Here is a 288358-nt window from a genome sequence, read left to right on the forward strand (position 1 = left end):
CAAGGCCACCCCATTTCACATCAGGTGAGGTATAGGGCAGTGTGAGAAAAAGCCTGTGGTATATAACTTGGCTGTTTAGAGAAGCAGATGCTGTAGCTCTCACTGGGTTTGTTTGTAGTTGGCTTTCACCTAAGTTGTGTCTAGGAATGCTCCATGTTCATTGACTCTGTCTAGTCAACAAGAATAAGTGCCATACTCCTTAGCCAAGCATTTAAGGTTTTACACTCTTAAATGTGCCCACCTTTCCAGTCAGGCCTCCCACTCTTACCCTCTTTGTTAGCCCGACTTACCTATTTACTTTGCCCAAAAACCCACCTTAGATGTTCTTCCCCCTAAGCCTTTGCTCATGCTATACCTGCCTTGCCCTCGCCGACCCCTGTCATCTTTCAAAGGCTGGCTGAAGTTGCTCTTTTTATACCAATACTAGCTACTGTTATTAAGCATCTGCCATGTACCAGGTATTCTCCTAGGTACTTTACATACATAATCTTACTGAATCCCCTCTACTTACCTTTCAAAGTGGGTACCATTGCTCCCATTCTACAGGTGGGAAACTGGAGGCTTGGAGAGGTTAAATTATTTACCCAAATTCCCATAGGGAATAAGTGCCAAAGTTGGGATTCTGAACTCAGGGCCTGCCCGACTTCAGAGTCTATACTTTTTCTGACACCATGCTTAGTCATGAAGACTTTCCTGATGACTTGTACCCATGGTGGCTTGCCCTCTTTTGAAGAGTACCTGATGTCTCTTCTGAATGGCTGATTTGTCATTTAATCAATGATTACTTACAATACAAATTGTCTTTTGGGATATAGACCTTCCTTTGGGATGTAGACCTTCCCTCCCCAACTAAACTCTAGGCTAGTAGTTCTCAATGGGGGTGGTACTGCCCCTAGGAGGCATTGTAGAAATTTATATGTGTAGAGAGATTGGTCATCACATTGACTGGGGAGAACCATTGTCATTTACCCTGCAGGAGTAGTGCACCGCACAGCCCCAGGCAACAAAGAATCATCCCACAACTCATTAGAACTTCGGATGTCCCACTAGATATCCAAGATTAAAAACCTGTTCATAATTATCCAAGGCTCAAACCACATACTATTTTACATATAGGCACTAAATAATTTTTGCATAGCTTAAACTGACCCAGAGAACTTTCCAGGAAAGGAACTAACATTGCTAACAAAAATTTAAAAGACAATTATACTTTGTTTAGTTTGGTCTTTAAAGGGCCAAGAGTTTTTCACTATTTCAGAAAATTATACCCACCAATGGCAACACTGCTTGTGGCATTTGAGTCTCCAACAAAATATAGCTATGTCAGTTTGCTTTTATAGCTATTGCATTTACAATGATTATAGATGAAAATTGCTGACCTCTCATAACTATTTTTCCTCAAGCACTTACATATTGAAATATATTCTGTTTTATTATAAATTATTTTCTTTATGTTTCTCCTTTAAATTACTGATAGGGCATCACATTGCTTTATTGAAATCACATATGTAGGTAGGTTATATCACATATGATAATATATAGAGATAATTTCAATGTAGTAGCAAATTAAATGACACTATTGGAAGGAGAGGGCTGGGAAGCAGGGCTTTTATTCCTGGGAGAGTAAGGACCAAGTCTCACGTTGATTTGACTTCCCAGAACTCCTAGTGTAACTTTCTGCCCTTTGGAAAGAGGTAAGCATTTGTGGTATTTAACCAAGAACAAGAAGGCCACACCAAATAGGCCTGCTGACTGCTAAGGCTATGGGTAAGGAAGGTCCGTTTCTCTGAGTTCATTCTTATTTGAGAACTTGATGGATACGTGCCCAGCCCCTGGTTCCTGAACATGCCCCTTGATCCCACATTTCCCTGCTTTGATGGTTTCCCCACCTGAGAGCTCCCTTCCTCCCCCTGGCCAAGCTCAGCAAGGACAAATCCGCTTTATCCTGTAAGATGCAACTCAAGAGGACCTTCCTGACCTTATCCTCTCTCCTTCTTACACTTCAAAATTGAACTAATCTCTCTTCTTCTGGACCCTCACGGTATTTTATCTGTACCCCTTTTGGGGCATAGTGTATTTAAAAAAAAAAACTTGTATATAGTCCCTTTTTTTGTATATAGTCCAATTATCCCACCTAGACAGTAAGTTCTTTGCCCTGGGGATCTGTTCCTGACCCATTTTTATATCACCACACCTAAACAGGACTGGGCACAGAGTAGATGCTCAATAAATAGTAGCCGAAGAGTAAGTGGTAACTGAAAAGCAGTCCTGCTGTATGAAACTTGGAGGAGAGATTTTTCAGAGGAATGGATTCTTCAGGGTGAGTTAGAATTGGGGCAGGATTTCCTTGGAACAGCCCACTATGTGCCTACCTGGGATATTTTGGAGAGATGAATTGTAAGTATTAAGGAGGAATTAATGTCTCCTTCAAGAAGCCAGTTTAGAAAGATCTGAATGACCAATAGGTAAATGATAACTTCAGAATGTAAGGACTGGCTGTAGGGGGCTCCCAAGAATCTGATAAGTCAGAAGAATAATATAAGAAAAATATAATAATTATATAGTCATGAAATCTACTGGGAACTATGCTAAATATGTTACATACATTATCTATTTTAACCTTCCAAAAAAAGCCTTTGAGATAGGTTATTATTAGCTCTATTATATATGTGTGTGATATGTGTGTGTGTGTATGTGTGTGTGTGTGTGTGTGTATATATATATATATATATATTTTTTTTTTTTTTTTTGAGATGGAGTCTCACTCTGCCGCCCAGGCTGGGGTGCAGTGGCACTATCTCGCCTCACTGCAACCTCCACCTCCCAGGTTCAAGCAATTCTCCTGCCTCGGCCTCCTGAGTAGCTGGGATTACAGGCACCTGCCACCACACCCAGATAATTTTTTGTATTTTTAGTAGAGACAGTGTTTCACCATATTGGTCAGGCTGGTCTCGACTCCTGACTTTGTGATCTGCCTGCCTTGGCCTCTCAAAGTGCTGGGATTGCAGGCAGCTCTATTATATTTTATAGATGAGAAAACTGTGCCTCAGAAAGGCAAGTGAGTGGGGGAGCCAGATTCCAGCTTGGCAGAGCCCTAAAGCCCATGCTTTTCTAGGACGTCCCGATAAGCATGCCCTGGAGTCTTTTTGCCCTATAGGGAGGCCCTTCTGTTTTTAAAACCAAAAGAGACAGACTTGAGCCACAAACAGAGGGTTTTTTTCTTCATAGAAAAAGATGCCTCCTGCAACCAAAATAAATAAACCCATAAGAAGAGCGGAAAGCAGACCAGAGCCCCTGGGAGCTGGCCCTCACCTGCAGAAGAAAGCACAGAGATTCTTCCTGGGGACTGATGGTCCGTTTTTTCTTTCTTGTTTTCGAAAGAGGCTTGGCTGTCAGGCTTTGATTCAGAACAGGAGTGCATTCAGAAGCATCCTCTGGTGAGGCTGGGAAGCTGTTCACATCCCCGGAAAATTCAGTGGGAGAAAAAGTTTATGGAAGCGAGTAGGAGTTTATTCAACAGTGTCTGAGGCCTTTCAGAGCCATGAGTGAGTGTCTATAAAGGGGCAGTCAAGCATAGGCTGGGAATTATCTCTGTTGGGTGCCTACCTGTGACAGGCCCTCAAGAGCTGCTAAGAGGCTCATTCAGTGCCCGAGGGACAATGGCCAGTGGGGACAAACAATTCGGAGGAGTCTATCATTCTGGTGGTGTTATCTTTAGCACTGAATAAAACCGGAGTTCCCCCTTTCTGCCTCCTAGTCAGCACTATTTTTAGGAGCCAGTGGTACTTTTCAACTCTCTTTCACTATTTTTCAACAGGTTCACAAGGGCACGAAGTGCAGTATATAAAAAGAGGATAATGACTTGACTTCAGTGCAGGAAAAGGCCCAATGAACAGAGCAGCCAAGCTTGCCGGGACTAGAATAGATGAAAGTTTGGAGAAGAGTCGAGAAGAAATGGCATTGTCTGCATGGAGAAACTCCCCATTTTACATACAGTACTTCTGAGATGCTAAAGTAGACTTTCTGAAGTTCAAAGTTTAAAGAAGAAAGACTCAACTTTGAACGGTTCTGAGTGAGAAGCTGGAATAATGGTAGGCAGCCTTCTGAACTATTCACAGTTGTCTAGTGTGTGCCTTCACTACATGGACACTGATGCATTAGCTCTCTCTACAGGGCTGGCTTCATGGGAGTGTAATCTGTGCAGTCACACAAGGCCTCATCCCTAAAGAGGTCCTCCTGCACGACGTCTAACACTCTGCATAGCCATCTTGAAATTCTTAATAATTTTTGAACAAGATATCCCACATTCTCAGTTTGCATCGGGCCCAGCAAATTATGCAGCCAGTCCTGGTTTAGAAAGACAAAGAGCTGTCACTTTATACAGTCCCAGACACCAGGTCTTTGCTGTGTCAGAATTGTATGAGGAGTTAAGAATATAATTTACATTGTATAAATCTTCAAACTGCACAGATACATCTGTTTTTGTTTATTTGTTTTGTTTGCATTTTCATTTCATGTCTTGTTACAGGGAGAGAAGGGCCACATTTTTTGTTTTTATTGTTTAATGCATGCTATTTTAAGATTTCTCAAGAAGGCAGCAGTCCCTGTCCAAAACTGTGTCTGTGTTCTGTGGTTAATTCTATTCTCCACATTCTACATGGAATTCCTGATTCAGGATTCCCTTATGTGATTCCACGACCAGAGAGGCTCAGGAGGAAATGAATCCCTTATTGAAGTCAAGGGAGAATTGGATTCATCTTGGGGAGATTTTTTCCTTCATCTGCTGGGTAAGAAGAAAAACAAAAGAAAGGTCAGCTTTCCTGTTTCGCAGAGAACAGAGATCATAATGTCTGCTGTTTCGTAAACCCACTCACAGTCCCCATGTTAGTGACAGCCAGAAGACGACATTCATGAAAGTAGAACAGAAATTCAACTCAGCACTGTGGGGCAGTGTCTCCTCCACAAACTGGGATTGGAAATGTCTCATATTAAACCCAGAGTGGGACCAAGAACACACCATAGATGATGGCTTGCTTTAAATAAAAATTATGTCTTAATGACACTTTACCTCACTGACTTTGGAAAGTAATTCCCTGTCCAAGGATTGAAGAGATACATCAGGCCAAGCTGTATGATACATAAACTTTCCATCCTTTTAAGTTTTTCTAATTCTAAGAAGAAATTATGATTAACAGTAATAATGACCACAAACATAGGAAACATACTGGGATAATAATCACAAATAGAGCTTGAAATCCTGATTCCTGCATTTCTAACTGTGACCACGGGCAATTTCCTAACTTCACTGGTCAGTAGTTCCTTCATCTCAAAAACAATGGAGGTACTAAGGCCCAAGGTTTTTGTGGCACTCAGCGTTGGCTAACGTATGCCTTAGACGGCCAAGCACTCTTCTACGTGAAAGCGGATAACGTTGTTAAAGGCAGCTCTCAGCTTTCCACACTGGTATTTGAACACAGAGCCCTTCCCACTTCTTCCCCCTCCCTCCCATCTTCTCTTCCAGCTTTGGCCTCTCAGTCTTGCTGTGGCTTGGGAGCATATCTGGGGCCCACAGCTGGAATGTCCGGGCTGCTTCCAAGAGCTGGACCCTCAGTCTCAGGCGGGTTCTGGAGGACCCACTCCCAACCCTAACACCCAGTCACCTTCGTGGGGTGATCGTCCCAATGGCCATCACTCCCTCACCACTGGAGTGTTACCTCACAGATGGAGGACCTAGCCTGTGGGAAAGAAGAGACCATGACTTATCGGAACATATGGTTTCTTAATTCAAGTTAAAATGTCTGAACCCTGTTGCATCTGGTGCCATTTTAGTTTGTTAAAAATGCCACACAAGACTGTGACTAAAGGGGAAGAAATGGAGAAAAATACAGTTATTACACACTCAAGAGCTGGGTTTTGCGGCTCATTACCCAGTGGCCTCCGTGACTAATTAGGTTTTGTCACTGTTGCCGGGTCATTATGCCTTAATTTTTTTGCATAGTTATTCAGCCGTCACTTGAGGAAAAATGAAGTAGAGAAATACCCTTCTCTGTCTCCCCTGCTCTGAATCATTCAGGCTAAAAAACTCTCCAGGCAGAGAGTACCCGAAACTGATGAAATGATCATTTTGCCACAATGAGACAAAGAAGTGTTAGTGGATTAAAGAGGTGCTTCTTTATCTGATGGCAAAGACCTCATTGAGCTGCAGAGGGCACAATTCAGTGGGGGAGATCATTAACTTTGAAGTCAGTCATCCAAAGATAATGTTTGTCCCTTTGCTTCCTTTGTTGTCCAACTGGCCTTAGCAACCTCTATTTTCTTACTCATCCTTGAAAAACTGGGGAAAAAATGCATAATAAAACAAGGCCCTTAGGTCTTCTACAGGCCGGAGGCCTAGGTTAATTTTTGCTAGCTGCAAAGGAAATTGAAGACACCATAGTATTAGCACAGTGGGGCTTGTGTTGGGTCCGGGATAGTAAAAGGACCCATGGTGAGAGGGGAGACATTGGTGTCAATCATGGGGTGGGACACCACAATGGCCGGTAATTGGCGTGGGTCCACCTTCTACGTCTGTCCTGCTGAGCCTGCAGCCCCCAGCCCACTCTTGAGCCCCATCGCTAACAAGTAAACAATTTATCAGGGTTAGGTCTCCTGCGGGTTGCCCCATCACACGCTCCATTCAGCCCTAGCACCCCCACAACCCCCGTGCCAGCCCCACCACACACACAAAAATTTACGTACACCGTGCAATTTGGGGCAGACGCACCATGTAACAACAAATTTACAACAGGCCTACCATGAAAATGGCTGTGTCAATATAGCTGCAAACTGGGGTAGCAGAGCAGCTGTGTCGGCCCAGAACTGGTGGGCCCCAGAGGGTGTCAGGAGGAGAGGGTCACAGGCATTGGATCATATCAGAGCTGATTATGACCCCTGCATCTTTGACACAAGAACTCACACAAATGTTCACTAGAATTAATCAATGTCTTATAAGTAGCCTAGCCGTTTTAATGTCATTCTCTGGATTTGTTTATTCTGAACTTTGTTATTGAATGAGTTGTGGCTCTTCAGGAACCAGAATGTTCCTAAATAAGGGGCTTGCTGGAGAGCCTGCTCTGGAGAGTGAAAATCCTGTGATGAGGATTTTGATGGAATTGGCCATTTTATAGAAAATAGGGCACTAGACTCTCGGCTCTGGAAGATCTGTTGGAGACACCAGCTCTGACTCTTTCACAAGCTGCGTGATCTTGCTGAAGTTCCTCAGTTCCTCACTTGATAGACACGTTTTGCAGATCAAATGAACTTGTTGGAATTATATATAAAGAGGAAAGTAACTTATTAAATATCTCTTATGTGCCATGCTTTATTTCATTTAATCCTACAACAACAACAAGGAAGGGAATGTTGTCGTCTATCTTTTATAGATCAGGAAAATAAGGCTTCAAAAAGGAAAAGGAATCGGAGGTACCTGAAATGGAAGTTAGAACCAAGTCTGTCTACTGACTTGTTGGCTCTGTTGTTCCAAAGTTGGTTCTGTTTCCATGCAATTTTGCCAGGAACAAAATACTCTTAGATAATTTTAAATACACAGTCTCATATTCAGATCGATAAGATATAATTCGGTCTTTTGGAAGACATTTTAAAGGGTTGGAATGGGAAGGAAAATTTCTATGAGATGCGCAGAGCTTTATAACTATGAGGCTTTTTTATTAGTTTCTCAGTTTCTAACATTCTGTTATTGCCTTTCACTGTAAGATTTTTATCCAAGACACCCTCCATTATTAGACATGCCTTTTTTTTTATGTGCTACTGATTTCAGAGTGCTATTAATTATAGGATTATCCCTACTTGAGAGGTATTACGATGTAGAAAGTTGTACATTTTAGAATCCAATATATGTACCTGGATCTCAGCATCATAGGGCTGCTGTATTTTTCCATGTTCTTGGAAAAAGCAATGGCTTTGTTTGCTGTTTCTCATCTCTTTCTCAAGTGCCAGGGGTCTGGGCAAATCAATACTTAGCAAGTGGCTGGGACATAGTGGCCACTGAATAAATATTGAAAGACTGGATGAATGAAGTTTCTGATGTCTTTCCTGAAGGAAAGCAGAAGCTTTACTTTATGGCAGAATATTTTCTCTCCTGTCCAGGTCTCTAGGTCATGTTTATACTTGTTTATACATGTTGATACTTTTACCTTGGGGTGAAAGAGGTCTGGCCAGGTGGCCCCCCTTTAGGTGTTACAGTTGAAAGTGTGGCTGATGCTGGTTTCCCGTGCGGATGGGGTCTGTGTGTGGGGTGGCTTGCTGAGCTCAGGGTGCAGGAAGGAAGACTCCCCCGAGCCAGGAGTCTCAGCACCATTGTCCTCCCTTGAAGCTGAGACAAAGGAGCAATTTTATGCTAATCAGTGTACATGAAATAAGCTTTTTAAATTTTTTTCTTTTTACAAATTCTACTTCTTTCACTTGGAGACATGATAAATGAGGGGAGTCTATATAGCCACATTCCTCAGCTGAGGCACACAGCCAGCGGGGCCGACATCAGGAAAGTACGCAGCAGTGGAGAACTGGACAGAGCCTGTCAGACCTGCCCATCTCTTCAACATGAAGCCCTGCACATTTGTGGGCAGTGTTGGAGTGGGCTGTGTTTGAGGACATGAAACTAATGTATTGCAGGGAGAGAAAAACTTTCTCTCTATCCTCCGAAGGTTTGAGAATTGAGTCTGTGAAATAAACTGAAAGTAGACAGATTAACAGGAAAAAAAAATCATTTTAATTACATGCATAACCATGGGAGTCCCACAAAATATGAGACTCAAAGAAGGGTCAGATGATTGAAGTTTCTGTAGCATCCTGAGTTACAGAAAGAAATAGAGGCTTTGAGTTTGTGGGTTCGGGGAATGGCAGACAGCACAAGTTATGGGAAGGGGAGGGGAGGAATTGTACAGTGAATAAAGGTTGTCTTGTCATGCAGCTGAAGTCTCTCTCAGGTAATATATCTCCCAGCAGCCCTTTTCCTGATACAGATACTCCAATAATGTAGATTTCTGTTCTAGATGTAAATTTCCTTTACAGAAGGACAGCTTTTTAGAGCTACTCCTGTGTGTGCAGTTTCTTAGAATGACCAGCTGAAAATATATGAAAAAATTTCTAAATCAAACTACGTTTGGGCTTTAGAAGCCTCTGTAGAAGTCCGTGTAACTAACTGCAACCTAACTTAGCAAATAAACCAACAGAAAACCTAACTTAGGAATTTGCCTTTGTAACAACAACTGAGTCTCAGCCAATTATAGCAGCCAAATTTCAGCCTATGGCAGGTGGCCAACTGTTCAAACTAGATTCAGTTAAGGCAAATGCAGGGATTTAACCAACTGACTGTCTCTATACCTCATTTTTGCTTTCTGTGTGTCATTTCATTTCCTCTGACTATAAATATAACCTGCACATGTGGTGGGATGAAGCATTCTGAACCATTTTTCTATTTGTTTTACAGATGGGGGTCTTGCCATGTTGCCCAGTCTGGAATGCAGTTGCTATTCACAGCCACAATCACAGCGCACTGCACCCTTGAACTCCTGGGCTCAAGTGATCCTCCCACCTCAGTCTCCTGAGTAGCTGGGACTATAGGTCCACACCACCATACCTGGCTTCTGAACCATTTTTGATGTAAAATGTTGCCCAATTCTAGAATTGCAAATAGAAGCCAATTAAGATCTGCAAAACTAGTGTGAAAAGAAAAACTTTAAACAAATTAAATTTAACAGAGTTTAATTGAGCAAAGAATTCTTGAATGAGCAGCCCCCCAAACCAGAATAGGTTCAGAGCAACTCTGGTGTGGCTGTGTGGTTGGAGAAGATTTATGTATGGGAAGAGGAAAGTGACATAAAGAAAACAGAAGTGAGATATAGAAATAGCCAGATTGGTTGCAGCTCAATCTTTGCCTTATTTAAACATGGTTTAAACAGTTGGCTGCAGTTTTGCTGCAGCATGAGTGGCAAGGTTGATCTTTCTCTGAGGTCATTTCCAGAAGACCCAATCTCTGCGTTCTAGGTCCTCAGTTGGTGGATCATGGAAAAGCTTTCTTTACCTTGTGGCAATATACTTTGGCATAATGCATTAAAGCTTGCAGCATTTAGTCGTATGGGAGTTTAGGAGCAGGAGATACATGAGGTTCTATTATTAGGGGCATAAGCCTACCAGTGACTATTTATAGAAGATTAACTTTTAGTTTCCACTGGAAGTAGATCTGATTGTCATCAGTCTGCAATACCTTTGACCAAGGCAATCCAGTCAATTCAATTAGCTTTACCTAATGCCATTGTATCTATAATATCATATTTAACTGTTCTGTAATTCGTCCAGTGAAACAAGTACTTTTATTGTTAGAGATTTTTCCAGGAGTGTCCTATGAGGGAATCACACTTTCTAATAATCTTTTAGCTATTGTTATAGCATCAGCCTTCTTCCATGGGAAAGCTTCTATATTGATATTTAAAAGGATATAAATCCTCTTAAATTGATATTTAAATATCCTCTTAAATATCAATTTTGTTTCTCCAATTCAGGTGCATAACTGTTTATTAAATGGGTTATCACAGGTAATTTAACTTGGATATGGAATTCACTCAAATTGTCTATCTTAACAATTTCAGTACTGGCTGATTTAGCATGAAAATCTGGCAAAGTATTTCCTTGGTATATAACTAATTCTTGTTCTGCTTGGGTTAGCAGTTTTATAAACCAGCCAGTCTCTTTATTAGAGTTCCAGGAATTCTTACCCAGTCCAAACGATATTATCCTAAAGTTATCAAAAACCTCTATTCAGCAGTGCTTCTCAGGGTCCTTTCCATACTTTCCATGAACTTCCTTGAAGACACAACACTCTAGGATTTTACTTGCTTGCAAAGAGCTTCCAGGAAATGCATCAGAATTCAGCAATTAACTGTGGAAAGGACTTAGAATGGTCATGGTTAAAGACACAGTTGACAAGAAAATTTGGTTATTTCTGTGGCCTATAATAATTTAACATAATAACCATAGTTATGATGGGTAACATATAAAGACTTACTAGAATTTTAGGAATCTCATGCAATTTTGAAAGATATATTAATAACATATTCATAAAAATGTAACTTGAAGAAGGTTAACCATCATTTGTTATTTGACAAGGTTTCCCATATAATTTAACATGTCTAATAAGCCTATTTATTATCTCTTTTAGATGCTGCAGGGGCCCTCCATAACATCCCAAAGTTAGTTTGAGGTGAAAAGCCTTAATTCTGATTTTGAAATTTGATTTTTGGAAGCCTGTCAAATATATCAAAAGTTTAAAACACTTAATCAAAACAGAGGCTGGGTGTGATGGCTCATGCCTGTAATCCCAGCACTTTGGGAGGCCGAAGCAGGTGGATCACTTGAGGTCAGGAGTTGGAGACCAGCCTAACCAACATTGTGAAACCTTGTCTCTACTAAAAATACAAAAATTAGCTGGGCATGGTGGTGCACACCTATAGTCCCAGCTACTCAGGAGGCTGAGGCAGGAGAATCACTTGAGCCCAGGATGTGGAGATTGTAGTGAGCTGAGATTGCACCACTGTACTCCAGCCTGGGTGATGGGAGTGAAACCCTGCCCCAAAAAAAAAAAAAAAAAATCACAGGTCACTGTAAAATAAAAGTCATTCACTTAGCCAAACAGATAATCAATTTTTTTTTTAAAAAAAAGCAAAAACCTTTATTCTTTGATAAAGAGGAGACTATTTTCCAAAAAAATCAAAAGACTTAATAAAAACAGTATGAGATAGAATCTGTCTCCCTCTCTGCCGCTTTTTTTGTAGTTTATACAAATTTGAACGAAAGTATTTTACTGTCTCTTCTTAATACTACATAAAGTTTTTTAAAAGTAAAAACCAAATTTTACTTTTGTATTAATGTATTATTAATATTAAGCTAATTTTAATAAATTTATAAATATATCATCCAATCTCAGTCAGCTTTTAACCACATAAGATCTTCATAAACCTTTTATAATTTCTTACAAGATTTTTCTTTTTTAAGCTTTTTATATTTTAGTTTTATTTATATATTTTTTATTTTTGAAATTAAAAATTACCTTTAAATAACTTTTAAACTAGACAAAATTATTTTTTTAACAAACACACATTTTTATTCCTTTACAACTTTCCTCACCAAAAACATATTTTGCTTTTTATATACTTTGTGTACAGAATCTTAAAGTATCTGGTAGTTTGAATTACATATATTAACTACAATTTTAACTCTAGTAACCCAAATTTCTAGTGAAAACCTAGGATTTAAGTTTGAATTGTTTTATATTATTATTTATAGATAAAAACCATATTACATATTTTTAAAAAGATATACTTTCTCAATTTTTTATTAACAGATCTAAATATATTTAGCTTTTGTATACCACATAAAAATAAAATGCCAAAGTATATAAACTTAAACGTATGTTTAATAATTAATGTTTCAGCTGGGCACAGTGGCTCATGCCTGTAATCCCACACTTTGGGAGGCAGAGGCGGGTGGATCATTTGAGGTGAGGAGTTTGAGACCAGCCTGATCAACATGGTGAAACCCCGTCTCTACTAAATACAAAAAAAGTTAGCCAGGCTTGGTGGTGCATGTCTGTAATCTCAGCTACTCTGAAAGCTGAGGCAGGAGAATCACTTGAACCTGGGAGACAAAGGTTGTAGAGAGCCAAGATTGAGCCACTACACTCCAGCTTGGGCAACAGAGTGAAACTCTGTCTCAAAAAGTAATATAATAATAATAATTAATGTTTCAGTATTTTAACTTAGAAATGACTCAAACACTATATTATTTTTACTTAATTTATTAAATTATTAACATGACTGTAAGATTTTAAATTACTAAAGAGTTTTGAAACTGTGACATAGATAAACTCCCTAATGTCTTTCCCAGTTTTCCTGGGTCCCAAGTAACCACATGGCACCCAGAAGAGCTATGAAAGGCAGGACCCTTCTATGTCCCAGATATAGAGCTCAGGACAGAGAACACAGTGGTGAAGAGGATGCTTGGAGGATCCAACCAATCCCAAAATGGCCAGGAGGCAATGTTGGACATGGGAGGATAGGGCCATATGGGGCGTGGCTCTGCCTTGCAGCTGTTGATTCAACTGTTGAGACTATGTCCCTAGGCCTCAGCATGGTCACCTGTCCAGACCTCAAAAATCTAGAGGCTCAAACCTAAGACAGGCTCACAGCAAGATGTGTGCAAGGCTTTAGGAGACTCTAGCAGCCAACTCTTACAGCTTTAGCTCACAGACAAGTCAAACAAGTGTGACAAATATTACAGAAGTATCAGTTTTATGACCTTAAAACATGTAGCTAAGACAGAATAAACCTGTCTGACCAGTAGACTCAGGTAAAAATGTCTCAATTATGTTTAACTGACAATTTTGAAGCCTTTTGTATTTTAGTTTGCTAACAATTTGAAAACTAGCTTCATTTACCAAGGATTATCACATACATATAACATACATAGATGTGTAGATATACAGACACACCAACAATGATTTTTGAATGGATTTTTTAAAGTACAGTGTTGTTCATTTGGAACATTCCACTATAATTTTAAATTAGCTTTAGTAAGATTTTGCCATTTTATAAGCATTTGCTAATTTCAGGGCCTAATACTTATATGTGTATAGGTAGATGTAGCCAAAAGATGGAGTACTCAGTTTTTCAGAAACTAAAAATCCCATTTTCACATTGAATCTTGGCTTTGGCTCTTGGATCCCCTTTTGATCAACTTAGTGATTTTTTTCCCTACCTAAAGCATGCAAGAAAAGGAAACAAAGGGGATAGAACACAAACATGTCTGCAAATTTTTGAAAGCCGAAGTCCACACCTCCTGCAGTACTGACATTTGCTGCCAGTTTCTGTCTATAACCCAGTCAGACATCTAAACCCTCTATCTGGATCTAGACCAGTTAATTATCAGATTCGATCAAATCCTGGACCCAGTTCAGTTTCAGTTGTGACTTCTGAACCAAGTTTGGATAAAAAATTTGCTCAAACAAACTTGGATAGCCCAAAACACAAAGTCATGGAGCTTCAGAATCCAAGACAGCAGTGACACAATGGGCCCGGCATGTACCTCACTTGGCCACTTGATGCTTTTGGGGGTCACTGAAAGTTCTACTTCTAACAGCACTTCTGACACCATCTGTTAAAAAACAAAAAACATAAAACAAAACAAAAAACTTAAATTGAATTTAACAGCTTCATTGAGCAAAGAAGGATTCTTGAATTGGATAGCCTGTTTCCCCGCGACTTTTCCACTGCCATGTGGTTGGAAAGCATCTGTGGACAGAAAAAGGAAAGTGACATACAGAAAACAGAAGTCAGATACAGGCTGGGTGTGGTGGCTCACTCCTGTAATCCCAGCACTTTAGGAGACCAAGGTGGGCAGATCACCTGAGGTCAGGAGTTCAAAACCAGTCTGGCCAACATGGTGAAACACCATCTCTACTAAAAATACAAAAATCAGCCAGGCATGGCGGCTCACGTCTGTAGTCCCAGCTACTCAGGAGGCTGAGGCAGGAGAATTGCTTGAACCTGGGTGGCAGATGTTGCAGTGAGCCGAGATCATGCCACCGCACTCCGGCCTGGGCCCCAGAGTGACACTCCGTCTCCTAAATAAATAAATAATAAAATAGGTGGCTGCTAGGCTCTCCTAAAGCCTTGCACACATCTTACTTACAGAAACAGCCAGATAGGTTACAGCTCGACATCTCCCTTATTTGAACACAGCTTGAACAGTTGGCCACTTGTGACCACCCAAAACTTGGTGATTGGTACAAGTATAGATGACAGTCTGTTTACACATCCAGTTAGGTTATAGTTCACTATATATGGGTAAATCTCTAGGCCAAACTTAAAATATGTAAGGAGGCAGCTTTAGGCTAAACTTAATATAAGGATAGATTTGTTGTAATTTTGTCTTTTAACAGAAGTATATTTTGGGGTGGCATATTCTGGTCTTCTGTAGTCAAATTCTGGGGTGGTGTGTCCTGAACCCAACAATACTCACCTATCTGAGGAGAGGATGGTCCATATGGAGGGTACAGGGAAAACTGACTCCAGAATCAGGGGCAAAGGCGAGTAAAAGAGCCTTCATTAACCAGACCTACCCAATGCAACTATAGATGAATGCTTCCAGGATAAGGCAAAACACACATACTCTGGTGAGCATTTTCAGTCCTTCACAAGGTATCCCCAACCTCCTTAGATTTCCTACAAGCCTCTAGGCTCCTGTGCTCCTGCCAAGGAGGCTATGAGCTCATGAGATTCCATCCCGTTGACTTTGCTATCACTGTGTTTGGCCTTTTCATTCATTAATGTGGTGTTTCCCTTCTTTCAATTCCTACAGCACTATCTTAGAGTTTTTTTTTTTCACTCTGCCTTATGCTGTGGTCATTTTGTGCCACTTCATTTATAGATTTTAGAATTGCCCAATAGTTGCAATAATCCCATGGCCTGCAAAGGACTACATCTGGGAAATGAAACCCCAGCTAGGTGGGATGCTAGGAGGACAGATACAGGTGTAGACACTTAGAAGTACAGTTCACCAGCTGAACACAGAGCAATTTTTATAACTTTCTTAAAATAAGAGCATACTTTGTACATTTTTGTTTTTACAGTTATGTTTATACACTTTTGTATGTAATATTTTTACATTAATGTTTATACATTTTTATATATAGCTCTATTCTTAGTTTTTTGTTCTCCATAGTGGTTGTACTAATTTACACTCCCACCAACAGTGTACAAGGGTTCCCTTTTCTCCTCATCCATACCAGCATTTGTTATTGCCTGTCTTTTGGATAAAAGCCATTTTAACTGGGGTGAGATGATATCTCATTGTAGTTTTGATTTGCATTTCTCTGATAATCAATGATGTTGAGCATCTTTTTGCATTTCTCTGATAATCAGTGATGTTGAGCACCTGTTTGCTATTTGTATGTCTTCTTTTGAGAAATGTCTATTCAGATGTTTTGCCCATTTTTAAATTAGATTATTAGATTTTTTTTCCTATAGAGTTGTTTGAGCTCCTTATATATTCTGGTTATTAATCTCTTGTGAGATGGGCAGTTTGCAGATATTTTCTCCCATTCTGTGGGTCATCTCTTCGCTTTGTTGATTGTTTATTTTGCTGTGCAGAAGCTTTTTAACTTGACGTGATCCCGTTTGTCCATTTTTGCTTTGGATGCCTGTGTTTGTGGATTATTACTCAAGAAATTATTGCCCACTCCAAAGTCCTGGAGAGTTCCCCAAAGTTTTTTTATTAGTAGTTTCATAGTTTGGGGTCTTCGATTTAAGTCTTTAATCTATTTGGATTTGAATTTTGTATATTGTGACAGAAACGGGTCTAGTTATCTATGTGCAACAAGAAAATTCCCATAGTCATAGCAGGAGAGAGGCAAGTGTTAACAGAAAAAATGAACTCCGTAACGTATTTTAAAGAGGTTTATTCTGAGCTAATATGAGTGACCACAGCCCAGGGAAAACACAAATCCAAGAAGCCTTGCTCAACTGGTCCCAAGGTGGTTGGATTACAGTTTGTTTTATACATTTTAGGGAGGCAAGAGTTACAGGCAAAGACAAATCAGTACATGGATGGTATATATTGGTGTGGCCCCAAAAGGCAGGATATCTTGAAGTGAGGGCTTACAGATTAAGGTAGATTTGGACATTCTTTAATTTACAATTAGTTAAAGGAGTAAGTCTCTGTCTAAAACTTGGAGTCAGCAGAAAGGTTGTTTTAAGTAAAGATAAGGATCTTATGTAACAAAATTGATGACCTGCAGGCATCAATTTAACCCTTGCCTCATATGGCCTTAGGTCATGTATACTTCGGTATCTTAGTGCCACAAAGAATCTGTTCTGTCAGTCTTATGATCTCTATTTTAATATTAATGCTGGACAGTTGTGTCTGAACTCCAAAAGGAAGGGGATACAATGAGACGTGTTCAACCTCTCTTCCAGTCATGGCCGGGAATTCACTTTTTATTTTTTTCTTGGGTCCCCTTGGCCAAGAAGGGGTCCATTCAATCAGTAGGGGGCTTAGGATTTTATTTTCAGTTTACATGAGCATCTTTCCCTAGAAGTCATATGTCCCTGGACTTTATCTAGCCTCTCATCTCACCTCTTAGAACTTCAGTTTTCTCATCTAAAACAGGAATAATAATACCAGCCAAAGCTAACACAATGTAAAATTGTTGTGAGGCTCAAGTGAAATGTAAATTGTCATTTTCTCATCATGTCTCTGTCTACTGACCTGTCTCTAGATTCTCAGAATCACAAGTTAATTGATGACTGAAACTCTGTAAGCCCCGAAAATGAGAAAATAGGCTTAATCTCCAATTTAGACTATCTATGATACCTCAATGTGGTGAAAAATGAAATTAAGTGGAATATCTGTTTTGCTTATATGGGACTTGATACAAATATATTTCAAAACATCCTGATGTCCTCTTGATTTTTTTCCCCCCAGATTTCAGCTGAATGCTGAATAGGCCTGGTCTGAGCTTTGGTTTGGAAATTAAGCTCTACTATTTAACATTTGCCTAATCCCCCCTGTGGTTCCAGGGTTGTGTTTTCAAAAAAAGTGAAAAACAGCTAATTATTAGTGCTTTGATATGAGATTCCAGACATCCAGAGTTTTCCCCCTATCTCAGAATCTTTGGTGGTGCAGAGACAAAGCACTTAAGAGATTAATGTTTCAATACCATGTTTCACCCTTTGTTGTGTAAAAGGAAAGGTTTTGATTCTTTTACCAAGGATGGAAACCTCTTTCCTCAAGAAAGGCACTCAGCCAAGACCACCTCTTATTGCATTAATTTGATCCATTTTACTTTGGACAGTCTCCTTTTTGCAATTTTTAAAAGTAGAACAAAGTCCCTTTGAAATCAATATTTCCTTTTTATGCAGTTTGTTACCTGCTCTGTGGATCCATGTCCTTAATCCATCAAAATAGACAAAATGATTCCCCACTCAATTGACTCACGGAATTTGTAATAACAAATTAAGTATTTGAAGTGAGCCAAATTTGGAAAAGGAATTCTGAAATAGTTAAGCCATAAACTATAGTGTGTACGTGAAATTTTCATTCGTGAATTTGTATCTTTATGTATTTGTGAAATTAATTCAACAAACATATATTGAATACCTTCCATCTGACAGGTACTAAGTGAATAAAATATAGTCCTTGCCATTAAGGAGAGTTTTTACATGCTGAATACAGACTGTTCTCTTACTTCCCCCTCTTCTCTTTTTTTTTTTTTTTTTTTAACTGCTTCATTTTTTTCTCTCTGAATCTCATCAATGTCCTCTCAAAAGTGAAACAAACCCACACTGTGTTAGCTGGGCTCAAGATTGAAGTACCAAAGATTAGCTAACCTGCTGATGTGATTACTTACTGTGAGGGAGAAAAAGTAACAAGCATTGGTATTTCCAGATTCATTCATCTATAAGAAAAGTTATTTCCAGGCAATGCAAAGAAGAAAACATTTATAATATCTCAGTGTATCAAATATTAATGGCATAAATTCATACAAATGTTTTTCTGTTTAACTCAACTGATATTTACTGAATGCCTGCTAGCTCTTGAGTGATTGCAATTGCACGGTTTTATTGTTTTCTTCTTTGACGAAGGCAGTGGACATTGAGTGACGAACAGCACATATAATTCATGCCAACATACCAGGATATCCAGCCTATACAACACTAATCATATGTATATTTGGAAGGCATTGTGCATAATTTATTTCATATTAGCAGTATGTCTGGATTATTGATTTGTTTTTTTTCTTTTTTGAATCAGATAAGCAAAACAAAAAGTGAAACAAAACAATAACAAAAATAAACAACAAAAGAAGGTCGATTTTGTGATTCAAAAATTGCAATGTGCCCTGGAAACCATTCTGCCCTAAGAACGCTGCTACAAATGTAACATTGATAATATATTCATTATGTGGCTTCCAATGTTGCTAAAATGCCTGCCTCTGGGTATCTGTTCCCTATGTAATTGATCTTCAAAATCCTTCCGTTGTGAAAATTATATAGTTCTATTTCTGTTCAATCATCAAGTTCAAATGAAGAACTACTTTATTGTGGAATTGCATTTGTAAGGGAAAAATCTTAATTTTGATATTTGATACTATAGAATCTACTGCAGTAATTGGTTAATTTCTTCTCCTGGTGGCAATGGCAGTGTGACCTTCCAGTTAAGGGCCATTCATTCTGGTCCTTACAGCGAATTGATATTGTTATCACAGAATTAAAATGTTGTGTTCTTATGTTTTCTACTACCTCTTCCTGCCTCTCTGCAAATGCCTAGACCGTCTGGATTTCATAAACTTTCTTGAAGCTCTTTCCATGACGAAGAATTGTAGTCCCTATTGCAATTGCATCCAAGGAACATCTGCTCAGAGAAGCCAGTCAATATTGTGGAAAAGTTCAAAGAATGTAGATCATTACTAGTGTCAGCTTTACAAACAGGAGGTAATGGCATTAAAGGGAATGGTCATAATACCCAACAATAGTAACCTCATTAACCAGTGATTTATCATGATGAAAAGACCTGTTTAACCTTTGGTCTCCACAAGCTTTCTCCTTTTAACAAAAAGGTCTATTATTTCGAGTTGTCAGGAGATAATTTGTGAGTTGTTAAAGGACAGATTCAATTACTCTTAAGACAATTATATGGAAACTGCACTCACTGCAAGGTGCCTACACAACAATTTTTGTTTTCCTCAGTCATCTTCCTGGAAACAACAAAAAAATATGAGTTTGGTGACTTTTGTCCCAAAAGCAATTATAATTGTGCCTTCTTATGGCCCTGCTGTCGATGTTTGATTACAAATTGGGCTTTCTTTGAAACTAGCCTAAGGGAGATTTGAGTTAAATGAGTCCATTGGCATTTAAGGCAACGTGTCAAGCTCCTCTGTCAATTCTGTTACCAGTGATGAGGGACTATTGCAGTATCTATTACCTGTGCTGAGGGACTATTGCACTATCAACTGACTCACACACTATGTGGGAATACAGTAACAGCTCAGGCAGTGTTCTGCCTTCCACAAGCTTGTGGACTTCTGTTAGGATGTTCTCTCAGCTTGTACCTTTTAGAGCTCTTTTAAGGGTTTATAAAATGACTACGTTTTTGCAGGTCTCCTGGTTGGGTCTGGCAATGGCTGGGAAACTACTGCTCTCATGCTAAGGAATCTGATCTCAAATAATATCAGAGAGATAGGGGAAAAAATATAAAACAGTTTATATTTTGGGTTGGGCAGATTGCTTGGAATTATTAACTCTCCTGAGTCTCTCTGGTCCAAATTGAGGAAGGATAAAAACTATAACATCTGTGCCACTCCAGATTCTTTACAGCAGAAACTGTCAATTGTGACAAATTGAACCCAATTGTACAGAGGCTTTTGTGAAGTAGACAAATGTCCATCAGGGTCTCAACTGAAGCCACCAAACTCAGTTCGCTTGTGCCTTCTCTGTAATTTATACCCTGGAACCCTGAGGTGAGAGACCCTACTATTTGATCATCTGACCACAGTAAATAAGACCAACTGGAGGACTTTTAACTGAAGGAGTTTAGAAAGAATCCAGCTTTCTGAATGTGATGACAAGCATTGAAGTTGCTTGCTTTCATGGTTTTATTACTGACACAGGGGTATAAGAGATGTTTGAAAAAAGGTCATCCTTTATAAGACTTGTATTCAGGGGTAAACCTGAGCCCCAGATTTTGGTTATAAGTTAAATCTGTTATGCTATCTTTAAGAAAACATGTTGCTTTTATTTATGTTATCCAAATATCAAATATCTTGCATATTGCTTTGAATAGGTGCAAGCTATCCTCCTGCCTCAGCCTCCTGAGTAGCTGGAATTACAGGCATGAGCCACTACACGTGGCCTGAATTTTTATTCTTAAAGACTAATTTCAGATGCTTATTCTAGTACTTTGTTGAGGAACACCATTACCCACTATCTGAGTTTAGTTGCTTGCAACATTTTTTATTTTTGTTTTAAAAAATTATCTTTTCCATTGTTCAATTCCCATCTATGAGTGAGAACATGTGGTGTTTGGTTTTTTGTCCTTGTGATAGTTTGCTGAGAATGATGGCTAAAACTTAAAGTATAATAATAAAAAAAAATTATCGTTTCCAGAAACCCAGTAAGAGTTATTTCTGATTTCATTAGGGGAGAAAGAGTGAATAACATCCAGTTTTAATAAATATTTTTACCTGATTATATCATTACATGGATTTAGTTAAAACAAATAAATTTAGGGTCTTGAAAGACCTCCAGATCTAAGTAATTAAACAAAATAATGGTGAAGGAGGGGAAGGACCTCATAGAAAACCCATTCTTAAACTGCAATTATTAGGTTAATCAGCTTATTTTTGAGTGCTATATACTTTCTTGCTTCCACAGAAGTTCAGAGGCACCTTACATAAAGGTGCAAGACAGATAAAGTGAGACATCAGAGATTAGGAAGGGTTAAGTAATTGTGAACCGGAGAAAAGTGTTTGGCTTAAACCAAAAGGGGATATGTGATAAATCATATATCTCCCATTTTATGTTAAATGTAATTATATGGGTTTATGAGGAAAGTAAGACCTTTTCCTGAACAAAATATTCTAGAAGGATGTTCTTGATAAATGGTTGGGTTTTAAACTATTTGCTCCAGAAATGAAAAGCCTTTAGATCATTATTTCTTAAGGTCCAGGGTTTCACATTTTAGCAAAAGAAAAGCCTGGAAATTAGATCTCTATATAAACCTTGCATTCCAATATTTGAAAGTATCAACAAACTAGAAGAAATTAATGCTATATGTATTATCTTACTTGGAAAAATCTCTAAAGTATTTTTATGTTACATAAATACATTAAATTGTAAGCTAAAAAACTAAGACAATGGAAGAAATGAAGATGTATCAGAATCAAGCTACTTATCTGATTGACTGTGGCTGTTTTGCAGACAGTGGTTTGGTCCTTTAGGAGTGAAGGTCCTACCCTGCTTGGATAACAGTTCCAAGTGGGCAGTGAAAACCTTAACTAGTAGGGGCTGGGCACGGTGGCTCACGCCTATAATCCTAGCACTTTGGGAGGCCAAGGTGGGCGGATCACTTGAGGTCAGGAATTCGAGACCAGCCTGGCCAACATGGTGAAACCCTGTCTGTAGTAAAAAAATACAAAAACTGGTCAGACGTGGTGGCACACGCCTGTAATCCCAGCTACTTGGGAGGTGGAAGCTGCAGTGAGCCGAGATAGCACCACCGCACACTCCAGCCTGGGCAACAAGAGTGAAACTCCATCTCAAAGAAAAAAAAAAAATCCTTAACCAGAAGGAATAAAAATCTTGAGGAATTTGAGATTTGGATATTTGGATAAAATAAATGCTTAGTTTGCTGAAATTTAAGGAAGAAGCTATTAATTTTCATGATTGTAGGTATAAAACCTCTGTAGCATTTCTGGCACTACTTTATTACATAAGAAGGAAAACACAATTGAATGTTTCATGATAGTTATAGATCTTTCTGACCTTGGGACCATCATTTTGGAGAGCAATTCTTATTATAAGATAAGCTATAAATCCTTGTGGGCACAGACCGCCTTGTTCATCTTCCCTATTATAGTGCTAGGCAGGGACCTTATGCAGCCCAGGCACCTGTAACTGTTTGCTAGTTTAGAAGGAAGTGTCCAAAATTGGCAAAAATGGCTAGTGGAAGGAGACTTCTCTGTGAATTGGCCCTGGCAACCACCGTTGAGCACTGTTTCAGTGCTCAAGGAACAAAAGTTAGGATTTTAAAACTGGAAGGAACTTCATCTTGAGGTTTGATATGGCCAATCACAACTTGTTTCCTCCAGTTTCAGAAAAAGTTGAGAATTAGCTGCAGACTGCCAATAGGGCTATATTGGAGAATTTATCTTATATTTTAAACCAATGGAATTTCTAAAATTGTTACCTTATAGACAGGAGATTGGGTCTGAAGAATGGGCAGTCACTCAATCCAATTGCAAGGGAAATAACTAACTCACAAACTCTCTCTCTCTCTCTCTCTCACACACACACACACACATTCACACGAAACTCTAGACTTGTCTCTAGAATAGTGGTTCTAGAGACTTCTAGACACTATCTATATTGAAGGACTAGGTTTTTAAAATTTCCAATCCATAGCACACTATAAATTTTCCAAATGCAATAAGTACGAATTACTAGACAAATGAAGAAAGAAAAGACATGTAAAACACAAATGTTAATGTTTATTATATTTGACACATATAAAATTATATTTCAATTAATATAATAAAGTAAGAGCTGCATGCAGTGGTATGCACCTGTGGTCACAGCGACTCAGACAGCTAAGGTGGGAGGACTGCATGAGCCTAGGAGTTCAAGGCCAGTTGAGCAACATAGACTCCCATCACTAAACAAACAAAAACCAAATCACATAGATAAAAGCAGAGAATTACAAAGCTTTATATACATTTCATTGAAAGTGTGCGTATGGGCAATTAATATGTAGAATTACTATTATACTCACAACTTCTTGCCACTCCTAAATCAGAACAAAAGTTAAAATTATGAGTAAAATAGCAATTCCCCACATTTAATACCTATTGCGTGCTTTGCGTAAACATTATGTATATCAATGTTATTTTTATAAGTCAGGTTTTTGGAAGTATAACTTATGTTTATTATAATTTACGTTATAATTTGCCGGCAAATCCACCCCTTTTAGGTGCACAGTTTGACAAGTACAAATGTGTAAAGTCATGTAACCAATCAAGATATAGGATATTTCAACATCCCAGAAATTTCCATTATGCCCTCTTACAATTAAACCCTTTTCACTACTCTTAGCCTCTGGCAACCAGATCTAATTTCTGATAGTATGATTTTTTTTTCTTTCCCCAAATGACATATAAATGGAACCAAATACGATGAAGCTATTTGTGTCTGGCTTTTTTCATTTAACATAATGCTTTTAAGATTTAGCCATGTTGTTGCATGTATCCATAGTTCATTAGTTTTCATTGCTGAGAAATATGTCATTTGTATGGGATATGATACAATCTGTTTGTTCTCCAGTAGATGGACCTTTGGAGTGTCTATAGTTTCAGGTAATTACAAATACAGCTGCTGTAAATATTCACATATTTTGTGTGGACAGATTTTTTCACAGCTCTTGAGTGAATTCCTAGAGTTACTAAGTCTTATGGTAATAGCATATTTAATTTTATAAGAAACTGCCAAAGTTTTTCAAAGTACCTGTAGCAGTTTGCATTCTCACTAGCAATATGTAAGAGTTCATTGCTCACTGATATACCAATATTCAGTATTGTCGTTTAAAAAATCTTTAGCTGTTTTAATAGGTGTGAAATGGTATATGATTGTGGTTTTAATTTGGATTTCTCTGATATCTAATGAAGTTGAGTATCTTGATATGTATTTGTCTCCAGAATCTCTCTTTTTTTTTTTTTGGAGAAATATTGGTTCAAATTTTTAGCCCATATTTTTTCCAGTTTAAATATTTATTTATCACATACACCAGATATTGTGTTATTCACAGAAGAAGAAGAACTCTAAATAATACTATTTCTACTGGAAAGAGATATTTAATCAAAGAACTAGAATACAGTATGGTAAGAACATAGCCCACACTTGACATACAGACTCACATATGCATGAAGATATTTATCATCACAGTCATTCTGCAATGTTAAGAGTGACACAGATGACATAAACAATATAAAACCAATTAGATCTTTTTAAATTAAATTTTCCACTTTAGAAAGCTTAGAAGAAGCTTTCAGATAGAAGAAAAATCACTATTAACATTTTGGTCTATGTACTTTTACTTTTTTTTTTCCTTATAAGTATTTTTTTGTTTATTTATCAAAATGGGATCATACTATACCAGCCTTTTAACCTGAACGTCTTTCCATGCTATTAAATAGTCTTCTACAACACCATCAGTATGTGATTGTACAATGTAGGAACATTCATAAATTTCTAAAATTAATTTCCTATAGTAAGTCATTTTAGTTGTTTCCAAATTTCCGTAACTATAAACAATCATTTACTGAACATTCAGGAGATGAATTGCTGCACACTTAAGCAATGTTTTCTTTAAGATAAATTCCTGGTAGGGAAATTGCTGTTTCAAAAGAAATAAATATTTTTAAAGCCTTGGTGAGTTTTACCCTACACTGCAGTGTTTCCTGGTAAAGTTATATAAATTTATATCTACCAACAGCATAATAAAGATTAATGTAGGGGCGATATCCTTAAAATAAAAGCAATTTAAATGTAAACATTTCTATCATAAGTTGCATTTGTTTGATTTGTAGTAAAATTGAATATTTTATGTGTATTTTCTGTTTCTATGTATTAATAAATTTTTCATGAATTTTTCATTTATGTTCTTGGCCTATATTTTTACCTATTTATCTCTCAATAATTTGTAAAAACTCTTTTTCTTTTGGTGATATATCACATTACCAATGTGTTTCTCTTATGATTTGCCTCTTTTAATGATGTTTGTACTTTTTTTCTCAACAAAATTTTATGGTTTTTTGCTTTTTTTTGGAGACAGAGTCTTACTCTGTCACCCAGGCTAGAGTGCAATGGCATGATTTCAGCTCACTGCAACCTCCACCTCCTGGGCTCAAGCAATTCTCCTGCCTTAGCCTCTTGAGTAGCTGGGATTACAGGTGCCCACCACCACGCTCAACTGATTTTTGTATTTTTAGTGGAGATGAGGTTTCACCGTGTTGGCCAGGCTGGTCTTGATCTCCTGACCTCAGGTGATCCACCCGCCTCAGTCTCCCACAGTGCTGGGATTACAGGCATGAGCCACTGCGCCCGGCCTTAAGTTTATGTATTTTAATCTGTCAATCTTTTCTTATAGACCTGTGTCAGAAGTCACCCTCATGAAGTTCTTTTCCTCTCTCTGATTATTTACATATTTCCCTATTTACATTTCAATATTTAATGCATTTGGAATTGATTTTGATATATTAAAGGAGTAAAGCTTTAACTTTCCCCCCACATTTTGAGCCAGTTTTCCCAGCTCTATTTGTGGACCTTCTCCTATTTTGAAATATCACCTTTATCATGTATAAATTTATCATACACTTAGGTATGTTTCTGAACTTTGAATTTTGTTCCACAAAATTTCCTCTCTTCTCTGAAAATGAAATTATTTCATTTGAAATGAAAGACAATGCTACAGTCTTTTAATTACTATAGTTTTATAATATGTTCTGATATCTGGTGTAACAAGCACTGTCCCTATCATACCCTTTACAATACTTTCTCTAGATGTTCTTGACTGTTCTCAGACCTTAGTATTCTGGATATTCTTAAAAGCATATTTGAGTTTAAAACAGGAATTGGAATTTTTATTGCAATTTCATTAGATTTATGGAGTATTGCATTTCATTACATTTATAGATTATACATTAATCTGAGAAGAATTTACATCTTTATAACAATCAGCCTTATCATTGAGAGACAAGCTGGGTCTTACCATTTACTCATGTTTTCACTTATGTTCTTCAGTAAAGTTTTTTTGTTTTGTTTTGTTTTTTGAGACAGTCTCACTCTGTCGCCCAGGCTGGAGTGCTGTGGTGCAATCTCTGCTCACTGCAACGTCCGCCTCCCGGTTCAAGCGATTCTCCTGCCTCAGCCTCCCAAGTAGCTGGGATTACAGGCATGGACCACCACGTCCAGCTAATTTTTTGTATTTTTAGTAGAGGTGGGTTTTTACCATGTTGGTCAGGCTGGTTTTAAACTCCTGACCTCAAGTGATCTGCCTGCCTCGGCCTCCCAAAGTGCTAGGATTGCAGGTGTGAGCCACTGCACCCAGCCAAGTTTTATAGCTCTTTAATAGGTTCTGTATGTTTTGGGTTATGCAAAGAATTATGTTGTTGTTCTTATTGTTACTGCTGGCACCTGTTTTTTCATTATATTTTCCAACTGATTACTGTTTTTCCATGGTATTATATTTATAGATTTTTATTTAAAACTAAAAAAGTAAGTATTCTAATTAGTTTCAAAAGTATTTGAGCTTATTTTGAGGGGTTTTCTAAATATATAGTTATATAATCTGTAAATAATTACAACTTTATCTCTACTTTTCTGATTTTTGTATCTCATTTCTTTGATATTTCATTATTTAGAAGGATTTTGGCTGATAATTTTAGGCAATTCCTCATAACATTACATTTTAGTTGCATATTAAGTTACATTATTACTTCTTGTTTATTGAGGCATTTTAAAACCAGGAATAGATGCCAATAGATTACCTTATATTGAACCATTTAAAAAATTCTGAAGGCCAGGTGTGGTGGCTCACGCCTGTAATCCCAGCACTTCGGGAGGCCGAGGCAGGTGGATCACCTGAGGTCGGGAGTTCAAGACCAGCCTGACCAACATGGAGAAACACTCTCTCTACTAAAAATACAAAATTAGCCAGGTGTGGTGGCACATGCCTATAATCCCAGCTACTCGGGAGGCTGAGGCAGGAGAATCACTTGAACCTGGGAGGCGGAGTTTGCAGTGAGCCGAGATCACGCCATTGCACTCCAGCCTGGGCAACAAGAGCGAGACTCCATCTCAAAAAAAAAAAAAAAAAATTCTGAATAAACCCTATTTTGCTATAATACATAATTATTTTAAAATAATTCTCAAACAGGTTTGCTAATATTTCATTTTATATATTTGTATCTATAATTATAATTTTGGATTTTAATTGCTATCATTGTTAAGGTATGTTATCAATTTTGGGCTATTCTCAGCTGAGAAACTGGGAAACTCTTCATCTTTTTCTATTGTCTACAACAGTTTAACTGCAAAAGCATACTTGTTGCTTAAAAGATGGGCTTCACTCATCTATATGTTGGTTTTGTTTCAAGACTTTTACAAACGTATCATCCAAAACATTTTTTTAAATCAGATTTATTGATCCAAGTATTTGGAATGGAAAAAAATCAGGTTTATTGAGTTATGATTTAAATCGAGTAAAATTTACCCTTTTTTCATATATAGTTTAATGAGTTTTGCTACATATATGCAGTCAGGTAGCCACCAACCAATCAAGACACAAAATATTCCAATATTCCCCCAAGAGTTCTTTCAGGGTACCCCTTGGTAACTCTGAGCCTGTTCCTGTAGTTTTACCTTTTTTTAAATCTCATATAAATGGAGCCACACAGTTTGATTCCACAATCTTTTGTATCTGACTTTTTTTACTTAGCACAATGATTTTCAGAATCATACATGTTATTACACATATCAGTAGTTTATTCTCATTATTGAGTGGTATTTCATTGTATGGATGTAGCAAAATTCGTTTATCTATTCACCAGTTAATGGACATTTGGGTTATTTTCAGTCTTGGGCAATTATGAATAAAGTTACTATAAATATTTATGAACAGATTTTGTCTCTACATATATTTTCATTCCTCTTGGATAAATGTCTAGAAGTAGAATTGCTAGTTCATATGGTAAGGGTATTTTTAAGTTTATAAGAAATTGTCAGACTTTTCTAAATAACTAAACTATTGTACATTTTCGCCAACATTATATGAGAGTTCAAATTGCTCTACATCTTCACTAGTATTTGGAGTTGTTTTTCTTTCTTTTTTTCTTTTAACCATTCTAAAAAGTGTGTAGTAATATCTCACTGTAGTTTTAATTTGTATTTCCCTAATGACTAAAAATGTTAGCATGTTTGAAAGTGCTTATTGGCCATCCAAATCTCTTCTTTGATAACGTCTATTTAACTCTTTTGCCCATTAAATTTTTTTACTATTATAGAGTTGTAAGAGTTCTTTATACATCCTGGATGCAAGTCTTTTATCAAATGTTTTATTTGCAAATATTTCCTCCCAGTCTATGGTTTGACTTTTCATTTTCTCAATAATGTCTTTTAAAGAGCAGAAATTTTACATTTTGTTTAAATATACTTTATCAAGGTTTTTCTTTTATGGCTCAAGCTTTTTGCATTTTATCTAAGAAATACTTGCCCAATCCAAGATTACAAAGATTCTCTCTAGTGCTTTATTCTAGGAGCTCTGTAGTTTTAGGCTTCACATTTAGGTCTCTGACTCAATTTGAGTTAATTTTTGTATATGTTGTAAATAAGAGTTGCAATTCCTTTTTTTCTTTCTTTTTTTCTTTTTTTTACATGAATATTCAACTTTTGAAGTACCATTTGCTGAAAAGATTATACTTTATTCATTGAATAACCTTAACATTGTTGTCAAAAATCAATTGAATATATATCTGTGGGTATATTTCTGCACCCTATATTATGTTTCATTGATCAATAGGTCTGTCTTTATTCTAATTCCACATGGTATTTATTAGTGTAGCATTATAGTAAGCCTTGAAGTCAGTTGATGTTGTTCTTTTTCAAAGTTGTTCTGGCTATTTGGGGGCCTTGATTTTCTGTATACATTTTAAAATACAGTATATATTTTGTTTAAAATATTATTTTTAAAAATATACTTATATATTTCTATATTATTTATATATAATCTTTATAAAGTATTATTACAAGTAATAATACTTATTTAAAATAAAGCACATATTTTAAAATAAGCTTGTGATTTCTACAAAATATCCTGCTGGGATTTTGGTTCGAATTGATTGAAATCTATAGATCAATTTGGGCAGAATTGACATCTTCCCAATATTAATCCAATAATATAGTATATCTCTCTATTAAGTATTCTTTAATTTCTCTCTTCAGGGTTTTGTAATTTTCATTAATACAAATCTTGCACAGATTCAGTTAGATTTATTTCTATGTATTTGATGGTTTTGGAAGCTATTGTAAATAGCATTTAAAAACTTTTAAACTTTCTGATTGTTCACTGCTAGTATGTAGAAGTATAATTGATTTTGGTATATTGAGCTTGTATCCTGAAATTATCCTAAACTCACTTATTATTTCTAGTAGCATTTTAAATAGTTTTTTATTTTGTATATAGGTGATTATAAATCTTCAAGTAAAGAGAGATTTATTTTTTCCTTTCCAATTGTATGCCTTTTTTTTCTTGAATTATTGCATTGGCTATAGTCTTTAATACAATGTTAAATAATAGTAGTGAGAGCAAACATCCTTGCCTTCCTCTTGATTTTAAAGGAGAAAAATTCAGTCTTTTACCACAAAGTAAGATACCAGTATAGGTTTTTCATAGATGTCCTTTATAAGGTTAAGGAAGTTCCCTTCTATTCCTAGCTTGCTAAAAATTTTTATCATCAATTGATGCTGGATTTTGTCAAATGCTTTTCTGCATCTATTGAGATGAGCATGGGATTTTTCTTTTTGGTCCTTTGACATGATTATTTATGCTGATTGATGTTCATATGTTGACTCAACTTTGGCTTTGTAGGATAAACTCATGATATGTCATTTATATATTGATGAATTCAACTTAATAAATATTTTGTTAAAGATTTTTATGTTTAGTATTCATGAGAAATATTACACTGTTTTCTTTTCCTATAATGTTTTTCTGTGGTTTTGCTGTCAGGGTAATGCTGACCTCATAAAATGACTTAGGATATATTTCTTTCTCTTCTATTTCCTGGAAGAGTTTATTTAGGATTGGTATAATTTCTTCTTTAAATGTTTGGTAGAATTCACCAGTGAACTCCTCTGGGCCTGAAGTGTTCTTTGTGAGAAAGTTTCTAGTAATGAATTGAATTGCTTTAATAAATAAAGGACAATTCAGATTATATTTCTTCCTGAGTAGTTTTTGTCTTTCAAAAAAATCTGTACATCTACCTAAGATCAAATTCATTGGCATAAAGATATTCACAATATTATTTTATCTTCTAATTTCTGTAATACATATATTAATGTTCTCTTTTTCATTACTGATTTGATAACTTCTGTCTTCCCTCTTTTTTCCTTGATCAGCCTGTCTAGAAGTTTATCAATGTTAATGACCTTTTCAAAGAAACAAATTTTAACTTCAAAATTTTTTCTCTATCATTTTCTATTTTAAATTGTATTTTTAAATTTATTTATTTATTTATTTATTGCTCTTTATTGTTTCCTTCCTTTTGCTTGCCTTCTTGCTTTGGTTTGCATTTGATTTTTATTTCTTTTCTTCTTCTTCTTTTTTAGTTTCTTAAGGTGGAATCTTAGATTATTGATTAAAGGACTTACTTGTTTTCTAATAAGAATATATAATGCTATACATTCTCCTCTAAGCTACATCATGAGTTTTTGATGTGAAAAATAAGCTTGCTTTGTGATTAATTTATCTAGCCTGGGTTGAACTGACATATTTTTAAATGCTTAGTGACAGTGTCTGCATTACTTGTCTTGGATCAGTAATAAACATTTTGGTCAACGGATCAAATGTTTAGTATCTCTGCATTAGAAGATGTGACCAGGGGTCCGGGTGCAGTGGCTCACGCCTATAATCCCAGCACTTTGGGAGGCTGAGCCTGATGGATCACTTGAGGTCAGGAGTTCGATAGCAGCCTGGCCAACATGGTGAAACCGTCTCTACTAGAAATACAAAAATTAGCAGGGCATGGTGGCACATGCCTGTAATCCCAGCTACTCAAGAGGCTGAGCAGGAGAATCGCTTGAACCTGGGAGGTGGAGGTTGCAGTGAGCCAAGATTACACCACCGCACTCCAGCCTGGGCAACAGAGCGAGACTCCATGGGACCAGGGTCTTGATCCAGCTTTGCTCAGCATATGGATGAAGATGTATAGGCTGGAGGGAGAATATTGTATCTGTGACTACTCAGGCAACCAACCAGAAAGAGGAGAGCAGGCCGTTGGAAACTGCAACCTTTAACACCCCACATAGTGTGTTAGAGAGGTGGATCCAAGGGATAGGGCTCTAGTCCTCTCCCACCTTAGAAAGGAGTCAAGGTGAGGAAGAGTTAAATAAAGTGCCTTTTTAATACCAAAAAGAGAGTAGGAATTCCCATTCCATGGACCTGCGTGAACATGAATAAGGGAGAAAAGAAAACAAGTGTTCCATTCTCCTCTTTTTTTTTTTTTTTTTTTGAGACAGGGTCTTGCTGTCTTGCCTAGGCTGGAGTGCCGTGGCATGGTCACAGCTCACTACAGCCTCAATCTCCAAGGCTTAAGCAATCCTCCCACCTCAGCCTCCCAAGCAGCTGGGACTACAATCATGTGCCACCACGCCCGGCTATTTTTTTTTTGTTTTTAGTACAGATGGGGTCTCGCTATGTTGCCCAGGCTGGTCTCAAACTCCTGGTCTCAAATGATCCTCCCTTCTCAGTCTCCCAAAATGTTGGAATTACAGGCATGAGCCACCATGCTTAGCTATTACCATCACCTTTCCCAATTTACACACCTTAGAGATAAAATAATTTACTATAATTTACTAACTAAGGCTTGGAATGCTTAAATGATATGCCTAAACTCAATCATCTGGTTAGTGTTAGAACATAGAAAGTTTCCTGACTCTTCCTCAAATGTACGCTTTCCATAGTGTTAAGGTTAAATCATTTCTCCCTTGCCTTTTAGCTTATAACTAAAGTATAGGGGTGGGTGTGTGTGTGTGTGTGTGTGTGTGTGTGTGTGTGTGTAGAGAGAGAGAGAGAGGTAGATTTTAATTACTTAAAATTTTTGATTAATCGACTTCTGGTTAAGAGATGTTGTCATATCAAAGATTTCTGTTTTAAGAAATAGAAATTTTAATGTAACATATTGTTAATAGTGAGTTATGTCAAAGTCAGTTAACTTTGGAGCCATGTCTGTCTGATTCAAAACTCTGTGCTCTTTTTATTTTGTCTCATGTCTTCTCACATGTGAGTACAAGTCTCAAATCATAAAGGGACTTGCTTTTGCCTCCCAAAGGCATACTTTTCTTGTTTTCCCAATTGCATAACACCTGCCCACAGAGTACTGACCCTAGGACATAAAGCTCTTAACTAACTGCCCTTCATACAAGAGGAATGAAGGCTTTCATGGAGTCGAGGTCTGTTTGAAGCAGAAACTAGTGTTGAAAGAGCAGTTGCTCCTCATACTAAATTGTCCCAAGAGCAAGAAGTGAGCCTGCTCTCTCTCCTTCCAGCCAGCCGCCCATCTCTGTTACACACCCCCTTTACCAAGGCAAAGGGTTGTGTGTCTATCTGCATATTCATTAAAATGCACCAAGTCTCGGAACTGGCTTTCTCTCCCCCCATTCTACTGCCTGACAAAGGATTTGTCACAAAAGACCCTCTTCCCAGTTTGTAAAACAGTTGTGTAAAACTCGGACTGTAAAGTCACAGTTGAATGCTTTAATGTGGAACAGCTGGGAGGGTGTAGACACACTGGCAGGTTGAGACAGGGACTGGGAATGGTCCCCCATTCTGCACAGGGTCGACTTAGTCACACCACCTGCTGCCCCTATTATTTCAAGAGCAAACCAGTCATGACAGCCTCAACAGACGGACACACGGCACCAGACGGTGCAAGGGAAGTTAAGAAAAGACAAATTAAGTGATCAATAAAGATAAGGGACCTGCTCAGCAGTAAATGGTGCTGACAGACCAGACAAAACATGAAGCAAAAGGGCATTTGATAATGTGGGGTGTGCAAAGCTTAGCGTCAACCTTCATAGTATTGACATTTCGGAGACCACTGGGACCTTGGCAGTGGATTTTCCTAGCTGGGCTGACTTGAATTGTAGGTGGTTGCCTTTATCTTTCCATTGAACTCGGAGAAGGGTCCAGGGCCCACCTCAGAAGTGTAGTAAGCCATGTACCTGGAAGAGGTCACCACTGGCATTGCCCCAGGCCAAACTAGGCAGTGCACATGGGTGAAATCTGAGGTCTAAGATCCACAAAGCTACCTGTCTTTTGATGTTATGAGGGGCATTCATTTGCTGAACATTCATTCATTTATTCATTCCATCTAATCTTTAATGAGTATCTATTATGGACATAGGCATAGTGCTAGGCCCTAAGGGAGATGAGGGTATGGTGGTTTTATCAGTGGTGATGGTACAAAAATGAAGTAATTTTTCTGGAAGATATTGCAGACTCATAAAGAGCCCATCCCACCCAACACCTCCCCACCTCAAGACCACTTTAGATACAACGTCTTAAATACCCATAGTGGACGGATATACAACATGCTAGAGAATGACCAAGTCTGCTTTAAGAAGTCAAGAACATTTTTACAGAGGAGGCTAGCAAGGAGAAAGTTCAGCGAAAGACATTTCTGGCAGAAGCAGCAGCATAGAAAAACAGAGATGTGACAAATTTGCTCTTCTTTCCCAGACCTGGATCTCAGGAGTTCTCAAAGCTACAGGCTACCCAAGGGTGAGTTAATTAAACAGTAAAGTTTTATTCATGTAAACAGGATATTAAGAGAGTAAAAATTCAGATTAATTTTTTGAGATAAAAATCTAATACATCCAAGAAATTTGGGGCTTTTGTTTAAGGCTGCTTCAGATTCTGTCCCTAGATACTCCCGGGGTTTGAGCTTTTGCTTCTCTGCCATTGGTAGAAACATTTGAGACTTGTGTATGACATGTCCAGTTTGGTGCACCTGGAAAATAAGGTACATAAAGACAGAGTTGGGATGGGCAGGAGAAAACAGTGGAAAAAAAGGCTGGTCAGAAAGTCTGCAGTCAGGATGGGAAGGGCCCCCAGGCTTCCTACCTAGATAGGGCTTTACAAAGTACAGAGTACTTTTACAGAATCATTTCAATTGACCCTCATTATAATCCTACCAAGGACTTTGAAGTGGGGATAACACAAGCACATCTGTGGAATGTGTTGTTTAATATTTGAATTTAAGAAAGGTTCTTTGACTAGAGCAAGAAGAATGGATTTGATGGGAAGAAGAGAGAAACTAAAATTTCTTTAAAATTTTCTTTAAAAGTGCCTACAATACACCAAACAGTTGAACATTCATTATTTTATTTAAAGTTGGCTCTATGTGACAGAAAACTTAAAATATTAGTTTAAATAAGGTTGATTATTTTTAGTCATTCATAGGAGATGTTAAAAGGTAGTTGTTACAGGGCTGGTATGGGGACCCATACTATCTCAGGGTTTTGGCCTGTTTCCAGCTATTCAATTGTCCCCAGGGACCAAGCTCCAGGCGTCATATCTTTGTCCTGAGAAACAGGAAAGAATTAAAGAAGGGTCATGACAAATTCCCAATTGTATCTCACTGGCCAATACTTAATCATGTGGTCACCACTGGAAAGCTGAGAAATGTAGTCTTCTAACCAAGCAGCAATATGCCCAGATAAAAAGGAAAAGAATGGATACGGGGGTTGACAGTTAGAAATTTTGCCACAGAATTATTATGTAAATAAGGAAGCAGTTCAGAGATAGTAAATAATTTGTCATGAGTCACAAAACTAGAAAACTGTCCTGGGCTTAATTCTAGTCCTTCCTAAATCCAAATTCAATGATACTTCTATTATGATGCTCCACCTGGACATGGCACTGTGGGGCTGTGGGGTGTGGGTGGGTAAGCAATGATAAACTTCAAGCTGAAAAAGTAGGAGTACATTGAGTAACATAATAAAGATCAGAATTAATGAATAAGAATAATAATAAACTACCACTTCTTGGACCTTGACCATATACAAGGTTTTATTCTATATTAGCTCGTTAATTCTCCAAAATTTGGAAGATAGTTATCATGAGTTCTTATTTACAGATTGGGAAACTAAGACTTAGAGGGGTTAAATAATTCGCCCAAGTATGGTTTTCTCTTTGTGCTCTGTTTTTATGCTACTCTCTCTTTCTTTCAATGTACCATTAGAAAATAATGAATTTTACTTACCTACAGTTTTTCTAAAATATTACTGTCATTAATTCCAAGTTGAAAAGAACTTTAGCCCTCACTATTCAATTTCTCTATAACTGTTAGTGGGGACACTAAAGTATAGGCATATTACAACAACAACAATGACAATAGTATGGTAGATTGAGTCCCATAGTGGACACGAGTCTTCAGCCTTGTATCCCAATGCCAAGCCTACCTCCACCCACCTTTTTCCATGATCCCTGTCAAGGGAAGAAGAATTGCTAATCTGAATAATGAGATTCTAAAACACTGAGTGAGTTATGATTACCAAAAGGCAGTATCACTGTGTTAAACAGCCTTTCCATTTCTTCCTACCTCTGTGTGGTTAGCAAACCTAGACAAAGCCTGGCACATCAAAGGGGCCAACCATCTCCTTTTCTTCCTCCTCGTCGTCCACCACTACCTCCTCCTCCTGTCCTTGTCTTTTTTTCTCTCTCTCTCTCTCTCTTCCTCCCTCCAAACCTGGTCAACATGCCCACTTGTCCTTCCTCTTCTCTTTGACCAGTTTCCTTCATGAACCCATCAGAGAGTAGGTAATTCTGAGATTTCTACTTTAAAGAGGAATGTGAAGGCCCTGCTTTGTCCTCAAGTTAAAACTCAGAGTTCCCCCACAGCTTTTCCAGAACTTAGAAAACGGTATACAAGCAGCTGAATGCCAAAATGGAACCTGAATTTCCATTCTGCTCATGTTCCTATGTGTTTAGCTTCCTCAATAGGAAAGGTGATTGCAGGGCAGGATTTGGGAATGCCTGGGTTTTCCTTACTCTGACACTATCAATTCATCTTTCACCAAAAAGAAGGGTTCTCCCTGTGCCAGGCACTATGCTCAGCACTTTATGTGCAGAATCTCACATAGTTCTCATAATAGCCATCTGAGGAAGCTGCTGTTATAATGGATGAGGAAATCGAGATTCACGGGGTGAAGGACTTGCCCAAGGTAACACAACCAATAAGAGGCAGTTCATCAAAACTCAGGTCTGTCTGACTCCAACTCTTGCTTTTTCTGATGGCTGATACTGGGTCCCCTCCACTGTACGAAAGGAGCCCCCATGTGCCAATATCAGCTTGACCGGGAACTGTGACAATCCTAAATTATGTAGATGGTCCCCAGTTTTTCCAAAGCTGTTCTCATAGTGACCATCCTAGTCCTTGACTAACGCTTTGCATCTGTGAGCTGATTACTCATCAAGCCAGCTATCGAATGATTTCCTTTTATGAACTGGACTATACATCTAGTCCTGAGAAGGACATGGTACATTAGTGTTGCTGTATCAGTTTAAGAGGCATACCACATCCAAAATGATTTCAGCAAACAACTGGAAGTGTTATGGCAAGGCATGGAATGCACCAGGGGCAGCCATCATATGCTTTGTTTGGCGGTTCTGGCTTCATCTAATCAATGTCTGGAGATCTTCAGCAATTTCTGGAGATCTTTTCCCTCCTAATGTGTTAAATGCCGATATAAATAAGACAGACATTGGGGCATCATGGAAAAGCCTAGAATGGAGTGCCAGAGACATTGGTCCTAGTGCAGGCTGTTCGTACTAGCTGTGTGACCTCCCAATGCTTCACTTCTCTGCACATCAGTGTCTTCAGCTGCTTCATAGGTATGACAAAAACATGAAGTTCCCATGAGTTAATAATGTATATGAGTGTGTTATAAAATTACCAAACAACTGTTATCATTTGTAATGTTTTCCACACTCTATGAGCTTTTTGAGAAAAGAGACACTATTTATGTGTAACCAGAGAGAATAACATCTATCCTACTGAATCCTTCTAAGAACTTAATAAAAAACACATATGAAGCACCCAGCGTGGTGCCTACATAAATAGGTGATAAAAATCTTTCCCACCTAACTCTTTGGTTTTGGGTCCCCATGTCTTAGCGCATGCTAAACATTAGTAAATATCGAGGTAGACAGTACAACATATGAGTGAATGACGATAATAAGTCACAAACACACAGTTTTCCACTGTGTGCAGACTCTGTGCCAGGCAGCATTCTAAGTGCTTTCTGGAGAGCTCTTCATTTAACCCTTATGACCACCCTCTGACTAAGGTACTATTATTATCCCTGTTTTACAAATAAAGAAACAGACAGAGAAAGGAGTTTGTTAACTTTCCCAAAGCATCACAGCTAAAAACTAGCAAAGCCAAGATTTGAACATACACTATCTGGCTCCAGAGTTAAGTGAATAGAACCCAGATAATGTATTCAGTTGCAAATGGCCAAAAGTTTTTTGTTTTTTTTTTTGTTTTTTTTGCAGCTACTGCTATCAAGAGGCAGAATCTGTTTTCCCACCTGTTGAGCTTGGGCTTATTTTGTGACTTGCTTTGGTCAACAGAATGCAAGGGAAGTGACTGTGAGTTCTGAGCCTAGACCTCAGGGGACTCGCAGCTTCTGCTCTCTTGAAATACTGCCACCATATGAGCAAGTCTTCATTAGCCTCCTTGAGATGACATGAAGAGAGGTCCAGCTGTCTTAGCCATTCATGCTGAGGCCCAGACCTGAGTGGGGCCTTCCTACATCACCCAGCCAAGCCAGTCCAAAACAGCATAACATCCCTGCTCAACCACAGGATTATGAAAAGTAATAGAATAATTGTTGTTCTAAACCACAAAGTTTGGAGTGGTTTGTTATGTAGCAAGAGATCAGATCGGGGGCCAATCTGCTTAGGGACTATTTGTTCATGGACAGGCTGCTTAGCCCTCTGGAGCCTCCATTTCATTATCTATGAATGAGCATATTTATTCCCACTTCCCAGGATGTTGCATGTTACTTGCTATATGGTAAGTAGGTCCTCAAAAAATGTGAAATTCCTTCTTTATGAAGAATATGTTACCTAAAGATAAGCTTGAGAGGAATGCAAAGTGGCTGGAAGATCAGTTCGTAGATTAGGGTTACAAAAATTTAGGAACATGATAGGTCACAAATGCTTGGAACAGGTAAGTAGATCCATTGAATTTTTTACTAAGAAGGGATGTAGAATGCAGGTTACATGGATGGACTTGGGGACCTTTAAAGGTCATTCTGTTCTTAAGATTCCATTCATCTCTGGCTCTAAGAATCACTACGTGAGCCAGGATAAAACTTTCTCCTATTCTCTTTTCCTCACTATCTTTACAACCAGATTTCCTTTCATGCCCACTGGTAATGCCGAGCTGTGGTTGAAATCTTGCAGGCTTTGTTAGTGGGCCTCTTTCTAACCCCAAATTAAGTACAGCAGAGTAGGGGATCTAAAATGTTAGCTGAATTGAACTCTAAGAACAGGGGATTCCATTGCTTTTACTAAAGGTGTTAACAGGAGCAGAAAAAAATCATTACAGTAAAAAAGAAAGAGAGAGATAGAAATAGAAAAGTTTTGTTTTAATGATTGGTGAAACACACATAAATATTCCCATAGGATGGTTATTACATTATTGTTAATGTTTTTATTTGTTTGTTTCTTTTTTTGGCTTGCTTGGTTTTGTTTGTTTTGTTTTTAAACATTTCATCTCAATTGTACTATGGGAAACTTTTTACAATGACCAGTATTGCTGTTTCTCTTTCTATTCCGTATGGGAGTCTCATTAGAATTCTATAATCTTGCTCAGTGATTTCACTAAAAACGCCACCAATGACCCAACTCCGAAACTCAAGAGTTGCATGTGATGGGTGTTTTAATTTGTTTCTTCACTAAAGACATTTAAAAACATAAACCAAATTAAAATGAAATATTTCCGTAAGTGATAAAAATACTTGCACAGTTTCACATCAGAAATTTTTGGAGGGAGAAGGGGAACTGTGGCTTTTAATGAAGCAAATTGAAAACATAAAATAAACCTTCACAGAGCATAAGTGACCTGAAATATTCTATGCTTCCGTAATATCTTTATGGAAGAAAAATAAAATTTCCAAATCCACATTTTCCCTGTATATTCCCTGGCTTCAAGCTCAGGCCACGTTTTTCTTCACTCTTTGCTGGTTCCAGTCCTCATCTCCGGGCTTTGCAAAACCCAGCCCTGCTGATGAATAAACATCGTTGTGTCTGTGGCGCCCCATACACTTTGGAGACAATGTTCAGCTTCAAAGTTTTCAGAATTGCCCAGTCCGGTTTTGTTAACGACATTAGTGGGACCGCATTGTCGGGGTGAGGGGTGAGACAATGGTGCATCTCTTACATCATCAAACACAAGGAGCTCTGTCTCCAGCTGTACAAACAACACAGGAAATGGATTTTTTCTTCGTGTTATTTTTTGTCTATTAAAATTATGCAAACCCAGCAAATACAACAATTGCTTTGTTAAGTCTCCGAAATGTCTAACCATTCATTTCTCAAATAAGGAGGCTGCGGTGCGTTTGATGCTGAGGATTGTTAATCCCAAATGTGGAAAACTAATAAAATAATCAAAAAAGGCCTCAGAAGTGTTTATAAATTTCAATTATCTTTTGCTCTCTATCCCAGGATTGGACTAGACGGGATGAGGTTGCCTTCAAGTAGTACTTGAGTCAGGGCTGCATTTTCTCCTCCCTGGGCCCCTAGTCACCGATGTCTCTTCTTTGAGGCTGAATCGCCTTAGCGGGGCTGGTGTTTGGAGGTGCTCAGGGCCAGAGGAGACAAAGCAGGCCTGCTTCACAAAGGCGAGGGAGCCAAAGAAAGCAAAATTGAATCTCTAGCACCCTGCTCCTGAGTAAACAGACAAAACTAATGGGTCTGCCATTTCTCCTCCCATCCAATTACTGGGCTCCAGTAGAGAGAATATGGCAACATCAGCTCACACAAATTCTAATACTCTTAATCCCTTCCATACATATAAACCTCACATCCACCCACATGACTTCATTACCAAAGCCACCCAGGCAGGCAGTGTGAAGGAATGGGCCCGCCAGCTGCAAAAACCTGCCTTCTTCAAGTTTTAATCAGCTAATGAGGTACATGCAAATGAAAAGCTTATGGGATTATGGCTTGTCGGACAGCAGTGCACCCCTAGTGATGGAGTACTAATACAGGTGTTAGTGAACGGGTTATTAGGCCTGGCCTAATTTAGGCCTATTCATGCTGCGCTTACACTCTTAGCCTGGACATTTGTCCTCACCCTGGGGGCCAGCAGGAGCCATCTTTAGGCCTGTGGTAGGTCTGACATGAACTCCTCGCTAAAAGATACGAAGTTAATAAATCCGGCCATTGGGTGTTTAGGCATACACAGCAACAGGAGAGTGGCCTCACGGTAGGGGCTTGCTTTCTCTTCCCACATGGGGAAGGGCCTGAGAAACTGCTACGGAGCAGTGAGCGGGCATGTATCCAATATTATTCACCACTCACTGCTGCCTCTGCAGCCTCCACCAGGAATGCTATCTGGGAGTTGGCACCTAGCCCCTCATCTTTTCTTTTCTCTTGTGTCCTGAGACAAGTACTTACCTACAGAGGATGACAGCCTATCTGTGGAATGTGCTGCAAAAGAGAAGGTCAGAGAGAGACTGACTGGCTGCAACTGAGCAATTGTTTCTGGAGAGGTCACTCCCAGGCAGGTCGGATCCCCAGCTCCACCAGCCCAAAGCCCAAAACCAGCCTACACGCCTTCTCTGCAATTCTGAAATCCTCAAAGATCAGAAAAACCAAAGAGGTTTTTTTCATAACTCATTTAACAGCAAAACCTGACATGAAGCTACTTATAACCTTTCTATCTCATTAAGTATTTATGTATTTTATTGCACGAATATTATTAATATGTCTGATTTTGAGGTGCTTATAATATAAAGTATATACCATACACTAGATAAAACACACAGGGTTTTATCTAAATTATGATATATACTTGATATTATTCTAAAAATTTTCTTTAAAAATCTGAATCCTGAAACATATCTGGCCCAAGGGTTTCAGGAAAGGAGTTAGAAAACTGAATAATCAGTTAACCCAAAGGTAATCAAGCACCAGAGGAACATTTCACCAAAACACTACATTATTATGTCTACCAAAATAATTTTCTGATGACTAGCATACTGGTAATCAGTACAGGTTAACCATTTCCTAGTCGTCAAGGTACCTTAAAAAGCAAAACACTAATCAGAAGTTAGAAGGTAAGCATAGAACAATTTGAACAACCAGTAACAATAGCTAATATTCGTAAAGTATTTCCTATGTGCCATGTTTTGCAAACACTGAGTTGTTTAGCACACACAAAAACCTCTGGAGCTGGCACTATCATAATTCCCATTTTATAAGTGGAGGAACCAAGACTAAGAGGGCTACTATTCTGAAAGTATTTTGAGGGATATTTAATCCAGACTTAGGTAAGATGCAATAAATTATAGCTACCCCAGAATAGAATTCTTTATTCTAGTAACCAGAACACATTCACTTTTCCCCTCCCCTTCAGATGGCATAGCAGAAGCTAGCCAAGTATTACCAGCAACTTCTGTTTCTGAAGGTTATTTTGTCTCACCATTTCCTCAAACTGGTCAGTCGCCTATTTCTGTTTTCTTTTCTATTATCCTCACCTTCTTGAGAATAGAGCCTTCATCATTTCACCTTTACCATCTTGTGGAGCTTTCTGCTTTCTTCCTTTCTTATTTGTATTATATGTGTGCCTTTCTATAAAATATCTTGAGGTTAGAATTCCAGACTTAATTTATCCTCATAAGCAACTAGTACAAGGCTTGAAATACAGGATGCATTCACAACATATTTCACGAACCTCTGCTATATACCAGATTCTAGGAAGATAGAATGGATGAAGAAACAGTTGATGTAGAAGTAATCGAGACCATCCTGGCCAACATGGTGAAATCCCGTCTCTACTGAAAATACAAAAATTAGCTGGGCGTGGTGGCGTGCGCCTGTAGTCCCAGGTACTTGGGAGGCTGAGGCAGGAGAATCATTTGAACTCGGGAGGTGGAGGTTGCAGTGAGCCAAGACTGTGCCACTGCACTCCAGCCTGGCAACAGAGCAAGACTCTGTATCAAAAAAAAAAAAAAAAGTAAAAGTTTGTTGAACTAATTTACTGTTCTCATTGATAGACATGTGTTAATCTGTTTTATTTTCCCCAAAATCCCTGGAAGGATAAGCTGATGTGATCTCTACTTTGATCATAAGGCCCAAAGAAGAGACATCAATTGCCCGGTGATACAGTTAGCATTAGCAAAATTGAGATTAGAACTCAGGTGATTTCACAACAAAGTATCTATGCTGAAATTTGCTGTCTTACCACTCTGCAAGAAATAGTCTCTTGAGATGTTCTCACACTGGTGGGGAAAACTGACTTGTAAAATAATTATGGCTCAACGTAATCAATGTTAGAATGTCAAATACTGAGAACACAAAGGCGAGACTGACTCTTCCTGGAAAGCCTGGGAAATCCTCCTGGAGGGGGTAGCATCAACAGGTTGAATTATTCATTTTCTCTTGTTTATTTAACAAATATTTATTAAATACCTATATGTGAGAAACACAATGGAAGATGCTAATTCACAAAGAAGTAAAGACATAGATAGTGGTATATTGGTAGATGTTTAACAATAAGCTTTCCAGAAAAAAAAAAAAGACCCTGATTTGTAATGTCTGCTGATTTCCATAGAGTAAACACTTCTACCGTGGCTGATGCCAGACAGCCAATGTGACATCAACAGCCTTGCAAAAATCACTGAAAAGTTAACAGGTTCTTCCTAGCCAGTATGAGCTGACTCTGGCATGCAACTGGACATAGGCCTTGCCTCCATACCACTTACAGTCCAGGGCAGTAGTTCTCAAAGGGTGTCTGTGAGGTTAACACTACTTTCACGTTATACTTTGCCTTTTTTCACTGGGTTCTTTGCCTTTTTTCACTGTGTTGACATTTGCACAGTTGGTGCAAAAGCAATGGCAGGAGACACTGGAGCCTTAGTGTGAATCAAGGCATGGCACTCGTAGCATAATCTTTGTGTTCTTCACCACCACACACTTGCAGGAAAATTAAAAATTCCAGGTTTTCTTAAGAATGCCTTTGATGAAACAGCAAAAAATATTAATTTTATTAAATCTTGATCCTTGAATACATGTCTTTTTAAATATTCTGTGTGATTACTTGGGAAATGCATATAACATACTACTTCAAACGTGATGATCACCTCAAGGTAAAGCACTGTGGGATTGCTCAGGTTCTGAGCTGAAGTAGCACTAGCTGCTTTTTCATGAAACATTTTTATTTCAAAGAGCAAACTATACTTATTCAGACTTGGGTACTGGACAGACATTTTCCTGCAAATGAATGAAGTGGGCCTGATCAATTCAGGGGAAACAGCTGAGAATATTTGTTGCGAACAATAAAATTTGAAATTTCTTTTCTTTTTTTTTTTATTTTTTTGAGATGGAGTCTCACTCTGTTGCCCAGGCTGGAGTGCAATGGCACTATCTCAGCTCACTGCAACCTCCGCCTCCTGGGTTCAAGTGATTCTCCTGCCTCAGCCTCCTGAGTAGCTGGGATTACAGGCACGTGCCACCATGCCCAGCGAATTTTTGTATTTTTAGTAGAGATGGGGTTTCACCATGTTGGTCAGGCTGGTCTTGAACTCCTGACCTCATGATCCGCCCACGTCAGCCTCCCAAAGTGCTGGGATTACAGGTATGAGCCACCGCACCCGGCCTAACATTTGAAATTTCAAAGCAAAAATTAAAATCTTAGAAGTGTATGTATCCTCCATCATGAGTTTGACATCTCCTGATATAATGACTTTTCTCTTTAGATTAGTGGAGATATTAAAGAAAGTGATGTTTTGGTGTTGCATGATGAAATGTGTCAACGTTTGAAAGATCTGCATAACTCAGCGAACCAGTGTTTTCCAATTGACCAGTGCATGGCGGCACAAAATCAGGCACAGGTAAAAGATCCATTCAGAGTGCCAGATAGAGCAACAAATTTTAACATGAGAGAGTATGAAAATTTCATTGAAATGGTTTCAAATTACATATTGTGACCAACCTTTAAGAAATCACCACTTGTCAAGCTAGGGTATAATGGCAAAGAATACAATCCAATTATCTGAAATGGTTATTAAAACACATTTTCTCCCCAACTACATATCTGTGAGGATGATTTTCTTCATATACTTCAGCCAAAACCACATATTCCAACAAACTGAATGCAGAGGTAGCTATGAAAATCCAGCTGTCTTCTACTTAGATACTAAAAGGATTTATGAAAATGTAAAATAATGCCACTCTCCTTACCTAATATGTTTTCTTTTGAAAAATGGTTATTTTTCATAAAAATGTTGTCTTTGTTAATATATAATGCATTTATATTCTTTTTAATGAATTAAATATTTTTTAAACTTCAGTTTTAATTTTTAATACTACAAATATCAAGAGATATAATTCTCACCAGCAGAATCCTCTGGAGTTCTTTATGATTTTAAAGTATACAGGGATTCTGAAACCAAAAAATTGGGAAACTACTGATCTAGTGGGATATTATTCTTTGTCTTGAAGAATGAGTAAGAGTTTGCTTAATGAAGGTGATGTGAAGGGGAAGCCAGGCAGGTTATGTAAGCCAGGAGGGCACGCGCTTTCATTACCATAAGAAGATCAGCTTGGCTGGACCTGTGATTTTGTGGGGCAGCAAGGGAGAAGGGCAAAGGACAGCTTCTGAAGCTCAGGATGCCTTGTCTGCTTTGCCTGCCTAGGAGTTTGTGTTTATTTAGTGGGCAACTGGAAGCCACAGGAAGTCTTTAAGTAGGGTCATGATCTGATCTGATCTGATCTGCAATTTAGAATGATGACTCTGGCTGCTGGGGTCTGGAGCATATGTATCCTGGGACTGTGTTTTGTTTAGCTGGCACTGTGTTTGATAAGTTTAAATTGTTCCAGGTCCCACCACTCCCCATTCATACACTCCCCCTGATTCCCACATTTGTGTTGCCTTCCTAGTCCTTATGAGGGTGCAAACTTGAAAACACTGCAAAAGAAAATGGTGAGGTCCTCACCAGAGTGTACTCTCCTGATTAGGGAAAACTGGGGACTTATCAGCACCTCTGTGAGGTCCTCTTTGGCCTGAGGGCCTTTGAAATGTTGGTGATCTTTGGCACAAACAGAAAGAAAAGAAGTGTGTGTAATGCAAAATCAGGCTTGGAGAATTTTAGACCTTTCTAATTTTTAGATTTCATTTACTTTTAGAGAAAACACACTGCTATATGTTTTGACCTGACTTTCTGCAAACTTTCACTTCTGGAAAATAGCAAATCTACACCCCCATTATCATAAGGGATCGTTATTATCCTTCTGGGGAAAATCATATGATGAGTTAGACTTTAAGAGTTAGACTTTAAAAAGTGTAACTCTTGGCCAGTTGTGGTGGCTCATGCCTGTAATCCAAGCACTTTGGGAGGCCGAGGCGGGCGGATCACTCGAGGTCAGGAATTCGAGACCAGACTGGCCAACATGGCAAAACCCCGTCTCCATTAAAAATACAAAAATTCGCCGGGCACGGTAGCACACACCTGTAATCCCAGCTACTAGAGAGGCTGAGGCAAGAGAATTGCTTGAACCCAGGGGGTGAAGGTTGCAGTGAGCCAAGATCACACCACTGCACTCCAGCCTGGGTGACAGAGTGAGACTCTGTCTCCAAAAAAAAGAAAAAATTCTTTTTAAAAAGTGTAATTCTTATTTACTTCCCAAGGAATATTGCAACTTAATAAGCCTTTTAAAAAAAAGGAAAGAAAAAAAATTACCTTTCCCTCACCCCACCCCCACATAGTTTTTTTTTGTTTGTTTGTGTGTTTAATGATCTATTTCAGGCTTGACCCACAAGCAGCCATGATGATTACATGTTGTCATCATAGCATAGAAATCATTTTATATTCTACCCTTACTTTTTATTAAGGCAAGGAGAAAAATAAACACAACTGGGTTCCTGCTGACTACCAGAGACTGCTAGATGTTGTAACATACCTTGCTTATTAATTTATTCTTATAATTACCGAATAAAGTGGGCATTATACAGAATTTTACAGAGAAGTTCAGTGACATAATAAGATATTAGGCTATTACTAATTGGTTATTGAGGTAATTCAGCTCCCGAAGGACCAAGAAAGGAGTCAAACCAGCTTTCTCTGGCAACAAAACCCCTTCCTATTACCCTTGTATTTTCCCCATGTTGTTTCATCACCTCCGTTGCAATAAACTGTCTGGCTTCATGATACTTTGGTACATTACAAACTTCCTGAAAGCAAGAACTGGGTCCTACTTGTCCCCAGAACCAGTACAGTGTCTGGCAGTCATAGGTATTTAATGAGTGTTTGTTGAATAGACACAGCCCCTCCATCTGTCGTTTTTTCAACCTCCTGAAAAGCTCAGGGCTAAGGAGGGCCTCCTCCTGGCTTTCTTCCTTCCCATCCTTGCTTACTTTACTTGACAAAATTTGATCCAACTTCTACTACATGTTGTGTCCTTGGCTGGGTATAGGGAAACAAAGACAAAAAGCCCCTGCTGCATTTCAGCAGGAGCTCATGGTCTAGCAAGGAGGCAGGCAGGACACCGGGAGGGAAGGGTCTGTTGGAAGCATCTATCTGCAGGGAGAAGCAACTAGAATAGCCCGGGCTGTGAGGTCACCTGGGATGGTTCTCCAGGAGAAAATGGCTTTGTTCCAACTTCTACAGATAGCACCTAAACCCTAGCTAGCCATCTTTTGAGTATATGTGCTTGGTCACAAGAGGCCTAAAATGAGAAGGATTTTACAGAGCTGAAGACTGATGTTTCAGGCTGGGCATGGTGGGTCACACCTGTCATCCCAGCACTTTGGGAAGCCAAGGTGAGCAGATCACTTGAGGCCAGGAGTTTGACACCAGCCCAGACAACATGGCAAAACCCCATCTGTACTAAAAACACAGAAAAATTTAGCTGAGTGTGATGGCACATGCCTGTAATCCCAGCAATTTGGGAAGCTGAGGCAGGCAGATCACTTGAGCCCAGGAGTTTCAGACCAGTCTGGGCAATATAGTGAGACCTCATCTGTACAAAAACATTTAAAAATTAGCAGAGCATGGTGGTGTGCACCTGTGGTCTCAGCTACTCGGGAGGCTGAGATGGGAAGATAGCTTGAACCCAGGAGGTTGAGGTTGCAATGAGTCGAGATCACACCACTGCACCCCTGCCTTGGTGACAAGGCAAGACCATGTCTCAAAAAAAAAGAAACTGGTGTTTCAGGCTTGTCCTTGCTTTTGTGGCATTTTATTTTATCTTATGCCGAAGATATGTATGCAACTCAGATTTTTGTTCTGTATACCATATCATTTAAATCCATTAAGGCATCTTGCTATATTTGCAATTCCTCAGTAAAGTGAATAATTGCTACCCTCTCCCTCCCATATTTACCTTTTATCCCATTCCAAACACCTATTTTTCTAAATTCTGTAGTTTATAGGCTTTAGTCTCATGTACAATGACTTTGCTTTCTAAAATTATCTTGCCTGTCATTGCAGAATGAAGGTAAATCCTTATTTGATTGAATGGCATCAGTTTCCTAGGGATTTGCTAATGTGATCCTTTCTATTCTATCTATGCCAACATCTTCAGAATTTAGACAGATGATATGAGAGTTTTGGCACTAGATAAAATTCACCAGAGGTCTTTACAGAGTGTATTATATAAATATCTGAAGAAATTCTTTTCTCTGTTTTCAAAAATGCCATTTTCCAGGTCTGTGATCTATTTGCTATGGAATTCCATCTTTGGATAACAACGTAGCCAAAAGTCAGTGCTTGAGTACCTTGCAACTTGATGGGAGAAAATTTTTCTGACCTTGGAGTGAATGGGGGCAGGTGTCCAGTTATACTTCTTTCCCCAAACTCTAAAATTGTCTGCCTCTTCTTGCCCTTGCCCCAGCCTAGGCTTTACTGGAGAATTCATTTTCTCTGAAAAATAAAAAATAAAAAAAATAAAAATTATTAGGTTGAAAGTAAGGGCAAAGACTGTAGTTACTTTTGCACCAACCTATCGAAGTATTGAGATGCCAGATTACCAGGCAAACGTATGTACTTCTTGGTGGTTCTGGTTGGTCTTTGGAAGAGTAATTCCAAATGAAAGTTATTGAGCACAGAGTCTTACATATGATATTGGTTCTCAGAACACAAAATAAGTTTCAATCTGTAACTGTCTCCTTGAAATAGAAGGAAAACTTTTTTACTTTTTTGGTTCCCTTGAAGAAGAGAGGACCCAACTAGATTTCTCAAATTCTTCCATACAAAAGTCTTTTTTTGTTCCCTAAATACTTTTGCTGTTGGAAATAAAGAACTCAGCTGACTAAGTCCTTCAGCAAATGTTCTAAATACTTAATTTGGGCCAACATCTTGTCCTGGGATTGGCCTGTTAACCTTTCACCCTTTACCCAGCCTGCCATGGGGAAGTGATCCTCTTTGAATCCTCTCCAGGCAAGGCCCACAACATAGGATGCTTAAGTCTATTTAACCTGGGGATTTGGGGAGGCAGCTTTTCCACACCACATTGTTCATCACTGCCATTTGTTTTCTGTAGTTCCTCTCAGTTAACCGGCCAAGGCTTTGAAAACCATGTGATTTTAATGCCTTGTAGCCCATTCCTCTGTTCCTAGTGGAGAGAAACAAGAGCAGGCTCATGACATTTTACAAGGTGTCATCATGTTTACATATTCATACATATTCCATAAAGAAATAGTATCCCACATATTGTGACATATGTAAATAATAACAGCAGACATCTGTAACATTCTTTAGATAGATGAACTGTGTTACAATTTCCTTAGCTTGTCACAACAAACCCAGGGAGTAGGTGTCAATTATCAACACCCAGTTTAGAGATGAGAAGTCTGAAGTTGAGGAAAGTAAAGGACATTTCAAAAATAGCTCAGTTAGGTAAAACTAGCTTATTGCTTGTTTTCATTTGTTCTTCCATTTGAGTAATAAGCTTTTCAATTTAAATAATTTGACTTTTTACTCAATTCTTTCTTATCAAAAAATGACAACTAACTAAGGCAAGTAAAGACTTATCACAAGTCTACTGTTCTCACAGTATAGGATTGCCACAACACAGAAAATTTTTTTAAGTAAATAAAACAATGGAGCCAAATAGAAAATCTAAAGATCGTGTGCAAGTGAGAACTTAAAATATGAGATATGGCATTATAATTCAATACAAATAGATGGCCCGTTATAGAAATGGTACTGGCTCTCCACCTGGAAGAAAAAGACTTCCTAACTCATATCCTTTGTAAAAGTTACAGATGGATAAAATATTTCAGTGTTTTAAAAATAGAATTAAAAAATTTTAAAAATATTTGTAGAAACATTTTATGTGAGAGACCTTCTTAATCTAAACAGGAAACCTAGAAGCCATGAAGGAATAGAAGTGTTTTTTTTTAATATGGCAAAATATACAATGACAAAATCAAAGTGGTAGCCTAGAAAAAAATATGAAATATATGACAAATGAAAACAATATCTGTACTATACTAGGTGCTCCTACAAATTTTAACAGGCAAACTATAGGACTGGATAAATAACATAAACAAGAAACTCACATAAGAGGAAATCTAAAAGTCCTAAAACACATGAAAAGAGACTTAACCTCAGTAGTGAGGGACATGCCAAATGTAGTAATGATGTGGTACCATCTTATGCCATCAAATTGACCAAAAACAAAAATAGCAATGTCACTGTTAATTGGAGAAGGTGCTAGGATTTATGCATTTTAAAGGCCTAAGTGCACCACATTTAATCATTTGAGCATCTCAGAAGGGAAGAATCATAAAATCATAAAATGTGAGTGTCTGAATGGATTACAAAGTCCTAGTCCATTCATCCAGTTTTTCTAGCTAGAAAAACTGAGACCTGGAGAAGTTTTATGATGTTTTACTCAGGCCACATGGCAAGAAGGCTCAGCTGAGGTCATCACATCCAAAGGATTGTCTTAGCATCTTTTTACAAACTTACTTTTTTGTGCTTTATAAAGGAATTGAGTTCAGGCAGAATTTCCCTTGCTTTGACAGAAAAAAAACACTCTTAATCCCAAACACAACACAAAGACATCTTTCAGAAATGTACTCATGTGTTGAGCATGAATCAATTATTGCAATGAGAAATGCAAATTTCCCTGAAAAAATGTGTCATCTGTTGGACCAATTCATAGATGAATCTTACTGCACAGTGTTCATGAGCTTGTGCAAGTCTTATGCAACCTAGTGAAACAAACAGTAACAGCAACAACAATAAAAAAAACCTACAAATTGTCTGAGGTCTGACAATAAAAAGAAAGGCTATGAACCACAGGCTCTGCCTTTCCACTGATCTGTGTTTGGGGGAATTGTTTTGGGAAGAAGAGGTGGTATTTTGTTTTTAGTATGATGACAATAGCGATCCCTTCCATCCCTTGAAAACGCCTTCGGAGTTTTCAAAACGGAGTCACGTACATTCTCACTTTGATCCTCACAACAGCCCTGTGATGGAGGCTTGCAGTTTTCTAAGCAACTCCACTCATGTTTTTCAACTGATCTTCTCTTTTCTTTCAGGCATATTGCCACTCAAGGAGCTATAAGTCTTAAGTGCAAAGAGTCAGAATAATTCAGAAAGATAAACATAATGGTCAAGTTCTTCTAAAGGAGCTGAGTGTGTGTGTGTGTGTGTGTGTGTGTGTGACAGAATGTATTTGTGTGAAGGATAAAGAAATAACAACTAAATAATGTGAGAGTTGGTTGGTAGAGAATAACAATTCCAATAGTGTATGGGAATAGAATATCTATAGCAACTGGATTTACTACTGTTTTAAATTTTCTGATTATATGCTCCTCTTAATATAAGGCTAAAGACATTGTAGCTTCAATTTTTGAAAATTTTGATGTTTGTTGTATGGTGGTAATTGTTGAATCGTTTTCTCAAAAACCAGTGTCACCAGCTATGTGATAACATTTGAGACAATGTAGCACACAATTTTGAGATTATTTTTTTCCTTTTTCTCTAGCCAGTCTGTCAGCAGGCCTGGATTTGTGACACTTTAGTAAGAATGCTAACAAAATGAGAACTGTGTCAGCTTCTTCAATTTTTTGTCAAAACATCAAAGACTCCATCCTGTGGTCCTCTAGAGAGGACGGACTTTATGTATTGTACTGCTAGGACATGCCTTGTATAATCAACAATGTGTTTACTTAGTAGCCCTCCCTCATTGACTCAATGGAAAAAATACAAACAGGGAATAAAAATAAAGAATTTCTCACTTCAGGTGGTACTGCATCTTGGACTCTGAATTCTTGAGAAATGTATTGGTTATAATCTCAAGTCTCTTTTGAGAGTGAAAACTGACTTAAGTAGATAAACTGCTGGCCTGGAAAGCAATTTGATTGTTTGAAAACATTGATCTTCCTTTTGCTCAAAAGCACTTCCTGGGTTGTATGTATGCCTCTTGTGTGTATTTAATTTAATTGGTAGATGTTATGGGAATTTTGACCTGGCTTTATGCTTTGTTTTCACATGTAAAATAATACAGATAATGAAGACATTATTTAGCTGAAATTACCTAGACCAGTACTGCAATGATAGAAATGTTACTTCCACTGACTGCAACTGAAACCCTAGACAAAATGCATAAAGCAACTCTCAGAGGATTCTGGAAGGTACACTGCATAAAGAACTCTGTACTTGAGGGACAAACCAGAAGTTAATTTCCTGGGTTGCTTTTCCTTCCTATACATCCTGTCTCAGGCTCCAGGGAATCCTGAAACCTAGAATTACATGTGGTTATGGACAGAAAAAGCTTGAGAAATCCCATGCTCTCTAGCCACAGGACCTGCAAGATGCGGGGGAATGTTACAATATGAAGGTCTTTTGACTTTTTCTGGCCCACTCCAGGTGAGAGTCAGCAAGGAAACAGCAAGCCTGTTCTCCCTATCAGTGGCAGCAGCAGCACTGAAAGTAACCAACCCCTTGGCTGGGCGCAGTGTCTCACACCTGTAATCCCAGCACTTTGGGAGGCTGAGGAGGTAGGATCACTTGAGGTCAGGAATTCGAAACCGGCCTGCCCATCATAGCAAGATGTCATCTCCACAAAAAATTAGCTAGGTGCAGGGGTGGATGCCTGTAGTCTTAGCTACTTGGGAAGCTGAGGCAGGAGGATCTCTTCAGCCCAGGAGTTCAAAGCTGCAGTGAGTTTCTTTCCTTCCTTCTTCCTTTTTGCCTCTCTGCCTCTCTTTCGCTCTTTTTGAGGTAGAGTTTTGCTTTTATTGGACAGACTGGAGTGCAATGGTGCAATCTCAGCTCACTGCAACCTCTGCCTCCCAGAGGTGATTCTCCTGCCTCAGCCTCCCAAGTAGCTGGGATAACAGGCATGCGCCACCATGCCCAGCTAATTTTGTATTTTTAGTAGAGACAGAGTTTCACTATGTTGGTCGGGCTGGTTTCAAACTCCTAACCTCAGGTGATCCACTGGCCTCAGCGTCCCAAAGTGCTGGGGTTACAGGCATGAGCCACCATGCCTGCCAGTGAAGTGAATTATGATGGGGCCGCTGCACAAAGCAAGAACTTATGAGAGAGAGAGAGAGAGAGAGAGAGAGAGAAAGATAGAGAAGAGGAGAGGAGAAAGAAAAGAAGGAAAGAAAAAAGATGGAAGGAGTGAGGGGAAAAGGTGACCTCTGTTGGGTAAAGCCCTTGGGATTCTACCCACCCTAGCAATGAAAGGTGTCAACCTAAATAACAGAGAGAGGCTCTCTAAGAGAAAAGATATTTATTTAAGAATAAAACATTGCAATGGGCATATACATGCCATAGTAAACTGCATATTCAGGGAGGTAAAGGAAAACAAATATTTTTATTTGTTTGGTTTTGAGACGGAGTCTCACTTTGTCACCCAGGCTGGAGTGCAGTGGTGCAGTCTCAGCTCACTGCAACCTCTGCCTCCCGAGTTCAAGCAATTCTCCTGCCTCAGCCTTGTGAGTAGCTGGGATTACAGTGAGTAGCTGTATTTTTAGTAGAAATGGGGTTTCACCATGTTGACCAGGCTGGTCTCAAACTCCTCACCTCAGGTGATCCACCCATCTCAGCCTCCCAAAGTGCTGGGATTACAGATGTGAGCCCGTGCCCGGCAGACAAAAGTTTTTTTTTATTTATTTTTTATTTTTTATTATACTTTAAGTTCTGGGATACATGTGCAGAACGTGCAGGTTTGTTACATAGTTATACATGTGCCATGGTGGTTTGCTGCACCCATCAACCCCTCATCTACATTAGGTATTTCTCCTAATGCTATCCCTCCCCTAGCCCCCAACCCCCCAACAGGCCCTGGTGTGTGATGTTCCCCTCCCTGTGTCCATGTGTTCTCATTGTTCAACTCCCACTTATGAGTGAGAACATGCGGTGTTTGGTTTTCTGTTCCTTTGTTAGTTGGCTGAGAATGATGGTTTCCAGCTTCACCCATGTCCCTACAAAGGACATGAACTCATCATTTCTTATGGCAGCATATGTACCATGGTGTATATGTACCACATTTTCTTTATCCAGTCTATCATTGATGGGCATTTGGGTTGGTTCCAAGTCTTTGCTATTGTGAATAGTGCTGCAATAAACATACGTATGCATGTGTCTTTATAGTAGAATGATTTATTTTATTTTATTATTTTATTTTTATTTTTATTTTTTGAGACAGAATCTCTCTTTGTTGCCCAGGCTGGAGTGCAGTGGCACAATCTCGGCTCACTGCAACCTCTGCCTCCCGGGTTCAAGTGATTCTCCTGCCTCTGCCTCCTGAGTAGCTGGGATTACAGGGTTGTGCCACCATGCCCGGCTAATTTTCTGTATTTTTAGTAGAGATGGGGTTTCACTGTGTTGGCCAGGATGGTCTCGATCTCCTGACCTCGTGATCTGCCCACCTTGGCCTCCCAGAGTGCTGGGATTACAGGCTTGAGCCACCTTGCCCTGCCATAGTAGAATGATTTATAATCCTTCGGGTATATACCCAGTAATGGGACTGCTGGGTCTAATGGTATTTCTGGTTCTAGATCCTTGAGGAATTGCCACACTCTCTTCTACAATGGTTGAACTAATTTACACTCCCACCAACAGTGTAAAAGCATTCCTATTTCTCCACATCCTCTCCAGCACCTGTTGTTTCCTGACTTTTTAATGATCACCATTCTAACTGGTGTGAGATGGTATCTCATTGTGGTTTTGATTTGCATTTCTCTAACGACCAGTGATGATGAGCTTTTTTTCATATGTTCTTTGGCCTCATAAATGTCTTCTTTTGAGAAGCAGACAAAGGTTTCTAAAGGAGAAAAAGAAGGAGGATTACATAATTGTTTGGAAATAATTATCCTTGGCTATGAAGATCGGTAACAAGGGTGACTCCAATCCAAGGTTGGACAGGCAGTTGCTGGGCAGATGTCCTTGCAGAAGTATTTTTTTGGTGTAAAGTTACAATGGCCTTTGTGCAAGGTTGTGGTTTTTGTAGTTTTTTTCATTATCAGGCATACAAGTAAAACCCACTCTTCATGGCTTTCTCTGGCTCTGTTCATCAGGGTTTTCTTAATATTATTGACTCCATTTTTATTGTGACAACTTTCACAAGGGGCATGCCTTCCCCAGCATAGGCATGGTGGAGGTGGCCATTACAGCGCTGAGTCCTTGTAAGTCTCCTACATGCTCCAGGTGAGAGCATTAGCAACAGAGGGAAATTGTTGAGGTACCCTTTCTGCTGTGGTCAGTGATTCAAGATGGTTGTATCTTGCCTCAGTTGAGAAGGCTGAATCCTTTATCCCACCCTATACTGCCAATAAAGGAAAAGCATGCAATATAGAACAGAAAATACTTTTAGAATTTGGGCATAATCATGGAACTAGGGAAGCCTGACCCTCCTTATTTTCCCAAACATCTACGCCGTGTACTCCCTATCTGACCCTGTTGTAGGCAGCCATCCACTGGGATGCAGCCTGGAGGCAAGAGAAACATCAGCTGTGTTTTACCTCTCAGGCTATTGTTTTGCTTAGGCTAAGAAGCACTTAATGATCAGAGTGGGAAAAGGTTAGCAAGACAAGACTGTTGCTAAGAGACAGAAACCCCAAGGCTGGAGTCTACATTCAAGAATCATAAACCAAGATTTCTGGCTTTGGACATTAGCCCACCATCCCTGACACCTGACATAATGCTAACAGTCTAGCATCTGACTTGAGGTTTTAAGGGTTGGTATTGCCAGAGAAGCCCCAAGCTTGCAAAATAACATCTTGTAATTGATCACCTTCTTTTGCCATCCCTAGACACCAGAACTCAAACCAACAGAAAGAGAACTGCGAAAGCAGCATAGCCTTCAGAATAAGAATTTCCCCAGAATGTCCCTCCCACAAATGGCCATAAAGGCAAAGGACAAAGAGCTTTCTGTCATTTGCAACCTAAAAGCCTTAACTAATACAAACAGAACTTGGGTTCTCTCTTTTCCTGGCTAGGCTGGTTTCAAGAAGCATTGGGTACATACCCCACCCATATCTGTACAACCTGGAGATCCTCTCCTTGGATTATCCTTCCAAATCTACCCCAGTTCCAAGGGAAGAATTGAAAGCAGAGTAGAAGGGAGGCCTTATTTCCTTTGGACTCAGCTGACACGTTGGTGCTCTAAGCTTGGCCTGGCACCTTTCTCCCACCCTAAGAAATACTCTAGCTTTGATAAACTTAATCACCACTGATGGCATTTTCGTTATTATCTGTTAAAATGAAAATTTGAACTAGATGAGTGTTCGACTTTTTTCCAGATTCCTCTGGGGTATGGAACGTGGGCATCTCTTTAATGGAAGTGCCCCTATTTGAGGAACCAGGACATCTGAACTGGGTTCTCTAATTCCCCGGCATAGGACTCTGCATATAGTAGGTTTCTATTCCATATAGTGACTATTCCATTGATTGGTAATCTGGGTCAGCCAACACAGTTAAACTTTTCTCCGTATAGGTCCATTTTGCCTTACTGTTCTTGCCTTGGGCTGTTGTAGTCTTTTGATGAAGGTCTTAAATTAACAAGCTCATTTTACATCTAGAACTAAGACAACCCTTCCTCTTCTCCCCATTCTAAATGAGAGCAATTTCATCCCTATCACTCTAAGATCCCTTGCCCCTAAAAGCTCAGATACCAATTAGCCTCCAGTGGAGATTAATAAACAATACAATAATGACAGATAAAAAGACTAATTCTTTGGCCAAGAGAATCATTTTAATTAATTTAATCCCGGCTGAAAGATCAGCTGTGCTCAGGCCTGCTCACCAGCAGGGCCCATTTATCCCAGTCTGCTCCTGCCTTGAAAGCCAGAGTGTGCTTGGGAGCTGGCACTTAAGCAACAATGAGAAACAGATTGTACTGTCAGGCTTCATTAAAGGTCATCATTAGTATTCCAATTTGAAGACGGTCGCTCTAGCTCAACCTTTTACCAATTCTTCCCTGGCACATTGTGAAGTTTGGTTCAGCTGTGAAACGTAAAAATTCTCCCTGGGCTTCCCCATGGCAGAGGATGGGTATCATTTGATGCCTGTCGCTCTGCAGCTTAAAGGGTAAATCCCCAGGGAAGTGACGGTCCCGGGATTCTATTTGAAAATCAAGACATGTGCAGCTGCCTGGGATTCAGATATTTGCAAGGAATGGAACTTTCTAGGACTCAGCCATAGCAGTCAGAAATAGGATGGCTTTGTCATCTTCCCCAGAAGCTAATTTCAACTTGCAAAAGAGCTGAAAAGGATTTTTTTTAGTGGAACCCTAGCTAGTGACAAACAGGAATCATCATCAAAGTGGGAAATTGTTCTGGGCCAAAGGCTCAACAGAAGGACCAGCAACTACCCTTGTATCTTTTAAAGCCAGTGACCCTCAGAGCACAATTCCTGCTGGCATTAGGGAGACAGTTTTCAGCCTACTCCGCACAGGATATGAAATTTTAATTTGCTTTATTTACAAACTGTCAATTTTAACTACTTTCCCTCTGCTGATGCAATTTTTGTTTTTGTTTGTGCAAGGAGGTAAATTTTTACACAATTTTAATCCTTTTTTCTAGTAAGTAGAGCAACAGCCTAGTCTTTAGTGTCTGCTTTTGGAATTGGGTCATCTCTGCTGGGTATACTCCACCACCATTCTTTTCTGACTTATTCCTATTGGGTCTTTTTTGTTTGTTATTCTTTCAACTCCCATCATGCTTGTCTCATACTTTATTTGGTGCTAGGTCATGCTGTTTCTTTTAAGAACTGATGTATCTTTTGCACTGGATTCTAATCTCCAAATGAATATGCCCCAAGGATCAATCTCTTTCTTTCTTCTTTTCCTTCCTCCCTTCCTCCTTTTTTCCTTCCCCTCCCTCCCTCCCTTCCTCCCTCCCTTCCTTCCTCCTTTTTTCCTTCCTCTCTCTCTCTCTTCCTTCCTTCCTTCTTCCTCTTCTTCTGTTTCTTCTTCTTTCTCTCCTTCTTCTCTTTCCTTCTTTCTTTTTTCACTTTGTCATTGTCCAGGTTGGTAAGCAATGTCTAGGGAAGATAAAATTAAAATATTCATAGAAAATCAATGAAAAACTTGCATGTTAACCACACAGTACCTTATAAACCCCAAACACCTGATACCCAGAGTGATATGTTACTAATGACAAGGTCTCAGTGGGAGGGCATTTTAACTAAATCAAGAAGAAAACTAATTTTTAATCTAATTGTGTTTCTAAATGAGCCAAATTAAGACTAAATGTACTTTGCTGCAGTTGTTTCTGTTTATTTCCTGAAACTGTATATTTTGAATGGTCTAGTGTCAAGCTAGATAAAAAGATAAAATCTTACCCAACATTCACAGATCCACTGGTGAACTGCACTGTGTTCTTCCAAGCTCTGCCCAGGTCAGTGTTTCCTTATGGCTTTCTTTGACTCCCCGCTACTCCCCAGTTAAAAGCAATGGCAGCCTCATCTGTGTCCTATAGCTCTAAAGATATAAAAAAATTGCTATCTTGGATAATAACAATTTTGACATGTTATTCTACTTGCTTGTGTAGGCGCCAAGGGAAAACTTCCTCATTATCTTCTGAAAGTTCGCTGAAAATCACAGACAAAAGGCAGATTAAAAGGAGAAAAGGCATAGAAATGTATTTGATCATAGTTTTGCGTGATGTGGGAGCCTTCAGAATAAAGACCCAAAGATACAAATGAATGGCCCATTTTTATACTTAAGTTCAATGAAGTGTAGATAGCCCTGTAGAAATATGATAGGCAAAAAGGGTATGATTGAATGCTAATGGACCGAGTAGGCAAACCCAGCAAGGTGAGTCTATCTAGGTTATTCTTGGCCTCTCTGTGCAGCTTTCCTTCCTCCCAGGTATGGGGCAGGACTCTCTGTGGAATGGAAGTCTTATGACCTATGCTCAAGTAAGGTCAGTCAGATGATTTCCTTATGGCCAGTTTTTACACAGAAGAAAAGAGAAAATTAGAGTAATATTTTTAGGTTTTATGGCTGGCTCTGGGGAAAAGGGTTCTGGTTTCTATGAGCTGCCTTAGGGAGCAGGAATTCTAGTTTCTATGGCTGGCCTTGGGGTAGAATGGGAGGCCAGGGCAGGAGAAAGTAAGAGAGAGCTGCTTCTGAGATCTTCATTTTGGGGTGAGTTTTCTGAGCCCCAGCCTTTGCTTATGTGTCTGTGAGTACCCTCCAAGCAAGGATGGTTTTTTGTTGTTATTTCTTTTTTTTTTTTTAATTCATGTATCCCTAGCACATGGCCTGTTACAGGAAGAACATTCAATAAAGATTGACTCCAAGAAATTATAATCAACACATGTCCCTATGCCCTCAGTCTTCTGGGGACTGTAAATTCTAGAGGCCAAACTGTAGGTGTGGCCATACCTGTGCATGGTTCCTTCTGCCTAAACTTCCAGGTCTTTCATGCTTCCTTCCTGTCTCCAAATGCTGTTCCTCAGCTGCTTGTCAATTCTGTGAGCACCTAGCATTTATCTAATAAATGCTTTTTTTTTTTTTTTTTTTTTGAGATGGAGTCTCGCTCTGTTGCCCAGGCTGGAGTGCAATGGCACAATCTTGGCTCACTGCAACCTCTGCCCCATGGGTTCAAGTGATTCTCCTGCCTCAGCCTCCCAAGTAGCTGGGACTATAGGCACCCGCCACCACACCCGGCTAATTTTTTGTAGTTTTAGTAGAGATGGGGTTTCATCGTGTTAGCCAGGATGGTCTCGATCTCCTGACCTTGTGATCTGCCGGCCTCGGCCTCCCAGAGTGCTGGGATTACAGGCGTGAGCCACCACGTCCAGCCCTAATAAATTATTTTTTCCCTAATATAGTCAGAGTCTGTTTTTGTTGCTGTGATAAAAAATCCTAATGGTTCACCTTCCACCTGCCTCTCCCTCTATAGATTCCGCTGAGAAGATAGTGGTGTATATGTCAAGTGTCTGAAGGGAAGCACACAGGAAAAAGGGACTTGAGTTAAACACTATGTTTATAGAGTCTCAGACCTGAATTTCTCTTTGAGTGCCTCTAGTATAAGAATGAAGGGACTTGGGCTTTACCAAGTAGTTAGCTAATGCCCTATAATCATAGGTTTGTGACTGAAAAACCTGGGATAAACGATGTCCTCTCAGCTTCTTCCTCTTTCTGGGCTATCCAGTGATTCCCCATCTTTAATGTGCCTAACGGTCACCTGGAATCGTGTCAAAAGATTCCTGGACACCTGCTCCCCAGCCCCATACTCCAAGATTCTGATTTAAGAGGACATTCTGATAAGGGTGATAAATGCTTTGAATAACACTTGAAGTCAGCCTGAGGATAAAGCCATTATACAGAGAAAAAACAAAAAACAAAAAGGACAAACTAGAGAAATTCACAGAGATACAGAGCTCTCATCACGCTGTGTCTAAAGACCGATCGTCCTATGGATTTCAAAGAGAAGACATTCCTTGTATTATTTAAGCCAAACTTAAAATTGGTTGTCTGTTACTTACAACTGAAAGCTTATAACTGATAGGAAAATGCCTTCATTTTATACATCATATGATTAGATAATCACAGCCAATCTATGAAGACAGTTTTTGTTGCATCCCCATTTTACAGATGGTGACACCAGCTGCAAAAGCAGGATCTTTGCCTGAAACAAACATAATTTATAGACAGATCTGCAGAGGTAGGTCTTGTCATGGTATAGCGACCCTCCATTAAGGAAAATAGGATACCCCTATTCTTACTGGATTTCTGTTCTACTACCTTCTCAAAGCCTTTACGGAAAACTGGGCCCACCCTGATATTCCTTATGTGGCCACCAAGTATAAACAGATTTAGTGTCACAAATGTATAATTTAGTTGTTCTTGAATAGCTTGATGTTTCATTATTTTTTCTCTACTCTACTGTGAGTTCCTCAAAGGTGAACACCACATCTTGATTCCCTCACATTCCTCTAGAAGGTACTCAGTCAATAAGAGCTAATTATTGGCTGTCTGAATTAAAACAAAAGGACAGGCGAACCTGGGGTAGAAGAAACTATGGTTCATTCATATGTATAACTGGGTTCCAGTAGTTTCTGACACTTGGTTTGTGCTCAATACTTTTTTGCCAAATAAATGAATATCACTTGAGCCTTTCTGATACAATGAGACTCCACACCCATGACACTGGAAAATGGGCTTTTTAGTGAAATACTAAAAAACAAACAACAGGATTATGTAGCATCTCATCTTGCCTTCAAAGAATAGGGTTTTGAAACTGGTAGCAATTCAAAGATTTTTGCTGGACACTCTTAACTGCAGGGCTAGTAGCACTAACCATAAAGGTGTATAATCCCAACTTTCACATAACTGAAGATCATCATTGCTGCCTGGTTGTACAGTACAGAGCTAAAACTACAGTATAGTCAATGAAAGTTACAGCATACTCAGACCACAGGTTAGGGCCCATATGTCAAAAGGATTTTTTAAATTAAGGAATCCAACCACTGCTGCAAACAAAAGATTCAGATTTTAAGTTTTGTAATTTGTGCCTGCCATTTTTAATAATATTAATAATTAAACAATCTTATATGCTTCCTAGGTCATAAAAACCCAAAAATCTGCCTTTAATTTGGCTTTTCAACATGATATGGTAGAGCAGAAAGCAATTGCTCTTAGGCTAGAACACCTGATTCAATTTCTGGCTCCAACACTTGCCTGGTATGGCCTTTATGCAGGTCATAAACCTCTGAGATTCCCTTCCTCTTCTGTAAAATGGGAATAACAGTGAAACCCACTCCACAGAGTCATTGTGAATGTACAATTACACAATATATGATGCAAAAGTATTTTATGGCTGGGGGTGGTGGCTCACACCTGTAATCCCAGCACTTTGGGAGGCCAAAGCAGAAGGATCCCTTGAGTCCAGGAGTTCAGGACCAGCCTGGGCAACATAGTGAGACCCCATCTCTACAAAAAAATTTTAAATTACCTGGGCTTTGTGGCATGCATCTGTAGTTTCAGCTACTTGGGGGGCTGAGGTGGGAAGATCGCTTGAGACCAGCAGGTTGAGGCTGCAATGAGCAGTGATACACCACTACACTTAGCCTAGGTAACACAGAGAAATACCCTGCCTCAAAAAGCAAAACAACAACAACAAAACCAAAAAGTGCTTTGTATATTAAATATATCATTTAGGGTGATTTAGGTTGCAAGTAAGAGAAAATCCATTTCAAAGTAGCTTAAATATGCAGAAAATGTGTTGGCTTTCATACTTGATAAGCCATGAGATGGTTTAGGCTTCACCTCTTTTCTCCACACACCTCTCCACCCTGCTCTTCAGTGTGGGTGAACTTATCATTAGGTGGGCTTCAGGCATAGTCTTAAGATAGCTGGCAGCAGAAGACTGGGCTTTCTCCTTCACATCCTGGAAAAGAGGATGCTTTACACATCCTTCAAACACAGGTCTGAGTTTCACTGTGCTTAGACCAATCCTGAATAATCTCAAAGAAGTAAGGATCAACCAGATTGATTGAGAGCAATCAGAGCCCACCCCAGGACCAAAGTATAATGTCTATAACACCCAAAGTGTATGGATGCTAGGCAATGAGTGATGGTTTTCCAAAGGAAAGTTAGAATGAGAAAAAGGAAACAAATGAGGAGTAGGTACAAATCTCCACTCCATTGCATAAATGGTACAGCTTTGTATTCTGATGGATGTTAGTATCACACCTGAGTTTGGATACACACTTTTTACATCTGTGTTTTTAATCTCACTGCAGTTTTGCCTTAAGATATTTAAGTGGTTGAACTTATGACATTTACTTCCTTACTTTTTGTTGCCACTTCTCAAATTACTGAGATTATTCCAATGATGTAAGTCATATTACACATTCTATTTGTAATATATGGAAGAACTTAGAAAACTGCACTATACAAATGGCAGATACTCTCCTTGCTTCTTTGATTTCAATATGGTCTTTCGAGTTGGGGATGCTGACTACCATGTTAGGATCAGATGATTCTCTGTATAGTCAAGTTCCTTGCAAACTAGATTCATTCATAAAGGATATGCCTTATAGTTTCCAAGAAAAACTACTCAGCCCAGCCCTCATTAAACAATGTAGCCTCAGGATTTTCTGAGACAGGTGGTTCACTGTAATTCTTAATAGAATAGCACTAACCATTTTTGCAACAGCTTGATTTATATGACTTCACAGCTCCCAATATGCTTAAAAAGAATCTAAGCGATGGATGGATGTTGAAATTTTGTAGATGTTAGGCCTGGGGATCAGACCCCTGCATAAAGGGTATGTCTAATGTAAACTGAAAACAATCATAACCAAAATCCCTAGCAAAATAAATATTTAAGACCTAAAGTTTTACTTCTTTCTATACTTCCTAAATATCGTGAGACTTAAAAGTCTGCAACTTTACAATTGTTATGTGTTTTTACATATCTTTGTTCATTTGATTCTCACAACTTCCTTTGAGATAGATTAGTGAAGAATTACTAGCTTCACTGTTCCAATAAGGAAACTGAACCCAAGAAAGATTAAGGAGTTGTCAAAGGTCGAATAGGAAGTGTCAAATCCAGGTCTTTTGCTTCCAAGTTCAGTGTTCTTTCTACAACAGCATGGTGTACACATTTGGAAGTTTGTGGAGACTACTATAAAAATATCAGATTCACTTTGGGCTCTGGGAAAGAACTTAAACATCTGTGTTAGTAAACTCTTGAAATCAATTAGTAAGATAAGAATAGAGTCTTCCACCGGGCACGGTGGCTCACACCTGAAATCCCAGCCCTTTGGGAGGCCAAGGTGGGCAGATCACTTGAGGTCAAGAGTTCGAGACCAGCCTGGCAAACATAGTGAAACCCCTGTCTCTACTAAAAATACAAAAATTAGTCAGACGTGGTGGCGCATGCCTGTAGTCCCAGCTATTCGGGAGGCTGAAGCAGGCGAGTCGCCTGAACCTGGGAGGTGGAGGTTACAGAGAGCTGAGATCATGTCACTGCATTCCAGCCTGGGCAACAGAGTGAGACCCTGTCTTAAAAAAAAGACAAAAAAAAAAAAAAAAGAATAGAATCTTCATCTGTGGGGAGTTTTACAAGATCAGAAGAGTCTCCAGCTTAATCTGGGTAGACGCTAGAGGAAGAGCTAAAAAAGACTTGAAGGTCCCTCCAACACTGAAATTCTGGAACTCTGGAATCCATAATTCAAGGGCAGATAATCATTACAAGATCTTTGATTACATTGTCAAAAATGACATACCCATCTTCAAGCATCTGTTTCTGACAATTAGCATGTTTTACCAACAATTAGGTCTGCTTTTGAAACATGACTACAAAAGGACTAATATTCTCTGGCAGTTTATGTTGCCCGGAGAAAGACAGTAATAACAACCAAATGAATTCATGTTGGCCTTGTTGGAAGGGTATGATCTTTTTCTTGTAATTTCAAGGGAAAGAGCCATCCAGTTTTAAATTGAGGGATTTGGTTTGCAGATGAAGTCATTTATGTGGCCACTGACCACAGTTGTCCAATTGATTACCATTTGTCTCTTTGGATTGCAGTAGGTTTGATGTAAATCATTAGTTAGAAAAGTAGAAACTAATCAAGCTTTCCTATAAGGAACACATTTTTGTTCTTTATTTTATAGTCCTTTATATATAGTCCTTGCATGTCAGATATTTGCAGTATGAATTTCACTACAAAAGTACAATACATTTAAGAGAATAATTTTGATATCCATTTTTACAGCACATTAGAAAACAGAATGATGCTTTTGTTATAAGCAGCGCTAATTAAAGCAGATACTTTCAAAGTTACTGTGGAAGAGTGAATCATCATCTCCAATGTAACATGCATTTATAGGGGTGATTTTTTATTGGATCAGCATAATAAAAAAACTGTTGCCAAATTATATTACCTTCAAATAAATGCTTGTGTATTGGACTTTTTTCTTAATAAGCATACACAATTATTTAACATAATAAGCACGTTATTTTAAAATGCAATTAGTATATTTTCATTTTATTTTATTTATTTACATGTAGTTGGATAGGAGGCAGAATGCTATATTTTAATTTAAATGTAAGATTTTTAAAATGTATGTAAATAGACTATTCCAGGTCAATAAAAGAAACTTAAAATATTAGCAGCTAACTTCACTCTCCTCTTTCTGTTTATACACAATTTGAGAATAGACTTAAGTTCTTCTACTTTCAATTCCCTAATGGATTTTTGTTTTAGACTGAATTAGTCCATGCCAATAGTGGTGATCGAAATTTTTCTGAACATGCAGAATACTACTGCTTGTATTAAATGTTACATCTCACACAGTCATCTCCAGTGGAGTCGGGAGCGTCAGTGACTCTCCAGTCCTAGGTGTTCTTTCCTTTAAACTTACCTCAACAGCCAGTATTTATTTTCTGAGTGCTTCATCTGCAGCCTTGCAATTTACTATGATTGACATTATGGCAGGGTGACTGTTGGATCACCAGGTGAATTCTTTTCATCAATTAGAGCTTGGCAGTCTTGTCAATTGGAAAAATAAGGGCTGTTATTATTATGGTTACTGTTGTTATTGGATCAGGTACTGAGATTTGACAAGAAAAATGGGTTTATAAATTCTTGGCTTGCTAGTCTCTACTCATAAATCTTTCTTTAACATCTTAACACATAACAGGACATTTTCATTTGCTATGGCTCCACAGAACACTAATTTCTATATTTGAATGAGTTATACTGATTTCCATAGTCATTAAATGATTTTCAGCAGGAGAATAAATGTGGCAGAACTAAACTAATTACACTTTTCACCCTTGAGGATGAAAATGAACTGTCTGTTATTGTCATCAGATTGTGTATTACCTGTCTTGTTCAGAAATGGTAAGCATTATGAAAATACAGTTTGGTGATAATAGTAATCAATTATCAAATAGTTATCAATTATTAACTATCAAATTAACAATTATCAATAATAGTTATCAATTATGGTACAGCTATTATGTCCCAAGAGCTTACCATAAATTCTCATTTAATCTTCCCAAGAATCATATGTCCCAAGACATCCGCTTTACAAATAAAGAAATTGAGGCTCAGATTGATGAATATTCAGCTATTAAACAGCCAAGCTGGGATTTAAACGTGGTTCTCTCTGCCTTCATAGTTTGTACTGTTGAGTTTAAGAGTAACACAGCATAAAACCAAGATCTGCAATCCAAATACTCTAATAATCCTAAACGATCTATTAAGAATACAACATTTATTTACTCTTGCTTAAAAAAATATAAAAAGTTACTTCTAAACATTATGAAGAATCAAACAGGCAAATCCAGAATCTGGATCTTTCTTGAATGTATAGTGGCATCAGAAAAAGTATGAGGGTAAGGGAAAGGGTGACTGTTGTTCTATCTAGATTAAAAGAGACAAGAAATAGAACAACCAAATACAATTTATGGACCTTGTTTGGTTACGGATTCAAACAAAACTAGAAAACAATATTTTAGAGACAACTGGAATTATTGGATTATGAATTGGATATTTTAAAATAACAAGAAACTTTGTCAAGAGTGAGAATGGCCTATATTTATGTAAAATAGAAAAATCTCCATGCCTTTCAGGAATGCAAACTGAACTAGGTAGGGACAAAATAACATGCTGTCTGGGATCTGCTTTAAAATACTTCCAAAAAAAAGTTGGAGAAAAGAAGAAAGGCAAGATGAAGCACAGGTGGTGAACTCTTGCTGATTATTTTGTCTGGGTGATGGGCGTGAGAATTCAATATACAACTCTTGCTACTTGTGTGTATATTTCAATTTTTCCTAGTAAAAGCACTGAAAAAAACCACTTGCAAGTATTTTGTTGATGGCCTCATAAATAGATGCTATAGTTCTTATCTCAAGGCTTTGAATTTTAATGTAATGTTTAGGTCCAAGTGTTAGCATTTCAAGCAGTCGGTGTTGAAATATTTAGCGTTACACCGCCCTCTTGTGCTTTCCACGGAGTTTACGGCTTGATGCATATCCCCTCACTGCCTTCCTCTCACCCAATCTTTCCTCTTCCACTTCAACAGTTGAGTTTGCCCGCTAGTTTTAAATTTAAATGGAGGTTTTAGAAGGCTCTTAGCCGATAATAGTGTCTTTGTCCACACTGGAATCCTGACTGCTTCCTCCCCTGCACTCAAGATTTTCTCCCCTTCATTGCTCTCTCTTAACAGCAAATTGCATAAAAGTGGTAAAAAGGACCCAAAAGCAGCCCGTTGCCGAGAGTCCAAATGTTTGAAAGGGAAACTCCAACATTTATCAAGCTGAGAAGTTGAGTGTGTTCCGGCAATCTATTTTTTTAATTATTCAATTATGAATTCCCAATTATAAATAATTAATGGATGCTAGTAAGATCTCCTGAGAGGAACATTTGATACATGGCCAAACTGATGAAAGACCCAAATCAAAAATGTCCTTAAAATGACTTAAACAGGTAAAATTTTTTAAAGTCTAAGAAATTCCTTGAGGCAAAAAATAATATCAAAAGATGGGAAAAGACTTCCCCATCAAAGTGAAACCAAATAACCAATTATCGTAAAACCAATAATTGGGAAAATCAAGTTTTCTTTATCAAACTGTTATTTTGACCAATCTGTTTTATGAGCCAACTAATTTCAACCAGATTTCTTTCTTCCAAATCATTTGGCTAAATTGCTTTCAATTTGCATTCAGTCAAATCCTATGCTACCCACACAGTCAATAAATATAAGGGATTTAGGCATCAAAATGAGATTTTTAACCTCTTTTACCCAGAAATGGTATGAATCCAATTTATACTTTCTCTTAAATATCCTGTTTGGTTTTTCAGTCTTCTCATAGCCATATAATTTGCTTCTCACAAAAAGCTGGGAGATAAACGGGTCTGAATTATTATTCCTGTATTATGCCCAAGGAAATGGAGGTACGATGACATAAAAGGCTCTGCCTAAGGCCACAAAGCTAGTAAGTGGCAAAGCTAGGATGAGACCTCAGATCTCTCAGGCTTCTCTGCTGGGGCCAGTTCCACCACAACAGTGCCAAGAATGTAGACCCTGCTTTGCTCTTAGCAAAGGAGCCTAGAACAGGGTTTGGGAACATTCACATTCAGTTTCAAGGCACTAACCAGATGCTCTCAGATCCTGCTGTGGAAGCTGAGAGAAACAAGTGAGTTTTAAGAGTGCAGTTGACATATCTATCTGTTAACATGCGTGCATACCTGCCTGCATGTGTGTATGTGTGACCAAGTGCATTTAGCCTCTACAATATGAAGATATGGAAGATACAAAAAGGATTTCGATCAATATTATCAAGCGTGTAACATTCTCAAGTATTCTCTTGCTCTCCAAGTTGTCCAATATAGTCAAGGAAAGCTGATCCACATTTGTTCATTCACTCATGCAACATATTTAATGCCTTGGTGATTAGGTACTGTTCTAGGTGTTAGGGATGCAACGGTGAACAAAACAATGTTCCTGCTTTCATAGAATGTTCATTCTAGTAAGACAGTTGGCAAGTAATATAGCACAATATGCAACTGAGAGATAAATTTTGGTGGCTTCGACTGTGGTAACCCTGACCAATACCCAGAGAAAGGAGAAATCAATGAAACTTTGAATAGATAGAAATGTGCTACTCTTACCTAGAGCGACAACCAACCAAGGTCATATTTTTTAGAGCATGTATATTACATTAGGGAGTAGTTGTGTCATTTCTGGGAATACTAGTTTTATAAGACAAGCCTGAAACTGGATTCAAATTCTGATTGTTCCGTTTACAAATTGTGTGATCTCAGATGAGTTATTTCATGGTTTTTACAGTTTCCCCAAAATAGTAGTGCCTATCTCATTTCTACTTAATAGAACTATTATGACAGTTAGAAGATAAAACAGATAAGACATGGAAAGCGCTTAGCACAGGGATAGACACAAAGTAAGAAATTAATAAATATAACTGCCACGTCAGGTTGGATTACTTCTGTTGCAAGAGATTGCAATGAGAAAAGAATTTACCGGCCTGCATAATCATAGCAAACAAGGCCTTAGGACCCAATTTCTCTCTCTGTTGGTTGACTGCGCTTTACTTCTGCTCTGCCCTCACTCCTTGATAGATCTTCCCAAGGTGGCATGATGGCTTACATGAGATAATGGAGTTCAGGATGCCTACCCCTAAGACACATTACCCCAAAATATAGGAGCTTGGCATATTGAATATTTTTAAGCTGAAGTAATTTGAGAAACAGTAGGAGGAACTCTCTGACTTTCCCTTGCCCTTCTATCCTGAAGCAGGTTATAGACCTTCAGGTGAGAGGTACCTTACTCTATACCTGGAGGAAAGGAATATCCATATTCCTAAAGATGAAGGGACACCAAAAGAAATATGAATGAACAGGTCTTGCTAAATTTCCCCCAGTTTGTTACTTTTGTCCTATCACATTTTTCCACAACTTTCCTAACTTTCCATGACTTTTCAAACCTAGCATAAAAACACTCAGGTTTGGTCGGGAGCAGTGGCTCACTCCTATAATACAGCACTTTGGGAGGCCGAGGTGGGTGGATCACTTGAGGTCAGGAGTTCAAGACCAGCCCAGTCAACATGGCAAAACCCCATCTCTACTAAAAATACAAAAAAAAAAAATTAGCCGGGCATGGTGGCAGGTGCGTGTAATCCCAGCTACTCCGGGAGGCTGAGGCAGGAGAATCACTTGAACGTGGGAGGCGGAGGTTGCAGTGAGCTGAGACTGCACCACTGCACTCCAGCCTGAGTGACAGAGCGAGACTCCGTCTTAAAATGACAAAGCAAAAAACGCTCAGGTTTAACCACTTCTGATCTTCATTTCCTTGTGAAGACTCCCTTGTCACATAAAATTTACATTAAATAAATTTGTATGCTTTTCTCTTCTTAATCTGCCTTTCGTTACAGAGGCCCCAGCTGAGAACTTAGAAGGATAAAAAGAAAAGATATTTTTCCTCCCCTACAGTTTCTGGTGACCACAAAGGGATGGCTGAACACCTCACTCATTTCAGATCCTGCTAATGGGATCCTGGGAAACTGACAAAAGCCAGAAAAAGGTAAGCATTCTCCCAAAGTCAGCTTTCTCAGATCTCTGTTTGTAGCACCCAGTTAAGAGACAAAGGTAAAAATTTCTCCTTGTCACTTTTTCTTTTCCATATTCATATTTGCAGAAGAAAAACTTGCAAACATTAGTTCTTTGGATTATGATTCTTGCACATTTGGCTAACTTGGTTTTGAGGTACATCTTGTTTACTGATTCTTTCCATGCCAGAGACAGCTACTGCTTTCCTAGTTATCTCATTTTGCATCCCGAGAGCTTGGCTTGGCTTTCTGCCTGCCAGGGAAATGTGCAGACAGTCAACCATCAGGTTGTTGGCCCTGAGAATATGGCCTGATGGAAATGTAGGTTGCATCTCATTCTCCGCTAATGTCTTACTGACTGTTGCCAGCCCCCAGGAAGGGCCATCTAAGTCTGTCTTTCTTGTGGCTATCTTTGGGAGTGGTCTGGATCTTGAAAGGCTGCCTTTTTTGCACTCTCTTTGAAGACGGCTCTTGCGTCCACGGTTAAGCTATAAAAGTCTTATTGGTTGTAAGTCATAAAAGGCTTATTGGCTTTTGTTTTGAGTCACTTGAAATAGATACCTTTAGTTTCAAAAAAATTATTTTAAAAAGAAGTTCAGTATTGCCAGAGATATTTACTGTTTGTCCCAGCTAAAACTTGATAATAAGATATTTGAAAGAATTTTTTTTTAAAGATCTATGGTCAGAAATTGGCTTAATTGGAAGCTGATATTCAGGGCCTAATGGAACCAATTTTGTTTAAGTCTTCTCTGTTTTCTCTATTTAATCCTGCTCCTCCCATGGGAACTTCTCACTTGACTGAAATCCCCTTCTCAAGCCCCTGCTGACTAGATGTCCACCTCCTTCTTGTTGGCACAATTTTGCTGAGGATAATTTGGAACTCCATTGGCTTCTTGGGGAAACTTAAGATCTCCCAAAACTGGCCCCTCTGAGGTTTCTGCCTTCCCTTTGCTTCTGCTCCTCCTTCATCCTTTTGCCACTTTCAATCTTCCATTCAGTTTCCTGAATCCTTTGATATGTCCCCCTTCAAGCTCCTACCTCCTCCATTCTTCTGTCCATCTCTGCCAGACCTTTTTCCACCCCAGCCCCTCAGTCACTTGAACCTTCAGCTCCTCTGCTCTCAAGAGACTCAAGGGCCCCCAAAAGCAAGTATCTGAGGCTGAAAAGGAAAAAGCCTAATTGGAAATAGTCTATTTTATCCACTCAGATGTGCTTTGAAAATATCCAGATGGAGCCCAGTGTGGTGACACATACCTGAAATCCCAGCTACTTGGGAGGCTGAGGTGGAAGGATGGCTTGAGGTCAGGAGTTCAAGACCAGCTTGGGCAACATAGTAGATTCCGTCTCTTGAAACACACACACACTCACACACACGTACATGCACACAGATAACTGCTAGATGTCTCCTACTCACTTGCCTAGAATGTAGTTCACAGCCTGCATAAGATTACATGTCAGGGCAAATGAGAATTTAAACATATTTTTCCACAAATATTGGTTAAAAAAATTCCTGGGGGTGGGGCCAAGAAGGCCAAGTAGAAGCAGTGGCGATCGGAGGTTCCCATTTAAAAGAACCATAATAGCGTGCAAATCCTGCACCAGCAACGGACGTACTCTCATTAGAACTGACTAGGTGGCTAGCATGAACCACAGAGAGGAAGGAAGAGCAGTGTGTTGCAGCAGCTCACCTTAGAGCCACACGGGGCGGGGGAGCACCCATCCCCCAGCCAAGGGAGGTGGTGAGCGAGTGTGCTACCCAGCGGGGAAACCGTGCTTTTTCCACGGAACTGTGCAACCCACGGATCGGAAGATCCCACTCATGAACCCATGCCACCGGGGCCTAGGGTCCCAACCATGGAGCCATGCAGATTCTCAACAGCCAGTAAGCTAAAATCTGCTTAAGCCTGCTGAGTTCCTGCGGGGAGGGGCAACCATCACCACAGCTGCGGCTGCCTACTGTCTAAGCCCTTTGAGCTCCTTGGGGGAGGGGCAGCAGCCAGCACTGGGACTGATAACTGCCTAACACGCTAAGCTCCCTGGGCAGGAGTAGGACGCAAGCCATCTCTATAGCTCCAGGCTGCGCTTCACACCGCCCCCACCCCCCCGCCCGGCCCCCGCTGGAGCCAGGGAGGCAGGATGGCTTGCTCCCAAGAGGTGTGCCCCACAACCCAACACACCAGCTGAGGCAGACTATAGCCAGACCGCCTTTTCAGGCCTGACCCTGACCCATCCCTCCTCACTGGGCGGGGCCTTCCTGCAGGAACTCCAGCAACTCCAGCCAGGATCTCTGGGACAGAACCCTGATCTCCCTAGGCTTAAGCCCCTATGGGGAGGGTTGGCCACAGTCTCTGCAGACCAGCAGACTTAACCTTTCCTTCTGCTAGTTCTGAGGAATCCAGGCAGCCCAGGCAAGTGGGTTTCCCCCCTGGGAAGCACACTCCCTCCACCAAGGGACAAAGTGCTTCATTAAAAGGGTCCTGTTCCCCATGCCACCCAACTGGGTGAGACACTCCAATAAGGGTCGTCAGACACCCTATACAGGAGTGATCCTACTGGCATCAGGTTGGTGCCTCTCGAGGTCAGCGATCCCAGAGGAAGGAGCAGGCACCCATCTTTGCTGTTCTCCAGCCTCACTGAGTGACATCTCCAGGCATGGGAGCGAACCAGATGAATAGGACCTGAAGTGAACCCCTAGCAAACTGCAGCACCCCTACAGAAGAGGGAACTGACCATTGAAAACAAACAAACAGAAAGCAACAACAGCATCAACAACACAAAAAAAAGTCCCCATGAAAACTCCATCCAAGGGTCAGCAGCCTCAAATATCAAAACTAGACAAACTCATGAAGACGAGAAAGAGTCAATGAAAAAACACTGAAAACCCAAAAGGCCAGAGTGCCTCTTCTTCTCCAAATGGTTGCAACACCTCTCCAGCAAGGGTGCAGAACTGGACAGAGGATGAGATGGGTGAATTGATAGAAGTAGGCTTCAGAAGGTGGGTAATAACAAACTTTGCTGAGCTAAAGGAGCATGTTCTAACCCAAAGCAAAGAAGCTAAGAACCTTGATAAAAAGTTAGAGGAGCTTCTAACTAGAATAACCAGTTTAGAGACGAACACAAATGACCTGATGGAGCTGAAAAACACAGCATGAGAACTTCACGAAGCATACACAAGTATCAATAGCCAAATCGACCCAGTGGAAGAAAGGATATCAAAGTTTGAGGAACACCTTGCTGAAATAAGGCATGCAGACAAGATTAGAGAAATGAAAAGGAATGAACAAAGCCTCCGAGAAATATGGGACTATGTAAAAGGGCCGAACCTACAATTGATTGGAGTACCTGAAGGAGACGGGAGAATGCAAACAAGCTGGAAAACACACTACTTCAGGATATTATCCAGGAGAACTTCCCCAATCTAGCAAGACAGGCCAATATTCAAATTCAGGAAATACCGAGAACACCACTCAGATACTCCATAAGAAGATCAACCCCAAGACACATAATCAGCAGATTCTCCAAAATCGAAATGAAGGAAAAAATGTTAAGGGAAGCCAGAGAGAAAGGCCAGGTCACCTACAAAGGGAAGCCCATCAGACTAGCAGCGGATGTCTCAACAGAAACCCTACAAGCCAGAAGAGGGTGGGGGCCAATATTCGACACTCTTAAAGATAAGAATTTTCAACCCAGAATTTCATAGCCAGCCAAACTAAGCTTCATAAGCAAAGGAGAAACAAAATCCTTTCCAGACAAGCAAATGCAGAGGGATTTCATCACCACCAGTCTGCCTTTCAGGAGCTCCTGAAGGAAGCACTAAATATGGAAAGGAAAAACCAGTACCAAGCACTGCAAAACACACCAAAATATAAAGACCAATGACACTATGAAGAAGCTACATCAACTAGTGTGCAAAATAACCAGATAGCATCATGATGACAGGATCAAATTCACACATAACAATACTAACCTTAAATGTAAATGAGCTAAATGACCCAATCAAAAGACACAGACTGGCAAATTTGATAATGAGTCAAGACCCATTGGTGTGCTGTATTCAGAAGACCCATCTCACTTGCAAAGACACACATAGGCTCAAAATAAAGGGAAAGAGGAAAATTTACCAAGCAAATCCTAGTCTCTGGCAAAACAGACTATAAACCAACAAAGATCAAAAAAGACAAAGAAAGGCATTACATAATGGTAAAGGGATCAATTCAACAAGAAGAGCTAACTATCCTAAATATATATCTACCTAATACAGGAGCACCCAGATTCATAAAGCAAGTTCTTAGAGACCTACAAAGAGACTTAGACTCCCACACAATAATAGTGGGAGACTTTAACACCTCACTGTCAATATTAGATCAATGAGACAGAAAATTAACAAGGATATTCAGGACTTTAACTCAGCTCTGAAACTAATGGACCTAATAGACATCAACAGAACTCTCCACCCCAAATCAACAGAATATACATTCTTCTCAGTGCTACTGGCACTTATTCTAAAATTGACCACATAATTGGAAGTAAAACACTCTGCAGCAAAAGCAAAAGAACTGAAACCATAACAGTCTCTCAGACCACAGTGCACTCAAATTAGAATTTAGGATTAAGAAACTCACTCAAAACCACACAGTTGCATGGAAAATGAACAATATGACTCCTGAGTAAATAATGAAATTAAGGCAGAAATCAAGAAGTTCTTTGAAACCAATGAGAACAAAGAGACAACATACCAGAATCTCTGGGACACAGCTAAAGCAGTGTTAAGAGAGAAATTTATAGCTCTAAATGCCCACATCAGAGAGCTAGGAAGATCTCAAATCAACACTTTAACATCATAATTAAAAGAACTGGAGAAACAAGGGCAAACAAATCCAAAACCTGACAGAAGACAGGAAATAACTAAGATCAGAGCAGAACTGAAGAAGATAGAAATGAAAAACCCTCCAAAAAAACAATGAATCCAGGTTTTCATTGGTTTTTTGAAAAAAATAACAAATTGGATAGACTGCTAGCTAGACTAATAAAGAAGAAAAGAGAGAAGAATCAAATAGATACAATAAAAAATTATAAAGGGGATATCACCACTGACCCCACAGAAATAGAGACTACCATCAGAGATTGCTATAAACACCCCTATGCGAATAAACTAGAAAATCTACAAGAAATGGATAACTTCCTGGACACATACACCCTCCCAAGACTGAACCATGATGAAGTCGAATCTCTGAATAGACCAATAACAAGTTCTGAAATTGAGGCAGTAATTGATAGTTTACCAACCAAGAAAAGCCCAGGACCAGAAGGATTCACAGCCTAATTCTACCAGAGGTACAAGGAGGAGCTGGTACCATTCCTTCTGAAACTATTCCAAACAATTGAAAAGGAAGGACTACTCCCCAACTCATTTTATGAAGCCAGCATCATCCTGATACCTAAACCTGGCAGAGACACACACACACAAAAAAAAAAAAAAAAGAAAAGAAAACTTCAGGCCAATATCTCTGATAAACATCGATACAAAAATCCTCAATAAAATACTGACAAACTGAATCCAGCAGCACATCAAAAACCTTATCCACCACTATCAAGTCAGCTTCATCTCTGGGAGGCAAGGCTGATTCAACATACGTAAATCAATAAACATAATCCATCACATGAAACCAGTGACAAAAGCCACATGATTATCTCAATAGATGCAGAAAAGGCCTTTGATAAAATTCAACATCCCTTCATGTTAAAAAGTCTCTATAAACTAGGTACTGATGGAACATATCTCAAAATAATAAGAGCTACTTATGAGAAAACCACAGCCAGTATCATATTGAATGGGCAAAAGCTGGAAGCATTCCCTTTGAAAACCAGTAGAAGACAAGGATGCCTTCCCTCACCACTCCTATTCAACATAGTATTGGAAGTTCTGGCCAGGGCAGTCAGGCAAGAGAAAGAAATAAAGCGTATTCAAATAGGAAGAGAGGAAGTAAAATTGTCTCTCTTTGCAGATGACAGGATTCTATATTTAGAAAACCCCATCATCTCAGCCCCAAAACTCTTAAGCTGATAAGCAACTTCGGCAAAGTCTCAGTCTCAAAATCCATTTGCAAAAATCACAAGCATTCCTATTCACCAACAATAGACAAGCAGAGAACCAAATCATGAATGAACTCCCATTCACAATTGCTACAAAGAAAATAAAATACCTAGGAATACAGCTAACAAGGGATGAGAAGGACCTCTTCAAGGAGAACTACAAACCAGTGCTTAAGGAAATAAGAGAGGACACAAACAAATGGAAAAACATTCCATCCTTATGGAAAGGAAGAATCAATATTGTGAAAATGGCCATACTGCCCAAAGTAATTTATAGATTCAATGCTATTCCCATCAAACCACCATTGACATTCTTCACAGAATTAGAGAAAACTAAAGTTCATATGGAACCAAAGAAGAGCCCATATAGCCAAGACAATCCTAAGCAAAAAGAATGAAGTTGGAGGCATCATGCTACCTGACTTCAAACTATGCTACGAGTCTACAGTAACCAAAACAGCAGGTACTGGTGCCAAAACAGACATATAGACTAATGGAACAGAACAGAGACCTCAGAAACAACACCACACATCTACAACCATCTGATCTTCAACAAACCTGACAAAAACAAGCAACAGGGAAAGGATTTCCTGTTCAATAAATGGTCCTGGGAAAACTGGCTAGCCATATGCAGAAAATTTAAACCGGACCCTTTCTTTACACCTTATACAAAACTTAACTTGCTATGGATTAAATACTCACATGTAAAACACAAAACCATAAAAACCCTAGAAAAAAACCTAGGCAATACCATTCAGCACATAGGCATAGGCAAAGACTTCATGACGAAAATGCCAAAAGCAATTGCAACAAAAGCCAAAATTGACAAATGGGATCTAATTACACTAAAGAGCTTATGCACAGCAAAAGAAACTATCATCAAAGTGAACTGGCAACTTACAGAATGGGAGAAAATTTTTGCAATCTACCTATCTGACAAAGGTCTGATATCCAGAATCTACAAGAAACTTAAACAAATTTACAAGAAACAAACAACCCCATCAAAAAGTGGGTAAAGGATATGAACAGACACTTCTCAAAAGAAAACATTTATGTGGCCAAAAAACATATGAAAAAATGCTCAACATCACTGATCATTAGAGAAATGCAAATCAAAACCACAGTGAGATACCATCTCACACCAGTCAGAATGGCGATTATTAAAAAGTCAAGAAACAATGGATGCTGGTGAGGCTGTGGAGAAATAGGAAAACTTTTACACTGTTGGTGGGATGTAAATTAGTTCAACCATTGTGGAAGACAGTGTGGCGATTCCTCAAGGATCTAGAACTAGAAATACCATTTGACCCAGCAATCCCATTACTGGGTATATACCCAAAGAAATACAAATCATTCTACTGTAAAGACACATCCACATGTATGTTTATTGCAGCACTATTTACAATAGCAAAGGAATGGAACCAACTCAAATGCTCATCAATGATAGACTGGATAAAGAAAAAGTGGTACATATACACCATGGCATATTATGCAGCCTTAAAAAGGAATGAGATCATGTCCTTTGCAGGGACATGGATGAAGCTGGAAGCTATCATCCTCAGCAAACTAACACAAAAACAGAAACAAGCACTGCGTGTTCTCACTCATAAGTAGGAGCTGAACAATGAGAACACATGGACACATGGAGGGGAATGACACACACCAGGGCCTTTTGGGGGGTGGCAGGCAAGGGGAGGGAACCTAGAGGACAGGTCAATAGGTGCAGCAAACCACCATGGCACACGTATACCTATGTAACAAACCTGCACGTTCTGCCCATGTATCCTGGAACTTAAAGTAAAATAAAATAAAATAAATTCCTTTAGCCATCATTGTGTAGGTAACCTTAACTTGTTCCATCTGCCAAAAACATAATTTGCATTACAAAAATAAGACAAAAATGAAAATCAACTCTTTGGTAGATTAGTGAATTTTGTGTTTCTGTGTTTATATCTAACTCATTGCTAAGATTTAGAATGAAAGCGATAAGATCTTTTTGTATCTTTACATATGTTTATATGTATATGTATATGTCTGGCATGTAATGTTATGTACGTGTGATATTTTTCTAGCTCTGAATGGTATTTCCAAAATTAATTTGTAAAAGAGTTCTATTTAATCAACTTTAAAAGATACTCATATAAATTATGTATTCTCTCAGAAATATAGGAACTAACTCAAATGATTTTCAAGTTCATGTGCCCTGGGTAATCTTTGGTAAATAAAAATATTGTTGGTTTAGTTAAAGAAAATAAATATGCCTTTAGAGTTGTCAGCATTAAATATAATGCAGACATATTTTCTACCTAGCTTTACTAGTCAAACAAGCTTTAGTTATCTTTACTGGATTAGTTAAGATTATAAGACTATAAATCCAACCTCAGAACAAAATATACAATAAAAATGAATTGCTTGACATATATCAAGTACAGCAGTAAAATTTTAAAAAGCTATATGTTTAACTTTTTAGGTTCTTTGCTCCTGTGATATTTTTGATATTTGCCTGATTTGTCAGCAAAAACAAAAAATAATTTGAGGTGATGGCTGTGTTTAATATCTCATGAAATTTTCATGAGCAATTCAAGCATAATTACTAAGAACAAGTGAATTAATGTAAGTGGGATAAAAGTTTGTAAATGAACTTTTCAGCAATAATTATGATGTATAAATTATGGTTTTTAATATGTCTACTTAAAAATAGTTTCCACTCTTTTTGGTAATTTGAAACCTTAAAGCTTTAGTAAGTTAAGTTAAATTATGAGTATTCATTGAATATCTAGATCATTTCCCAATAAGATAAAACAATGAAACATTAATTGCTGAATATAAGTTTAAGTTTGTATACTTCTGGCATCTTGTTTTTATGCAGTATAGAGAATCTAAATATATTTGAGTCTGCTAATAAATATGAGAAATTGCACTATGAGGAAACAGCATATACCTATAAGAAATGTGAGATGAGGCTGGCATGGTGGCTCACGCCTGTAATCCCAGCATTTTGGGAGGCTGAGGTGGGAGGATCACTTGAGACAAGGAGTTTGAGACCAGCCTGGTCAACATAGCAAGACCCCATCTCTACAAAATAAAAAGTAAAAAAAATTAGCCAAGTGTGGTGGTGTATTCCGATAGTCCCAGCTATTCAGGAGGCTGAGGTGGAAGGATCGCTTGAGCCTGGAAGGTTGAGGCTGCAGTGAGCAGTGATTGTGTCATTGTACTCCAGGCTGGGCAACAGAGCAAGACCCTGTCTCCAAAAAAAAAAAAGAAAAAAAAAGAAAGAAAGAAAAGAAAAGAAAAAGGGAAAAAGAATGTTAGTGTCATAAATGTATGATGCAACATTAAAATGATGGTTTTTTGGATTATGGGTCTTCTCTTAAAAAGAAATTGTAAAATGGCTTTTCTTTACCTTTTAAGTAACCTGCCTAGCAAACAAAGATTTGTGTCTTATCAAAATAATTTCCTGTGCTTCATGTTGTCTTTTCAGTTCTTGCAGGCCCAGGAACTTCATAATATTGGGGGCACCTTAAGAAAAGAGGAATTTGCCTAAATCTGCAGAGATTGCAGGCAAGGTCTGATGGCAAGTCCCTGGCATGGCTTCCTAGCCTTAAGAGGCTTTTAAAAGTCTACTCTGAGATTTTTTTATGCAAAGTTTTAGCAAAGTGAACTAAAAGAAAGGGACCTATGTGGTCAGTCACTATTCTTGCTGTAGTGTTGTCAACAATCAGACCAATTTTAATGAGACTAGGCTTCTTTTGCAAACAAATTAGTTTTACTTTGATTATTTTTTATAGAAATGGAGGTGATTGTAGAGAGAAAAATTATGTTCCAATGGAAACCTGTAGCACAGCTTTGTGAGTATTCCATTTTAGTCTTGTTCATTGTCTTTAAGGTTTTGTTATCTACCTATAAACTGAGTCCTAAATCTTCTAGTTTCCTCCAATATCTGTCTACAGCTCTTCAAATTAATGTTTCACATTTTGCTCTAGCCTCCTAAAATGGCACCACTGAGAGCTAAAACCTGACTGCTCATATTTTTATTGGGACTGTCTCTAACCTCCTTTTTGGGTCTTTATTTCCTAATGAAGGCTTCCATGTCACATAAAACATCTTAAATACATTCATATGATTTTCTCTTGTTAATCTGTCCTTGGTTATAGGGGCTTCAGCTAAGAACTTAGAAGGATAGAAGGAAAGGTTGGTTTTCCTCTCCTACACAGACAAATACCCTCACAGCTCCAGGTCCAGTAGGGAAGACAGTGCATCTCTTTTCACAGTCACAGCCAAATAGGAATTATGTCACATGAGGTCTGATTGAGTAATGTGCCTAACCCTAAAACAATCACTGTTGTCAGGGAAGGAAATGTTCAGACTGGCTAGAAGTGAATCATAGGCCCAGCCTTAGAGTTGAAAGTAGAATTGCTGCTAGAGTCACCTGCAGGATGGGGAATGGGAAGGGGTGGGTCACAAAGGAAATATGAATCGATGCTGGATAAAAAAGTACAGCTGTCTGCTACAAGTGTTGTCACTAATTTATGTAAAAATAAACACTAATAGATGACACAGCATAAAATTTGCATGGATTTTTAAGAAAAAATATATAATTTCATTAAAATTTATTTTTGCATTCCCCAAGCTCCAAAAATATGTTTGCACTTTTCCCTACTATAAGGAGTGTTTCAATATATTTACTCAATATTTACTGAGCATCCGCCAAGTTCCAGGCACTAATCTAGGTGGCAGGAATATAGTAATGAACCAAACAGATACAACTCCTGTCTTCATGGAGTTTGCTTTCTAGTGGGATGTTCACCTGCACCCACCCAAGCTTCTGCTCACAATCTGAGACAACTGAATAAGGCATTCATTCCTCAGCCCTTCTCCCCAGCTTTCTTTTAAACTCGGGGAAAAATATGTTTCTTAGCTCAGCTCTTCTTATGTCATTGCCAAGAGGGAATTTAGCCTCAAGGAACATTCCATGTCTTTTCCTCCTGGCTGTCTGCCTTACAGTCTCTAGACTCTTCTTCCTCCCTAGAAGGGAGAGGTCTAGGCTGTGTTTTAATTTCCACGCTCTTTGATCTCCAGCTGCCACTTTAAAGTTTGAGGTATGAGGGAGTGCCCTTCCTTTGTGTGAGTACAGCCTGCATAGTCTTTCTGGGTGTCATTCATTTGGTTTGGTGAGAAGGGTGATTGTAAAATCTGAAACTGCTTGACCATCTTTTCTTGAAAGGCTAGGGTTTGTAGTTGGCTGGACTGTCTTGTGTTTTTTGATTGTTTTCTTTTGTTTTGTTTTTTTACCATACCCTAGTATGGAAGAACTGAGCACTGACTTTGTGTGATATTGATAGCTTTATGTACATTACCTCATTTAATTCTCTCAACAGCTTCAAGAGACTGTTGAGGCTCATTATTCCCTTTTACAGGATTGGAAAGGTGAAGAACTTTTCCATCTTACACAGCTAGCAAGTGGCAAACTTTCATTTTCTCATTTATAAGATGAGAGAATTAGATTAGATATTATTTCCTTTCCAGCTCTGTAGTTGTTTGAATTTATTATTGCAGTTGGAATCCTACGAATGGGTAGTACCTGAACAAGAACAAATAGCGGGCCAGGCACAGTAGCTCATACCTGTAATCCCAGCAGTTTGGGAGGGCCAAGGTGGGAGGATTGCTTGAGTCCAGGAGTTCCAGATCAGCCAGGATAACATAGTGAGACCCTGTCTCTATTAAAAAAAAAAAAAAATTAGCTGGGCATGGCGGTGCCACCTATAGTCCCAGCTATGCCAGACGCTAAGGTGGGAGGGTCCCTTGAACCTGGGAAGTTGAGGTTGTAGTGAGCCATGATCAAACCACTACACTCCAGCCTGGGCCATAGAGCAATACCCTCTCTCGAGGAAAAGAAAAAAAGAAAAAAAAAAAGGCCAGGCCACACCTGTAATCCCAGCATTTTGGGAGCCCGAGGCAGGAGGTCACTTGAGGTCAGGAGTTCGAGACCAGCCTGGCCAACATGGTGAAATCCCATCTGTACTAAAAATACAAAAAATTAGCCATGTGTGATGGCACATGCCTGTAATCCCAGCACTTTGGGAGGCCAAGGTGGGAGGATAACCTGAGGTCAGGAGTTTGACACCAGCCTGGCCAACGTGGTGAAACCCCATCTCTACTAAAAATACAAAAATTAGCGAGGTGTGGTGGCTCATGCCTGTAATCCCAGCTAACTCAAGAGGCTGAGGCAGGAGAATCGCTTGAATCTAGGAGGCTGAGGTTGCAGTGAGCTGAGATCGAGCCACTGCACTCCAGCCTGGGCGACAGAGACTGTCTCAAATAATAATAATAATAATAGAGACTGCACTCTTAAATATCACACAATTCCAAGCACTTTACGTGGATTATCTCATTTAATCTTCACACCACCCAATGAGGTTGGTGCTGTTATCATCCCATTTTACAGACGAGGAAAGTAGGGCACAAGGAAGTTAATCGCCAGAAAGTGAAAGAACTGGGAACTGAGCTCAGCTGTCTTACTCCAAAGCCTTTGTGCTTAACTATTACAGATAGTTCCTCTGAAGAGATTAATAGATGAAGAGGTGAAGAGGATAAGGAGAGTTTCAAATAGGGAAAATAAGGTATTATGAAATTTTAACTTCTGATGTTTCGATGAAAATTTGTGAGTGCATTTTATCTTTCTACACATAGGGTTTAACACACGACTGGGCACCCAACCAGTAAATGTTAATTTATTTAATTAATCCATCACTAGCAACTTCTTTCCCTTCTGCATTCTCCAAAACTGCTTACTTATTTTAGCTTTTTCACTTGTGAACTATCCCACCCCTCAACTTAACCAAGTTAATAATGAAATATTAGCCAATAAACTTAACGCTCATAGTCATTCCATTTCTTAAAAAAGCCAAGAGAACTAATAGTAAGCATGCTTATAAATAAAGATAAAAGGGGTTAACTAGAATTAATGGTAAAAAAGGAAAAAATAGATCAAAGGGGATTTTTCCAACACTGAATAGTACCCGGGAAAATAAAACATTTCCACCTTCTCTGGCGCCCTCTTGTGCTTCCTAGCTGCAACTGTCAAGATTGCGATGCTTCCAGGAGTGCAGGACGGTGATACTGGATCTGGATTTATGTTCTGCGTTGTACACACAAACCTTTATAAACTAAACTTGTTTTTCTTCCCTGTATGTTACTCTAATCAGTGCTTATGTCAGGAATTGTAAAATATCCTTTAACCTGGGTTTCCTAGGCTGAAATTGTCCTTATCCATTTGAAGTCCCTTCAGCTCCTGCTCCTGTAGACTCACACAATCTATGAAATGCGTTTTTGGAAGTATGTCTCCCTGTCTGACTGTGTTATTTGATAAGATTGTTCTCAATGCATTCTCTCTCTCTCTCTCTTTCCCTCTCCCTCCCCTCCTCCATCTACCCTCTTCCTCCTTTCTGAGGCCAAGGCTCTGAATTCCTTGAGGAGTTAAAACTGCAGGAAATTCCTTTTGGAAGAATAAAATACAGCCATTCTCCTTCCACTTTTCCTTTATTTAAAGGCAGCCTCCAAGCAGTGCTGCTTGTTCTTCAATGTCTTGCAGAGCTTTTTGTTCATTCCTTAGTAAAACAAGCGTTTTGGTTTTTCAGGTTCACTGTGTGTGCACCACAGGACTGTTACACAAAGCCATGGGAAACTAGCAGAGGCTCAGGAAGTAAATGTCATTAAGAAACAGACCCTACGTTGTATTTGAATCACCCTCCTTCCTTTCTGATGGCTAAATCTTTCTTATGAGGTGAAACTTTTCGTACCAGGATCTTTCTTTTGTTTGGATGCTTTATCTCCCAGGAAGCTCCTCAGACCCCAGCAAGTAGACTTTGGGTGTCCTGTCCCAGTGGCTGGATAAACAGGCTCGGATATTTCAAATTCTTAGTTAGAATTAAACTGGGACTTGTTTTATATTTAAATGAAACTGAATAATTAGTGATAATATTAAAATTAATAATAATTGGCCGGGCATGGTGGCTCATGCCTGTAATCCCAGCACTGTGGGAGACGAGGCGGGTGGATCACCTGAGGTCAGGAGATCAAGACCAGCCTGGCCAACATGGTGAAACTCTGTCTCTACTAAAAATACAAAATGAATCCATAATAATCATAATTCCTGATTTATAACGATGTTCATAAGTTTTTTTTTTTAAAGGAGGAGAGTTGAACCCCAGTTTGCTTCAGGCCACTACATGGTCTTCCTAAGGTGAAGACTATGTTCATTCTCTTTATGGATATTATATCTTAATACCATGTCCTTCCACAGTGAATTTCTCCTTTAACTGGGCAGCAGTATGACTCAAGGAGTTTTTAAAACTGCTGTTCCTAATTCAGTAGGTCTAGGGCAAACTCAGGCATCTTTATTTTTCTAAAGCTTCAAGGGATGTCCATGTGTAGTCAGAATTGCAAATCGCCACCATGTGGCCATGTAGTATACTGTCACAGCACACAACCAGTGCTGTGTGGTATCTGATTTGAACTTTGCTATAAACCTATGCAGTAAGCAGGTTTGCCATTACCCTCAACTTACAGATAAAAAGACTAAAACTAAGAGCTTGACCAAATGTACATAGCTAGTCAGTATACAAACTGGGGCTTATACGTGGGTCGTATGACTCAAAAACTTATGCTCTTTCCATGTTGTTGGAGAGAACAAGATTGATTTTTTAAAAAATAAGGTCTTTCATATGCATTACTTCCTCCTCTTTCCTGCAGTGGCTACATCGGTCCATATTTTCATCATCCCATAGGTTACTTTGGCAAGAGCTGTCACCAGAAGCCCCCTCCTGTCTTTATCTCTTCCCTGAACACTACCTTCGGCTTAATCTTTAACCATTAAGTGCAGAGTTCATCAAGTAACTCTTTTGTTTAAAAATGACCAATATTTGTCCTGTTTACCGACTATATTAGTCCATTCTCACGCTGCTAATAGACATACCTGAGACTGGGTAATTTATGAAGGAAAGAGGTTTAATTGACTCACAGTTCAGCGTGGCTGGGGAGGCCTCAGGAAACTTACAATCATGGTGGAAGGGGAAGCAAACATATCCTTCTTCACACAATGACAGGAAAGAGAAGAATGAGAGCTGAGCAAAGGGGGAAGCCCCTTATAAAACCATGAGATCTTGTGAGAACTTACTATCATGAGAATAGCATGGGAGAAACTGCCCCCATGATTCAATTACTTTCCACTGGGTCCCTCCCACAACATGTGGGGACTATGGGAACTACAATTCAAGATGAGATTTGGGTGGTGACACAGCCAAGCCATATCAACATCTGTAGTGGGTTGAATGGTGGCCCCCCAAAAGACCTGTCCTCATCCTAACCTCTGCACCCTATGAGCATGAACTTATTTGGAAAAAAGTTCTTTGTAGATATAAATAAGTTAAAGATCTTCATATGAGGTCATCCTGGATTATCTGGGCAGGCCCTAAATCCATTGACAATTGTCCTTATAAGAGACAGAAGACACAGACACCAGAAGAGAAGACCACGTGAAGACAGAGGCAGAGATGGGAGTTTTACAGCCACAACCCGAGGAACACCTGGAGCCATCAGAAGCGGGAAGAGGGAAGGGAGCATTCTCCCCTAGAACCTGCAGAGGGAACATGGTCCTGCTGACACTTCAATTTCAGACTTCTGAGAGAGTAAGTTTCTGGTGTTGTAAACCATCCAGTGTGTGGTCATTTGTTACAGCAGCCTTAGGAAACTAATATACCAGCTCATCACCTCTTTTTGACTTTCAGGGACCATGACATCTGTGGCTTCCCTGCCAATCCAGCTCTGGTCTTGCATAAATCCTCTGCCCATCTGGTTGTTCCTTCACTGTCTTCTCCCTGGGACCCTCAGGTCTCCTTGTGTGCCTTCCTGCATGTTCCCTCCTCATCAGAAAGAAGACATGCCCTCTCAACAGAGTCCCCCTTCAGAAGGGAACTGGCTTTTGAGGTGGAGTGATAGTGGGGGAGGAGATGAGATCTCTAGGGACATGGTGGTGTAGTAGGCAGGGTGCTCTTTGCCAGTCAGTTCCTTGACATGTTTTCTAATTTTTTTTACCAGTCTCAACCATTCCTTTTGTTGCCTGCATTAAAGAGTGTGTCTAAGATCCACTACTTGCACAAGTCTTGCTACATTCTTGGGGGTCATCCATAAAGTATGTTTGACTAGTTGACCTCTTACTCTCCTAGGTCTCATGTATAAGGTATGGTGAAATCTACCCCATGAAAACATTTTTCTTGAGCACCTACTAAGTGCCAAACACTGCCCCAAAGCTGGGGCTGTAGCAGTGAGACAGATGTGGTGGCTGACCTCACAGAGCAGAGTCTTTCTGTTTTGATAAATATTGTGCTTATCTAGTTGGACTTCACTGAGGTCACACAGCTACTAAGTGGATGGCCAGGATTCAAATCTACTTCCGTCTGACTGCAAAGTTGCTTTCTACCACATCATGTGTATCAGTTTGGGTCCTGGCAAGAAACAGAGAACATGTTCCAACAGAGTAACTGAGGGAGAATTTAGTGAAAGATTATTTACAAGGAAGCAGGAAGGGTTAAAGAAAACCCAACAAGGAATGGTGCTGTGTCTCAGTGCTAGCAATAGCGGGGAGCCATTTCTACTCCTAAGTCTAAAAGGTTGAGGCAAGGAGGTGGTTACTGGAACCTGAAGAGAGTGCCTGTAGCTGTCAGGGAGGCTATCAGACAGGAGTGAGGCTCTTGGGTCGAGGAATAACAATCTCACAGCAAGAATTCAGGGGAATAAAGCCCCTAACCCCATACTCCTCCTCTGCTTCAATTTCCTACTGGTGACTCTTATCACCAAGGTAGGTGATAGTTCAAGGAGGACAAGGTAGACTGGGTGATGCAGGCCTTAGAGGTCAGCTGTGGAGTCACAAAAAAGGATACAGAGAGTGGAAAGTGGATCTGGAGGGGCAAATGAAAAATGTGCCTGTAATCCCAGTACTTGGGAGGCTGACACAGATAATCACTTGAGCTCAGGAGTTCAAGACCAGCCTGGGCAACATGACAAAACCCTGTTTCTGGAGAAAAAAAAAAAAAAGATGCATGGCTGTAGTCTCAGCCACACGGGAGGCTGTGGGAGCTTGAACCCGGGAGGCAGAGGTTGCAATGAGCTGAGATCATGCCACTACCCTACAGCCTGGGCGACAGAGCAAGATCATATCTCACAAAAGAAAGAAAAAAGAAAAATGCCCAACATACCAGTGTTTCCCAAACTTTACTCCTTCAGATACTATTTTCATGAGTTTACCATATCCTATGTTTACTATACACTCAGCTGTACTTAATATTTTATGAAAACGTCCTCTTTTTTTTAAACTTTGTTAAATGTACTACTGGTAACAGGTACTAATAAATGTATTAATGGTAATTAAGGTAATATTTCACTACCTTGAATAGAAGAAAACCATAAAAAATAAATCTAATAAAATCAAGTTTGCTAAATTTTAAAACCTAAAATTTAACAATAATTATAAATGATAATATATCTTATGACGTCCTTCACAGGCTGGTCCCTACCTGCCTCTCTACCCTCCCCTCCCCTGCCCTGCCCCTGCCCCTGCCCCATGCTTCCATCTCTCCATTTCAAGCATATTGGTTTTTGGCCCTTCAAAACCAGCCATACTTCTACCTACCAGAGTGCTTTTACATAGGTTATTCCTTTGGTATATATCAGTAAGAGGACATACCCGTGAGTGCTAGGGAACCTGAAGAATTTAACAAATACAGTGCTATCAGCTAAAAACAAGAAGAATTATGCTTTCCTGAAAACATTCTAGAATTACACAGGTATTACTCATGATTTTGTCATTGATCTGGATATCCAGGTTCTTGTCCTGGCACCAAAGTTTAATCCCAAGATCTTAGATGATATATTTAATAAACGTGTGACTCAGTTTCTCCATCTATAAAAACAATTAGCTATCAAGAACATGATAGATACACTAAATCAACTACCTAAACTGTTGAATGCAATTCATGGTTGTATTTGTTATGTGAGAGCAGAAAATTACAATACTTTCTTTCAGACCTTTACCAAATCCAACCTCTTATGTGCCCAACCAGATATCTTAGTCATGCTACAGTTATTTAAAGCTCTCATTTGTAAAAAAAAAAAAAAAAAAAAAAATTATCCAGCATTCATATTTACAAATAAATGAGATAAATGGGGAACAAGAATAGCCACTTTAGATGCTATTTAACATCCGTTCTCTTTTCTTTCTATAATAGTGACCTCTACTTTCCTTGGAGACCTTACTTCCTCCCCTACTCCCAGACATGTGGGAAGAGATAGCCCCACCCATCTTCATTCCCAGAGCCACAGTGACGATCAGGAGGTTTAATCAGAACTAAGGAGATACAGCTGGGGACTTCTGCTTACAATTATGCTCTTTCTACTGGACTTGAATCTAGGGGGATGTACTTGATAGCTTCGATCATCCATTCTCCTCATTTATCTACCTTATTGTATGCCCTGAAGAAAACTGGTCTGCACATTATAAGTTCCCTCTAGCTTCTGGTTGAATTTAGACAATGAAGAGTATGAGCAAGAGTACAGCCTTTGGGTCATCTTGCAGGGTCTGAGAGTAAGGCCGACGTGAAGGGAAATAGAGCCATGGCTGGGAGAGGGACTGGGTCCTGGCCCCATTGGCTGACTGGCTGATTCTGGTCATGCCAAGGCTATTATATACACTGATTCTTTAGTTGCATGAGCCAGGACATTTCCTTTTTTTTTTTTTCCCTCAAAACATTTTGAGTTTGGGGCTTCAAACACGTGAAACAGAGTCTTAATGAAGGTATAACTAAAAATATAGCTCTGAAGTGAAGATGCATGGATCCCTGATCCTGAGGACTCTAAATCTGACCTAAATACAGTTCCAGTCTCCCTAAGGCCCCATCCTACAGCAGATCCTGTTTTGAGATTTCTCTGAGATTCTGTCTCTCTTATACATGATTTATAGCCTTATAATATTACAATATTCACCATCTTTACTCACCATGAATCAGTTTGTTCCTTGGAGCAAAGTGAATGTAATGAAACAGTTCCCATCTTACAGATAGGGAAATGGAGGCCAAGATATATGAAGAGACTTCATCAAAGCCAAACCTGAACGTGGCAGGCAGGTCTCTGGCCAAGGATCTGTCCATGCTACCTCCGTTTCTTTATGTCCCCTTTCCCTCCTTCCCTATGCTTTCCCCTTCCCCTTTGCCCTGAATTTTTGTGGTCCGGTTGCTCTAGGAGCCTAGGTCTTGTCACATTATCTCAGCACTTGGATGAGACGGTTCCAGCTGTCAGAGAAGGAAAGGCATGGACTTGTTTTTCTCTGAGTTTCCTTCTATTTCTGTATGCTGATTTGGCCTTCAGCATGTGCCACCCTATGAAAGTTTGGGGGATGTTTTATAATGTTGCTTAACTTTATTTAGCTTCCCAAGTATTTATGACTTGCCTTCAAGATGAGAGTGAATTTAGCTGGTGTCCCTGATTCACCTTGGAAAAATCTATTGTGCCTAGCACAGTATCTGGCTTGCATTAGATAATCAGTAAATATCCATTGACAAGATTGACTAAAAGAATCTTACATTAGGCAAAATGCTGGCTAAGCTGCTGTAACAAAATTACTGTGGCTCCAACATGACAGAAGTTTATTTTTCTCTCACTCCCCAGAGGTGTGCAGGCAGTCCAGGGTGGGCAGGCGGCTCTGTTCTATGAAGTCATCCAAGGACTCCTTGCCCTGCTATCCTCTAGAGAGTGTCTTTCTCCTCATGGTCAGAGCTGGTTTACCAGTACATTCACATTCTGGCCTAAGCAAAGGGGGAAAGGGAAAGTGAAGGGAAAGGGAAAGTGAAAGGAAAGAAGGTAACTTCCTTATAAAGATGTGATTCAAATGTGCACATATTACCTCTGCTTGCTTCTCATTGGCTAAATCACTGTCACGTGCTCGTGCTAGCTTGCAAGTGTGTTGGGGGAAGTCAGGGACCCCGAATGGAGGGACTGCCTGGAGCTCCGGCAGAGGAACACAAATTGTGAAGATTTCATGGACACTTATCGGTTCCCAAATAATACTTTTATAATTTCTTATGCCTGTCTTTACTTTAATCTCTTAATCCTGTTATCTTCGTAAGCTGAGGATATACGTCACCTCAGGACCACTATGATAACTGTATTAACTGTACAAATTGATTGTAAAACGTGTGTTTGAACAATATGAAATCAGTGCACCTTGAAAAAGAACAGAATAACAGCAATTTTTAGGGAACAAGGGAAGACAACCATAAGGTCTGATTGCCTGCAGGGTCATTATATTGTATATACATATATACACATTTTATATATATATATATATACACATTTTATATATATATATACACACACATTTTATATATATACACACACATTATATATAGATACACATTATATATATACACATTATATATATACACATATATATACACACATTATATATATACACATTTTATATATATAAACATTATATATACATATAACATTATATATATATAACATTATATATATATAACATTATATATATATAACATTATATATATATATATATAACATTATATATGTGTGTGTGTGTGTATGTCCAAGAGTAATGAAAACATGTTACTGCAGAAAGACTGGTCCAATAATGTTCACAGGAGCCTTATTCATAATTAGCCAAAAGGTAGAAACAAACCAAATGTCCATCAACAGGAGAATATTTAAACATGTTGTGGGATATTCATACTGGAATACTGGAAGGCTACTCAGCAATAAAAAGGAATGAATTCCTGATACATGAAACAACCAGGGCTGATTTACTCATTTGGCATAGTAGGCACAGTTCTGGGGCCTGTGAAAATAAACTTTTAGGTGGAAGAAAATGTTTTAGGTGAAAGAAATTGTCATATTCATCTTTATAGCAACATAGTCATAAGATAATTTTTGATTATATAGTTTGTCATATTCATCTTTATAGCAACATAGTCATAAGATAATTTTTGATTATATAGTTTGTCATATTCATCTTTATAGCAACATAGTCATAAGACATAATTTTTGATTATATAGTGTGTGTACATAAAATGAAGGGGCTCATGAAGTGCTTAGGGCCCATAGAAATCATAATGCAGGCCTACAAACAAGAATAAATATTAAAATATGTGTTAAGCCAAAAACCTGGGACACGAAAGAATACATGCTGTACTCTTAAATAGAATTCTACGACAGGCAAAACTAATCTATGTTGATAGTGACCAGAAAGTGATAACCTCTGGAGTGGGGAGAGATTGCCAAGAAGGGAATGAAGGCACTTTCAGGGATGGCAGACATGCTCTATATCTTGTTTTTGGTGGTGGTTATTTAGGTGTATATACAATCTCCTAAAATCATGGAACAGAACCTTTAGGATCTGTACATTAACATTTTATTGTATATTAATTATGCCACAATTTTAAACAAAGGGGAAGAATAGACAGGGTACAATGAATAATTTCTGTGACAGATTTGATAAATGAATTACTAGGACAGTGTTTGCTGACAAGGTTTAACATTGCATTCTTGTAGAAAAGCTTTAGGAACTCAAAGGGAAGAGTCCAGGCACTGTGACAGGCCAGTGGGGAATGAACCACACTGCTCTGTATTAATCAAGCTTTTTTATTGCAAACAACAGAATATATCTGGTAAGCTTATACAGCACAGGAATTTATCAGAAGAATAACAGGAAGTACTGTATTCACAACAGTCTCTGAAAACAGGCAGGAATTTAAGACAAGATCAGACCATCAGATGGCTGGTGGATCATATGATGCCATAATCCTATACCCTTGCCCCAACCAACCCACATATAATCTCAGGCCTTCACTGCATCTTTTCATTACTCCTCCAAAACTGAAAACCTATGTGTGAGCCTCTGGTTGGCTGAGCCTCGGCAAAGCCTACATATAATAACTCCCATGGAGATGGAAGAGTCAATGTGTTTCACTGGCTTCTAGATGGGAGGTGGGGCCCCCAAATGACCAATGTTCCCAACAAAACCTGAACAATCTGAAATTATTCAGATTTCTGCTTGTCATTCTAACCTCTGTTCAGGACTTCCAAGATCCAGGACAGGCCCAGTGTAGATACCTGTGTCCCAAACCACTGATCTGGGCTAGGAAGACTGAATCACAGGTGTGGAAACTCACCCGGGTTCAACCATCTAGGTGACGAATTAGGCCAGGACCTGGGCAGGAAGACCATTTATTCTGGGGAGATATGATGAGAGCTTGAATTACATGGGAGAAATATTTGTAAGGTAGATGGGATAACAGGACTTGATAAGTCTGTGGTGTGGAAAGGCTAGAAAAGAAAGGAATCAAAGGAATCCTGATTTGTGACTTGACAGGGTAGAAGGAGGTGTGGGTGTGTGTGTGCGTGTGTGTGTGTGCGTGTGTGTGTGTATGTGTATGTAGGGACAGTGACACTCAAGAGAGGCTAGGAATAGGTTTGTTTTATTCCTGTTTGGGGTGGTTGGGTAGGCAGGGTTAAGTTTTTGACTTGGTGAATTTGAGATGATGGCCAATATACAATTGACATTCCAGCTGGGGGGACCATTGAAGATCAAGTCTGGCAAGTCTACTAGCTGGCGCCTGGGTGAGCTGAGCCCAGCAGGTGAGGGAAAACGCGGGAAGAGGGTCTTGCAGATTCCAGACTTAGGAAGGGTCGCGGCTCCGCGCACGTGCTCTCGGGGTCACCTTCCCCGCGCCTGTGAGGGTGCCGGGAGTTCGTCCCCAGGTCCCGCCCCTGTGGGCGGGGCGAAGCAGCGTCGCCGCGAGGCCACCCGGAAGACCGAGCCGGGTAGGCGCTGTCTCCGTCGCCTCCAACCCCCCGGTCCGACCAGGGAAGGTGGGATGCTCTGATGGCCGGGCCTGCGGCGCTGAGCGCGGCGGCGGCGGCTGCTCTGGCGGCCGCCCTGCTCCTGCTGCGTCGTGAGGACCCTGGGGCTGGCCCCAGGTAACCCCTCCGCGTATGGGACCGAGCTGGGCCAGGTCTCCTGGCCGGGCCGGGGATACCGTGCGGGATGCCCAGTGATGCCAGCAGCTTGTGGCACCTGGGCGCACCCTCCAGCTCGGGCCCCTTCCCATGGGTCTGCTGGCTCAGGTGCGGGAGATGGCCGGGGAGCCGCGCCCCGCACGTGACTCAGCACTTTCCCCAGAGCCGGGACTGCGGAGAATAATAGCCTCCTTCCTAACAGATAAACAGCCCTTGTTCCTCGGGATAAGGACGGGCAGTCCCCTGACACCCTAAGACCGGCACCTGTCGATGTTATTTCCCCCAGCATGGCCGAAACAGAAGCCCTGTCGAAGCTTCGGGAAGACTTCAGGATGCAGAATAAATCCGTCTTTATTTTGGGCGCCAGCGGAGAAACCGGCAGAGTGCTCTTAAAGGAAATCCTGGAGCAGGGCCTGTTTTCCAAAGTCACGCTCATTGGCCGGAGGAAGCTCACCTTCGACGAGGAAGCTTATAAAAATGTGGTGGGTATTTCAGCTGGGACTCAAATGGACCCCCAGGATTCTGCGAGGTGAACATATTTCATGCCTAAAGGCTGAATACTGCCCTGCCAGTGGTGGGGGTAGTGAGAGGCCGTCAAAACTTGGCCAAGATTGGTCTGTGAGAGTCCCTCCCAGAAGTCTGACTCCTGGATTGTAGCCCAGGTGTGCCTCCCTCCGGCTCATTGTGTGGTCTTGGGCAAAGCCCTTCTCTCCATCTGCAACCCTATAAAGCTGGGTCTGGGTTGTAATGGGGGTGGGGGCTGGTGAGACAGAAGAGCACTGTTTTCAGGTTCATACAAGCTGTCTTCTAGAGGCAGCCCTGGTGACCTTGAGAATTTTCTCAGCCACTTTGCTGATTTTGTCAACCTGCGCACTTCACACTAATATTGTCAGGGATTCTGAAACTGCTTTGCAGAGTGAGAAAGGTCTGTGGCAGTGAAAGGTGGGGTTATTCACTTACAAGAATTTGCCCTGCCTGACTTCCCAGGCTTGTGTCTGTAAATCGGATATTCCCTTCACTCTAAGTTAAAGGTTTTTTTTTGTTTTGTTTTGTTTTGTTTTTGAGACGGAGTCTCACTCTGTCCCCCAGGCTGGAGTGCAGTGGCACGATCTCGGCTCAGTGCAACCTCTGCCTTTCAGGTTCAAGCGATTCTTCTGCCTCAGCCTCCCGAGTAACTGGAACTACAGGCGTGCGTCACCACTCCTGGCTAACTTTTGTATTTTTAGTAGAGACAAGGTTTCACCATGTTGGCCAGGCTGGTCTCGAACTCATGACCTCAGATGATGCTCCCGCTTCAGCCTCCCAAAGTGCTGCGATTACAGGCATGAGCCACCACGCCCAGCCTAAGTTACACTTTTATGATTATAGGAATGACATACCAGACTTCTGTCTTGTCATGACCCCCTAAATATCAGAAGCCTGAGTTTCTTGGAGATTCTGTTCTTTATTTAAAGGGAATTATCTGTGAACACAAATTAACATAGTGTGATCTCGAGACACCACAGCTACAGAATTTGGCCCCACAGGTTTCATAGGAAGAACATTTCAAATAACAAGCCATCTTGCAAATAAATGTTCTTGATTCTCGCAGGTCTGTGTTCAGGTCATGGTGTGAATGCCTTTGGTCCATCAGGACTTGTTTATTTAAAACAGACATCTTTCCTCAGGCTGAGGCAGATGTGTTCTCACCGGTTTTATGGGCTGTGTCAGATATTCATGGTAATTAGAAGCTGAAACTGAAGGCTGGGCATGGTGGCTCATGCCTGTAATCCCAGCGCTTTGGGAGTCCGAGGCAGGGGATCTCTTGAGGTCAAGAGTTCCAGACCAGCCTGGCCAACATGGTGAAACCCTGTCTCTACTAAAAATACAGAAATTAGCCGGGTGTGGTGGTGCATGCCTGTAATCTCAGCTACTCAGGAGGCGGACGTGCGAGAATCACTTGAACCCAGGAGATGGAGGTTGCAGTGAGCAGAAATTGTGCCACTGCACTCCAGCCTGGGTGACAGAGCAGGACTCTGTCTCAAAAAAAAAAAAAAAAAAAAAAAAGAAAGAAAAGAAAAGAAACAAATTGAAATCTGTGTTTTGAGTGTCGAGTTTTGGTGGCACATCTGTTTGACTAGGTACTTTGTGAAACCCTATTTTTCTTCTTCTTTTCTTTTCTTTTCTTTTTTTTTTTTTTTGAGATGGAGTCTTGCTCTGTCGCCCAGTCTGGAGTGCAGTGGCGCGATCTCAGCTCACTGCAAGCTCCGCTTCCTGGGTTCACGCCATTCTCCTGCCTCAGCCTCCCAAGTAGCTGCGACTACAGGTGCCCACCACCACACCCGGCTAATTTTTTTTTGCATTTTTAGTAGGGACGGGGTTTCACCATGTTAGCCAGGATGGTCTCGATTTCCTGACCTCGTGATCCGCCCACCTCAGCCTCCCAAAGTGCTGGGATTACAGTGAAACCCTATTTTTCTTTAGTGTCATAGGCAGTGCCAGAAAAATTCTTTTCAGAGTTGATGGTAAGAATGGAAACCAACATTTTATCTGAGTTCTTGGATGATAGGAATTTATCATGCTTTCTTTTTTAAGTTATACAGCAAACTTATAAGGTTAGATGGAGGTTCTTAAACTTCTTTGTGCATGAGAATTAAGGTGGGTGCTTGTTAAAAGTGCAGATTCTGATTCAGAACTATTGGTGTGGGATGTAGGAATATGCCTTTTTATTAAGCACTCCCTGACTAATTATAATGCAAATGGTTCATGGATTGGACTGAAGGAAAGATTATCACCCCCATTTTACAGCTGAAAAAAAAAAAAGCTGTAGTGTATGATGAATAATTTGCCCATAATTACATGCCTAGTGAGTAGCAAGCCCAAGATTTGCAGCTAGGTCTTCTTTAAGATGCCAAATGCCATCTCTTGCCCTCACATCATACCTCAGTGGTCTCCTTCCTGGTAAGCTACACACAGGTCTTTTATTTTTCCAGAGAGAGATTATAATCGAACCTGACTTCAGAAATCTGGATCACCGCTAGTCCAGTTATCTAGACTGTGGACATATGTGTGTGTTCTTGATTTTCAATTGAGGTTCATTGCTTTTTGGTTGGAGAAAAGGAATTTGTAAAATGTGATGTTAAGTGGACAGGCCTATCAGTAATGTTCTGTAACTTAGTCTTTAAATCTAGAGGGGGTTTTTGGTCTGTTGTTTAAATAACATGAAACTACATACAACTGTGTCCTTGCCTAGAATCAAGAAGTGGTGGACTTTGAAAAGTTGGATGACTACGCTTCTGCCTTTCAAGGTCATGATGTTGGATTCTGTTGCCTGGGTACCACCAGAGGGAAAGCTGGGGCGGTAAGGAAGGCATATGCTCTTTTCCCTTTTTGCTGGCCAGTAATATCAAGGATGCTTTTCTTGCTCACTCTTTTTCTTTGTGCCTGTTGCAATGCTTAAATGTGAATAAGCCTTTATTGTTTAAGATTCTATATGCTGCACTAACCTTTGGTATCCTTTTAGTAGTACTGATAAGTTCGTCTTTCAAAGTAATCCTTGAGTTCAGGCCCCAGTGCTGGAGACGTCGTAAATATTTACATGATTTTGCCTATTGTGATTATCGCTATCACTACATCCCCTGACTAAGGGAAACCATGATGTCTGAGTAAAACTAATTGGTTTATGCTGTTAACAATCAGCTGTTTTTCCCTTTAATAAATGTTTGAAATTTGAAATGTTCTGTCTCACTTGAGTGATTTGCTTCAACTTATTTTCATGTCAAGCTTTAAACTTCTGGAATAGAACATCAGAACACAGGCACGATTCAACCAGCCTCCAGCGATGACTCAGCCTTCAGCGATGATTCAACCCCACTAATGATTCAGTCTTTACTGACGCAAAAGTCTTTTAACACACATTTTATTTTCTTTTTAATGGTGTTCTAAATTGAGTCAGCTCCTGTACAGAAGTCATAGTTTACTACATAGTTAGAAATCAGAGTTTACTACCTGGATTCTGGGCAAATGTTAATGCGGGTACATCTTATTTAATTTATACTTTGACTATAGTTTATTCCTCTGGCAGAATTTACATGCTGGAGCTGAAAAAAACCTGCACGTTCTGCATATGTATCCCAGAACTTAAAGTAAAATTTAAAAATATTTAATAATAAATACATAAATAGAAGAAAGTGAAAAAAGTAAATAAATAAATAAAGCCCAGGCACAGTGGTTCATGCCTGTAATCCCAGGAAAAAAAGAAAAAAGAAAAAAATATATATATATGACTATGACTCTGCCATGGGAATTCTCCTTAGGTTTATAAGCCAGACCTCTTCACCTGAATCATTAAGGGAGCATATAGTGAAGAACTATTCATTTATACCAACCGAGTAGTTAGATTCAGATGTATTTCTCTGGGCCTCCTTGTGATGCAAAGAGTAATTCTATGTATGCTTTCAATCAAGATGTATTTCCGTACCTTCTGCAGTTCTGCATATCTATCCTGGAACACAGCTGGGATTGGAGCTCTGTGATGGGAACTATGGATTATAGAGAAGTTTGACTTTCCCAGGAATTGGCACATTATCTCTCCTAGAAAGGGTCATGTTCCTGCTTAACAGTGGGTGCAGTCTTTTCTGTCCCAGGCACAGTCACAAGTGGTGTGCCCTCCAAAAGCATTGAAAAACTTTTGTTCCAGGACACTGCAGGTTTGTCTCAAGTGCCAACCTGGTTTTGGTGGTGAGTCAGCAAAACAAAATGCTGCATTAGGCATAGAAGGGTTGATTTTCATGACATAAGGCAAATCTCATTATAGGGTGTGCCAGGGAAAAGTCTAAACTGCTTTTTGTGTTCAAACTGGGTAATGCAATTTTAATCAGAGGAATTGTGTGTCTTCACTATCCAGAATTTTCTTTTTTAATGGGGTTGGTTCTTCACCTCTCAGGCTATTCAATACCTTTTGTTCTCCTTTAAAATCAGTTTGGAAAGATAAAAGGAATTAACTAGTAAGCAAGAATAGACTAATGAGCCTAGACTATTCACCTAGCTTAGAAATGAATTAGGACTTAAATGATTTAAGAGGTTAGTGGTGGAAAGCAAGCTGACACTTATACCAGAAAAGTGTTTTGTTTGTTTTGGGGGCTTTAAAAAAAAAACTAATTTGGGCTGTGTACAATATAAAGTTGGGAGGTTGATAACTTTAGCCAATGTGAAAGAGGTGACAGTTCATATGTGGCTAAGTAACGATAGTGTGTTAAGTGGGGGTTGTGGATTTCCAAGCTTATCCCAGCTGGTGTTCTGGGTCAGCAGCCCTCTCTGTAGAAAAAAGTTCGTTGGGTGGTTTATCACATGAGTACTACAAAGCTAGTGGCAAAACTAGTACGCTTCACTAGGGATTTTGTAACTGGAACACCTCATATATTGCCTTAGCAGTCTGTGTTTCCAGCAGAGAAACTTCAAGAAATTCAGCGTTTTTGTCTCAGTATTGAGATCCTCTGAGTAGGTGGCTTATTTCCCTGTGATGTTCAGTGTATTAGTTTGCTAGGGCTGCCATGACCCAAGTAGCTTGAACAACAGAAACGTATTGTCTCACAGTTCTGGAGGCTAGAAGTCTGAGATCCAGGTCTCAGCAGGCTGGTCAGTGCTCTGAGGCTGAGCCCTTGAGTTTCAAGGCTCTCTCCTTGTCTTGTAGATGGCAGCCTTCTCTTTGTGTCTCTTTACGTGGTATTTTCCCTGAATACCTGTGCCTATGTCCCCATTTCCCCTTTTTATAAGACCACTAGTCATACTGGATTAGGGACCACCCTATTTAGTATGATCTCAACTAATTACATCTGCAATGAACTTATTTCCAAATAAGGTCATATTCTGAGGTAATGGGGGTTAGGAGTTCAACATACGCATTTTGGGGGGATGTAATCCAACCCACAAAATTCAGTCTACTCAGGTTTCTATTGACACTGGTTCTAGGAAAAGGTCTATTAGCTTTCCTCAGCTGTTTGGAAGACTATTTCCTTTAGCAGTAGCTGGGTAGATGCTAATCTTCCTTTTCATATTCACAGAACATAGTTGTTCAGTCAATGCACTGGCTCCCTGACTTGGCCCTGATCCAGATCTACTGCATCAGAATCTCTGAATTTGGAAGCTTGGAATCTGTATTTTTAGCAGGCTCCTTGGGAGATCCTGATGCAGTCAACCCTGTCCTTCTTGTTGAACCTACTTTCAAGAGGCATTGGGGTGTATTAATTCTCCTCACTTGCTGGTTTTCTGGGTACTGTGGTCCTGGATAACCTTTGCCTTGCTTTAGTGAGTAACTTGTTTGCTAGTGAAGATCGAAATAGCCTTTGAAAACCAGATCTGTATTGTCCTGGAGTGAAGCACAAAAACTTAGAGATGCCAGTGAGAATAGTTCATTTCCCCTTATTTGTATCAAAAGAGGGATTTGATTAGTGAATTCAAGGTGGTTCGATGTGGTTTCACCTTTTCATTTGTTTCCTCACCTGGTAGTAGTAGGCTCCAGAAGTCCAGGTTCTTGTTTTCTGTTGAGTGGATGATGTCATTAATGTGATTAGTGTGGCCACTGTGACATTTATTAGGCATCTCATGGCCCATCTCATTAGAATCTTATGGCTTCTGATTCTAATGATCTGCTCTTCTAATTCAAAGGTTTACAATACAGCCTGCCACCTGTTTTTGTACAGCCTGTGAGCTAAGAATGTCTTTATATATATATATATTTTTTGAGATGGAGTCTCGCTCAGCTGCCCAGGCTAGAGCACAGTGGTGCAATCTCGGCTCACTGCAAGCTCCGCCTCCCGGGTTCACACCATTCTCCTGCCTCAGCCTCCCAAGTAGCTGGGACTACAGGCGCCCACCACCATGCCCAGCTAATTTTTTTGTATTTTTAGTAGAGATGGAGTTTTACCATGTTAGCCAGGATGGTCTCGATCTCCTGACCTCGTGATCTGCCCGTCTTGGCCTCCCAAAGTGCTGGGATTACAGGCGTGAGCCACCGCACCCGGCCTATATTGTTAAATGGTTAAAAAATTCAAAAGAATAATGTCATACCATGTGAAAATATAAAAACTTCAAATTTTAGTCTTTATACATAAAGTGGTATTGGGACACAGCCATGCTCATTACTTTATGTATTATCTGTGGCTGCTTTTGTGCTATTAACATAATGGTAGAGCTATATAGTTGCAACAGAGGCCTGCAAAGCTAAAAATAGTTACTGTCTGATCCTTTACAGGAAAAGTTTGCCCACCCTTGTTCTAATCTCTGTTGTTTTATTTGATGTCTAGGAGGGGGCTTGTGAAGTGGCGAGGTCCTAGCTGGTTCAAGGGACCCAGATCACAGGCCCTGTTTGGTTGCCAAGTAGCTATGGAGCCTGGAGTTTGCTGGTTAGCTTTTGGAGGCCACTGCCTCCTTGTCTGTCAGAAGGAGGTGACCAGTGAACCCACCTTCCTACTGCAAAATTCTTAAACATTTTTCTGTTTTTTTGAGACAGAGTCTCATTCCATTGCCCAGGCTGGAGTGCAGTTGTGTGATTTCAGCTCACTGCAGGAGTGCGATTTCGGTCACTGCAGCCTCCACCTACCCAGCTCAAGTAATCCTCCCACCTCAGCCTCCCAAGTAGCTGGGACCACAGGCATGCGCCACCATGGCTGGCTAATTTTTGTATTTTTTTTTTTGTAGAGACAGGGTTTTGCCATGCTTCCCACCCAGGCTGGTCTTGAACTCCTGGGTTCAAGTGATCTGCTTGCCTCGGCCTCCCAAAGTGCTGGGATTACCATGAGCCATCGCACCCGGCCTGAAAAATTCTTTGACTCTATGAAACACAGAAGAAAGAATATCTAATTGGAAAACTTTTTCAGGAACATATAGATTGACCCAGGAATCCTCAGTATCTGCTTGATTTTATTTATCTATCCAGAACTCCTTCTCTAACCAAGATCTTTCCCCTACCATTGAACATCAAATATGGAGATGCCCTCCAGGACACAAACAAAAGGTGCCTCAGATTATACCATTTGGTGTTTGTCAGCATCTTTGTTTTCTGGTCTAATTTATAGGGTTGGATTGAAAGGGAGTGAAGGAGAAAGAACCTGAAGCAGAAATAGGGCTGAGTGGGACCTTTACAGAATGATAGACCCACCCTTCTTGGAAAAAGATCCCCATGATTTACTTTTTTATAAATTAATTAATTTTTTAGAGACAGGGTCTCACTGTGTTGCCAAGGCTAGACTCAAATTCCTGGGATCAAGCGATCTTCCTGCTTCAGCCTCCTGAGTAGCTGGGACCACAGACCACCGTGCCTGACCCCATGACCTTCTTGAGTCGTTTAGATGTGCTAACTTGTCCTATCAGTCAGCACTGAAATACTATACCTTGCTAGGATGAGTTGTTCTGAAGCCAGAATGTTGTTTTTAGTTTTCAGGCACTGGTAAAGAAGATTAGAAGAAATACTTAGTAGCTTTGGATTTTAGTAAGACTTCAGAGTCGTTGGAGAATTTGTTGCCTTTGATGTTGTGGAGCCTATGAGGATATCTCTACTGAGTGTAGTATACTGTGTTTATTCTTTTTGAGAGGGTGCTGGGAAAGGACTTTATAGTGGGAACTTATTTAATTAATTCCTTTTTCTAGAAGGGACTCAGATTCCTAGCTTAGAGCAGGACACATTGGCTATGGAATCATAAAGACAGAATGACATGTGGACTTAATACTCTCAGAAGAGATGTCTGTCCACATGGTTAGGGAAACTAAGTACAGTTTTTCTGAAAATTGTGTTTCTGAGATATGAAATAGCTTGCTTTAGTTAGTTTTTCTGTTGTCTTTTTAATCGAGCTATTGGAGAACAACAAAGGGCATGAATAAGATTTTCGAGATTGCTCCTTTCATCTGTAAATAGAATCTTCCTCACTCCAGAGAAAATTGGTGTGTGATACCTCCTAGTCAGTCATCAGGACCCATGCTTTGGTTTGATTTTTAAGTCTTTGAAAGCTGTTGACCCTTTTGCTTTTGAGTTTCATTCACCAGCTAAAAGGCCACGCCATCAGGGTGACGGAAGTGAAATTCAAAATTTAGTGGGCTTGGAAAAACGCGTATTTATAATGAGCTTGAAGGCTCAGAGGATTTGTGAAATCGTTTTGGATTAACAGCCATTGATTGCTAATAAAACAATATTTAGCTTTGTCCAGAGAACAGCAATGGAGAAAGGTATGGGCACCTTGTCAACAGGCCCCATTGAGCAGGGATGATGGGCTAAGTGTGGGGGTCTCTGCAGCAGCGTGGGTGCTCGTCCTTCAAGGAGCGGTTGTCAGTTGTTAGCGAGGCGGGTGAAAGGAAGGACGCCAAAGTCTGATGGCTGGGGTGGTATTGATGTGCCTTAGCTGACTAATCAGATTGAAAAAGTCCCATGGTATTTATGTCACTTTAATTTTCATCAAACAATTGGAGACGACAGCACTCTATTAAGGAGAGGTTGATCCAGAACTAAAGCCAAATAAATTAGGGTCTCAGTTTAATCAAATTATCCTTTTACTGGCTCTGGATTAAGTGAGAGAGACAGCGTCGGTCAGGAGACTTGTGATTGGCTGAATCTTTCCCTTATTTTTAAAGAAACGGATGAAAGAAAAAGTATTTTAACAGACGACTATAATAATCCTTCCAATCAATCTTGCTAAAACAACAACAACAACAAAAAAAAAACTGAATTTATTTCACTAGTCAACTGTGTCATTTTGTTGTGAATAACTAACCTGTCATTAAAATCAGAGTTCTGCTGAACTGGCATGAGGGGAAGAAACAGATGTGGAAGAAAAATTTAGTGTTTTAGAATTTTTCTATGTAGTTTTGGGCTGTTTCTCTTGGCACACTTTGAGCACATCTAAAGTCTCCTTTTGGAGAATGGCTCTGAGGGTAATCACTTCTCTCAGGATGTGCTGAGTACTAAAATTGGTTTGCTTTACACTGATTTTAAAAGCAACTGCATGAATTTGAGTCAGTATATAGACAGCTTGGCAAGTCCGTTCAGGATTGAGTGTCAAAGTGTACAACAAAAAGTATACAAAAGGAGATGGTGATGACTCGTGAGTAAAGAGGTAAGTTTATATTACCCATAAACTAAGGTAGAAAAAGTAAGGCAGAAAAATAACACTGTCCTCCAGGTGGTGGATATAGTTAAAAATGTACTTGTGAGTGATGGGAAAGGAGGATGAGGAAGGCTTTTACGGTAATGGTAATGTTCTATTGCTTGATCTTGGAACTGGTGGCAGAGCATGTTCAGTTTATGAAAATTTATTGAGCTCTATACTTATGTTTACTTTTATGATACACTTCCATACAAAGTTAAAAAATCTGCACGGGCGTATTGTTTTAAAATTGAATTCTGTATTAGTTTCCTATTGCTGCTTTAATAAATTCCTCAAATTTAGCAGCTTAAGACAACACAAATTTATCATCTTAGAAGTCTGACACGGGTTTCCCTGAGATAAAATCAAGGTGTTGACAGAGCTGCATTCCTTTCTGGGAGGCTGTAGGACAGAAACCATTTCCATACGTTTTTCAGCTTCTAGAGGCCACCCCCATTCCTTGGCCTGTGGTCCCCTTCCCATCCTTAAGGCCAGCAGTGTGGTAGCTGAGCCCTTCTTAGGTTGCATTACTCCAGCCTGCTCTTCTGCCTGGTTCTTTTACTTTTAAGGGCCCTTGTGATTACATTAGGCCCACATGGATAATTCAAAGTAATCTCTCTGTTTCAAGGCCAGCTGATTAGCACCCTAATTCTAAACACTGAATTTCTAAAACACTGAATTTCCCTTCCACATCTATTTCTTCCCCTCATGCCAGTTCACTAGAACTCTGATTTTAATAATGTGTTTGTTACAACAAAATGACACAGTTGACTAGTGAAATAAATTCAGTTTTTTTGTTGTTGTTGTTTTAGCATGATTCATCTTGCTTCTGCCTAAATACCATCTGTGATGGAATTCCCCCTTGTCATGTAACATGACATATTCACAAAGATTAGGACGTGGGCATCTTTGAGGGACCATTATTCTGCCCACCACAATCACGGATTAGTCATTTTCATTAGCGAGAGAGGATGGGGGATAAAAAAGGAACATGGGTACAGTGAAAAGAGCACTGCTCAGAGTCCAGAATCTGCACTCTGCTCTCGGCTCTCCCACTTCCCAGCTAACAGTTCACCCGCCCACTGGACCTTGGTTCCTGTCTATATCATGAGGGGACTGGATGTGATATTTCCTAAGGTACCTTCTAACATTCTGTGAAAGATACACATCACCCTACCAAATAGAACATTTAGAATCAGTAACTACTGCAGAGCAAATTTTTTAATTAAAAAAAAAATCAGGCCGGGCGCGGTGGCTCACACCTGTAATCCTAGCACTTTGGAAGGCCAAGGTGGGTGGGTCATCTGAGGTCAGGAGTTCAAGACCAGCCTGGCTAACGTGGTGAAACCCTGTCTCTACTAAAATACAAAAATTAGCCAGACATGGTGGCGTGTGTCTATAATCCCAGCTACTTGGGAGGCTGAGGCAGGAGAATCACTTGAACTCAGGAGGCAGAGGTTGTGGTGAGTGGAGACCACGCCACTGCCCTCCAGCCTGGGCAACAGAGCAAGACTGTCTCAATCAATCAATCACTGGGGCAGTAGTCCAGTCTTCAGATTTGGAATTCCTGCTACTCTAAGACCTCATTCTGTAATTGTGACTACCTATAAAGTTCAGCTTCAATAGACTTTAGACTTGTCTTCAGCCGTCTTGGGTTTGAAGATGCCAGAATTTATGGTGGTCTCAAGAGACTGTTACTCCTTGGAATTCCCTTTTCTGGGTAAAGGTGCATGCTTTTCAGTTAGGCCCTGGAAGTGAGTCTATATTCTGTTATTTGTGCCATTCTCTTCCCTCCCCCTTTTATTGCCACTTAATTCTGTTTGTTTCTGACTGGATTTACCTTTTCTCTGCTTTCATTGGAGTTTTGTTCATTCATTTTTGGAGCATCTACCATATGCTGGACATGTGCTGATGCTGAGAGATGAATTAAGAAAAAAGACCCAGCCACCGCCCTCACTGGACTGAATCTAGATTGGGTGTCTCCAAACACTTTTGATTAGAGACCCATTAATAAAAACGTTTGAGGATGCCTTATTTACTAATGTGTGAGGTACATTGTAAAGCATACACAAAAATTGGGAATGTATAAATAGACTTTGTTCTCTTAGTGCCTGGGGAGTGTCCTCACCCATACTCGGAGACCCTACCACATTAGAATTGACACAGAAAACAGGAGTGTAAAGTTGTGAAGTTATTAAGACAAAAAAAAAAAAAAGTCTGGCTTAAAAGTAGTTTCTCAGCCTGATCTTACTGTTCCCTTTGTTCTTTGCAGATTTGTTTGGTGTCTGTGTTTCAATGTCATTGTCCTTGTTTCCTTATTGCAGTCCAGCCTTGCTGCTAAAGCTGGTATGTCTATCCAGAGGACCAGACCTGGAGCCTTTCCCAGGGTCTAAGCCTGACTTTCATGTATTGCCTGGACACATTTTATTTAGATCTCCATCCTTCCAGGCCTCCCAGCCTGCTACCCAAGCCAAGTAGTAATCTTTAAGATGAACTTGCTGCTTTTTGGAAATAACTCATGTCCTTTTCCCCCTTAGGAGGGATTTGTTCGTGTTGACCGAGATTATGTGCTGAAGTCTGCAGAGCTGGCAAAAGCTGGAGGGTGCAAACATTTCAACTTGCTATCCTCTAAAGGAGCTGATAAATCAAGCAAATTTTTATATCTACAAGTTAAGGTTTGTGCAAGTTTCTGTTTTTCATACACTTTGGAGAACCCTAGCTATTTGGCAGTACTAAAGAATATAAAATATTATATAATACAAAAACCATCAAATGCATCATATTATGCATTTGTATGGCTATGGGACTGCAGGAATATATTTAGTAAACAGGAATGATTTGAAAGGTAATTTCCAATGTCTTCCTCTCTATTAATTATCCAGCAACAAATGGAATGAGATATGGCATCTCCAGCCTTGACTGTCAGCATGGCAACTTAGCATTGGAAGAGACTTGGAGGCAGTGATTCTTAAACTTTTCCATCAGTTTCCCTAATGACTGAGCGGAAAGAAGAGCTTTTATTTGTGTAGAGATTTGGAGAAATCTATCCTGAAGCAGTATTCTAGTTACAGACTCAACTTTCTTTTCTTTTTTTTCTTCTTCTTCTTTTTTTTTTTTTTGAGACAGGTTCCCAGGCTGGAGTGCAGTGGCATGATCTTGGCTCGCTGCAGCCTCTGCCCCGCCAAGTAACTGGGACTAGAGGCATGAGCCACCATGCCTGGCTAATTTTTGTATTTTTGGTAGAGATGGGGTTTTGCCATGTTGCCCAGGCTGGTCTCAAACTCCTGAGTTCAAATGATCAGCCCATCTCAGCCTCCCAAAGTGCTGGGATTACAGGTGTGAGCCACTGCGTCTGGCCTCAACTTTCTTAAAAGTCTTACGTTTTATCTTTTAAAAATTTATGCACATTTTGCTATTCTTAGTACTATACATATCCCTGTTTATTTTAATTTAAAAGGTTTCTATTAACTTACCTTTCAGTTAAATTGATGCTGTTGGAAGATAGGCATGGCTTTGTCTTTGTGTGCCTCCCTTTGCACCCCAGGTGCCCACAGTTTAAGCAGCAGAGCCACAGAGGTCATTCAGCCGTAGACTTTTCCTATGTGAAGTCCTTTTACAGAAGTTCATCTCGCTTCTGCTTAAATATCTCCAGCACTACAGAGATTACTATCTCATTAGCCAACTTTTTCTATTTTGGGTCAGATCTACTTGTCCAAAAGTCTTTACCTTGAAGTGAAATTTATTGTTATGTAAATACAAATTGTTATCAGTTCTGCCTTTTAAAATAACAAAAATACGTCCAGTCTTTCTTTTGCATTGTAGTTTTTAAGACATTTGGAGATTATGGCCCCCTTAATTGTATGTTTCCCAGGCATAACACCTTTAAGTCCTTGCACCATTCTTTATGGGTTCCTGCGTCTAGCTCCTTCATGACTGCATCACTTTGCTAAGGGTGAACTTTGCAGTGATATTATACTGGAACTGCACTGGGAGTACTATTCATGCTCCGAACACTATGCTTTTTTAAAAAAATAAGATATAAGATTGTTACTATTTTACCAAACATCCTTATTATGTTGTTGGCTCATGATCAGCCTGTAATAATAAAAATTTCCAGATTTTTTTCACATGGCTTATAGCTGAGCCATATCTCACCTATCCTAAAATAGTATTTTGAACCAGATGAAGATCAGTGAGCCACCAATGAAATTACATGAAGAATGGAAAAGTTTCCACTTAATTGTCAGAGTTTAGAACAATTCTTAAAAGGAAAAAATCTGTTTTTCTTTTTTTTTAGAGTCAAAGTCTTGCTCTGTCACCCAGGTTGAAGTGCAGTGGTGCGGTCACAGCTCACTACAACCTCAGATTCCTGGGCTCAAGCAATCTCCAGCATCAACCTCCTGAGTAGCTGGGACTACAGGCATGAGGGACCAGGCCCAACTTGTTTTTCAAAACACTGACACATGTGGGTTCTGAGAAAGGTTATCAAATAGGATTTTTGCTCTCATTAGCAAGATCAACATTTATACCTTTTAGGAAAGAAAATATACATAAGATATTTCCTCATTGTTAAAGATAAAGGCATTACTACTGACTCACTGGGTTATAATAATGATTTAACCAGATTTTTAAAATAATAGCTAACACTAAATGAGCCAGGCAGTATTCTGAGGGCTTTTATGTGCATTTGTGTGGAAACAGGTACTGTGATATTAAGACCACCAGCTGTTGGCTGGGCACGGTGGCTCACGCCTGTAATTCTAGCACTTTGGGAGGCCGAGGTGGGAAGATCACTTGAGGCTGGGAGTTTGAAACCAGCCTGGGAAACGTGGCAAAACCCTGTCTGTACTAAAAATACAAAAATTAACTGGCACAGTGGTGTATGCCTGTAATCCCAGCTACTCGGGAGGCTGAGGCAGGAGAATTGCATGAACCCAGGAGGCAGAGGCTGCAGTGAGCCGAGATCACATCACTGCACTCCAGCATGGGGACAGAGTGAGACTCTGTCTCAAAAACAAGACAAAACAAAACAAACAACAACAACAAAAAACACCAGCTGTTAAGCGGCAAAGCTAGAGCTTGAACCCAGGCTGATTCCAAGGCCTATGCCACTAGCTCTTAAGTAATGAATAGCCTTTGTCACTAATACATGCAAAAGGGACCCAGCAGAGATTGGACCGTGACAGAGCCTCAGCAAATATTAAGGCCAATACAACGGAAAGACACCTCTGATTTCACTGCAATTGGCCTGCATTACCTGCAGCCTGGGATTATGAATTAGATTAATAAAGGACAGAAATGACAACCAAATGATCCAACCCAGAATGACGCTGAACAATATATAATTGCTTTTACAATTTGGAAAGATTATCTTTCCAAAATAATCCTTCAGCTACTGTGTGTAACATTCCTAGTATTTATTGCTTATTTTCTCAGCCTCCATGTGTGTATGAACTCCCCCGACCCACCCAATTTTAGAAACTCCTTTATTGTTTAGGAACATTTATCCTACTCAATGAAGTTTCAATTGCATTCATTCATGGTGGGCCAGCTCTGGGGGCTTGGATCAATCATGTGCTTTATGGGCATTCTGCTGGTGCTGTGGGGAGACGTGTCAGGATGTGGAGCCCAGAGTACTGGATGGGCCTCATGTCCTCTGTTCTCAGGGTTTATAAGCTTTGGTTTCCTCATCTGTTCAGGGTGAAGGTATACTTTCCAGACATGTGACATTTTATTATTGGGTATCATCCTTGACCTCAAGGAGTTTATAATCTGCTTGTATTGAGGGATCCTCAAAGACACCCCCAAGTTTGGTAATTCACTAGAAGGTTTCATAGGACTCAGCATATAGTCATACTCACAGCTACAACTTATCGCATTGAAAGGATATAGAGCAAAATCAGCAAAGGGAAGAGGTGTGTCGGATGAAGTCTGGAGGAAAGTAGGTACAAGCTTCCAAGAGGCCTCTCCCCATAGAGCTTGCACAGGATGTACTTAATGTCTCCAGCGATGAACGTTTTCTGCCAGAGAAACTCATCTGAGCCTAGGAATGCAGGGTTTTTATGGGAGCCAGTTACATAGGCACATTGGCCTAGCAAAATTGCAGCCCTCCAGAAGAAAGGCAAGTTTTCAGCATAAACCACATTGTTTGTACAGACAGTTTAGGCATAGTACATGACCCTTATCAGATAGGGAATGGTGAGAACACACCGAAAATCCAAGTTTGCAAGCACAAGCCAGGGGCCAAACTTGCAACAGGCCTTTCTAAGGATAGCAGTCTCAGCCTGCTATGGTATCTCTTTTATGCACACTGCTAATAGAGACAAAACAAATCTTTTAAAAAGCTAAGAAATGGGCCGGGCGCGGTGGCTCACGCCTGTAATCCCAGCCCTTTGGGAGGCCAAGGCAGGCGGATCACGAGGTCAGGAGATTGAGACCATCCTGGCTAACACGGTGAAACCCCATCTCTACTAAAAATACAAAAAATTAGCCGGGCGTGATGGCGGGTGCCTGTAGTCCCAGCTGCTCGGGAGGCTGAGGCAGGAGAATGGCATGAACCCAGGAGGCGGAGCTTGCAGTGAACTGAGATTGCGCCACTGCACTCCAGCCTGGGTGACAGAGTGAGACTCCATCTCAAAAAAAAAAAAAAAAAAAAAAGCTAAGAAATGTGTATACACATAAAATATCGTGTATGACTGTTCATAGCAGCATTATTTATAATGGCCAAAGAGTGGGAACAACCTAGATAGCCATCGACTGATGAATAGATGAATAAAATGTGATATATTCATGCAATAGAATATTATTCAGCTATAAAAAGAAATGATACATACTACAACATGGGTGAACCTTGAAAATATTATGCTAAGTGTGAGGAGACAGTCACAAAAGACCACAAATTATATGATTCCATTTATATGAAATGTCCAGAATAGGCAAATCTATAGAGATAGAAGGTAGATTAGTGGTTGACTAGGTCCCCAGAGGGTAGGGTACGAGGAGTGACTGCTAATGATACGGGATTTCTTTTCAGGGTGATGAAATATTTTAAAACTTAGATCGTGATGAAGGTTACAGAGTTCTGTGTATATACTAAAAACCACCTATTAAAAAAAAGAACGGCCAAGCACGGTGGCTCTCGCCTGTAATCCCAGCACTTTGGGAAGCTGAGGCGGGTAGATCACTTGAGGTCAGGAGTTCGAGACCAGCCTGGTCAACATGGTGACAACCCCATCACTACTAAAAATACAAAAATTAGCCAGGCATAATGGCAGATGCCTGTAGTCCCAGCTACTTGGGAGGCTGAGGCAGGAGAATTGCTTGAACCTGGGAGGTGGAAGTTGCAGTGAGCCAAGATCATGCCCTTGCACTCCAGCCTAGGTGACATGGTGAGACTCTATCACACACAAAAAATACATAAATAAATAAATAATTAAAATTAAAAAATTTTTAAAAAGAAAAAGATATTTTAAAATAGCTACTTAAATGTCTGTGATGAGACAGGTTAAGTGCCAACTGAGTGGTACACACAGGCCAAGAAGGAGGCGTGCATGACCGTGTGGTAGTTCACAGGCCTTTGGAAGTGCCTGTGGGCTGAGCTCCTCAGGCATTTTGTTTCCAGAGATGCCTGCCATGAAAATGCATCCTTTATTTAACAAATTAGATTTAAAGCATCATCTAGATGTAATCTGTCTTAAAATTTTGTGAGGTTTAAGAAGTGAGTAATATAGTGGGTCTATGGTCTTCTGACCCACTGGAACTACCTATAAACCAAAAAAACGTTAGTGTCTGCTAGCATGCAACATGAATTCTGGACTAAATAGAGGATATTCTTTTATGATTGTACTAACATATGACTTACCCTCTCTGAATCTGTTTTAATATCAATAAAGTGAGAGGACTGACTATGCAGCCATTCACTCATTTAGTGGATCTTTTAAATGCAAGACTACACATCAGGATTAAATGATCTCTTCCTTAATTTCCCAGACTCCTTGGAACCTAAAATTCTAGATAAGGATATTTTGAGTATTGAGATCTGCAAAAGCATATTATCTCAAAACCACAAATTATTCTCTCTTAAACTTCACACAAGTGAGCTGGTCGCGATTAAATACTGAAAATGTGTTTTTTCTTAATAGGGAGAAGTAGAAGCCAAGGTTGAAGAATTAAAATTTGATCGTTACTCTGTATTTAGGCCTGGGTAAGTATAATATTTATACTGAATGAGAGTATGCCACTGTTGGTTAATCCCTAGATACTAATTTTTCATTTGGAAAGGCTGACAGCTGAAATATCTAAGATATGAAAGACATTGGCTAGAGGTAGATTGCTTCTCTGAAGGACACACCTTTTTGCTTAGAAAGAAAGAGTAGATGGTGGGGCCTGCTTCAGAATAGTCTGGAACTTCCTGGACAGCATTTGCTGCCTTCTTAAATCCTCTTCATGTGCCAAATAAAATCTTACATCTACTGTATTAGTCTGCTTGGGTTGCCATAACAGAATACAACACAGATTGGGTGTCTTAAACAACAGAAATTTTTTTTCACGCAGTCTGGAGATTGGAAGTCCAAGATCAAGGTGCCCTCAGGGTTGGTGTCTGGTGAGGCCTCTTTTCCTGGCTGGCAGACAGACCACCTTCTGGCAGTGTCCTCATATGGCCTTTCTTCTTTGTGTATGCAGAGAGAGAGAGAGACCTCTGATGTCTCTTCTTCTTATGAGGACCCCAGTCCCATCACACTAGTCCTGTTCCATCCTTAAGACCTCATTAAACTTAATTACTTCCCTTAATGCCTTATCTTCAAATATAGGCACCTTGGGGATTAGGGCTTCAACATTAGAATATTGAGGGGACACAGTTTTGTCCGTAATGCCCACTGTGGTCTCAGTGCAATTTACCACCTCTTCCTCTGCTTTTCTTTCTTTCTTTCTTTCTTTTATTTTAGAGTTCTGTTATGTGATAGGCAAGAATCTCGCCCAGGTGAATGGTTGGTTAGAAAGTTCTTTGGCTCCTTACCAGAATCTTGGGCCAGTGGGCATTCTGTGCCTGTGGTGACCGTGGTTAGAGCAATGCTGAACAATGTGGTGAGACCAAGAGACAAGCAGATGGAACTGCTGGAGAACAAGGCCATCCATGACCTGGGGAAAGCGCATGGCTCTCTCAAGCCATGACCACACTGGAGAAATGGTTTTTATTGTCAACCTTAACACCCATCACCAAATCGGTAATTTCAGGGTCTAAAAAAAGTCAGCATGTTTTAACTTTGTTGTTTTACTATCCTCAGGCATCCATTCCAATCAAGAAATGATGGTGCTCTGCATCAGTGGTTCAGAACCTGGTTATACATATAGATCACTCAGGGAGCTTTGGAAAAATAAAGATTTGTCAGCCCTATCTCAAACTTGAATCAAAATTTCTGGGGTGTGGGCACAATAATCTGTAATATTCTTTGTTTATACTTCCCCTGATGCCACTGGTTCTGATGCCACTGGTTAGGGGGCCTGCTTTGAAATGCTTGTCTGCAGAGTCACAGCAGCCATGAAAACCTTATGACCGTGCAAATGAGCTCTGCTCTAAAATTGTTGACATTCATGTCTCTGAGTTACAAAAGTGCTAATTCACTACATGTAATTGTGTAAGTAAACATTGTGCCTTTACTACTTCTTTATGTAATAGAAGTTATATACCTAAGCTTATATAATACATGGGGAGGATTAAATAAAGGAATAAAGATGAATGGACAACTCCTGGGTGCCTCTTAGATTGCTTGAAAATGCCCATGTAGTGTGATATGCAGCATTTCAGCCTATGGGGTGATATAATAGCAGCTAATATTTACCAAATGCTTGCTAAGTACCAGTCTTTACATGTGTTATCTGTGCTTTAACTCTCTTATAAACGATCCTTATAAAGTGATACTATCATGATCTTCATGTCTTAGATGGGGAAATGAGGCTCACTGTGGTTAAGTGCCTTGCTCAAGAGTCCAAATCTGAAGAACTGAAGCAAAGAAATGGCAGAGTCAGGATTCTAACCCAGGTCTGCCTGATCCCATAGATCTCATAGATCGTGTTTTTAAGCACCCTGCAAGAGCACTCTGTTCCCGTATATTTCCAGGTAGTTCCAGTTGATTGTTACTACATGTTGTGGATGAACAAAATCGAAATATTTGGGTTTCTCCTTTGTTCTAGTGATTAATCACTAAACGTTCACATAGCCAGTAAAATTCTATGCCACCAAACTTTAAAGTGCTCATGCTGCTGCACTTTAAAAATTAAGGCAAAGGAAGATGCAGAAGGAAGGGTCAAAGCCAAGAGGAACATACATTGCTAATTTCCATCATGGAACAAAAGATGTTAATGTAACTTGTCTTAACGTCTGCACCAGGGAAGCAAAGTGATTCGAGTGACTCAGTCAATTCTTCCAAGGCCTACTGTATGCCAAGTACATTTCAAGCTTCAGTATACACTGGAGGATAAAGGCCATTCTCCTTAATTTGGAGTGTGTTTCCTTAGAAGGGAGAAGACATTCCCAGTGTCAGTCACCCAAAAAAGAGGCATATTTTAGGGCAGGGTGGGATATTGAAATGTGAGCTTTAAAAGGAAATGAAATATCTTCCTTCTGCCAGGTGGGGTTCCCTGGGAGTTGGACTTTGAAGAGCCTAAGTGTGTTGTTTTGGTGGTGAAAAAGCATGGGCCGAGGATATGTTGAGGCCTCTGGGCTCTGAAAGCAGCTAAACCCAGTGGCCTGTTTTAAGTTATTCTCCTTATATTATTTCCTTACTCACAAACCTTCGAGCAGGTTTCATTCAACATGTTATTCTGGTCTCAGTAGTGATGTGGGATAATGAGGAAGGGTCTGTGTTCACCTTTGGAGTAGAGAGAAAAGCAGCCCTCTCTTGAGCTCTGCATTGTGGTGAGATATGAACTTACTAAGGAACAAGACTCTGGCCCAATCACTCCTCCACAATGGGTGTTGTTTTATTGTCAACACTGAATGGACTGGGTGTTCCATTTAGTACTAAGGGATTCAGGAAGTTTTCCACCAAATGTTACACAGACAGAAAAAGTTTATGTTGGAAGGATGAAGGGAAAAGTTGGATGGGCCCAGGTAATCAAAAGTGTTCATTAATTCATTCAGCAAATGCTTATTCAGTGCCTCTCATGTGCCACTGAGCACACAGGCACTGGGGATGCATCCATGAACGATGACTCCAACTCAAGAGAGCCAGCAGCTATTCTGGCAATGTCCTAGGATGTAAGAAAGCTTCAAAATTAATATTTGGGCCGGGTGTGGTCAATCACGCCTGTAATCTCAGGACTTTGGGAAGCCGAGGTGGGCAGATCACTTGAGGTCAGGAGTTCAAGACCAGTCTGACCAACATGGTGAAACCCTGTCACTACTAAAAATATAAAAATTAGCCAGGCATGGTGGTGAACACCTGTAATCCCATCTACTTGGGAGGCTGAGGCAGGAGAATCGCTTGAACCTGGGAAGTGGAGGTTGCAGGGGGACAAGATTGCACCACTGCACTCCAGCCTGGGCAACCGAGCAAGACTCTGTCTCAAAGAAAAACAAAAACAAAAACTAATATTTAATGGATTCTGTCCTCTAGGAATTTACCATTAAGGGAGAGAAGTACATTTAGAAGTACATTTAGCAATAATATAAGGCATCATTTTTATTCAGTGAATACATTCAGTATCCATTAATACTATGGGCCAGGCCACATATTATGTGCCAGAGAAATGAAAGTAAAGAGACATGGCCCTTACTTACCCTTATTGTTCAGTGCTGTGGGGTATCACCAAAAAAGAAAAAAAAATCAAGTAAGCAAATGGTGGGTACTAAGAAACTAACAGGATACTCCTGAAATAATGGTGGAAACTATTTTAGAAATGGCCTGAGGAAAGTGTTTCTGGTTGAGAACAAAGGGACCTACCCATGTGTAGAACATTCAATGATTAGCAGTAAATAAAAGGCTTAAGGGTGGGACCCAAGGTGAAGGGTTCCATTGGAAAGACGCAGGATTATGCAGGGCCTCATAGGCCAATTAGATAAACTCTGCTAGAGCCTGGGGCACTCCCTCCTAAGCAAGAATTCTGGGCCGGGCGGTGGCTCGCGGGCAGGTGGATCACCTGAGGTCGGGAGTTCCAGACCAGCCTGACTAACATGGAGAAACCCTGTCTCTACTAAAAATCCAAAATCAGCCGGACGTGGTGGCGCATGCCTGTAATCCCAGCTACTCGGGAGGCTGAGGCAGGAGAATCGCTTGAACCCGGAAGGTGGAGGTTGCGGTGAGCCTGAGATCGTGCCATTGCACTCCAGCCTGGGCGACAAGAGCGAAACTCCGTCTCAAAAAACAAACAAAAAAAAGTTCTATGGTTTGAATAGATACAAGGAAAGGAAGAAAGGGAAGTGGCAGGCAGGGGAACATTTGTGTTCTTCCCCACACAGCAGCCAGAATGTTACTTTCTCAACACATCTGAGAGCATCACTCCCTGGCTTAAATAGTTCAACCATTTTCCATTGTTTAGGACAAAGTTAACACTTATGTCTGAGCACTTTAGGTGTATTAACTCGTTTTATCCTTACTGTAGTTCTGAAGTTAGTCCAGGTTTTTTTTTTTTTTTTGGTTTTTTTTTAAGATGGAGTCTTGCTCTGTTGCCCAGGCTGGAGTACGGTGGCACAATCTCGGCTCACTACAAGCTCCGCCTCCCGGGCTCAAGCAATTCTCCTGCCTCAGCCTCCCAAATAGCTGGGATTGCAGGCGCGTGCCACCACACCTGGTTAATTTTTGTATTTTTAGTAGGGACAGGGTTTCACCATGTTGGCCAGGCTGGTCTCCAACTCCTGACCTCAGGTGATCCGCCCGCCTCAGCCTCCCAAAGTGCTGGTACTATAGACGTGAGCCACCGTGCCCTGCCCAAGTGCAGTTATTATCCTTGTTTTGTATTTGATGAAACTGAGGCAGAGAGACGTCGAGTAACTTGCCCAAGATCACAAAGTGACGTGAGTAGGATTCAAACCCAGCAGGCTGCCTCTAGAGTTCACGCCCTCACTTAACCAAAGATTAAAATCCGTTTTGGGGGGTTTGACACCTATCTGTCCCTGCAGTAGACCCACCCTGGCCCATGCAGTTCGTTCCCTCTCGCCAGCTGCACCCCCTCCAGGACCTGGGAGCCTAGAAACCAGCCGAGCCTCCAGCGTTTGGCCTCCTCCGCCACCAGAGGGCGTCATGGGCCGATCGCCCCTCCGCTAACCGCTCATCCCAGGAAAAAGGGGCGCACAGAGGACAGGATGCCAACAGCAAAACCGCAGCGACGTCTCTCTGCCTTGGGGCTCAGAGCAGCGGGCCGCGACCTCCCACTAACGCCTGCCGCAACCCAAGGAGGACACAAAAGTCATCTTCCGGGCTGCAACATTAACCGTCATCAGCGCGCCTCTTCAGCGCGGACTGCGCCAACCCTGCGGCAGGAGGAGGCGGAGCCCCCGCTCTCGCCCCGCCTCCACCTCACGTGACCCGCACGGCGCTTCGAGGCCGGAAGCGATTGCGAGCCAGCGCGCGCGCTTCGGCGTTCCCGGCGGTCTGCGAAGTTTCCGGAGCCCCGGTCCCGCCGCGGGTTCGCGCTTGTGCTCGCGCTCGTTCCTGGAGTCGGCGGCTGCTGCGCGCGCTCGTTGCCCAACCCGGTCCCCGCCCCCAGACACGCCGGGCTCTCGGGGCACCACAGCCATGTGCTCGTTAGCGTCAGGCGCTACCGGTGGGTACCCTGGCCCCTCAGCACCCGGCTCGTCCAGCCCCAGGCCTCGCCGCTGTGGGGCCGGTGGAAGACCCTCCGGGACACGGGCCCGGGCAGGGTGGGGGGCTCGCAGGGATCATGAAGGAGGTGCTGAGTGAGGGCCGCGGGCGAACGGGGCGGAGGAGAGCCCATCCTCACCTGCTCCTCGAGCCCCCGGGCCTCACCGGTGTCCGAGGCCGATCTGATTGTTGTGTGTGTGTGTTAGGCGGCCGGGGCGCTGTGGAGAATGAGGAGGACCTGCCAGAACTGTCGGACAGCGCGGACGAGGCCGCCTGGGAGGATGAGGACGATGCAGATCTCCCCCACGACAAGCAGCACACCCCCTGCCTGTTCTGTAACAGGTTCGTCCGCCTCAGCGCCTGGCCTCTGCCCTAGGGTGCCCGGGCGCGTGGGGTCTGTGTGCCCAGGAACGCGTTCGGGCAGGAGGCAAGCCAGAGTGGCCTGTCTTTGAATTCTGGAACCACCGGTCTGGGGTGAGGGCTTGTGGAAAAGGAGGACCCTCGGTAGTAGAGAGGGGGAACCGTGAACTGGAAGGCCGATTGTACTACAAGCTTTTGACCAGTAGTGCATTGAATCTGTGGTTCCCAAATCTTGTCACTTGAGACGCTGAAAACAAAATGATACTGAACCCTGCACCTGAATCCTTCCAAGTCAGGGATGGGGTCTAAGAATATTGTTTTTATGAGGACAAGATCGGAAGTAACAGTGAAGTTACTAACGAGTTACTAATGAGTAACATATTTGGCAGCCACCCTGAACTAGATAATCCCTACGGAGCCTTCCGGCTTTACCATGCTAATACTTTGACCAGTACAGAGCTTCTCAGGTGAAACATTTCTTTTTTATTTGAGCGGTTTCCATAGTCTAAGAAGGAAGTTCACCTTACTTAAGTAGGACTTTTCACTTAAGGAAAAAGACTGTAGTATCAATAATTTGCTCAAGGTCACAAAGCTGTGGTGTGCTTATTTCCAAACTCACATTCTTGCCACTTAAAATTCTGCCTGTTAGTCTTGGGAAGCTTTGGCTCCTGTCCTAGGCAAGTAGGCATGAAAGAGGCCCGGTTGGCATTGGCCAGTGTTACTTTAATACATTTTCCAGTGTTCCCTGTATCTGGGCATGGTGCTGAGTGGTGGTGCGTTAGTGTTCTCATCTGTAGCCCCATTGGGTAGATAGAATGCCTGTATATATTCTAGTTGTCATAAAATATTTATTGAGCACCAGTGGTGCAGAGGCTGTGATAGCCTCCAGAAATAGTCCAAATAACCTATCTCGGTAAACATTTGTGGAAAACTAATGCTCCACATGTGTTAGGAATATAGATAAGGTATACAGCTTCTCTGCTGTGTATTCCTGTCTTTAAGTAGCCTTCAGATTTGCATGTCACATAATAAAGAGGATTGATCCTCACAGTGTCTGTGATGCAAGTACGTTGGGAATACTACAAGATCACTTTTGAAATAAGGCACTTGGGGAGTATGCCAGCTGTAAAATTACATTTTATGCTTTATTTCTAAAAGCAGTTTGAGCTGTGCCAGTTCAAAGCCTCTGAAAGCAGAGTTGACACTTAGAGGAGAAAAGAATCTCAAGTAGAGAAATTGTATGACTCGAGAGAAACAGACTCTATCAAAGGGAACTCTCTTAAAAGCCTTTAGATAAAATCAGTGATATTATTTGACAAATAAATTCACTTTGACATTTAAAGGATAATTGGTTTTAGGTATAAAATGGGACTCAGAAGTACTAATTCCCTTTAAAAGTGCTGGGTTCCCTTCCTTTCAGATACAAGTGTGTGTGTTTTTTCTTAATTGGAAGTAAAACTAGAAACCAGCAGAGTAAAAAAAAAAAAAAGTATATATGTAACATGAAATCAGTATTTAGACTTCTTAGGGGACTATTCCATGAAGCTATTGCTTGATTTTTCAGGTTATTCACATCTGCTGAAGAAACATTTTCACACTGTAAGTCTGAGCATCAGTTTAATATTGACAGCATGGTTCATAAACACGGTGAGTAGTTTTTAGAATAAAGGCAATTTAAGTTGTGAAATTTGGCCAGGCGTGGCAACTCACGCCTGTAATCCCAGCACTTTGGGAGGCTGAGGTGGGTGGATCACTTTAGGTCGGGAGTTCAAGACCAGCCTGGCCAACATGCTGAAACCCCACCTGTACTAAAATACAAAAGTTATCTGGGTGTGGTGACGCACACCTGTAATAGCAGCTGCTCAGAAGACTGAGGCAGGTGAATTGCTTAAACCTGGGAGGCAGAGGTGGCAGTGAGCTGAGATGGTATCACTGCACTCCAGCCTGGGCGACAGAGTGAGACTCTTCTCAAAAAAAAGAAAAAAAATCTGTGAAATGTAAGTTCAGATTTTATGGTTTTTCAGACCCTTTTCTGTACGAGTTTAATATGGCAAATCACACAGCAACATCTTGTGGAAATGGAGTTTTTTTGACAAGTGGTCCTTGAGAAAAGATGAATAAGTCACTCTTCTAGACAAGATTCACTGTATTTAAGCTTATATTAGCTTTTCAACTAAAAACAAAAACAGACTTGGCATGTGATTACATTTTTACATTTTATGTGATTACATATTAGATTTAGGGAGAGCAAGTGTAGATGTAGGACTTGAAAAAGGAGGCAGGTCATTTGAAAAAAGACAATCAGCTCAAAGCATGACATGAACTTCACAGCCTACGAGACTGAGTTTTATACAAAGTTTGGTAGAGACTGGAAAAAGAGTGATGAAGTTAAGGTTGATATGCAAAATACTCAGGTGATGTTTCTATTGAAACTTTTATTTAAACACACTTGCCTTACAATTAAGGCCTTCCAGTTTAAATGGATGTAGAAGAGCTATACTACAATAAAATTAACTAAATAGGCCAGGTGCTGTGGCTCACGCCTGTGATTCCAACACTTTGGGAGGCCAAGGCGGGTGGATCACAAGGTCAAGAGATCGAGACCATCCTGGCTAACCCAGTGACAACCTTTGGGAGGCCAAGGCGGGTGGATCACAAGGTCAGGAGATCGAGACCATCCTGGCTAACCCGGTGAAAACCCGACTCTACTAAAAATACAAAAAATTAGTCGGGCATGGTGGCATGTGCCTGTAGTCCCAGCTACTTGGGAGGCTGAGGCAGGAGAATTACTTGAACCCGGGAGGCGGAGGTTGCAGTGAGCTAAGATCATGCCACTGCACTCCAGCCTGGGTGACAAACTGAGACGCCGTCTCAAAAAAAAAAAAAAAAATGCAGAATAGGTTTTTTGGTCCCTATACTTGTTGACAACTAAGAAGGGACATTATTGAAGAATAGCAAATACTAACAGATGTTTCAGTGTCAGATAAATACGTGGTATCACATGTTTATAAATCATAAATTCAACTGCAAGTACTTTCGTAAGGCATAAATGACAGCCTCATTTTTTAATGTTTTTTGTTTTTGTTTTTTTTTTGAGACGGAGTCTCGCTCTTGTTGCCCAGGCTGGAGTGCAATAGCACGATCTCGGCTCACTGCAACCTCTGCCTCCCGGGTTCAAGTGATTCTCCTGCCTCAGCCTCCCGAGTAGCTGGGATTATAGGCATGCACCACCACACTGGCTAATTTTGTATTTTTAGTAGAGACAGGGTTTCTCCATGTTGGTCAGGCTGGTCTGGAACTCTCAACCTCAGGTGATCCGCCTGCCTTGGCCTCCCGAAGTGCTGGGATTACAGGCATGAGCCACTGTGCCCAGCCTTAATGTTTTTAATGTTGCATTTCTAAAGTATTAGAATCATACTTAAGATAGAATTTTGTTTTGTTTTTTTTTTACTTACCGATATAGGGGGTTTGTATACTATGAAAGCTTTCTCATAACAAGAGTCTTATGACAAATAAGTGGTTGGTTGGATGTATTACTGCTTTCCTTTGTTTTAAATGCTGCTTCATTTCTGGAAAGATACGAGAACCAGATAACAAGCCTTATTGGGCTTGCATCATTTAACTTCATGTAAAAGCTAGTATACACCATGTCCTGGCAAAATTATAATTTGATACACACCATAAAAATTAGGGATTTAATACTTTCAGCTCTGATATCAGTTGCCAAATACTTGGTAAAATGTGGATCTAATTTTCCAGATTTGTATTGTTCTGACAAAGGAGGAGTAGAATTTTAAAAATCAGTTTCCCATCTTTTTAGAAATACTACAAAAGCTTTAATTTGTCATCTATGGCTGCTTCTCAAGATATTCAGAAGTATCATTGTATTACTGCTTCTAATTCTTAATAAAATTCAAAATATAAGTAGTAATTTAGAGGTCAGAATTATTTTATTGTTTAATCAGAGAAGGCTTTATAGAACAGGTCAGTTAAACAAAACTCATTATGTTAACATAGGTGAATTATCTTTTTCCCCCTTTAGGACTTGAATTTTATGGATACATTAAGCTAATAAATTTTATTAGACTTAAGGTAAGTTGACAGCTTAATTTATAATTTCATTTAGAAATCAAAGAAATGCTACAGTGACTGTCAGTGTACTGATTATTTAAAAGAATATGAGGAACTGCATTAAATTTGGTACTCATCATATTGGGGGAATCAGGGACATTAGGAGGTAGCACAGCAGAAAGCACCATGTAAATGTCTACCATAACTAACAAATATTGTTTTCACTGCATTTAAGAGATGAATCGGTGTATGTGAAAAAGTAATTCAGTGTCAGATAAAGGGAAATACTGATGGACAGGATCTGTAAAATCAGAAATAATTTCTCATGTGATTTTAAGTATTTTGGTTGCTCTTTTTTATTCTGTTTTTTTCCAGATACTTTGTTTTTTTTTTTTTTTTTGTCCTGTTTAAATGAATGTTTAATGACATGACAACGCTTTCCCCAAATCCAAACAGTAAAAAAAACTCTGCATTGAAACTACTGATTAAGCAATCATCCAGCAAGTTAATGAAATGACAGGCACGTAGACTTTTTAGAGACATACTGACTTTGTGTAATGCAAACATGATTTCCTTTTTGTTTAATTTCTGTAGTTTTTACTAAGGGGATTTTGTGATTATATGTAATGAAAAAAACATGAGATTAATTTTATATCCAGAATCCTACAGTTGAGTACATGAATTCCATATACAACCCAGTGCCTTGGGAGAAAGAAGAGTATTTGAAGCCAGTATTAGAAGATGACCTTTTACTTCAATTTGGTAAGATGAACATAAGTGTATCTCCTTTAGTTAACATAAGGCCATTTGTTAACGGCAAAATGGAGGTAGAGTGTTTTAGGAAAAGACATGCTTTTTAAAATTCTCTAAATGCTTCATCAGGTAGTTAGTTTCAGTAGAAAAGTTAAGTTGCTTAAAAACTAATAGTTGGCCAGGTGTGGTGGCTCACGCCTGTAATACCAACACTTTGGGAGGCTACGGGCAGATCACGAGGTCAGGAGATCCAGACCATCATGGCTAACACAGTGAAACCCCATCTCTACTAAAAATACAAAAAATTAGCTGGGCGTGGTGGCGGGCGCCTGTAGTCCCAGCTACTCGGGAGGTTGAGGCAGGAGAATCACTTGAACCTGGGATACAGGTGACAGAGCAAGACTCTGTCTAAAAAAACTAAAAACTCTGTGATCAAAAGATTATCTGGTTTTGCCTTTAATTGCTTCATATATTTTGGAGCTCTTATGTGAGGTTTATACACATTTATAATTGTTATATTTTACTGAAAAATTGGTCAGCTTTTGCAGTAATTCTTCTCTGCCCGAAAGAAGTATCCAGGTGATTTGAACATCCTGAGACAGAAGGTAGATGTAGATGTTCATCTTTCTGAATATGGTTTAGGCCTTTGAATTAGACTGTTCTAGCAAATTGTAGTTAGGAATCTTAATATTTACTGAATCCTCTTTTTTCAAATCTCTAAGTTTAATCTTTAATATATAATTATCTGCATATTCCTAACATTAAAAAGTTTTTATTATGACTAATTTTTATTGCAGCAGAAAGCAAAACAGAAACTGGCCAAACAGTTTGAAGAATTTTAAAATCAAAATACAAAATGAGGTTTGTAGTAGGAAGTAGAAAATACAGTATACCAGCCTTATATAGTTTGGAAATATTTTGTTGTGCTCATTAATTTTTGGTGAATTAGATAGTGAATGATGCAGTTTTTAAACCTCAGTGACTCAATATTCTGCCACAGTGATGAGAAGTTAGTGACACCCTGCACTGCTTTTATAACAAGAATTCAACTTAGGCTGTAGTCTCTTATAGTATAATGCATTCGTTTGGCTTAGCTATTTTGTCCTAATTCCAAGGACGTGTCTTCACAATTAAAAAATGAATAGGAATGTTTACAAAGTCGCATTTCTTCCAGTGCTATCCTGAGGGGAAGATGTAATATTTGCACTGCTCACTGCCTTAAGTTGATCCGAAAGTTAGATCAGTAAATGGACACTGATTTTGTGAAATTCACTAACTACATATATTAACTTCTCTTTGTAGAGAAGTGAAATTAAAATTAAATACTAGGAATTAGGATATTTAATAATATCAGCAATAAGACTTCAGTGTATAGATTTCACTCCACCTTGCCCAGGATGAAAAATTATTGAATGTGTAGAATTCTTTATACACTGTCCTTAGGAATGTTTTTTTTTTCCTCCAGTTTTATTCAGGTATAATTGATAAGTGAAAATTGTGTACATTTCAGGTATACAATGTGATGATTTGATATGCATATACATTGTGAAATGATTACCATAACCAAGCTGATTAACATCATCACCTCACATTCCATTTTTTATTTTTGTGGTGAGAACAGTTAAGATCTACTGTCTGCAAATTTCAAGTACACAGTGCAGTATTTTTAACTATAGTCACTTTACAATAGACAGATGCCCAGAACTTACTCATCTTGTAGCTGAAAGTGTGTACCCTTTGACCAACATCTCCTCAGTTCCACCACCATTCCACTCTCTGCTGCTGTGAGTTTTTTTTTAATTCCACACAAGAGTGAGATCACACAGTATTTGTCTGTTTGTGTCTGGCTTATTTTGCTTCACATAATGTCCTCCATGTTCATTCATATTGTCATATATGGCAGGATTTCCCTTAAGCAATATCTGAATTTAATACCTGCTACAATAAGGACATGGGCTAGGAGGTGGCTTTGTGTAATGGCAAGAACGTGGGCTGGGAAGGCAGGTTTGGGTTTAAATCTTAGTTCCTCCATAAACAGATATATAACTTTAGGATAGTCACTTCATTTCTCTGAAATTTATTTTTCCTTGCCTAAAATAGGGATAAATACATCTTAACTGTGTTTTGAGAATAAAACAAGATGTAATGATGTACTCGAAAGCTACCTGCTGATCAATAAATATTAGGTTTTTTTCTTTCTACTTTTTTCTTCCTGGATTTGGTTGAGTATAATTAATAATTAATATTTAAATATATGTTCAGTTTAGCCAGCTAATGAAAAACTTAGACTAACAGCATGCTCTTTGAATTCAAATTAAAATAGTGTAGATGATAAATATTTATTATTATTATTATTACTTTTAAGACCGAGTCTCACTGTATTGCCCAGGTTGGAGTACAGTGGTGCGATCTCAGCTCACTGCAACCTCCACTTCCGAGGTTCAGGCAATTCTTCTGCCTCAGCCTCCCAGGTAGCTGGGACTAAAGGCTCGTACCACCAGACCTGGCTAACTTTTTGTATTTTTTTTTTTTTTAGTAGAGACAAGGTTTCACCAAATTGGCCAGGCTGGTCTTGAACTGTTGGCCTCAAGTGATCTGCCTGCCTCGGCCTTCCAAAGTGCTGGGATTACAGGCAAGAGCCACTGTGCAAAGCCAAGATGATTAATATTCAATTAAAAGTACTTTCACTAATCTTTCTCAATTGGCCACATAGTAGAAACTTAGGGCATATTTATTCCTAACATATTAATACTTGTTTTATTGTTATAAGATGGCCTGATAATAATGTCCATTTATTTCTTTAGATGTAGAAGATCTTTATGAACCGGTGTCAGTACCCTTCTCATACCCCAACAGACTCAGTGAAAATACATCTGTTGTTGAAAAATTGAAACATATGGAAGCCAGGGCACTGTCTGCTGAAGCCGCATTGGCTAGAGCACGTGAGGATCTGCAAAAAATGAAGTAATTTATCAGTCTTGCAAAATTAATTGTTTAGATCTCCAGAATAATACAACCTAATGGCAAAGTAGAATATAGTAGAACATTTCATATACTGGAAAGTACAATGTAGATATTTTATCTTCATACTGTTGAAGATATGTACCATTTTTGTACACTATGGATATAGTTAATTAATATAAAATCTTATAGTTTTACCTATTCTGGTATGTTCTGACAAATGTTGTCCTCATGAATGTTTTTGTTCTTTATTGCCTTCCTTTCAGTTTTCCTGTTTGCGTTGATTTCTCCATTTTACTTTTTCTATCCTAGTTTTTTAAAGTTGGAAGGATTAATCTTTTTGAGGTTTGGGGAAAATACAGGGTTGAAGTTTTTATTTTTAAAGAATCAAAATGTAGGCTGGGTGCGGTGGCTCACACCTGTAATCTCAGCACTTTGGGAGGCCGAGGCAGGAGGATCATGAGGTCAGGAGTTTGAGACCAGCCTGGCCAACATGGTGAAACCCTGTCTCTACTAAAAATAGAAAAATTAGCCGGGTTGTGGTGGCGCACGCCTGTAATCCCAGCTACTTGGGAGGCTGAGACAGGAGAATTGCTTGAATCCGGGAAGGGGAGGTTGCAGTGAGCTGAGATCGCACCACTGTACTCCAGCCTGGGCAACAGAGCAAGACTTTGTCGGGGTGGGGTCGGTGGGGGGGAATCAAAATGTAATTATGGTGTAGTATGAACCCAGAAAACCAGATATACGGTGACAGTTTTTTCCAGTGAATAAATTAGCATTCTACTGGTGTAGTACTTTTCAAAGTTTAATATGCATAGGAATCAACTGGGATCATGTTAAAATATAAATTCTGATTCAGAAGATTGAGAATAGGGCCTGAGATTCTGCATTTCTGACAAGTATACCTCACAGGCCTTCCTGTTGGATTTGTAAGCTGTTTGCTGTTGCCTGAGTACCCATCTGATGGTTTGCCAGAATGAATGTCCAGCAAAAAAGATAATAGAGCCAATTGTAGTTCCTCTTCCCTGTTTCAGAATTTTTATGCTAGGTAACCAAGTAACCAACACCAGCTCTACCTTTTGCCCCTTTGAACTTCTCCCTTTTATATACCTTATGGATTCCTAATATGTCATGATCTGAGAGGGATCTAAGTTTTAGAGCTGGAGTGGGTGGTGCTGGTGTATGTAAATAATTATCTATTTGGGTCTACTTTCTGCTTACATAATACTCCCAAGAAATAATATGGTTTTAAAGAATATTAATAGAGCTGAAATAAACGACATTTATTCATTTGCTAAAAAAGGATTTTAAAACAATAGAAATAATAGAGGATTATAAAAGTGATATGCTTATTTGTTCAGTTGAAAGACATAAGGAGCTATAATCTGCGGTTGGCATTGCTTTTGTGGTTTGTAGAAGGAGTGCGTATAATTGTTTCTGAATATTGCCATTGCTTCAGATCCAGCAGGGGGAGCTTTCAGTTGTTCAAGATAGAATGTGATTTAGAAGACTCATCACACTGTACTCCCTCCCCTTTCCTCTTCCTCAACCTCTAGCCTTTCCTTTATTCATGGTCCAATAAACCTGTCTCAAGGGTGTATTTCAAATTGATTACAGACAATTTGCTCAGGATTTTGTGATGCACACAGATGTCAGAACCTGCTCGTCATCTACTAGTGTCATTGCGGACCTCCAGGAGGATGAGGATGGTGTTTATTTCAGCTCATACGGGCATTATGGGATACATGAAGAAATGCTAAAGGTTAGAAAAGAACACAGATGCGTCAAATCCATACTAAAGGAAAAATAGAACAGGTTCTTTCTTAATATATGTGTGCACTATAGGAGACCTCTTTTTTTTGGGTGGGGAGAACTGCTTTTTAAACACCTCTTTGGTGCTTGGTAGCTTATCTTGGGTTGAAAATATTACAAGACTGGGCACGGTGGCACATGCCTGTAATACCAGCACTTTGGGAGCCCGAGGCAGGAGGATTGCTTGAGCCCAGGAGTTTGACACCAGCCTGGGCAATATAGTGAGACCCTGTCTCTATTTTAAAAAAAAAAAAAAAAAAAAGATTACAGAGGCATCAGTCATTTGTACATTCCATTTAAAATCATTAATCTTTTTATGAAATCACTTTTTCCTTAAAATATTGGAAAAACGACAATTTTAGTCTTCTCAAGGGCAGCTATTAAATAGGAACAATTAGATGGATTAAATTATATATTACCATTTAACGTGTAAAGGAAATGATTAATTTCAGTGTTTTAAATAGACATACTGACTTTTGTTTGGGCCAATAATAATTCTTTGATATAAAGTTTAATTATAAATCTCACAATTATTATGGTGTAACTTTTTTACATTTGAAATAATTGACATATAGGAGTATTTCCTGAATTGGTCAAATTAGGTACAGTTGTGCACTGCATGCTAGTGTTTTGATCAGTCAGACTGGTGTGATGGTGCTTCCATGAGACTATAATGCCATATTTTTTTTTGTTATTGTTGTTGTTGAGATGGAGTCTCGCTCTGTCACCCAGGCTGGAGTGCAGTGGCGCGATCTTGGCTCACTGCAAGCTCCGCCTCCCAGGTTCACGCCATTCTCTTGCCTCAGCCTACCAAGTAGCTGGGACTACAGGTGCCCGCCACGGCGCCTGGCTAATTTTTTGTATTTTTTAGTACAGACGGGGTTTCACCGTAATGCCATATTTTTACTGTACCTTTTCTATCTTTAGATATGCTTAGGTACACAAATACCATTGTGTTACAGTTGCCTACAGTATTCAGTACAGTGACATGCTGTACAGGTTTGTAGCCTAGGAGTAATAGGCTATCTTACAGAGCCTAGGTGTGTAGTAGGCTATATACCATCTCCATTTGTGAAGTATTCTCTATGATGTTCACGCAATAACACATTTCTCAGAAGTATCCCTAGCATTAAGCAACATGTGACTGTATTTAAATCTGGCTGGTTTTAATTTTTATAACGGTAATATCCATATAAAATAGAAGTTGATTTCTAGCTATACTTGATAATTATACATTTTATTAAGTATTATTGTAAAATAGGAAGATGTAATTTTTAGTTCAGTGAAATTGAGAATATCTACATAGAGTAAAATAAATGTTGGAACATAAAATTGAAAGTTTTAGATGTTTATCGCTGAATTTTAGATGCCACCATTACCTGTTCTTAAAACCAACAAACAAAATATCCCTTTCTAAATCCTTCTTTCAGAGATTATTTTATTTTATGGTTTCCCTGAAGCATAGGCATTTAAGCTAACCAGGGATATTTGATAACATGTATATATTTTGTTGATTCAGTTTTGCTGGATCACAGAATAGAAGTTTGGTAATTGGTAATTATACTTATATGGGGTCTTTTAAAACATTGTCATGTCATTACTAATTGCATGTCATGGTTGTGCTTTTTGTTGTCACGTAGGTAATGGCATAACCTTATAAATAATAGATATTATAAGTAATACGTTATTTTAAGTCTCAGTGAATTTGTTGAAAAGAAATTGACTTGCTTCATTTTCTTTATTAAAATTAATTTTTTTATGTTTAGAATATTTTCTTTAAAGAGGTTTATCTAGGGCCATGTTTGTCATTTTAAATCACCCCATCAGCTTAAATACCATAAACCTTTCATTCCTTTGGTATGGAAATTGTGTTGGGCTTTTCAGACAGGTTAAAGGTCACCGAAACTTTCAGTAGAGTGTTGAGTGTTGTGAGTACAATCATCAGGGAAATTCAGTTTGAGTACTTACCATTTACAAATCTTTATCCTGGACACTTGTATCTATATGTCAGTAACCATAAGATTTCACACCTGCTCTGGTACGTTTAACTCCTTTCAATGTACGTATAGATTTAAGAAGTTCCAACTTGAAGTTTCCAGTGCCACCTTTTCCCTTTGAGAGAATCACTTAAATATCATTCTTAGTGCCTTAGCTTCCTTTAGTTCTTGTGCAGTGTAATTTCCTCCCCTTGGAAATGATTTGATTAAATGTCTATAGGACATATGGATAGTTGATTCAAAAAGAACTGTTTATTCATTTGCATTTTGCCAAGTTACGTGCCTTGGATGAATGTGAAGCAAGCCTTATATCACAGCTTTATTTCTTGTTTCTTAGAACGATTCTTAGCACACATAAACTGTTCAAGGTATATTACCACTAGAATCTTACCTAATTTTTATAAATCATTTAAAATTGAGAAATCATATTTACAGGACATATTTTTATGCTTGGAATTGGCCTTGTTTTTATAGAGTATAATTTGGATTTTTTGTTGCTTGGCTTCATGTCTTTCCATGACACTATTTTTGGTACATGTTTTAATTATAATTTTAAATAAAAGTAGTTTGTGATCTTATTTCTTTAGGTAAGATGAAGATACCTTTTTTGAATTCCAGAGATATAATTGATAGAGGGATAGATTACATGAACTTTCAGAATTCCTTGCTACTTTATCTTTTTGAAGAAGAGTCATCGTTGGCTAACGCTATAAATCCGAAATGCATCGGTCTTCTTTGTTTTAAGAGAAACATTATTCATTCTGTTGTACATTTATCACAGATCATAGTACCATTTAGTAAAGTGAAATTTCAGTAATTTTTCTTTGCTGCATTCTCTTTATTCTATCTGCACCTGTCTCATGCACTTGGTCCACCTTTATGAGCTTGTAAATTAAAAACATACTGTTGCTTGTATATGTAAAATTTGTAGTATATAACTTTTTTCTTTACCTTCATTCTTTTTTTTATATTTGTAGGAATAATTTCTTGATACTTTACTAGTCTTAAAATATTATCTTGCTCCTAAGTATTGGAGCAGTAATTTTGTTATTTTATTTTTCTTAGTTTCAAGGTTGATATAAAAAATTTTTTAAATTTCTGTTTATTGTTTTGTATTGACGTGTTAGCCTTTGTTAGAATAAATTTTTAGAAATGGTTATAAACGCTACTCTTTTATTTGCTTGCATTTTCATATTTATTGGATTTTTTTTTCCAAAAATTAAGTGACTGAATTGAAGCTCTGCTATATACAAGACACTATGTTTTGTATACTTTGGATTTCATTACACCAGCGTGAGCATACAAACAAAAACAGATTTATATATTGTAAGAGCCAGAATGAAAGATTGTAGTTTAGTTGAGCAGCAGTGCATGGCATTAGGATAACAGCTGGAATTCTTTTGATTAAGGGGAAGTAGTGGTCAGGCAGTATGATTAGTGGGAGCTTTCTGAGTGACTGCATTCCTGACTGATGTTCACTCTGTGTAAGTTTTGTCGTTACTGCAAAAATCACTGGTTATAGTATCAGAAGAGCGTAAAATTTGTAAAAGTGTATGAAACGGTATGCTTTGAAAAAAGTTTTAAAATTAGATAATTAGTTAATATATATACATTTATTCATCTTAGTAATTCTTAACTTCAGGAGAAGATTTAATAAGGCTAATTAAAATTTTTTTTGTAAAGCAGTGAGAATAATCAGAAAACATGGAATTATGGACAATTCCCTTTTTAGGTCTAGTACTTAAGTAAAACAACTTGCCCTTTAAGATCTCCTTTCATGCATTAAAAAAAAAACTCAATTGGCATAAAAATGTTTTGGGGGTATGATTTGTATAAAATTTTGATATTGTAGCAATTGGTGTAATATGTTCTTTTCACCCTAATGTGAAACTTAAAACTAGAATTCCCATTCTATGATATTTAATCACAGTCATATTTTACTTACTTGACAGCAGAGCCCCTAACTGCTTAATTTGCAGTCAGTATGTGTTTCAACCTAGGGAATCAACTCTGTTCATGAACCAGCATAAATGTTAGAGTTACATGTTTGCCTTGGTCACAGGTTATGGGAGACTCCAGAGTGTAGGAGCCTTATAATGTGGGCTGCAGGGCTCAAATGATTTACTTTTAGGCTTACAGGCTTTTAAACATCATTTCCTACTACAGAAATTTTTACAGACAAAACAGGAATGTAAATCAGATAGGTGCTGATCAATGACTTTCTTAGAAAAACGTATCCAGTTTAGTGTAATTTTTTTGTATGTAGCTGAAACGTATCCAGTTTAGTGTAATTTTTTGTATGTAGCTGCAATGTTTACATTTATTTATTTTTATCTCCTTTCTATTTTTGTTTTTGTTTTTTTGTTTTTTGAGACGGAATTTTCGCTCTTGTGGCCCAGGCTGGAGTGCAATGGTGCAATCTCAGCTCACTGCAACCTCTGCCTCCCAGGTTCAAGAGATTCTCCTGCCTCAGCCTCCCCAGTAGCTAGGATTACAGGTATGCGCCACCACACCCGACTAATTTTGTATTTTTAGTAGAGACAGGGTTACTCCATGTTGGTCAGGCTGGTCTCGAACTCCTGACCTCAAGTGATCCTCTTGCCTCGGCCTCCCAAAGTGCTGGGATTACAGGTGTGAGCCACCGAACCCAGCCTGTTATTTTTATTTCTAATTTTTTTGGAGGCAGGGTCTCACTTTGTTGCCCAGCCTGGTCTCAAACTCCTAGCTTCAAGTGAGTATTACAGGCATGAGCCACTGCACTTGGCTTCTCCCTTATTTTAATATAGCTCTAGTACAGAGAATCAGGCTGTAGTTTCCAGGCCCTATTGAAAGGAGCAAAACATGTTCATCTTTTATTAGCTTTAATTATCACTCTAAGTCTTATGGTGATAATGCACGTCAAGAGGAAAATGTACACATTTTTAAGAACTTGGGTCTTATTTGAGTTTCAGTCTTCATAAAATATTTTCTTTGTGTGTTGTTGCTATTTCTATTCTTTATTGTTTTCTTAGGAAAAAAATAAGCTTGGTATCCCAGGTGTAAAAACTGCTATGGAAACTAGCAATGTGTGTTAATATGGCAAATATCTCCCTTAAAAAATTTATTTGTTTAGACTGTCCTATAAACACAGCGTTTTCCTCTCTCCACCCTAGGACAAAATACGAACAGAAAGCTACCGAGATTTCATATACCAAAATCCACATATCTTCAAAGACAAGGTAAGTAGTATAGGTTATAGAATATACATTTCATCTTGTTCTTGGGCAGTAGAAATCCTCTCTTGGCTCATCATTGTGATAGCAATTGATTTAACATCTTCTGTCTGTATTTCATGGAAGACATTTATGATGCTGCTCTGTGGTGCAGAGTACCGATAACAAATGCTGATTGCTGCTGTCATTCAATATGCTCTTTTTTAAAATTGAAAGTTATTACAATGGTGTAGCTTAGTTATAATGACATAGCTTAGTTAAATTTTGCTTATTCAGATAATTTTGCTTAAACCATATTTTTTGTTTACAGTTATTCCCATGAATTTTAAATGTATCAGATAAGCACCATGTCATAGCATACTTTTAATTATTACTCTAGTTTGTGTTAAGTAATTGAGAATTAATGAGTTTAAGAACAGTAAGTAGGGTTCACTATGGTAATATAGTATTTAGTTTATATGCTTTATTTTAATACTTTACCCCATTTAGAGATACTTTGTATTTTACAATTAATTTTAATATTGGCTCAAGTTATTTAAAAAATGATCTTATACCCTGTGTGTGCATGTGCCTTTGTGTTAGAAATTTGTGTTTTTTGGCTTTTCTTCCTTACACTTTTTTTTCTTTATTCTCTTTTTCCCTCTCTCTTTTCCTCCCTTTATACATTGGCGTGGTTACTTAAAAGTTCAGGTTTTCTGTTTGTTCTTCCTGATGGGAAATTAGTCCCCTCATTTAATCAGGAATATTATGATCTCTGCCATTTATATACCTTTCCTTGGAAATTTTTTCCCACTCTTTTTACTTTGAGAACATGTATATTGATAATGTATCAGGTTGTTATAATTCGGCTTTCATCTCTCTAAGGTTACTTCATGGGGTTTACATGATATGGCAGCAGTAACAACCTTTATGTTTTAAAAATCCTTTTTCCTGATTTTTGTATTGTTTGGAATATAATCTGGATTGGCTTTTCATTTTCCATACCTCTTTTTTAAGAGCAGTGTTTCACTTGTGAGTTGGCTGAACTGGACAGATATACTGTAATTTATATGGTGCTCTGATCTTTTTGGCCAAAGCATTGCACCTCGTGAAAAGTTTATAATTGTTCGTGCTGATTCCCACCAGAGACAAATAAATGATTTTATTTAAAAGTTATAGTTTTCAGTTTTTTATATTTAGTTTTTTTTGTATGCTTTCTATATGTTACTATAGTGGAGACTTTTCATAGTTTTTTTTTTTTTTTTTTTTTTGAGACGGAGTCTTGCTTTGTCGCCATGCTGGAGTGCAGTGGCGTAATCTCGGCTCACTGCAACCTCCGCCTCCTTGGTTCAAGCGATTCTCCTGCGTCAGCCTCCGGAGTAGCTGGGACTACAGGCACGTGCCACCACGCCCAGCTAATTTTTGTATTTTTAATAGAGACGGGGTTTCACCATGTTGGTCAGGATGGCCTTGATTTCTTGACCTTGTGATCCGCCCGCCTTGGCCTCCCAGAGTGCTGGGATTACAGACGTGAGCCACCACGCCGGCCCTTCATAGTTTTTATATTTGCAAAACAAGTGCTGGAAAGTTTATTTAATGTTTGTCTAAAAACCACTCTGTTTCCAGTGAAGCAAATTATGTTGCTGTTAATAATGTTGCTTTATATTTCTAGTTAGATGATGCCCAGATTTTTATTTTATTTTTTCCTTAATATGTTATATAGAGATGAAACATGAGAATCACTAATCCTGGCTATTCTGGAACCAGTTATATACTTTTGGGCAAGTGGTGAATCTCTTTGGGCCTAACCTGTAAGGTGATTGTAAAAATTCCTTCTGGTTCTAAAATTCTGTGGGTTTTATTACGGTGAGAGCATTATCATTGTTTTTCTTTTAGCCATCTTCTCTTAATACTTGGTGATAGGAATACCAGAGGAGCTTGTTAGGAAAGTAAGTTAGAATGTTCCTTCAGTATGCTTCTGAATGGACTTATCTTATAATAGGTAAGTAAATACTGAAAAGGCTCAAGTATTAGTAATCATAAGATTAATCATCAAAATATTAAATATTTTTATTAAAAATGTTTTCTTTCCTTTTTTCCTTCCCTTCTCTCTCCATCCCTTCCCAGCCTCCTTTTCTTCCTTCTTTTCTTAATATTATTTCAATTCACAAAGCTCCTGTGGAGGCCATATGGTTTCTCAGATTAATTTAACTTCGAGTGGTATTTAATCGTGTTGTCACCCACTCATAATTAATTTCTGTTTGTAGTTTATTGAAGAAATTCCCAGTTAGGTGCCTTCTTTATGCTTGTGATTATTATCTACAGTTAAAATTCATTCAGTTTTTTAAGAAAAAAAATGAATCAAATTTCCTCATCATTTTATAAAATAATGTTCATTCTATTTCTACCTCTTTGATTCTATCAAATTTTAGCTAATCTGCCTGATCACCTAATTCTAAGCTAGATGTAATAAATAACTAACATACAATTAAAAATATAGGCTTTAGAAGAAGGTTAACCTGTGTTTGAATGCAGGCCCTACAATTTACCAGCTGTGTGACCCTGGACCTATTTCTTTGCCTCTCTGAAGCTCACATTCTTCATTTGTAAAATGACAATTAAATAAGGATTTCATACACATACACATATATGCATTTGTATATACATTATATATGAATGTATGTATGGATAGTCTTACAAAAAAACACATACTCTTATTGGAATATACTAAACATATCTTTCTATACTTAACTTTCTTCACTCAGCAGCTTTTCTTGGAGAAATTCCTTATTATCTTTTTACCCCCGTGTTTTTTCTTATGGTAAATAAACATGATACAAAATTTGCCATCTTACCTATCCTTAAGTGTATAGGTATGTGGTATTAAATACATTTATAATGTCATGCAGCCATCACCACCTCCATCTCCAGAACTCTTCATCTTATAAAACTGGAACTATTCTCATTAAACGGTAATTCCCCATTCTCCCTTCCTCCCAGCCCCTGGCAATCACTGTTCTACTTTCTGTCTCTACGATTTTGACTACTCATATACATCATATAAGTGGAATATTACAGTACAGTCGTTCCTTCAGTATCTGTGAGGGATTGTTTCCAGGACCCTCTGTGGATACCAGCATCCACAAATGCTCGTTTACCGGATATAAAATGGTGTAGTGTTTGCATATAACCTGCACACATCTTCCTGTGTACTTTAAATCATCTCCAGATTACTTATAATACCTAATACAATGTAAGTGCTATATAAATAGTTGTTATGCTGTGTTGTTTAGAACCGTGACAAGAGAAAGAAGACTTCATGTTCAGTACAGAAGCAATTTGTTTTCCCGAATGTTTTCGATTAGCAGTTGGTTGACTCCCTGGGTGGGGAACCCAGGCATACAAAGCGCTGACTGTATTTCCTTTTGTAACCGGCTTATTGCACTTAGCATAATGTCCTCAAGATTTGACCTTGTTATAGCAAATGTCAGAATTTTTTTCATTTTTAAGGCTCAGTAATCCATTTTATATATGTATGACATTTTGTTTATCCATTCATTCATCTGTCTATGGATATTTGGGTTACTTCTATATTAAAGCTGTTGTGAATATTGCTGCTATTAACATAGGTATACAGATATCTCTTAGAGGCCCTGCTTTTAATTCTTTTGGGTATATACCCAGAAATGAAATTGCTGAGTCATATGGTAATTCCATTTTTAATTCCTTGAGAAATCACTGTGCTGTTTTTCACAGTGGGTATACCATTTTGTATTCCCACTAGCAGTGCACAAGGGTTCCAATTTTTCCATATCCTTAGCAATACTTGTTGTTTTCTAGTTTTTTGATAATAGCTATCCTAGTTGGTGTGAGGTGATATTTATATTGATTTGCATTTTTCTAACGATTAGTGATTTTGAGCATCTTTTCATTAATATTCTTTTAATAGTTCCTATATCCAATGTAAGAATGTCCGTAAGTTGTTTCAGTTTTTATGTTAGAAACAATGCTTCATATAAAATATTAAAAATATTTTTATACATATGCGAGCACAATTATAAGGTAATTTGTTAGCACTGGACTCCCTAGGTCATGAAGGGTATATACCATGTATGGTGTCACCAATTGTGCTGCCAGCTTGTCTTTGGTACACAGCAAGGGAGTGTTGATCTTCCCAGACAGTATCACCAAAGCACTTTCAGCAAACTTCTAAATTCCACACTGATCTTTTATTTTTCATTTTTTAGTTTTGTACATGTTTTATTTTAATGAGAGTTTCTGGAAACTTATTATATACTGTTCTATTGTGTATATTTTTCTATTTTTTCATTTTCTGCCGTACAGTATTTCAAGTTGAGGTACTATAACTGTACTGGATACATATATACTATGTAGTATACTGTTTTCTTGCCATTTTTGTTACTACGTTTTATTTGGAACTTTTAAAAAATTCTTTTTGTTTGCAGTGATGTATACAGATTGCATGTTAAAGTAAAATTCTTAATGTTTATAAAAGTAATTATGTTAAAATGTACTGACTCACCCAGACAGGCCATGTGTTCAAGAACAGACAAATTCCCACTGAAACCATCGGGGCAAAGGATAGGAAGCACAAAGTAGTAGCCTTTCAACAACTTTATTTCTTCAGTGGATATCAGGATGGTTAGATTATCTCTCTTCTGGAGTCAATACTAATAAATTATAATTTCAATACGTAATGGAAAGAGCCGGGCATGGTGACTCCTGCCTGTAATCCCAGCACTTTGGGAGGCCAAAGGATTACAGGCGTGAGCCACCACGCCTGGCCAGTTTCAAATTTTTATTGTGATCTTTTCCTAGACAGAAACATCATAATATATGAATGGAATTTAATATAGAGACTTTTTTGATAACATCTGTTTTGTTTTGTTTTTTTCTTAATTACTCCAGGTAGTTTTGGATGTTGGTTGTGGAACTGGAATTCTCTCTATGTTTGCTGCTAAAGCTGGGGCGAAGAAGGTTCTTGGAGTTGATCAATCTGAAATACTTTACCAGGCAATGGATATTATAAGGTACATATATTTTAAGCCTTCATTTAAGATTATTTTAAAATTTAATGATTATTTAATAGATTTTCTTGTCTTTAGTAGCTATCTAAGGCAGACTAAAGACATTTGTCTTTTAGTAAAAATTCACTCCAGAATAATAAGGTTTTAAGTTGAATTGAGCTAGACACATTTGAGCTATGCTGCTGAATAATCTTTTCATGGTTCTCATTGATGAGAATTATTTTTATATTGTTTTCTGGCTTTCTGACTATGGCTATAAATATGCCAATTCTAATAATATAAAATTAAAAACTATTGATACTTAGAGTAATACTGACAGAGGACTCCCTACTTACTAATATATTTATTATATATTAGTAATATTTTCTTTAGCAAATACCAGTTATACTAAAGACTAAGTTATTTGTCTTTTCCTTTTGTAACAACACTAGTCCATGTACCTCCTTCAAATTAAGTAAATTCCAAAGTTGCTGAAAACAAGGCAGAGTAGATTTAGTTTATTACCCCCTAAAACTTTTATTCTCTAAAAATCTCTGTCTTTTGAGTATTTAGCTGGGTTGATTGATTTTACAGTTGGCTTATACCCTAGTGAGAAGGCCTTTATTTGAAATCCAGCTGACACAACTGAATTTCTTTCCCTACGTGCTTAACAAAAGCACCTTACATTTGGAACTTAGGAGTCATTTCCAGAATACGTGATTAATAGGAGGCTTCTCATAGCAACTTTTAAGTGATTCTTCAACTTACACTGCTGTTCCACTCTTAAGATTGATTAATGTTGGCCAGGCATGGTGGCTCATGTCTGTAATCCCAGCACTTTGGGAGGCTGAGGTGAAAGGATTACTTGAGCCCAGGAGTTCAAGGCCAGCCTAGGCAAAATAGTGAGACTCTGTCCTCTATAAAAAGTGTTTTAAAATTAGCCAGGCATGGTGGTGCATGCCTGTAATTCCACCTACTTGGGAGACTGAGGCAGGAGGATTGATTGACCTGGGGAGGTGGAGGCTGCAGTGAGCCATGATCGTGCCACCGCACTCCAGCCTGGGTGACAGAGCAAGACACTTTCTCCAAAAATAATTTTTTAAATTTGATTAATGTTGGTCTTTTCTGATTAGTTTAAAAATTTAAATATGATTATATAAAATATTTAAATTTGTTTAGATTTTATTTTATAACTAGAAGGATAGTGTTGTGGTTAGAAGAACAAGTTTGAATCAAGCTTGGGATGGAGTCTTCACTCTACCATTTAACCAGTACTTGGAACTTCGGTTAAAGTACATCTAACGTGTTAGAAATCTCAGTTGTTTCACTGTCAAACGAAACTTATAATGGCTGTCTTTTGTGGTTGTAAGTAAGATGCATAAGTTATAAATAATACGTATATATAAATCAGATTGGCCTGTTGCCCAGCACATAGTAAATATTTTGAGGTGCGTAAGTTATAAGTAAGATATACATATAAATCAGTTTGGCCTATTGCCCACCACATGTTAAATATTTGGAGCATTAGCTATGGTTATTATTAACAAATACCAAATCAGTGTTAATGGAAAAATTGCCCTGAACTTATTTAGGTTTTTCATAGATAATGGTTTGTGGTTGCGATTTTTGTATTGGAATACACAAACACACACACACACACAAACACACATTGCATTTGCAATTATAGAATTACACATACATATATATAGATAGATATCTAGTCAAGCTTTTTCTAGTTCTTATGATACCATTAAGTACAACATGATCATTTTGGGGGTTCCATAGAGAGTACCCTCAATTGCTTATTCATTGCCGTCCAAACAAATATGAGAACCACTGTCCCAAAGAAGAGATTGTTTTAGAAGAATTCTCAAAATTTTATTGTTGATAGTAAAATTATGGTGAGCTATTTCTACTAGAATTTCTAGTCTTATGAAATCTATTTCTACTAGAATTTCTAGTACATTTATGAGTTAGTCATTTTTTTACTATAAAATGGGACTAGATGTGCTCTCATTTTAATTTCTTAACTCTATGAAAGAAATGTAAAGGAATTATAATACACTGTTTCATTTTATTTTACAGAAGTCCTGATTCCCATTGTCTTTGTAGAAACATGTTTATGTAATGATTACACCTAAAATTCATCGTTTATAATATTAATATTTAGTGCTAGGGTGTACATGTCCAAGCTTCTCAGTAAAATATTTAAAATGTTTCTGACATATACATTTAACATTCAATTACTTAATGAGGAAAATGTTTTCTGACAAATTATTGCTAGAGGGAAATTAATTTTCAGTCCTTTTTTCTTGTTTTTTTTTTTTTTTTTTTTTTTTTTAATTTGGATTTTTTTTTTTTTTTTTATTTTTTTTATTTTTTATTGATCATTCTTGGGTGTTTCTCGCAGAGGGGGATTTGGCAGGGTTACAGGACAATAGTGGAGGGAAGGTCAGCAGATAAACAAGTGAACAAAGTTCTCTGGTTTTCCTAGGCAGAGGACCCTGCGGCCTTCCGCAGTGTTTGTGTCCCTGGGTACTTGAGATTAGGGAGTGGTGATGGCTCTTAACGAGCATGCTGCCTTCAAGCATCTGTTTAACAAAGCACATCTTGCACCGCCCTTAATCCATTCAACCCTGGGTGGATACAGCACATGTTTCAGAGAGCACGGGGTTGGGGGTAGGGTCACAGATCAACAGGATCCCAAGGCAGAAGAATTTTTTCTTAGTACAAAACAAAATGAGAAGTCTCCCATGTCTACCTCTTTCTACACAGACACGGCAACCATCCGATTTCTCAATCTTTTCCCCACCTTTCCCCCCTTTCCATTCCACAAAACCGCCATTGTCATCATGGCCCGTTCTCAATGAGCTGTTGGGTACACCTCCCAGACGGGGTGGTGGCCGGGCAGAGGGGCTCCTCACTTCCCAGTAGGGGCGGCCGGGCAGAGGCGCCCCTCACCTCCCGGACCGGGCGGCCGGCCAGGCGGGGGGCTAACCCCCCCACCTCCCTCCCAGACGGGGCGGCTGGCCAGGCGGGGGGCTGACCCCCCACCTCCCTCCCGGACGGGGCGGCTGGCCGGGCTGAGGGGCTCCTCACTTCCCAGTAGGGGCGGCCGGGCAGAGGCGCCCCTCACCTCCCGGACGGGGCGGCTGGCCAGGGGGGGGGGCTAACCTCCCCACCTCCCTCCCGGATGGGGCGGCTGGCCGGGTGGGGGGCTGACCCCCCCACCTCCCTCCCGGACGGGGCGGCTGGCCAGGCGGGGGGCTGACCCCCCACCTCCCTCCCGGACGGGGCGGCTGGCCGGGCTGAGGGGCTCCTCACTTCCCAGTAGGGGCGGCCGGGCAGAGGCGCCCCTCACCTCCCGGACGGGGCGGCTGGCCGGGGGGAGGCTAACCTCCCCACCTCCCTCCCGGATGGGGCGGCTGGCCGGGTGGGGGGCTGACCCCCCCACCTCCCTCCCGGACGGGGCGGCTGGCCAGGCGGGGGGTTGACCCCCCCACCTCCCTTCCGGACGAAGTGGCTGGCCGGGCAGAGGGGCTCCTCACTTCCCAGTAGGGGCAGCCAGGCAGAGGCGCCCCTCACCTCCCGGACGGGGCGGCTGGCCAGGCGGGGGGCTAACCCCCCACCTCCCTCCCGGACGGAGCGGCTGGCCGGGCAGAGGGGCTCCTCACTTCCCAGTAGGGGCGGCCGGGCAGAGGCGCCCCTCACCTCTCGGACCGGGTGGCCGGCCAGGCGGGGGGCTAACCCCCCCCACCTCCCTCCCGGACGGGGCGGCTGGCTGGGCGGGGGGCTGACCCCCCCCTCCTCCCTTCCGGATGGGGCGGCTGGCCAGGCAGGGGGCTGACCCCCCCACTTCCCTCCCGGACGGGGCGGCTGGCCAGGCGGGGGGCTGACCCCCCCACCTCCCTCCCGGACGAGGTGGCTGCCGGGCGGAGACGCTCATCACTTCCCAGACGGGGTGGCTGCTGGGCGGAGGGGCTCCTCACTTCTCGGGCGGGGCGGCTGCCGGGCAGAGGGGCTCCTCACTTCTCAGATGGGGCGGTTGCCAGGCAGAGGGTCTCCTCACTTCTCAGACTGGGCGGCCGGGCAGAGACGCTCCTCACATCCCGGACGGGGTGGCAGGGCAGAGGTGCTCCCCACATCTCAGACGATGGGCGGCCGGGCAGAGACGCTCCTCGTTTCCTAGATGGGATGGCGGCCGGGCAGAGACGCTCCTCACTTTCCAGACTGGGCAGCCAGGCAGAGGGGCTCCTCACATCCCGGACGATGGGCAGCCAGGCAGAGGGGCTCCTCACATCCCGGATGATGGGCGGCCAGGCGGAGACGCTCCTCACTTCCCAGACGGGGCGGCAGCCGGGCAGAGGCTGCAATCTCGGCACTTTGGGAGGCCAAGGCAGGCGGCTGGGAGGTGGTTGTAGCGGGCCGAGATCACGCCACTGCACTCCAGCCTGGGCACCATTGAGCATCGAGTGAACGAGACTCCGTCTGCAATCCCGGCACCTCGGGAGGCCGAGGCTGGCCGATCACTCGCGGTTAGGAGCTGGAGACCAGCCCGGCCGACACAGCGAAACCCCGTCTCCACCAAAAAAATACGAAAACCAGTCAGGCGTGGCGGCGCGCGCCTGCAATCGCAGGCACTGGGCAGGCTGAGGCAGGAGAATCAGGCAGGGAGGTTGTAGTGAGCTGAGATGGCAGCAGTACCGTCCAGCTTCGGTTCGGCATCAGAGGGAGACCGTGGAAAGAGCGGGAGAGGGAGACCGTGGGGAGAGGGAGAGGGGGAGGGGGAGGGGGAGGGAGAGGGAGAGGGATTTTTTTGAGACAGAGTCTCACGCTGTTTCAGTCCTTTTTTCATTGCGGTCATCTAAACACTTTGTGATATATTACTTTTGATCTAGAGTTACAGTTTTGGAGGAACGAGACACTGGAATTAAATGTGTTTCTGGTATATTGATGAGCTCCCAGCAGAAACAATTGCTTAAAAAAATTATATTTTATGATTTTTCAAAATAAATGGTCAGGTAGTTGTGTAAATCTTATAATTTAATACCAGTATTAAAAACCTTGAAAATATTTAAAAATATTATTTAAAGATATTCACAGTAATTCTATCCAGATTTAAGAACAATTTTTTTTTCTGCCCACATAATCCTAAATATTTTTATTAGTTAGAAGACCTTCTAAAGTACATTTGTCACTGGTGCAGAGCCCAGAATAGTTTGGGATTAATAGTCTTTGTTTTTAAAGTCTCTGGGAAAGCTACCAACTTACTTTTAATCAAAGGATGGGTGTCAATTTGCATCTATTAGTATTTTTTCTGTTAAGATAGCATCTTCTACATCAGTGGGCAAAAATAGAAGTGTGAAAGAAATATGTCCCTGATTCAGCAAGTGACATCTGCAGTCACAAAGGAGTGCTTTTCCATGTACTCAAATACAATAAATTGCTCCTCCCTTCTCATCTTTAGATCTTTCACTTATAAAGCCAGAGCTAACAGAGTGTCTCTTTAGCAGTACTTACAGGATTCGATCCAAACATGTTTTTGAGATAACTTAAAGTTAACTCAGCTAAGTAAGCACATAACTAAAAGTATTTTAACAAGATTTTTATATAGTAATAATGAGATTTAAACCCAGCAATCTAGCATAATAGCTTTTCATTAAAATTATTAGGGTTCAAGATACCTAAGACCTAAAATTTGAGCTCTGTCAGTTTCTTAGGATAGAATAGGTAGAGACATGTGACTTATTTGGATAAGGATCCTCTGTCTGTAATCATTGACTCAAAATACTTGTCTTCAGTCTTTTCTGTGTGTATTTTTGGACAGGGAGTCTGATCATTTTGTCAGCCAGATTTTTGAATCTCGAACACTAATTTTAATGTAGTGAAGTAGGAAGTAGATACGTCAAACTAGTCTTTGCTGTGTCAAATATTTTATGCTTACCAATGTTTATTCTCTCAATCTTGTAAAGTGTCATTTTTGTAAGATTTCCTGCTAGCTCCAAAGTATATCTAGAATCTGTGCTTGAGTGTCAGATGTAGTTATAGGAAGGAAGCATAGATAAGAAGTGCAGTGAAGAAATCAAAATCAGTTTCACTACTGCAAATAATTATTTTCTTGCTGTAATGTTAGCAGTCAGAGAAATAGCATTTGTGACAAAAATCACTACTAACCATGGAGAGTGTAACAAAATGACTAAAACTTAAGTTTATATTCAGTTAAAGTACCAATTCAGCTAAGTGAACATTTTGCATAGAGCACATGTTTACTATAAATAGGCTTTTGCAAAAAATAATCACATTTTTAAAAATAATTTTAAAACATTGCACATGAGAGCATATACCTAGAAGCTTAGTGAGGAAAAGTTTTATTATACAGCAGGTTCACAGTTGATTCAGAGGGAACAGCCATGTATTGTGACTTTGTGATAATGGATTTTTAACAAAACAAATTGTATCCACATGAGACTTGTTTTTTTCTAATTATCTATAATAAAGCTCCTGCATATGTTCTTTTCCCCCTTTGTACAGTGTGGAAATTGAACAAGTAGATGTATTTAAAGGACTAAAGAAGCAGACTTATTATTATCTCACAGTTTTTAGTACTAATGACCAAGCTTGTACTCTAGTTGCTTGTTGAATGCTTTGTCACTCAATTCCTAGTTTTCTTTTCAGATGGAAACTATCAAAGGCTATAGTTGTTATTATCAAGATCCAGTGATATTTGTGTAGACCTTTTTGTCTTACCTCATGCTAGATGGCCATGTTTAAGATTCATTATAGACATTATTTTTGCCAATCATTACTAGGGTCATGGTCATCAGAGCAGAGGGAAGCATTTGTTCACCAGATCCATTTTGCAAAAATACGAATTTTTAAAAATCTGTTCACAAGACTGTTGAACAGCTATGTACTCTGAACCCCCCCCCCCCCACCTTTGTTTTGAAGTATCAGAGAGTTCCTTAAAAGGATTTTTGAAATTTTCAGCCATACATGACAGTAGAGAGAATGATATGAATTCCTGTGTGCCTATCACCCGCGTCTACATTTATCAGTTTTTCACGATTTTTTTTATACATTTCCCTCGCACCTTTTTTGTTTTGTTTTTGTTTTTGTTGGAGTATTTTAAAGTGAAACTTATACATTATATCAGTAAATGTGTCCTAATACATTTGAGTGTTGGTGCATGAGAACATTTATTGAAAATGACTTAGCACTCAATCTTTAGATATCCCAATTTAATAATAAAATTGCTAACATTAATTTAGTTTTTTCTGTTGAATCTCCTTTGGTGCAGGTGTAACTGAATCTCCTTTGATGTAGATTATTTATACCTATTATAAGAGATTAAGAGGCTGGGCATGGTGGCATGTGCCTGAGGCAGGAGAATCACTTGAGACTAGGAGTTGGAGGCTACTAGTGTGCTAGGATTGCACCTGTGAATACCCAGCATACTCTAGCCTGGGCAACATAGTGAGACTGTGTTTCTGTAGTGGGGTCAGAATTAGTTACCAGGCAGCCTGACTCCGTAGCTTATCCTCATAGCCAGTTTGCAATTCCTTATCTCCATTGAACTACTTACAAGGTATGTATTGGTTGTATTCAGTAGTTTGCTTTACTTAAAACCTATGGATAGTTTGAAAAGCAGGCCTTTTTGTTTTGGATAAGCCAACATTGTACTGTTTCTTCAGAGATGTTCTTTGCCTTTTTTATATTGTGAAAAGGTAGTTATTTTTATAGTGTTCATGTGTGTCTCTCCTTTGTCTTCCATTTGAAATTTTAAAATTTGGAGTGAAATGCCTTCTATTCCTCTGTGAATGTACTTCTAAAAGAATATGTAGGAAACAGTTAATTGTTAATATCCCTGCAGTTTACTGACTCATTATTCTAACCAGTTGAGGAGGCCGCATAGCATGCTCATCTCAGCATCCAGACATGACTTGAGTTCTAATTTTTCTTTCACTACAACCCCTTTAAGCCCTGATTTCTTCATTTATAAAATGAGGTTGATAGAGTCTTATCTCATAAGATTGTTACAGGAATTGTATCCATTATGATGCTTTGCAAAATGGCTGGCCCTGTAACTGCTTACTAAATGTTAGCAGTAATGATAATCATGTTAATTATTAGTAGTGGTCATATGTTTGGCTTGGCATCAATGCCTCAAATAATATTTTACGTTTGGGTGGTTATGTTTCTAAGATGGACATTTATTGCAGCTATCTTGTCAAACTGTGACTACTTTTTTGTCTTCTTTCTATTTCACAATCTCTATTCTCTTATACCATAAAACTTCAAGCTTTAGTCGTACTCTGTACTCACTTGCCTCTCTTCAACTCTGTTCTTAACTTCTCTGATACTTGTCTATTCTTGCATATTGGAGCTTTCTATAACATCAGTCAACAAAAACAGCTCTTCTGGTTAACAGGCTCTAAGTTGTCCTTATCCCTTCTGAGGCCCTTTTCTCGGTCAGAAGTCTATATACAGCAGAATGTCTTCTCTTAAACTCCACAAGCCTACATCTATAAAAGGCACTTTAAATTCTAAAAGATAGATATTTTAAAAATACATAGTCTTTTATTCCTTCAAACACGTGCAACTTAACAATTCTTGGATTATGTTTAAAATAATTTTTGGCTAGGCATGGTGGCTTAAGCACTTTGGGAGGCTGGGGTAGAAGGATCCCTTGAGACCAGGAGTTCAAGACCAACCTGGGCAAGATAGAACTGTCTCTACCAAAAAAATAATAAATACCTCTACTAACAATTTTTGTCTCTTTTTTATTTAAAAAGGTGATCTAGCATTTCTAAAGAAATGAGTTTAGAATGGGATACATTTTGGTTGTTACTGTAAACTGACAGTATATCAGGTTTTAAGAAGATTAGGCTGGCTCTTCTGAGGTTGCAGACATGAATAAAACAATATAGATTTTCTGAGATGTTATGTTAGTAAGGGCAAATAGGTCTCAAAGTGACATATGGAAGAGAATCAGAAATTGTTTCTTATTTTTGCTATCATACTTTGAACTCTGCAGTGAAAGATCATTTCGGCAACATAAACTTACCTAAGGATAGCAAAGCTATTCAGTTGACAGACAATTGTATACTGTGTTTATTACCCTCAGGAAGCACAGGTAGCGTCTGTTTAATATTTTTACCATTATTCTGGGTGCCTTTGGTTTCTCATTGACACAGTTATGGAATAGCTCATTATTCAGACTTTCAGATGTTACTGCAGAAGAGTTTTTAGGAGAAGGTTGATCCATCATATGGCCGTAATGCAGTACACTCAATCTCAGTTTGACATTAAAGATGCAATCTTTTATATTGCCTGTGTCTAGAATACTGTTAGAAAGGAAACATTAAGAAAAGTCTAGAGAATATTTTGATTTATTGTCATGTTTATGCAGGTGTCCTTCTCTAGACACAAGGACAAGAGCTTTATCCTCATCTTTTTATCCCTAACACCTAACAAAGTGTCTGACACACATAGTAGATGCTTAGTTAAGGTTTTTGAATAAAAGTAAAGTATCTTAAGATAATGATTTTAAAGACGGTGGTGGTGGTAGTGGTGTGTGTGTGTGTGTGTGTGTGTGTGTATTTTGGAAAAGGATTACAAAATACACCAGCAAAAATTCTTGACATAAGGGATGCTACTTCATATTTTGTTTCTAAGTTTAATAGAAATAACAGAAATGTGAATTAAAGCCAAAGAGAAATTTGAACCACTGATGAGGCTAAAATGGTTTTAAAAAAAATTTGTTCTTCAAAAGCCATAAAACTCTGGTGAAGGTCATCAAGACACCTTACAAGGAAATTAAATTTATTTCCCTTCCTAGTATGTCCCGAAATCCCCTTAATTTCTGATTCACTCCAGTGGTTCTGTCTTTATGGGGTACATTCCATGACCACCCACTAGTTCAGTGATTTACTGGAAGAACTCACACAATTCAGTATAAAGCTGTACTCACAGCTAGGATTACAGAAAAGGGTATAGTGCAGAAACAGCAGGAAAAAGATGACCATAGGCAAAGAGGTCACAGGCAGACTTCCAAGGTATCTCTCTCACTTTTTCCACTAGTTATGCAAGACTTTCTTTCCTCCCCAGCTTCATACCTCAGAGGCACATGTGAGATGTCTCTAGCCAGGGAAATTTGCATGAGTCTTAGAGACTGTAGTTCTCAAAGCTAGCTGGTCAAGTAGGTATATTTCCACCATGTGACCAGCCATGGTATATACCCAAACCAGGTAACAAGTGTGCATGATGAATCTTCATGTTTACTTTAAACATATTGTCAACCTGCTTCATCTAAACCTACTGCTTCAGGTAAATAGAGTAACATCATTATTATGCAATCATATGAGTGACCTAGGAGTTCTTGTTCTTAGAGTTTGATCAAGAATCATTGCCATGGCTATAGAGATCTAAGCAAGAACTGAGTAAAACAAAACATACCTGCTGCATTCACTCATTTTTTCCAAGTTGTAAACCTGGGATTCATACGTGACATTTTCTTCCCCTTTACCCAACATACCTGTTGGAGACAGAGTCCTGTTGAGTATCCTTAATGTTTCTCAAATGTGTCTCTCATCTATCCATGATGTTTCTCATGTCTTTACATTCTTAGATCTCTCACCTGAATTAATGCATCTGCACTTAACTGGACCAGTTGTTTGTACTTTGTCTTTGTCTCCCACCACTCTCTGTCATCTGTTCTCTGTAGTGCAGCCAGACTGATTTCCCCACTTAATTCTCCTCTATTTTAAATAAAGAGGAGGAAGGGGTGGGGGGAAGATATGTTTGTCTTGGGAAGACATAAAAGAGGGTAAATTACATATGATTCTACTATCAGAGACTACTATCAACATTTTGGTATATTTCTTGCCACTCTCAAAAGCCTTAGGTCACAGAGATGAAATTCATAGGAATGTAAACTTTACTAAAATATCAGTTCCCCGTGGTGTGGCAGGAATTTTTCTTTTTTTCATTCTTTAATGTGTCCCAAATACCAGGAAGGTGATCCAGCACATCCTAGGCATTCAGTGTAAGTACTTATTCAATGAATGAATTAATCAATTTTCAAGATTCAGGACATTACATATTCAAAGCCAGGTAAATCATTGTCACCAAAGCCTGCAAACCCATTGTTTCTGATAGATTCCAGATGACTATTTTTATCTTTTTTCACTTTATTAGAACTGAGTTATTGCTAATTTCGAACAATAAATGTCCTCAGTGTTAGTAATTCCACAGCTACACATTTGTAAATAAAGATGATACATTTGGGAGGGAGCAGCTCATAGAATAGCCTGTTATGGTTCCAGGTCTATGCCCCATACCTTCTTGGTAGTTCATTTCTCGTGGGATGTGTGTAAATCTACCCCCAGCTTCATAATGTTTAAGAATTCTTGCTTTTTGTTGACATTTATGAATGAAGGACTGGATACTTTAATAAAGGTAACTGGTATAGGTTTTGTCTCTGAGGGGAAAGGTTGGAGACTGGTCAGTTTACAGTTACCCCAGTAATGTTTTAGTCCCTTTATCACTCCCACTTTGTAAACCTCTTGACTCCAATGGTTTGCGTTGTGAAGAATGGCTCCACCTCCACTGTCATGCTCGCTGATGTGTGCACTGAGTACTGGGTCTTTCTTCACAGGTTTACCAATATAATTTCATTCCCTTTTTTCTCTCACTGAATTATGAGATTCTTTGGCTCTTTGATATTCCCTTCCAAAATCTCCATGCATTTATCATTGTCTTACATTTTACGTTATTATCATTTCACTGTTCTTAGGGAGCAAAAGAGAAATAAATATGTATACTTCGATGACATATTGAACTGAAAGTAAATGAATAGCATATATTGTATCTATTTATATCTATTAGGATATTCCTTTCTTCTCCCCCATAAGCTATCATCCGTATATTCTAGGTGAACTTTAAATTTGTTTTATCACTAACTTTAAATGCACTCGATTAGGTGTTCATTGTATGAACTCACATGTACTTTATGCTGTTTGCTTGTCTTTCTCCCCACTGGACCATCTTCTTAGAACATAGACCGTATCTTTTACCTAAATCACATAGGGAAAACGTAGATTGAAAATTTAATCCTATATTTTTTATTCCAAAGATCCTGAAATGACTCTTCATTATCTTTAAGTAAAATATAGACTTGAAGATAAGTCATAGCATTACCTCTAAATATCCCCCAACTATGTCACTGTATACTATCTCTTGTTGCTCTAGTCATACTAAACTGTTCAGTTATTTAAATTTGCTTCTCTCTCTCTCTCTGTCACACACACACACACACATACACAGGAGGCAGTTGTGCACAGACACAATCCTTTTCTACTCCCATACCTGTACACATCTTTGTGTATGCTGTGTCCTTTCCTGGCTAAGCTCAGATGTCACTTAGATAAGGATTTATCATTTGAGCTTCCATAGTCCCCAATCCTGTTTACTGTTCTGTCTCTCTTAGACCATACCCGTAAGTGCATGGACTGTGTCTTTTATCTCTGTATGCTTCGTACAAGATAATTAATCATGATGAAGTCCCTGTATCATGAAGTGAAAGTTAAATTGCTACTTTTAAGATAGGAAATAAGATAGGAAAGTATGTGTTCTAACAAAATTTCCCCTCAGAAAAAGTTGATAATTTCATTTTTATTGGATTAGTTAAGAGAATTACTTAAAGATATCCTTTTTATTACCTCATCATATTTCTTTACATTAGAATCATGCTAGTTTTTCAGTAGGTGTTTCCAAAGATAAAGATTCATTTGGTTTATACTGAAGTGGGGTTTAGTGAGTAGCCACTTGAGAAAACTAAGTAAAATCTGTATATTTTTTTCACGAATGGAAAAAATCAGGTGGTGATTAACAGTCTCATGAAAGAGGTTTTCTTTGTCAGTGATATCTGTTTTAATACAAAATTAATGGGAATTACAAGGCTTTGTCTTTTTTCCTGTGTTCTCCATTAAGTCATAATCTTTCTTGTTATAGTCATATTTGAACAAATAATTTCTGATACAAATAGGATTATAACTTGTAGCAGACAATAAACAGGCCTAGCAGATGGTCTTTTACAGAACACAGATCTTGTTTCAGCATAACCATTCTGAAGATATTTTTAAGCAATGGGAACATTTTTCTCTTTTAAAAGAAGCTTGCCTTCAGTTTTCTTTGAAGTGTTTGTCATTGTTAAAGCCTTAATCAGTATTTCGGTAAGCAACAAGCAACTATAGCAATTTCATCAGAATTTTATTAAATACCCTTTTGAAAAAAAAAACTCATAAGCATTTCTGTAAAACTTTTTGTATGAAATAGGTAAAATGAGTAGATAAAACATCAATAAACATGTTTAATATGCATAAGTATCCATAAATAACAAATGAAATTAAACATGTAGTAACCATCACCCAGGCCAAGAGAAGTTTGCCACCAATTCAGAATCCCACCCACCTCCACTGCTCTTTCTCAATCAGGTGGGCTGCTATGAACAATTTTGTTATGATCAGTTTTTACATGTGCCCTGGTACACACATCTGGGGGGTGTATACTTACAAGTAGAACTGTGGTCCTTAGGGTATACATATCTTCAAATTTCCTAGATGTTGCCAGACTATTTTCCAAAGTGATTATACCACTTTATCTTATACCTATAGTATGTAACAGTTCTGGTTGGTATTATCCACCATTAAAAAATGTTTCCAGTCATTTGTGTAGCAGTATCTCATTGCAGTTTTAATTTTTGTTTCTTTGATTGCTAATGAAACTGAGCACCTTTTCATGTGATTGTTAGCAATTTGGATTTCCTTTTTCTGTGAAATATCTGTTTATGCCTTTTGCTCAGGTTTCTTTTGAGTTGTGTCTTGTTCAAGTATTCATAGGCAATCTATATGTATATTTTGGACTTGAACTGTTGATAGGTTTTATGTAATGTGAAAGCCTTCTCTCATTCGTGTTTGCCTTTTCACCCTCTTTGTCATATCTTGATGATCTGAAATTCTCAGTTTTCATATGGCAACGTTCTTATTTATAGTTGCCACTGTTTGTGAGTTGAGTAAGGAATCTGTACCTTTTCTTAGGTTATAGAGGGTATATTTTCTTGTAAGTGCTTTATAATTGTGCTTTTTACACTTAGGCATTGATTTTTGTATATAGTATGAAGTGGTGGTCCAGTTTTGTTCCTTTTTTTGGTATTCTGTTTAGATGACCCAGTTGTCCTGGTCCCATTCATTATTCTTTGTACTTACACTATCATTTTTATCAAGAATCAAGCATCATTATATGAGGCCTTTATAACTTTTATACTAAAACTCCATTAAGGCAGTAGAACCGAAAATCACAAGTCACTCATTCATGAATGCAAATGCAAGAATCCTAATAAAAATATTGGAAAGCTAGGCCAGGCACAGTGGCTCACGCCTGTAATTCCAATACTTTGGGAGGTCAAGGTAGGTGAATTACTTTAGGCCAGGAGTTCGAGACCAGCCTGAGCAACATGGCGAAACCCTATCTCTACTAAAAATACAAAAATTAGCCCAGCATGGTTGCACATGCCTGTAATCCCAGCTACTTGGGAGGCTGAGGCAGGAGAATTGCTTGAACCCTGGAGGCGGAGGTTGCAGTGAGCTGAGATCGTGCCACAGCACTCTAGCCTGGGTGACAGAGCAAGACTCTGTCTCAAAAAAAGAAAAGGAAAACTGAGCAATAAATTGGGAAGTAAAGTTTATTCTAGGAATGCAAAGTTGGTTAAATATGAGAAAATCAGAAAAATCTATTGAGAGCGTCTCAAGAGATGCAGTATAAAAGTCTGATACAATTTAGTATCCATTCAATGTATCTATGTATTTAAAACTGTTAGCAAACTAGAGTTAGAAAGCAGTGTCCTAATATGATAAAGAACAGGGGTCCCCAATCCCCAGGCTGCGGATGAGTATCTGTGGGTGTCCTGTGAGGAATTGGGCCACACAGCAGGAGGTGAGCAGTGGGTGAGTGAACATAATCGCCTGAGCGCCACCTCCTGTCAGATCAGTGGGGGCAGTAGATTTTCACGGATTGCAGACGCTATTGTGAACTGCATATGCGAGGGATCTAGGTCGTGCATTCCTTACAAGAATCTAATACCTGATGATCTGAGGTGGCAGTTTCATCCCAAAACCATCTCCCACCCCCAGGTCCATGGAAAGATTGTCTTCCATGAAACTGGCCCCTGGTGCCAAAAAGGTTGGGGACTGCTGATACAGAATATCTATAAAAACAAAACCTACAACCAGTATTGTGATGAAGCATTGAAAGCATTCTCTTTAAGTTCAGGAACAGGACAAGGATACCTTTCATCACCTCTTCTATCCAACACCATAAAGGAGATCCTAGCCAATGCACTAATATGATAAAAAGAGAAGTATAAGAATTGGATATGAAAAAACGAAACTGTTTTTATTTTTATGTATGTTTATGAATACATACATTAGAAAGAAGCTATAAACAAATTACAGTAAAAGTATCAAGATGCTGAATACGTAATTAATCAGAGTTTATTATTATTATTTTTTGTTTGTTTGTTTTTTTGAGACAGGGTCTTAGTTTGTCATCCAGGCTGGAGTGCAGTGGCAAGGTCATGTCTCACTGCAGCCTTGACCTCCCAGGCCCAAGTGATCCTCCTACCTTGCTTCTCAAGTAGCCGGGACCACAGGCGCATGCCACCGTGCCTGGCTAGTTTGTTTATTTTTTGTAGAGACAAGTTCTTCCTATGTTGCCTAGGCTGGTCTTGAACTCCCGGGCTCAAGCAGTCCTCCCGTCTTGGCCTCTGAAGATGCTGGTATTATAAGCATGAGCCACCACTCCTGGCCTATTGTTAATATTTTTAACCTCCTCCCAGACAATGCAAGGACATTAAGTCACTTTAAATGGAAAATTCACCCTGGGGATGAACATCCCCCGATAAATGTTGGCTGTGACTCATGGGTCAGCTGTTTTAATTTCTTCCTCCCCACTACCTTCTGACCTTGATCATTATCTCCTTGCCATATATTTCTCAGGTATCTTTTGTTTTATTGTTTTCTGCAATCACTTATGCAAAGAATAAGTCTCCAAAAACCCTTAATGACCACCAGAATTTGAACTGTCCTCTACAAAGCTTGTGAATAATTTCTTCATAGAACCCTCATCTAATTTCTCTTTTTTACATCATTTTTCAAAAACCATTTAGTCCTTCTCAATGAGCTGGTTATTTTTTCCCTTGTCCTTTCTTTCCTCTCTTTGATTTTCCTTTTCCTTTCTATGTTAAAAACATCATGTGGGCCCCATGCTTGTTAACTGAGCCAGTCAATCAGATAGTGCCTCCTGAATATTCTCTTAGCCTCCTAACGGTAAGATTACATAAAGTACTCCAGAATGGGGAGTTGCTAATTTCTACATACATTGTCACCTGTGTCCATAGCATTAAATTCTATTGTTATCATAAAGCCTATCTAAGTTCAGTTGCACTCCTAGCATGCCTACTCCTTCAGAAGGACTGTTTGCTTTATATGTGGGGAAGAGAGTATGGCAGTTACCCCTCTTGGGGTAGGTATGCTGCAGTCCTACTTTTACTCACTGTAGCAGATTAGTTGTCATACCACCTGGAAGAATCTCTTGACAGCCACTTGGGGATCAATCAAGCCAGTTATCCCTTCTACTCAGTAGTATGTAAAGTAAGTGATGTGTTTCCCTGATTGTTAATTCTGAGAATTTATGCCAGTAGTAAATGTTGAGAGTTTATGCCAACAGTGAATCACCAGGCTTTTTTGGTGTTTCTCTGTAAAACAGTTTCTTTTTTTTTTACCGAATACTCTCAGAACATAGTAGTCCCCGAAACTTGTCCTCTGTCTGCATTGTCTTTGTGACAACTCATAGTTTTAAGTTCATTACTTTCCTGTTGAATACTTCATTTTTCCAGGTAAACGTAAAAGCATAAGAAGTCTTTCAGTGAGGAAAAACTCTCTCTTGCCACCATTTCCTCTTTAAAAAGACTGACATTTATTAGAAACTAGTAACAGCCAGAGAATGGGATTTTTCACTATCTTCCCCTCTGCGTACTATTCCCTATCAGTCCACTAGCAAGTTCTCTAAATCTTGCCATTTGCTACCGAGGTTAGGTAGGCAAACATCCTAGGATTCAATCCTCTGCCAGTTTTCTTTTTTTAAATTCCTTCCTTTTTCTGACTAAAAAAATTATTTAGCCTTTGTGATTCATGGGTCTGCAAGAGAGTCCTGCACACAGCACCATCCTGAGCTAACATAGTTTCAAGTCAGACACACGTGAACCTAATTACCCAATATTACCAAGAGAGATTACCCAGTTTTAAACTTTATTAATAATTTCAAAGGTACAGGCAATCAGGGGACTCAGAAGAAGTAGGGATCAACCTGGCACATAGAGCAAGGCTTCTTACTGTGTGAATTGATAACCCATCCACCCCATTTGAAGACCTTTTCTACTCTGGGCTAGAGACTGTGTAGCTTATGTAGGGAAGGAAGGACCGAAGCAGCTGCTTTTAATATCCCAAATCTCTTAGTCTGGACTTCCTGATTCCCTGTATTTTAAAAATTATTTGTAAAGCTTGACACTGGGTAAGATCTCTGGTTCATGTGAGTTAGATTTGACACTCTGATCTTATGTATTCTTTCACCCACATATGTCCATTCACTTCTCTCATTTCCTCCTTTTTCCCAGAACATCTAGGACCAGTTTTCTTCTTCTTGAACTAATTTTTTAATATTTCCTTCATTGTACATTTATGTCAGTAGCCAAAGAGATTGTTGTTTGTTGGTCTGAAATGTATTTTGCCTATAATTCTGGGAGATATTTTTCTCTACATATAGAATTCTACATTGGCAGTAATATTGTTGTACAGGAGTTGGTAAACCTCAGTCCATGGGCCAGCTACCTGTTTTTGTAAGTAAAGCTGGAACACGGCTGGGCCTTTTTGTTTACATATTGTCTATTGCCTCTTTCACACAGAAATAGCAGCTGAATAGTTGCAACAGAGATCATATGTCCTGCAAGTCTAAAATATTTTTACTTCGGCAGTTTAAGAAAAGGTTTGCCTAGTTCATTGCTGATATTCTACTATCTATGGCTTTCATCGTTGCTATTAAGAAGTCACCTCTCAGAACAATTGTTATTCCATTGAAGATAATTTGCCTTTGTTGATTTTTTTGTCTGATTTTTTTAAGTATTAAAGATTTTAAAGAATTTAGTCTTGAGATTCATTGGATTACTTTTGTCTGTGGCTTAATGCTTTTTATCAGTTCCAAAAAATTCTCTTGATCCCGGGAGTTTGAGGTGACAGTGAGCCATGATCACACAACTGCACCCCAACCTGAGTGACAGAGTGAGATTCTCTCTTAAAAAAAAAAAAAAAAAAGAGGCCAGGCGCGGTGGCTGACGTCTGTAAACCCAGCACTTTGGGAGGCCGAGGCAGGTGGATCACGAGGTTAGGAGATCGAGACCATCCTGGCTAACACGGTGAAACCCCATCTCTACTGAAAATACAAAAAATTAGCCGGGTGTGGTGGCGGGCGCCTGTAGTCCCAGCTACTCGGGAGGCTGAGGCAGGAGAATGGTGTAAACCCGGGAGGTGGAGCTTACAGTGAGCCGAGATCGCGCCACTGCACTCCAGCCTGGGCAACAAAGCGAGACTCCATCTCAAAAAAAAAAAAAAAATTGATATGGGAGTGCAAATGATCAAGAATAGCCAGAAGGATTTTTAAAAAGAATAAACTTTAAGGAGGTACACTATCAAATTTCTTGGCTGAATTTAAAGCTATAGTAATGAAGAAAGTGTTGTATTGGCATAAGGATACACATCTAAATTTGGGGGCAGAATTGAAAGTCCAGAAATAAATCCACACATACATGGTTGTTTTTGACAAAGATATCAAAGTAATTCCATAAGTTAGTGATAGTTTTCCCAAGAACATTGAAACTGTCACTATTGATAGTCTGTCCAACAAAGTTTTTTCAACACTGTATCAGTAGTTATTGATATGGGGGGAAAATGAACAAGATACATATGGGAAAATTAAATGAAAACTGAAAACATTTTAGGAGAAAACATAGGTGAAGTATTTGGTGTAGGCAAAGATTGCTTAGATACGTCACCAAAAGCATGAACCATAAAAGAAAAAAATGATAAGTTGTTCTTTATCAAAGTTAAAAACTTTAGCTATTCAAAACATACCATTTAAAAAATTAAGAACCAAGCCACAGTATGGCAGAATTACTCACTGTACATAAATCTGACAGAATTTATGTCCAGAATATGTAAAGAACTCTTAGAATTCAGTAATAAGAATACAACTGGGCTAAGTGTGGTGGCTCATGCCTGTAATCCCAGCACTTTGGGAGGCTGAGGTGGGTGGATTGTTTGAGCCCAGGAGTTTGAGACCAGCCACAACATAGAGAAGCCCCATCTCTACAAAGAACACAAATATTAGCCAGGCATGGTGTCACGCACCTGTAGTCCCAGCTACTCAGGAGTCTGAGGTGAGAGGATCACTTGAGCTTGAGAGAGGTTGAGGCTACAGTGAGCTGTGATTGCACCACTGCATTCTAACCTGGGCAACAGAGTGAGACCCTGTCTTTAAAAAAAAAAAAGAAAGAATACAACTGACCTGATGTTTTAAATGGGCAAAAGATTCGAACAAAAGAAGACATGGGAATATGGCAAGCAAGCCTAGAAAAAATGCTTGATCATTAGGAAAATGCAGTTTATAACCACAATGAATTCTTTCTACACAGTGAAAATTTCGAAGATCAACAATAGTGAGTATTAACAAGGATGTGAAGCAACAGGAATGCACATGTATTACTGCTGGAAATGTCAAATTGTTTATATGCTTTGTAAAACAAGTTGGCAGTTTATTTAAAAAGTTAGATATACACTACCATTTGATGGAGCAATTCTGCTTATACACAGATGTTTATACCAGCTTTATTCATTATGGTCCAAAGCTAGAAGCAATCCAGAATTACATACACAGGTGAATGTATAAACAAAATTGTGATTTATCCATGTGGTGGAATACTACTCAGCAGTAGCAAGGAACAAACAAACTACTGATATACACAAAAGCATACATGAAACTAAAAAAGTATCATGCTTATCGGAGGAAGCCAGGCACAAAAAGAATCAGCACGATTCTGTTAGTATGAAACTCTGTAAAATGCAACTCTAATATATAATGAAAGAAAGAAAATCAGTGGTTGCTTGTGGATGGGGAGATTTTCTGGGAATGGGCACTAATCTTTGGGGGGAGAGGAAATGTTCTATATATTGATTGTGGTGGTCAACAAAGTATCTGTTTTTCAGAATTTAACAAAACTACCCTAAAATGAATGCACTGAATTGTTTGTAAATAATACCCAATGAAGTTAAGGGGTACAATTTCTTTGATGCAGGAAAAAAATCCTCTATAGTTACAATGTACATTCTGAGAATTGAGAATTTATTAATCAGATGTAAACTTAACCAGCAGCTTACATTCACCTTTGTGAAAATAACTGTTGTTTCATATTACAGAAGAAGGGGAAATATTGCTAATCTTATGATCAAGTGTATAAGAACATCTAATGAATGCCACTGGTCAAGGTTAATTTTTAATAGTGATAAGATTTCAGGTTTTAACACTTAATGTTTTGTTGATGATAGTGTCATTGTTTATAGATACATGTATAGCTTTCACAAGTATTTGATCCTCTTAATAGCCTGTGAAGTAAATAGGGTCGGTATTATTCTCTTTTACACAGGAGTAGCACAGGCTCAACGAAATTACTTAAAAATTTGGTGAAGATCACATAGCTGACAAATGCTAGAGAATCTGGGGGTTAAATTAGGGGCTTGGGGCTTCAAATTCTCTCACCCCTATGACAGACATAACACTTCCCTTTAAACCATACTTTTATATGTCTTGTATGTCTGTCTTCACCACTGTGTTGTTTTAAAGACATGTAACTTCATTGACATGTTATTCTTGATAAAATTTGGATTTCTTTTCAAACTCAGATTTTAAATATTGGTTCACTGTATTGCCATATTAACCACAAACATCTTTGGGCATGCATGGAGTAACCATAAAATAATTACAATGTCCAAAGAACAACTAAGCTTTGATTGAAATACTTTTTTGTCCCACAAAACAATACGAGTTGTTGGCAAAAAATTATGTAATTTAACTAGCTTTCAGAATCTGTTTAACCTACTAATCTAATTCATTATAATTTTCAGACTAAATAAACTTGAAGATACTATTACACTAATTAAAGGAAAGATTGAAGAAGTTCATCTTCCTGTAGAAAAAGTAGATGTTATCATATCTGAGTGGATGGTGAGTGTTTACAGAAAAAACTACTTTCACTGGTAAAATGAAAAAACTTTTTTAAAGTAATGAATAAGATAATAGTTTTCATGAATTTAATTATATTTGATACATGGCAGAATGGTGACATTATTTTTTAAATAGCTACATTAGATACTATAATGTGTAATTTAAAAAAATAGCTACAGTCTTCTTACTGTAGTTTATTCTGAAATGGCCCTTATTTATTGGCTATTCATAATCTTTAAAAAGTGATAAATTATCTTTTTTATCTTAAAAATCCTGATAAATTATTTTTCTACTTTCTAAGTTTTAGATACCTAAGTGTTTTCCTGAAAGCCTCCAGGGACTAATAAGAACTCATTAGGACTGTTTCATCAAAATTAACATGATATTGCCACCATTATCATACTGAATGTCCTACCTTTCTAATCTGTTGGGCCATGTAATCAATGTCCATTATCACATAAAATAGAATTTATTGCTGTTACGGAAATATTAAAAGGAAGGTATGTTACATAGCTTCATAATTTGCTGTTGAAATCTTGAGTCATGACAGAATGTTTATTTTTAAATATATGGAAATAAAATTAATGGAGGCTGGGTATGGTGGCTCACACCTGTAATCCCAGCACTTTGGGAGGCTGAGGCAGGTGGATCACCTGAGGTCAGGAGTTTGAGACCAGCCTGGCCAACGTGATGAAACCCCATCTCTACTAAAAATACAAAGATTAGCCGGGCGTGGTGGCAGGCACCTGTAATCCCAGCCACTTGGGAGGCTGAGGCAGGAGAGTGGCTTGAACCCAGGAGGTTGGAGGTTGCAGTGAGCCAGGATCACGCCACTGCACCCCAACCTGGGTGACAGAGCGAGACTCCACCTCGAAAAAAAAAAATGTATTTGACAGCTGATTTGACTTACTGATATGTCAATTTGACAGAAATAAACTGGATAGTGTTTCTAATAAAGATTTTTAAATTATTTTGAAATAATTTTTTTCCTTAAAGTTCTATTTGGTAGATATATTTTCATAAAATTTATCAAAAAATTTTGAAAACATTGAGTTTTGCTTTATAATTTTTCATAAATTTTGAATAAACATAGTTATAATCCTAGTGAAATAGATGTTTCAAGGAACTTTTGGAATATTCAGATTTAATGTAGTAGTGTAGGGAGTTCCAGTCTAGAGCTGATGACAGTCACAGTTGTTGACAGTTACTATTTTGTATGTGAAACTGTATGTTGATTTTTTTTTAATGCTAAGATTGGCCTTTAACAACCTTTAGTCACAATATCAGTATTCTCACACCAAAGAATTTGTATCAGCACTCTGATTTCTCATGAATTGAAAGAGTAGATATGAATTAAAAATGTAATATTTCTTTAAAGACTATGAAAAGATGCTTCTGAGAAAGCACATTTGAGGCATATACTTGACAAGAATTTTAAATAGTTTATGCTGTATATTTTACTCTTCTTAGAAAATGCATCTTTTAAATTACTCCAAAATAGACTTTATAGGCAAACCAAAAGAAAGACTTGTCCAAACTTCCTGTTACCTCAGTTGAACATTATTATATATCTGATTACAATAACTAATGGGATAGTTCTTGCTCTGCCTAGCAGAATTATACTGCTGGATATTGATGTTCTAGGATTTTTCACTTCCAAATCTGAAAGATGATCTAGAATTATTAATAGGCAATTGATATCTTAGAGCCACCTGGTTTAATAACTGCAGTTAGCTGGATTGAATGAATTCATGAGATTGTCTTTATGATGTGAACTTTATTGAAAGTTGTACTGGAATCCATTTTGTACCCTTCTGCTTTCTTCTGTACCAAGGAGGGCTAACCCTGCAGGCTGCCTTTACCAAGCTCCAATGATGGCTAACTTCTGCTGAGTTTGGGGAACCCAATGGGAAACACTAGAAACACTAAATCTCCCAAGATTTAAGAAAGGGAGAAGCCAGGGCATTTCTTCCCTTCTTGCTTTATCTCTAGTGTGTTGCTGGCAAAAGCTGTTTCTTTTGTGGTTCCACTTCCCACCTAACAGGCATGCTGAAATTCCAGCATCCACTGTGCAACCCCAGCCCTGGGTTCTTGTAGCAGTAGCCTAGGAATGCTAGTTACTTGTGGGCATTGTCAAGTCTGGTTGTCTCACTCTCTTGATGACTGCTCATATCTTTTATCCTCTGTATAAGTGACTTTTGACATTAAATTTCCTCTATTTTAAATAGCTTTTGTGGTTTCTCTTTTCCTAGTTTGTGCTTGTAACTCAGCAGTCCCAAGACTTCTTGGCACCAGGGTCCAGTTTCATGGAAGACAGTTTTCCCATGGATTGGGGGATGGGGATGGGATGGTTTCAGGATAAAACTGTTCCACCTCACATCATTAGATTCTCATCAGGAGCATACAGTCTAGATCCTTCACTTGGGCAGTTCACAATAGGGTTCATGCTCCTGTGAGAATCTAATGCCACTGCTGATCTGACAGGAGGCGGAGCTCAGGTAGTAATGCTGGCCTGCCACTCACCTCTTGCTGTGTAGTCCAGTTCCTAACAGGCCACGGACCAGTACCCATCCCTGGCTTGGGGGCTGGGGACTTGCTCTAACTGAAATAAAGAACACCTTTCACTTCAGAGCGTTGGTCAGGTAAGACCTGTCTCTTCATCAGGAAGGCAGTCACTGGAGTCACTGGAGCCTGAGATGAAAGGAGCCAGTTGTTTGGAAGCCAAGGTTCTTCGAAACCAGTAATGAAAAACAAATCAGCGTATTCAGGAAGGGATAACTAAGAACTTTTCTTCTTCCTCACCACAAAGGTGTTACTTAAGCATTTGTATTATCTCACTGTCTGCCTTTCCTTGTTTTAAGTGAGTTGAAGTCTAGCAACTGTTTTAAGTGCTCTAGGTGGGGCATTGGACACTAAACTTACAGCAGTTATTCTATGGCAGTCAGCTCTGGATGGCCTTATTTCTCTGGTGAAATTTGCATTTAAGGCTTAAGAAGGCTTGTGCTAAATTATTTTCAATCATCTTTGTGGATTGGAAATATCATTTATGGTATCTTCTAAATCCTAGAAGTCCCTAACTTTATTTGGTACTTTCATTAGGATTTTTGATTTGAGAAGCTGGAAAACATCAATTACATAATTAAACATAGGGCAGGTATGCTTTCTAAACTTTATCCTCCATGTTTCAGGCGCATTGGCTGAAACAGTAGGCAAATGGTAAACAACTATTTTAAATCTGTAGCCACATTTTCATGAACCAGCATTTTAAACTTAAATTGCACAGACTCCTGTCTTTATTTATTTTATTTTTTACATACAACATAATAAAGATGCAAAAATCTAGAATGAACCATAGTTAAGCATTTTTTTCTCTTTTTACAAGTATTTTCAACAAGGAAAGACAAAAATGGAATATACCCTCCAGAATTGGGCACAGATGTTTAATGGATGTGTAATCCGGTATAGCAGTGTAGAAATCATATAGCAGAGATGTACATGTTTTCTTCTACTGTGGTCCACTAACTATTCCATGGCTTAATCTAAATATGTTTCTAGTCTGCACCTGTTCATGAATTTTTGTCTTTATTTTGTCTTTATTTTGTCTTTATTTATTTCTAGATAAGAATGTAATTTTAAAAGCTAAATTATTGCTGTTAGCATGTTATTTAATAAACAATCACTTGGCTTGCATTAACAAATTTCCAGTTCTAGGCTTGCCTTTAATTTTATATTTTCATTTTTGTTTTTATTTAAGAGAAGTTTTCTTTTTATTTTATATATTTAAGGTGTACAACATGATGTTTTGATTTACACAGTGAGATTATTACTGCTGTCAAATTAACATGTCTGTCATCTCACATACTTACCTGTCTTTCTGTATGTAATAAGAGCACCTAAAATCTATTCTCTTAGGAAATTTTTCATATACAATACAGTATTACTAACTATAGTCATCATGCTCTACATTTTCATTTTTATCAGATGGAATTTCTGTTTGACAAAATTGTTTCAGTTAAATGTAAACAGTTTAATCCCTGGAAGATGTTAATACCTATGTCTTTGTGTATGTGTCATTTTTTACATTTTAGTCTACCAATAGAAGTTCTTGTTTTGAGAGCTGTTCTTTATTGCTTCTTATTTCTGCCTACTTAATAAAACTGTTCAAAATAAGCATCCCTAATTCCGACTCAGTAAGCCAAATTGACTCATTTGGTGTTGCTATATTTCCTCTATGTTTTCAGCATAACTTTGCAAACACATAGACTAAGTCCACGAGGCTTAACATTAGTAAATGATGACGGAAAGTGAATTGTAAAATTGTAAGAGAACGTTCCCAGACAGAAATTCGCTGGCCTCAGACATTTATAATTTTATGTACAATACATGAAGGCATGGAGATATAGTATATGACAGGGTTAAGAATGTTGCTCCAGAGGCAAACTACCTCCATTCTTGGGCATGTTACCTCTCTGTGCCTCAGTTTCCTTCTCTATAAAATGAAAATAACAGTATTACCTACTTCATAAGGTTTTTTTTTGAGGATTAAATGAGTTAATACATGCAAATTTCTTAGAACAGTTTCTGGCACATAAGATCTCAATAACTTAGGTATTCAGTTTTGAAAGTTATACAAACTTTTAAGTACTCTGTAACTCATGAGCGAGCTACTACACTAGCTAATTCAATAAATAACAGTTGAAAATAATCATATACATGAAATAAAGAATATTAATTCTTGGAGGAAGAACATTCTTAGGGCTTCTCCCTTGCTTAAAGCCCTTTGTAAAAGCGGAAGACTTTCCATGTCTAGCATTTACTAATTGACTGTCTGTGGTTGGTATACAGAAATATGAAAGTAAGCTGATGGATGTGAGTTATTGGGATTTGGGGTATTCTTGGTATTTTTCTTAATGTTAGTTGAATCAAAATGTACTTTATGTATATTTCAAGCATAATTCTCAGTTTGCTGCCTTGGAAACAATTTTTAGGCAGTGCTGACAATGCCTAATAATTTTAGATAAAATATAAAATTCCCATTCCGCAGTACTGTTTTCTAGTACTGTTAAGTATTAACAGGGAGATATTTATAGTACTTGAACAATGAAAGAAAAGTTGTGGTTCATATTTTTTCATAGATATGCTAACATCTGAATCAAGAATAAAATGAAAGCAAAGAGAATAGAAATGTAACAGGTCCCTTGTGTATAATTATTTTGGTCTTATAATCTATACTTTTGTTCTTGTCTGTGCTCTTAACCACTTCCTAGCCTTTCTTTTATTCAGTCTTCGATAAGTGACAAAGTATTCTAATCATGAATATTAAAAGGTTAAGTTATTCAGGAACATGAATCAACTGCCCTTACAAACATTTTTCAGATAATCCCTCAGAGAACACAAAATATTTGTTAATTTTTATTTTAAACTCTAAAATTGTATAACAACTTAAAAATATTTTATCAGTAATACTGTTTACTTCTACCTGGGAGTAAAAGTAAACCCTTCAAATTTACAGCTTACATTTGTAGGCACATAAGCATTTATTATAAATACAAATTGTCTCCTATAAACTGTATATTGTGTATATATGCCACATTTTTTTTGTCCATTCAACTCTTAGTAGACTCTTAGGTTGATTCTGTATCTTGGCTATTGTGAATAGTGCTGTTATAAATGTGGGAGTACAGACACTTCTTTGACATACTGTTTTCCTTTCTTTTGAATATGTATACCCGGTAGTGTGATTGTTGGATCATATAATAGTTCTATTTTTAGTTTTTTGGGGAACCTCTATACTCTTTTTCATAATGGCTGTACTAATTTATATTCTTAACAACAGTGTATAAGAATTCTCCTTCTCTGCATCCTTGCATCCTTATTTTGTCTTTTTGATAACAGCCTTTCTAACTGGCATGAAATAATATCACATTATAATTTGTTTGCATTTTCCTGATGGTTAGTAATGTTGAGCATTTTTTAATATACCTGCTGGCCTTTTATATGTCTTCTTTTGTGAGATGTCTATTCAGTTTGTTTGCCCATTTTTGATCAGATTATTTGGGTTTTTGCTGTTGAGTTCTTTATATATTCCGGATATTAATCTCTTACTGGATAAATAATTTGCAAATATTTTCTCCCATTCTGCAGATTATCTCTTTACTCTGTTGTTTTCTTTGCTGTGCAGAAACTTTATTTACTTTTTTAGTGGCTTTTTTTCTTTCTTTCAGATCTGGGAATACATATACAGGTTTGTTATTTAGGTAATAACTTGTGCCATGGGGGTTTGTTGTACAAATTATTTCATCACCTAGGTACTAAGCCTAGTACCCAATAGTTATTTTTTTTTTTTACTCATCTCCCTTCTCCCAACCTCTACCCTCAAGTAGGCCCCAGTGTCTGTTGTTCCCTTCTTGTATTCGCGAGTTCTCATCATTTAGCTCCCACTTATAAGTGAGAACATGTGGTATTTGGTTTTCTGTTCCTGTATTAGTTTGCTAAAGATAATGGCCTCCAGCTCCATCCATGTTCCCACAAAAGACATGATCTCGTTCTTTTTTATGGCTGCATAGTATTCTATGGTGTATCCGTGACACCATTTTCTTTATCCACTCTGTCACTGATGGATGTTTAGATTGATTCCAATTCCGTATCTTTGTTATTGTGAATAATGCTGCAATGAACATTCATGTGCATCTTGCTCTTTATGGTAGAATGATTTTTATTTCTCTGGGTATATACCCAGTAATGGAATTGTTGGGTCAAATGGTAGTTCTGTTTTGTTTTGTTTTTGTTTTTTTTAAGATAGGGTCTCACTCTGTCTCCCAGGCTGGAGTGCAGTGGTGCAGTCTTGTCTCGCTGCAACCTCCACCCCCCAGGTTCAAGCAATTCTCCAGCCTCGGCCTCCAGAGTAGCTGGGACTACAGACATGCACCGCCGTGCTGGCTAATTTTTGTATTTTTGGTAGAGATGAGGTTTCACCATGTTGGCCAGGCTGGTCTTGAACTGCTGACCTCAAGTGATCTGCCCACCTCAGCTTCCCAAAGTGCTGGGATTATAGGCGTGCACCACCACACCTGGCCTGGTAGTTCTGTTTTTAGCTCTTTGAGGAATCACCATACTGCTTTCCACAATGTTTGACCTATTCTACACTCAGACAGTGTTTAAGTGTTCCCTTTTCGCCTCAATCTTGCCAGCACCGTTATTTTTTCACTTTTTAATAATAGCCATTCTGACTGGTGTGAGATGGTATCTCATTGTGATTTTGATGTTCATTTCTCTAATGATCAGTGATATTGAGCTTGTCTTCATATGCTTGTTGGCCACATGCATGTCCTCTTTAGAAAAGTATCTCTTCATGTCCTTTGCCCACCTTTTAATGGGGTTGTTTGCTTTTTGTATAAATTTGTTTAAATTCCTTATAGATGCTGGTTATTAGACCTTTGTCAGATGCATAGTTTGCAAATATTTTCTTGCATTCTAAGGGTTGTCTGTTTACTCTGTTGATGGTTTCTTTTGCTGTGCAGAAGCTCTTTAGTTTAATTAAACCGTATTTGTCAGTTTTTGCTTTTGTTGCAATTGCTTTTGGCATCTTTGTCATGAAATCTTTGCCTGTTCCTATGTCCAGGATGGTATTGCCTAGGTTGTCTTTCGGGGTTTTTATAGTTTTGGGTTTTACATTTAAGTCTTTAGCCCATCTTGAGTTGAAAGGAAGGGGTCTAATTTCAGTCTTCTGCATATAGCTAGGCAGTTATCCCAGCACCATTTAGTGAATAGGGAGTCCTTTCCTCATTGCTTGTTTTTGTCAGCTTTGTTGAAGATTAGATTGTGATCTTCAATCTGATTGAAGGTTGTGGATGTGTGGCTTTATTTCTGGGTCCGCTGTTCTGTTCCATTGGTCTATGTGTCTGTTTTTGTACCAGTACTGTGCTGTTTTTATTACTGTAGCCCTGTGGTATAGTTTGAAGTTGGGAAATGTGAAACCTCCAGTTTTGTTCTATTTGCTTAGGATTGCCTTGGTTATTTGGACTGTTTTTTGGTTCCATATGAATTTTAAAATAGTTTTTCCTAGTTCTGTGAAGAATGTCATTGGTAGTTTGATAGGAATAACATTGAATCTATACATTGCTTTGGGCAGTGTGACCATTTCAATGATATTGATCCTTCTGCTCATCTGCATGGGATTTTTTTGTCAAAGCTATTTAATTTGGTATAATCCCATTTGTCTGTCTTTGCTTTTGTTGTTTGTGCTTTTGAGATCATCTCCACAAATCTTTGCCCAGACCAATGTCCTGAAGCGTTTCCCCTATGTTTTCTTCTATTAGTTTAATAATTTAAAGTCTTACATTTAAATATTTAATCCATTTTTAGTTGATTTTTTTTAATTCATTTATTTTCTGTCGCCCAGGCTGGAGTGCAGTGGCACCATCTCAGCTCACCGCAACCTCTGCCTCCTGGGCTCAAGCAAGCCTTCCACCCCAGTCTCCTGAGGAGCTGGGACTACAGGTGTGCGCCACTGTACCCAGCTAATTTTTGTGTTTTCAGTAGAGATGGGGTTTTGCCATATTGCCCAGGATGGTCTTGAACTCCTGGGGTTAAGCCAGCCACCCACGTCAGCCTCCCAAAGTACTAGGATTACCGCGCTCAGACCATTTTTAGTTGATTTTTGTATATGGTAGGAGATAGGGATCTAGTTTGATTTTTTTTGTTTGTTTGTTTGCATATGGATATCCATTTTTCTCAACAATTGAAGAGACTGTCCCTTCTCCAATAAATGTTTTTGGTACCTTTGCCAAAAATCGGTTGGCTGTAAATGTATGGATTTGTTTCTGGGTTCTCTATTCAGTTATTTTGGTCTATGTGTCTGCTTTTATGCCAATATCATGCTGTTTTGGTTACTATAGCTTGTTGACATCAGGAATTGTGATGCCTCCAGCTTTGCTGTTTTTGCTCAGGATCACTTTGGCTATTCAGGATCTTTTGTGGTTTCATGCAAGTTTTAGGGTTGTTTATTTCTACGAAGAATGTCATTGGTATTTTGTTACACTGAATCTGTAAATCACTTTGGCCAGTATGGTTATTTCAACAGTATTAATTCTTCCAGTTCATAAGCATGGGATCACTTTCCATTTTTGGTGTGTTCCCTTCAATTTCTTTCATCAGTATTTTGTAGTTTTCATTGTAGAGATCTTTCAACTCTTTGTTTAAAGTTATTCCTAAGTATTTTATTTTACTGTAGTTATATAAATGGGATTGCTTTCTTGATTTCTTTATTACTTCCCCTGGGTATAGAAATGCTACTGATTTTTGTATATTGATTTTGTATCATTCAGCTTTATTGAATGTGTTGTCAGTTCTAAGAGGTTTTTAGATTTTCTTTATAAGATCATGTCGTCTTCAAACAGGAACAGTTTGTCTCCCTTCTTTCCAATTTGGATGTCCTTTATTTCTTTCTCTTGCCTGATTGCTCTGGCTAGTATTATGTTGAATAAAAGTGGTGAAAGTGGACATCCTCGTCTTATTCCATATCTAAGAGGAAATGGTTTGAACTTGTCCCCATTCAGTATGTTGTTGGTTGTGGGTTTGTCATTGATGGCCTTTATTGTGTTAGGTACATTCCTTCTGTGCCTAACTTGTTGAGAGTATTTATCATGAAGGGATGTTGAATTTTATCAGATGCTTCTCTGTGTCTTTTGAGATGATCATATGGCTTTTGTCCTTCATTTTGTTGAAGTATCATGTTTATTGACTTGTGTACATTTTGTCATCCTTGCATATCTGGGATGAATCCCACTTGATCATGGCAAGTGATCTTCTGATGTGCCACAAGATTTAGTTTGCTTGTATTTTGTTAAGGACTTTTACATCTGTGTTCATCTGGGATATTGGCCTGCAGTTTGTTTTTTTTTTTATAGTGTCTTTAACTGATTTTGTTATCTATATAATGCTAACCTCATAGAATGAGTTTGGAAGAAATCCCCCCTCTTGATTTTCTGGAAGAGTTTGAGAGTAATCGGTGTTAGTTCTTTAAGTGTTTGGTACAATTTAGCAGTGAAAGCATCGGGTCCTGAATTTTTCTTTGATAGACTTATTACAGATTCAATCTAGTTACTTGTGTTCTGTTCAGATTTTCTATTCCTGGTTCAATCTTGGTAGGTTGTATGTGTCCAGGAATGTATCCATTTCCTCTAGGTTTTCCAATTTGTTAGCATATAGTTGTTTATCATAGTCTCTAATAAACATTTATAATTCTATGGTATCTATTTTAATGTCTCTTTGTTTCTGATTTTATTTATTTTGGTGTTTTCTCTTTTTTTTTCTTGGTTAGTCTAGCTAATGGTGTGTCAATTTTGCTTATCTTTTTTAAAAACCAAGTTTTCTTATTGATCTTTTGTATTTTTTAAGTCTCAATTTTGTTCATTTCTGCTCTGACCTTTGTTATTTCTTTCCTTCTACTTTGCTTTTCTAGTTTTTTGAGATGCATCATTAGGTTTTGTATTTGAAATCATTCAACTTTTTTGATGTAGACATCTGGTGGAGCAGTTGCCTTTTCCAGACTTCCTAGTGTTGTAAAGGGAAAGATTAGTGTTCCAGTTGGGAATGGTGTGGTGAGTATGTTTCCAGATAGGTGCAGTGGTATAGTCTCTTTGCAGCTTCTTGACCTGTGTTCAACATCAGCAATAATATGAGTGACTCAGTGGTATAGGCTGTAGAAGTTTGTGGCAGTGGTGGCAGCAGCATAGTTTTTTTTTTATTATTATTTTTGAGACGGAGTCTCGCTCTGTCGCCCAGGCTGTAGTGCAGTGGTGCGATCTTGGCTCACTGCAAGCTCCGCCTCCCTGGTTCACGCCATTCTCCTGCCTCAGCCTCCCGAGTAGCTGGGACTACAAGCACTCGCCACCATGCCCGGCTAATTTTTTGCATTTTTAGTAGAGACAGGGTTTCACCATGTTAGCCAGGATGGTCTCAATCTCCTGACCTCGTGATCCGCCCACCTCGGCCTCCCAAAGTGCTGGGATTACAGGCGTGAGCCACTGCGCCCGGCCGGCAGCAGCATAGTTTTTAAGGTACTCAGTTGCAACAGTTTGGGAGATCCTCATGTTTTCATTTTTCCTACAATAGGAAGACTTAGCTGACCCTGCTGTTAGGTCTGACATGGTCTACAAGCAGCAGCAGTGGTGCTTGGAGCAGCAGTGGGGCCACAGTACTGCATCAGAGTCCCATGAACCTATTGTGTTACCTGGGTCTTGGGGTGCAGATTCACCCTCTGTGGCAGGGTTGGATGTAAGTTTCCCACAAGAACTAGGATCTGTGACAATGGAGGCACCCTCCAGCAGCTCGGAACCAGAGGGCTCAGTTGTAACTGTGGTTTTACTCAAGCCACAGCACTGGCCTGACCCCTGACCCTGGGGAAGCAGGGATGTTCTGGAGGTTTGGGCTGGGGGAGCAGGGTACACTGTACAGTAGTGACTCTAGACACTGGGATGGTGGGTGTTGGCTGTATCCCGGACTCTGTGAGGCTGGGTGCAGCAGCAGCAAGTACCCTAGAATGGTGGAGCTCAGCTGTCATTTGGGCCCTAAGGGTGGCAGGCGGCCTAAAGGCACAGTGATGACTCTACTTCCCAAGGAAAGGGGTGTCTCTGCAACTCAGACTCGTGGGGGTTAGTCTAGCTTCAGGCAAGCAGGGTACTAGAGTCATTGTGTAAGGTGGGGTGTCTCAGCTCAGCCACTGCTCTTGTTTCCCTGGGATGCAGCATACTGCGTCAGCTCAGCCCTGGGATGCACAGATGCTTAGCTTAGCCAGGTCACTGATTTCCCAGAGAGTGATATGCCACTTCACCATAGACCTGTGGGGCATTACTGTTCTGGGCAGCCCAGGTTCCATTTCTCATGATACTGGGTGCTACTTCAGCTTACCAAATGGGGTCGTGGTTTCTCTGGGCAGCCAAGGCACCATTTCCTGGGATGCAGGGCACTGCTTCAACCCTGATGGCAGAGGGGTGTTACTGCTCTGAGTGGCCCCAGTACTCTTTTCCCAGGAGGCAGCATACTGCTGCAGCTCCAGCTTGAGGGGGTGGGAGAGGGGTAGGTGGAGTGCCTCCACCTCTGCTTTGACCCTACTTGTAAGGGTGTAACAGCTGCTCACAGCTCTGCCTGGGGAAGTTGGACCACCAGACTAGGGTGGTTCAGCAGCTTAGCCTTAGAGATGAAGGGGAGCCATGGCTACTCACCCCTGAAGCAAGGTACACTTCAGCCATAGTTTCAATTCCAAGATGGCAGTAGCCACACAGGCACTGGGGGCAGGACAGAGTGTCAGTTTCCCTTGGGAGAGCATGGCTATTTGGACCCCAGGCAGCTCCTTCAGCTGGCATATTGCCTGTCAGGACTGCAGGTGACCCCAGTGGTGAGGTCTGTAGATGTCCAGTGTGTTGATGGAGGTTGCTGGGATCCTCTTGCTTACCTCCTTGCCATAGGGAGAAGTTCCTCCTGATTCCCACTTGATCCTGGCTGGGGTTTGGGGTGGTAGGAGACTGGTGTTCCCTTTCATTCTCAATGTGGCCATCCTGAGTTTTTGTGCTCACCAGCGTTTCTGTTACTCCACTGATGTCTCCAGAGCTCTCCCTGGGTTATTTTCATTAACATAGTTGTATATTTCATTGTTCTTGCTGTCTTTGTGAAAGGGACAAGTGCTAGTGGCTTCTAGTCAGCCCTTGCTGATATCACTCTCCACAGCCACCAATTTTAATGTACATTGCAGTTTCAAAAATTGTAGTATTGGGGGAGGTGTCCATTTTAGAACTGATGAAATACTGTAAGTAAGTGGAGATAATATTACCATGTTGGAAGTTTGGAAGACATTGTAAAGATGTCAATTCTCTTCATATTAATCTATAGATTTAATGCAATCCAGCAAAAATCTCAACCATGTTTATGTGGAGTTTGAAAAAGCAGCTTTTTAGGTAAATGAAAAAGAAGCCCAAAAGCAGCCTGTATACTCTTATGAGAATAAGGTGGGAGGACTTTGTACTAGATATCAAGCTATAAAGTATACTACAGCAATTAAAACAGTGTTTTACTTGTGCAAAGACTGACAAACAGACCTGTGTAACCCATACTCATAAGGTCACTTGATTTGTGGTAAAGGTGGTACTACAGAGTAGTGAGGAAAGGATGATGCTGAAACAACTGAATGTCCTTACTGGGGAAAATAAAGAGAAGTAAGATTTCTACTTCATAGAAAATGAAGAAATCAGTTCCAAGTGGAGTAAAGTTCCAAATGGAAAAAGAGCTTTAGAAGATAATAAAAGGGGATATATTTATGACTGGATAGAGAAAATTTCTTAGTCAAAAGTCAAAACCCCCAAAATACTAATGTTAAGAGAAAAGATAGTGGCTCACTCATGTAATCCCAGCAGTTTGATTGGCTGTGGCAGGAGGATGGCTTAAGCCCAGAAGTTCAAGACTGCATGAGCTATGATTGCACCACTGCCCTCCAGCCTGGGCAACAGAGCGAGATGCTGACTCTTAAAAAGAGAGGCCGGGTGTGGTGGCTCACGCCTGTAATCCCAGCACTTTGGGAGGCCAAGGCGGGCGAATCACGAGGTTAGGAGATCGAGACCATCCTGGCTAACGTGGTGAAACCTCATCTCTACTAAAAATACAAAAAAAAAAAAAAGAAAGAGAGAGAGAAAATAAATTGGACTGGACTACATCAAAATTAAGAAATTCTGTCATAAAAAGACACATTTAAGAGCATGAAAAGCAGAAACAGTTGTTCTGGATGTCTTTTATGTACAATGATGATGAATAAATTGATATGTTTTTATCAAAATGGTTAGTATTCTATATATTAAAATAGTAATATTAATTTTTCTTGAATTTTACAAAGAAAAAATTTGAAATTATATTGAAGCATCCACTGAGTATTTACTGCGTCCCAAGCACTGGTTACTGTTGTGTTTGGCAGTTCTTTTTACTAGTCCTTTATTGGATATGTGGTTTGCAAATATCTTCTCCCACTCTGTGGCAGGTCCTTTCGTCCTTTTAACAGAGTCTTTCATAGAGCAAAAGTTTTTAATATTGATAAAGTCTAATTTATCAATTATTTTTATAGATCATGCCTTTGGTATCAAGTCTAAAATTTCTTAATCTATAGTTTCACCTCTCCCTTTTTTTTCTTGTCTCTTGTGTTCCTTTAACAAACCCTAGTAGTCCTCAATATAATATCTGAATTACAGGTTGATATATTGTGATAATACACAGAAAATATCAAATAAGTATGTTTATGATTCAGATTTTACTTTCTGGTACTAGGAGATATTTTATGGTCATTTTATACTGCCTAAACTTGGAATCAAAGAATCCTGGTCTTTCATTGGAAAATGATATGTAGAGATCATCATCTATGTTCCTACAGACCAGATGTTACTAACTTTTTATTTATTTATTTATGTATTTATTTATATATTTTGAGATAGAGTCTCGCTCTTTCGCCCAGGCTGGAGTGCAGTGGCGCAATCTCGGCTCACTGCAAGCTCCGCCTCCCGGGTTCACGCCATTCTCCTGCCTCAGCTTCCCGAGTAGCTGGGACTATAGGCACCCGCCACCATGCCCAGCTAATTTTTTTTGTATTTTTAGTAGAGACGGAGTTTCACCATGTTAGCCAGGAATCCGGTCTCGATCTCCTGACCTCGTGATCCACCCGCCTCGGCCTCCCAAAGTGCTGGGATTACAGGCTTGAGCCACCGCGCCCGGCCTGTTATTAACTTTTTAAATATAAAAAGTCACAAATCTACACTCATATTTTCCATCTAAGATTATGAAATTTTTACTTGAAGTCTTTGATTTTATACTTGCGTCTCTTTACGTCTGTGCAGAAAACCTTGGTTCCTAAGATGATAATTGCTTTATCATATAAACTACCTACAATAGTTTCAGTTTTTTTTGTTTTTTTTTGTTTTTTTTTATTTTTTTTTTGAGATGGAGTTTTGCTTTTTTTACTCAGGCTAGAGTGAAATGGCGTCATCTCGTCTCACTGCAACCTCTGCCCCCCAGGTTCCAGTGATTCTCCTGCCTCAGCCTCCCTAGTAGCTGAGATTATAAGCGCCTGCCACCACGCCCGGCTAATTTTTGTATTTTTAGTAGAGACGGGGTTTCGCCATGTTGGCGGGGCTGGTCTTGAACTCCTGACCTCAGGTGATCTGCCTGCCTCAGCCTCCCAAAGTGCTGGGATTACAGGCGTGGGCCACTGTGCCCGGCTAGTTTCAGAACTTAAATACCAACTTTACTACTAAACAATAAGACTTCTAAATGCAGCTTAAATTTTGTTTATATTTTCTTATAGAATGTATCTCATGAGAAATGTACAGTCAAAATATTGTTTTTTTTTTAAGTCACTTGTAGTCACTATTTTCACCTTTTCTGTTACCAACTTGACATACAACCAGATTTCAGTGTTTTCTTTTTTTCAATTTTGGGGAGGATTGCTTCTTTTTCCCTTGTTTAGTTTAATTTTGTGTTTTAGTTATGCAAAAAATTACTAATTTTTTAGTAATTTTTATGTACATTTTAAGATAACAGGACATTCTGTTTCTTCTTCTGTTATCTTCCTTTGTGGATAGATGACCATTTTCTTTTTATTTTTGGGGTTATTTTGAAAATATTAGATATGTATATATTCACCCTTATGCAAAAGTTAGCATATTCTAGATATTGTTCTATACTTTGCTTTTATTCAATTAAAATTCTGTCTCAGAAATCACTTCATTATTCTATAGAGATATTTCTCATTCCTTTTTATGGCTGTGCACACATGCACACCAACTTTCCTAGACAGGTATTTGATTAATTCTGCACACCCCCATGACCTGGACTAATATTCACGTATATTTCAAATATAAGGTTTTTATTCTTGTGTAGAATAAATTGTATATACAGTTACATTCTACGTAATTAATGCTCATTTGAATTTTACCCATTCTTTTGCTATTACAAATAATATTGTATTGAATATTCTTGTATATGTGTAATGTCATTTTATATTGCTAGAGGTGAGATTGATATATCAAAGGGTTAATGAGGGCTGGGCATGATGGCTTATACCTGTAATCCCAGCACTTTGGGAGGCCAAGGCAGGAAGATTGCTTGAGGCCAGTTCTGGAGGGATGGAGAAAGGGAAGGAGAGGGCAACGTTACTAGTTGTTGCCAAATTCTCCTCAATGCTATGTACCATTTGACTTTCTTACCAACAATGGAATGAGAATACCCATTTTTCCTCAGTCTTACCAAAGAGTGTGTTGAAGGGTCATTTTTAAATTATTGACTTTAGGTTTTTCCTGCCACCCAGGCATTGTAAATCAGGGTTGTATGTTTGGGGCCTGTCTTATGCATATTGGAGACGGGGTGGAGTTAGGGAGGAAGTATGTGTTTGACTGCTCAACACCAAGGTTCTAAACTGAATTGGGGAAATGGGTGACAGCAGATGAGACTGTAAATTCACATTTGCTCTGTAGATATATTTGTTTGTCCCAGCTCTGTTATTTAGGGCAGTTTCTTCTTAGAGTTCTCACTTTGGTTGAACTTTGGGCTTTGTCTCCTATTTCCTCCATGTTCGTTGACTAGGTTTAGCAAATGCTCTCAAGGCGAAAGCTAGCTTACTGATGCATCTAATAAGATGTTCTTTTTTTCCTCCTAGCATATTTGTTGTATTTAGAGTGTCAGTAGGTCCTAAAATACATTGTTGCTGGAAACAGAATGAGATCTTGTTCTTTATATACTGAATCATGCTGTCAGTAACTATTTCCTATAGCCTCAAAAGTCTATAAGTATTCTAGATCACTGTATCCTAGTCCATTTGTGCTGCTATAACACAATACCTGAGACTGGGTAATTTATAAACAAAAGAAATTTATTTCTCACAGTTCTAGAGGCTCCAAGTTCAAGATCAGAGTTCTAGCAGGTTGAATGTCTAGTTAGAGCTAGATCTTTGCTTCCAAGATGGTGCCTTATTGCTGTATCCTCACATGGTGGAAGGAATAGGAGGGAATGAACCTACTTCCTCAGGTTCTTTTTTAAGGGCCCCAATCCCTTCCAAGCCCTCATGACTTAATCACCTCCTGAAGACTCCACCTTTAAATACTATCACATTGGTGATTAAGTTTTAACATATTTTGGGGAACACACTCAGACCATAGCACACACTGTTACTATGTAATACTATAATTTTCTTTAATAAAAGTGCTTGGGGCCAGGCACAGTGGCTCATGCCTGTAATCCCAACACTCTGGGGGGCAGAGGTGGGTGGATCACTTGAGGTTGGGAGTTCAAGACTAGCCTGGCCAACATGGTAAAACCCCGTCTCCGCTAAAAATAAAAAAATTAGCCTGGCATGGTGGCATGCACCTGTAATCCCAGCTGCTCAGGAGGCTGAGGCAGGAGGCTGACTTGAACCGGGGAGGCCAAGGTTATAGTGAGCCAAGATCACACCACTGCACTCCAGCCTGGGCAACAGAGGGAGACTCTGCCTCAAAAAAAAAAAAAAAAAAAAGTGCCTGGTAATACTTTAGTTTTACTTTTCTTTTTTGGGAGAGAGGGTCTTGCTCTGTTGCCCAGGCTGGGGTGCAGTGGCACAATCATGGCTTACTGTGGCCTTGACCTCCTGGGCTCAAGCTATCCTCCTGCCTCAGCCTCTGGAGCAGCTGGGACTACAGGCGTGCGCCACAATGCCCAGCTCGTCTTTCAATTTTTTGTAGAGACGGGGTCTCCCTGTGTTGCTCAGGGTGGTCTCAAACTCCTGGGTTCAGAGGATCTTCACTCCTCAGCCTTCCAAGTGTTGAGATTACATGCATAAACCACCATGCCTGGCCAATATTAATTAGTTTTGAGTGGAATATCCAGTTATCATTAATGAATTTTTTTCACCCACCATGGGGGATTGGGAATATTGTTTTAGAAACTGTTTTTGTGGGTCTGGGATAAGACCCACACGTGCCTTGGGAAAGATTTTTAGAGATTCACTTTTTCCTTTGATAGACTTGCTTATTGGACGGTTTTCTGCAGTCTGAGGAATAGGGCCAATTTGACTGTCAGTCTTTTGTTGATTAAGTGAGAGTGCCATCTAGTGGGAGAAAAAGCTAATACAAGTTTTTTAAACTTTAGAATATGCAGTGAAAATTATTTCTTGTGCTAAGTTATGTTCTCCAGAAGTCCACAATACTAAAAAGTTGGGAACTGTATGTTGGAAGGTGAGAGAAGTGGAAGAAAGTAGTCTTGCAGAACAGTAGCACACATATAATAGGGACCTAATAAGTAGCCGTTATTACCATGATTCTTCTTCTTGCATGGAAGTTGGTGATCAAGTTAAATAATAGGTAAATTAGGAGCTTCTCTGACAGATATTTGTGATTAATACATGTAAAATTCTATTGTCATTTTTTGACTATGTGATATATAGATATTATAAATTTTATCCTTTTTTGTCTTTAACCCTATTACTCAGGACCCACCCCTGGTCCCCAAAAAAATGTTACCAGTTTCTAGTATATCCTTCTTAAAATATTACACTCTATTATAAACATGTATGTATATTTCTTGGCATACTCATTCATTTAACAAATAGTGTGGCTACTATGTACCTGGCACTCTTCTAGGCGGGATAAAGCAGTGAACCTCATATTCAGTGTAAGGTATGCATATTCTACATATTGTTCTGTACCTTGCTTTTTTCATCAATAAGTTTCCCTCTAATGACTGTTATAGCTGCATCCCACAAATTTATTCAATTCAAAATACACCCTTGTGATTTCTCCTTTGGTCCATGGATTATTTAGAAGCACGTTTAATTTCTAAGTGTTAAGAAATTTTAAAAATGTCTTTCTGTTATTAATTTCTAATTTAATTTGGTTGTGATAAGAGAACAGGCTCTATATGCTATCATTCCTTTAAATTTGTTCAGACTTGCTTTATGGCCCAGCATATGGTCTCTCTCATTGAATGTTCCACACTGATTTAGAATGAAGTACCTACTCTGTTATTGTTGGTGGAGTGTTACATAATTACCATTTGAGTCAAGTTGTTCAGGTCTTTTAAATCCTTATTTATTTTGTCTATTAATTCTGTTAATTACTGAAAGAAGAAGAATGAAATTTCTACCTATAGTTCAGGGTTGTCTCTTTCTCTTTTCAGTTCTGTCAGGTTTTGCTTCAGGTATTTTTATATGGTTATTAGGTGCATACACATTAGGTTATTATGTGTCATTGATAGTTTGGCTTCTTTATCATTATGAAGTATTGTTCTTTGTCCCTGATAATGTTTTTAATAATTGTAATTTTCTTATGGTTAATGTTTAAATGTTATGGGTTTTCCCACCCTTTTTCTTTAAATATAAAAACATAGGTTAAAAGTGGATTTCTTCTATATAGTACTTTCTTGACTTTTCCTTTTCTAAACCTCTCTAACAATCTCTTCCTATAATCTTAATTTTTAAAAAAAAATCAGTTTCACTTTTTCTTTGCAAAATGTAGTATGAGAAACTATTGTCTTTTTAGCTTGTGATTATTTGCCTGTTTTCTTTTTTAAAATTTTATATGCAAATAGTATATAACAATGATATAAAATTTGCAAGATATGAAAGAGTTTATATTGAAGAGTTACTCTCCTTCCCTTCCTATACCCCTACTATTACATTCCATACACAGAGGCAATCATTTTGTCTAATTGTGTACTGTTCCACACATGCTATAACCATTTATAAGCAGATATGAATGTGTTCTTTTTGCTTTCACCCATGTTATTGTATATTATATATGCTAGTTATATAAATCTTTGTATAACCTTTTTAGTTGTGAAATGTACCATACACAGAAAATTGCATAAACATACAGGTACAGTAATAATAAATAGTTATATAATGAACACCTGTGTGATCATCAGCCAGGTGAAAATATAGAAAGAAGACATCCAAATATCATTTCTCAGTTACAACTCCGTACCCCAGAGGTAACCGCTCTCCTGACCTTTATGATAATCATTTCCTTGCCTTTCTTTTTGCTGTTACCTCTTATACTTACATCCCTAAGCAGTGTAGTTTATATTTACCTGTTTTTGAAATTTATATGAATGGAGCAAAACATACCTTTTTCTTTTTAAAATGTGTTTTTGCTTTCTTCACTCAGTCATGTTCATAACATTCATTTATATTGCCTATAAGGATAATTTATTTTCTGTAGATGTTGTTGTATGAATGTACCACAAGAAAACACATCGTAGGAAAGGGTTTTTTAAATTTTACTGTTGGTGGGCACTGGATCATTTCCAGTTTATTATGCAAATAATAGTGCTATAGTGTGCTTGTACGTGTGTGCTCTTACACTTCAGCACTCATGTCTGGGTATACAATTAGGAGTAGAGTTGCTAGATCACAGGGTGTGCTGCTCTTAACATGTTAATTCCGAAGTACTGCAGTAAAATTTTATTTCATACCTCCATAGACTTCTCAACCCTGGGTATGGTGTGACTGCTAATCTCGTAGTCATGTAGTAGTTTCCCATTGTGTTTGAATTACTAATGAAGTAATATATTTTTTTTCTTATGAAGTAATTGTATATAATTATTTTGCCTGTTTTTCTTTTGGGTTGCATACTCTTTTTTTTTTTAACAATTAGTATTCTTCATTGGTGATGGAAAATATACAAATGTGTATATGTGTGTGGCTGGCCAATATCTTTTCAGACTCTGTGACTTCATTGTTTTTATGAGCAGAGGTTCTGGGTTTTAACATAGTCAAATGTATTGGTCTTTATGGTCAGACTTTTTTCCCACAGGAACATGAAAATATTCTCCATAAGCTCTATACCTTTCCATTTTACATTTAGGTCTTTACTCCACTCATACAGTTGTGGGAATAAAAATTGTCGTAGTCTTTCTGTGGGCAGTTTGATGATACATATCAAAATTTTGAATGTGCCTATCCTTTAATCCAAGAATTCTACTTTAAGAAATTTATCTTGGCCAAATACATTAAACATTGTACAAAGATGTCTATGTGTGTATATACAGATGCCAACACAACATTTTCCTACCCATTCTATGGCAAATAAGTGCAAAGGGTAAAGGTATCCCTGTTGAGTGATATCATCAGCCGCCTGTATTTTGCCAGGTGCATAACAGTGTAATATAATCTTTATCAGTCACTGTGGAGCTGTAAGGAAAGTATCTTACCCAAAAGGATTTTATATAATTACTTTGAAAACGCTAATGTAATTTCATTATCACATTTATGATAAATTAGGTGGTTAGCATTAGCACATTTTAAGATGGAAGGGTCAAGTGATAGACTGGGGAATCATTGAAAAAACTTTGCAGTAAAAATGTTTAATATCTAAGGCTATTATAACAGTGAAATAAATAGAGATTGCATTGCATTCTATAAGACCTTAAGTTTGGTACTTTTTTTTTAAGCAGAGAACACAGTAGATTAGGAAAGAATGCTTATTTATTTGCATTTTGGATACCTCTAGAACAGTGGTTTTCAGTGGGGTGGAAGAGGGGACAATTTCACACTCCTGGGGTTATTTGAGCTGTGGGCAGTCTCTGGAAACATTTTAGATTGTTAGAATTTCGAACTGTGGGTTGGGTGGGGACAATGGTGCCAGTGAGTAGAGCCCAGGAATGCTGCTAAACATCCTTCAATGGACAGGAAAGCCCCTACAAATTTATCTGGCCCAAAATGTCATTAGTGTCAATATCGAGAAACCCTGCTTTAGAATGATTGTTTCTATGCGTTGATAATAAGTTAGCCTCTAATTTGGGTCATATTATAAAGGTACTTGACCTGGTATGGGGCATAAAGGATTTTCTTGGAGAGGTGACATTATGACAGTATACTTTGTTACATGAATATGTCATAGAAGATATCATAATCAACCTGCATTTAACTAATTCACCAAATTTGTGATGTTCTGCATTCTTTTTATGTAACACTTTGCTAGGTTCCTGTGGCTCTCTCTAAACACGTAAAGCCACCTTCAACATGCTGCCACTGTTCTGCTTCTGTCAGTTACATTGTTTACCAAGAGCTTATTGTGTTTGTTTGCCTGCTTATTTATGTAAAATCAGTTAAATATGAACACAAACTATTGACAAGATTATATAAAGGATATACTCGGTTTTTTTCTATGCAAACAAAAGTGACTGCTTTGGAAACAGGAAGAAGAAAACACTAAAAAAATGCTATGGAATGGAGCAAGTAAAATTGTTTTACTCACAAACAATTGTAAATTGTTTGTAAACAAATTGTTTTACTCCATTCCACAATTTTTTTTAGTGTTTTCTCCTTCCTGAGTTGTCTCCTCCTAGTTTGAAGAGCCCGAGTAGGAGGGTGGAAATCATAGAATTCAAGGAGGATTCTCTACTTGGCAGGTGCTCATAGATTTTTTTTTTCTTCTATTTAAAGTAACCAAAACTGGAAATTACCTAAAACCTATGAATGTGTTTTAGATAGGGAAGATGATGAGGATTCCAGTCAGTGGATATATCCTCAAAGAATGCTGGCAAACGAATCTGTATGTTTTTACTTAAAATGTCTTGTTTCCAGTTAACAACTGACTGCCAGCTCCAATCACATCAAAAAATTCTGTCTACAGTGAATGTTACAGAATTTGAGAGTAATACTGGTAAAAATGTTATCAACTACTTATTATGATTCAGAGATATACTACATAGAAATTATGATTATATTATATAGGCTTGTGTATTTGTTGCAGGTAATCTTTAAATATTTCAGATTATTGAGTCTTTGTCATCATCCTTCAGATTAACTCTTCCATTATATTTGTAACTCTACCTTGCCTTACCTTTTTTTTAATAGTTAAATTTTGCCAGAGATGTATCAGCAATTCAGTTATTTGAACTAAAAAAAGTTAGAAAGGCACCTTATACTGAAGGTATCAAAAGTTTCATTTATCACTAATGTATCTAATCCAAGAAGATATGAACAGCCATTTTAAAAACAAGATTCCCACTTCAATGAATGAGGTTAATATTCTAGTCCCTGATTTAATTCCATATGTTCGTTTATAGTAATCATTAAAGTATAAATGCAGTATTTAATTTTTTAAAAGTAGATGTCACTGTTGAAAGAAGAATGCCCATGAGCATCATGGGAGAAAATATCAGGCGTAATTCTCCTTCCAGATGGCACCCCTACAGGTGAGGCAGCAGCCTGTGAAATTACAGTCTGAATTACACTGCAGATGAGCGGGGCATTTGGACCAGAGCCTTCTGATATCAGTAATAAATGACTTGGTTCAGAACCAAGGACAATTCCCAGGAATTTAAAGGCTGTTGTATCACATAGGGAGCCTATCGTAAAATGAAGTTGATAGCAAAGTGGAAAGTTGAGAGAAAGGACAGTGACCATTAGCAATACGTATGTGAATCTTTTCATCTGCTAATATTTTTAACTGGATATTTTATCTCATGAATGTCTTATTAGTTGTATATATATGCTAGTATTTGCATTGATTTTTCCAAACTAATATTTTCACAATGAATGGTGGCTAAGGGCCAGTTGCCAACTGAGATATTACTCTGAAATGATTGCACACCTGTTGTAAATTCTAATCTTGTTTAATATGGTCTATGGAAAATTTTTCATTTTTGCAATGCTTGAATCCTTAACAAATGTAGTATAATACACATACTAAATCTTATTTTCAATTAGACAAATCAATTTAAGAGGCAACATAAAAGGGTGATTCAGAACTTGTATAGTGAGATCAAGGTTCGAATTCTGTCTCATTCACTCCCCATTTATGTGACCGAACTATTATTTTAGATCGCAACTTACTTAACATAAATAAATTAAATTGGAATAACAATAAATGGTGCTTTGGGGAAGAATTAAATGAAATAATTTTTATAGAGGCATCACAATGAATTTAACGATTATCACCACCATTATTTGTCAGTTTTAATTTTAGAAAACAAAATATTTTAAAATAACATTTTAATTTGTACCACAAAAATAAAAAGCAGTTTCATTTTAACAAATATAATATTACACATAGTATTAATAACTTTTATTTATTCATTTTAAAGTTAGATATTGAGTTCCTACTATGTACCAGACACATTTTCAGCCTTCAGGAATATAGCTTCAAACAATATGACAAAGTCCGTGATCTTGGAGCTGATATTTTAGTAAGGAGACAAAATAAAAACAAAAATAAATAGTATTTTCATTCATAAGTGCTATGATGAAATACAAAGCAGGATAAAGAAATGGAGCTTGATGAAAGAAAAAGAAAGGATATTTTATGTAGGAACATCAGAGAAATTCTTTGTGATAAGGTAACAGCTGAGCTGAAAGAATACTAGAAAACAATTTGACAATGACAAATCAATACAAACTTTTTTGGGCCTTTGTCCAGAAAGGATTGGAATGTAGTGAATACTTAATTTGTACTAAAGTGTTAATTTTATTTATTTTAAGTTTTGAAACACAACAGTCTTGCAAATAGGCACCATTTTTTTCACCAAATCTATTATGTTTTACCAGCCAATCTTTTCTTCGTAAGATAGATGCCTTCCATTTAATAATTCCTTGGCATAAATTATAATTCACTATAAGCAACAGTTGAATGCCTATTTATAAGCATTTGTGTGTGTAATCTGCATGAATATGTCAGATTGGTAAAGATTTCTTAGTTGAATCCCATAAGTCCCTTGTTCTTTGAATACATAGATAATATTAATGGGGAACTAACTTGTAAGAATTTTACACATTACTGAAGTACTCTATCCAGAAAAACATGTTTCTGTCAAATCCTTAATTTTCCTAACGTAACATATTGATAAACAAGCTTTGTTCCTAAGCCTCTGTTTAATAGGCAGTTATTTTTGTATCAATGAATCAGTGAGTTGGTGGGGAATAGGTCAGTACCGATGTAGAGTTGCCGGCAATTCAGTTCAGTTCCTTTATAAGTGATTCAAGCATGAGAGCTGTATTTTCTATATATTAAAATTGCTGTTAATCTCTTGTGAAGATTATCCATTCTGGGTTTGCAGGTTTTTCTTGTTCTAGAGAAACCTTTAAGATGTTTTTTGTAATGTGGTTAAAGAATATTATACTTACCCCACTGATCATTTATTTGTGCACAGAACAAATGAGTGGATGAGAACAGTTTTGATATAGAATGCTAAAGTACAGGTAAAATTAATGTTGGTTCACCCTGAGCAATAAGATGTACTATGTGGGGAGCACTTGGCTTTCCCTGCTGCATAGGGCTGTTGGGGAGTTGGACCCTAGAAGGAGAAAGACTGACTGAAACTGATAGTGATTTCTCAGTCATGATTATTTGTCATTTGTATAATAAACTGTGAAACACAGTATTAGAATGTAGCGTATTTGTGACACCAATAGTGGCAAATTCTTTTTTCATTTGTACTGTATTATTTACCCTTTCTTGGTACAGGATTCATTATCATACTCTAAAATCGGTAGTATACCACGATCGTGTTTCCTGAATTATATTTCCATGAACACTAGTTCTGCAAGGTGTTGATAGATGTTAAATAGAAAAAAAAAGGTCTGTAGTCAGAAAGTGGGTAAGACTTGGTTAAAATATGTTCAGCAATTCTCTTTACCATAAGAACTACTCAGAACTTTTAGTGTGCTCATGCACATTATGAATCTCTAATAGGAGGATATGGCAGCTGGCGTTTCTTAAACCTTTTTGACTAAGGATCCCTCCACTTTCTTTTTTCTTTTTTTTTTTTTTAATACCAAAAAAGAAAGTCACTAGACAGGAAATTATTTGGGAAGTGGTTTTCTAGACTAGAGTTTCTCAACCTTAGTGCTATTGACATTTTGGACCAGGCCATTCTTTCTTGTAAGAAGCTGTCCTGTGCATTGTAGGATGTTTACCAACATACCTTGGCTCTACACAGTAGATGCCAGTAGCATCTCGTTCACCCCCCACCCCCAGTTGCAACAATCAAAAATTACTCAGACATTGCCACGTGTTCCCCAGCAGGCAAAATCAAGTGGAGAACCACTGCTCTAGATGGATATTCCATCATTCCAGGGAGTTATAGGGCTTGTTAATAATTTCTATCCAAACATTTTTTAATGAGGAAGAAAGAGTAGTCTGGAAAGTAGAATCATAGATAAAGAAAATGCAGTATATTTTACCACAATAAACTTTCTGGGTTCACTTTATAAGCTGGCCTGATTTTCCAATAACTTTTACTGCAAAAAAATAGTTTCAGATTTTGCAGAATATTATTACATCTGTGGCAGAAAAAAAAAATTCTGTAATTAAAAGAGTACCACCGATGTTTAAATTGACCTGCTTATGAGAGTATTGCACATTTCTAAACTCTTTTTTCCCCTTTTTTTATGCAGGGCTATTTTCTTCTGTTTGAGTCTATGTTAGATTCTGTCCTTTATGCAAAGAACAAATACTTGGCAAAAGGAGGCTCGGGTGAGTATAAAATTCTGGTTTTAATAATCTAATTTTAGTCTAGCAGAACCAGATGAACCTTTGGATTTCAAATAAACTATGCATGGCTGAGGAAGTTCCCAATAGGGATGAAAGATGTTTCCATTACAAGAAGCTTTAAGACATTTGTTTACTATATTGTTGAAAATAGAATATTATATAAGACATGGGGGACTCCAAGGTAATGGTATTCTCAAGAATGCTTTTATTAAAAGGTCCTTTTAATAAATATCTAAAGACTAGGTTTTGGAAGCTTTTTGATATTCAAACTCAAATCTAACAAACTCCTTTTTATTTTTAATCCTCATGTCATTTAGTTCCCTTTTTTCCCAATGGCATGTTTCATTCTAAGTTGGAAATTATTCATGACTTCACTAAATCTGTAAACCCGACTTCTCTGTGATTTTCTGAGAACATTTCAAGTAGTGACTGGTTTCTAATGAGTTTTAAAAGTGCCACATAACCAATCCACATATAAAGGGATCGTAATAAATTTGGAAGGCTTTCTTTTCATGTCTCTGGAAAACATTTAATCATATTAACTCTGCATACTCAGAGTGAGATTCTGTTTTTACAGACCGTCTGCTGTGAGCAATTATATACATACAAAATAATTGTCTTTCAGGACAGGGATTGTGTTTGTTTAGCTTTAACTCTTAAATGAGCTCCACAGCTTCTAGGATGTAGATGGAGCATCATCCATGTTTATTGAATTGAATCATTTAAAGAATCATTAAAACTGAATTGAATGGCATGTTCCTCCTTTACTTACCTCCCTGCATCTTAACCTTTCTCAAAGCTTCAGAATCAGTAAATGGTTTCCATGGTCAGAATACAGTTGGTAAAACTGTCACATGAAACGGGCAGGCATTTCAAACTAGTGATGCAAAGGACTTGACCATAGTTATGCCTCTTACCATCCATGTTCTATGAAATTACTTTGGCAGTTTTGGTACAGTTAAAAATCAGGCCGGCCGGGTGCAGTGGCTCACGCCTGTAATCCCAGCACTCTGAGAGGCCAAGGCGGGCAGATCACCTGAGGTCAGGAGTTCAAGACCAGCCTGACCAATATACTGAAACCCCGTCTTTACTAAAAAAAAAAAAAAAATCCAAAAATTAGCTGGGCTTGGTGGCAGGTGCCTGTAGTCCCGACAGGAGAATTGCTTGAACCCGGGAGGCGGAGGTTGCAGTGAGAGGAGATCCTGCCACTGCACTCCAGCCTGGGTGACAGAGCGAGACTCCATCTCAAAAAAAAAAAAAAAAATCAGTAAGGCCAAAACATAAATACAGAGAAAATTCTCCAGAACAAGAGAGTTCTTTTTATAATAGCATTTAAATGGATTGCCTTTCTTTTTCAAAATGTGCCCATTTTATCACTTTATTTTCTGCAGCCATTTCAAGATATGTTCCCAATCTCTGTCATGAACCTGGCTAGAATTTTTAGATATATTTTACCCTGCAACAATTGGCTGCAACTTTCTATGATTGCAGTGGCTTTGTTTTTTTAATGACTACTCCAGGTTGAATATCCCTTATCTAAAATGGTTGGGACCTGCAGTGTTTCAGATTTTGTGTTTTGGGGGGTTTCGGAGTACGATCTTTGCATTATACTTACTGGTTGAGCATGCTTATCTGAAAATCGGACATCTGAAATGTTGCAGGGAGCATTTCCTTTGGGTTCATGTCAGTGCTTAAAAAGTTTTAGAACATGGAGCATTTCAGATTTTCAGATTAGGGATACATAAACTGTAACATTTAATGACTTAAAAACAACATTATACATCATTTGTTGACCATCTACTGGCTGCCAAACAATATACTCTACCTTCATTTATGTTACTAGACATAATCCTCACAAGAGCCCTTTGAGATTTTACAGTCTCCTAAAATTGTCCTGGATGACACATATTAAATGGCTAAACCATGATTTTTTTTAAACTCACATCTGCCAGCCTCCAGTATTCATGTTCTTTTTACTAAGCCTTGTTTTCCTACTAAAATGTATTTTTTAAATGTGATTATTGCCTTGACGTTCTAGGGAAGATCCAAGTAACTGTTTCCAGACCTGCCTGACTTGATCTTATTGAGGAACTGACAGCAACTTAATACATTTAAATTGAATTCTCACTGAAATTCATTAAGAACTTACAGCAATGTGAACAATGGCAGAGCTATTTCTTATCATCAGAGGGATAAAGTGGAGGCTCATATATCTAGCTCTTTCTATACTTTTATATAGCTAATATTAGTATTAAGATAATACAGAGGTATATTTAAGAGAGGTCAGCATTTAACTCCTTAAGCAGTGCTGTTGAATGTTATTTGTTAACAGAATCAAGAGAAAGAAAATTCAGAAAAGAGTAACACAAAATAGTTTAGTCTATTTGTGTTTTTGAGTATGTCTTGATGCATATCACCAGTCATTTAGATGCTCATTGTTTTATCACAAAGCAAAGTTTTCCTTTCTGTTTTTCTGAAGGAAAGATTTACCAAGTAATTAGTAGTAAAAAGATGATAGAAAGAATGAATGCAGTATGAGAGAGGGAAAATATTGAAGGCCCATACAAATGTGATGGGACCACAATTTATTTTTACATGAATTTAAGTTCAATTTATGTCTCACCATACATATTATGGTGAGCAGTAAAGGCTTTATAAAGCACAGGCAATAACTTGGATGTTCATCTACCCCATTATCAATCAAGCAATTCCACTGTGTTTTAGAGTTATATATTTACTACCCTTACTTCTAAGAAAACTAATTTTGTAAAGTTCATGAAAGCAGGTTTACTAGCAACGATTTCTACTATTTCTAGCTAATATTTACTAAGCACTAATTGTGTATCAGGAATTGTAATGTTTTACATGCAGCCAACAAGAGATGAGGAGGAAAAATAGGAAAATACTGGTTATGACCAATGGGTGTTTTTACAACTACGATTAAGACTAAAATAAATGTATATTTTAGGATGACAACATAGAATATAAATGTTTTATGTGCTAACAGTGTCAAATACTCCATCTCACAAAAATTGGAAAGGGAATGCAGACAGCCCGTAGAAGTGTTCACATTTTAATTGCTTTATCTTTAATAATAGAAACTTAAAGAATATTATTTAAAGCTGACGGATCAAGTAGTAGAATTATTAAGTACATTTAGCACTACAAAGCTAACATTAAATTGAGTGATGAGGTTGGTGGTGGTAGATCCTATGTCTCTTGACTATGGTGGTGATTGCATAACTGTGTGACTTTATCAAAGCACATGCAAATATATACCAAAAAGAGTGAGTTTTGCTGCATATAAATTATACTTCAGAAAAGAGACTTTTAAAAACAGCTAAAGTAGCAATTCCCACCTTCTTCGGGTCAAATGAATTATGAGATAATTTGATTCCTAATTTTTCTGAGAAATAGAAGGGTGCAGGATGGGGGGTAGCAGAAAGAATACTGCTACCAAATATTAAAACACATTATAAAGCCTTAATAATTAAAACAATATATTATTGGTTCTTGAATGGAGAGATGCGTTGAAGAGAGTGGTATAGGCCTGACTATACATGGCATCTCATATAATTGAAGAAATGATATACTGTAGCAAATTCTATTGAGACAATTGTGTAAAAAAAAAAAGTAAAGTTTAATCCACACAATATATTGTACACTGTGAATTTCAAATAATCAAAGATTAAATGCAAGATAAGTCAAATGCTAAAAATACTAAAAGGAAACATAGGTTTATAAACTTGGGGAAAGGGAGTCTTTCTAAATAAGAACTTTAATTCAGAAACCCTGAAAGAAACATTGATAAATCTAATTGCATCTATATAAATTTCTAAATGGCAGAATATGCTATAAGCAAAGTCACAAGAGAAACTACATACTGAAAATAATTTTTCAATTTCTGTCACAACAAAAAGCTAATCTCTCCCACATATAGGTAGATTATATAAATAAATAGACCACAAACCCAACAGAAAATTGGACAAATAATTGAACGGTGGCTTACAAAGAAGGAAATACAGATGACTCTTAAACATGTGCTCAGTCTCTGTCGTATTAAGAAAAATGTCTTAAGAAATCTTTGCTTTACTCAAGGTCACACAGAATTTTCCTGTGTTTCTTGGAGTTTCAGTTTTTACATTTATGTCTATGATTTATTTCAAATTAATTTTTGTGTATAGTGTGAGGTAAGGTTAGATATTAATATTTTCTAGCACCCTTAATTGAAATGCTATTCTTTCCCATGAATTGCTTGGCATATCTTGAAAATTAATTGGCCATTTTCATGTGAGTCTATTTTTGTGTTCTTTTCATTTGATCTTTAAGGCTGTCCTTTCACCAGTAACATACTGTCTTAATTACTGTAACTTTATACTGAGTCTTGGTCAGGTAAGGAAAATCTCCCCATTTTGATCTTTTTAAAAACTGCTTTGATAGTTTGGTCATGTGGCAGGGGGGAGTTTAAAATAAATGTTAGAATCTGGCTATTTCTGCTTTAAAAAAAAGACTGCTAGAATTATGAAGGGATTGGATTGAATGAATTTATCAATTTGGAATTGGATAAATTTGGAATTGGAATGATCAGCATTTTAATATTGAGTTTTACAGTTCATGACCATAATGTATCTTTTCATTTTTAAGTTGTCTTTTTTATTTTTATTTTTTAATGGAGTCTGTCCCTGTCACCCAGGCTGGAGTGCAGTGGCACGATCTTGGCCCACTGCAACCTTTGCCTTCTGGGTGCAAGCAATTCTCCTGCCTCAGCCTCTCGACTAGCTGGAATTAGAGGCGCCCTGCCACCACGTCCAGCTAATTCTTTGTATTTTTAGTAGGAATGGGGTTTCAGCATGGTGGCCAGGCTGGTCTTGATCTCTTGACCTTGCTTGCTTGCTTTCCTTTTTAGTGTTTTTGTTTTGTTTTTGCCTTGTCATCTCATTCCTTTGCTCAGAGCAAAATAAGCTTAAATGTTACCATTTTCCTTACTTTGTCCTGAAATTTTATTTATCTCCACTCTTTTCAACCCCCTTTCTCCTTCCTTCTCTTCCAACAAGTACCGTTTACCTTAGGAACCTGGGGTTCCTCTTTCCGTTTCTTCCATTTGAAAAGCATTAAAATGTGGCATCATGCATAATGGAAAGCATATGGATTTCGCAATTAGACCTTAAGCTGAATCTCTGCTGTGTCAGCTGACTAGTTATCTGGTTAGCTGAAGAAGACCAGGTATTTGGGCAAGTTACTTTCTGCCCAAGTTACTCTCTGAATTTAAGTTTAATTTATAAAATGAAGATTATAATCCAACTTTGTAAAATTATTCAAAAGTCTAAATGAGGTGCTTGACACAAAGTAGTTGCTCAATAAATGTTAATTCCCAGTCTGAGTTACAACTGGTGAACATGAGATTAGCAGTAGGTTTATACTTTATAAAAGTTATGAAATGAATTTAAGCATTGTGGTATTAACACTTACCTTTTATACAGCACTTCACATTTTCTACACTTTTACATAGATTATCTCAATATAATCAGCCACTGGCATTGGTTCATAGTACTTAAAGGATTCCTTTAGTATTTTCATAACTGTCTACTTCCTCATCTTCAGATCTGCATTTTTCACATTTATTAGTTTGAGTTTGTTCAGTAATAGAGCAGTAGTGTCATTTTTTATTTTTCAGCATATAATTTTTCAAAGCATATTACAGTTATATGTTAGCCTTAGCTAAACGTTAGTGGGTCTTGCCATTATTTATAAATGAATGATGGGGAAATGAGTCCAATTTCCAAATAAATATTACTTTTTAAAGATACCTTTATTATATAAACTAGAAACTAATTTTTAAAGCTCATTTAATTCCCATTTGGTGACTTTCTAGTACATTTTCTTTTATGCATATCAAGCATTTTTGCTACCATTGTTATTTCACTAAAATCTTCATATTGTTCGTATATATTATGAAAAAAGTGGTTTATTTTGACTTATTTACTATCTCCTTTGTTTTAAATCTTTTTACTCTGTGGTTATTTATACAAACAGTGATACAAAATTCCTAGTGTTTACTAGAAATTGTTTCTTTATGCATCTCTATCTTATCCTTTAGTGTCCAAAAGTTTATGAGGCATTTCTAAGGGATAAAGGATTTCCCATCTTTATCTATTCACCATGTGAGCCGTTCGAGTGACAAATGAATTCTGGGCAGTGAATCGAGAAGGACACAGATGTCAAAGCCATGAATTTATAAATGGTCTGTTAAGAGCATGCTTTTGTCCAATCAGCACTTTGTTAATTTCACCTACAACAAGAAATAATTATTCAATTATAGCTTCTATCTGACAAAAATCAAATGACAAATGTGTCAGAATGCAAACGTAAAGGGTCAGGATTCTGGCAGGTGGTCCAAGATTTTAGCCAGCTGTGAGGAGGTGGTTATAGAACCAAATTGACCTATAACACTGATTACATATCCTTATGCATATTCATAGATCTTACTAACCGAAAGATTAAAAATAATTTTATTTGCAAATTCTAGCAATATAAAAACTGTGCTTTTCTGTATTTTTGTGAAAGACAAATAATTTGAAAAATACACAACACCCAAAAATAAAATCATGTTCTTCTTTAGTTTCTCTTCTAATTACCAACAATTTCAAAATTGTTTTATTACTTTTAGTAAGTTACAATTTTTTCTTATAAAAAAGTTACCTTTAGTTTTATGGTGTCACTAATATATTACTTAATATAGAGCCAGAGATAAGTAAATTTTTTCAGTAAAAGGCCATATAGTAAATTTTTTTCAGTTTTATAGGCCATATAGCCTCTGTCCCAACTATTCAACTCTGCCACTGTAGTGCAGTGTGGCCATAGACAACATGTAAACAAATGAATGTGGTAGTGTTACAGCTAAACTTTATATATTAATACAAAAACTGGCAGCAGGCTGGATTTGACTTTGGGCCATAGTCTGCTGACCCTGATAGAGAGACTGATGGCGTTTTAAAACTTCAGCAAGATTTTAAAAGATATTCTAAAATAGCAGAACTGTATCAACTATGTTAAGTATCTTGAATGTCTGTGTACTGCACAACTCCAGAGGATATTCAGTTCCCATTAACTATATAGTGTGAATGGCACTCCCTGAAGTAGGACCATATGGTGGCCCTGATAATAACCGCCCTCTATTTCTGCTCATTTATATCAAGGGTATCTGTATCTAGCCTGCTGCCTGTTTTGTAGATAAAGTTTTATTGGAACACAGCCATGCTCATTTGTTTATATATTGTCCATGCTGCTTTCACACCAATAGCAGAAAGCAGTAGTTTCAACAAAAGTCAGTTTTGTCCACAAAACCTAAACTGGTAATTTCACAAAAAATGTTTGCTGATCACCTGACTGTACCCTTATTATGTTCCTCTTTAATGATGAAACTACAGGGCATAATGTGGGAAAGCTTCTATAATTATTCAGTCCAACAAAGGATGTATCAGAAAGTTAGCCACATACCTAAAGCTGCTTCTGAATTCTTATTTTTTTATTCAGTGTTTCTCATCCTAAGGATCTGGTTCAACAAACTAAATACACTTCCTTATAGCCGATCCTCTTACTGAGTTAACATTTTCAATAACAAATCAGTTACTTTGAAGAATTTGTATCAATCAAGAATTTAAACACAATCCAGAGGCTTTACCTGTTTGTGGAGGAAGGGCAGAGTTTGTATGGCAATGGACCGTGGTCTGGTGCAGCTGGCATACGTCCCTCACGTGCCTATCAGGGAAGACTTGAGAAACTTCTTATCAGTGACTTAGTACTACATAGTTTTTTCTGAGTATCTCACAAGTTAGGTTTGGAAGCAATTGCGTTGGTGCCAGTAAATCTTATCGTGGGCTTTATTTGGAGAATAATTTAGTGCTGCTGTCACTGAATAATAAAATTGCTAAGGCTGTGAAATAAACGTTTGGAGGAAGGAGAGAGTAATTTTTCTACTGTTTACACCTGAAAGCTAGTTAATACTCATGGTTTTTGTTTGTTTTTGTTTTTGCTGCATTTCTTTGGTACATTTATACTTGTTTCAGTTTGCTGATATGGGAACATGTGATTTATATTTTTAATTCATGAGTACCCTAAAAGTTGATATTTGAGATATTGGAAAGACAAAGTTAATTTTGTTATTTCTTTACTTGTTATTAGTGGAGAGTTTCTCCTTCAGTCACACTTTCCTTAACTCATGTAACACTTACCTTCTTGGTTCTCTTACTTTTGTGGCCCCAGCTTCTCGGTCAAGTCCCTTAGGTCTCATGAACTCCCTTTACTTATCTTTCATTTATATGCCTATGGTCTCCAAATTTATGTCTTCAACTTAGATATCCTTTTTTGAATTTCAGACCTTTGTATTCAGCTACATTTCAGACATTTTTATTTGTTTATCTCTTAAGCACTAAATGCTCCTGTTCCTTTTGAATCTGCCCATATTTATGTCCTATTATAATGGTTAGTACCACAATCTGTGCTGTTACTAAAGCTAAATACTGTCATCCTTGACCTTTTGCCCCACAGCCACTCAGCCTCAAAGTCCTCTGAGTTCTACTTCATAAATATCCCTTGAATACATCTCATCCTTTTCATTCCCACAGCAATATCCTAGTTCAGATCACCTGGTTTATTTTAACCATCTCTTAATTTGTCTCTGTTTTCATCTTAGACCCTCCCATTATTCTCCACATTGCATTCCAGGTGGTTTGTCTAAAATTAAAATCTAGTCATGTTGCTACCCTATGTAAAATTTTTTACTGGATTATCATTATTCTTAGAATTAAGTCCAGTTTACTAATTTGGTTTACTCAGCACATAGTCTTTGGTCTCTACTTACCTTTCTAGCCTTGTGTCTTATTTCTCTCTCAATTAGATTGTATATGGGCCATCCCATCTATTGTGACCCTTTATGCACACTGCTGCTCACTTTGCCTAGAATACGCTTTCCCTCCCCACTCCCAACTTACTGGGCTTCAGTTCTTATCTTATATATTATCCCTTCTCCCCTGCTCCAGCCAAGTCTGAATTAGCTGGTTTTGCCATGAGCTCCCTTAGTACCTTGTATGCTCCTGTTCTTAGTATTTATTACCTCACAAATAACTATGCATTTCTTTTTCAAAATAGTCTAAATATAAGTTTATTGAGGATAGTGATATGTGTCCATAGTCTGTAAATTAGACTGGCACATATGTCTGGCACATACTTTATGCTTATAAATATTTTTCTATTAAATGAGAGTAATATGAAGTGGTCTTCTGTATAACTATAAAACCCTATTACATGATTTTCTTACATGCTACATATCTTTTTAAATGATTTGTCCTTTTCTGCATGTTTTTAGAGGAATATAGGAATAAGTAAAGATCTAGTACCTTTTAAGTTAGCATACTTTAAGTTTTAATATCAATAAATATGTTTATTTCAGGATTGTTTAATTATATAACCCTATTTTAATTCAAACCCTATCATTGGAATCCCTGTTTTAATTTTATCATCATGATAATGCGTATCTGTTTTTAAAAGAGGCTACAAGATGAAGCATGGTTGTTTTTCCTGATCTATACCTTCATTAATCTCCCATTGCTAGTAATCCTTACTGATGGATTTGATATTTATATTTAGGCCTTAAAAAAATTATATTCCATAAGAAAGGGAGATAATGCTTAATTGTTGGGCATTTTGTTTGTTACAGTCTACCCTGACATTTGCACTATCAGCCTTGTAGCAGTGAGTGATGTGAATAAACATGCTGATAGAATTGCTTTTTGGGATGATGTCTATGGCTTCAAGATGTCCTGCATGAAGAAAGCAGTTATTCCAGAAGCTGTTGTGGAAGTTTTAGATCCGAAGACTCTTATTTCAGAACCTTGTGGTATTAAGGTAGGTGTTTTACCAACTTTATTTTTTATAATGGTATTGCTATTTTTCTTAGTTCAGCATTTGAAAATAATATATTGATTTTATATGTGGGCTTTCAAAACAGTACTTTTCCCATTGTAATCAGTCTAAAACAAATTGAGGTCATAATATTTACCAGTTGACTGTATCATCTCTTTAGAATCACTTCTCTGTATATTAAAACTCCTTACACTCAGTTTTACAGTCCTTCAAATCTAACTCTGAACCGGTTGAATAATTTATATTTACTTTGGCTTAATCAAGGTAAAAAGTCCTGCTGTATTATCAGTTCTGCTTCATCATCCTCCCCAGCCTTATTTTAGCTTCTCATTTACAGCCAGATTATTCATTCGTGTCATATATTCCACACAGTTTAACTTCTCTCATTCAGATTTCTTCCAGCGTTTTCAGATTAAGTAATTACATATAGTGTATTTGCCCATGAAACGAAAGCCCTACTATGTTCAGATTTCTCAGTTAATTCCTTTTGTGTTTTGTCATCTTATTTTTTGCCATGTTAATCTCTGGTTTTATTATGAATTTTTCTATGTTGAATTTACATGGGTTCACTAATAACTTTGCAGCAAAAAATAATACTGCTTTTCTTAACTCCTTAATTTGTCTGTTTCAACTAGATAATCAAATCTAGAGCAGTATGTTCAGTGTTAGGTTCAGGATATTGTCTTTGTCTCAAGAGAAAAAAAAAAAAAGAGTCTCACTCTGTCGCCCAGGCTGGAGTGCAGTGGCGCAATCTCGGCTCACTGCAATCTCTGCCTCCCGGGTTCAAGCGATTCCCCTGCCTCAGCCTCCCGAGTAGCTGGGACTACAGGCATGCACCACCATGCCTGGCTAAATTTTTGTATTTTAGTAGAGACGGGGTTTCACCATGTTGACCAGGATGGTCTTGATCTCCTGACCTCATGATCCGCCTGCCTCGGCCTCCCGAAGTGCTGTCTTCTCTTTTTAATCATGCTATTACTTTCATATAGCATCAATATTTCTTCTCTGTACAAAGCAGATATTTAGTACATATTTAATTTTCTTAAATGGATAAAGCATTAGAAGTTAGTATAGAGTAATAAACGTGAAGTTTCTTAACAAGAGCAGGCTGATTAAAAGTGCGTTCAGCGTTTAAGAAAAACAGTCTGCTTGATGGTTATAAGACTGTTCAGTGCTCTGGTACACTGAGAATAAAGAGTTTATTTGGGCTCTTTGGCTCAGGATAGGAGTGTACAGTTATAACCAACTAAGCCTTAAAGTTGAGCAGAAAGAGGAGAGTTGGTGGAGGTTGCTGATTTCTCTCTCTAGTGATCTCTGCTTAATGCAAAAACTGCTATGAATAAATAGTTGAGACAGAAAAATTTAGACCTGAAAATAAGGTGTTAAAAAGTGTATGTACTCTTTTTTTTTTTTTAACATTTATTTAAGTAAATAGTTTGTTCTGTATTCTCCAGTCCTCCCACAAACACATTGTACTGTTAAAATGTTTTCTCAAATTGTTTTCAATAGTGTCTCAGATGTGTGGTTACATTAATTGCATTCACTGGGTTATGATCTGCTCCTGGCTGGATCTGCTCAGCTGATGACGGTCTTTACAGCACACTTCTGGTTAGACTGCTGTAGTTGAAAGGTGATTCCATCCCTTCTCCAAAGTATAATGGAGAAGGATTTGAAAAAGGGCAGAATGGGAAAATAAAGATATTTCGCTATTTTTTCTCTGGATTGAATCTCCATAGTTTTGCTGTTTTGTTTGAATTGTGTGGTTTCTCCTCATATCTAACAAAACCTATCTTCAATTATAGACATGAATTTTAAAACAACTTTCTTTTCATTAGCATGTGTTTTAAAGTTGGCAGTTCCTATAAATGTATTGACTGTTATCACACATAATTTGTAGCAGTTGTGGTGGGTGTACCATACACAATAGACAAAATGATGTTAGGTGAAACACAGGAAAACATTTTTTATTTGAAAGTATTTATTTTAGTGTGTCAGGAAAACTTTAGCGCATTAGCACTATGATTTGATAAATACTATTGTTTACAAGGAACCTAAGTTAAAGGAATTTAAGAAAAAAATAACAAGATGATAGTACTAGTACTCCTTAAACTTATAAATAATTCCAAAAATTAGCATGTGAGTAAAGTTTGCAAAACTTTGGTTTCCAATAATCATTTGTGCATAAAAGAAGTAATGTTTGTCTGGGTTGTTTTTGTTTTGTTTTGTTTTTTTGGACTATTTTTACTAAGCTCTTTCTTCACTTCTTTTTAATGGGTAGCATATAGATTGCCATACGACGTCTATCTCAGATTTGGAATTTTCATCAGATTTTACCCTGAAAATCACAAGGACATCCATGTGCACGGTAAGCTATTTCATTCTGCTTTTACAAATTTCACTAGCAGTGCAGTTGATTGGCAGGCTAATGAGTTTAATTACCAGGCTTGTGACAAATGAAAATGACTATTGCCTCTGACAGTCTACCATTGCCTTTGCTAGGCCATTGAACAGATCTGGTTAATAGGTCAGTAAACTTCAAAAAAGTTTAATTCAGTAGAAAAAGTATTAGGAAACCCTGTTTACATAATGATTTTTCTTTATAGAGTCTTCATTATTTCCTGTCACGTGATTAGTCAAGAGCACTCAACTTTATCTTCAAAGACCAAAGTTCATACCCTATTCCTCCCTTTAACTCTTTACATTTAATTTAGATGGAAGATATGTTTACTTGGTAGAATATTTTATGTTTTATATTTATGTATGAAAAAATTACTGAACTGCTATTGAGTTACCTTTCAAAAATCTAATAATAATTTAATAGTCTAATAGAAAAAATCCTTTGGAAAAGTTAGGCAGATCTGGGTTCCTATGTGGTTCTACCACTTATTTCGTTGTTAAGTTACCTAAGTAATCTGTACTTCAGACTATTCAATTGCTTTAAGAAGAATGGGGATAATTCTGTTTCGATGACTCATTACATGGATTCATGAGATATATGTGAAAATACCTACAATATAGCCAGAAATGTTAGATTATTAAAATATAAAAAATTTTTCATCTCAAATAATTTATAAATGTTTATTTTTTTAAGATAACATTTACTGCTGTCAGGAGACTCAAATTGTTCATAAAATCTGCTCCTTATAGTATGAGTTTATATAGGTGGTATTAACATATTTATATTATTTTAAAAATATATGGTTTTTAAAACTATGTCCTCAGAAGTTAACATTTTTATGGAAAATTGTATTGTCAGAATCTGTAAAATAGATTATAAGTCATGTTAACATTGAGTCTTCTGCCTGATTCTTTTAAATATTTGGTTCAGATTGATATATTATACACAAGACTTAATGTCTTCTTTACAATTGTTTCAGTTCATTTTGATTCAGTGATTATTTTATATCCAAATAAGTTTAACAATGTACTTTGATGTTTTGAGGGAATCTTCTTTTAGTTGAAGTTGGTTTTATAATTTTTTAAAGTTTAAATATCCAGATTTAAGTTTAATTTAAATATCCAGATTAAAGTTTAAATATCACAAATAAAGATTTGTGACTTTGGAGCACTCATCATTTATTTAATTAACAAAAAGCAAAATTTGATTCATTTCCCATATATTTTCTAATTCTGCTTTTTAGTAATTGAAATTATTTTTGTCAATTGAAATTAGGCTAAAGGCTAACTCCTAGACTTTCCTCTTTGTTTTGATATTATTAATACATGAGAGTTGAAAAAAGGCCATCTTGATTAATGAAAATTGATCAATCATCTATAAAGGAATTCCTAGAATAAATTGTCATGTCACCAGTATTAAGTATATATTTCACATATATTTTCAGTGACTATCACATGAATCAAAATAGAGCAGATGTAAAACTCTAGTGAAGATGTCAAAAGCTTGTGCATATTTGTGAACTCTAGTTAGAAAAGTTTATTGACTTTCATTGAAATGTTCTTTTTTTCTAGTTTATTGGTCAGGGTTCTTAGTTTTAGACAACAGAATTTAAATCGGTTGGTTTAAACTGAGAGATTTGTTAGAGGGAATACAATAGTTTCCAGACACATTGGGAGACCTAAAGGAACAGACTGTATTTTCAACTTCTAGAAACTTCTAGAACCACACCTTTGAACTGGCCTGCTACAGAGCTGCCTGTTTTAAATAGCCTAGCACTGTAGGTTCTATTTACCTTAATTCCCCTAGCCCACTCCGTGTTAGCCACCACTGACAACCCCAGATGAACAAAACCCTTTACTACCATCCTGGTTCCTGGTCCTCTGTCCTCCCAACCCATGTAGGCCATGTTTTCCTTCCAAATCTTCATTCAGCACATCTGCTTGGTGAATCTAGGTCATGTGGGGCCCTAGCTGTCAGTAAGTTTTGGAAAGCAGTTTTAGCTACAGTTTTATACTACAGATCTGGAGTTTCATAACACATATATGGAATTGTTTTCTATTTCCTAGTATTTAGGATAGAGTACAAGAAGGTTTGTATTAAATGAAACTGTATCCTTCAGTCATCTTAGTTTTATTCTGTATACTTAAAAGAGTAAAACAAAACAAGAAAAAAACTGGTAAAGTCTATTTAATTCAAAGATTGTAATTGAACTTTTAATATTGAAGAATCTAAGTATCAAATAGTTACTTGCTGCATTTGTCCCTGTACAAAGTTCCATAAGAAAAATGAATTATAAGTAAACTGTTACCTTATATCTATAAAGTACCTTTTATTTAGATTTGCATTTTTAGTCTCAACTTGCCTGAATGGTGTTTATGAAAAAGTTTGTTTGGAAATTAGGTGAGCCTAAGGTTTGCGAAGAAGGTGGCAGGAGGTTGGAGTGGAGTTATAGGTGTCTAGTTACTGCTGAATAACCTAGTTCCATAACTCACCTCAGGAAGAATGTATTGTTACAAACCATGTATTGGATGCATGCCAGGTACTGAAGATAAAATATTTTAGTAGTTAGCATTGAATGTTAACTCTTCTGACATTATCCTTTCAAATTTAGTTAATATTATCAGAGGAAGGTAACGTACATCAACAGTCGTTGAACACTTGAATGTCAGACAATGTGCTAATCACTTTAAAAGCATTATTTAGTTCTCATAATAACCATTTGAGATGAGTACTCATATTATTCCCATCTTACTGGTGAAGGAAAAAAATTACTATGTTTTACTTGTGAAATAAAATCTCCTTACTCTTTCCTGACCCAAAAAACCTTCTTCGTGGGATTGTAGAAACTATTAAAAGAACTTAGAGAAACCTATGAATAAGATCTTACAGGGGTAGAAGAAAGCAGGCTTCGTGTTGCATTTGAAACAGATTTAACAATGTTTATTTTTGGCAAATAGTCCAGCAGTTGGAATGAAGAGGGAAAGAGAATATGTATAATCAGAATTCACTCTTCTTAGAGACAGGCCTCACAGATTCATGTGATGAAATCAGTACCATAGTTCATCTTCTTTGCAGCAGATAGGAAGTAGATCTTTGAAGTTTTCCTTTATCCTCTCAGAGTAAGCTTCTACTTGTTTGGTTAAGCATCTACATTTCTTGGAAACCTCCTTCCCAGCATGCTAACTCTAACGTGAGCTTGACATACGTAAGATGTTGTGGCCTAATGCTTCTATTAGGTGTTCATTATTTGTGAATCTTAACTATCCACCCACATTTACTTCGATTCTCTTGCTCTTTGGGATGGTGTCAACTCCTTACCCTCCCTCCTACGGACCTATCCATCTGGAGCTACTTAGGCAAGCATGGCCTCTTTGAATGGATTAGTTGCCCAGTTTATGTGGAAATAATCCATAACAAAAGTATTAAAAAGGATGAGTGCCTAATTGGAACTTTGTTTCCCCTTTATAGTTAGAAGAATTAGCGAAGATATTGAAAGTTTTTGAAAAAGCCTAGTAAAGGAATAAATAAAGTAACTTTGGGGAATAAGAGGAAGAGATTGGGCTTCTTTAGATAGAGGGAAGAAGAAAGTATCTGAATTTGTACTGCTAAGTACAAACCTTCAGATATATTAAATGCTTTTCTTCTTGCGTTGAAACTTGAATGCTTAGCTACTAATTAAGGTGGAGAATTTCTCTATTATAGTTAGCCCAGTTTAAATATATGTATGATATATGTATAACGTGGTTTTTGTTTTGTTTGTTTGTTTGTTTTGAGACAGGGTCTCACTCTATATTGCCTAGGCTGGAGTGCAGTGGCATGATCTCAGCCCACTGCAACCTCCACCTTCCAGGTTCAAGCGATCCTCTTGGCTCAGCCTCCCTAGTAGCTGGGACTGCAGATGTGCGCCACCACAGCCGGCTAATTTTTGTATTTTTAGTAGAGACAGGGTTTCACTGTGTTGGCTGTGCTGGTCTCGAACTCATGTCCTCAGATGATTTGCCTGCCTCAGCCTCTCAAAGTGCTGGGATTACAGGCGTGAACCACTCTGTGCCTGGTCATAACCATTTATTTCTTAACGAGATTCTAAATTTGTGGCCTAATTTAAAAGTTAGAGGAAATTGGATTTTACAAAGTTACAAGATGCTAAGAACACCCCTTTTGTATTTTAATAGCATGTATGCTATAGACTGATAATGCTTTTAGATAGCTTCTTGAAGATTATTAGAACCTTTCATGAAAAACATTATCTTCTGCAGTCTTCTCCACCACCAAATACACACATCCCCATATGCCACAGATGAAGCTTCATGGCATTTTAATGTTTTACATTAACAGACTTTATATTTTAGGAATTTAACATGTGATATTTATATGTAAATGTCTTGAATCTTGAATCATCTATAATGATTGAAGGATAATTTTTCAATGAGTACTGGTACCACATAGCAGTTTGCTGAGCATTTCTTACTTTATTCTAGGATATTTTTGACAGTTTAGATAAAATTGTCATTGCTTTTACAATAGAGATGAAGTTTAGCTGGCTCCTATCATATCAGCCTGCTTAACCTAGCCAAAAATGAACAATAAAGTCAATTATTTTTGTGGAAAGTTTATAGGTGTTCAAAAGCAAAAGCGGTAAGACTGTAAAATTTAGAACTCATGTTTTATCTTGTGAGTTCTCGTTTATTTGTAATGTCATTTGTGTAATATTCTCTTACTCTGTATGCCAGGTGGCATTTATATTTGCATCTGTGTGTCTATAAGCTACTTAAAGGTATAGAAAGGTATGTTCATTCATAATTCTAAGTATACATTAAATGATTTTGAATAATGCTTATTATAGAACAAATGAGTTGTTTACCTTAAAAATGAAAATAGTTAAGATGGATTTATCAGATTACATGCTCACACAAATAACACAGGTTGAGTATCTCTTATACAAAATGCTTGCTTGGGCCCAGAAGTGTTTCAGATTTAGAAATTTTTTGGATTTTGGAATATTTCCATTTATGCATTCCTAATGCAAAAATCTGAAATCCAAAAGCATTTCCTTTGAGCATCATGTCATCACCCAAAATTTTAGATTTTGGAGCATTTCAGGTTTTCAGATTATGAATATTCGACCTGTAAAGGTTTTTATTTGATATATCATCTCTTAATAGTTTTTATATCTTAATTTCAGCATTTTTTCTTTTATTCTACTTTTCTATTAGCATGTACCAGAATGACTGGTATAGCAATTTTCAGTTTTCACAAACATTCCTTAACATGTTTTTCCTAGGAATTTTTCTTTTACTACAGTTGTTAAACATCTGAATTAAAAAAGAAGCAGACTTTTTTTAATACAGTCATGTATCACTTAATGAGGGGGATACATGTGAAGAAATGTATTGTTATGCAGTATTGTCATTGTGCAAATATTATAGAATATACTTACAAAAACCTAGATTATGTAGCCTACTATACACCTAGGCTATATACTATAGCCTATTGCTCCTAGGTTACAAACCTGTACAGCATGTTACTGTATTTACAACTATAGGCAATTACAACACAATGGTATTTATGTATCTAAGCATAGAAAAGGTACAGTAAAAATATGGTATTACAATTTTTTCTTCACCTTTTCAGTTCTGGGGTTCATGTGCAGGATGTGCAGGTTTGTTCCATAGGTAAACGTGTGCCATAGTGGTTTGCTGTACAGATCATCCCCTCACCCAGGTATTATGCCCAGTGTCCATTAGCTGTTCTTCCCTCAACCTCCTCCCTCTAACAGGCCCCAGTATGTGTTGTTGCCTCCCCAGGTATCCATGTGTTCGCATTATTCAGCTCCCACTTATAAGTGAGAACATGTGGTGTTTGATTTTCTGTTCCTGCATTCGTTTGCTCAGGATAACGGCTCTCAACTCCATCTACGGCCCTGCAAAGGACATGATCTCGTTCCTTTTTAGGGCTGCATAGTATTCCATGGTGTATATGTATATGTACCACATTTTCTTTATCCATTCTACCATTAATGGGCATTTAGGTTGATTCCATGTCTTTGCCATCATGAATAGTGCTGCAGTGAACATACATGTGCATGTATCTTTATAATAGAATTATTTATATTACACTGGATACATGTACCCAGTAATGGGATTGCTGGGTCAAATGGTAGTTCTGCCTGTAGGTCTTTGAGGAATTGCCGCTGTCTTCCGCAATGGTTAAACTAATTTACATTTCCACCAACCATGTAAAAGCGTTCCTCCTTCTCCACAACCTCACCAGCATCTGTTTTACTTTTTAATAATCACCATTCTGACTGGTATAAGATGGTATTTCCTTGTGGTTTTGATTTACGTTTCTCTAATGATCAGTAATGTTGAGCTTTTTTTCCATATGTTTCTTGGCCACATGTGAAGAAGTGTTTGTTCCTGTTGTTTGCCCACTTTTTAATGGTTTTTTTTCTTGTAAATTTGCATTAGTTCCAGGTAGATTTTGAATATTAGACCTTTGTCAGATGGATAGATTGCAAAAATCTCCCATTCTGTAGGTTGTCTGTTCATTCTGATGATAGTTTCTTTTGCTGTGCAGAAGCTCTTTAGTTTAATTAGACCCCACTTGTCAATTTTTGCTTTTGTTGCAAGTGCTTTCGGCATTTTTGTCATGAAATCTTTGCCCGTGCCTATGTCCTTAGTAGTAGTACCTAGATTTTCTTCTGGGGTTTTTATAGTTTTGGGTTTTACATTTAAGTCTTTAATCCATTTTGAGTTAATTTTTGTGTATGGTGTAAGGAAGGGGTCCAGTTTTAATTTTCTGCACATGGCTAGCCAGTTCTCCCAACACCATTTATTAGAGACTCCTTTCCCCTTTGCTTGTTTTTGTCAGGTTTTTTGAAGATCAGTTGATTGAAGGTGTGAAGTCTTATTTCTGAGCTCTCCATTCTGTTCCATTGGTCTATGTGTCTGTCCTTGTACCAGTACCATGCTGTTTTGGTTACTATAGCCATGTGCTATAGTTTGCAGTTGGGTAGCATGATGCCTCTAGCTTTGTTCTTTTTGCTTAGGATCATCTTCACTATTCAGGCTCTTTTTTGGTTCCACATGAATTTTAAAATAGTGTTTCTAATTCTGTGAAGGATGTCCAATGGTAGTTTAATGGGAATAGCACTGAATCTATACATTACTTTGGGAAGTATGGCCATTTTCACAATATTGATTCTTTCTATCCCTTAGCATGGAATGTTTTTCAATTTGTTTGTGTCCTTTCTGTTTTCTTTGAGCAGTGGTTTGCAGTTCTCCTTGAAGAGGTCCTTCACTTCCCTTGTTAGCAGTATTCCTAGGTATTTTTTTTGTAGCAATTGTGAATGAGAGCTCATTCATGATTTGGCTCTCAGCTTGCCTGTTGTTGGTATATGAGAATGCTAGTAACTTTTTGCTCATTGATTTTGTATCCTGAGACTTTGCTGAAGTTGCTTATCAGCTTAAGAAGCTTTTGGGCTGAGATGATGGAGTTTTCTAGATACAGGATCATGTCATCTGCAAACAAAGATAATTTGACTTCCTCTCTTCCTATTTAAATATGCTTTATTTCTTTCTCTTGCCTGACTGCCCTGGCCAGGACTTCCAATACTATGTTGAATAGGAGTGGTGAGAGAGGGCATCCTTGTCTTGTGCCTGTTTTCAAGGGGAATGCTTCCACCTGTTGCCCATTCAGTGTGATATTGGCTGTGGGTTTGTCATAAATAGCTCTTACGATTTTGAGATATGTTCCACCAATACCTAGTTTTAGAGTGTTTAACATGAAGGGATGTTGAATTTTACTGAAGGCCTTTTCTGCATCTTTTGAGATAATTGTGTGATTTTTGTCATTGGTTCTGTTTTTGTGATGAATCACATTTGTTGATTCCATATGTTCAACCAATTTTGCCTCCCAAAGATGAAGCCAACTTGTGCTGCTGAATTCAGTTTGCCAATATTTTGTTGAGGATTTTTGCATTGATGTTCATCAAGGATACTGGCCTGAAGTTTTCTTTTTTTGTTTTGTCTCTGCCAGGTTTTGGTATCAGGATGATGCTGGCCTCATAGAACAAGTAGGGAGGAGTTCCTCCTTTTCAATTTTCAGTTGTTTTGAATGGTTTCAGTAGAAGTGGTACCAGCTCCTCTTTGTACCTCTGGTAGAATTAAGCTGTGAATCTATCTGGTCCTGGGCTTTTTTTGGAGGGTGGGGAGGTGTTGATAGGCTATTTATCACCGCCTCAATTTCAGAGCTCATTATTGGTCTCGTCAGGGATTCAATTTCTTCCTGGCTCAGTCTTGGGAGGGTGTGTATGTCCAGGAATTTATCCATTTCTTCTAGGTTTTCTAGTTTATGGACAGGTTTTTATAGTTTTCTTTGATGGTTGTTTGTATTTCTGTGGAGACCACGGTAATATTCCTTTACCATTCCCGATTGTATTTATTTGATTCTTCTATTCTTTATTATCTAGCTAGCAGTCTGTCGTATTAATTTTTTCAAAAAAAACAGCTCCTGGATTCTTTGATGTTTTGAAGGGTTTTTTGTGTCTATCTTCTTCACTTCTGCTCTAATCTCGGTTATTTCTTGTCTTCTGCTAGGTTTGGGGTTTGTTTGCTTTTGGTTCTCTAGTGCTTTTAGTTGTGATGTTAGGATGTCGATTTGAGATCTTTCTGTCTTTTTGATGTGTACATTTAGTGCCATATATTTATTTCCCTCTTAACACTGCGTTAGCTGTGTCCTAGTGATTCTGGTATGTTGTCTCTTTGTTCTCGTTAGTTTCAAAGAACTCCTTGATTTCTGCCTTTCACTATTTACCCAGGAGTCATTAAGCAGCAGTTGTTCAATTTCCATGTAGTTGTGTGGTTTTGAGTGAATTTGATTGTGCTGAGGTCTGAGAGACTGTTACGATTTCAATTCTTTTTCAGTTGCTGAGGAGTGTTTTACTTCTGGTTAACAGCTCCTGTAATGTTTTACCATGAGTCTTAGCTTCTTTACATTGGGTTGCAACATGCTCCTTTAGCTCAGCAAAGTTCGTTATTACCCACCCTTCTGAAGCCTACTTCTGTCAATTCAGCCATCTCAGCCTCAGCCCAGTTCTGTGCCCTTGCTGGAGAGGTGTTGCAGTCATTTGGAGGAAAAGAGGCGCTGGCTTTTTGAGTTTTTAGCATTTTTGTGTTGATCCTTTCTCATCTTTGAGGTTGTTAACCTTTGAATGGGGTTTGTGTCAGGTTTTTCATTGATGTTGTTTTCTGTTTTTAACAGTAGGTCCATTCCAGACCCTAGTTGCCTCAGTTTTTCCCATACCAAGTGTCATACAGGGTATGACCAGTGAAGCCTGCAAAACAGCAAAGATGGCAGCCTGCTCCTTCCTCTGGAAGCTCCATCCCTGTAGGGTACTGACCTGTTCCCAGCCTGAACTGCACCCGTAGGAGGTGGTTAGAGACCCCTTTTGGGAGGTCTCACCCAGGTAGCAGGAGTGGGATCAGGGATCCACTTAAAGAAGGAGTCTGGCTCCTTTTTGGTAGTGCAGCTGTGCTGTGTTGTGTGAGACCATTCCTTGTCCAGACCATCTGGACTCTCCAGAGCTGGCAGGCTGGAATAGTCAAGTTGACAGAACTGCAGAGATGGCAGCCGCCCCTCCCCCTGGGAATTTGGTCCTTCTCAGGCAAACCTCTCTGACTGGAATTCCAAGCCAGTGGGGCCCACAGAATTACACTACTTGGCTTCCTGGATTCAGTTCCCCTCCTAAGAGTATCTAGGGACAGATCTCTGGCCTTGCCAGGAATCCTGGGGCCAGAGTATGCAAAACTCCTGAGTCTCTGTGTATGCCCCAGCGGCTGCTCTGCCAGGACTCTATACAGGTCTATGTATTGGACCGAAGGCCCTGGTGGTGTGGCTTACAAAGGGATCTCCTAGGTGCAAAGATCCATGGGAGAGGTGTGGTTTCCTGGGCAGGATCGCACAATCACTCACTGCTTCCCTTAGCTGGGACTGAGTGTTCCTTTGGCTTCGTGCTGTTAGAATGCTTGTTCTTCAGTACTGCAAGGAAAAAATCAGCATTTAGACAAAAAGTTCTCTCAGCAAGGCAATTTTACTTTCTGCAGAAAGGGTGCTCCTTGCGGATAGAACAATGGCAAGAGCACACTTGAACAAAGGAGGGAAGCAATTTATGTCTTTTATGCAGCTTGTCTTTTCTACTATGTCTTGTTTCCATTGGCTGGAGCCAGACCTCACAATCTAAACTAAAACCTGACTGGGTAATAATTTTAAACTTTTCTAAATAGGTGAAAGCAATGGAAGGACAAAGGAAAAGAGGAAGTTGTTTACTAAAGGACTTAGAAAAGTAATAACATTCTTAAATAAGGAAGGGGTAGGCTGCAAGCTGGGACATGCCTGTGAGCACATCTACTACAAATATCTTGGTTAAGGTACAAGGACATAGAATGTACTACTTGCCTGTGAGCCTGTGTAACAGCTACATAGGATAGGTTATTAGCACAGAGCAGGGAGTCTTGAACAAACTTAGTCTTTAAAAGAAATTATTATTTCTAACATTTATTATTATCCTTTAACAAGAAGGGAAACTTTGAAGAGGAACTTTTACTTTCTACAGTGCCGCTCCCAGTTGGTTCATCACCCCACCCTGCTTTTCTTCTTTCTCTGTGGATTGAGATGTTTGCCCAGTCAGTCCCAATACAAGAACCTGGATATTTCAGATGAAGTTGCTGAATTCATTTGCCGCTTTCATTCTTCTCTGTGAGTGCTGCAGACTGCAACTGCTTCTAATTGGCCATCTTGGCCCCCTTAGTATTATAATCTTATGTGACCACCATTGTATATGCAGTCATTGACTGAAACATTGTTATGTGGCACATGACTCTGTTTTTACTTAAAAACCTCTTAAAGTCCTTTATTTTGGATTCTATCAAACTTCATAAATTTGAATAGTGTCATGAGAGATATTTAATGTCTTTTTTTTTTTTTTTTTTGAGACAGTCTAGCTTTGTCTTCTGGGCTGGAGTGCAGAGGTGCGATCTCTGCTCACTGCCACCTCAACCTCCCAGGCTCAAGGAAATTCTCCTGCCTCAGCCTCCCCGGTTGCTGGGATTACAGGCAGACGCCACCACGCCCAGCTAATTTTTGTATTGTAGTAGATTTTGTATTTTAGTAGAGATGATGGGATTTCACCATATTGGCCAGGCTAGTCTTGAACTCCAGACCTCAGGTGATCTGCCCACCTCAGCCTCCCAAAGTGCTGGGATTACAGGCATGAGCCACTGCCTTTTAAATCTTTACATTAACAGATTTAAACAAATATTAAATGCTGACTATGTGCCAAGTACTTGTCTATAAAGCAGGCACATAAAAACAAAACATGGCGGGGCACAGTGGCTCATGCCTGTAATTGGCTCATGCCTGTAATTCTAGCACTTTGGGAGGCCGAGGCGAGTGGATCACCTCAGGTCAAGAGTTCAAGACCAGCCTGGCCAACATGGTGAAACCTCATCTCTACTAAAAACACAAAAAATATTAGCCAGGCGTGATGGCAGGCGCCTGTAATCCCAGCTACTCAGGAGGCTGAGGCAGAAGAATTGCTTGAACCCAGGAGGCAGAGGTTGCAGTGAGCTAGATCACCCTATTGCACTCCAGTCTGGGCAATAGAGCAAAAACTCCATCTCAAAAACAAAACATATTCTCTGCCCTGGAAAGGCACTTAAATGAAAGGAGGCAAGTTAAATGAAAGGAGGCAAGTACTATGAACATTTTTAATATGAATGTAAAGGTTTAAATATAGAGATACACCAAGTGTGGTGTGGGACTGGGTTTCTGGAGGAAAAATGTAGTTAATAAATTTTACAGCCAACATTCCATGAGGAAGTGAAAAACTTTGCCCCTCCCAAAATAAAGGAAAAGCTTGAAGTATGGTAGTCACTTCATAAGTTTCCTTTGAGATAATTTTTTTCACCTACTTTTTAATTCATTATTTCTTTTTTGCATTCTTTCTGCTGTTCATTTTTAGCCAATAAATATTTTTATTTCAGATATTTTTTAGTTGTACAATTTCTATTTTCATTTTTAGAGTTTTTTTATCTCTTAGAGTTTTTTTATCTCTTTAACCAGTTTGATCCATCTTTTTATCTGAATTCCTTGACATTTATAATCATTCTTTTAAGATAGATGTAATTTGCTAATTCCCCAAGTGATCTGTGATTTTGCTTCTCTTCCCTTTTAAGGGTCACATTTTCCAGTTTGTTCTCATATTTTATGCTAGACATTGTATAAAAGAATAATACGGACTAGAGTAGGTAATATTTTCCCTTAGAAGAATATCTCCTAGCTAGCTAGCGGGAGGGGTCGATCCCTTTTGATTTCCAGTGTCTTAAGCACAAGATCAAGCCCTTCCCTCTGGCCAAGTTCTTGGGAAGACCATCAAAATAAAGCTGAGTTTATGGTTTATTACAGTAAGGATGACCACTACATTGACAGTCTTAATAGCATCTCAGAGGAAGGACGTGAGAATATTTATGAAATTCTCAGCAGGTCTTTCAGTGTGTGCATTGGAGGGAAAAGGTCCTGATTAGGATTTGGCATGAGTTGAGAACTGGTAGACACATCGAGGGGTGGGTTTTAAAGTGAGTCTTGGCCGGGTGCAGCCGCTCACGCCTGTAATCCCAGCACTTTTGGAGGCTGAGGCAGGCAGATCACCTGAGGTCAGGGGTTCAACACCAGCCCGGTCTCTACTAAAAATACAAAAATTAGCCAGGCATGGTGGTGCATGTCTATAGTCCTAGCTACTCGGGATGCTGAAGCATCCCTGGAAGTGAACCTGGAAGTGAAGGTTCCAATGAGCCGACATAGCACCACTGCACTCCAGCCTGGGTGACAGAGCAAGATTCCGTCTCAAAAAAAAAAAAAAAAAAGAGTCTTTAAGAGTAAACAGCATAGTGAGTCATCTGTTCTTGAGGGGAGGGTATTTACTCTCCTGAGGATTCATTGATATATCTGTTGTTCAAATAAATAGATTTTCTTGAGGTACCTGAAACAAATACCTTCTTCTTTCTAAGCAGTAGCTTCTGGAATAGCAGATAATTGACTAGTAATGTCATATTAATAGAGATAGTGAACTGTGTGGCCACAGAAGGTTTTGGCTTAGGAGAAACCCCCCCTCTCTTCCTGTTTTGCAGCACAACCACCAGCTTCATCCACTCCAATAAGTAACGTGAGGGAGAATTGGTTTGAAGAGAGGACCAACCCTGCCTTTTGGATTTCTCCAAATTCCAGGGCACTGTACTAGTGTACCAGTGCACTGGGCCTGGCTAGTGTTTCCTTGTCCCAGCAAAGTTCTTGTGACTGTGGCATTTTTGCTACTTTACCCACCGCATGGGCCCTAGCATTGGGCAAACGCCCTCAGGTATGAAAGCAGCTGTTTTTGCTCAGCTAGGAAGAATTTATTCCCCTCTGGAGACAATTTAGACCTATTTGCAAGTAAGACTCCTCTGTGGTTTTAGTGAGAAATGTTTAGTCAGTCTAGTGTTTTCTTTTTGTTATGTTAGAGTGAGGGTCTTTTGCAACCTTCTACATCCTAATTAGAAGTCATCCTTGGATAAATTGCTTTTTAAAGCCCAAACTGGAAAATAAATCTGGGCCTACATATTTAGAATTTTAGAAAGTTCAGAAATAAAGTTAGGAAAGGTAAATGAAAGTAAACATAAGTTAGTGAAGTAAAAGTAAATTTCATGTTACCTTTCAGTTCTCAATTCAGTTCTTTGATGAACTTGATAGGAGTTGAAGGCTGCAGCGAGTAATGATTGTACCACTGCACTCCAGCCTGGGTGACAGAGTGAGAACCTGTCTCTTAAAAAAAAACAAAAAAAACAAAAAAAAACTACTTGATAAATGATAGAGATATTTAAAAGGCACCAATATTTAGCTTTGGATGGAATCAAAACAAGTCTTTCAGTTACTCAGTTTTTTAAGGCTAATGCAATTGCTATTAAAAGAAACTTTAAAATGTTTACAATTCAAACCAGTGATCTCTTAGTCATAATACTCTGTTTTCACTTTACTTTTTAATTAAGCTTTAAATTTTTCTAATGGCTTAAGAAAAAACTTCAAGATTAGCCCATTTATTTGCAATTGTGTTCTTTAAATCTTATAATGCTTCTGGAAAATCTCTGACAGCAGAATCCTACTAATTCTAAGCTTATTTCTAGGTATTAAATTAGCTCTTAGTACTTTTTGTTGTAAGTTGACCTAATTTTGACCTTACAAAGCTAATCAGCTAACAAAACTAATTATTAAAACACATCTGTGCTGCTTAGAAATAGTAAGATTTGTCTTGAACTTGCATCATAGGTTTTAATGGGACATCTGGTATATATTTTAATAGGCTTCATTAAGTAAATTTTATGTCTTGGGGGAGAACATTTCTCATGTGATCCCACCTCTACAGTTGGTTTTAGGCTCCTCCTTGTGGATGACCATGTGGTCTAAAGTATGGTCTTGAACTTTCTACTCTGCTCTGAAACCTGAACCTTTGTAGCTGGGCTTAGGTGGTGGTGCGAACATTTAAATCTCTTCGTTTATTCTCAGGAAATGTTCTTTGAGTAGTAGCATATGCTAGGAGCTGAGAGGTATTGGGAATGTAGTAACAAGCCACACCTGATAGTTCCTCTATTCAGGAGGCATTAATAGTGGAAACATAATAAAATTCACCCTATTTTCATCACCACCCTTCAGTGGAAAAAATATTCACCCTATGGATATTAGATAATACTAAAGAATTATTGAATTATTGAACATTTGGTTACATGTGATAAGGGCATTCTAGTTATCTAAGGGTTACATGTGATAAGGGCATTCTAGTTATCTAAGAAAATGTCCGTCTTTTTACAGACGCAAACTGAATTTGGAGGGAAGAAATGACATAATATAGGGTATTTGCTCAAGAGATTAGGTGAAGTATGTGTGCCGAATATAGGTGATAGGTTCGTCAGAGGTTCTGTAATTGTGTATGTTTGAAATTTTTGATAGTATTTATTTTTTTTTAAAGAATCTCACAACAATAAGAAACGCCTAAGAGTGACGAGGCAAAAGTACTGCACTGAGATAAAGCTATTTCTGTATATCTCAGCCACCTGCTATAGTTACCAAAGCTGAACACATGTTTACCCTGTGTCTTAACCATTTCCCTCCTGGATGCAGATACACACACAGAAATATGTTGACATGTTCACCAAAAAAAATGTTCAAGAATGTCTATTGCAGCCTTCTTCAGCCCCAAGCTAGAAAGTAGGATGGGTAAATGTGGTATTATTTATGGAATAAAATACAGCATTGAAAGAGAGATGAGCTTGGCAATACAGCACAACATGGATGAATTTCATGAACAGTTGATTTAAAAAGGGGGAAAAGGCTGGGCGCAGTGGTTTACACCTGTAATCCCAACATTTGGAAGGATCGCTTGAAGCCAGAAGTTCGAGATCCATCTGGTCATGGACATCAGAATAGTGGTTACAATTTGTGGGGTGACTTGATTGGAAAGGAGCATAAAAGAAGTCTCTGGAGTACTAGGAGTGGTCCGTATCTTGATCTGGGTAGTGGTTATACAAGTGTGTTCACCTTGAAAAAGTTCACTGAGCTGCATCCCAATGATTTGCTCACTTCTCTGTGTATGTGTGTTCTATGTAAAACCAGTGGTTCTTGCATTAGCTAGAAATCTGTTTTGCTTGTATGTAGTACTTCAGTTGAAAAGTTGACCAAAGCCAAAAAATGTCTATCTGGTGGTCAGTAGTTTGATAGGTTCAAGGAGTTGAAAGAAGCCTAGGATGGCTGGGACATGTAGATCATAGTGCTAAGAGATGGAAAGCACCTTGTGCTATTTGGCCGTTTCAGTTGTGATGTTTTTTAAGTAGAGTGTTGTGATCAGAAGGGCCCTTTAGAAAGATTGTGGCTAGAATATGGAGAACAAAGAGGAGACCACCAGAGTGGATGTGGGAGGCCAATATGTAGGTTATTCTAGTAGCTTTGCAGTGACTTACACAAAGGCAGTTTTAGCGGACTTGTTTGTGAGTTACCTAAGAGATAAAATTGACAGGACTTGGGAATGAGTTAGATAATGGGGAGTGAGGGCAATAACTCCCACTGCTCTCAGTATCAATGATGACTCCAAGGTTTCTTACACGTACAATTTGAAAAATTATGGTCCTGTCTGTCAAAGAAAATTGGAAGAGCAAATTTAGAGGTGAGGATCAGATGCTCAATTATTAGTATGTTGAATTTCATACCTTTGAGTTATGTAAGTAAGTAGTGATATCCAGTAGGAAATTGAAACACAGTTCTGTGGCCTGTCTTGCCAAGTTATACTTGTGACATATTTGGCCCAGATACATAAGAGTAGGAATCAAAGAACATTTTATGGAAGACTTTTTGAAAATATCCATTAAAATATGCTGCTGACACTTTAACAAAGCATTTTAAACAATGATAAAATTACATGAATGAGGATGTATTTTTTAACCTATGCTATTCCTTGAGGCTGTTGGATTCCAAAAGCTTGTTTTTTAAAGGAAATCCAGTGGAGTAGCATCATATGCAGATATAATTTATGCAAATTAACTGCAAGCATTCAGGTAAAAAAAAAAAAAAAAAGTCTGAGAGAAATAATGGTCTCAGTAGCACAGATGATTCTGCCCTCCTTTTTAATTGTGAACATGTGCCCCAAAATGAGCATGATGTGAGAAACACATCTGCTGTTTCTTTAGTAGATTTCTGTAGGATGAGCATCTTGCTAGACTGCATGATTGTCTTTATAAAAGTGTGTATTTTTAATACAATATGGCACTCACTATAAGCCATCTACTTCATCTGGAGCCCAGCCAAAGAAATGGTGATTTGTACCATTGCTTAAAGAACGGGTTGTATTGAACTTACTGAGGGATAGTTTATATGTTAGTCTCTAAAATGACATCTTAAGAGATTTTCCAAGGTAATTTTGAGATTTTTCCCATGTGACTTATCCTCTGCAGAATATGAGTACTATAAAATAATGTTTTGTCTTATTTGTTTCAAAGGGATTCTGTCTAGTTCTAATATTTTCCATATTTGAAGTCCAGGTGCACCTTATGCGTTGCTCTCCAAATTTACTTCCATTTGACTTCATTTTATCCTTCATTTTTCCAACACTAGAGAGTCAAGAGCCCTTGAAACTGGACCCCAGAGTATTTTAGCCTTTTAAAAGTCTGTATTTTTTTCAACCCATTCTTTGTGTTTAGCTTTTCTGTCTACTCTTTTTGGAAACATTACCATTATGAAAAAATTATTAAGAAGATAACGTTTCCTGCTTTGGAAAACTTTTAGGTATATGTTCATTGCCTAGAATAGTGGGAGGAATCGCCTGTAATACTGAAATCGTATTTAAACCTAGTCAGAGAGAATGCAAAAGTCCACAAAATGAGGAACCCTGCAGTTGAGTAAAATAACCTGTCCATAGAGTTGATAGAGATTCATGTCCTTGATCCTCTTTTGAAAGCCATGCTGAAAAATAATGCTTCTGAATTTCTGTAATTCATTGTTTAAATTTCAGAGACATTAAAGAAATTTTATCAGCATTTTAAAAAATTCTGATTCTAAAGCCTCCAAGTGAGTGATATTATAAAAGGATTTGAACATCAAATTGTTCTAAAATACAATTTGAGTGGAATCTTAAAATTCTTAAGCTATATTAAAATCCTTTAATTCTAGATAGGTATAGGTTTATGCTTGAAATGAGCAATGTTGAAGGACAATAAATTCTGAGAAATTAGCAGGACTAGAATATCTATCTGAAGTTCAGCAATAAGCACAAAATAGTGTATTTATCAAATAATAAGAGTGGACTCTTGATTAGAGATGTCAGAGAGGTTCTCGCTAGACTTATCACAGAGGCTGTCAATTAACATTATTAGATTGTGATAAGAAATGAGTTGGACCAGGTATTTTCCTTTTTGATTCAGCCGGTTACCCATGGAGTAATGACGTATAAGGAAGTAATCTTCCCAAGTTCAGGCTTATTTTAACTTACTTAGGCACTGACAGACACCATTGTGAATATTGGCATTAAGATCTTCTAAAAATCCTGAAGTACCTAATGTTGACAGACATTTTATGTATATGTATGTATTAACAGGAGGAAATCACTCCTCATGGAAAGACAAGTCAAAAATTAGAAAAATAAATTTGATGTATATACCAGATGGCTCAGAATATACCGTATAATATTTGCCACATTTTTAGTTCCCACCCTATATATCAGGTACATAACAGAAGGGCTTAGGTGGTGAGTTGGTAGCTATCTATCTTTCTACCTTACTTTTCAAAAGAGCAGAAAAAACTATTCATTTCAGAAAATAGGGTATATCACATCTTCTATATGTCCCCCTTTTACCGTCTGTTAAATCGTTCTTTCAGTGTTCCATCTCTTAATTTATACTATTGAAGGGTTGTAAAGACAAGTAGCATTTGGTAGAACTTGGTCACCTAGACACAAAAATTAGTTTTAATAATTTTCAGTTTTAAACCTCTTCAGCAGTCGTAAAACTCATTTTTTTATGCTGCCTTGATTTGTAAATTCAGTGTATCTGTTTTGTTCAGGTGAACAAGTGTATTCTTAAAATTAAAATATAATGTTTACTTACGACTGATAGTATCTTCTGTCATTTGAGGAATTAGGAATGGAACATAGGGCTTTTGCATGGATAGTTTTGGGGGAAGATTGGAAAGCAGCACAAAAAATGGAATATGAGGAAACAGTAATCATTGATATCAAGCAGTGGAAAACCGATGATGTGTGAGGGAGCAGGAGAAGAGAAATCTAGAGAAGCAGTGGGCTGCAAGCCTTTTTAAATGGCAGAGATTGCAAAAAAAAAAAATACTATGCAACATCACTTTTCATTCAAACATGGACTGAACACTATGTGTGGGCTTCTGTGCTAGGCACTATGAATACAACAAATAATCAAAATGTAATTTCTAGCCCTAGAGACATTCATTTAGAAGGAGAGGCCAACATAAATGGAGAATTGTAATGTAGTGCTCTATAATAGAATAGCAGAGGCATATAAAAGACACCCATAGCTTTGTATACTCTTCCTTTCCCTGATCCCTGCTTGTCTTTAAGGTTTTTACTTTAAGTGTGGCTTCTTCATGAAAGCCTTTCTAATACCATATGTATTGTATTAGTGGGAAGTGATTAATTGTACAGATGAGGGAATATTTCTCTGAAGTTGTTGCATCTGATACCAGTTTTGAGTTAAAAATAGGAAGTTATAAGTTAAAGCATCATCATTTCCTTTTATCAAAGGTTGGGACAGGTTGACCATATCTCTTTATCATTTAACAAATAGTTTACTTAATAAATCATACTGATTTCCTATAGTCCCTGAACATTCCAGGATATTTCATGCCTTCTGTGCAGTTTCACCATTTAGATAGCATGCCCAGGCATGCTTAGGCAGTGAGGATGCAGAGGCGAACAAAGAAATGGTAAGACTGCCCTTAAAGGGCTATTGGGATCTACAAGTGAACAAAGACATTGAACAAAAAGTATTATAAATATAGCGAGTGTTATTACAAGGAGTGCAGGAACATTTAATGGAGGTATTATACCCTACTCTGGGATTAAAGAAGGCTGCCCAGAGGAAATAATATTTAAACTGAGACATCACAAATGAGTTAGTTTAAGAATTGGGGGGAGTGTTACAGTGATATGGTTTGGCTGTGTCCCCACCCAAATCTCATCTTGAATTCCCATGTGTTGTGGGAGGGATCCAGTAAGAGGTAATTGAATCATGGGGGCAGGCCTTTCCTGCGCTGCTGTCATGACAGTGAGTCTCAAGGTCTGATGTGTATTATAAGGGGGAGTTTTCATACACAAACTCTCTTTGCCTGCTGCCATCCATGTAAGACATGACTTGCTCCTCTTTGCCTTCCACCATGATTGTAAGACTTCCCCAGCCACGTGGAACTGTAAGTCCAATTAAACCTCTTTCTTTTGTAAATTGCCCAGTCTCTGGTTTGTCTTTATCATACAGGTAGGGGGCCTTAGGTAGGAAAAAGCAATACAGTAAATAATCTTCCTCTTTGTAGTGGTAAGCCACATAAAATGGAGAAACCCTTTTGCCAAAAACAGCTACAAATGCCAAAAAAAAGTTAAATGCTATCTGTTTGAAGTTAACAAATAAGGAAGTACTACTAAGCCAAGACTCAGAAAAGAAGGTAATCTGAAAAATGAGACTAACAATTGGGGCTGCTTTTGCCCTATAGGCATTTACCAATTCAGAGGAAGGAGCTGAAAGACTTGTGTAGCCCTTTTGATATTGCTCATGTGGGTAGGAATACAAAGTGGGACCCTAATAGTTTTGCAGCACTTTGCATTGGGACTGTAAAGACTGTGCCCAAGAATAAGGTATGAGAGAAGTAAATGAACACTTGCATGGACTACAGCACAGCTTCAAGTCATCTGGGTGGTCCAGGAAGTCTCAAACCCTGATATTAGATTAAGATCTCGGTTTGCCATGCCCCCAGGTTCCTTGCAGAAACAAAAATTATTTATAGAAGATTATTACAGGTTTCAAATTATTTTCACAAAGTTTTTCAAATATTAATGTTCAAAACATATTCAGAGGTAATCAGTCACACAAGGACACAAAACAACATGAATCAAGAACCAGTTGAAGCAGTAGACAATAAAAACAGAGCTCTAGGTGCTCCAGGAATTAGTTATAGCAGACATAGATTTTGAAAAACTATGCTTACTAAATTCAAAGAGAAAAAATACTGCAAATTTTAACAAATGGAAACATTTTTTAAAATATGGTTTGGAAAAGAATTGAACAGACATTCTAAGACCAAATTAAATATGATTTGAGCAGCAGATCTTCATGTATTAGTGTAGAGAAGATCTGCGAACTGGATTTTAGGGCAGAAGAAAATGTCCAGAAAGAAGCCTGGAGACGTGCAAGAATGAGACAGAGGGAAGGGCAAGAAATAACGTGGATACAAGAAAAGGTCTAATTACATATACATGTAAATGGGCATCCCAGAGAAAAGGAGGATGAGAATGTTACAATATTTAAAGAGATGATGGCTAAGAATTTTCCAAAACAGATGAAAGCAACAATTTAAGAAGTACAACATAACCTAAATAGCATAATTTTAAGATTGTATCCAATTGTAGGTGTATATCTAAGAGAAGTGAAAACATGTCCACGCAAATGTTTATAGCAGCATTATTCGTAATAGCTAAGAAATGGAAGTAATTCAAATGTCTATCACCTACAGAATGGATAAGTAAAATTTGGCATATCCATGCAATGGAATATTATTCAGCTATAAAAAAGAATGAAACACGATACAACATGGTTAACCCTTAAAAACATTACGCTAAGTGAAAGAAACCAGTCACAAAAGACCATCTCTTATATGTTTCCATTTAGATGAAATATCCAGAATAGGTATATTTGTAGACACAGACTGGGCAAGAAGAGAATGGATGGAAGATTTCTTTTGGGGGAAATGAAATGTTTTTAAAATTAGATTGTAATGATGGTTACACAACTCTGAGTATACTAAAGAATGTTGAATTGTACAATTTAAATGGGTAAATTTTTCAGTATGTGAATTACATCTCAGTTTAAAAGAGGGAAGAGAAACCCACACCTAGACATATCCTAGTAAAACTACAGAAACCAAAGAAAAATCTCAAAGTTGGTGGAACTATGGTGCTGGAATTACCTTTAAAGAAGAGCTAAGTAGACTAGTAGATAATTTCTATAATTGGTAAATCTTCAAACTGAATACAGCTGTGAAACCCACACCCAGATGAAGAAACAAAACATCTCAGCACCCTAGTAGTCCCCTTTGTACACCTACCTAATACAGGGCATGTATGCCCTGTATTAGCCAGGTGCACAAGGAACAATGGAATTCGGGGAGCGGGGGAGAGGAACATTGGAATCAGAAGAAAAAAAGACAGAAGAAATTGTAATGACATTATCACTGTGCTGCCAGAAAATAACTGCCAACCCTGAGTTTAACCCAACTAAGATTTCTTCTAAGAATGAAGCTGGACAACTTGGCTGGGCACAGTGGCTCATGCCTGTAATCCCAGCACTTTGGCAGGGCGAAGCAGGCAGGTGGCTTGAGGTCAGGAGTTCAAGACCAGCCTGGCCAACACGGTGAAACCTCGTCTCTACTAAAATTACAAAGATTAGCCGGGCGTCATGGCACACACCTCTAGTCCCAGCTACTCGGGAGGCTGAGGCAGGAGAATCGCTTGAACCCAGGAGGTGGAGGTTGCAGTGAACTGAGATTGCACCTCTACACTCCAACCTGGGCAATAGAGTGAGACTCCATCTCAAGAAAAAAAAAAAAAAAAAAAGAAGAATGAAGCTGAAATAAAGATATTTTCAGATAAGCAGAAAAGAAGAGAAAGAATTTGCCTTAAAAACCTGTGCCAAAGGAAGTACCGAGGGATATTCAGGCAAACAGCAAATGATCCCTGATGGAAGGCCAGAAATTCAGGAAGGAATAAAGGTGAACAAAACTGGTAAATATTTACATACCAGTAGTTCTCTTAGGTATATACCCAATGGCCATGTTATGTATATTCACAAAAACCGTTCAAGTGCCTGTCAGCAGTAGACTAAATTATATAGTCACATATACCTTACAGCCATGAAAATGAATCATCTGCAGTAATGTAGATGAATTTCATAAACAATATTGAGGAAATTAGCCAGACACAAAGGACTGCCTGATGTATGATTCTTTATATATTGAAGTATAATAGGAAAAATGAATCTTTGCCTAAGAGTATTAGGATAGGTCGTTAGAGGCATAGGTGCATAAGGGGGACTACTAGGGTGCTGAGATGTTCTGTTTCTTCATCTGGGTGTGGGTTTCACAGCTGTATTCAGTTTGAAAATTCAGCATGATGTACACTTATGTGCACTTTTCTGAATGTACATTATAAAGCAGTTTTTAAAATGAAAAATCAGTAAATTTCATTGAATATTGGTTATATAAAACAATTTTGTGTTTATAGCTAGGAAGAAATGTGAGGTATCAATTTATGAAATGTCAAAATGAAAGTATTCGTGTTACAGACTCTGAAGGTGATTTTTGCCCCCTAAAACCACTTTAATAAACAATTTTGAAATTACAAGGAAGCAATCCCAAATAAATTTAAAAGGAGTTTCAGTTATCTTGAAATATTCTATGTAGATCAGAAATAAATTACATTGTGTTTTTCAATAAAAGTATTTTTAAAAATATTTTTGGACTATTGCCTGTTTTACTGCTTCCCATATTGCTTGGTCTATTTTTTACCACCACTCAATCTGGCAGTATCTCTTGAGATGTATATGGCACTTAATGTGTATTGTTCCCTAGAGGAGAATCATGAAAGAAAAGGTGCAGATTTTCTCTTGGGATACAATAGAAAATTAATTGAAAAAGAAAGAGTCCGTAATTTAATGTATAGTTACAATTGGGGAAAAAATCATAATATATAATTTTCATGTTTGTTGATTATGTCTTCTTAAACGCCATTTATTACTAGCACAGTTCATGCTCTGTATGTGGCAGCTCGTACAGCTTATGTTTGTATTTTCATCTGCTTGGTTTATATATGATGATCTAAGCTAAAACAGTCATTTTTATGGCATTGTCTGCTTACTCTTTCTTTGCTTGCTTCAGACTCATCAGTTGGCTTTTACATTCCATATTAAGATTTTGAAAGAAATACTTCAACGAAAAATGAATTGTATTTTTGTTATAGTGATTCTGCTGCATGGATTAACAAGCACTCTATCTCCATGCTTGGATAAACTCCATCAAAAGCACATTATCCTCCTACTTCTGTGGCCAGCTGCCTAATTGTATCTGCGTAACCACATGCTGTTGGAGCATGATACCAATGAAGAACAGAAATGATAAATTACTCCCTGCAGGTGATAGTGATAATGATAATTTTTAATTTCCTTCTTCCTCATAAGGTCTAGTCTGATCTTATTTCATTGGTTGCCATCCTATTACATACACACAATGCGTCCTCTTTAAAGAAATATTCATCACACTAAAATACCTGAGAAAGTCATTTTTTATCCCAAATCATTGTTCTTCAAATGAGTGTATATTAAATGAACTGCATTTACCTTTATACATATAAACAAAACATGGCTTAAAACAGATTTTTTCATGATTCAGTTTACAAATGCCATGAGTTTTCTTTTTGTGAAATCTGCAAAAAGATGAGTTCTGAAACTATTACATGCTGAGGAATATTTAAGATGTACAACAGAGCTCCATGCTTGTATTTTCCTATGTGCATCAAAGTAATTGTCGAGGATTCTCACAAAATATCAAGAGTGATCAAGCTATCCCAGAAATTCACTATGTATATGTAGTTTCCTTTCATTCTGTTTTCTTCTATCATTGTTTTTGTTTTTTTACTACTTACCACTCATTCTCCCTTCTCTCACTCTAAGGGACTTTTATAACTAAACTTTTAGTTATAAATTTTTCTGACTGTGGTATAATTCAGTGAAATTTTATTTAATTGTGACCTTACCTTTGCAGATTAACCCAGCTCCTACAGACAGATTTCAATGCTTTTTTTTCCCTCAGCAGTTCTCATTGCCCCAACAAGATATATACGTGAGACAAAGGAGAAATTTCTTCTGCAGTCAGCCTTCAGACCTCTCTGATCTTTTTCGAGCATATGTCAAGTTGTAGCTCCAGTTAGTTATTTGTTGCCATTGCCTATTAGTCATTATTTCCTATGGTTGTTTATTCTTATATTTGAATGACTTCCACGGAGATAATGTATATTCATTGAAATTAACATTTAAAAGATGTTAAGATAGCCTGTCAAAGTGATGGTAGCAAGGTGGCCAAACTGTAATTGAAAATAGTGGCATGTTTATATTTTCCTGACAAAATAAGTCATTTATTCCTAAATCAGCTGATATTTGGTTATATCATTATTCCTTATTTAATAGCTTTGCAGAAATAAAAACACTAATCATAATTCATTTGGTTTTATATTACTATGTTTCAAATTGAAGGGTTTTTTTTTTCTTAATCTCTTTTAATTAAGAGTTAGTAGCATGCAACTGTTGTCCCAGCTACTCAGGAGGCTTAGGCAGAAAGATCCCTTAAGCCCAGGAGTTTGATTTCAGCCTGGGCACCATAGCGGGACTCCATCTCTAAAATTAAATAAAAATTTTTAAAAATAAGAATCACACAGAAAAGGAAAGAAAAAAAGGTAACACCACAAACCCTGTCTCTTTAAGGGGCATTCTAGATCATGTTGGTGTTTGAGGGTAAACACCCATTTTAAAACCAGAAACTCCCTTTGTTTTTTTCAGAGCAACAATCTTCCACTTTCTCAACTGTACGAATGCTGTCTAGTGAGTAGATAGATTATCTGCACACAGTTTGAATTTTAGGTGAATTCCTTCCTAACTTCTCCTGCTTCTGCTTTCTGTTTAATGTGTGCTGTGGAACTGAGTATTACTGTAAACCAAACCTCATTAGAAATGTGACTGTGCTTGACGACTCAAAGATACTGTGAGGCATTTCACATAGACGCAATTTCAGATATTTGTCATAGATTCTTTCCAGTGCTTACAACTGAAGTTAACTATATCTGTCATTTTTCTTTGTCTTAAAACTTATTTTTTGGTTACCCAGAACTTCCAAGTATTTCTTTCACTATACTATTTAAGGGCTGGAAATTTTTCACTGAAATTCATACACAGTTTTGGAGATTGATTAGTAAGCATGTGTGGCCGGATGTGGTGGCTCACACCTGTAATCCCAGTGCTTTGGGAGGCCCCCCAAAAAAATGTGGGGAAAAATAAATCCTAGTAAGCTAATAAGAGCTTTTGTGAAAATTTGGGTTTTTAAAAGCAGCTTTTGTAACATCTTCAGATACATGAAGAGAAGCATTTCTAATTCTGATTAAAAAAAGACTGGCAATAAATATAACAGTTATAGAACTATAATTACAGAAAGATGAGAGGCTGTTACATGAGTTTAAAACAGAATTTTAAAAGGTACATTAAAAATTTTGAAAACAAAAGGATGTTTTAGAACTATGGGTTTTCTGTTCTTGTTGTTGTTCCAGTTTACCTTCTGAAGAACTTCTTTTAAAATGTTTCTAAAGGAAGTCTATTGGCAATGAATTTCTTTACTTTTCCTTGACTTGAAAATGCCTTCATTCATTCTGTCTAGATATAGAATTTTAAAACTTTTTTTTCCTCCATCAGTGTCTTTTTCTTTTCCATCTGGACCACCAATGACACGTTAGATCTATAGGTCTCTAAGGTTCTATAACATGCATTTTAATTGCTGTCTTTTTCCCTTCTTCATATTGGATAATTTCTATCAATCTTCAAATTCACTGATTTTTTCCCTGTCATCTCCATTCTGCTATTCAACCCAGAAGTTTCAGTTATTATAATTTTCAATTAAAAATTTTTCATTTGGTGCTTTTTTATGGTTTCTCTGCTGAGAATCTCTATCTTTTGATTCATTCCATTGTGTTTTCTTTCACTGTTGGAACATGGTTATAATTGATGCTTTAAAGTTTTGCTTGATAGTTTGAGCATCTGGATTATCTCAGAGGTGGCTTGTCTTTTCTACTGAGAGTTGTTCAATTTTCCTGATTCTTTGTATGTTGAGTAATTTGAGATTGTACCTTAGATGTTGTGCATGCTATGTTGTGTAAACTGTGTGTCTTGTTAAAATCTTAAGGATGTTGATGTTTGTTGGTAGCAGACAGTCAAGCCCAGTTAAAATCAGACCATAAGTTCTGTCTTAGTGTCCGAGCAGACAGTTGGCCAAGTCTCAGTCACATTCTCTAAGCCTTTGTTATGCTGTTTTGAGGCTGTCTTACACATACCTAGTTTACTGATTAGTCTGAGACTTTTACAGATTTTTCAAATCTCAGGTCAGTTCTCTAGGCCTTTACTTGTTGGTTTCGGGTTTTTTTCCATGCATGTTTTATCCAGAGGTTAATCCTGAGACTTGCACCAGTGATTCAAATTTTAGTTCAATTCTCTAAGCTTTTGCTGGGTGGGTTTGGATCTCACCTGAAAATGCGTAATTTGGGGGTTAGGCTGAGACTTCTGCATTTCCTACATACAGAATTAGATCTTTTCTAGCTCTCTCCTCTCCATATTTGTCCCACATGTTCCATGCTTTTCAGAGTTAAAAATTATTAGTTCCATTCAAGTTCAGTTAGTCAATGCTTTAATAAAGTATACTGACTATATAATAAAGCTAGCCATATTTGAGACTGAAGACTAAAAATTTTAATTTGGCTAAAATTTGTTGAGAACCTACTATATAACATTGTATTGGGTAAGGGGCATAGAAGTGAGTTATACATATGCCTTGCTCTTAAATAAATTGCAGTATAAGGCAAACTGTAATATACTATTGTAACTAACATAATAGAATGTATAATAAACACATTTGCTCAGCAAATATTGTATTGTATTGTATCCTATGGGCCAGGTTACTGCTCTGGGCACTAAGAGTATAGTGGTGAACAAGACAGGCATACAGGAATAAATAAGAAAACAGTTGAATTGGTCTGTGAAGGGGTATCATAAGTATCTGGAAATCAACTGATAAAGTTATATTTAGAAATATTCTAATTAACCATGTGGTTTTTATGATAATCTGTGGCTGAGTACTACATTGTTTTATAATTCTATTTGGCAGAATTATTACTAGTATTTTGATTCTCTCTTGGTATCTAAATTGCAGTGAACCTCAGGGTTAAATATTGAGTTTGGTTTGGACCTAATCCATATTAACCCTACAAGATCAATAAAATGTCACATTTTTAACAAAAGTAGCAGAGTACACAAATAAGCTTTACCATGATTTTTCAAAAAATCAGTGTCCTGTTTTTTACACTTTCTAAGCTTAATGTAATGCCAGCTTTAAAAAGTGATTAAGTCCAGCTAGTTCCAATAGTGAAAGAAAATGGAATGGTATTTAAATTTAACCAAAAAACTCAAAATTATGTATTTATCTGAGTATGTTAATTTCTTTAAGAGATCTTTTGTAGGCTGGGTGCAGTGGCTCACACCTCTAATCCCAGCACTTTGGGAAGCCGAGGTGGGTGGGTCGCAAGGTCAGGAGTTCGAGACCAGCCTGACCAACATGGTGAAACCCCATCTCTACTAAAAATATAAAAATTAGCCGGGTGTGGTGGCACACGCCTGTAGTCCCATCTACTCAGCCTTGCCTGACCAACACGGTGAAACCCCATCTCTACTAAAAATATAAAAGCCAGGTGTGGTGGCACACGCCTGTAGTCCCATCTACTCAGGAGGCTGAGGCAGGAGAATCGCTTGAACCCGGGAGGCGGAGGTTGCAATGAGCTGAGATCCCGTTGGGCAACAGAGCAAGACTCCATCTCAAAAAAAAAAAAAAAAAAATCTTTTTGTACTATCACAATAACCCTTAGAGCTCACTTTGGAGTTTCTCCTTTGAGTACTTGCTTAAACATAAGATTTGAGTACTACTGTTCATTTTTTCAGGAAAAAAAAATAAGTAACATTTTAAAAATCTTTATTTCATCACAAAAATATTCATAGTACTTAAAAACAGATATACTGGACTAGAAGAAATTAAATGAACTGGCTTTGTATAAATAGGATGTTTTAATTATTTATTGCTATGTAATAGCCCATCTCAGAACTCTGGCTTGAAGCCCAAACCATTTATATCTGTTTGTTTCCGATTCTGCAATCCTGACTGGACTTAACTGAGTAGTGCACTTGCTGGTCTTTCCTGGCATCTTTCATGCCGCTGCAGTTGTCTGAACGCTTGACTACAGCTGGAGAAGTCAAGATAGCCTAATGCATGGGTGGACATCTCAGTTGGCGAGTGAGGATCAGTGAGGGGCCAGCTGAGTCTCTCTCTCCATGTGTGTTCACCTTTCAGTGGTCTAGCATGATTATTTCTCTAATAAAACGTACTGATTATTTGATTAGCCTTATTACCTTTATTATGTTGTTTCTGTGAGGAAAAGCCAAATTATATTACTTCGTTTTTACTTACAACATCTTTTCCAGGAAAAATATTGAGTTTAAGAGGTATTTAGTCTCTGAAATGGTTTATCATTTACCATGTCTTAAGAGACAGTAATGAGTTATTATATTATGTAATTCATTTAGTAAGCATTTATATTTCTTTTTTTAAAAAACAGGCAATTGCTGGCTACTTTGATATATATTTTGAGAAGAATTGCCACAACAGGGTAAGTATCATGAGTTATCTCATAAGAATTAATTATTACAGAAGTACATTATATTTTATTTTGTGCCCCAAGGTGTTTAATCATAAGCATTTTGCTGCTGTAAGCAATTGGGGCTTGTGTTTGATGTAGTAGATTAATGTACCATGATATTAAAAATCTTGTACTTCATCAAATACCTTTGAACTTTACCAATTCAGGTCGTGTTCTCTACAGGCCCTCAGAGCACCAAAACACACTGGAAACAAACAGTATTTCTACTGGAAAAACCATTTTCAGTTAAAGCAGGTGAGAAAGAATAGTAGGGGGGAAAGTATCTTATTCATTCTGAAGTAAATGATATTCATTCATTTTACAACCACCTTTTATGTGCACACTATATTTGTTTTTTGAGACGGAGTCTCGCTGTCTCACCCAGGCTGGAGAACAGTGATCTCGGCTCACTGCAACCTCCATCCCCTGGGTTCAAGCAGTTCTCCTGCCTCAGCCTCCCAAGTACTTGGGATTACAGGCACGCACCACCACACCCAGCTAATGTTTGTATTTTTAGTAGAGATGGGGTTTCACCATGTTGGTCCCCAACTCCTGACCTCAAGTGATCCACCTGCATCAGCCCCCCAAAGTGCTGGGATTACAGGTGTGAGCCACTGCGCCTGGCCTGCACAATATATTTGAAGCAATATAACAGATGTTAAGAAAAGATATTCTTAGAGCTTACCATCTACATAAATTTTAGATGGCATATCATTTAATTAAAGACATAATTTAAGAAAAATTTTTAAGTCTAATTTCTGCCAACTAAAATAAATAAGATTACCTGGCTCTTAAAGTATCACAGAATAATTCAGAAAACTTCTGGCAATAATTAGTATTTAATAAGTTACAAATATAACTAAAAATATTTTCTTTCTCCAAGTGACTGAAGAGAAATATTACCAATAAAATAAAAGTTAAAGACAATTTCATTCAGTAGTTATTGTAGGCCAGGCACAGTGGCTTATGCCTGTAATAAGCCACTTTGGGAGGCTGAGGCAGGAGGATAACTTGAGGCCAGTTTTGGGTTTTGTTTTTTCTTTTTTGAGACGGAGTTCCACTCTTGTTGCCCAGACTGGAGTGCAGTGGCACCATCTCGTCTCACTGCAACCTCCACCTCCTGGGTTCAAGCAATTCTCCTGACTCAGTCTCCCAAGTAGCTGGCACCACCACGCCCAGCTGATTTTTGTATTTTTAGTAGAGATGGGGTTTCACCACGTTGGCTAGGCTGGTCTCAAACTCCTGACCTCAGGCGATCTGCCCATCTCGGCCTTCCAAAGTGCTGGGATTACAGGCATGGGCCACCGCACCCAGCCGAGGCCAGTTTAAACCAGCCCAAGCAACATAGCAAGACCCTATCTCTACAAAACAATAAAAATTTATCTGGGCATAGTGACACAAGCCTGTAGTCTTAGCTGCTTGGAGGCTGAGGCAGGAGGCTTGCTTGAGTCTGCAGTGAGCTATGATGACACCACTGCACTCCAGCCTGGGTGACACAGCAAGACCATGTCTCAAAAAAAGAGAAAAAGTTATTGCATTCAAAATATATTTGTCTTAGCATTCTCTCCACTGTCTCTTCCCTGTCTATCCAAATCTTATGCAGTATTCAAGGGCTAATCAGATTCTATTTTTTATTTTAAAAACTCATTGATTGTTGACTTACATTAGCACCTATAGTTCTGACATACCTATACATTTCACTCTAAAAGTTAGAATTTCATTATGGAATTTAAAAATTTAAACTGCTTACTACATATAAGTCTTCTTGTACCACCTTCTCTGAAAACCTCCTGAGGGTACAAAAGCTGAATGTATAACAAGCTGCAGTGAAAAAAATCCAGCTTCACCAATAACTCAGGAAAAGGCTAACTGAAACCATGAGATGCTGTTTCTTGTCCATCAATTGGGGGAAGAAAATACATAAAGTTTAACAATGTCAAGTGCTGGCAATAATGTAGCCAAATGGAACTTTCATTCCCTTTTGCTGGCTTTTAATTAGTAAAACTTTCGAGAACAGTTTGATACTATCAAGCTAAGTATAGATGTACCATCCCTACAGCCAAGCAATTTTTTCCTAGGCATGTATTCTAAACAGTCTCTCCCACAACATATGTAAAAATCTTTATAGCAGCATGGTTTTTTTGTAGAAGAGAAAAATTGGAAATAACCTTAATTGTCCCTCAGCAGAAGATGGATAAATAAATGTGGTAGTTGCAAAGCATAGTATCTGGAGGAGGTAAGTTATGTATGTATGTTTCTATCAAAAACAACATTGAAGCTGGGCATGGTGGCGCACACCTATAGTCCCTGCTACTTAGGAGGCTGAGGCCAGAAGTTCCCTTGAGCCCAGGAGTTTGAGGCTGCAGTGAGCTGTGATTGAGCTGCTTTACTCCAGCTGGGGCGACATAGTGAGACCCTGTCTCTTGGGGAGTTCATGTAGGGGAGGCAACATTGAGCAAAAAAGAAAATTGCAGAATGAGTCTGACAAGATACCATTTATGTGAACTTTTAAAACATGTAAGCAACCATACATACACATATCTAATACAAGTATGAAACAAGCAACTCAGATTCAGCATAGTGGTTACCTCTGGATAGAAATAGGATTAGGGCAGGCTACAACTGGGGTGGGGGGTGGGGTTCAATGTCATATAAAAGAAAACTTTGTAAAAAATTGGAGGAACTCTGATAGATTTTACAAAGCTGAGTGGTGGGCTCTATATTACAGTTACCAGGTGGTTATCAATCTCTGTTTTAAATATTTCATAAATTCTATAGCTTCAGTTTCACCGTTGGTACCTAAATTGAGTTTAATAGATGCAAATAAATACCAGATTGAAGCAGCACCTTGTCATTTTCTCACTTTGAAGTTGCAAGTGATATGGAAATATTTGCAAGTGGTATGGAAATAAAACCTTGATGGTGTCATTTTCTCTGTCTGCAGAAAGCTTCAGCACAGCAAAACTGAAATGAGGCAAACCCAAATGAGGTCCTTTAAGCCTCATTTTTGTTTTTCTGTAGCTCTGGTATTTGGATTGATGTTTGGAAACTTGAAAATGTTGCTTTTTTTTTCTTCATTGTAGCCATTTTGTCATCTTAATACTAGAATTTTAAAGGCAGTACTAGTTCATGTTTTAATCGTGAGGGAGACTTAAGATAGCATTTGAGTTTCATTCTCAAAATTTTCTCCTACTTCATTACAAGAAAATATTGTTTGATGACTAGTGAAGTTTTAAAATCCTAACTATTCTTTACCCAGTAGTCCTTAGAGTAACTGGTTTGTGCTTTGCTCTTAGGTATTTATAGAATATCGTGAAGGAGGTGTGTGATGCAAATGTTGCCTACTGGCACCACCTGTGTTTCTTTTACTACTGTGGTGTATGCATTTGTATCTAAATAGTAAGACCAATATATCACAAAATAATAGAATCCCCTAAGAGAATACAAGCTGAAGAAAGATTTTAAAAGGAAATTTTACAGTTGGAAAAATAGTCATTTCTTAGTTATGGGAGTATAAAGAAAGGATCATATAAGTAAGTGTTAACACTTTTTGTTGTTGTTCTGAATCCTGCTAAGCCTTTGATGGTAGCATTGATTAATAGATGCTGGGAAGTTGCAGAGCAGAGTACTGAAGAGGGTAAGCTCATCAGAAAACAAGCTCAAAAAGATCTATAGGAAGACTCCTGGAGTTTTACACAAGTAATGTAATAAGATGTGTATATGTAGGATTAAATGCACAAGGTCAGGCAAAGTAGTTGGAGCAAATGTGTACCAAGGAGTCCTCAGTTCACACAGGGCTGCAAGGGGTTCACATTTCTAGCTTAAGGCTGTCTAGATCCTCCTTAACAAATCTTAAAAACAAGCCTTGAAGGGAAAAGAACTAAGCTGCAAGTAACTTAGTAGCCACAAAGGAAAACAAAATGGATAAATTCAACCAAACATTGGATGCAGGAAAATGTCTGATAGGAACAGACCCAGAAGTGATGAAATTAGCAGACAAGCATGTTGAAAAACATGTTATAACTATGCTTATGTGAACATAGCGAAGAGAATATAAGAAGACATTTAAAGTGAAAATGTCATTTGATGGAATTAATGGCAGAAGAAAAGATCAGTGAACTTGAATACATAGCAATAAAATGTATCCAAAATAAAGCAAGGAGAGAAGAAACATATTTAAAATAAAAATGAACATATCCACAGTAGCTTATGGGGAAATACCAAGCACTCTATCCTAGTCCTTGGAAGAAGCTGAGGGAGGAATAGGGTAAGGTGAGGCGACGCAACAGGAAGTATATTTGATACAAGCTACACATCGAAGAAACTCAATTAACCCGAAGAAGGATAAGCTCAAAACACCAAAACATACCAAACTAACAGTGATAACTTTTTAAAATTTTAACATAAGCCAGAGTAAAATGAAACATCATGTAGAGAAGAACAAAGAAATAACCTTAGAATATTCATCAAAAACTGGCCGGGCGTGATTGCTCATGCCTGTAATCCTAGCACTTTGAGAGGCCGAGGCAGGCAGATTGCCTGAGCTCAGGAGTTCGAGACAGGCCTGGGCAACATGGCGAAATCCCATCTCTACTCAAAATACAAAAAATTAGCTGGACATGGTGGCACGCACCTGTAATCCCGGCTATTCGGGAGGCTGAGGCACAAGAATTGTTTCGACCCAGGAGGCAGAGGTTGCAGTGAGCTGAGATTGCACCACTGCATTCCAGCCTAGGCAACAGAGCAAGACTCTGTCTAGAAGAAAAAAAAAAGAATATTCATCAAAAACTGTGTGGGAAAGATGATTAATTGAATGACATTTTGAAGTATTGAAACTGGCAACCTAGATTCTGCATCTACAAGAAATATGTTCTTTAATGAAACTAAATGAAGACTTTTTCAGGAGAAAAATGCTGAACAAATTTATTTAAATGCTGAACAAACTTATTTTCAGCAGACTGGAAATATAAGACATGTATTAAAGTAAGTTCAAGAGGAAACAAAATGTCACCAAATGGAAACTTGGATCTTAACAAAGCAGTGGAAAATGCCAGAAATGGTAAATGTGTGATCACATTAAAAAGCTTTATTTTTTCATTTCTTAATTTCTTAAATGATCATTGACTAAAGCAAAGTAATGTTTTTAGGCTTAAAACATATGGAGAAGTAAAATATATGGCAATGATAACCAAGGAAATTAATGATAAAACAGAAATATTTAATGTATTGTAAAGTTTTTACACTGTATGTGAAGCAGTTAAGTATGTACATTGTAAACCCTAAAGCAACAGCTAATGAATTTAAAATTAAACCACAAACTATAGCTAATAATTTACTGGTGGAGACAGAATGGAATCCTGAAAAAAGTACCCAATTCAAAAGAAGATAGGGGCCAGGCATGGTGGTTCATGCCTGTAATCCCAGCACATTGGGAGGCCAAGGCAGCAGGATCGCTGAGGCCAAGAGTTTGAGACCAGCCTGATGAACAAAGCAAGACCCTGTCTCTAAAGAAAAAAAAATTTTTTTAATTCGCCAAGTGTGGTGGCACATAACTGTAGTCTGAGCTACACAGGAGGCTGAGGCAGGAGGATTGCTTGAGCCCAGGAGGTCCAGGCTGTGGTGAGCTATGATTGCATCACTATACTTCAGCCTGGGTGCAGAGCAAGGTCCTATCTCTAAAAAAAAATTAAATTTTTTTAAAGAAGAAGTTGGGGAAAAGGACACAAACAGATGAACAAATAGAAAACAAATGGTAAGATGATAGACTTAAATTCACGCTTAAATAGACTGATAATTACATTAAACATGAAGGATCTGGAAAATGCCAATTAAAAGGCAGAAATAGACTGAATAAAACTAAATGCTGCCTCCAGGAAACACACTTTAAATATAAAGGCACTGAAATTCCGGTCCCAGGTAATGTGATAACAGCACATTCTATCCAATTTTTCCTGCCAAATATAGCTATAAAACCAGAGTACATGGATCAGCCATCAAGATCTCTGAAAAGTAATGGCAAATAATTGGGAGGAGAAGACCGGAATTCTAAGTACCAGCAAACTTGTGGTAAATTTATGTTTTCTTCCAATATCCCCCAGCCTGGAATCCAGATAGCCTGAAACCTAGGCAGGGATCAGCACAGACAGCGAGAGCTCCTGGAGGAGCAATGAATGATTGAACTTATGATTTAAAAAACAATACCATTTACAGCAGCATCAAGAAAAATTAAAACCTTAGGAATAAATTTAACAAAATATGTGCAAAACTTGTATATTTAAAACTACAGAACATTGCTCAGAGAAATTAAAGAAAACCTAAATAATGGAGAGATATACTCTGAATTGGAACACTTAATACTGTTACAGTGTTACTTCTTCATAGAAGAATTTCCTTTATTAATTCAGTGCAATCTCAGTCAAAATCTCAGTTTTGTAGAAATTAATGGGCTAATTCTAAAAGTTATATAGAAATCAAAAGCCTAGAATAACCAAAATAATTGAGAAAGAACCACATTGGAATCTTTATGCTGTGTTATTTCTAAACTTACCAAAAGGTTATATTAATCTAGGCAGTATAGTAGTGGTGTTTATTGTAGCCATGTAAGTCAGTATAACAAATAATCCAGAAATAGACCTGCTCTTGTATAATTAAATTTTTACAAAGGGGCAGTGTTGATTAATGGGGAAAGGGTGATCTTTTGAAATGGTGCTAGAACAAGTAAATACTTGTTTGAGAAAATCATTCTTCACACCATATCCAAAAACTAACATACATAAAAACTAAGTGGATCATAGATACAAATCTAAAAGCTTAGACTGTAAAACTTCTGGAAGAGATAATATTTGAGACTTTGGAGTGGTTTATGAAACTAAGATAGTGGCAACATTCGAACACATTTTATGTAAGTAACACCGTAAAGTTAGTTTTAAACTTCTCACCGGACAGTCAATATCTTCAGGATAAAATACAAACTCCTTACCATGTCCCTTTGCAGTCTGACTCTGGTTTTTCATCATTTCCAACCCCATCCTTTCACAACCCCAGGTAAGCTCATGTACTCCAGTTGTACAGATTGCTCATTTTTAAGCTAACTTTTCTTTTTCTTGCTTTTGTCCAAGATGTTTTTCTACCTAGAAGGTTGTTTTGACCTCTTTCACTTGATAAATTCCAATTTACCCTTCATGACATAGCTAATTTCTGTAAAATTTAAATGTCTTCAGAGCTAATTGTTCCCTTTCTTGATTTCCCAGATAAATTCATATACACATTTGTTACAACATCTTAGTGTGCTGGAGTTCTAATAGAAGTTCAACATCTTAGTGTGCCTCCCTCATTCCTTCTTGATGTGGTGTAGTATTTGACACACTGTGCTGAATAAATGAATAAGTACAATAATATATATTGTCATTGAAATCTAATTTTCTCCATCACCTTGGGTAACACTATGCCAAGGTCATCCAGTGTCCATATTTGGATGGCCAATTTTGCCAACTCCAGTGTTACCAGAAATTTCATCATACTATTGCACTTGAGCAGGTTAGTATTCAAACTTACCTTGGTGTGGCTGAAAAAGAGTTCTCTATAGTTATATTGAAACTAAAAGTAGCTTTTGACCCAATGTACTATAAGATTTTTAGATAAAAATAAATGAAGCTGTGAGTCTAGTTTGGAAAAATTACTGTATGTAAAGCTTATTTTAGTGTCCAGAAGGTAATATGACAAGGTAAGTAAAATATTGTAAATGGAACTATAGAGTTATTTTGCCTAGATGAGGACACTTAAAGTTTGAATTCAGGGTGGGTTTTCCCTTTACAATTCACGTACAGTTTTATTGTACAAACTTTTATTGTAAGTAAATATGGCAGTACTTTAAAATTCAAATCTTTTTCATGTGATTTGGCTTTGAAAATATAAAATCAGGCTATTTCTCTTTATTTATCCATACAGTACATAGTAAGCTTTTATATGATAGATAATCTGGGAGTTTTTTCTTTCATTTTTAAACTCTAAGCTTTGACAACAATTAATAATGATTTGTTGTGTTTTTCTTTCCTTTTTCTGGGGAAATGAAGTTTCATTGCTCCGGAAGAAATTAATTCTAAAAAATACACTGTAACAATTAAAATGAAGTCAATTTTGTTCTTGAACTACGACACTGCTTTGTGGTATACTAACAGCCGTCTGCTGATGATAAAAAACAAGTCCATGCGGCTCAGCTCCAGAGTGTTCCTTCCAGCTCTCACCACAGTGCACACACTTAACATCAGTCATTTTATATCTATTTGACACTGATTAATTACTCTGATTCATTCTGGTATTATAGCCACTGCCTTGGCACTTTAGTTAGGTCTGAACAATTGAAGGGAGCTCAGCAGTGTGAATTATGTATTTATTACTGTGACCCTTCATGCTACTTAATTAACTTAAATGATTGTGTGTGCACCCTCATCTTTGAAATTATGATTATGGAAAAGATTTACCTGTATTTCATTTTAAGAAATGAAAATCATGGTTATCAGCATCAGCTTATATATATGACATTATGTTAATTTTTCAGCTGCTATATTGATGCTTAGAATTTTTTCTTTTGTGAAAAATTAACAAATATCCATTACTAATTCATTTTCACTGGGGCTTTTTATTTCTAAACTGAGGAATGCATAGAACTCTTATAGTTACATCCTTTGATCCTGAAATGAAGATGATAACCAGATTTATAAGCACTATGGAACATTTCTATTTTGACTTGCACTAAGGATTGAATAGGACTTCTATAAACAAGACAGCTTACATATTTTTAACACTCAAAAGGCAATGTAAATGAAAGAGCAGCAACTGTCAGAACAAATATACGAAAATGAAATATTTACTAGCAATACCTCACATGCTTCAATGAGAAAAGTAAGGTAAATGCACCACATTTTTTAGATGGTAGTTAAATAAATTAAATAGTACTTATCTCCTCTGATTTGAAATACAAATCAGAGCAATCACGTTTTGGTTGTTGTTTTTCATTTGCTCTTTTGTTGATGAAGATGGCAGGAATGTAACACTGGAATATATTTCATACCTTTTATGAAGGAATTATACTTCTGATAATCCATCCTAAAGAATCAATTCAAAATTCAGACTTAAAAAATACTTGTTGCACAAAGACACTGCTTTAATTTGCTTTTCTTTCTTTAAACTATCTTGCTTTATAGAATTTTTTTTCATTTTTTATAGTCACATCTGTCAACCTTTTGCTTTTGGTGTCTGGCTTTGGTTTCATCCTTTAAAAGATTATATTACTACTTTTGTACAATGTATTGAATCCTTTCCTCAGTGACTTAAAATGCTGCACTTACTATGTACTGAATCTTCATAATTGATCTGATTTCTCTCATTTGTCTGTGTTTATTCCTAGGCACCACATTTTTAAACAAATAATTTACATATAATCAAAATTCCCACATTTTGATTGTACAGCTCATTGAGTTTTGAAAATTACATATACCACTGTGGAAATATAGATTATTTCCATCACTCCAAAAAGTTTCTTCCGCAATTCCCTGTATGGTCAGTCCCCACCCGTGATTCCCAGACCAAGACAGTCACTGATATGCTTTGTCATTATATGTTAGTATTACCTTTTTAGAATTTTTATCAATGGAATTATACAGCATGTACTCTAGCTTTCTTGGCGTTTTTTTTTTGAGATTCGTCTATCATTAGGTTGTTCCTTTTTATTGCCAAGTAATATTCCTTTGGCTATGCCACAGTTTACTTAGGTATTCACCTGCTGCTAGACTTTTGTATTGCTTTCAGTTAGGGGCCATTAAGAATAAAGTTGCTATGAATATTCATGTAAAAGTCTTGGTGCAGACAGATGTTTTCATTTCTCTTGGGTAAGTACCTAGAAGTGGAATTACTGGGTCTTATGGTAAGTGTATATTTAACTTTATAAGAAACTGGCAAATTTTTAAAAAATGACTATGCTATCTAACATTCCTAGGGCTAACACCATTGTGAATTCAGTTGTTCCACATCATTTTTAACACTTATAAAAAAGATGCAGTATTTTAAGCCGTTTTATTGAGTATGTAGTTATAGCTGTGCTTGTAGTTTTCATTTGCCTGATGCGATGTTGAGCATTGTTTCATATGTGTATTGGCCATTTTTATATCTTCTTGTGAGATTTCTGCTCATATATTTTGCTTGATTTCAAATTGGGAGGTCAATTTAAATTGAGTTAAATTTAAAAGTTAATAATAGTTCATCTTTTCCCAAATGTATATTCACTTGCTCCATCATCATTTCTTAAAAAGACTATCCTTTTCCGATTTAATCGCCTTGGCTCCCTTGTCAAAAATTAATTGACCATATGCATATAGATCTACTTCTGAGCTCTCATTTTCCCCCATGGATCTATATGTCTGTCCTTGTGCCTTTAAGACAGTCTTTATAAGATTGAAAAAGAACAAAATGGCAAGATTTACACAAACACTTGTTTTGGCTATTCTAGGTCCTTTATATTGCCATATAAATTTTAAAATCAGCTCACTAATTTCTGGCCTAATAAAGCCTGTTAGGATTTTGACTGGGATTTTGTTAAATCAATAGATTAGGGAAAATTGACATCTTAACAACATTGAGTCTTTCACTCACGAGAGAGTGGGTCTCTCCATTTATGTGGACCATCTTTAGAGTTGTTTTGTAGTTTATGTAAGTCAGACATATATTGTTACATTTATCTCAAGTATTGTGTGTGTGTGTGTGTGTGTGAGAGAGAGAGAGAGAGCGAGAGAGAGAGCGACTGAGACTCGCTCTGTCGCCCAGGCTGGAGTGCAGTGGCATGATCTCTGCTTACTGCAACTGCAGCCTCCTGGGTTCAGGCCATCCTTGTGCCTCAGCCTCCCAAGTAACTGAGACTACAGGTGTGCACCACATGCCTGGCTAATTTTTGTGTTTTTAGTAGAGACAGAGTTTTGCCAGGTTGGCCAGGCTGGTCTCGAATTCCTTGTCTCAAGTGATCCGCCCACCTTGGCCTCCCAAAGTGCTGGTATTACAGGCATGAGCCACCACACCCAGCCTTTATGCTTTTTTGAAGCTGTTGTTTGTACTATTATATAAATTCTTCATTGCTAGTATGTAGAAATAGAATTTTTATACCTTGATCCTAAATCATAAGACCTTGCTTCAACTTCAATAAATAGTTCTAGTAGCCTTCTTTGCATATAGCTTCAGGATTTTCTATGTATAGAACCAGGTAGTATGCAAATGAAAACTTTAATCCCCCTCCCCCAGTCTGTATCCTTTTCCCCTCCACACTTTAATGTCCTGACTAGGACATCTAATAGAATACTTACTTTATGTTGGGTCTCTGGAGGTCATTTTGTTATTTTTGAATCTCAAGTGTCCATTATCTGTCTTTTCATATGTGAACTACTTTATACCAGCAACTAAATTAAGTAATTTGTATAAGACATACTGCTTGTAAGTAAAAAGGAACTAACAAGCCACTGTGTTGTAAAAATCAAGTTTGTTGATTCAGTTTTGGCAATTCAATAACAGTAAGTTAAACCCAATAACCAAGCTGGCAATTACTATTCTCTGTCATGTATTTACAAAAACATTGTCAGTTTATCATAATGTGGCTGTTCGTTCCCAGTTTTGGTGTCGATAAATAACTTAAATAGAAGTTTTTAAATGTTGATTTAAAAAGAAGCAATAAAATAGCCAAAATAGAAAAGTCAAAATAGGAAAATCTTAAATGTGTTCAGTATACTAATGATCTTTTATTTCTTCCTTAGGTTAATGCCTTAGATAAGAAAACGTGTATCATTGTTCATTAGTTATTATAGAATAATAGTTACATCAACTTACATATCAATTGTGTTTATAAACAAGTAAATATTTTTACCAAAAAAAACAAAACCCACGGGGCAGTAAAATTTAGGCCTATTTCTTGTTCATTATAGTATATTTAATGCTATAATCATCATTTTTTTAGATAGAGATAGGGAAGCACCAGAGTATAGTTGAGGAACTTGGGTTCTGGAATCAAACTGCCTTGCTGAAAATCCTAGTTCTTTCACTAGCTGGCAGATGACCTTGGGCAAATTACTTACCTTTTCTGAACTTCATCTGTGAGTAAGGAAAATGGGCTTACCTCATAGCAATATTTTGTGACCATTAAGTGAGATAAATCATGTAAAGACCTTAGAGTAGAGCCTAGCACAAAGTAAGTGTTGAATAAATATAAGCATAAATTATCTAATGATTAACCTGAACTCCATAAAGTTTGTAGAACTATCTGACTGGTAATCTTTATTATGTCCACTATTGGTGAACATGTCATATGAGATAGTTTTATATCATTTTCTTAATATAGAGAAATAGGTCAGATATAAAAGCTAAAGCCAAATATACACATTAACATATATACCTACACAAAAATTGTTATATTTTGTTGAATGGATTGCACCTTGGGCCACATTATTTCTTCTATTATTTAACTCCTTAATTATGTGTTAAACTATGAGTCTCACCTTTTTTGCAAAGATGTAGAGAAGGTATCAATAATGGAATCTTTATATTCTGAAAATAAATATAACAGGTGGTTATGTTTTACTTGTGTTATTTCACTACCATCTTGAAAAGCATTCAGATAATTTTCCTTGAATATGGGGAATTTGTATTTTTTTAAATACGATATTGATTCAGTACTTCAGTAGTTTTATGTAGATTTCCTTGGTCATTATATGGAGCCTCATTGTGTCCATGCAGATGCTAAAGCTATTCCTGACACTGTTTGGTGTTATCTTAATATTATTTAAGCAAAGAATGGTGATCAACTACAACTTAGCAATTTGTTACTTTTTAAACAGCTCTTCAAAATAAATGAAAAATTAAATGAGAAGTATTTATAATTAGAAAAGTACATAGATAAAAATTCGGAACCTACAGAATTTAGGAAATCAGCCTTTGCACAGATAAGTAATTTTTGTGTGTTCACTGTTTCACATGGGTACGTTGTTTCCCTTTTACAGCACCAGTGCATCAATGGCCAATGGCTTTGTCATGTGCCTCTACATTTTCCCAGCTATAATTTTCAGTTCCTCAAAATGCCATTCCTGAAGGTTCTGTGTATGTGTTTTCCTTAAATACCATTACATGTACATCCCTTAAGCCTGGTTCTCCATGACTTCAGCCCTGGCGTTGGGTAATTCATTAATTCTTGTGAAACCTTGCCTTTAACTGCCTTCCAACCATCCCCAGTGCTCACCTCCAGCACACTTTAGACACATGCCTATTGTGTAATTGTTAGTATAGCTTTTTTCTTCACCCTGATCACAAACTCTTTGAGGGCAGGGACCATATCTTTTTTCTAGATGCCCAGAACCCACCATAGGGCCTCATATTTAGAAGTTCAGTAAAATGCTTCCATTGACCCTTTATGACCACAATAGTTTTACTCACTTTCACAAGGATTTGACACTGTGGTGTGTAGTTAGTTCTCGCTTCATTCAAAAATTAATGAAACAGGGCTGGGCGCAGTGGCTTACGCCTGTAATCCCAGCACTTTGGGAGGCTGAGGTAGGTGAGCGCATCACCTGAGGTCAGGAGTTCTGGACCAGCCTGGCCAAAATGGCAAAACCTTGTCTCTACTAAAAATACAAAATTAGCAGGGCATGGTGGCGCATGCCTGTAATCCCAGCTACTTGGGAGGCTGAGGCAGGAGAAATCACTTGAACACGGGAGGCAGAGGTTGCAGTCAACTGAGATTGTACCACTGCACTCTAGCCTGGACAACAGAGAGAGACTGTCTTAAAAAAAGAAATTAATGAAACATAATGCTGCTCTAAAAAATGAATATTGGCTAGGCACAATGGCTCATTCCTGTATTCCCAGCACTTTGGGAGGCTGAGGCGGGTGGATCACCTGAGGTCAGGAGTTCGAGACCAGCCTGGCCAACATGGTGAAACCCCATCTCTACTAAAAATAAAAAATTAGCTGGGCATGGTGGCATGCGCCTGTAGTCCCAGCTATTCGGGAAGCTGAGGCAGGAAAATCTCTTGAACCCAGGAGGCGGAGGTTGCAGTGAGCCGAGCTTGCACCAGTGCACTCCAGCCTGGGAGAATGCAGTGAGCTGAGATCACACCACCGCACTCCAGCCTGGGTGACAGAGTGAGACTCCATCTAAAAAAAAAAAAAAAAAAAAAAAAAAGAATATTAACTTTAAAGTTTAAAAAGTAGGAAAACATCACAATAAAAAGAAGTGCTAGTTATACATTGTTTACTTTTCTGCTACACTGTATTCCTTGAATTCTTAACAATTTTTGCCTTTGTTTTACAGGTGAAGCCTTGAAAGGAAAGGTCACAGTTCACAAGAATAAGAAAGATCCACGTTCTCTCACCGTGACCCTCACATTGAATAATTCAACTCAAACTTATGGTCTCCAGTGAAACAGCCATAAAAGCACACTACCTTGTAGTTTTTAATGTGGGGGTAGAGTGGGTCAGCAGGAGGGAGCTGGTTTTATGTGAGCAGATGGATGGATGATGGACCCTTTCCTAATGAGCCTCCTCAATAAGAGAGAAGTTCTTACTGTGGGAATCTGACATAGTTCAGCTGAGGAAGAGAATCAGCTGATCCTCATGGTCTGCCACGTAATCATTTTCTTAGACGTTTGCTCCACCAGATTTAACCAAATGTAACTCCCACATTGAGTTTATCTTTATTGAAAATCATTTACATTGGCCTATATTTGGAAGAGAGATACTCTTTTAATAAGTTTCTTACTATAAATTTTAAACAAATTGGTTAGTTATTTGGATATTTTATTAAACTAGTAACACAGGTACTACACATTTTATTATGGACTCCTCTGAGGAGGAGTTTTTAATAGTATTTGCTAGAAAATCAGGATGTAATAAAGATTAGTGTAAAAAAACTAAAATATGGAAAAGAGCTTCAGCCTTCATATACAAATCATATATGCAGACAGCCTAGTTGATTGTCTATCTAGCATACTTAGGGTTCTCATTTTGTAGTTTCTTCCCTCTTTGTGACTATTCCTTAGCCTTATAGATTTCTAGTACTGCCCAGGAAATCTAATTTCAATACATTTATCCTAGGTTTCATGAAAGTTTTTAAAGATTGGGATAAATATGTACTTATTTACTAATGTATTATCTTTTTCAAACCAGATTTATGTGCAAAGGTTAAACATGTAACTGTTACTAAGCAGTCTATAAAGTTGTCATTTACAATTACTGATTCAATTTGAAATGTAGAATGAAAAAATTTTAATAAAATGTATCAAACAACTTATAAAATATTATTTTAAAAATATTTATATTATAAAAGTTTTCAATAAAATATATCAACATTATAAAATATTTCAACAGGGTATGGCAGCTCATACCTATAATCCCAGCATTTGGGAGGCCAAGGCAGGAAGATCACTTAAGCCCAGGAGTTTGAGAGCAGCCTAGGCAATACATGTCTGTACAAAAAATTCTTTTAAAAAAATTAGCCAGGCATAGTGGTGCATGCCTGTAGTCCTAACTACTTGGGAAGCTGTGGTGAGCAGATTGCTTGAGTCCAGGAGTTGGAAACTACAGTAAGTCAAGATCGTGCCACTGCACTCCAGCCTGGGTAACAGAGAAAGACTCTGTCTCTAGAAAATTAATTAAAAGTAAAAAATAGGGCCAGGCATGGTGGTTCATGCTTATAATCACAACAATTTGGGAGGCCAAGGCAGGAGGATTGTTTAAGGTCAGGAGTTCAAGGCCAGCCTGGGCAACATAGGGAGACTCCATCTTTACAAAAAATTAGCCAGGTATGGCACACACCTGTAGTCCCAGCTACTCTGGAGGCTGAGGCAGGAGGATCCCTTGAGTCCAGGAGGTCAAGGCCACAATGATCACACCACAGCGTTCCAGCCTGGGTGGCAGGGTTATGCCCCATCATTCATTTATTCACTCATAAATAGATAAGTTTCAACATATTAAGGCCTTTTGTAAAATCAGAAGCATTTAAAACAAGTCTTAACAAAGGGATTATTTTTAAGAAAATAAGGCTTTTAAGGAGAGGCATTCCACATGCCTCTTTTAAGTTCAGCAGTTGGTTCTTTGTCAAAACAAGACATAACACCAGGCAGCTTAGCATAGTGTTGACAAGCATGGAGCACAGTATTGAGAAGCATGATAGCTATGGAGTCAGTGCCTAGGTTCAAATCCAGCTCCAGCTCTTACTTGCTGTATGATCTTAGTAGCTTTCCTTAACTTCTGTCTCCCTCCATGAACGTGCCAATTTATGAGTTAATAAAGAATTTAGATCAGTACCTGGCACATAGAAAACTATTAGGTGATAGAATCATCATTATCCATTCAAGGACTCCCAAAGAATATATGGCAGCTGCATTAGATCAGTTTAAGAATTGTCACGTTCATCAGATAGTAATTATTGCCCTAGTACATGAATGCGTGAGAAAATTATGATGGGCATTAATATTTAAAGTGGCAAAATCTGTTTCAACAAGAAATTGTCTTTGGTCTCAGAAAACTGGCCTAGCAATGAGGAGGAAAAACCTCTTCAAATGATGGTTTTAAGACCACAGTCTTTAGTCTTCCTTCACAAACATGATTCGCTTTCATTGGGCTAAACCAGTCAGCTTGTTTTCACTATGGATTTGAATTCACACCATTACTAGAAATGTATGGTGCTGATAATACAATTTAAACTACTTGCAATTTTGTCTTGAATGGCTTCCTACACAAATTTGAGGTTAGGGTGATAAATAAGGAGGCCAAAAAGAAGATTTAATGAATTTTTAAAGTAACCAAAAACTATCGGATTTTTTGTTTTCTCTCTTATTGTAAGTGAATACCAAATATTTCCTATTGTATAAACTTCTTAAAAATTATTTCTCTTCAGAACTCTTGTTAGGTTTCCATCAGATTTTCACCTGGTGACACTTTATTCTCTTCAGGTTATAACTAGCCCAGCTGCAGTTAGTGGATCTTTGTTTCAATTAGCCTTCCAAGGCCCGGACATTCTTATTTGTGTACCCAAGCATTTTATGAGAACATAAGTGTCCAAATGTTAGCTCTTCAATTAGAATTTCCACCTTCAAATTGCTGTAAAAAATAAGTACTTTGTAGCCTTTGACAATGATAAATACACTATGCTTTTATGTTGTGACAGATGGGCATCTATAGATACCAGTTTACTCTGTTCCAGGGATTTTATTTCCATTAAGAAAATACATTTTTCCTCTACCTTCCTTTGTGATATTGTGTATTGTAATGTGTGGGGCTCGTCTCAATATGATGGTCATCTATAGCGAAACAGTGTGGTCTGAAGACAGCACTTCAGAAGGAATGTTCCAAGGAAACAGACCTCTCAAGTGTGTACAGAATGGTCCAGTAAGTAGCCATAATGGCTGTAGAGCACACTCCATGATTAATCAGGCAGCTGTTTAACTTTGAAACAATCCCTGTGGGTTAGGGAGGAGTGAGAAGTCTGGTCCTACAGTTTTTTTTGTTGTTGTTTTTTAAATCACTTAATGTGGATTAATCAGTGTAGTCCACCTGTGTCCTTCAGCATTCTACCTCACTTTTTATCATGATGTAAAATATAACGTGTGATATTATGGACTTGAGATCAGTCCATAAGAGTCTTACCAGACATGCTCTCAAGCTTTCAACAGGAGAAATTAAAACAATATGATATGCCACTTTGCTTTTAATGACTGTGCCAAAAATCATAATTTAAGCTGCTGGGCTGTAACATGTACCCAAAATATCCAGGTATTCCGATTTTTCTGTGTAGCAGAATAACAAAAACATGTCAGGTTTGCAACACTGTCATAGAGTTTCAGCCATACTTTAAATTATTTGCAAAAACAAATAGTTTAAAAACTTTACGCTGTACTATTTATAGTATTTCACTCCTTCGAGAGAAACTAACTTGTGGTGAAAGACCAGAGAGGTGAGATACCCGAGGTCAAGCCCTGTCCAATGCAGGGTTAGCAAACTGCAGCCCCGGGGCCAAACCCACCTGCCCCCTGTTTTGGGAAATAAAATTTTATTGGACACAGCCACACTTAATTCATTTTTATACTATCTGTAGCTGCTTTTGTACTATCATGGCAGAGTTGAGTAACTGTGACAGACTGTGTGGCCCACAAAGCTGAAAATACTTAACCAGGTGTCCCTTTACAGAGAAAGTTTTCCAACTCCTGGCCCTGTAAGGCTTGTAATGATAGCAAGGTACATATTTGCTCTTACAGCTGAGAGTGAGGTGATGATAATAGGCAAGTCAATTCTGAGTCAAACAAATTTAGGTAAGATTTATTATCTGAGGCCAGGCACAGTAGCTCATGCCTGTAGTCCCAGCAATTTGGGAGGCCGAGGCAGGTGGATCGCCTGAGGTCAGTAGTTCGAGACCAGCCTGAACAACATGGTAAAACCCTGTCTCTACTAAAAATACAAAATTAGCCGGGTGTGGTGTGATGGCGCATGCCAGCTACTCAGGAGGCTGAGGCATGAGAATGGCTTGAACCCGGGAGGCGGAGGTTGCAGTGAGCTGAGATCATGCCACTACACTCCAGCCTGGGCAACAAGAGCAAAACTCTGTCTAAAAAAATAAATAAAATAAATAATCTGTATAGAAAACCTACTCAGATGAAGTAATAAATTTGTTTTTAGTTGCAGCCAAGAAAGAACAGCTACCTTTTGGAGCAGAGATGACTAATACCATATATAAAGTATTTCTTCATATAACTCATTAATGGTCATGGCAGAGAAGATATAAATGCACAACAAAACACATAGATTTTAAGAACAATTTTTTTTAAATGTGGAGCTAAGCAACTGGATATATTACTCCATTTATGAACACAGGATTAAACCTAAATTGCTAAAAAAGATACAGCATTTACATACATGAAACTGATGTTTTGAGTTGTAACAATTAGTGCCTTGTATAAAGGGAACTAGTAAAACTGAAACCTTGTAGCTGATTATCAACTCCATTTTAAAAGTTTTAATTAGACCAGAAGAAATCTGCAAACAGAACTTTTGTTTGCTTGTGGTTTTGTTTTGAAATAGGGTCTCACTCTGTCACCCAGGCTGGAGTACAGTGGCGCTATCTCGGCCCACTGCATCCTTGACCTCCCAGGGCTCAGTTGATCCTCCCACCTCAGCCTCCCTAATAGCTGGGGCTACAGGCACATGCCACCACACCTGGGTAATTTTTCTATTTTTTATAGAGATGGGGCTTCACCGCGTTGCCCAGGCTGGCCTCCAACTCCAAAGCTCAAGGGATCCGCCCACCTCAGCCTCCCAAAGTGCTGGGATTGCAGGTGTGAGCCACCGCTCCCAGCCTAAACAGAACATTTTAAAGCTAGAGATGGTTGACCCCTGCCCATGAGCTACAAAATAACCCAGCTAGTGAATGACTTCTGAGCCTTAAAGAAAGTAATTGCAGTGGTCTTCAAGATAGCTCTGGACCCAAAACTATCAACATTAGGAGAGACAGTTGGGGAACTCAGCAGTTTTAACAAGTCTTGGGATTCCTTAATGCCTTCCCTGCTTGGATGTCACCCAAGAACATGGCACTACTGTTGCAGTGATGCATGGGGCCATGGCAAGATATCTAAAGTGCCTGCACAGCTATCCACACATGCTTTGTTGGCTTGGAGGCTCGTCGGTCTTAAGTCTCTTCATGATTTTGAGTGTTTCGTTGCTATAAAGTTAGAGTAAACTTTTTCAAGAAGAATGATAGAAGAAACACTTCTAAAATATCTTAGTAATTCATGGACAGAAAACCAAACACCGCATGTTCTCACTCATAGGTGGGAATTGAACAGTGAGAACACTTGGACACAGGGTGGGGAACACCACACACCAGGGCCTGTCGTGGGGTGGCGGGTGGGGGGAGGGATAGCATTAGGAGATACACCTAATGTAAATTATGAGTTAATGGGTGCAGCACACCAACATGGCACATGTATACATATGTAACAAACCTACAGGTTGTGCACACGTACCCTAGAACTTAAAGTATAATAATAAAAAAAAAAACTTAGTAATTCATTTGACCTTTCCAATAAAGTTTTCATCTATTGTCTCACCATCCTGGTTAATGTGGAGCTGTTCACATTGTTAGTTCTACAGTGTAGCTAAATGCACACAAAAATGTTGCCACTTAGTTGTAATTAAAATGAAGATAATAGATAAAGGAGGCAATTAAGTAAATTATAGCATATTCATTTTATGGAATATTATGCATTCAAGAAAAATCAGTATCACGTCCTCAAGGCAGCATGGAAAAGCTCATGATAAAAAGATAAAGCAAGATAAGGTTACACTGATTAAAAGAAAAAGCCTACACATGCTAAAATGCTGAAAGAAAAAAGTGTCAGTGATTGGATTATAAGTGGCTTTTTCCTCTAAACTTTCTGTAATGTTGTATAACTTTTGTAAGTTTTTAAAATATATTCTTAAAGAAAACTGAGTAGCTGAAATCATTTTGCAAAGTGTTGATATAAGAAATGAACCCACCAGGCCACCACATCAGCTTAGATGGAATGTGGAAGCCCAAGAATTCTGCACTCTGGCAAAACGCAACCCTCCATCTCTGCCGACAATCCCAGGTTGGAAAACACTGGAGACCATCAGGACTAATTTCATGATGCCCTTTATTCCTATTAATGCCAATCACTCCAAGAAGCCCAGGTCTCACAGTTCATTCTGCATCCTCCATTTCTAATCTTCATGCAGTGCCAATATATCCCCATTTTCTAAATAAAATCCTGAGATCACTGCCAAGATCACTGCTTCCCCTGAAGCCTTCTAAAATGGGAGCTATCTTCTCGCACACCACTCATCGCCCTAGACTTGGCTGTAAGGTGGGAGACTTCTTGTTTTTGGTTGCCAATCATAGACCATTCTTACTTCTACTGCTTTTACATCTTTAATCACCTGTCATCAAGACTGTTAACACCAACCACCTAACCTTGTCAGCATCATCACACCACCCCCAGATCACTCACCTCATTCCTGTTTTCTTTCCATTGTTTTGCCTTTAATTTATATACAATAAATTGCACACATTTTAATTGCATACTATGATGAGTTTTGGCAAATGTATACGCCCTTGCAACTGTCACGTCTCTCACCTCCTTAAAAATGTTAGCCCCTAACTCACTGCCCACACTGCTCCTGCCTAATCAGAGTCAGTATCATTATCACATGGATGATCCTTTATTCCCTGACCTTTTGGTTCATTGGCCTCCTCCAGTGATCTTGCCTCCACCTGACCTCAGCTACTCACCCCTATGGTCATCCTCTAGAATTGGCCATAATCCAGAACTCCAACGCCAGCTGGATCTTAATTTTAAGTACCATTCTCACTACCTATTTTTTCAGCTCGCTCTCTTTAGTATCACAAAGCTTCGGGTACTGAGGCCGAGGCCAGCCACTGTGCCTGTGCCTCACACCCCACTCCCTTAATTACTCAGATGTTTTGTCAGCATTTCTCCCCTTTCCCCTGCATCATCACCGTTTCCCTCCACTGCTCCCCAATTAGCATACAAATAGGCTATAGTTTCTCCTATCTTGACTCCACTTCTTTCCTGCTACTGCCACATTTCTAGTTTTCCCTTTACACTGAAAACCCTCAAAAAGAGTTGTCTGTGTTTACTGTTTTCTCTATTTCCATTGTTTCACCTATGATTTATATACAATAAGTTGCACACATTTTAATTGCATGAGTTTTGACAAATGTATACACCCTTGCAACCATCACCTCTATTAATATTTAGAACACTTCCTTCACACCAAAAAGTTTCCTTATTCAGCCTTGCTGCCAACATTTGTCCTCCCGTTCCTCCCCAGGCAAACACGAATCTGATTTCTATCGATGATAAATATGTTTTGCCTGTCTTAGAACTGCATCTAAATGGTGTCTTGGTCCATTTGTGCAACTATAACAATACCACAGACTGGGTAATTTATAAAGAACAGAAATTCATCTTTCTTACAGTTTTGGAGTCTAGGAAGTCTGAGATCAAGGCACCAGCAGGTTTGGTTGTCTGGTGAGGGCTGCTCTCTGCTTCCATGATGGCACCTTGTTGTTGCATCCTCCCGAGGAACACTGTGTCCTCACACAGCAGAAGGGCAGCTGAGCACAGTGGCTCACTCCTATAATCCCAGAACTTTGGGGAGGCTGAGGCAGGAGGATCGCTTAAGCCCAGGAGTTCAAGACCAGCCCGGGCAACAAAGTGAGACCCCCCGCTCTCTACAAAAAGAAAAAAAAATTAGCCAGGCATGGTGGCACACACCTGTGGTCCCAGCTACATAGGAAGCTGAGGCAGGAGGATGTGTTGAGCACAGTAGGTCAAGATTACACTGAGCCATGTTTGTGCCACAGCACTCCAGCCTGGGTGACAGAGTGGGACCCTATCTCAAAAGACAAAAAAGAAGGCAGAAGGGCAAGAGGGCCACAAGCTCTCTGAAGCCCCTTTTATAAGGGCCTTAATCCAATTCAAGAGGGAGCAGCCTTCGTTGCCTAATCACTTCTTAAAGGCCCCACCTCTTATTACCATCTCATTGGCCATTAAGTTTCAACACCTGAGTTTTTGAGAGGAGCCATACAAACCACAGCAAATCAAATCATGCAGTGTATACTCTTGTTTCCAGCTTCATTCAGCATGTTTTTTGAGATTCACCATGTTTTGTTTCAGTAGCCCATTCCCTTCTGTTACTCAATATTATTCTGTTATAAAAGGAATACCACTGATTTGTTTATCCATTCACCTGCTGGTGACCATTTGGGCTGTTTCCAGGTTTTGGCTGTTATGAATTAAGCTGCTATGAGCCTTTGTGTACAAATCTTTCTCAAGCCCAACCTCACCAGGCCCTTACCTCCACCACCCCATTCAAACTACTCTTATCAAGCTCACCAGTGAACCAATTCTCAGCCCTAATTTTACTTGACTTACCAGCAGTATTTGATTCACTTCCTTCTTGAAACACTTTGCTTGCTGTTATGGATTGAATGTTTATATTCTTCCAAAATTCACTCAGGCATACTTCAGAGATACTGCAGGTTCAGTTCCAAACCACCACAGTAAAGCAAGTCACACACATTTTTTAGTTTCCCAGTGCATGTAAAAGTTATGTTCACACTATACCATTAAGTGTACGATAATTTGCATTATGTCTAAAAAAAGTACAGACCTTAACTTAAAATTACTCTATTGCTAAAAAAATGCTGACATAGAGATACGAAGTAAGCACATGCTGTTGGAAAAATGGCACCAATAGACTTGCTCGATGCAGAGTTGCCACGAGCTCTCAATTTGTGTGTGTGTGTGTGTGTGTATATATATATATATATATATATATCTCGTATCTTTGGAGTGCAATAAAGTGAAGCACAACACAACGAGGTATGCCTGTATGTTGAAATCCTCATCCTCAATGTGATGGTATTAGAAGGGGGACGGCCTTTGAGAAGCAATTAGGCCCGAAAGGTTGCACCCTCATGAATGAGATTAGTGTCCTTAAAGAGCTCTCTTGCCCTCTTGCTGCCAAGTGAAGATACAATGGGAAGTCAGTGGTCTACAACCTAAAAGAGGGCCCTAACCAGAACCCAACCATGCTGGCATCCTGATCTTGTACTTTCAGCCTCTAGATAGTGAGAAATAAATTTCTGTTGCTTATAAGCCACCCAGTGTAGAGTACTTTGTTGCAACAGCCTGAACTAAGACACTTGACTTCCCCTGCTCTCCTCCCTCCTCCTTGGCCACTCTTCAGTTTCCCTTGTTCTTCCTTATCTCCTCACCTTTAACATGTTGGAACCTTAGTCCTGGGATCTCTTTCCTGTCCCTCCCTTGGGGATTTCATCCAGTCTTGTGGCTTTAAATACCTAGATACTGATGACTTCTAGAGGTATTTGTCTACCTATCTATCTTCCAGGGCAGTCTCCTATGTATAACTGTGTACATGGCATCTCTCCTTGGATGTCTAAAGGGCATCTCAAACTTTGCATAGTCAAAGCCAAATTTCCAATCTTCCCCCAAACCCTGTCCCTGCTGTCTTCCTCCATATCACTGAATGGACTCCATCTTTCAGTAGCTCAGGCCAGAAATCGTAAAGTCATCCTTGACTTCTTTCTCTCACACCATATCCAAACTGGTTAACAAGTCTAGGATCTACCTTCAAAATTCATCCAGAACCAGAGTATTTCCCACTACCTATACTAGTGCCACCCTGGTCCAAACCATCATTGTCTTCCACCTAGATCATTGATTCTTAAAATCATGCACAGACTCTGTGCACAAAATAATACACAGACTCTGGCAGTTCCCAAAAACCCTTGCTGGCAGTCAGGAAAGAAAAACTATTTTTGGCATAGTACTAACACATTGTTTGCCTTTTTCACTGTATCAACATTGACACTGATGGTGCAACAGCAATGGTAGGTAAACTTGCTGGCCCCTTAGCACAGATCAAGGCACCAAACTATACTAATAGTCATTGCATTCTTTTGTTTGTTTGTTTGTTTGTTTGTTTGAGACAGAGTTCCGCTCTTGTTGCCCAGGCTGGAATGCAATGGTGCAATCTCACCTCACCGCAACCTCCGCCTCCCGGATTCAAGCGATTCTCTTGCCTCAGCCTCCTGAGTAGCTGGGATTACAGGCATGCGCCACCACGTCTGGCTACATTGCATTCTTTATTACCACATACTCTCTAAAATATCCTTGATAAGCTGGACACAGTGGCACATGCCTGTAGTCCCAGTTACTTAGGAGACAGACTGGAAGGATCTCTTGAGCCCAGGAATTTAAATCCAGCCTGGACAACAGAGCAAGATCTTGTCTCAAAAAAATAAAAGAAAGAAAAGAAAAGAAAAGAAAAATTATTGGCTGGGTGCGGTGGCTCACGCCTATAATCCCAGAACTTCAGGAGGCCGAGGCGGGTGGATCATCTGAGGTCAGGAGTTTGAGACCAGCCCGGCCAACATGGTGAAACCCCATCTCTATTAAAAATACAAAAATTAGCCAGGCATGGTGGCTCACACCTGTAGTCCCAGATACTCAGGAGGCTGAGGCACAAGAATCACTTGAACCCAGGAGGCAGAGGTTGCAATGAGCCAAGATCGTGCCACTGCACTCCAGCCTGGGTGACAGAGCGAGACTCTGTCTCAAAAAGAAAAAAAAAAAAAAAGAAAAGAAAAGAAAAATTATTGATGAAGCTGTAAAACAAAACAAAACACTAATTTTATTAAATTCTGAACCTTGAATATATGTCTTTTCGAAATTCTGTGTGACATTAATAAAGCACTTCTGTTGCATCCTGAAATACAACACGTGCCTTGAAGAAAAGCACTTATGCAATATAACTGTGAGCTACACTAGACACATTTTTTTATGGAACGTCATTTTTACTTGAAAGAATTACTGACAAACAAACCATGGCGGACATTTTTCTGCAAAAGAAAAAAGTGAGCTTATCACTTCAAGTAAGACAACTGGTAGTATTTGTTATTAATGATAAAATTCAAGCTTTCATGCTAAAATGTGAATTTTAAAAAATATGTAATTTTCTACTGTGAGCTTGAGGCTTCCCAATTTTTAGATTTTGAGATTAGTGGTAATAATAAGAAATATGATTTTTTAAAATATTGCAGAACAAAATGTGTCCACATTTGGAAGATCTGCATAACCCAGTGATCTAATATTTCCCCCCAAATGGATGATCTTACAAATATCCATTCAATGGTCAAGATAAACCACTGGATTTGAATGTAACAATACAAAAATTTACTGATGTTGATTTCAGATTCCACATTGCACCTGACATTTAAGAAACTGCTTGTCAAGTTCTGGTTTAGTATTGAAGAGGACTATTGCTGTGACGCCATATTTTCTTCATAAACTTCAACTAAAACAACTTACTGTTCACAGACTGAAGACAGAAGCAGCTGTAAGAAACCAGCTGGGTTCTACTAAACAAGACAATAGAGATTTGTAAAAATGCTAAACACCGCCATTCTTTTCATTAAATATTTTTTTAAAAATAGGCTAGGTGTGGTGTTTCACACCTGTAATCTCAATACTTTGGGAGAACAAGGTGGGAGGATCACTTGAGCCCAGGAGTTAAAGACCACCCTGGGCAACATAGTGAGACCCCATCCCTACAAAAAAAAATTTATTTAATTAGCTGGATGTGGTGGCACACCTGTGTTCCCCGCTACTGGGGAGGGAGGTTGCAGTGGGAGGATCACTTGAGCCCAGGAGGTGGAGGCTGCAGTGAGCTGTGATTGTGCACTCCAGCCTGGGTGACAGAGCAAGACACTGTCTCAAAAAATATATATAGTTATTTCCATTAAAAACATATTATTTCTGTCAACATATATGGTTTATTATTTTTAATAAATTAATAAATATAAAATTTTCTCAGCTTTAATTTCTAATTATGGTAAATATTAATAGATGTAATCCACAAAGAAAAGCTCTTTGGGATAGTTAATTTTTTTTTTTTTTTTTTTTTTTTGAGACAGAGTCTCGCTGTGTCGCCAGGCTAGAGTGCAGTGGCCCCATCTCAGCTCACTGCAACCTCCGCCTTCCGGGTTCAAGCAATTCTCCTGCCTCCGCCTCCTGAGTAGTTGGGACTACAGGCACCCACCACCATGCCTGGCTAATTTTTTTTTTGTAGTTTTAGTAGAGATGGGTTTCACCATGTTGCCCAGGCTGGTCTCGAACTCCTGAGCTCAGGCAATCTGCCCGCCTCGGCCTCCCAAAGTGCTGGGATTACAGGTGTGAGCCACCGCGCCCGGCCGGGATATTCAATTTTTAAGAAAGTAAAGAGGTCATGAAATAAAAAAAAGTTTGAGAATCACTAACCTAGATTATTACAAGGCCCTCCTAATTGATCTTTCTACTTCTGACTTACCCCACCGTAGCCTCAATCAGACAAAGCAATTCTCTCAAAATATAAATCAGATTGTTATTCCTTTACTCAAACACTCCCAGAAGCTTCTCATCTCACTCAGAATAAAAACTCAAGTCCTGACATTTGCCTACAAAAACCCTGCACCTCATGTCCCATTACATACATCCCTGAAACGGGTCCGGGGACCACTTCTTTCGCTGACTCACCTCCAGCCACACTGACCTTCCTCTCCTTCCACTCTGCTCACAAGCTGTTCCTTCTGCCTGACGACCTCTTCCTCCAGAGAGCCACATAATTCACTCTTTGCCTTTTTCAGATCTGCCTTCAAAAATCACTTTCTCAACGAGGTTTCTCCAACCTGCCAATTAAAAGTTGCAAAACTCACTCTCAACATTTCCAAACCCCATTCCTCTTTTATTTTTCTCACAGCATATATTGCCATCTAATATACTCTATATTTTACCAATTTCATATTTTTTATTTTATTATAAGCTCCAGAAGGACAGGGATTTTCATCTGTTTTATTAACTACTGTATAGTGCACTGGGACAAAATAGGAGCTCAATAAATACATATTGGATAAATGAATGAATACAGCATCTATTGGCCAGTAATCTAGACTGGTACCTTACATAATTAACCAATGATACTCTGGCAGTTATCTTCTTTATTTGTTTTATTGTCTATAAATTACTTTGGCCTTTCTGAATTAGGAAACCTTTTGTATATCATTAGTATGTATATATTTAAATATTTCTTTTTTCTCAACCACTGTGATGTATTAAAATTTCAAAGCCTTAGACCACAGGATGGTCTGAGCCCACAGAAAAACTCTGGGTTTGCATATGAATGGGTCATTTAGTTAATATGTACACATTTAAATAGTTTTGAACTGACTTGCATGTTGATCCTTTTTGAAACGTAGATAATCTGGTAATATTAGAATTTTCAAAGGCTAACCCTGTTGTATTGGTAAGTGTGTGAAAACTGCTTGTATAGATACAGTTAAAGCTTCCCTTAAAAGGTCAATATAAATTCTAACACACTTTAATATTGTTTACTTATGAATTAGTAGGTAAGGAAACGAGGACAAAATTATGAATGGCACCAAATATCTCTTCAACACATAGCCACATAAACTACAAATATTAATAATTAGGATATTTTAATGAGGAATCTTGATCAGATAACTTTTTAAAGCCTTATCGAGTTATATAAAAATAATGACGGTGGGCAGGTACGGGGGCTCATGCCTATAATCCGAGCCCTTTGTGGGGGCCAAGGCTGGTGGATCACCTGAGGTCAGGAGTTCGAGATCAGCCTGGCCAACATGGCGAAACCCTGCCTCTACTAAAAATACAAAGATTAGCTGGGTGTGGTGGTGTGCACCTGTAATCCCACTTACTCAGGAGGCTGAGACAGGAGAATCGCTTGAACCCAGAAGATGGAGGTTGCAGTGAGCTGAGATGGGACCACTGCACTCCAGCCTGGGCAACAGAGTGAGACTCTGTCTCAAAAAAATAAAAATGAAAATAGACAAAAATAATGACAATAAGGATTCTTGTTAAGTTTTTTTCTCTCTATCTCAAAGGTTTCTGAGGGAACAAAATCTTTCGTGTGGTGAGTGTCTCCAGGATGTTTTTTGAAAGTAAACAGCACATTTTTCCCCTCTTTGGAACTGAAGCTAAGGCCACATTAACATGAATGGAGCTCCAGGTCTTTGTTTCATCAGTGTGGGTGTCTCCAATGAGTCTCCTACTGGGAACCCTAATAGGATTTCCCTGCTTACACCTTTGTTTGCCCTGGCTCCTCATGCTGCTCTGTGATGTTTGGTTTAATGAGACAACTCCTGTGATCCAGAAAGAAAAATAAAAGGAGGATCCTGTCTTTTCCTTAAACAGACAAAGGTGTAGCTGAGGGAATTCAAGATTCTACTGTTTCCTGGCACTTTATGTTATCAACATGTGACGGCAATCCTGAACACACTGAGCCATCCCAGTAACCATTTAATCTCAAAAAGTCATCTGCGGACCGGCAGATTGCATCTCACAGAAGTCCATTTAGCCTTAATAACGTGGAAAGACAGAAGACTTGAGTTGGAGGGGCAAGGAGTGGGTGAGGAAGGCAGAACAGAGAGTAGGAGCTCTAAAATGTTTCTTCTGAAGTGAGAACTTGAAATGTAACCTAGTATGGGTGCAATCAAAGTACACACATAAAATAGGTGAAGTAATTATGGAAATAAGAACAGTAACAGATACAGTAACAGTAACAAAGTAGTAATAGGAAGGTTAGGGTAGCCTAAATAAACTGAATCCTCTCTATCATAGAGAAAGGTCATCATAGATAATGTCTAAAATGGATACATAAAAACATGGAGACATAAACGTAATATTTAGGGATGTAACAGTAACCACAAGAGCAATTTAAAACAGAAACTGTTGTAGCAAGTGAAAAGAGGTTGGTTCTGGGTAGGAGGACTGGGTTCAAACCGGATTGAGGCAAGGAAATCTTTTTATGATGATGATGGTCTCTTGTCTTCTTTGATTATATAACAAAGTATATATATATTACCTAGATAATAAAAATAAAATATTTTAAATGGAACCAAAACTAATTTGGTGGTCTGACCTGTTTGTTAGTGGAGTTGGGGCTGGATAGAGAGGTGAAATCTGCTCTGGCACGTCAGACTCAACAGTTTGATACAAAGTATCAGCTTTTGCTGTTGGCCTTATTCAGGCATGAAAGGGGAACAAGAGGATTTCCAGGGGCTTCCAGTGGTTCTGGTGTCTTGGCCTTGCCGTGAAGATTTGGGTACAAGACAGGTGAGAGCTCAGGATAGTAAAGAACATTCCAAAGGGAATTTTCATAATTGAGTTTTATTTATTTATTTATTTTTGAGACAGAGTCTCGCTCTGTCACCCAGGCTGGAGTGCAGTGATGCAATCTCGCCTCACTGCAACCTCCGCCTCCCAGGTTCAAGCGATTCTCCTGGCTCAGCCTCCCAAGTAGCTGGGACTACAGGCACATGCCACCATGCCTGGCTAATTTTTTGTATTTTTAGTAGAGACGGGGTTTCACTGTGTTAGCCAGGATGGTCTCAATTTCCTGACCTCTTGATCCGCCACTCTCGGCTTCCCAAAGTGCTGGGATCACAGGCGTGAGCCACCATGCCCGGTCCTGAGTTATTTTCATATCCTGTAGATGGCCTAGAGAAATGGTCCTATCCTTCTCGAGTTACCTTAGAGAATTAAAGACACAAAGTAGCTCTGGGTCACAGAGGGACCCTTCTGTGCCTTGGCCCTGTAACAAACCAGTCATGCGTCAGAGAGAGAAAACTTGACTTTGTCCTTGCTGCTTCTGGGGTTGGAGGAGAAATGTAACTCTTCGTTGGTTAGTCCAGAAATCTCTTTTCTACCGGTGGCTTTCACCACTTGTTCCCAAGTGTAGGTCTGTGGTGCATCTGCAATAACTCCCAGGGAGCTTTATTTAAAGGACATATCTCTGGGCACCATCCATGGAGATCCTAATGCTGTAGGTCTTGAGTGGCATTGAGGAATCCATAGTGATTCTGATGTGCCCCAGGTGTGGGAGCCACTGTTCCAATCCAGTCTAGCTTATGTAGTCCTTACAACCGTCTTCAGAAATAGAAGACCAAAGTTCAAAAATGAATCGCTTTCCCCAAATCACACTTAAAGTCCATATTTTAAGCATATGTGTCCGCAGTGGTAAATGTCTAACATCCAGTTCTCTAAAAACAGACCTCCCTTCCCTCAAATGGGCCCCGATTTGGAGCCTTTGCCAAATTTTGTGGTGTAAATACTTTTATGTTGGATGATTTCAGGCTGCCAACAGGACATTACTGTATGTGGAATTGTCAAGAGATGCTCGAGGACACACAAATATTTCCACCGTATAGATACACTAGACATAAATAACCTTAAGAGCATAGATTATATTAAACTGTGGTGAAATAATTAAGAAATAATACATATTGCATATTCATTGCATATTGCATATCATTGCCTTTGTAATATTATGTATTTAACTAAGATTATATAATAAAAATTTTAATAATGCCTGAATTTGACAACCAGCTCTCAGACTTTCAGAAAACTTGATAACTGGCCCTCATGAGCTGATGCAAGGCAGCTCCAGCAGGGCCTGTGTGTCTGACTCCAAAGCCCTTGATACCAGTGTTTAACAACGTGTGGTCTGTGGAATACTGGTTCTTTAAAATCTTTCCTGAAACCAGATTTTAAAGAGTTAAATATGTTTGGGAAATGATGCATCGTTAATTTGCTTCCTTAAAATCTACCATTTAGATGGACATACCATAGGCCTTAAGAAGTGCTGAGGTAATGAGACCTGTTAATTTCAACCCAGTGTTGCCTTTTTCATGCAATAGCATTCAGCATCCTGCAGGATCATGTGTTTGTGGTTTTGTTTGTTTATATTTCTTTTCTTTTTCTTTTTTCTTTTCTTTTTTTCCTTTTTTTTTTTTTTTGAGACAGGGCCTGGTTCTGTCCTCTAGGCTGGAGTGCAGTAGCATGATCTCAGCTCACTGCGACCCCTGCTACCTGGGCTCAAGCTATCCACCTGCCTCAGCCTCTGGAGTAGCTGGGACTACAGGCATGTACCATCATGCCCCTCTAATATTTTCATTTTTTGTAGAGGTGGGGTCTTGCTATGTTGCCCAGGTTGATCTCAAACTCCTGAGCTCAAGTGATCCTCCTGCTATGGCCTCCCAAAGTGCTGGGATTATAGGCATGAACCACTGCACTCAGCCATCAGTGTGTTTTAGAATGCACTTTGGGAAATGCGGTGCATTTGGGGAAGTCCTAGTAAAGTAATTAAAGCAATGACTCTGGAGCCAGACCACCTGTGTCTAAATCCCGACTCCGTCATTTACTAGTTGTGGGTCCTTGGGCAAATATACTCTTCCTGTCTCAGTTTCCTTTGAGCTATAAAACAGGAATAATAATAATAATAATAATACCTATTTCATATGGTTGCTGCATGGATTAAATGAGTTTATATATGTGTAAAGTACTTAACGCAATCCCAGGCACCTAAACAATGTTATATGAGTACAAGCTATTATTGTTGTTGTTATTATTCTTACACTATTCAGCTTGCAGCCCAATCATTCCAGTCTCCCAGACTCTCAGATTTCCTATCAAGCTGTACCGAAGAAGGCAACATGATGGCAAGGATGGGGCTGTTGACATTCCTTCCTGAGTTCAAAGCATTTATAGCCACACTAGAAAGATTTGGAGTTTGCCATTTTCTTTCCAGAACTTGCCAACTGGGACTGTGATTTTAGATGTGCATACATTTAAATAAAGACTTCTTTAAATAGAAACCATTTAGACGTCCCATGGCATTGGTTATAGAGAAATTTTCCCTTGGCATCAAGAAAATAACAGGCCTTTTCCTTCTGAGTCAGCATCATTGGGAGTAGGAATTGTCACCCTTCACGGAAGACTGGCCCAGGTTCTGACCTTCCCTAGTTGTCTCATGTCCATGGCTTTTTCCCAGTCAGATGAAGGGCATGAGCCCCTCCAATGCCTTGTCTTCTTGCCAACTTAGCTAATTGCATTCTGCCTTAGGAAAGGGGATGAGAGTGACACCTCAGAACAGAATTCCACAAGACTTGGGTTAAGAGAAGCTAGCAGTGACCTCATCCTAGTTTTGTGAAAATATGATTTTATTCGAAAAAAAGTGATTTAGGTAAAAGGCCTAAAGGAGTCATTTACAAAAAGAAATATAAAAGGCCAAGAAAGATACAAATATTTCTAACCTCACTTATAATCAATAAAATGTAATAAGAATCTAAATATGTTCCGTGTATTAGGATGGGCAGCCAGGCATGGTGGCTCACGCCTGTAATTTCAGCACTTTGGGAGGCTGAGGTCGGCGAATCACATGAGGTCAGGAGTTCGAAACCAGCCTGGCCAACATGGTGAATCCCCATTTTAGTACAGATTTTGTACTAAAAATACAAAAATTAGCTTGGAGTGGTGGCAGGCACCTGCAGTCCCAGCTACTCGAGAGGCTGAGGCAGGAGAATTGCTTGAACCTGGGAGGCGGAGGTTACAGTGAGTCAAGATCGCACCATTGCACTCCAGCCTGGGTGACAAGAGTGAAACTCCAACTTAAAAAGAAAAGAAAGAAAGAAAGAAAAGAAAGGAAAAAAAAGGATGGGCAAGGGGCTTTTTGCTGATTTTTTTTGTTTTGTTTTTTTGACTGACAAAACCTGTAGTGGAGAAAGTGTGATGAAACTAGGACCCTCTTGCATTATTACTAGGACTACACAATCTTTTTGGAACATTCTTAGATAATATGCAGTATTTGAAATGCATATGCCCTTTAATACAGCAATTTGACTTAAAGATAATTGGACACGTAAACAAAAATGTTAAGTTCAGAGAAGTTTAAAACTGTCTACGTGGTAGGTTGAATTGTTCTCAATTCTCTCTCTTCTTTATTTTATTTATTTATTTATTTATTTATTTATTTTTTGAGATGGAGTCTTGCTCTGTCGCCCGGGCTGGAGTGCAGTGGCAGGATCTCAGCTCACTGCAACCTCTGCCTCCCCATGGCTGCAGTGAGCCATGATTGCACCACTGTACTCCAGCCTGGGCGACAAAGTGAGACTCTGTCTAAAAAAAAAAAAAAAAAAAAAAAGAAATGTGTTGAAAAGTAGGAAAACACACTACGAAGGATTTATTCATATACCTATTCATTCCCAAGCATTTATTGAGTGCTTACTATGTGCCTTGCACTGTGCTATATTCAAGCAGATTACAGTGTGGCGGTAGTGGGGTTCAAGGGATCTCCTGCCTCAGCCTCCTGAGTAGCTAAGACAACAGGCGCACACCACCACGCTTGGGTAATTTTTTGTATTTTTAATAGAGATGGGGTTTCACTATGTTGGCCAGGCTGGTCTTGAATTCCTGACCTCAAGTGATCTGCCCACCTCGGCCTCCTAAAGTGCTGGGATTACAGGCATGAGCCACCAGGCCTGACATTGGTCTCAATTGTTCACCCCAACCTGCAGTTATAAGTCCTCATCATAACCAAGGTCTATTTCCCCAACCCTTGACTGGACTTGGCCATATGATGTGCTTTGGCTAACAATCTATGGGAAGAAGTGACATTAAGCCCAGACCTTAAGAGACCTCAAGTATTTCTGCTTTTCCTCTTGTGTTCCTATATTCTCCAAAAGAAAAGCATGTCCCAGCTGGCTCTTTGGTCTCAGAAAGAAGATAAGAGACACATGGAGGAGAGTCAGCCTTGCCAGCATATAGACAGAGCAGCTATAAGTTGAAGCTAAAACACACACACACACACACACACACACTATATATATATAATATATATGTATTTATAAATGTAAATATATATACATATATAAATGTAAATTATATATATATTTTTAATTGTCATTTGAAGCCACTGATTTTGAGGACAATTTGTTATGCAGCAGTAGTTAACCAATACAGTCCCTCAATAGAATATACTATATGTAATACCATACTAAGCAGCCATTGTAAATGATTAAACGATCTATATTTTTTGACATTTAAAAAATCCATTTAATATTGTTAAGTGAAAAAAAATTGAGTTTTACTGGGCATAGTGGCTCATGCCTGTAATCCCAGCACTTTGAGAGGCTGAGGTGGGCAGATCACGAGGTCAGGAGTTCGAGACCAGCCTGGCCAATATGGTGAAATCCCATCTCTACTAAAAAATACAAAAATTACCCTGGCATGGTGGCACGTGCCTGTAGTCCCAGCTACAAGGGAGGCTGAGGCAGGAGAATTGCTGGAACCCAGGAGGTGGAGGTTGCAGTGAGCCGAGATTGCGCCACTGCACTGCAGCCTGGGTGACAGAGTGAGACTCCATCTCAAAAAAAAAAAAAAAATTTGAGTTTCAAAACATAATCTATCTAGGTACAATTACATATGTGAACATGCACACACAGATATAAGAAAGAATGTATCATAGTGGTTATTTCTGCATGATAGGAATCAAAAAATATATTATTTTCTTTTCTCTGTAGTTTTGTATATTGCTTGATTTCATTTTTCAAAGACCATCCATCTTTTTTATAATTGGAGACATGGCAATGGCAATGATTATGATATGTACTGAGAAAAGAAAGACTAGCATTTTTGGAATAAATAGAAATGTAGTTAGAGAGGAAAAAGGGACCCCATATTACATGCCGCCTCAAAAGGTGGATAGAGTTCAGATATGATATATAAAGAACTAGAAGTAGACATAATACTAGTTAACATTGATTTATTCTTACTCTAAGCACTCTGATAAGTGCACTATCTCTCATTTAATCCTCATCGCAATCCTATGAGGTCATAATTTTAATTGTCCTATTTATTTATTTATTTATTTATTTATTTATTTATTTATTTAGAGTCAGAGTCTCACTCTGTCACCCAGGCTGGAGTGCAGTGGCACCATCTTGGTTCACTGTAACCTCTGCTTCCCAGGTTCAAGCAATTCTCCTGCCTCAGCCTCTCAAGTAGCTGGGATTATAGGCACGTGCCACCACACCCGGCTAATTTTTGCATTTTTAGTAGAGATGGGGTTTCACCATGTTGTCCAGGCTGGTCTCAAACTCCTGACCTCAGGTGATCCACCCACCTTGACCTCCCGAAGTGCTGGGATTACAGGTGTGAGTCCCTGCACCCAGCCTAATTGTCCTTATTTTATAGAAAAAGGAACTGAACTTCTGAGTGGATAAATACTTTGCAGTAGATCACACAGTCTAGATTTGAACCCAGGTCTCTCTGACTCCAGGACCCTTCTTCTTGCCAGTACACATGCCTACTCCCATTGCACGATTTGCACAGAGAGAGTGATCCAGAGGCACCAGGTATGGAATCCAAATACCTAAGATCTTACAATGTGAGGGACCGTAATGCAAGTCCAGTGGAGGGCATTATAGCACAGAGGACAGGCCACAGAGTCAGCTAGCATCAGAAGACTAATCCTGTCTCTGCCCTTAGCAGCCAAGCAGTCGTGTACCAGTTACTTGGCCCTCACTAACCCTGACTCATCCCTCCATGAAAACATAGAATAGATAAGAAATACCTCCTTCACAGTTATGAGAATCACTTCATACTTACTTCTTCTGACACTTACTTCTGACAAGTAAGCTGCCAATACTTGGTTTAGTAATATTACTAATATCAGTAAAAAACACTTTGGAAACTGTAAAATGTTAATCAGATACTAATAATTGCAGTCTACAATTTTAGTAAACAGTATTTAGGGGAAATTGAGCAAGTGAGCTGAGAGGAGGTTTGAGCTGACTGAGACTGTGCTAGAAAAATAGTGTTGAGCTAGATGAAGAATGTTTCATTAACAATTCATCAGAAATGTGTTGAGGCTGGGCGTGGAGGCTCACATCTGTAATCCCAGCACTTTGGGAGGTCTAGTGAGGGAGATTGCTTGAGCTCAGGAGTTTGAGACCAGCCTGGACAACATTTTTTTTTTGTAGGATACAAAAATCAGCCAGGCATGGTGGTGTGCACCTGTGGTCTCAGCTACTCATGAGGCTGAGGTGGGAGGACCACCTAAGCCAGAAAGGTAGAGGCCACAGTGAGCCATGATTGCACTACTGCACTCCAGCCTGGGTGACAGAGTGAGATTCTTGTCTCAAAAAGAAAGAAATGTGTTGAAAAGTGGGAAAACACTCTATGAAGAATTTGTTCATATATTCATTCATTTGCAAGTATTTACTGAGCACTTACTGTATGCCTTGCACTGTGGTATATTCAAGCAGACTACAGGGTGATGGTAGTGGGGGAACAAATTTTAATGCAGTGATCACACAAATAAATGTAAAATACACCTGTGATAAATGCAAAAAGAAGGACGTAGGGTTATGGAGCATAGTGCTGGAAAATGTTTACTGAGAAAGTGATGTATCAGCTGAGAGCTGAAGGATGAATAGAAATTTAAAAGGATTTTAGTAACAGGTTGTTATTTTGCAGATGAATGGATCAGCATTCTGACAGGGAATTTATATTTAGCCATGTAAATCAGAGGTTCTCAAATTTGAGGGTGCATCTGAATCATGTTGTGGGCTTGTTAAAACACCGATCGCTGAGCCTAACTCTCAGTTTCCAATTCAGCAGGTTTGGAGTGGGGCCCACGGAGGTGCAGATCTAACAAGTTCCAAGGTGATGCTGTTGCTGCTGAACTGGGGACACACTTGGCTGATCTTGGGGCCACTGCTCTAAATTAACACGCACAACACCTCTTGACAACTAACAGAAAACGAAACGTGAGCAACTTCTAACAAATGTTTTCCAGATTGCTCACCACAAAAATCAACTTTCAAAGCCTTTTGGTTGGAATGTTTTTACACTAGGTTGAATGCTAACATTACATGTTCAACCTTTCAATCCTTATTGAAAAAATAAGAAATAAAAAAAATCAAAACAAAAATGCCATTGTAATCATAGAATCACCCTGCAGTTAGCTCTGGATGAACAAATGTCAAAGCAATGTAAACAATACTAATGGAATATTTGAAGGGAAAGAATGAGCGTCTGGCCTCCTAGACTGCAGTGGAATGGAAAGGAGTTTTGGCGTCCAGAACGAGACAAGAGATGTGCTGGGAGGAGAGGGTTCATTTTGGATGATGCTATCATTTACAGCATAGGAATTCTGTTCCTCGGAGGTTGGGGGAAGGGGAAACTGCAAACCGTCAATTGCTAATATATTTTAATACTTCAAAAATCTATTTTTAAGATTACATCAGTAATGCATGAATATATTGCCCTTCTAAACAAGTTAAATCAGTATAGAGCTGAGCCTCCCAACACTAATTCTGTCCCCTTTCCAGAAATAATTTATGACATCCATTTGGTCTTCTAGTTTCCAGACCCTCTTCTAGGCAGTTTTGAGGAGAACAATTGAGTATTATTTCTTGTAATGGTATTACACTCTATGTATTCCACAATTTACTTTTTAAAAACTCATTGTTAAGTCATATGGATTTTCCCTATCAGTACCATAACTCCATCATATTATTTTTAATTTTTTGCATGTAATTGCAAAACATAGAATTAACAAGATTTATTTATAGATGTTCGTTTAAGCTGTTTCCTACTCTCTGCAGTCTGCTATATTTTAGTGACAACAAACAACGTTGGCATGAACATTCTTGTCTGTGCCCCTTTGTAGGCCTATGAGGGTGCTTCTCTAAGGGATAAATTGGGAAAGATAACCACAGAGTCACCGGAATTTGAATATTTTTCATTTTAACAGATAATGCCAAATTGTTTTTCTATCCCTGTCAACAGGGCCACTGCTTTCCTATACATTTGCCAAGAATTAATATTACCAAATATTTGTTACCAAACCTAGGGGTGAAAAAACAGCATTTCATTCATGTTTTAATCTTCATTTCCTTTGTTACTAGTAAATTTGAGCATGTTTTCATATTTTCATCATTCATTTATGTTTTCTTTGCTGTGAACTGCCTAGTTGTGATCTTCTCCTCCTTATTCTTTATATAGACTAGACACTAGTCTTTTTTTCTCTGTGTATGCTGCAAATACTTACCCCCAGATGTTTTTATTTTGACTTTATGTCTTTTATCATGGAGAATTTTTAAATTTAGAAATTAGGCCAGGTGCAGTGGCTCACGCTTGTAATCCCAGTACTTTGGGAGGCTGAGGTGGGTGGATCACTTGAGGTCAGGACTTTGAGACCAGCCTGGCCAACATGGAGAAACCCCATCTCTGCTAAAAATACAAAAAATTAGCCGGGTGTGGTGGCTTGTGCCTGTAATCCCAGCTACTTGGGAGGCTGAGTGCCACTGCACTCCAGCCTGGGCAACAGAGCAAGAGTCTGTCTCAAAAAAAAAAAAAAAAAGGAAATATTCACTTTATCATTCTTTTCCCTTTAAGGATTTTCCTGTCTGTGTCTTGTTTAAGAGAGCCTTTACTTTCATCTTCAATGATTCTGCACCCACTTATGTGGATTACCTTTAAAACTAATAAGTCGTCTAGGCAGACTTGATCTTACAGATGTTGTAGCCTAGTCATGTCATTTTACAGATAGCAAAACAGAGGCACAAGCAGGAGATGTGATGTGTAATATTAATACAACTCCCCTCACCCCGTAGCTGGGTGACGACAGAGCCAGCCCTTGAACCCAGGTTATCAAATTCTAAGGAAGCAGATTCTAAATTCTCCCCTGATGCATCTGCTGTGACTTTTAAAGCTAACACAGGCACACCTGATTTGGAAAAGTGTCTACCAAAGCTGGCGCTAGAGGCCACAAGGCCAAAAGGCTCAGGGGAGATGCACACCCTTCTTCAAGCCAGGCTGCTTGTTTACTCCCTTATGAGGAGCCAGTGTGACTCCAACATGTACCAGCTCTATGACCTTGAGGAAGTAATGTCCTGCCTCAGTTTCCTCATCTGCTCTCTAGAAATCAATAATGATATATGCCACAAAGCACTGTTGTGAGTTTAAGTGAAATGAGTCTGTGTAAGGACTTACAACATAATTTATGTCTAAAAATATTAGCTATTCTTTGTTAACAGCAATAACAACGCAATACCATTCTTCTTGCGTTTCTGAAAACTTGCATAAATTGGGTTTCTGAGGCCTCCCAGGTTTATGGGGTTTGGGAACCTCTTGTCCACTCCTCCATATCCTTCCAAGCCACCTCATACTCCAGGCACTGTGTGACGACCACTTCCTCACAGACCTTCAGCCAGCTTTGAGCAGGTGCATCTGTAATGCCTTCTCTTGGGTCACTCCTCATACCTTCACTTCCTGCCCCAGGCCTTCTCTGACTCTCTGAGTGGGACACCTGAGAACTTGCTGGAAGTGTGGGGCACTTAACACCCTTGGGGGCACTACGGACAATATGGAACTAAAGCTAATAGATAAATTCATCCCTTTTATCCCCTGCAGGCCAATAGGCTCTCAGAAACTCCCATGAATCAAGGAGCAGCCAACCTAACAACACACCCTTGTAGTGATTCTCCATTCTTTTTTATGTTATTTATTTATTTATTTTTGAGATGGAATCTTGCTCTGTCGCCCAGGGTGGAGTGCAGTGGCGCGATCTCAGCTCACTGCAACCTCCACTTCCTGGGCTCAAGTGATTCTCCTGCCTCAGCCTCCTGAGTAGCTGGAATTACAGGCACCCACCACCACACCCAGCTAATTTTTATATTTTTAGTAGAGATGGGGTTCCACCACATTGGGCAGGCTTCTCTCAAATTCCTGGGCTCAAGTGATCTGCCTGCCTTGGCCTCCCAAAGTGCCAGGATTACAGGCATGAGCCACTGCGCCTGGCCGTGATTCTCCATTCTATGTCTCCCTTCCCCTTGTCTCTGCCTCCTGCTCCCCAGGATCATATTCCCAAATCAACTACCTCCACACAAGCAAGGATCTTATGCTCTGTTTTCAGGGAACCCAGGCTAAGATCTAATGAATTTGTAGTAACTAAATTTTCACCTGTCCTTATCTCTAATACAGGACTCAGCCTCAGCACCCTAATTTAGACCCCTCCTCCTCCCTCACTGTTACTGGGAATCTTCAGAGCCAGCTCACCTGTTTTCATGAGGTTTCCTCATGTGTTCTTTGCTCTGGCACACGCTGAGTGACACTGATAGAGAAGTCACTTAAGGTGCTATCATATCCCTTGAGATCCTGACTGTGTCTTACTCTGCACACATTCCTCCTCAAGGCACTGTCTTCCCACGTTCCCAAACCTGCAGTCCTGTGGAATCAAGGCAGCACTACATTCCTGGAGCGCTCCCTGAATGAAGCCACATGGCAATAGTAAAACATACGGGAAGGAGGCTTGTCCCCCCTGTGCCCTCTGTATTAGTCTATTCTCATGCTGCTAATAAAGATATACCCAAGACTGGGTAATTTATAAAGGAAAGGGGTATAATTGACTCAGTTCCACATGGCTGGGGTGACCTCACATTCTTGTTCCTGGAAGAACAAGGGATGTCTTACCTGGTAGCAGGCAAGAGAGAGCTTGTGCAGGGAAACTCCTCTTTATAAAACTATCAGATCTCATGAGACTTATTCACTATCATAAAAACAGCATGCGAAAGACCCACCCCCATGATTCAATTACCCCCCACTGGGTCCCTCTCACAGCACGTGGGAATTGTGGGAGCTACAATTGGAGATTTGGGTAGGGACAGAGCCAAACCGTATCACCCTCTCTTGTCACCTGGTCCCTTAAGCAGGCTGCTTATGCCTCATGTCCCCCATGAAAACAGCTCCTCCAGGCTCTGCTTGTGCTCAGTAGGGCTCAAACACAAGTCTGTGGGACCAAGCTGGGGACCAAGAGCTGAGCAGATACCCTGTTCTATCCTCCCCAACCCTGTCTTGCCTTCAACTCCAGCCAAATGGAACTTTGCAGTATGAGGCAACCCAACTCATGCATTTACCACACATATCCGAATCCCAGTTTAGACTTTAGCTGAGTTCCCTGGTATGCTTGAAAGGTGAAAGTCCCCCATGAATTTTACTGCAGCTGTTAATCAGCACCTGAGTAAGAATTGTTTCTGCTGAGGCTGAAACATAACCTGGCAATTTTCATTCACCCTTCAGGACTTAGCTCACCTATTACGGTCCCCAGTGCCTTCCTTGCATTGCTCTCCAGACAAGGCTGGGAGCTCCTTTTGATAGTCTGATAGGGCTCTGGCAGATGGTAACTCCCATCTTACTATGTTGCAACTTGCAAGCTTTTGTAGTGCTGATGCTTCTGTTAGACTGGCCCAATCTTGCTTGTCATTAAATTTCCAGTTTACAGCCTGGCATGTCTACACCCTCAGAACATGTTTGTCAAATGAATGAATGAAACAAGGAGACATTGAGATCTTCTGGGAAGTGGGAGCATCACTAACAAATGGGTTCAAGCTCAGACTGGCTCAGACGGGCACATTCACACAGAGGCACCTAAATGCGGGCTTGCTGATGGTTGGTCCTTTCTGCTAGAGTACAAGCATCATGACCACAAAGACTTATTTACTGCTCTATCCCCTACCTAGAACATTGCTTGGAACATATAGGCCCTCAATTGATATTTACTGAAGAAGTGAATGAAATACTGGTGTATTTCCAGCTGTCTTCTCTCCAGAGACACTAACTGGCTTGACTTTTTGTGTTTTCTCCCCCATCCTGGGGAAGAGATGGGCACAGAACTAATCTTTCTTCTCCACCCAAGAGAATGGTGGACAGTGGCTGCAGTTTTGCAGATGAAGCCTGGGCCTCAAGGTCAGACAAGCCAGAGGAGCAGGGCAAGCAGTCACCCACAGTCACGGTACTCTGGCTGGGCTGAGGGCAGGTGAGAACTCAGCCATGGAACTGAAACTGGAGGCAGAATGTGGAGAGCATTATGACATTTTTCTTTTGATTTACCGCTTTTGTAAGAAGTGGCGCATGTACCCAGAGAAGTATGAAGATAAGGTAAAAACCACTACAAATACTGCAATCCCAAGGCACTACTGTTAACACTATGATGAATATCCTTGCAGGCATTTCTGTGTGCATGTGCAGACACATGTGTGTGCATATATTAGGTTATATTCAGCTCTAAGTGACAGAAAACCAAAACAACAATGATGTCACCATGATAGAAGCTCATTCCTCTTTCACGTGGAAGTCTGGGTGGGAGGCTCAGACCTGGCAAGGCACTCCATAATGTCAGTCTCCTAGACTCCTTCTGTCTTGTTGCTAAATTGTAGGTAGCCTCCACCTCATGGTCCACAGGACAGAATTTGCAGTCTAGGAAAGAGAAAGGAACAAAACAAGAGAAAGGGGTGGGGGTGGGGCAACAGGAATACGTGTTGCTCTTGAGGAATCTTCCACAAATTTCTGCTTACATCCCATTGGCCTGAACCAAGTTACATGGTCATACCCAGATGCAAGGGACTTGGGAAATGTAGCCATGTGCCCAGTTAAAAATCCTATTAGTGTGAAAGAAGAGAGGAGTAGATATCCAGGGGTGTCTGGCAGTCTCTGTCACAATCACAGTGTCTATGCAATATTACATAATAGGATCACAGAGACAGTATAATAGTGATAAAGATTAGAAGTCTGGAGATAATTACAGGTTGAAATCTGGTTTAGGCACTGTTCAGTTTACTTGTCTGTAAATTAGGGATTATAGCAGAACAACCCTATTTCATAGGATTGTTGTGAAGATTGAATGAGCTAATGTATGTAAAAGGGCTTAGCATGGTGCATGACAGTAAGGGAGTAAGCGCTCAGCAAAGTCAGTTATTACATTTTCTGCCTTTTTTTATCCTCACCAATATAACATGAATAAAGTTCTATGTTATCATCTATAGATTTCCTTGTACTATCTTTTTAAATGGCTACACAGGGTTCCATTAGGCAGAGAGAACATTATTTAATTTGTCCACCACTCATTGCCACCATAGATTGTTCTTAATTTTTGCCATTATCAACAATCCTTGTACCAACATCATTTTGTACTTGCATGATTACCTCCTTACAGTAAATTCCTATCTGTGAGGTAGCTGGGTCAAACACATGTGTATTTTACATGTGACAATATATTGCCAAACTTAGGCAAATAGCTAGCTTCTGAAGACATTGGAACATTCCAGTTTAACCAACAGTTTTTGGGTAGCTACTAGATGCTGAGCCTTGTGCTAGAGGCTAGAGAGGGTTCAAAGATAAATTAAGACATGTCCTGCAATTAGAGAGAAAATAACTCCTAGAGTTTATTAAAAAAAAAAAAAAAGTTCAGGATGCTGTGAATGCAAAGTTCAGGATGCTGTGAATGCTGATGATGAGGCTTGAGCTAGGGTGGGAGTGTGGAAGGATCTCCCCGGGGAAGTGCTATTGCACCTGGAAACTGAAGCCCAAAACATGTGTGCATGGATGGGGAGGATAGGATTGGAGAAGAGAAGTATAATCTAGGGAACAAGAATATGTAGGGGAAAGTTGGTTTAATGGCTAAGAGTATACATTCTGGAGCCAGGGTATCTAGGTCCAAATGATGGCCCTGCCACTACTACCTAAGAATGACTTCTCTGTACCTCAGGTCTCTAACCTTTACAATGGGATGATAGTAATATTAATAATAAGGTGATTGTGAAGATTGAATAAGTTAATGCACAGAAGCACTTAGACAAGCTACTGGCAGATAGAAAGCATACTGTATCAGCTAATATCAATACTTTCATCTTCTTGTCTGCTTGAAAGTATTTTTTTATTTTAATTTTTATTTTAAGTTCTGGGGTACATGTGCAGGATGTGCAGATTTGTTGCATAGGTAAATGTGTGCCATGGTAGTTTGCTGCACCTATCAACCCATCACCTAGGTCTTAAGCCCAGCATGCATTAGCTATTTTCCCTAATGTTCTCCCTCCCCCATCCTCCCCCAACAGGCCCCAGTGTGTGTTGTTCCCCTGTTGCGGTAAGTCAGGGACCCCGAACGGAGGCACTGGCTGGAGCTGAGGCAGAAGAACATAAATCGTGAAGATTTCATGGACATTTATCAGTTCCCAAAATTAATACTTTTATAATTTCTTTCACCTGTCTTTACTGCAATCTCTGAACATAAATTGTGAAGATTTCATGGACATTTATCACTTCCCTAATAATACTCTTACAACTTCTTATGGCTATCTTTACTTTAATCTCTTAATCCTGCTATCTTCGTAAGCTGAGAATGTACCTCAGGACCACTATTGTACAAATTGATTGTAGAACATGTGTGTTTGAACAACATGAAATCTGATTGTAAAACGTGTGTTTGAGCAATATGAAATCAGTGCACCCTGAAAAAGAACAGAATAACAGCGATTTTCAGGGAAGAAGGGAAGATAACCATAAGGTCTGACTGCCTGCAGTGTCGGGCAGAATAGAGCCATATTTTTCTTCTTGCAGAAAGCCTATAAATGAATGTGTGAGTAGGAGAAATATCGCTGAATTCTTTTCCCAGCAAGGAATAACCCTGGGGAAGGAATGCATTCCTGGGGGTAGGTCTATAGATGGCCGCTCTGGGAGTGTCTGTCTTATGCAGTTGAGAAAAGGACTGAAATACACCGTGGTCGCCTGCAATACCCTCAGGCTTAATAGGATTAGGAAATTCCAGCCTGGTAAATTCTAGTCAGACTGGTTCTCTGCTCTCGAACCCTGTTTCCTGTTAAGATGTTTATCAAGACAATGCATGCACAGCGGGACATAGACCCTCATCAGTAATTCTAATTTTGCCTTGCCTTGTGATCTTTATTGTCCTTAGAAGCATGCGATCCTTGTGACCTACTCCCTGTTCGTACACCGCCTCCCCTTTTAAAATTCCTAATAAACCTTGCTGGTTTTGCGGCTCAGGGTTGTCATCACGGTCCTACCATTATGTGATGTCACTCCTGGACTCCCGGAGACCCAGCTGTAAAATTTCTCTCTTTGTACTCTTTCTCTTTATTTCTCAGACTGGCTGACACTTAGGGAAAATAGAAAAGAACCTACATTGAAATATTGGGGGCTGGTTCCCCGATATTCCCCTCCCTGTGTTCATGTGTTTTCGTTGTTCAGCTCCTACTTGTAACTGAGAACATGTGGTGTTTGGTTTTTCTGCTCCTGTGTTAGTTTGCTGAGGATAATGGCTCCCAGCTGCATCCATGACCTGCAAAGGACATGATCTCATTCATTTTTATGGATGCATAGTATTCCACGGTGTATACATACCACATTTTCTTTATCTGGTCTATGTTGATGGTATTTGGGTTGATTCTATGTCTTCGCTATTGTGAAAAGTGCTGCAATGAATATATGCATGCATGTATCTTTGTAATAGAATGATTTATATTCCTTTGGGTATATACCCAGTAGTAGGATTGCTAGGTCAAATGTCATTTCTGGTTCTAGATCTTTGAGGAATCACCACACCATCTTCCACAATGGTTAAACTAATTTACATTCCCACCAACAGTGTAAAAGCATTCCTATGCTCGAAAGTCTTAATCCAGGATTGTGAGAGTTCCACAGTCAGCATCACAGCATGCCCTATGCATTTTCCCCATGAGTTTCCTCATTCTTTCATTCAGTGAGTATTACTGAACACCTCCCAGGGTGGTAAGCAAAATAGTCCGGACCCAGGCTTCGAGGTACTGTCTGGTGATGGAGGATTTTAAAAATCAAAAATCCCACACAAAAAGAAGCCCGGTGAGTCACAGACCACTCTGTGCTGTGAAAAAAGCACAGGGAGATCTGTGAGAGCCCATCAGGGACATGTCTAGAAGGACACGACAAAGAAAATGACAAAGAAACCAAGATCTGGGGATTAGGAGGCATCAACCAGGTAAAGCGTGTTGGGGGTGTGGGGTAAACCAAGCAGAGGGAACAGCCTATGGGAAGACCCTGAGGAGGGAACGTTTAGCACCTTGGAGGAAGTGAGAAAAGGCCATTGTGCAGTAAGGGCAATGTGAGGAGCGAGGGAGTGAAGAGATGCACCAGGCAAGGTGGGGAGGGAGGCAGGGCTGGATTGCACGCGATCGATCTCTAGCTCTCAAAGGTGATCCCCAGAGTCTAAAGGTGAGTATGGAGACCAAGTACTGTCACAGACATCTTAGTAGCCCTGCCAAGGTCTTCATTTTCGCTAACCAAAAAGTGCCTCTCTTAGGGTAACTCTTCACATCTCTCCCTGGACTTGGTTCCTAAACAATCCTGGGACTCAGAAGAAAAGTCCTCAACACCAGCACTTTTTTCAGAAAAGAAACAGCATTTATTGAACACCTATTATGGGCCAAGGAAAGTCCTGGGCCTTCTATCCTTCTTACTTCATTTACTGCCCAACAATCTATGAAGTGACTAGTGTTAACTTTCTTTTAGATAGTTAAGAAAATAGAGATTTAGAGAACACAAGTAACATGTCCAAAGTCATACAGCTATCAAATAGTGGAGTCAAGTCTCTGAGTTCAAAGTCCTGATCATTTATTCCACATTGCTCAGATCACAGGATAGGCCTGGTCTGTTTTACTTAGACTTGTTAGAATCTCAGGAACCCACTTCATTGTGCAAAGTGATACCATTTCAGGCAGCAGCGAGCTGAAAACTGAAGAATCCTCTCTTTCACCAAGTGTGGTGTTCATTAAGCTGCAGGGAGCTGTTAATATTGTCAGCATTTCAAGGCAGCTCTATGCTACCTGAGTAAAGGAAAGAACTAACACCCATCTTTAAAAAGGCGAATGGAAGTCTTTGCTAACCAAATACTTCAGATAAGCATCTTCCCCATTTGGCTGCAATTACCTTGGTCCCAAGTTACATCATTGCTAGTGAAATGATTAACAAAAGAATGGTAATGATACTGATGGTAAATTAAATGGAAATAAAAGGAGCTCAGTGTACTGGTCAATTTCCCACTTGGGGACTACTCCTAAGCTGTGTTCTTCAGCTTCCCACTGGGAATTTCCACATGTAAATAAATATGCCTGATTGAAACTGCAAACTTAGATGTCTATACATGGCAAGCACTGAAATCGAGCTTGAGATTTTTCTCTGCCTCCCAGGTAGTTCCCAAGGCTAATGTCAATGAAGATGGATTTCCCTCCATGAAATGTTCTGATGAATTATGGAAATAGAGACAAACACCTTATAGGACTGACCTCTGCCACAGAATTTGACATCCTCCTGCCCTAGCCAAACCAAGTGGAAAATTGGATTTAAAGAAAAGACTCAGGACTTCATTACAACCCACATGCTTTGTGGTGTCTGGATTCTGATCACCACAAATCAACACAACCCCACCAAGATAAATTGCCAAGAGATGTGACAAGGGATGGACATGGCAGATGAGACCCGGTTTATGTCATCAGGAGGCTCTTATCTTGCCAGAAACCCTTTATTAGAGTTTCAGCAACAATCATTAGTTTTTCTAATAGGACACTGTACAAAGAGAGTGAGGGCCCTGGGTTTAAAACCTAGCTTTGCCTCGTATTAACTGTGTGATTTTGAATGTGTTACTTCAAAAGCTTTCTGAGCACAAATTTCATCATGTTTAAAATCAGGACAACAATAGTACGTATTTATAAGATGGCTTTAAGAATTAAAAAGAGAATGTATGTAAAAGACCCAGACTAATCGCTCAAGAAATGGAAAGTGTTTTTTTGTTTTTGTTTTTTTTAAAAAAATCATTATTAGCCTTAAATTAAAGGTTGGTTCTATTTCAGGGTGAATATAAACTGGGTTTCAGACTTTGAGGTTTTAATATGACTTGAGTGCCTCTTTGGTCTTGAAATTATATTGATTTTAGGCTGTATAAAATTAGATTGGTTTTTAAAAAATTATTTATCTGCCACTTAGTAGCAATGTAATTCAGAGCAAATCCTACCTTAACTGAGTCTTAGTTTCCTTGTTGGTTTAAACGAAACAGTCTAAGCAAAAACTGTAAGACTCTCAGAAGAAAACATAGGAGCAAATTTTCCTAATCATTAATTAGGCAGTGGTTTTTTAGATATGACAAAATGCACAGTGATAAAAGAGAAAATTGATAAGTTGGGCTGTATCAGAATTAAAACTTTTTATGCTTCAAAGGACATCATTGAGAAAGTGAAAAGATAACCCGCAGAGTGGTAGAAGATATCTGCAAATCATGTGTCTTGATAAGGGACTTGAATCTAGAGTACATTTAAAAACACATATAACTTGACTGGGCGTGGTGGCTCATGCCTGTAATCCCAGCACTTTGGGAGGCTGAGGCGGGTGGATCACCTGAGGTCAGGAGTTTGAGACCAGCCTAAACAACATGGTGAAACCGCGTCTCTACTAAAAATACAAAAATTAGCTGGGTATAGTGGTGGGCGCCTGTAATCCTAGCTACTCAGGAGGCTGAGGCAGGAGAATCCCTTGAACCTGGGAGGTGGAGGTTGCAGTGAGCCGAGATTGCACCATTGCACTCCAGCCTGGGCAACAGAGTGAGACTCCATCTCAAATAAAAAAAAACAGAAAACAAAACAAAACAAAACAAAACAACCACTTACTACTTAACAACAAAAAACAAACAACCCAATTTTTAAAATGAGAAAAAGATTTGACTAGACCGTCCTCCAGAGAAGATATACAAATGGCCAATAAGGGGCCAGGTGAGGTGGCTCAGGCCTGTAATTCCAGCACTTTGGGAGGCTGAGGTGGGCAGATCACTCGAGCTCAGGAGTTTGAGACCAGCCTGGCCAACATAGCAAAACCTCCTCTCTATTAAAAATATAAAAATTAGCCAGGCATTGTGTGGTCCTGTAGTCCCAGCTACTCAGGAGGCTGAGGGAGGAGAATCACTTGAACCCAGGAGATGGAGGTTGTAGTGAGCCGAGATCATGCCACTGCAGTCCAGCCTGGACGACAGAGAGACTCTGTCTCCGAAAAAACAAACAAACAAACAAACATGGCCAATAAGCACATGGAAATATGCTTGGCATCATTTGCCACCAGGGAAATAAAAATCAAAGCAATAATGAAATAGAAGTTCACATCCACCTGACTATAGTAAAAAGACAGATGATAACAAGTGTTGGTAAGCATGTGGAGAAATCCATTTTCATTGCTACTGTAAGTGTAAAATGGTGTAGCCACTTTGGAAAACAATCTGGCAGTTCATTACAGAATAAACGTAGAGTTCCTGTATGACCTAGCAATTCCACATCTGGTAACCAAGAGAAATGAAAACAGGTTCACAGAAAAACCTGTACATGAATGTTTACGAAAGCATTGTTCATAACAGCCACAAAGTGAGAACAACCCAGATGTCCACCAACTGATGATGAACTTTGAGCACACTAGTCTACATGAAAGAAGCCAGTTCACAGACGACCACCTATTCTATGATACAGTTTTCACAAAATATTCAGAATCAGAAAATCCTTAGAGACGGAAATTGGATGGGCAGTTGCCGAAGGCTTGGGAAGAAGGGTTGAGGAAAAATGGGGAATGACTGCTAATAGGTACAGGGTTTCTTCTGGGGGGGAATGAACATGATCCAAAATTAGACTATGGCAATGGTTAATCAACTCTGTAAATATACTTTTAAAAAACCATGAAGTTGTACAGTTAATAAAAAGTAAATGGTCTGGGCAAGATGATTTATTTTGATCTTGCCCAATTTAACATTTTTTGGAATAGAAGCCCATCTTGAAATGAGGCTCGGCTCTACAGGAAAAGAATGGCTCTGTCCATGTTAGTGCACAATGAAGGGAAAGAAGTTGGGCGACTTTGCCAGTACACAGTGACAAAATCCTACCACTCTATTATAAAAATGAGCTAATTCATAAATTAGGTGCCACATATGCAAATTGTAGTTAAGTGCTTAGTAGCCACTGACGTTTGATGGGATACTTAACATACGCCTGGCCCTGTTCTTTCCGTGGATCTCATTTAATCCTCACAACACCTCTATGAAGCTTCAGATGAGAAACTGAGGCTCAGAGGGTTACAGTAAAGACAGGAGGCTGAGAGGGCAGATGCAAATACAGGCAATTTGACTCTAAGACCTGTGCTCATGACCTCTGGCTATCCTGCCTTGCCTTCTCCATGCAATCCACCTGGGTGCAAACTCCGTGCTTAATCAGCAGAAGCAAATAACCAAGTCAAAAATAACCTCGCAGTTTCTTGCTCTATTTCTTAAAAGCCAGGAGTATGATCATTTCATTTTTCAAAGCCCTGAATTCAGCTTTTCTTATGCTCAGGCAGACACTGTTATTTGCTTGCAAGGCACATACTCCTGGCTTCCCGGGGCTAGATGTGCTCCTCTTATCTAAGCCAGGCTGACTGGTTTTTTCCTTTTTCTTTTGTAAATGTCTGTAATCCAGCAGCTTCCCAGCAGGCCCCTGGAGCTCCCGATTGCTCTACACCTGAGAAATTTGCTGCAGAAGCCCTAAGGAAGCCAGATTTCAAAGTGCATGCTATTTGTTTTTCCTCTCACCTCCAGCCATAATGCTTTGTTTGCAACACAGTAATTGTTCCACAGCCAGTGATTCCTCCATCATAAACACAAGAATATGACTCTGGGAATGTAGTGAGCAGTAGGAGACGACAAATTGTTCAGGCATGGCCTTCCCAGCAGGCTGGTCCTGATGTCAGAGCCTGTGCTGCCTTGGTGCTTGCCTCTCACAGCCCTCCTCTTCCTGCCCACACTAGATGCTACTCTCGAGCCCAGGCCCAATGCAGGCTGCAGAAAAACACCCAAATGTCTGCTCATAACTCAGAAACCACAGTCCAGCTTTGGAGCTTACTGTGGGGATCAGGAAGGTCAATGCCCAGCCCTCAGCAAGAACTGCCAGCTTCTTTTGGTATGGGCACCCAGGCCTCCAGCCTGTGGTACAGAATGCACCTGTGTGGGAATGCATGTGAGTGCCCGAGTCTGTGAACATTCAGCCTGTTGTGCAGGCCTCATGAGTTCTGTGTGGCTACCTGGGCTCCATACAGGCAGCTGGGCCTCTGTGTGGGTACACTCACCTCTCTGTGAGCACCTGGGCACACTGGATCTCGGTGCCCCTCTAGATAACACCTAGTTAGCACCTTGGCCTGTGAGAGGACACTGAGGCCCCAGCCAGTTCCCCTTCTCAGAGGCCTTTAATCTTCCACGGTTCTTGCAAAGAATGGAGACGTGCCCCCAGCCCTGGGATTGTCCACAGTCTTGGAAGGCAGGTTGGCCTGGCATGTGGGTGGCATGCAGAAGATGGGACTGGTACAGAGAAAAGTGGTCATTTTTTCAGGAAAGGAGGCCTTCTCCACAGAGGGCCAGGCCTTGGCAGAAATACCCCAGGCCTTTTCTCTGCCCTCTTCCTCATGCTCCTCCCTCCGCCTCTGCCCTTCCCCGCAGGCTCCCCCTCCCCTATCTTGTCTTTGTCTCCTTCCCTCTTTCCTCCTCCTCTGCTTTTCTCTTTTTTCCCTTTCTTCCCTTCCTCACCCCATTCCCTGTCTCTCTCCACATTTCTGTGTCTTCCAGTCTGTTTCCCCCTTTTTCTCGTCTCCTTGCTCCCTCTCTTTCTCTGAGTCTGCCTGCTTTCTGCCCTTTCCCATCTACCTCCTCTTATGCCCACCAGGATTCCTCTCTAGGCTGCCCACCAGGTCCCCTGGAGCATTCACAAGACTGCTGGATTGACCACCTGACCCCCGTGCGCCCAGGCAAGGTGAGGCGAGGCCATCGTCCTGCCTAGGTCCCTGCCCAAAACATGCAACACTGCAGCCAGTTGCTTGGGCTCAGAGGACCACTGTGGGCACAAGTGGCCCCTTTGGAAGGCCACTTCCTTTGCAGATAACTAGTGCTTGCACAAACGAATTGCCAAGGTCTGAGTTTAAAAAGAAGAGAAATCTCCAAACTAAAAGCCAGAGTGCTATAATGACTTCGCCTGGGGGTGACATCAACCCCAAACACTGATTCCCACCTCATTCCAGCCTCCCTCCAGTTGGGGGGCCCTATGGGGGATGCTGAGCTCAACCTCTGGGTTCCCTGTCCTCAAATGATTTACAGGTGGTCTACGGAGGGCCACACGGCCACGCGCGGTCACCACACCACAGCTTCCTGCATGGCCAGATCTCTCAGGGTGAGATTGACTGCTCTGATAATGCTCCTCTTTTCTTTAACTGCCTGGGCAGCCCAGAGAGTGGGAAGAACCTGACCAGAGAGGGTATAGCACCTGATCAAAGGGCAAATCAACTGGCTCCAATCCCTCCAAGAAGGGACAAGAAAGTGCCAGTGAAATGTAATGGGACAGAGATAACTTCTTTTTCCAAGACTCCACTAGGGGAAAGGACACAGGCCTACTTGGGTAAACCACTTGAAGTGGGTGGAGGTGGTGAGACCTTCCAAACATGTTTTGCTTGAGTAACAGCAGGTAAGCACTGCCCCCTGACCTGGGAATGTCGGTCAGGTTAATTGGAGGGGAGGTAGGAAAGTCTGGGCCAGAGCTGACAGCTTGGGCAAGGAAGGTGAGAAGCTGGACCCTGCAGAATTTTCCATCTCAGCCTTTCCCTCACAGGGCTCAGTCTTATCTTTAAATGGCACAGAATGTTTGACTGAAGCGGCATCTAATTATCAGGCCCCCAGGATCCTTGAGACCTGGTGTGGCTATGTGGCTGCCTCAGTTCCCCAGTCCCCACCACCCCCTTTTCCAGGCCTCCCTTTCTGCATTTGAAGAATGTGGGGCTGGACTCCATGGGTCTCTCAAGGTCCGGCCTGCTGGGTCAATCTGTGAGTCTGTGCTGTGATTCGCTCTGAAATCAAGGCTGAGTGATAGAATTGGACGCTCTTCCTGTACATTTTCTCGATGGTTCTCTTGTGTTTGTTTATTCCTCACAGTCTCTCTGATCCTGGCCTAAAAGAACTGGGCCACAATCTGATGATCAAAACAACTGGTGCAGGACAATTGCTTTGATTTGCTGTTGGCTTCAAATCTGGATTAATGGTTGCCTTTCTAATTAAGCCTCTGAGCACAGGATTTAAAAACTCACAGGTGTCAGGTCCTTAAAATGGACCAGCCCCTCCTACTCTGTCTCAAGGCTCCTTTTCTATTAGATAAAAAATATTTTTTAATATCCTTTTTACTATCCTGAAATGGAATTCATAAATAATATAAGCCACTTATGCACATGATTTTAAAAATCATTATAATGTTCTTAGTACATTATATAGGAGACATAAGAAGAATTTATTACAAAATACATATTTTAATACAGAAATGTTTGATTACATCCTAACTAGAGACATAACGAAGTACTCAGAAGTCTACACCTACACATAGAATCATGGATATACTTACACATAGAATCACATGCTACACCTATGTGTAGAATCATGGATATACCTACACATAGAACCACATGCTATACCTGTGCATAAAATGATGGATATACTTACACATAGAATCACATGCTATACCTACACATAGAATCATGGATATACTTACACATAGAACCACATGCTACACCTATGCATAGAATCATGGATATACTTACACATAGAACCACATACTATACCTATGCGCAGAATCATGGATATGCTTACACACAGAACTGCATGCTTTACCTACGCATAGAATCATGGATATACTTCCACACAGAATCACATACTATACCTATGCATAGAATATGCATTGATATACTGATGCGTATGTGATTCTATGTCTATGACTGTGACCAGTAGCACTCCCCATGCACATGTATACAGGAGCATTATATTGCTGATTCAGATACCATGAGCAATGTTGATTTTCCAAAATGAGTTCCAAAAGAGTTTAAACAACACTTGATTTAAAAAAAATAAATAATTCAGCAATCCTGCCTCTAAGTATATGCCCAAGTGAAATGAAATATATGTCCTCTCAAAGACTTGTATAGGAATATTCACAGCAGCCAAATTCCTAAGAGCCAAAACCTAGCAACAATTCAAATGTCCCTCAAGCTGGTAAATAGATAAACAAAATGTGGTTTACTGCTATGGAATATTATTCAGCAATAAAAAGAAACAAACTATAATCCATGGTACAATGTGGACGAATCTTAAAAAACAGGATGCTAAGTGAAAGGAGAGAAATACAAAAGACTATATATTGTATGATTCTTTATATGTAAAATTTCTAGAAAAGACAGATCTACAGAAACAGTAAGCAAATCAGTGGTTGCCTGGGGCTTGGGGTGGGAGTGATAATTGACAGCAAACCGGTATAAGGAAACTTGTTGGAAGGAAGGAACTGTTCTGAAGCTGGATTTTGATGATAGATGCCCAACTCCATCAAATTTACCAAAATCACTGAATTGAATAAACACAAACTGAATTGATACCACTGAAAAAATGAATTAATTTTCTGGCATATAAGTCATACTTCGATAAAACTGTTTTTAAAAGATGTGCATTTCTTTTGATTTATATGGTAATTCCATTTTCAAAAGTTCAACACACACTGGTTCGGTGCAAAAACAACTTGTGTTCCTGTTTAAAGCAGAGCTAGTTTTTATCTGACTGGAGTCAGACAATTATGAACAAGTTTTTCATCTACGTGAGTATCCAGGAGGACATGTGACAGTTGTGCAGGATGTGGGATGGTTTTTCACTGCGGGGGACTGTCCTGTGTATTACAGGTTATCTAACAGCCCTGCCCCTGCCCAGTAAATGCCAGAAACAACCTCCAGTCATCGGGACACTGTAAAATGCCCCCATAACTTTCCAGATCACCTCCCGGGAAATGGTTTCTCCCCCACTGAGAATCCCTGAGGTAGCCTAGCATCACATAAGGAAACTGAGGCCAAGTGAAAGGAAACTTGCCGAGTGTCACAGAGTGAGCTAGGGTTTAGCAGGATTGAACCCAGACATCCTAAATCACAGTCCAGAGTTCCTCAGCCCATTCCAGGCCTTTTCACTCTTTTCTTCATCTCCGGACTTCTTCATCATTCTGGTTATAGCATGTAAACAGCTCAGTCTCATTCCGAATTCTGGAAAAGATAGGCAGGAGGCCAGAACTTGTTGGTATTATGCTGACACATGAATGTCACTCTCAGGGAATTCAAGCAATGGGGGCAGCTGTTCTAAGGGTCCCAAATATGAAGCTGTGGTGGGTATATGGACCCAAGGATGTCAGATACCCACTATGCAGGCTGCGGTTCAATCTCTCCTCCCCATGGTAGATACTGATGGTCCCCACGGTAGACATTGATTGTTGACAATGGTGCACTTCCCATCTGAGACTGGATACAAACTGCCTCCTTCTTAAGGCAGACATTGTCAATTAACTGAAATTTGCAGAAGAGAAACAGTTACTATCCTGGGGTGCTAGAAAAAGCTGGGTGCAGGTCTGAGACAAAGAACCAACATTACCCCAGAAAGTTCAGCCCAGGAGAAGAGAAGAAGGGGTGCGTGACAAAGAAACAGACAAAAATGAAAGACTAGACAAGGACGCTGGAAACAGAGTTTCAGGCTTTAGCTCAGGCAGATGGGTCCTCAGAGAGCAGATGCTCAGTAACTGCTTGATGAATGACCACTGATAGAAGAACAGGGACTGTCTGTCCTGGTTTTACAGCAACCTCTTAGTCCCCAAGCAGGTGTTTGCTGCTCCCCAAATTGAGGCTGGCGTCCCCAGGCCTCTGAAGCTGATCTCACAGCCTGGGCTTTGTGGAGGGTCCTTGACCCTTTTTAAAGGAGTTCAACCTGAGCCCAGGTTGTTCCCTAGAACAGCTAGGGGTGATCACAAGAACAGGTTTCTCTTGGAGGCAACTGGAGAGATTCATACAATAGCTAAGATTTGGGGCACTGGAGTCTAGAGGCCAAGTGCACAGACTTTGAAGTCAGACAGACCTGAATTTGGATCCCAATGTTGCTAATTACTAGCTGCCTGATCTTGAGCAAGTTGCTTCTCTGAGGTCATTTTTCTCACCTCTCCCTGGGATCTAATTCACAGCGTGTTGTGAGGATTAAATGAATGGACACTCATTTGGCTTTTCAACATCTATTCATCTCTTTCTCCATTTGAGAGCAGCCATGTAATTTGGTTAGAAAAGCCTGCATCCCAAACTCCAGAAATAGGCCATGGTTGATCCAATCAATTAGGACAACACCAGCCCTGTTGCTACACTGATTGGTTAAGGGATGAGTTACCTAGGCTATGCCAATCAACATGTGAATTTCTCCTGGTTAGTTCAGTTTGCTTTGGTCAGAGTTAAGTTCAGAAATTTCTTTGATGGGGCTAGGTGTGGTGCCTCATGCCTGTAAGTAACTCTGGCACTTTAAGAGGGCAAAGTGGGGAATCACTTGAGGCCAAAAATTTGAGACCAGCCTAGGAAACAAAGTAAGACCTTGTCTCTATAAAAAGTACAAAAAAAACCTAGCCAGCATGATGGCATGCACCTATAGTTCCAGCTACTTGGGAGGCTTAGCTGGGAGTATTGCTTGAGCCCAGGAGGTTAAGGCTGCAGTGAGCCATGATTGCACCACTGTACTCCAGCCTGGGTGGCAGAGTGAGACAGAGTCTCAAAAAATGTTATTTGATGGTAGATATTGTTTGATGGTAGAGCTCTCCATCCCTGTGCCTCCCCTAAATGTGAACGAGGAATTGTGTGGCACCAGTTACTACCAGCAGCCATTTTGAATCCATGAGTAAATCCAGCCTAAGGAAAGCCAACACATGGAACTGGGTGGAGCTGAATTACAGGGAAGCCAAGTCAGAGCCCTGATCAAACTTTACCCTGTCTGTGAACATTTTAAGCAAAATTTGAGAGGGGCTTCCTGTTACTTAAAACATAAAAAGCACTTATAAGTCATCAATAAACGCTAGCAATCAAAACTGTATTACAATCAAGAGGATTACTCATCGAAGCCCCAAAAAGAGTTTGATATTTTCAGCATACGACACATCAACAACTTTCCCAATGGTATTCATTTATTTCACCAATTCTTCTTCCTCTTCCTCCTTCCTCCTCTTCCTCTTCCTCCTCCTCTTCTCCTCTTCCTTCCTCCTCCTTCCTCCTCCCTCCTCCTCCCTCCCCCTCCCCTCCTTCTCCTCTTTCTTCTTCTTCTTCTTCCTCTTCTTCCTCTTCCTCCTCCTCCTCCTTCTTCTTTCTTTTTCTTTCTCCTCCTTCCTCCTTTTTCTTTCTCCTTCTCCTTCTTCTTCTCCCTCCTCCTCCTCCTTCCTCCTCCTCCTCCTCCTTCCTCCTCCTCCTCCTTCCTCCTCCTCCTCCTCCTTCCTCCTCCTCTGCCTTGAGACAGGGTCTTGCTCCATTGCCCAGGTTGGAGTCCAGTGACACGAACCCAGCTCACTGCAGCCTCAACCTCCTGGGCTCAAGCAATCCTCCCAACTCAGCCTCCCAAGAAGCTGGGATTACAGGCACATACCACCTCACCCAGCTAATGTTTGAATTTTTTGCAGAGACAGTGTCCCACTATGTTTCCCAGTTTATTTTCAAATGCCTGGGCTCAAGCAATCCTCCAACTCAGCCTCCTGAAATGCTGGGATTACAGGAGTAAGCCACCATGCCCAGCCTACCAATTCTTCAAACAAATTAATTCAACAAATAATTATTGCCTTTCTACTGTGTGACAAGCCTGGTGCTAGGTGCGGGGTTAGAGTGGGGAGCAAGATGGAGATGATGCTGCCTTATCAGAGTTTATTATCTAGAAATTAGGTAAGCATTTAAAGGGTGATAAGTGTTAACATGAAGAAATGGTAGCAGGAATGGATAAGTGTACTGGCCAGTATCCTCCCCACACATCCCCTCACCTCTGATAAGTTTCTTTCTTACTAAGCAGAAAGGAAAGCCTGCACACTCACAAATGTGGGAATATTTAAAATGAAAACCTTGCAAGATGATAGTGCATGGAGAAACTCTACATCAAAGTCATATGGTTTTCAGTGTGAAGATGTCAGGATCCTCCCTCCCTCCCTCCCTCCCTTCCTTCCTTCCTTCGCTTCAGCCAGGTATGCCTTCTTTACCTTCCTCTATCTCCTTACCTTCATCTACCTTTAAGACCCAGCAGGGACTCCATAAGAGGCTCCCTGGCCAACATAGGTGCTTACATTCTCCCTCCTGGGGCCTTGCATCTGTTTTCTTCAAGAGCTCACCGTATTCTACTCCTTTAGTTACCCTGGGTCTCCTAGTATCCAGCTGCCTGTTCTTCCAGCTGTCTATCACCTTGTCTTGTGCTCCAGGATCTGAGCTCTCATAATTTGCATTTGTCTCAATGATATCTGTAATAGTCCATTTTCAAACTGCTATGAAAAAATACCCAAGACTGGGTAATTTATAAAGAAAAGAGGTTTAATTGATTCACAGTTCCACATGGCTGAGGAGGCCTCAGGAAACTTACAATCATGGTGGAAGTCACCTCTTCACCAGACGGCAGAAGGGAGAATGAGTGCTGAGCAAAGGGAGAAGCCCCTTATAAAACCATCAGACTTCATGAGAACTCACTCACTATCCTGAGAACAGCATGGGGGAAACCACCCTGATGATTCAATTATCTCCACCTGGTCCCAACCTGGACATGTGGGGATTATTACAATTCAAGGTGAGATTTGGGTGGGGAAACAGAGCCAAACTATATCATTCCACTCCTGGCCCCTCCCAAATCTCATGTCCTCACATTTCAAAACACAATCATGCCCTTCCAACAGTTCCCCAAAGTATTAACTCATTCCAGCATTAACCTAAAAGTCCAAGTCCAAAGTCTCATCTGAGATAAGACAAGACCCTTCCACTTAAGAGCCTGTGAAATCAAAAGCAAGTTAGTTACTTCCTAGATACAATGGGGGTACAGGCATTGGGTAAATACACCTGTTCCAAATGGTAGAAATTAGCCAAAACAATAGGCCCCATGTAGGTCTGACATCCAATAAGGCAGTCATTAAACCTTAAAGTTCCAAAAGATCTCCTGTGACTTCATGTCTCACATCCAGGTCAAGCTGATGCAAGAAGTGAGCTCCCATGGCCTTGGGCAGCTTTGCCCCTATGGCTTTGCAGGGTACAGCCCCATTCCCAGCTGCTTTCACAGGCTGGCACTGACTGTCTGAGACTTTTCCAGGTGCATGGTGCAAGCTGTTGGTGGATCTGCCATTCTGGGATCTGGAGGACAGTGGCCCTCTTCTTGCAGCTCCACTAGGCAGTGGCCCAGTGGGGACTCTCTGTGGGGGCTCTGACCCCACATTTCCCTTTGGCACTACCCTAGCAGAGGTTCTCCATGAGGGATCCACCCCTGCAGCAGACTTCTGCCTGCATTTCCATATATCCTCTGAAATCTAGGCAGAGGTTCCCAAACTTCAATTCTTGTTGTCTGTGCACCCACAGGACTGACACCACATGGAAGCTGCCAAGGCTTGCAGCTCTAAAGCAATGGCCTGAGCTGTGCATTGGTCCCTTTTAGCCATGGCTGGAGCAGCTGGGATGTGGGGCACTAAGTCCTCAGGCTGTACACAGCAGGGGGGCCCTGGACCTGGCCCATGAAACCATTGTTCCCTCCTAGGCCTCTGGGCCTGTGATGGGAGAAGCTGCCATGAAGGTAACTAACATGCCCTGGAGACATTTTCCCCATTGTCTTGGCAATTAACATTTGGCTCCTTGTAACTTATATAAATTTCTGCAGTGGCTTGAATTTCTCCCCAGAAAATGGGTTTTTCTTTGCTACTGCATCGTCAGGCTGCAAATTTTCCAAACTTTTATGCTCTGTCACCTCTTGAATGCTTTGCTGTTTAGAAATTTCTTCCACTAGATACCCTAATCATCTCTCTCAAGTTCAAAGTTCCACACATCTCTAGGACAGGAGCAAAATGCCACTAGTCTCTTTGCTAAACTATGGCAAGAGTCACCTTTATACCAGTTCCTAACAAGTTCCTCATCTCCATCTGAGACCACCTCAGCCTGGACTTCATTGTCCATATGACTATCAGCATTTTGATCAAAGCCATTCAACAAGCCTCTAGGAAGTTCCAAACTTTCCCACATTTTCCTGTCTTCTTCTGAGCCCTCCAAACTTTTCGAACCTCTGCCTGTTACCCAGTTCCAAAGTTGCTTCCACATTTCAGGTATCCTTATAGCAGCACCCCACTCCCAGTACCAATTTACTGTATTAGTCCATTCTCATGCTGCTATAAAGAACTACCTGAGACTGGGTAATTTATACAGGAAAGAGGTTTAATTAACTCACAGTTCTGCATGGCTGGGTAGGCCTCAGGAAACTTACAATCATGACAGAAGGGGAAGCAAACATGCTTCACAAGGCAGCAGGAGAGAGAAGTGCTGAGCAAAAGGTGAAAAGCCTCTTATAAAACCATCAGATCATGTGAAAACTCACTCACTATCATGAGAACAGCAACATGGGGGTAACCACCCCCATGATTCAATTACCTCCCACTGGGTCCCTCCCACAACATGTGGGGATTATGGGAACTACAATTCAAGATGAGATTTGGGTGGGGACACAGCCAAACCATATTAATATCTAACCCATTACTCTGTCCTAAGGGCTTGTTTTATACCTGTCCATATTCCCACTCGCTTACTGGTGGCTTATGAGATTTTGAAGATAATTCAATTAGTTCCTGGCTCTCAGCCTAGACTTCACTGGTACTTAAATTCCTACTGCTAACATAATGGGGATAGTGCCTTCTCCTGATTCACCACAAAGAAGAAAAGAAAAATGCTCCATTGCTGTCTCATCTTCCCCAGCCTTGCTTTATTTT

At 38.9% G+C, this 288358-nt stretch overlaps 3 protein-coding genes across 11 annotated transcripts in view; all 3 read left to right on the plus strand.

Annotated features, from left to right (window-relative positions):
• The first annotated feature begins 93300 nt into the window (after positions 1–93300).
• HTATIP2 (HIV-1 Tat interactive protein 2) lies at positions 93301–113423 on the plus strand. Of its 6 annotated transcripts, none has more exons than XM_031016227.3 (6): positions 93301–93370; positions 93852–94047; positions 96798–96905; positions 106215–106352; positions 111819–111880; positions 112623–113423. In XM_031016227.3, exons 2-6 carry the CDS (start codon positions 93853–93855, stop codon positions 112846–112848), a joined length of 729 nt encoding a protein of 242 aa, XP_030872087.1. In that variant the 5' UTR covers positions 93301–93370; position 93852; the 3' UTR covers positions 112849–113423. The 6 variants fall into 6 exon arrangements, with proteins under 6 accessions (XP_030872087.1, XP_055212576.1, XP_018893000.2 ...); XM_055356601.2 differs by having other exon boundaries at positions 93311–93370; positions 93768–94047; XM_019037455.4 differs by having other exon boundaries at positions 93312–93526.
• Positions 113424–116911: 3488 nt separating this feature from the next.
• On the plus strand, positions 116912–242520 carry PRMT3 (protein arginine methyltransferase 3). 4 transcript variants are annotated; one of them, XM_031016434.3, is made up of 16 exons: positions 116912–117438; positions 117683–117818; positions 119401–119483; positions 121879–121928; positions 122567–122669; positions 125465–125624; positions 127239–127383; positions 132583–132648; positions 137551–137672; positions 158933–159032; positions 185431–185509; positions 195243–195430; positions 197727–197813; positions 227119–227169; positions 227367–227454; positions 241538–242520. In XM_031016434.3, the coding sequence occupies exons 1-16, from the start codon at positions 117411–117413 to the stop codon at positions 241645–241647; spliced, it is 1596 nt and encodes a 531-aa protein (XP_030872294.2). In that variant the 5' UTR covers positions 116912–117410; the 3' UTR covers positions 241648–242520. The 4 variants fall into 4 exon arrangements, with proteins under 4 accessions (XP_030872294.2, XP_055212578.1, XP_055212580.1 ...); XM_055356603.2 differs by lacking the exon at positions 241538–242520 and adding an exon at positions 234194–234524 and having other exon boundaries at positions 116970–117438; XM_055356606.2 differs by lacking the exon at positions 117683–117818 and having other exon boundaries at positions 117418–117438.
• A 27014-nt stretch (positions 242521–269534) lies between these two features.
• The window catches only part of LOC109025566 (high mobility group protein B1-like), a 32390-nt gene continuing 13566 nt past the window's right edge, over positions 269535–288358 (plus strand). The window contains exon 1 of the mRNA XM_031015904.3: positions 269535–269642. Within this exon, the coding sequence (XP_030871764.3) occupies positions 269535–269642 (108 nt within the window). The remainder of the gene's footprint in view (positions 269643–288358) is intronic.

The sequence above is a fragment of the Gorilla gorilla genome, chromosome 9, assembly GCF_029281585.2.
Source record: "Gorilla gorilla gorilla isolate KB3781 chromosome 9, NHGRI_mGorGor1-v2.1_pri, whole genome shotgun sequence".
Classification (NCBI taxonomy): Eukaryota; Metazoa; Chordata; class Mammalia; order Primates; family Hominidae; genus Gorilla; species Gorilla gorilla.

Bases quoted from the DNA above. Each gene is read 5' to 3' on its own strand.
- HTATIP2 (XM_019037455.4), top strand. From the start codon at position 93,432: ATGGCCGGGCCTGCGGCGCTGAGCGCGGCGGCGGCGGCTGCTCTGGCG. The intron at 94,048-96,797 runs GTGGGTATTTCA...GTCCTTGCCTAG, and splicing joins AGGAAGCTTATAAAAATGTG to AATCAAGAAGTGGTGGACTT. The intron at 96,906-106,214 runs GTAAGGAAGGCA...TTTCCCCCTTAG, and splicing joins CCAGAGGGAAAGCTGGGGCG to GAGGGATTTGTTCGTGTTGA.
- PRMT3 (XM_031016434.3), top strand. From the start codon at position 117,411: ATGTGCTCGTTAGCGTCAGGCGCTACCG. The intron at 117,819-119,400 runs GTTCGTCCGCCT...TTGATTTTTCAG, and splicing joins CCCTGCCTGTTCTGTAACAG to GTTATTCACATCTGCTGAAG. The intron at 227,170-227,366 runs GTAAGTATCATG...TTACCAATTCAG, and splicing joins AGAAGAATTGCCACAACAGG to GTCGTGTTCTCTACAGGCCC.